Here is a 288358-nt window from a genome sequence, read left to right on the forward strand (position 1 = left end):
AGTCCACCATGAGTGCTGCACAGGTAGCCTGTTTAGTGGTTCAATCACCAACGACCAGTGATGTTGGCTCATCGCAAGAAAGTAGCAGCACACAATCAACACAGGTTGTAACTCATCTCACAAGTACTATTCAACAACCAAAGCCGCAACAACAACTCCATGGGCTACTAGTAAAAGCACAAGTACATGCGCAAGGAGCTGTCCAAGGAGCTGTCCGAGAAGGAGCTGTCCGAGAAGGAGCTGTCCGAGAAGGAGCTGTCCGAGAAGGAGCTGGCCGAGAAGGAGCTGTCCGAGAAGGAGCTGTCAGAGAAGGAGCTGGCCGAGAAGGAGCTGGCCGAGAAGGAGCTGGCCGAGAAGGAGCTGTCCGAGAAGGAGCTGTCCGAGAAGGAGCTGTCCGAGAAGGAGAAGGCCGAGAAGGAGAAGGCCGAGAAGGAGAAGGCCGAGAAGGAGAAGGCCAAGAAGGAGAAGGCCGAGAAGGAGAAGGCCGAGAAGGAGAGGTCCATGGAGAGTTGCAAGTAGAGGTCAGTGAAGAGGCCCATGTAGCGGCGCATGGAGCGGTGCAAGTGCCCACAATGGTTGTTCTTCCAGAAGTAGGGGCACAGGAGGAAATTGACTTTGGAGCCGGGGTATCATCTCAGGAAGACAAAGCCACTCCTCCTGATGATTCATTTTATCCCAGCTCCCCAGCAAGGAAAAGATCAAGGAGGATGTGTAGAAGTTCCTCTTCAAGCCCCGCTCCATCAGATGATCTGGATCTAGATTGGCAACCATCTCCAACGTCTGAGAGGGAGGCACACCATGAGCTGAGAAAGGTATCAAATGTTAAAAGGAAGGGCCCCGGAAAGCTCATACTTATGGATCCGAACGTCGGACTTGATGAAGTGGTGCATTCTGATGTTGATGAACAGGATGACAGCAATGACCTAGTCATCACACACGTCATTCCAGCCACCCCGGCCATGCAGCAGACAGACATTTATACCCTATCCCGACGTCATGCTGAGCGTGACCCTGGCGACGTGGCACTGGTAGCACCACCAACGCAGTCAAGTAGTACAACAAGTTCAACAAAACCTACAGCTCCCATATTTTCTCCCCAGAGGGGACCTCCATCCAGCTCAACTCCCTCAAGTAGGGTTGCTGGAATAATTGCACAACCCAGTAGATGTCTGCAAGGCTCATCCACCACTGCTTCATCTGGCATTGGCAGTATCACCTCGTGCGGCAAAACCAGAAGTTTCCAGTCCCCAGTTTGGAACTTTTTTAGTGTCCATGCAAAGCATGATTACATAGCCATTTGTTCCATTTGTAAGACTAGAGTTAGCCGTGGTAAGCCTGGTACCAACTATGGTACCGGAGGCCAGATAGGTCATCTTAAAAGAAGGCACGGTGTCGAATGGTATGCGCACCTAGCAAACATCGAGGGAAAGCAATCCCAAAGGGCAAGTGGCCAAAATATACCCGTACTAGATGTTTCATCTGAAGAAGACGGGGAGGTAGAAGCATCAGACATTTGTCCGGTTGCACCCAGTACCCCTGGCAGCACCACACCCTCCACAACACATAGGAGGCACACTGAGAGTCTGGGAGACACACCAATGCGGAAAATGTCAACACTGAGCACAACTGGGTCGAAGAAGTCATCAGCATCATCCAGTAAATTTGTCCAGCGCACCATTACAGCCATGTTCTCCTCAGATGCGCCATTTCAACGCAACCACCCAATTGTGCGCCTGTATAACACTAAGCTGGCTAAAATCCTAGCGGTGGACCTTCTCCCTTTTTTGTTTGTCAAAGGTGTGGGTTTTCTTGAACTCGTGGCAACACTGGCCCCTAAATGGAAGGTTCCTAGCCGGTTCTATTTTGCCAGGGTTGCTGTTCCAGCACTACATAAAGAGGTGCTTGAGTTGATTGGGGAAGCTTTGCAGAAGAGTGCTGTTCACACTATACACCTGACAACAGACATGTGGACCAGTTGCCAAGCCCTTGATTACATGTGCATCACTGCACACTGGGTCTCTTTTTCAGGGGTTGCAAAATAGATAAATGCAGGTGGTGACTTGGTCGAGATTTTTAAGGGTGCTCGTAAACATGCAACATTAGCCATGTTTGGCATGGAGAAAAGTCATACTGCAGACAACATTTTGGATGACTTTAACAAAAAGGTCTCGCAATGGCTGCCCCCAAGAAAATGCAAGGTTGTTTATGTTGCCACTGATAATGGCAGCAATGTAGTTAAGGCCATGGAGGACGGTGACTATTTCAGAGTGGCGTGTTTGGCGCACTGTATAAACCTGGTCGTGCAAAAGTTCTTGAAAAAAGAACTTGCAGTCGACAAAATACTGACCATCTGCAGAAGAATATGCACACATTTCAACCATTCTTTTAAGGCCCGGAAGGAGCTGAGGCGCAAGCAAAATGAACGTAGAATGCCAGTGAAAGCACTTATCCAGGAGGTGGCAACACGTTGGAACTCAACCTTCTACATGCTTGAGCGTCTGCATGAGCTGTTTCCAGTAGTCAATGAGTATGTCTACAACCTGGGTGGTGCTACGACAGAAATGATGCTAGCGGTGGAGCAATGGCAGCTAGTTAAAAGCCTGAAAGACATGCTTCGTCCTTTTGAGGTCTTCACGCGTGAAGTCAGCAGGGAGGACTGTAATTTGGGAAAAGCTATCCCATTGTTGCTGAAGCTCGAGCACCAAGTCAAGGCGGTGTCTTCAAAATTAAAGCATGCTGGAAAGAATGAAGCATATGAGTTGGCGCAGAGATTATTACAACGCCTAGTTAGCAATGAACGGCTTGTAAATATCAAGAAACAACAGCACTACATTTGTGCTACTATTCTGGATCCACGTTACAAAAAGGCATTGTTTGGCAAAGTATTAATTCCTTTTCAAACATGAGATGTTACAGAGTACAAAGGTTGACTAGCTCAGTCAGCCATTCGTTTTGAAAGAGAGCGGAAGGAAACTGTAGGAGAAGACAGTACTACTAGTGAATCAGCAGGCCATCAGGTGTCCCAAAAAAGCACTTCTGCATCTGTGCCTGTGGCAGAAGTGAGTGACTTTTCCTCTGAGCCGTTAACCACACCAGCAACCGTATCATCTGCACCAGGCCCAGGCGATATGTCTGAAGAGGATTGGCTAAGTCAGCTAGGGTTTGCTTGTCCCAGAAAGGACACAGAAGTGCAAAGTACAGGAATCCGGGAGAACATTGTTTCAATGGTGCAGGCCTATCTGGATGACTCAACAGCGGTCAATATTACTGAGGACCCATTGGCGTATTGGCATGGGAAAAGAAACATATGGCGAGAGCTCACCAACCTGGCTATCAATTACTTGTCTTGCCCACTCGCAAGCGTGTCTTCAGAACGTGTTTTTAGTTCTGCTGGTGGCATTGTGACTTCCAAAAGGTCCCGCCTCTTGCCCGCAAATGTGGAGCGGCTCACCATGATAAAGATGAACCAGCACTTCATACCACCAGATTACAAAGTACGAGAATGCACGCAGGAAGAAGAGGACACCGACCTACCTGAGGGAAGTTTTCCTCAGTTACCAGAAGTACTACCGACTCAATTTGCAGAGTTTGAAGACGAGTTCTGCTTCCCTGAGAGCGAGTTCTGAAAATGAGTCAATGAATCACTAACTTTATTTTTCGTCCTTATTCACTTTTATTCCTGTGTGTCTGTCTTTCTTTGTTTAGCAAGTGCTTGATCACATTCACAACAAAACTGTAATCACCCAATCACAACAACAAGCCCATCAGCAGAACTTTCTTGATTTTGATGCCGCAGCATTCCTCAGGTTCACAAGTTGACAAGAACTCAGTCCTGGTCGTCTATCCTCCTCCTCCAGACTCACCCTATCCATTTCCCGTAATGCTGATGCCTGGATTCCGCACAATGAAGAAACTTACGTTGACGAGTCACCTAAAGAGGGACTGGAAGTAGTGAGTCCTCATTTAAATACATTTTGGTAAGTGTGGCTTTTTTCCCAGATTTGCTTTTTGGCTGTTTGGGGGTGTCAAACTTGTTTGCGCCTGGGTTTACGGGTCTTGGCTGGGCCATTGCTGGCAAGGTCTATTAAGGGATGAAATTGGTTAGGAGGAAATGGGAGGTGAAAACATTTAGGCGTTATTGCTCGCTTGCCTGTCATAGGGTTGCTGTCTGTGGGGCTTCTAGGTTTTTGGGTGTGGTTTTTGGGGTCTGTGAGCACCGCTGCCTCATTTCTAATGTTGATTGCTTTTGTTTTGCAGAAAATCCACGCCGGGAAACTCCAGTTGGGGCCCTGCTGCAAAACGCTTTAGGACACTGTGAATTCCAGGTGGAGCCAGCCCTCAAACACAAATTACAGGTAAGATAAGCGTTTGGATGGGAGGTAGTATAATGGAGTATTAGGAGATGCGAGAGAGTGACAGTGGTACTAGTAAAGTCCTAGGACTCTTGAATTAACTTACTCTGTGACAGGCATTTACTTTGGAAAACATTTGGCCAATTACACGCGAACGTTTAGGCGTTATTGCTCGCTTGCCTGTCTTAGGGGTGCTGTCTGTGGGGCTTCTAGGTCTTTGGGGGTGGGTTTTGGGGTCTGTGAGCACCGCTGCCACATTTCAAATGTTGATTGCTTTTGTTTTGCAGAAAATCCACGCCGGGAAACTCCAGTTGGGGCCCTGCTGCAGAACGCTTTAGGACACTGTGAATTCCAGGTGGAGCCAGCCCTCAAACACAAATTACAGGTAAGATAAGCGTTTGGATGGGAGGTAGTATAATGGAGTATTAGGAGAGGCGAGAGAGTGACAGTGGTACTAGTAAAGTCCTAGGACTCTTGAATTAACTTACTCTGTGACAGGCATTTACTTTGGAATACATTTGGCCAATTACACATGAACCAACACGATGACAGTGTTCAGTAAAACGAACTTACTGCAAAACCACCACCCACCAGGCTCAAAAGTAGTAAAAAACAGGTATGCTCAGATAAAGTTTGAAAAAGTATATTTTTATATCCCTAACAAAATAATCTCCCGCAAGACCCTCCCTAACCCCAACAAATAAATAGTCCTTCAAAAGTCCCCAAAAACCCCAACTCCCAATTCCCACCCCCCAAAAGTCTCTAAAAAAAGGGCAAGGGACACTCTAGGGATGCATGCTGTGGACTTTGGCCTCCAGGGCATCATGCCTTAGGGCCAGGGCATCGTACTGCTCCCGGAGGATGGCGTGGTCTAAGCGGAGGCCCTACAACAAATTTTGATTTTCCTTCAACTTGCGGACCTCCGCCTCCAGGTCGGATACTCTGTGGGTTGCACGGCGCAAGCGAGCCTTGAGAGTACTGTGAGGGGCAGCCTTTGCTGCTCGGCGGTGGCGTCTGCCAGCCCGGCTCCGTACCGCCGGAGCACTGCGCTGACCGGCAGAACGTGGGGGCGCGGAGGAGGATGCAGGTGTCCCAGTAGATGTACTGGACTGCGTGTCCTCCCCCTCCAGTTTCACCAGCCGCCGATATTCGGCAACAGTGGCATCCAGCCTCCGTTGCCGGGCCAGTAGAGCCTGCATACTCCTGGATGGTGAGGTAATATAGATTTTTTGGTCAAGTTATGTTCCCTAGCGCGTACCCCACCGACTCCATGTACGAGTTAAAGTGCATGTAACTTCCCTCCTGTACCAGCTATGAAGACGCAAATACATTTGCGTCCACCGTTAACATGTCCTCTTTCAGACCCACCATGAATGGGTTGAATGGTCCGTTCCTAAGTATGCTATGCCAACGTCTTTTTGTAGTGTACTCCTATGTTTTCCAGCCCTGGCTGAAGTAGGCCCTGAATCTCTGCTACCGAGCCTCCTTTCTGGCTTCTGACTGCGAGGGCCTCTGCCCAGGCTGCCCCCGTACCCGTGAACTCCGACTTACTTCTAGCGCGGCCCTCCGTACTCAGCTCAGCCTGCTGCCTGCCAAGATTGACTATAACCTTCGAGTTATCTGTTTCCCTCCCCGAAAATACATTCCTGCCTGCTAGTTTCAGTAAAACATCCTTCCTCAGCTGCAGGGCAAGGGCCGACCTGTCTCTGTGCAAGTAATTCATAGCCTCTGTTACCAGGCGTCCATGGGAGGCCCCATGCCCCCACGCATCTCGTACAGACACTCAGGCGCTTATACACGCACTCACAGCAAGTATAGAATAACTTCTGCCCTAGAGACCTTTCTGCCCAGATAGCTTAGTTCCTAAACATCAGATATCAGATATGATAGAAGCACAAGTTGATCTGACATGCCAGACTTCTGTCTCTTTCCGTCAGTGTAAATGTCAAGTCCCCTGCACCCCTCCAATCACACGTCATGCAGCTGCGCGCGCATCCAAGTTTCCGATTTCTGCTGACATTGCCACATTTTCTGTTAGTGCCACCCATTCGTGACACCTATCTGTGACGTTTCTAGCACACACCTCTAGTTCACGCCTCTTGATTACGCACTTGTACCACGTGTATATTGTTATCTTGTCTTCTCTCAGCTGTTACGCCTTCTATACTGTTTTCTATGATGTACAATAAGTATATAAGCTATGCACTGTTAATAAAATGTTAGCGCGCTCTATCCCTTCTGACACCCTGTGTGGTGGTCAGAACATGATATTCTGGCCAAGACCATTCCTTTTTAAGGAATAAAACCCCTTAGAACTCTAACACCACGGACTCTGTTTTTTTCCATCCGATCTGAGTTATTATTGATTAAGTACTTACCTGCATAGAAATTAAGAGAGTAAATTATTTATTTACATCAATGGTTTGGATGTTTTAGTACGACCAACTATATGAAGAAAGAAAGACATAATCTGTAACCAATGCTCTTTAAGAATATGATTAACACAAAATCATTCAGCAGAAAGTTGTGTCACAGTACAACTAGCAACTAGCCAGCGCAGTACAAAACTATTGAGGCCAGTATTATGGGCGTCCGCAGGGAGGGGCAAGGGGGGGCGCTTGCCCCCCCCTGGATCGCAGGTCCATCCAGTGCTGGCCCAGTGACACTATGGTAATTACAGCAGGCTGGGACCGACAGACAGATAGAGGCAGAGACAGGGACAGAGAGATAGAGAGGGAGATGGAGATGGAGACAGAGGGAGAGAGAGAGAGGGATTGAGACTGAGGGTGACAGAGGGAGGGAGACAGAGAGGGAGACAGAGAGACGGAGACAGAGGGAGACAGAGAGACGGAGACGTAGGGAGACAGAGAGAGAGAGGGAGATGGACAGAGTGAGTGAGACAGAGGGAGAGAGAGAGAGGGGGAGAGAGAGCAAGAGAGGGAGACAGGCAGAGAGGGAGGGAGACAGAGAGGGAGGGAGGGAGACAGAGACAGACAGAGAGACACAGACAGAGACAGATGGAGGCAGAGACAGGGAAAGGGGCAGGCAGGCAGAGACAGACAGAGAGACAGAGAGGGAGACAGAGGGAGGGAAACAGGGACAGATAGCGACAGGGACAGACTGACAGATAGGGGCAGAGACAGGGACAGACAGAGAGGAAGACGGAGAGGGAGACAGAAGGAGAGAGAGAGAGGGAGGGAGCCAGAGGGTGACAGAGGGAGGGAGAGGGAGGGAGACAGAGAGAGAGAGACAGCGAGGTAGAGGGAGACAGAGAGAGAGAGAGAGGGAAACAGAGAGAGGGAGGGAGACAGAGAGAGAGAGGGAGGGAGACAGAGAGAGAGGGAGGGAGAGAGACAGAGAGAGACAGAGAGAGAGAGAAAGAAAGATGTGTGTATGCCAGGTCTGGTGGCTCAGTGGACGAAGGCGTCCGCTGCAGGGGCATGAGTTCAACCTTATGGTCATAGTTTTTTTTGTTGCTCTAGATCCACCCCCCTCCCCCACTGACCCTGCCCCCATCGGTACGGCCCTTGGCCACAAACCACACTGTCAATTTGGCCCCGAGAGAAAGTTTGTGAGGACCCATGCTCTATAACCACATCCTCCTGATTTAGAATTGTTTTTTTCTGGCATTTTTAGTTTTTCCCTCTGTTTTAATGTAGTTGCCAGGTCGTCTGCTGTGGTGCCGCACAAGATTTTTCTCTTCCCCCTATGGGGTTCTTTGTTTATTTAAGCTATATGTCGTGTTAGATTTAAAAAAAAATTATTTAATACTTTTGCTCAATCATGTCAGGAGATGGTGATGATATTGCCCCCCCCCCCTGGAAACATTTCTGTGGACGCCCATGGCCAGTATCTATGTAACCTCCCACTTCTTCATCCTTGCTCTAACATTAGTGGGAGTTTAAGGAACAAATTGTACGAGCACTATGGACTTCCATTAGAGTAGACTATGACCGTACACACCAGTCTTATTCTTCTTCTTCTCTCTTGTTTAGGAAAATTGTTTGGTACGTTATCTGCAAGCCGGCATAATGCCAGCGCAGTGAACTTGCACCAGAGAAAAATAACAGACGCACGCCATGATGAGTGACATACACTTGCGTTACTGTACCGGTCCAGTACATGCAGGTGGTGAAGCTCTTACTTTTCTATTACGGGTGGCACTGAGAATACTCTGTTACAAGGGCTACTGCTTAATTAATTTAACTTTCACCCTACAGTGCAAATGAGTACTAGGAAAGGAAAATCAAGGAGATAAATAATGGGAGAATCTATCACTTCACATGGGATGTATTTGCTTACATATGGGATGACTTCAGGTGCTTTGCTTTTTATTGAGTGACCAGTGATACATCCACACATGAATGACGTACTACTACTAAAATTATTAAGAGGTGGGGAGTGGCCACCGTACTATTAACCGGATATATGCTGTGCTTGCAATAAAAACTACTGCTACTATTCATGGTAGTTTTTTGACAAAATTACAACTTCTTTTCCTTGCCTTTCCTACACTGGAACGGACGTGTGGAAGCAGTGTTACATGCTCTTCAAAGTAACACGTAGTTCATCCAGTGACCGTCTACTCTCTGTAGATACACATCATATGCTATCTAAGAGTCAGATAGTACCATGATCCAGCTTACCTCTACCCGCCACCACCACTGTCTGCTTCCTCACAGTATCTTCTTGGGCCACTTGCGCCGCCTCCTCCCCAGAGTTGTCCTCGGAGTCGACCACCACCACCACATCCGAGCTGGCCCCGCCACCAGATGTTCCCCCTACAAAGTAGATTTAAGAATGTTAGATTACCCCACTCAATAGTATTTGGTCTAGGGATGAAGAAATGTGAAAACAACAGAAAAAGTCATTGACTGTCTACTCTAAAAATGTCCCTCCTTCCAGGGAAGGCTGTTGTCTTGCTGCACTTTTTTGTCACAATTGATGAATGCTTGCTTAATTTTAACACACACCATTTTTCTCTGAACAAACAGAAGCTGGACTTCTAAGGACAAGAGCAACATCAACTTCAAACCAGGTGAAAGCTCGGCTCGACCTAAAGAAATGTGTTCCATTACTCATCAACTCAGCACCAAGCACTTTTCCATTTCCAGCTAACTTAATTTTAATATATGTGTTTACTTTTAATAAAGCTTTTAAACTTGAATAGACTCTGTGGTTTTTGGTCCTCCAGACTAGAGTGACTGAGCGAAAGGTTTTGCAATTTTTGCAAGGAGGAGTCCGTGCCTCTGACACTACCAGGTTTATACAGTGCGCCAAACACGCCACTCTGAAATATTATTACTCTGGTGTTTAGTGTCCATAGTTCGGTTTGTGGAGAATTGTCCCTGCAACAGTAGTATTATGGATTGTGCTCCTATCTAAACACTATTTCGAAAAAATTAAATCAGGAACGCTTAGACAACAATAGGTCCTCTATATTTAAATGAAAACTTACTGGGGCCAGCAAAGGAGCACTCGCCGCCCTGGCCTGCATCCTCCTCCTCTGGAGCCACAGCATCCTCCTGTTCCGTCCGCTTGCCCCTGGGGGGACCTGACGTACAACATGAAAGAAAGAACAGAAAACATTGATGACTGCTGCTTGTTGATGTCCTTGTCAACCAAATCAAACATTTAGAAAGAACAAGAACCAACTATTTCAGCCAAAAAGAGGGCTACAAAGGAAGGACTGCACCTGAGCCTCTACTCTAGGGGCAGATTTACAAGCCCCTTGCAGCTCTTTTGCTCTGTTCTTGCGTCACTTTTGTGACGCAGCGCCACAACAAGAGAGGCGCCATGGTGTGGCGTATATTAACAACGCGACGCATATGGGAGATGCATCCCATTCTAAAGCCCTGCGCCATAAGGGAGCGTTCCAGCGCAAGGGAGGGCGTTCCTGCGCAGGAACGCATGCTAAAAGTGGCTATGGGGAATATATAAAATTTCAATCAGTCATTTAGGAAAATGATGCGTCACTCAAACCCTGCGCCTGCATGAAGCAGATGTACGGCTTGACGCATCATTGCTGGAGCTGCGCCATCATTGCGACGCAACTCCATCAATGAGCCGCCTTTACGGCACAGATGCGTAACGCTTCGGTGACGTTTTGGGACCATGGTGTGCCGCATTGTAAATACGGCGCACCATGGGTGGTGCTGGCGTGCCGCACACTTTGCAGGGATGCGCAGGTAATTGCAAATCTGACACTTAGGGGCATACTTACGAGTTCTGGGCTGCACACCTCCAGAGGTGCGCCAGAACAAATGCGTAACGCAAAAACTAACCTTGCGTCACGGCAGATACGCCGCAATTACAATGCGGCACACCCTGGCGCAAGGGTAGGCAGATGCGTGACGCATCTCGTGACGAAAGAGGGGCGCATCTCTAGAGTCTCGCCGCAGGCGCGATGCAACTCTAGCAATGCTCAGGGCTGCCCAATACTCAACATACCGCATCAGTCCTTACGCCTGCTTCAAGCAAGCAGGCATAAAGAATTGACGTAGCAGCGTCGCGGAAGTGCCTGCGTTAAATCTTGTAGATTTCACTCAGTCACTTTTGCGAGGCGCACAGCTGCCTGACCGCCCCCCCCCCCCACCTGCGTGGGAACGCACCCATTGTGGCGCAGGCCCAGGCCTTAACGTGGCGCATCTCCCTAGATGCATCACGTTGTACATGACTCGCAGGGATGCGCCACGTTTACGTCACTGTTGCGGCAGGTAAGGCAGCGTAAACGTGGCGCAAGGGGCTTGTAAATCTCCCCCTTTGTGTCTAGCATTACGCAGTTCTGTAAAGTACACTCATACATTACTCAGCCCAATTAAATGAACACAAAATAGAAAACAAATAAGCAGTGGCACCGCCACAGAGAAGGAGAGCAGTGCACCTGAAATGCACAGAAGATTTTGAAATATTAATTTACCTCTACTATCAATGTAATCGGCAGCATTATTGCTCTTGGTAAAAAAGTTAAAACAAACATTTGCAATATAACACACAGAGCAGGAGAAAAAACAGAGTAGTGAGTAATGAAAAAATTGCTACTACTACTCACCAAGCCCAGGGACCTCCACTCCCAGCAGGCCGAGCAGGTCGCGCTCCCGGTCCAGGAGATCCGTCCAGCGGTGGGTCACCTGGTTGTAGGTGCGCTGGACCCCCGAGATGTCAAACAGGGCCCGGCACACCTCCTCCCACCGCTTCCGTCGCTCCTGGCGGTTGTTGTAGCCACCAGCGATCCTGCTGCCTGCCGCGATGGTCCTGGGGAGGGGGCGCTGTACATAGTAAACCAGTGCGACCACCTCCTCAGGGCTGAAGATGTCCCTGGGCACCACCATTTCCGCCCTCAAACGGCCACACGGGAGCCGGGCAAGGGCTGCGGGGCCCGTTTTGGGCAGCTTGACTGCCGGCTTCACCATGGTCTGGGCAGGTGGTAGCAACAAGGAGAAAAAATGAAAAAGAATAAGACTAGGGATGAAGAAAATAAAAGTTTAAAAAAGTAGTTGAAAAGTAAACAAAAGTAGCCTAAAACACAAAAATATAGAGCTAGAAAACTAGAGGGATAGATAATAAGTTAAATAGATTAAAAAAATATTAAAACAAGCAAAGGATGGCAGAGATATAGAGAGGATAGAAACACCATGCCCAGACACATAGGAATGAATGAAAAACAAGATGGCGGCCCGATCACGTGCGCGTAAGTAAGTTCGCACGCGATTTCTCTTGCGAACTCGTGCGAACTTGTATTCGCAAGGCGCTCATTCCGCGAGATTACACATAGCGGGCGGAAACGGAAATACGTCACGCAAACAAAATGGCGGCGCCAATACTCGCCCTTGGGGTAATTTGCACGAGTTTGCGGCTTCCACGGTCGATTTCGCACGACGCCGCGCCTCGTGAATAGCGCGAAATTACCGAAAAACGATTTTTGCAAAAGCAAAACCAATGTGAGCAGGTGCAAAAGTTCAAGCTCATCATTTGTAACCATTCCCTGTAGTGCTTCCTGAAGGGGCCCTCCAGAATTCGGTAGCCTACTTGCAACTATTGTGTGACCCTGCTCTGACAGTCACAGAATAGTTACAAGTATGCCATTGCCAACAAAGATCCTGGTAAAAAAAATTTACATTGCAACACAAAGTAAAGGGAGCAGACAAGCAGGTGCCAGCCTTCATTAATGTCAGTTGGGGCAGGGCAGGTGTTGTTGTAATTTAATTTTGCAAAACTTAAAGCACTTAGCAGGTGTGCTTTGCTTTGGCACAATAATGTACACTCACTGGTCAACCAGAGGGTGCTGTGATGACACCGAGGGTGGCATGGGTGTGCCAGCCAGAGGGTGTCATGGGTGAACCAGAGTGCCAGTGTTGACAGAGGATGGCAGTGCTTTGCTTTCCCCCAATAATGTACACTGGTGAACCAGAGGGTGCTGTGATGACACAGAGGGTGACATGGGTGAGCCAGAGGGTGGCATGGGTGAACAAAGAGAGTGCCAGTGGTGACAGAGGATGGCAGTGATGAAGAAAGGCTTGCAAACAGGCTGGGCACGTAGAAACAACAAGTTCGCAAAACTGGCAACCCGACAAGTAAGTTCGCAATTTGCGTAATTGTACGAAACCCTTGCGAACTTGCAGAAACCCGTGCGAACACAAAAAAAATTTGCAAAATCAACGAGAATTTTCGCAATCCGCAAATTCGCGGATTGCGAATCCGCAAAATCCACCCATGCTTAGTCACTTCTGCCTACCCCCAACCGGGGGAAGAAGACCCTGAAGTCTGGCAATTGCTCCTACGGGGATCCCGTTGCGAGGAGGGAGCCCTGCGTGCCGCACCAGAAGACTGCTCCCAGGCGGGGCTCTCCTAGGAGGAGGGAGAGCCCCACGTGCCGCTGCACTTGAAGGGAGAGAGAGCAGACCAGCGAGGAAAGTATACCGGCAGTGCAAGAGAGCCTGGTGAGTGTGGCTCAATGGCGAAGAGGTCGTTGGGGGGTGATGTTGGGGCATATTGTCGGCCCGACCCCTGTGCCCATTCCGGTGTGGTTGGTCTCCTGAGTGGTCCGCTAGCATGAGGGCCGCTCTAACGATGGCACCATTATTTTATGGCTAAACCAGAGGGGCCTAGGATTATTCTCCCTCAATTGCTCCAGCCTCGGGGCATATTTCACTTTAAGAAGCGCTAGTGCGCTCCACGTTCTTGGGGCATTATCCTTCAGAGCCAGATGGCTCCACAGTTTGGCCCCACTATTTCTAGAGCCTAGATGGCTCCAACATTTGACGCATTTCTGTTTAGGGCTACTGAGAGCCCATGCCGCATTTTCTAACATTCCCAGCTGCCCAGCAAGTAGTGGGCAGCTACACCGTTTAGGTCACTCCTTTTCTTAGGGGACAAGTTTTGAATATAGGAGTGAGACGCACTCTTTCGCCCCATCTCGCCTGCACCGCTGCGCAGCACTTAGTGCCAGCTGCTTCGTTTAGGTCTTCATTGAGCTTCACAGCTGCCACGCAAGTAGTGGGCAGCTGCAACGTTTAGGTTTGCGCCAAGTGCGTACCCTTGACTGTTGCTGCATTAGGCAGCGCACCCTAACTTTGGACAGAGGGCATTTCAGCCCCTTAGAGATGGACAGGTTGCCCTGGGGACTATTAGATTTATAGGGCGCCAGGCCCTAGTGTGCTTTTTTATAGTTGCTAGGAAATGTACTGTTTGTAGGATGTTTTATGCACCTTGATTTATGCTTTTAGATGTGATTTTATGCTTATTAGGTTTTACCTACTGACTTATGTTTTATTTGTTTTTCTACTATTGTCTAGGTTTGATTTATTCCCTACTGCAGGTTATGTTGTTCAGTTAATTTCCTAATGCAAGTTATGGTTAGGAGATTATGGTCTACTATATTTTAGCTTATGGGGTTGGCGCAGAATAGAGTTCTCCCCTTATATGATACTGTACCTGTTATGATTTATGTTTCAGGTTGACGCTGAGTATAGTGTCTGCCAGTGATTACTGGCTGTGTTCTAAGTTCATATATTTTCTTACTTACTATCTTTACCATGTGACAATTCTGACAGTGGGCCACGTGGCCCTGTCATGTGTAAATAATCCCCTGTAAATATTGCCCGTGCTTGTTGGCACAATGTATATTGTGTGATTACTATCTGATGTGTTTTAATATAATACAAAGGCTATTATTATATATAACCTTGTGTGGAGTTCCTTTTGTGGTGTGCCTAGTGTGTCGTTACTGTGTGTGTTGTGCAAATGCTTCACACATCACCAACGGGATAAGCCTAACTGCTCGTGCCAAGCTACCAAGGGGGTGAGTAGGGGCTATCTTTGGCATGTAACGTCCCTGACAAGAGTGCTGGTCTCTGCCTGGCTTTGACGCAAGCCTTAGCCAACCAGAGATCCCCATTTTAACACCTCCTTTAACTCTAATCACCCCTTAACCCTAACAAACATTTTAGCGCCTTTATTTCTACCCACTCCTTTACCCTAAATGCAACCTTTTCCTCTTTACCTCTACCCACCCCTAAACACTAAAATCACCCTTGCTTCCCTTTAACCCTACCCACCTCTGAACCCTAAAACCACCCATTCCTCCTTTTATCTCTTTTCACCCTACAAACCTTAAAATCACCCTTTCATACTATACCACTGCCCACCTCTTTACACTAAATCCACCCATAACCCTTACCCTGGTGTTGCTTTATCACTACTCACTCTTTAATAGTAACACAACCCCGTCCCCCGTACCACTACCCATCCCTTTATTTACATATAGTCCATTCCCCTGTTGCAGCGGATGCGCAGTAACATTTTATTATTATACTCTTATTGTCCTTAAAACTCCAACCGAACTGGTCCCTTTGCAGTCAGAGAAACAACATCATTTCCTTTTACCACAGAGGCAATGAACCTCTGACAAATCTCTCTCCGCCAAAAGGAGGGGTGGAAATTAGGGTGGCCAAACACCTCGTTAGCAGTTCAATGAGGACCATTAATTGAGAGCAAGCTCACAAATTTGAGACCAGATTTAGATAGACCACTCTTAAAACCATACTGTAGAAATAAAGAATGGCAATAGGAAGACCCAACCTCCGAAGAAATTAAGTCAAGTTAGCATTACGCAGACCAAAAGCTCTGCAACAGCAACGCAAAACAAAAGAAGTATCACCTGATGTTCTGACAAAGCTTGCTGTTTCTCTCTACAACACATTTAAGTCATTAGTAAACAGCTCAGTTTAAATGGAAAAACCAACAGGACCTGATAATAGACTCAGACAGCTATTAGATTCATCTGGTTATTGTAATAAAGATTAAACATTCATTGCAACAAGCAGTCATTTGAGGATTTCAGTTAATAATATCACAGCATGTTAAAAAGCGGCAAACATTTAAGCAGGCTTTATCAGATGGTTATTTCGAAATCATTGTATAGAGTTACAAAGTCCAGCTGCCATTAAGGTAGAAGGATAGTGTGTTGTCTAACAGCTCATATCCTATGAAGAAAAGGGAAAGGGTAAGAATTTAAAGTCCATTTAAGGGCAAGTCCGTTAGCATACAACAAGGGTAAAATAAAAGAAAAGACAATTTGGAATGGTTTGGCAAAGAAGATTTCAGCACCTCACCTACTGGCTATAGCCTCAGCAAAGCTGTCCAAGTATAAAGATAGTTAATAGAAATCGGTCAGCATTTCATCTTCTCCTAAGGGGAAAAGAAAAAATATAGTGTGGCCCTTTCTTTGGGGTTTTTTCTTTTATAAAGCTTATAACAACTTCCCGGTGAAGTTGCATCACACCATCATTGAAAGACCATTGAATGTTCAGATTCACATAATGTCACCTAGGACACTTGCAACAGTTAAATGCTTTCCCATGCTTGTCATGAGAAACAAGAGATTTGAAAGTCCACATAGGCCTAAACATCGGTGGAAAGAGATACAAAGTAACCATCTAAAGAAACAGCTGAAATCCTGTTCCTACAGAAATATTTCACTGTGACCGTTGAAGAAACATTCAGGAATGGCAAAAGTTTTACATGTACAGGACAAATAAAGGAACATTTCACTAGTTGTAAATGGGCATTGCATTAAGTCAGGGGACAAAGGTCAGCATTAGATAAAAGCATTTTCGAAAGAACCTTTAAGTTGGCGTTACATATTTACTCTGAAATAAACTTTAATCCAATATCATTTACAAGGAAATTAAATCATTTCAAATAGAGAAAACATAGAACATTCATCAAACATTACTACATGAAAATAGCTGTTGGAAATACCCTACTGCCACAATTTTCACAACCTTAATATAAGTGTATAATTTTCTAAATTCACATCACAAAATTAATTGTCTACTTATCAGAAAATATTTAAGCTCTAGTATTATTACATAAAATTTCAAGATCGTGTCTAATTTTTGTCTGTTTTTGCACCAACTTTTCTAAAAGATGCTTTCTGACAGAAAGCATTAAAAACACTAGGCCACTTCATTTAACATCACAATTTCATCAGTAATCGTTAATAAGCAACATGAACATAAGAAATTCATTAGTGCAACTCATTTATATGTATTAGTGTTACTTTGTGTGTGTGTTTTCTTCATCTCACAGTTTAAAGCATGCTTTTACAGTGCTTCTATTACACTTGTGTCAGTTTCATGTGTCACTGTGCCTAATGTGTGCAAAGTGCACTTTTATCTTTTCATGTCTTCAATCAGTAAATGTGTTGTGTATCGTAATTTTTAAAATCTCGCATCATCAGGCTCCCCTGTGATAGTGAATCAAGCCATCACCTTATCTACCACATCAGATCTTTTAGCAGATTTTGGATGTGTTGTCTATAACCTTTCCCTTCTACTCCTCTCTAACGCTTTTAACTCATTATACTATTTCCATTATTCATTTTGATAATTGGAGAGCACCCTTCAAAAGTTATACACTGTTGCAGAACAATTACTAGAAACATATAAATGAACAACATTAATGGTTTTCCCAGCTTATCCAGGTAAGACACACAAAATTAGTGACTAGGATTTTCTTTCTTTTATTCAATTTTTTATTCTTTATTTTCTTTTTTTGATAGTTGCAGATAGCCGACGCATTTCGTCCGTTGCCGGACTTCTTCAGGGCTTGAAACAAAACTGTATGATATCTAGTTTCACATCCGTCCTTGTCGGGCTTTCATGGAGTTTCTTTTAATGCAGATTTAAATGTTTACGCATGGTGAGTTCAGAAAAGATCTGAGTTTGTTTAGAGTAATAATACCATAGTTGATCAGGACTGTAAAACAAGCTAGCTAGCACACTGCAAGAAATTGCATATGTTACAGGCAAGCTGTGGTAAGTTACGCCTTCAGCAACTGGTGAAGGTATTTGCATACAAACGTAGTAATCACCAACATCCATAGTATTTTCATATTCGCTAAGAGAAATAGTATAAACATTTGAGCTAAAATCTATTCCCAAAGCATTGCAGTGTACCAAGTTGTCATTCAAGTCAGTAGAATTTGAATAATTTCTCTTGAGGTTTCCTGAAGAAACAATACGTTTAGGATCTTTCACATGAACATAATGTGGCAGGTGTAAGATAATGAGCATTGTGATTAATATCAAAACAATATTAGAAAGAATGACAGTAAATATATGTTTGCATTTGGAAGAGATTCTAGTGTTGGATTGCATGGCTACTCAAGATTCAGACAATTTAACCAAAGGAATGTCAAAAATAGCAGCAGTGTCTTGACCAAATTGAACAGACTCTTGGCACTAAAAAGTTATGGCAAAGCTTGAAATCTTCTCAGATATAGAAAGTCTCTCTTATCAGCTTAGTTGATGAGTATATTGATGGAAAACGGTGTCAGCCCATTGATTTGTACATCCAGATTAAAGTTCGAATCAACAAAGAAGTTCATTTCAAGGAGGTTCAGTTGGATGCCTATTGTTAGCGCAATACTTGTAGAACTCTCTCTCCCACTCATTGGCGGCCAGATATATCCATTAAGGAGATGCTTACTTTTGACTTGGTAAATTTGCTCTTTTTGATCTCCTTACAACTGTTTGCTCATCATCTGTATCACTATCAGCTGATTGTTCAGAACTTACACGAATAACTGGTGGTACTCCTCCTGCGATTAGCACTCCTTTCAAGATTTCCCCTCTTCTGGGACACTAGTGTCCTGGTACAACTCACTTTCTTGCTGCACTAGGCCCTTCATTAGGATTTGTACCTCTCGTAGTCAACTCTGTTGGTTGTGACCCTTCGGTACCTACAGTTGACTCTCTCGGACCCCCCTCAGGCCAAACAAGTGCTGTCCTAGTAGCTTGCCGGTCCCCACCAGCTTGGCACAGCTTGACTAACCTGGTCTCTCTGTCTCACTGTTACCACCAGCAAATTAGGAACACGTGCTGTTGTATCATCAAGGAGACTTTGTACTCTGCAACTGTGGCTGGCATGAACCTATTTCGGGAGACTTCAGCAGGTCACAGCAGTATTGGTGACTAGGATCACCTGGAATGGTCCCCTCAAGTGAGGTTCCAAACACTTTTTGTGTACGTGTTTCTTCACCATCACCCAGTTCCCCAGACTGAGGTCATGGCACTGCTCCTGTTGGACTGCAAGACCAGCTTCTCTAACCTGGTGAGAAACAGAACGTATCACATCACTGAGGCCCTTGCAATAGTCCAAGATCATATCATCTATTATGTTGACTAGAACATTTGCTGGTACAACTTGCAGCCTCATCACATGTCCCACACTAACATCATGAGGCAACAATCCTGTCCTCCTACCTGGAGTACTTCTCAAACTCATTAGCACAAGTGATAATGCATCTGGCCACTTCAGAGACGTTGAAGTGCACACGTTCGCCAATCTGGATTTCAATGTGCCATTGACCTGCTCAACCAACACAGAAGCCTCTGGTTGATAACTGCAATGGAGTTTCTGCTCAACCTGTACTGATGCACATAACATTTTTAGGAACTCATTATTAGTTTCTTGGTCTGACTCAAGAGAAGCCGGAAATCCAGTGCTTGTAATCAATTCCCTCAAAAACAATGTTGCCACAGTTAAACTGTCATTCCAATGAGTAGGATATGTTTAAACCCATTTTGAGAAAATGCATACAATGACCAAAGCATATCTTAGTCCATTGCAAATGGGCATCTCTATGAAGTGCATTTGCAACCAGTTGAAAGGACCTGCAGATGTACCAATGTGAATCATGACAACTTGTGTATTCCTTCCTGGGTTTGGTTGCTGACATACTACACAACAATGGCATAGTGTCTCGGCAGTTACTCTAAATCTGGGATTGTACTACACCTGTTGGAAAATACGCATCATTGCATCTCTCCAAACATGCGCAGGACCATGGTAGTGCCTTGCCATTGGTGACAATAAGCTGCCAGGCAGCACTGGTCATCAATATAAACCCATGTCATCCTCTCCCTTGGTGCAACCTGCTAGCACCCAGCCCTGCTGTTCTGTTTCTATCACCTGATCCTGCAGTTTCCTCACCTCCTTCCAGGTATCTAAAGTTGACAACATCAAATTACAATATGTGAGGGTAGATGTGTCTTTCAATATTTCCTCATTAAATGTATGTGCATTCATGGCACAGTACCTTGCCATTTCATCAGCATATGGTTGTCAACTGTCACATAGTCAGTAGCTTGTTGATGAGCAACACATTTCACAACAGCAATTCGGGTAGGCAATAGTAGGGACTGCAAAAGGCTCCTCACATACTCTCCATTCCAAATGGCAGAACCAGAGGATGCCATGAACCCATGCTGTGACCACAATTGCCCAAAGCCATGTATGACTGCAAAGCCATACTGACAATCGGTATAAATATTTACTCGGAGCTAGTCTAAAATGGTACATGCTCCTGTCAGAGCTATAAGCAACATGAGCAGAAAACACTCCTTACAACCATGAAGCTTCCACAACACCTCCACCAAACAGTACATAGGACATTAGCAGCATTCAGATTGCCTTCACTGTCTCTTAAACATGAACCATCAACAAACATCACATGATCAGATTCAGGAAACTGCTTGTCACAAATATCTGGACACGGCTTCGTACAAAATTCAGTCACATCCAAGCCATAATGTTCAACTCATCAACCACATTTTCATTTCCAAGCAATGGCATCACAGTAGCTGGATTCAGCACTATATACCAGTTAAGAGTCACGTTCTCTGCACCCAACAACATTTTCTTATACTGTGTTTATGTACGAGTCAACAATATCTCCACTGAATGGGGTACAAATACTGTTAGTAGATGACCCATGGCAATACTTTCACACTGCTCAAGACTCACACATGTAGATGCAACTGATTTCAAACATCCAGGCAATGCAATTGCAAAAGGGTCAAGTGTTGCCGGAAATTAGGCTATAGGCCTGTGATTGCTTCCATGTATTTGTGTCAACACTTGAAAAGCGCAGCCTTCTCATTAACTGCAAAAGAACACAACGCACTTGCTGTAATCAGGCATTCTCGCAGCTCTGTGAAGGCAGCCATGCAACTGTCACCCCAGGGTATCAGATCGGAAACGTCTTTGTGTGTCATCCTCTGGAGAGAATTTGCTGTTAAGGAAAAATTTGGAATCCACTATCTGCTAAAGCCCACCATTCCTAGGAACATGCGGTCTTCTTTTTTGGGTAGCTGGAGGATTTATGTTAAGAATCACTGAGATTCTTTTCTGTAACACTTTTCTTGCTCGTTTCTCAATGTGATATCCTAAGTATAGGACTTCAGTTTTGCAAAACTGTAACTTGGTCAGGGATACTTTATGTCCATTCTCTGCCAGATTGTTCAACAAGGCAATAGTGTAAATTGTGAAAGCTTCCTTTGCAGATGATGCCACCAGCAGGTTGTCAATGTACTGCACTAACATTGAATGATCTGGCATTTTCAGGGACTCAAAATTCTTTCTGAGTATCTAATTAAAAATTGAGGGGCTTTACATATACCCATGTGGGACCCGGCACCATTCCAAAACACGACTGCCAAAATGGAAAGAGAATAAAAACTGACTATACTCTTGCAATGGAATTTTGAAGGCCTGGCACAAGTCAATGACTGGAAATCATTTGGCCTTGCAAGGAATGTGGAATAAAATCAAGGCCTAATTTAGTAGCACAGGACAACACGGAACAACAATGCCATTCACCTTGCGCAAATCCTGCACAATGCAATACTTGCCATTCGGCTTCTGCATGCTCATAATAGGAAAGTTACACAGACTTTCCCTTATCTTATTCAGAATCACTTGCTCAATCATTGATTCAATCACAGGAGTAACTCCGGGAATAGTATCAAGAGACAAATTGTCTTGTAGAATTTTTGGTAACTCTGCATTTGGTTTAATTGTAATTCGGACTGGGTCAATACCTTGGATTAGTCTGATATCTTTACCGGTAAAGTCCCAGACTTCAGGTAGCACATTGTCTCTCAATTCTTCCGGAAAATACTCACACGTCTGGAGAGGATGCATCCCCACCTCTGATTTCTGTTGGGTACGTTTTAAAACAACATCCTTATCATTTGCATAGAATTCAATTCCTCTGGGTGTGCAATAAATTGAACAATTTAGTTTGTATAGTAAATCACGTCCAAGCAGATTCACCGGACTTTTGCAACACACCACAAATCAATGTGGTATCTCGAAAGATCCTATTTTAACAGTAAATGGTTCTGAAAATGGGGTAGAGAACTTTTTATTAGTAACTCCTACAGCTAGGATACTTTCTCCCAAGAGATGTAGGTTAGGAATCTCCACTGTTTTTACAAAAGAGTGGGTAGCACCAGTATTAACAAGGAATCAGACATAATTCCCATCCACTTCTCCATCCACATATGGGCCACTCTGGTCTACCTCTAAGACTGCGCCAAGCATGTAGTCTTCCTCTCATCTCAGGCACCATCATGCTAACGGGTCCTGGTCAGTGTCATCGAATTTGATCAGTCCCCATGGATAGTAGGGAATGTGTTGGATAGTACATTAAACCTATTCCCTATCCTAGAGCGCCCCCCAGCGCAATGCGTTGTAATGGTTTGCGTTGTAAAAGTTGCGTCGTAAAGGCACTGCGTGGTAAAAGTTGCGTTGTAAAGGATGTTCCCCTCCAGAAACGTCAGGTGGCTACTGCACTAACTTGCTTTCTTTCCTTCTTTTTTCAACCAACTACCTTCCCATTTTTCTCTTTCTTCCCATATTCTGATTATTATCATTAGCTCTTTTATATGCAGTTTCGTTACTGGTGCCCTTATATTTTCAAGGTATTTATCAGTAAAGTCCAACCTTTAAGATTTTGGCAAAATCTTTGTATTTCAAATATGTATACCATACTTAGTCAATTCTACCAATCTTTTTGCTCGTCTTGTAACATTTCTACAGAGAAACAGTAGTTCCTCCTCCTGGTAAGCATCTAATCTAGAAGTGTTCCTTGAACCATCTCTTCTCATTCAACTTTTAATCGGCTCATGTTCATGAGTGAATCTGAAATAGGTGCTGAACTAGAAACTGAAGTTTGCAGTGGTATTGAATTCATAGCTGAAACTAGAGCTGAAGCTGCAACTACTGCTTAGCTCTGATTATTTGGGGTACTATCAGCCTAATTCATGAACGGGCCGTTTTGCGAGGCTCAAATAGCGAATCATAAGGAATCGCTATTTGAGCGTCGCAAAACGGTAATCATGTAGGAATCGCAATATTAATTGCGATTCCCACTGATTCCTTATTTGCGATTAGCTAATTGCTAATCGCAAATAAGGAATAACTCCCCATGCATTCCTATGGGCCAAAAGGCCCATAGGAATGCATGGGGAGTCATTCCTCATTTGCGATTAGCAATTAGCTAATCGCAAATGAGATTGCGAGTACAAGGGTGCCAGGGGTGTCCAAAGGACACCCTGTAGCACCCCTGCAATGAAAATTAACACAGGTGTTGCACACACACATGTCCAAAGGACATGTGTGTGTGTAACGTGCAACTCAGAAAAATGCATTTAAATGCATTTTTCTGAGTTTTCGCAATTTACCACGAGGTTTGACCACGCGGTAAATTGCGGGCCGAAATTGCGATTTCGCAATTGTAAAATGGATGATGAATTACATTTAAGGAATCTCAAATAGAGATTCCTTAAATGTAAATCCTCGCAAATATGCGAATTAGCAAATAGCGATTTTTGCATTTGGGATGTTGAATCCCAAATGCAAAAATCGCACTCGCAAAGGGCCAGATTCTCAGAATCTGGCCCTTTGCGAGCCGATTTGGCCTTGATGAATAAGGCTACTTATCCATTAAGCCATTCCTAAAATTCTTAAGAGGTCAACCCTGATAGCTCTCTTGTATTATTAAAAAGTACACTTCCATCATTACAATCTACACTCATTCAAGGTTGCACATTTTGTACGGATGTATCCGAAACTGAAATGCCCATTGGCACAGTCATGTCAGAAGCATAGTAATTCATTTCCTAGAGGTTTACTCGGTTTGGGGCAATTAAAAGATGGAAACCTCTGCACCAATAATTGTTTTGGATCATATTGTGCCTGATTTGGAACAATATTTATAGCTGCAGCATTATTAGTTCAAATTGGAACCATAGGTGTATGAAACAGTGACCTTGTTGTCAACTCAGAAGAACTTCCATGTACTCTATTTACTCCAGAATGGTACAGACAAATTGTGAACCATATTTACTTGTAGCCCAGAATTGTAAAGGGACACAAAAGATCCAATAGTAACGGGTACAGTCAAAGTATCTGATGTACTTGAATCAATCAGGTTTTTATGGGGCTGACATTTCTTTGCTCCCACTTACAGGAGAAAAAAAGCATAGTTTCAGTTTCAATATACTTTATTCGGTTTTTCGAATATGAAAACCATAAAAGCAACAGTACCACAATTAATATAATACACAGTTAAAACATAGTCTACCATCATGAACACAGTCCATTATAAAAAAAATTCCATTTAAAAAGATATAAAATATAAACAGACAGCCATTGGGGGACAACTATGATAATCTCAATATTTTACTGGTCAGTTAGTTCTCCCTGCAGTTTCTAGATTTTAGGGCTAATTTTAAAAAGCCAATCGAGAATAAGGTGCTTTCGGGCTTCAACATTTGCAAATAGCAAAGGGCTGGGCGAACCTGGATAAAATTCATTTTTTTTAAAAGGGGCTTTAAAAAGAACCTCTGGGGTACATCATAGAGGGAGCAAACAAATAAGAAGTGCATCAAATCCTGCGGAGACACATTGTCACAGCCGCAGGATGGTAAGGCTTGGCCTCTGTGAGAGCCCCTTGGAACAGCTAATAAAAGGTGAAAATAATCCAGCCGGAACCTTGTTAGCAAGTACCGCTCGTGTCCTGATATGGACCATGATAGATAGGGCTCCAGCGATGGTGTGGTTTTAAGCATCACATGATTGTGGACGCTGGATTTTACCATTTCCACCCCGTCTCGATTAATTTTTTTCATTAGTGTAAAGGATTTTTTCATAAACTCCACATCTGCGATAACAATCGAGTCTGGATTTAAAAAAAAATCTGGGCGCCCCAGTGCAAAAAAACAGCCTTTTAAGTATTTTAGCCATGGAATATTGAGCATGTGGTCCAGGGACAATACTTCCTTTAATAGCAGGTGGTTTAAGACCAGATCTTTGTTTAGCCAGCACTTTAGCCAAAATACTAAAGGCTGTAGTGCTATAATATTTTATACCAGTATCCTCGTGAACTATTAGATTAGATGTTCCTTTTGGTACCCCCAAGAGCTGTTTTAAAAGATTGTTCTCAACCACCTCAATACCCTCGGCAGCCACATACCCCCAGAGTTCGCTACCATAACTTCCTAGTGCAACACTTTTTGCCTGATAAATCTTTAGAAATGCAGCGATTGGGCGCTTACCCATTTTCTTCGCAAAGTTAAATATAGCAGTGTTTGCCCGAATTATCTCCCCTCTTTTCCTTTGCAGCAATGGCCCCCATTTTAAATGGTCGTTGAATAGAACTCCCAGATAAGAGAATGTTGTAGTCATGGGAACCTTCTCTCTGTTTACCACATGTGGGTACAATTTCTTAGTGCGCAGCTCCACCTGCATAATATAAGATTTGGTGTTGTTGATGGCTAAGTCGCGAGCAGCCATGAAACTACAGAAGGCATTCAATAGAGACTGCAGACCCCTGGCAGTTCTGGCATGGAGGACAGCAATGTTTGCATATAGCAGAATGGGCAGACCCCTGCACCCAACATAAGGGAAGTAAACTCCAGCATTGACCAGGCACTTGTCCAGCTCATTTATATATAGATTAAAAAGAAAGGGGGCCAAAATACAGCCCTGCCTTGCACCCCTGTGAACGTTAAAATCCCTGGATACCCTAAGGTCCTGCGAGAATCTAACATTAGCCTTTGTGTCCCTGTGCAGGTCCCTCAGAAAGTTAACCAAGGTGGCCTCAACCCCCATGACGTCCATGGACTCCCACAATTTCCCGCCGGTTGACACAGTCAAACGCGGAGGAAAAGTCCATGAACGCCATGTAGATGGTGCCCCGTCGGGCTATGGTGTACTTCCCGAGGACCATGTACAAGTTAAGGCATTGTGCCAGAGTAGAGTGACCTGGCCGAAATCCTTATTGGATTTTGGAGATAACCCTGTTTTTATCGGCCCAAGATGTTAATCTGTTCAGTATTACTCCCCCCATGACCTTGACCACAGAGTCAATGAGGGAAATCAGCCTATAACACGTGGTACTGTTACGTTTCCCTTCTTAAACACTGGCACAATTGTAGAGGGTCCCCATGACCTTTGGCAGCCAGACTCTGCCGCTGCATTGAGCACAGCTGTGAGAACCGGCACCCATAAAGACATTTTTGATTTAAAAAGATCCGGGGGCACGCCGTCTGGTCCCGGCGCTTTGTTACTTGTCAGCCCTAAAATACCTCTCTCAACCTCTTTCATAGTAAAATGAGGTAAGGTTGCACCTTGCCCACCACCATATAATTCTAACTGAGGTGTGTTGCTCTTGAAGATGAAGCTGAAGCGTGACACCCAGTTGTCTTCAGTGATATTAGTACCAACTTCATGCTCCTCTTCCCTATCAAACAGTGGTCTGTTAATAATACCCCAAAATCTCTCGCTGTTACATAGTGTGTTGGGATCTAAAAGTTCTTGCCAGATCTTATCCTTTAGTTCAGCTTTACATTTTACCAAAGTCTTTTTACCAAAGTCTTTTTATAAGTCAGACGTAGGGACTGAATCAGTAGAGGGTCTCTGGGATTAATTTTCAATGCAGCCTTTAACTCTCTCGCTGCTTTTGTGCAAGTATGGGCGAACCATTTGGGTTCCCTGGATGATGGACCAGATATAGGGACGGTTAACATAGACCCTACTTTTGTGACAATCCCCTCAAAGACTTGGAGGATATCCAGGGGGAGGGATGCCGGGGAACACACACGATGTTAGTTCGGGGGCACATGATTTATGGATGCTATCATAAAGTAAATCCGAGTTCACCTTTGACGACTTAAGTCAACGCCTTCCGTCCGTGGGTTTCAAAATGCCCCGTGTGTTTTCGACTTTTCCCGTAGGTTCAGTAGATTACCACCCAGGTAAACACAGACTGGATTATGGTCGCTGTAAATACTTTCCTGAATTTTAAAGCCCGATATGATGGATTGAAGACCATTAGAAAACAAGATATGATCTATGAAGGCCCCCCCTTTATGGCCTTTAAATGTGGGGACAGGCTGGTTACTAGAAATGTCCACCACAGACATGGCAGAAACCAGGTCAAATTCATTAAGTAGGTGGTTCAGCATATCTCCCCGACCTGAGTGTTCAAAGTAAAGGCCTTCCATCCTATCACAACCCAATTCTCCCATGGCAGTGTACATTGGGTTCCCGCATGGATGCACATTGAAGTCCCCAGTTAGCATGAGACGATGGGGATTACTTCCACAGTGCTGTCTGACAAAATCACCCAATTGGGCAATCTTACATTCCCCTCTAGCATTTACTGCATTGTAGAAGTTAATCATGGACAGCATTACATTCCCTCATTTTAGGGTGACTGCTTGGATATCAGTATTGTTGGAGATTATTGGTTTAACTACTCAATTCAAAGCTAGGGCAATATATAAAGCCAGACCTCCTTTAGCTCTGCACTGCGTGACGGTGTGGCCGGTACAAAAATGACTTTGTAGCCTTCTAAAAATATATTGCATTCCACCATCCAAGTCTCTTGCAAACAGAACACCGGAAATATCCTTATGAACTCTACCCACTTTGGGTCTTGAACCTTCCCCGCCAGCCCGGCGATGTTCCAGGAGATGACATTATGAGCCACTTGTCTAGGTGAAGCCATGGAAGAGGCCGCTTTTAAACCCTCTGGGCAAACAACTGGGCACCCCTCGTTCAAAATCTGTCCGGGAGGTCTCCCCCATGTATACTGATATTGGAGGGGAGACTTTTCTTCTTCCTAATTGCCCTTACCTGTTGGTGTTGGGGGCATTGCTGCATTACCGCGAGCCCGGCCACATTGCCCTGAAAAGTACCGCCACTCTCGCTGCGTGAGATGGCCGCTTGAAGACTGCATCGAGGATGTCACAGCAAAGCCCTCAGAGGCGCTTAAATCAACGCTGGAGGCACTAAATCGATGATGCGTCTCCCGCGGCGCGGGACACTTTTCTTCTTCCTGCTTGCCCTTACCTGTTGCTGTTGGGGGCATTGCTGCATTACCGCGGGCCCTGCCACATTGCCTTGAAAACTACCGTCACTCTTGCTGCGTGAGACGGCCGCCTGAGGACTGCATCTCCCAATGCACCCGGGGCCACGCACATTGAGGACATCACTGCAAAGCGTCCGGAGGCGCTTAAATCAACGCTGCGCCTCCCGCAGCGCGGGATGCACGCGGGTGCTGCCCAGGCGAAGCCCGGGCCAAGGGCGGGCCCGTCTCGTGTCCGTCAGCGGCTGGAAGAGGCCGGGCTGGGCCACGTTATTTATCCTTTGGACAAGAACTTCTGTATGGTTGGTCAATTTCTTGTGCATCTAATGTTACATGCTGATTGCCATTGAATTGTGCAGACTGATTGGTTGCTACAGCTAGGTTGTTAGTTGATACGAAGTGAGGTCACCCCATTTTCTCAAAGCTTAGCAATCATGGTCAGAAGGAAGTTGCAGACAGCACCAATAGGGGTAATAGCTGCCGCAAAATCAACAGTTATAACCATGGATGCTTTCCTATCAAGGGCAGCCTCAGTCATCGATAAGGAGATTGAACTGGTGAATAGGCATCTCTCCAGATCACCGGTGCCCTAATAATACCCTTAATGTCATGATAGAAGGATTAGAGGGCTCCCGACGGACATATTCAACGAAATATTGGTCACAGACTTGCTCAATGACATACCTACAGATACGGGCGAGGTACCACCGAAGCCCTTGTCCCCTGTAACAACAATTGTAAATAGAAAAGACCCTGTAAATGCTGCCACCATGGGGAAGTGTGGGCCTGGTGTGAAGATCTTTGCTGTGTTACCCATGACCTCCATGGCTCCAGCCCACCCCCACCCCCACCTTCAAGGGTGGTTGGTCACCCTGCTGGCAGCCTTAAGAGGAAGTGTAAGGCCCTTTTGGGACAAGCAAAAAAAATTAAACCTAATGAACCGCAGGTATCGACCCCAGTATTAGGGGGTGCATCCGGGGGTGAGAAGTACTTGCTGGAAACTCTTAAATTAGTGTTGAGTGCCGTGTTGGAGGAAAGGTTGGCACCAATTATGTCTGAGCTGTCTGACATAGAGCACAGGCTAGCTGCTATGAACCAGATTTCTTCTCGTCCTCTTGCCACTTCAAATAGCATGCCAACTAAGCCGACTCCATCAGTAGGCACTGTACAAGTATCAGGTGATTTTAATCGTGATGCTCCATCTAGCAACAGGGACCATCCTGGTATTTGCCTGGGTATTAGATCTCCAGAGAGTGTGGCGAGGGGTATTACTGAGGATACGACAACTAATAGGCCACCCTTAATGGCACAGCAAAAACATACATTGCAGGTCCTAGGGTATAACAGGGGTGGGAATCAGGGCGAGACAACCATTAGCAGCTCGAACTCCTTAGCAATAGATTTGCCTCCCCAATCTACACCATTGGTGGTCATTTTAGGCAATGTTCCACCCCTTCACCATGGCTCCACAGAAGTTTTTTATCAGCTTAAGAACAAGGTGATTCCCTGGCTCTCTAGCAATACCTCAGTAGGCCCTGAAATAGGACATAACATCATCATGGCGTGACGAGTGGGATGGGTGGGGAATTCAAGAAAGGTAGGTGGGGGTGATTGTATAATTGTGAAGTTCAATGATCGCTTCATTGTTGAGAGAATATTCAGAGAGACCCAAGCAAGAACGTTTAACACGGGCTTTGGAATACAGATCCTCCCCCTGGGTTTCTTTTACCAACCCGCATCATCAAATAGTAACAACTCTATCGCACATACTTGTTGGCAGCGGCGAAGATCTGAATTTGACAATAGATCCAATGGATTTAACCACCTGACCCCCCCGTATGGTAGCCGATAGCACTTGAGGGAAACGTCATCCCCTATCCTTCCCGCTAGCGCCAAACAGATTTGCAGCATAGATTCCTTTGGCCTGTGAGGCATTATAGGAGCATTCTATTTTTCAACCGAACTAGTATTTATCAAGTCTCCAGTCTGTGTCTCATTATAAGGTGGTGGATGATTCATCAATACATCATTCAAGAGTTCTTCATCTATGTCACTCTCTGATACCTCTTTCCCTAAATCAGTTTTGAGTGTCTTTTAATGTTTCTTTTCCTCTCCTCTCTGCCCTAAGGGTCTTTTTAAACCCCCAACATTGGATACAATTGAGTTCCATGTATTACACTTGCTCTCAGCATTTTATTTTGAGCATCCCTTCTAGCTTCTGCATAATGATCCATAGTTCTCCTATACCTCCCTTGATATGTCTCCTTGACTTTCTGATGAGCAATATGTTCCCAGGTATTTAAAGCTTCAATAACAGTGGTTCTAACAGGATCTTTCATTTTGTACATTCTTTCCCTTACATTTTCCAAATCCCTCAAATTAAATGTCCCATAATGAGGGAACTATAGAGCCTCATCTTGCTCAATAATTCTATGCCAAAACTCTAGCCATAGACATGGATGTAACCCTATGTCCATCATGACAGTGTTACCTGATGTGCCCTCAGGTGGTGCTTCTACCTTTGCTTTGACAGATATGGTCTCATCTTTCTTTATTACGTTCTGCAATGACTTGAAGTATTTCATTTCAATCAGTTCTGTATTCACAAATTATTTCCATAAATCCAGGAAATGCTATTCTCCCACAATTCACCTGTCCGGCCACCTCAACCAATGACAGCGCGACTCATAACAAAGTCAACAAATCCCAGTCATCAAGCGTCTAATCACAGCGTGACACAGTGTGACGTGAATCTCTCTCCTCGCAGCAGCTCGTCCTCCTTCACAATCTCCTGCACATTTTTCACTAAGCAAAATGACATTCCAATGTAAGCAACAAATAAAATTGACTGCTCCACTAAAGGATATTCACTCTCACAAGGTAACTAAACTTTTCTATACTCATTTGCTTCAAATGAAACCTTGACCAGATGGATTTTACCCTTAAGTGATATAGTTACTCTCTGTGCACCTGAGATCAACCATAACAATTGCTTACCACTAACACGCAAAGTCCAACACTGCAAAAAGGCAGACAATTTACTCAGTGTCTTCTACACAGAGACAACCCATAGGTAATTATCTCAAGAGTTTAGGCCATGATGGACCCATTTACAACCTTAGCTTTGCACAAACCCCCACAGTCAGACATGGGTTTTCACCATGTGGACTCTAATCACTTCACTCCGCCCAACTACACACACAACTAAGCCCAATGTTAAGTAAAAGCAGTAGTGTGAGAGGCTGGCTTGGTATATGATGTACATTTATGTAGGTGGGCACCCTGCACCAATCCGGACAACCCTTATGGTGATTTTAGTGGTCTTAGACAACCTTAGAAAGCTCTCTAAGGGGTAGCTGTGGAGTACAGCCTTCAGGCTTAGTCCAGAAGGTAAGTAAATCAGCTTGTTTTACCAGAACACAATCTTATAGGTATGGATTAAGTGAAAAAGAACCACACATTGTATTTATAAAAATATGTATTTATTATAAGACTCTCACTAACACATACAGATATCTCTTAGCTGGAGATATACACAATGCACACAATACTTTTCAATAGAAACCGGTAAGTAGAACAAAATACACAGTGGTCACCAGGGGGAGACCAAATCATATACTAAAATAGTGGTATGCAAACCACAACTCAAGTCAAGACTATACCCAGAAGAAGTAGAAGTGCCGGGGACTGAAGGAAGGACCTGAGGCAAGTAATCATGAGCCGCACGGAGGCGGTGTGCAGAGTGGGAACATGACCACAGGGTCAATGAATGTCAATGGGTAAGTCATGGTTGCAATTATAAAGAAGAAGTACCCTTCCCAGTAGACCCTGAATAAACCCAGTAGGAAGACAGAAGGTTGGAGAGCCACCCCGCCTGTGGATCCCCTAGGAACCAGGATACTTACACCAGGGAAACCAGGTGCATTGGTATGAAGTGGCATCAGAAACTGCAGTCAAACTCAATGGAGGTCTTCAGGAAGATGCTGCTGCTGGGAAGGTGAAAGTGTCCGGAGGATCCAAAGGTGGTTTCAAGTAAGTATGGGTGGAAAATTCGTTCCGCTCACGGATCTTGTGAATTTTTGGCACTTTTGCGATCCATGAATCTCGCGAAATTGCCCAAAAATACGCAATTCGCGAGTTAGCGGATTTTTTTTTCTTGTTCCCACTTCAAAAATACAATCTTGCGCGTGCGTCATTGACTTACCATGATTCTGCGTTCGCTGATGAGTTTTCCTCCCAGTTCACGTGCGCTGCGAGATTTTAGTAGCTGGCCGAGCGACGCCGCAATCACGAACACGTCATTGCGACCCGAAACAGGAAATTGCGAACGCGAACACGTCATTGCAACCCAAAACAGGAAATTCAAACGCGAACACGTCATTGCCACCCAAAACAGGAAAAAGGCTGGTAAAGTGGAAACAACATGTTCGTGACCATTGCGACCACATGCGCAAGTTCTCGTTCCCGAACTGGTAAAAAAATCTCGCAAACTCGCGAAATTTGTTTTACGCAAGCTCGCGGAATTTGGCGTATTTTTTGTAAATATTGATTACGGATTTGCATGAATTCGCGTATCGCGAATTTGAAAATTCCACCCATGCTTAGTTTCAAGTTGAGAAGTACCTGCAAGCAGCGGTGACAGAGTCTATGCCACTCAGGAGTGACCAGGAGGCATGAAGGACGAATGCCCACCGGCATCGGGTGTTGCAGGAGAGATGACGCTGACCATGGAACTTCAACTGTGAGGGCCAGGCTTTGCTGTGAAAGACCAGAAACTGTTCAAGAGCTGTCCAAATTCGTATGTCACGGGTTGAGGGGTCAGTGTCTGTCGATAACACCAACAAACCTTGGCAACTGCAAACAAAATGGAAAGTGAAGAAGGTGTAGTGTCGAGACCATTGTGGTCCTGATGACTCACCACACGCAGGGGAGTTAGGGTAGGCCCGAGCATTCAGGAGAGCTGGCAGAATTCAATGATGACCCTCAAAAGGACCCACAGACCAGAGGCACTGGAGTCGCAAGAGAACCTCGAGCTGCTCACCAAAGAAGCAAGCCCACGATGCAAGTACTGTGGTGACGGCAAAAATCTTGGTCACTGGAGGTGCTTGAGGTGGGGCTACTAGGAGCCCAAATATCTTCATTTTCAGGAAGCCAACAAGCCTTTGTAATAGCAAGTCATTGTGGTGCACTGGGGTTCGGATCCTGCAAGTTCGGCGAGGGCTACTGGCCTCAAACTTGGTGGGATGACAGGACAGGCCTTGAGTGATGTGGAGAACTGCTGCCTGTGGTGCTGTGCCTTTCAGCGTCCATGGTAGCCCAGGATCAGCAGACCAGTCAGCTTAGTTGCAGTGCCTGCAGATGCAGGGAAGTGACTCCTTCACTTCAAGGGAGATTCCTTCACGTGTCTTGGATGTCCACAGGCCTTGAAAGGTTCCTGTATGCAGCACAGGCATGGACATTGAAGCAAACGAGCAGGGCGATGAGATCAGGGGCAGCAGGAGTCTTTCAGTTGCAGCCTTGATGACCAGAGCCAAGTGCAGCGATGTTCCGAGTGCCCAGATGGTCGAAGAAGAAGTGGTGACTTGAAATGAACTATGTCCCGTGACAAATCTACCCTCGGGTAAGCCCTTAAAAACCCTAAGGAAAGAGTTGGGACACTTCATGGTTCCCTCACACGGGAGGGGTCGGACAGTGGGGAGGATACTCCAATGTCTTTTGTCCAGTTTCATGCCAGAGCAGGAGCCAACGGCTCCCTGAGCTGGTTTGAAATGGACTATGCAAAGATGGCACCAAATGTGCCCTTCGAGCAGACTGAGTGGCACTGGCAAGCGCTCCCACCAGGACACAATACACTAAACCTTGTCTGGGAGGTGGTCACACCTCCCTGTGACAGGATACCTATTGTTCAGCCTTGCCCTGCTCGAGCAGCAGGAGGGCAGAATTGAATCTCTGGTCGGCAGCATCAATATTGTGCTGTCCGGGTCTAGAAGACTGGTACTGGAAGCACTGAGGGCCTCCCAGAGGAGCTTTACAGTACGTGGAATCATATCTCCCACACCATTTATGGGTGTGGATCCCATTCAGACTAGTCACAAACAGCATAGTACCAGGCAAAAAGTAGGGGTAGCCATAAAAGCAGATCCTACTTCCCAACAAATAGCAACGTGCATCTCTATTAATACCCACACTCCTTTGCTGCTTCTCTTTGGTTTTATTCAGAGTGATACTCCATCAGCATTCCATCAATCCTTCTTTTTGCCAAACCAAAAATTGTGGACTCTTTGGACTTGGGCAATGGACTTATTTTTGGCACCCTAAAATCTCACTTCACTAGGCAGAACCATAGAGCTGCTACAAAGATTTGTTGCACTGGAAGCGTGGTAAAATGTTATTATTTTACCCTGACTGCTCTTACTACTCCAAACGTATTGGGCCCTTTACAATCAGAGAAACGACATCATTTCCATTTACCACAGAGGCAATGATCCTTTGACTAATCTTTCTCAGACGATGGGAGGGGTGGAAATTAGTGTGGACAAACACCTCGTTAGCTGTTTAGTGAGGACCAATAATTGACAGCCAACTAACAAATGTGAGACCAGATTTAGATAAACCACTCTTACAACCATATTATAGAAATAAAAAATGGCAACAGGAAGACCTACCGCCTGAAGAAGTTAAGTTGAGTTAGGATTAGGCAGACCAAAATCTCTGCAACAGCAATGCGAAACAAAATAAGTAACACCTGATGTTCTGATAGTACTAGATTTTTTACTTTGTAAACTTTATTTCAACTTATAAGCCATAAAAGCACATGGAATAAAAGATACATAAAATATTTGACATTTACAATATACGTGTACAAAATTCAATACAATAATATTACCAGTGAACAGCGTAAGAATTTAATACATTTTGTTTGGGGGTGCTTAATAACCACTAGGCTTAATTTTTTTGTTAACATAATTGCAAATCCAGCTATCCTAAAGCTAAGCAAATGTGGCTTTCTCTGCAATAAAATAAGTTGTTCACCTGCTAAAAGGTTAAAAGAATATAAAAACTCCAATCTTAAGCCTATTATACAACAAGTATTACCCTTCCTATTCTCCAATGAGTGTACAGCTGCCAATGTTATTGTTAGCCACTTATACAAGTTTCTTATAAGGGATGGTTAAGTTGTACCTTATTCTCCACATACTCATCAGAAAATAGGAGAGAGCAAATATTGACAACATGCATGTGCCGTATCTCAGAATCCTGAGTGCTTCCATATGTTCCTTAACTCTTAATTTATGAGTGAGCCGAATAATCTAACACCTCTTTTGCGACACTTAGATTGGGCAATAAAAGATATTATGCTCAATGGTTTCTTTTTGATCCCCACAGGCGGGGCAATTTAACTCCTTTGCCCATAGTACATGCTCCCACTTTGCAGTAAAAGCCCAGACAGGTAAAGAGCCATACTCGAACTGCAAGTAGAGATGTCTGGCTGGAGGAGGTTTAATTTAATTGACAATGTGCTCAAGCTTGAAGAAATCCTTAACTATGAGATAGTCATTTGTTAGGGTTACATGGCTTGACTGGCTATACATATGACTATCTTTATATCACCAGTATGCAGTTTTATTATATGATTTGGAAGGTAGAAGGATAGTTTGTTGTCAAATCCTACAAAGAAAACGGAAAAGCGTTCAAATTTAAAGTCCATTTAAGGGTGAGTCTATTAGCACAGAACAAAGGAAAATAAAAGTACATTTGGAATGGTTCAGGAAAGGAGGTTTCAGTCCATCAGCTACTGACTGAAGACTCAGCAAAGCAGTCCAAGTAAAAAGATAGTTCTCAAATATCGCTCTGCATATCATCCTCTCGCAAGGGGAAAAGAAGAATTATGATGATGATCCTCCTTTGGAGTTTCTTCTTTTATAAAGTTTCTAACAATGTCCCGGTGCTGTAGCATCACACCACCATTGAAAAAACATTGTATGTTTAGATCCACATAATTTCACCTAGGACACTTGGAACAATGCTTTCCCATGCTGGTCATGAGAAATGTGAGATTTTGAAGTCCACATAGTCCTAAACCTCTGTGGTAAGAGATACAAAGTAACCATATACAGCAACATCTGAAATCCTGTTCCCACAGGAATATTCCTCTGTGAGCGTTGAAGAAACATTCAGGAATGTCGAGATTTTTACAGATACAGGACAAATAAAGCAGCATTTCACTAGTTGGAAATGGGGCATTGCAATACGTCAGGGGAAGGGTCAGCGTTTGGGAAAAGCATTTTAAGTTGGCATTACACATTTAAAATTAAATACATTTTAAACCAACATCATATATGAGGAAATTAAATCAATTCAAATGGAGAAAGCATAGAACTTTCATCTAATGTTACTACATGAAAATAGCTAATGTTAGAAATATCCACTACTAATTTTTTTCTATATTCAATTAAGTGTATAATTTTCTAAATTCACATCATAATATTCATTTTCTACTTTTCATAAACTATAGAATCTCTAGTATTAGTATATGAAATTTCAAGATCGTGGCTAATTTTTGCACTGACTTTTATAAATGGTGCATTCTGACAGAAAGCATTAGAAGCACTAGGTCATTTCCTTTAACATCAGAATTTCATTAGTAACCGTTAATAAGCAACATGTACATAGGAAATTCATTAGTGCAACTAATGTATATGTGTTAGTATTACTTTATATGTATGATTCCTTCATCTCACTGTTTAAAGCAGGTTTTTATGGTGCTTCTTTTACACTTGTGTTGGTTTTATATGTCATTGTCTAACATGTGCAAAGTTCACTTTTAGCTTTTCATGTCTTCAATCAGTAAATGTGTTGTGTATTGTGATTTTTAAAATATTGCGTCATCACCTAGCCTATGATTGCACCATAACACATTTAGCACCTGCATGATCCATATTACAGAAAGAGCTATGGAACAAGTAACTGCAGTCCTTTTCTGTGAAACCATAGTGATCTAGGGTATACGAAGTTGGCACGCTTCCCATTACACCCCAGGCACACTATGTATATGAAAGCTCTTATTATATGCCTGTAATTGTGGTTTTGGTTCATTGCACATAGTCAGTTGGATTAACATTTCACTGAATCAGTTGGACTAATACACCTGAAAACAATGGTTTCTAAAACAAAAGGCCAAGACTCGAAAAATGGTGTCCCTGGTGGCTTGGATCCGTCTAGTAAAGTTACACAAAGCTGCCAACTGGACATATTTCATATGAGATGCTTTCTGCCAGTCCTAGCTATTTAGACAACAGTGCTTTGAATATGAGCACATAGAAGCAAGTACATGGAATACTAAAAACTAAATTCAAAGTTTCAAGCTTCTCAGTTCCTTTAATTTGTAGCTCCTCGGGATCAGATTTGTTTTTCTTGCATTGTTGGATTTGTAGTTTTTTGATCCTATTATAAAACCAGAACTATGTGTCCCAGAAAGCCAAGAAAACACCTGAGCTATAGGAGTTACTCATGCATGGACAAGGGAAACGTAGCTTTGAAAAGTACAAGTTCCAGAAGCCAGAGTGATGATTGGTTAAAAGGTAGATCTTGCGGAAAGAATCACAGAAGTTATTGGATAACTAGGCAAGTTGCCTATACTGTGATCAAAGTTACTGTATGCGATGTAAAGTTATTGTTCCTGGAATGTAATGGATCTTGAGCAAAATAGGAAATTGACGTCCTACATGACTAGAAGCTTCCTTACACTGTTACAGCATGGTCAGCAACATTAAACATGGGAAAGGACACTTTAATGCATTTTATCCTGGGGTGAAAATTAGTAATGCTTTTATTTTATATGAGATAATACAGTACTGAAGCACAACACTAGCTTCAAATGGCAGAACAGCAATGTATTTAGTTCTGACAAGATTTGCAAAATCATGAGTGTACCAGAGCTCTCCAGTTTCCAAGTTTGTTTGTAAAGAGCTCACCCAGTCCAGGTTCTTGCTTTGTATTCTGGAACATGTAATTCCGATTTTATAATGGACTAGATGAGCTAATCACACATGGACATGGGAAACCTGAGAGTTCTGGTGTGGATTACATTTTTCCTGCTCATATCCTCATCTAAAGGATGTGCACTAATATTTTTCATGTTCATTGCTGAAGTAGAACCCTTGGCCTGGTTTGATTTATCTGCCTTGTTGGAATGGGTAAAACAATATCAATGACAATACTAATAAATGCAATGCAAATGTATGCCATAATCTGAACACATATGACAATGGCAATGCTCATAAATATAAAGTCAATATATATTATAATTTGTGCCTGCACAACAGCGATGATACTGGCAGTAACAATGTCAATGTTGTTACCAGTTAAAGCAATGTGAATGTATGTCATTGTCTAGGAATACACAACTATGTAAATATAGGTAAAAACAATACCAATGTACTTTATGACAACTGTACACAAGCTATTGAGAATGTCGATAAAAATGACACCAGTGACCGCCATATTATTTTTAGGAGTTCCAGTGAACTCATACCATTGCTGTTGTATTTACCCAGGGTGACCTCTTCATCAATCCTGATTCAGAGATATATGGTCAGACAGTCTCTGAGACCCGCACCCATGCCTATCGAATAGCAGGTCATGGGTGGGTTCTCCCTTAACCCAAAGATAAATGCATGCCCAGGGAATACCTTGACTCATCCCACAGATAGATCATTGCAGCACAAACAGGTCCACTACAGTTGGCCCCAATAAACATGTTTGGCCAATGGCTTGTGTTCCCCAAAAATACCACAAAGCTAGATGCCACAGGTATTTAGATAGCCAATCAGGACATGAGAAGCTCTCCCTGAGGTCGAGAGCCATCTGGGTCCCTATAAGATGCCCAAGCCTGTTAATTTACAACTGTAACGTCTTTTAAGAATTGTGTTATGGCATTTCTCAAGATGTGTATAAAACCAGGCAAAACTTTATACACAGAGAGAATTTCCTCACACACATTCAATCAAGACTATCCCGACCACAGCGTTTAATTAGACCAACTTTTTCCTGTTTTGCCAAATGCCTCTTGAGTTTTTAATTCTTTATGGTAAATCCATATACGAGCAACAGCCTGATCCATCCAATTGAACATTTGGGGGCCCATTAGGATGTTGGGTGGATCGCCACGGCCATGCGGGCGGTGGCAATCCGCCCGACATCCAGGTCCGACTGCCACCCATTTCCCCCGCCATATTAGCATGGCGGGGGGGACAGCGGCGGACGGAAAGACCGTCCATCGCTTTTCCATCCCGGTCGCCTTGCCACCGGTGCGGAAAAGGTTTAATATGGTGGCGGTGTCTATCAGACACCGCCAGCCATATTACAATGGGCTTAAACAGATGCCTTATAGCCGCCATGGAAAGGCATGCGGTCTTCACTTCGGGGGGCCCCTGCGGGCCCCCATCGTGAAGGGGGGGGGTGTGGGGTGCACATGGGGGGTATTTGCATATACAATGCCACAGGTTTCGCGCAGTGCCTGCCGCTTTGTGTATGCAAATGCATATATGCATTTTTAGCATTGTGACTCACCGCCCGCCTACAATGTTAAAAATGCATGATGCGCCCGCCACTGTTCAGCTCGTGGGCGGTCCCGTTTTCCGCGAGGGTGGCGGCTGGAAAAGTCCGCCCGCCATCGTAATGAGCCCCCAAGTTTTTGTGACAGTCTTGAATATCTCCAAAACAAAACATATTGTATAATTTTGAAAATAATAAGAAATTAAAAAAGTGTAGACTAACATTTTTTTTAAATAATTTGTATTGTAGAGACAAAAAGGCAATCACAGTATAAAGTCACAACAATACAAGTAAATATATATGGCCATGGATTGCAATATCACATAATATATAAGTGAATAGAAATAAAGAGTTTTGATTTTATTTAAAAAGAGGGGGATAAGAGGAGGAAAAAGATGGACAGACAGGAAGAAAGATAAAGGTAAAATGTTTAAGAAGGAGCTGTGTGCAAGGACAAAACGTTAGTGAAAAATAACCAGTATAAGTCAGAGCTAATCTTCAGATGATGAGCGGAAAACATAGAATACAGTATGTATTCTATGTTCGTCACAAACAAAACTTCAAAATGTAAGCATAGATAATTAAGAAACAAGAAAGTATTACTCTGAATGGGTATCCAATAAAAAGATCTAACCATTTTGATCTGGGAGACAGAGAACCATAATGAGGCGATAATGAACCTAGGAAAACATTTTGTAATGTAAACAGGATGTTATATTGAATAACGTTTAAACATTAAAACCAAACTGCGCCCCAAAATGCCCTAACATAGCAGCAATTATATAACATGTATAAAAAGGAAATATTTTCTTTAGAACAAGAAGAGCTTAAAGGGGAGGCAGAAGCATCACATTTAGCTTTTTGTTCTGGTGTGATAACAACTCGTTGGTAAACTAAACAAAAATGTGACTGAGAAATATGAGCAGCCTTAGAAGTTCTAAATATTTTCAGCCATATTTTATCCCAAGATTGAGAGGCAGTAATATCTCTAAAATTCATTTGGGAACACGTAGAGCTGCTTAGTGGCACTTGCCATATTTGACACATTCAGACAGTCCTGGGGTTTTGGCAGTGATATGTTGAATTGAGGAACTTATAGATATGTTCAATAACCTAGCGTTAATGAACTTCAAAATTCCTGTATAAAATTATTTTCACCTAAAAGTCACCTTTGACAGAAGATAACACCAGTTATTTCATTCAGGCATTTTCCAAAATACTGTGCAAAGCACTACAAAAATAAACAATTATTTTACGTTGTCACACAACTAGGTGACCATATGTCAGCAATGAGAAGGGAATAGCATTTCTTAATTGTAATTTTATATCAAACAGAGATTGATAGTGCCATGTGAGGCCTGAATAGCTCAGAAAGACCTGGTGTTATGTTTGCATTCGAGATTTTTAGTCTTTAATGTTTCAAGGAAAATATATCTACAGGTAGCAGAAAGCAAACAATAAAAACACATCAGAATGTGCTATTAAACCCTAAGTGAATGAGAGAGCTCTGCTTTGTCTTTAGATTGTTAACTGCCTGGGCTTGAGAAATGAGTTCTCTGTCTTATGCACAATTTTCTGTGGCTGCATTTCAATCACTTCTAAGTAGATGAAATGCACAGCAGCTGAGTTATATTTTGAATGTTAAACGAGTCTGCAGGTTTACATCAGACCACTAAGATATCTGAGGAAAAAACAGAATAATCAGACCACGTTATACTGCCCTCTCGCATTCATTCATTTTCACTATTCCTAAATATTTAGAAAGAAAGCTAATTGAAATATGTTAAGACTCAGCCACTGTGACTCATGTCTCTTCTCAGACCTCCTTTGTGCACATTACATCAAGATTTCTGTCCCAATCATACACATCTCTTGCTTGGTGATAGCTATCTCCATGCACAACGTGCATGATTTTAGTTTTGGCTTGACAGCGTTCATGTTTTTAAGAGATATTGGGCCAGATGTACGACCCCATTTTGCATGCACCAACCGGTCTGTGACCCGTTTCCGCATGAAAAAGGGGAAAGGGCTATGTACAATTCCTAAATTGCAAGTCACAATTTATTTGCGACTCGCTGTTTAGGAATTGCGAATCGCTATTAGGAAGGGGCGTTCCCTTCCTAATATCGACCGTAACCCCATGTATAAATATTTGTGACCGCATTTGCGGTCGCAAAATACACACAAATTACCACTCTCTTCAAGAGGGTGATAATGCAGTTGCAAATTGGAAGGGGTCCCCAGGAGACACCTTCCACTTTGTGACTGTCTCCAAAATTATTTATTAAATGAAGCAAAAACGTTTCATTTGTATTTTTTAAATGCATCCTGTTTTCCTTTAAGGAAAACGGGATGCATTTAAAAAAAAGATATACTTTATTGAAAGGCAATCGCAGACATGGAGGTCTGCTGAGCCCAGCATGCCTCCATCCCTAATGGGGTCGCAAATTGCTACAGGAAAATGAATATTCATGAGCCTCGCAATTTGCAATCCCATTGGGAATCGCAAACAGTGTTAAACAGACTGTTGTTCCAGCTCTGTGTCTAAAATAACTCCGTCACTCAGGTCATATTTTAAGGTGGTCCCACAAGTGGTTCTTTTACCAGATAATAGTGCTCCCTCTGATAACTTAGAAAAGTCACAAGCAGAGGTTATAGGTCTTAAGGGGGCAATGAGTATTGTGATCTTGCCTAATAATACCCTAATGGATATGACTATGGCTACAGGTAGTGAAGAAAGCTCCGAGCATTTGGGAGCTAGTGTGGACGCTGGAATGGACCGAGATGGGGATACAGAGAGCGAGGGTGGCAATACTATTATCTGTACGGGAGTTCATGAGAGTTCCGATTCTGGGGCATCAGGTGCATCGGGTCACCCCCCGCCTCTTGCTTTGGTCCTGGCTCCCCCATTGGCTCCACCTTTCTTGCTGGCCCCTCATCTTTAATACCTGGATCGAGCTTACAAGATACTGTGCAGGGAGCTACATCAGCTACATCAGCTACATCAGTTCCCCTGCCTAGTGTTTTGTCGTCCAACTGCACTAATGCAGACCTGGTTGCTACTTTGCAGGCTTCTTTTCAGGGGATGTTCACATCTTTGTCGGCTGATAATAAAAAAGGGTTTGAGACTTCGGCGGCAAATCAGGCGGACATCAGGTGTTTTTGTGAATCTCTGGATAAAACATTAAGTGATCTTACTCTGAGAACAGAGGTACTTGAGGACACGGTAACAGGTCTGTCCTTACATCTTGATGAAGTAAAAGTGAACATCACCACGCTCAGGAAAGATGATCAAATCTTAGCAGAAAGGAAGGAGACGCTGGAGAATAATGCCCGAAGGAATAACCTTCGTATCTTGAATATCCCTGAGGATAAAGAAGTTTCGGACATTAAGCAGTTCGTCATCTCACTGTTGAAAGAAGCGTTGCGATTAGACCAGTCAGAGGAAGAGTTAGCCTTGGACATCCAATGCATTCATAAAGAGCCTTTTAGAAGGAATCCCCAAAGATCTAAGCCCAGAAAAGTCTTGGTTAATTTTCAGATTTACTCTCTTAAGGAAACCATTTTAAACCTGGCCTTAAAACAGAAATCTGTGAGTGCGAAGGGATTCAGTTTTTAAATTTGATCTCATCTGCCCAGGGCTACTCTTGATAAGCAATGGGAGTTCGGGAGGAGGCTTGAGGCTTTTAGAAGCTACGGTGCAGTGGCTCAATTAGTTTTTCCTGCAGCATTGAGAGTTATGTATAATAATAGTATGCATAATATCAGATCAGTGCAGGCAGCGGACGAGTTACTGCAGACCATGGGCAAAGAAAAAGGAGCGTCCAGCTAGGCTAAGCCTCCTTAGTGGTACCCTCGTATTATAGAGATATTTTGGATCTCAATAGTTTAATTGATGAAGGGCTATCTATCAATGTTTGGAAAATAAAAAAATATAAGGAAAGAGATAAAGGGAAATATATATGTATAAGAGGGGAGGGAGAGTGTGGAGAGAAAAAAAGGGGTGTAATTATTTTGAAACAATATTGGTGAAATATATAACACATAACATATATAACACATAATACATAATATATAACATGGTCTTCGTAGAGATATTACAGGGTGTATAGGATAGGTTTATTTCTCTTCTCTCTCTCTTTTGATATCTCTCTTTTCTTTTTTTTTTTTCTTGTTTCTTCCCCGGTCGTAGCAAAGGCGGGAGTCCATGATGGAGTGCTATCTTCTGGTTTTTCCAGATAGATAGAGCAAGGGTTTCCCAGGGGTGTGGGGGTTAGGCAGGGGCATAGGGGAGGTTGCAGGGGATTTTTTTTTAAAAAGTCCTCATTTCCGCTCTAATTTTGCTTTATGTTTGTTGGTGTTGTCAAAGGGACATGTGGCTGTCCGATGTTTTCTTCTGGTTAGGGGTCTATTGCAGATCAGCTTTCATAAATTTGGTGGTTCTGATAAAGTAGGGATGTGGGAATATCAGTATAATGAGTAAATTGGCAATTCTCTCCTGGAACACTAATGGTTTGCGAACTAATCCAAGGAAAAATAACATTATGCAATATCTCCGTGACTCAACTGCACAGATTATAGTACTCCAGGAGACTCACTTGGCCGAGTCTGAAATGCTTTCCCGGGTTAAAAAGAACAGGTTGATCGATATTTGTATAACGACATCGCAATCGATACACACTAGAGGAGAGGCTATCATTTTTAAAAAATCTATAAAGGCGAGATTGGTCTCTATGCTGGTAGACTCTGGTGGTCGGTGGGTAATAGCATCACTTATAATATCGGGGTCTCCAACTACTATAGTGGGATACTATGGTCCTAATCACAACGACCCGTCGGTTTTGAAGACTCTCTTTTCACACCTGTATCTATTCCCCGAGCCGGTTATCCTAGCAGGCGATTTCAATATAGTTCTGGATCCCCTAGTAGATAAATCACCCTCTAACAGAGCTAAAATCTTATCTAAAACTAGGTCTTACCTGCTAGATAGCATGAAGCAGCTAGGGTATAACGACATCTGGAGATCACTGCATGGGCTGCAAAGAGGAGTCACATTTTGAAACTACAGGTATCACCACCAGTCTCGAATTGATTTTATTTTGATTAGCCGATCATTAGTTAACCTGGTTAAATCGGCTTCCCATTTACCATTTCATTTATCAGACCATGCGGCGATTCTTTTAGATTTAGAAGGGGTTCCCAAGAGTCGATCAAGAAATTGGTCCTTTGATCGTTCATTGCTCTCCTCGCCAAATATCATTGATGCTCTCAATGTGGAGGTGCAGTTCTTTATGGTAGCAAATTTGGGTTCTGCCGCTTCAGGTGATATATGGGACGCACTTAAAGCATTCTTAAGGGGCTACATAACTAATAAAGCTTCACATAAAAACAAGCTCTCCAGGGAAGCAGTGGCCTCCTTAGAATTGGAGATGACTAGAATTCAAACAGAAATTGCTAGGCATCCGGACGCCCTTTCGACCACAGTACACGAGCGGCAGAATAAAGTGACCACCTTAACAGGAGAGCTAAGCTCAGTTCTAAATGCTAGGGTCTTAGTGAGATGGGAAGCCAGTAAGTTATTACCAAAAAAAGGGGAGAGTGATCAATGGATCAACGGACACTAATTACCACTTAAGAGGGTGGAAGGTCCAGTCACAGCATGTGCCCGTATATAGTACAAGTAATTCAACAAGAGGGGTGCTGAACTGTTCCTGAAAGGAGGGGAAAGCTAGGTAAAGCTGGCGCGACCAAAGGTGTGAGTATTACACCATTGGGCATCCATTTTGTTGGATGTATTTGCCTCACACACCCAAAAGGGTGTCATGCTTCATCATTGGCGGTTGCTCCTCGTCGGGGGGGCGGTGCAATCCCCGGCGGGCTCACCTCAAATAGGCGCTCTTTGGCGGAGATCTTTTGTATCCAACTGCCCTGTGGTGAAGTGCGGGTGTGTGGGCGGGATAGCAGGTAAGCCTGGTGTAGTGATTAAAATGCAGCAGGGGGTGCCGGAAACCACTTTATTCTGGAGGTCCCCCTACTACAATTAAAACCGTGAAAATAGCTCGCTAGGTGTCACCACGTTAGGTAGAGTGACCCTAGAAGAGCCTTGAAGAACAAATGGTCAACATGTTTCTCGCAATTGGGTAAATCACCTGCGATTCATCAGGACCTTATAGGAGTGAAAAATTAATAGTAAAAAGAATTCAATAACATGCCAGTGTCATGTATGTGGTGTAGGTATATTTTACCTCTGTGGAAAGTCCTATGCCTAATGGTCAGGGTCTAAGAGCCACATGAGTGGTCGGCGGGTCAGTACATCGGGGTTAAGCCTTCGGGTGTAGCTTAATCAGCCCGTGACCGCGTGGAATCACCTACTCATCTCCGCCGAGCTCGGATAGTAAGTTGGCACATTTTGAGTATGGCGAGGGGGCCTGTAAGCTGTTGGCCTGGAAGACGAAGACCGAGCAGGTTCGAAATAACATTAACTCAATTACGTCCCGTGGTGTAACATTCTCCACCGACGTTGACATTAGGGGAGCGCTTTGAGATTTCTTTAGTGAAATATACTGCGAAGATAAGAACATTGAAACCAAGCAGGTTGAAGATTGGCTGGCAGGGGTCTCTCTTCCTGCACTGTCACCAGAACAAAGCACTGCACTAGAAGATCCTATCTCTCAGGAGGAAGTTAGGCTGGCAGTTGCTTGTAGTAAAAAAGGTAGGGCATCAGGTCCAGATGATCTGCCGTCTGAAATTTATAAAGCCTTGATTCCAACAATCCTCCCTTTCTTAACTGAGTTGTTTAATAAGATCCTCCAGGAAGGGATGCCCCCTCCTACTTCATGGGATAGTGCCTCGATAACACTGATATTAAAACCAGGAAAATCAGCAACTAATTGTGGGTCTTATAGACCAATTTCTATCTTAAATACAGACTATAAAATCTTTACATATGTGTTGGCAATTAGGTTGGGGGCAGTTGCAACAAACATCTTGCATACAGATCAAAAAGGTTTTGTAAGGGGGCGTCAGCTATCCGAGTTGACCTATGATCTCATAGGTGCCATCGACATGGCGACAGCGGCGTCACTTCCCCTGGCAGTTCTTACTTTCGATGCCACCAACGCCTTCGATAGGGTTAATTGGGTTTACCTATCGGAGGTCCTGGGTAAATTTAACATCGGTGAAAAATTCAGGCGCGCAGTCAGACTCTTGTATAGGAATCTGTCAGCCTCTATACTTGTCAACAGGGAATTATCAGACCCATTTAACATCACTCGGGGTACCCGTCAAGGCTGCCCCCTCCCCCCCCTTCTGTTCGATCTGTATTTAGAGGCCTTTTGCTCAACGGATTCGGGACAATTGTAATATCAAGCCCTTTATTTTTGAAGGATGGGAGAGGAAGGTAGCCTTGTATGCGGACGATGTTCTAATTTTTTCGTCGGAACTTCGCTCTGCATTTCCGGCTGTAATTGCATTGGCTGAGGAGTTTGGATCCGTGTCTGGCTATAAAGTCAATGCTGCCAAGACGGATATAATGGTCTGGAATGACCCTGTGCCTGTGGCAGGGGTAGAGCTAAGTCCAGTCATGCGCTACTTGGGCCTAAATATATATAAGGATATAAACGAGATAGTTCCATCAAATTTCTCGCTTATCGCCAAAGAGTGTCGTAGGCTAATGAAATCATGGCCTTCACTTCCGTTATCTTTACTGGGCAGATCCAACTTAGTTAAAATGACTATACTTCCGAAGGTTACGTTTTTATTTAACACATCCCCCTTTTTTTTGAACCTACAATGATAGCTAAACTCCAAAGCAATATATGCTCTTTTATTTGGAATAATCGCATTCCTAGAATAGCTTGGAAGAAGATCAGGCACCGAAGAGAGAAGGGTCGTTTGGCGGCGCCTGACCTACATCTCTATGGGTGAGCCTTCCAGTTTTCCCATGCCAGGATGCTGTTAAAATCTCTGATAAACTCGGTATGTGGGCATATGTTTGCGGCACTGCTTAGAGGGGAAAAGGTTGCTGATCATGAATTTTTGTTTAAGTTTGGGGACCCCAAGTTTAAAAAATAAATAAAACTGAAGGTGTTGAGAGATATATCTAAAACATGGGCCAAACTCAGGCGTTCCACTAAAATTGATTATTATTCTTGTAGGGCTCCCTTATGGAATTCTCCTGGATCCCCGAGCTGGCTCCTGGATAGCCTTGCAGTACCGCTGCGAGAGGCAGGATTGGTGGTATGGGGGGATCTTTTTGTCAATGGCAGCTTACTCCCGTGGGAGGTGTTGAGTTCAAAAATAGGGGCTGGTTTTCTAGGTTTAAATACCTGCAAAAACAAAGCTGGGCACACTCACAGATTTCTGTTAAGGGTAGGTTTCAGTTGGGGGGACAGTAATATAGTGTCCCTCTTAACAGACAAGCCTCCAACTAAGAAAGAGGTCTCACTCTGGTACAACCTTTTATTGGGTGTAGTCGAGGGTGAGATCCAGTTGCCTGATTTGCTGTGGGCCGCACATATTACTAACAATAGTGTGGAGAACTTGTGGTTCGAGTCTTTCAAGATCATGTGGAATATTGTGAAACCATCTTGGCTACGGCAAAACCCCCTGTTCACTTTGCATAGGGCCTACTATTCGCCACAACACCTGTCAAAGATTTCAGATAATTCACCTGTGTCATGCCCTAAATGCGGTTTGATAGCTGCCTCCGACCTGCACATGTTCTTAGATTGTCCACTTTCATCACCTTTTTGGCTTGCGGTTTGCCTATCACTCTCCTCTTCCTTGGGATCCCAAGTTATATTATGTCCTGCTCTTGTTATCTTTGGGGTTTCTCCAGAGTTTCAGGGGCTGGCAAAAAATGAACTTTTTTATGGTATTTTTTTGGCCAGAAGGGAGATATATAGGAGATGGAAGGACCCACTACTTCCTTCCTTGCTGGATTGGCGCACTTCTGTGCTACAAATATCGAAGCTGGACCTGTTAACATCAGGCAACTTACGCAAGAGAAATTTCTGGCTTTTATTAAATTGGTAATGGGTTATTAATTGACAGTGTTTTGTTTTTTTTCCCCCCACAAGGTCCAATGATTACGCTGCTTGGCACCTCTTCCACATTTGTATATACCCTATAAGGTTGACATCGGTATAGAAATGTGTATTTTAATGCAGCATATGACCCTGACGGTTGTTCCAATGTGGTGTCGTTGGAGTTTGACATTATTTACTGAGGGGCAACTCGTGTTGCACCACTTAGAGCCCCTACCAGTTTACCTGTGACAGTAAGTTCATCTCCACGTGCTACTATTTGGTTACCAAGAGCGAAATATGAGGACAAAAAAAAAATAATAAGGAAGGGGCGTACCCTTCCTAATATCGACCATAACCCCATGTATAAATATTTGCGACAGCATTTGCGGTCGCAAAATACACACAAATTGCCACTCACTTCAAGAGGGTGGTAATCCAGTTACAAATTGGAAGGGGTCCACAGGACACACCTTCCACTTTAAAATTATTTATTAAATGAAGCAAAAACGTTTCATTTGTATTTTTTAAATGCATCCCGTTTTCCTTTAAGGAAAACGGGATGCATTTAAAAAAAAGATATACTTTATTGACAGGCAATGGCCGACATGGAGGTCTGCTGAGCCCAGCATGCCACCATCCCCAATGGGGTCGCAAATTGCTACAGGCAAATTAATATTCATGAGCCTCGCATTTTGCAACCCCATTGGGAATCGCAAACAGTGTTAAACAGACTGTTGTACATGGCAAATAGCACCTCGCAAATGCAATGCAATTTGCAAGGCGCTATTTGTCAGGTTGTACATCTGGCTCATTGTTACCAATTATTTCTCACCTCATGCTGTTGTCTATGTTGTGCACCATGCTGTCTTCCAGGAAATACTTCGCTTGAAATATATGAGGAACTATTTACATCCGAAAGGTACACTGAATGGCCATGTTGTTTGTCACATTCAGTTATTTGTATCTTATATGCTATCTGTACTGAAAGTGATCATAAAATTATCCAACTTTCGCAGAACCAATAGGGCTGGCTTTAATGTGATAAAGGCATGCAAACAGTATCTGCCTGTGTTTACATACATTGGCACATTAAAGTCAGAACTATTGGCTTTACTAATGCCTGTTGGGCTCTTGTGCCCTGTAGAAAACAGATGTGGTTGACACACTCAGTCATAGAGGATAGAAGGCGAAGCTTCACGGAGTGACTTACTGATTTCTGGAGGATGGCTTCCCTTCAAAGACATACTCATGAGGTGCTCACTGCTCAGCCTAGCGGACAACTCAGTTGACCTTTCTCAGTCGGTGCTTTCAGTGTTCCTCCTTTATTTTATGTTCAAAGCTCAGGAATATGGGAGTTTTAATTATGCAACTACCAAGGAACTGAATTCTGTTACTATGGTGAGAATTTAATGGACAGAACTTCATTGTAGCTCCATGGAAGTCTGATCCATACCAGTTTTTTAGGATGTCTATTAATGGTAAGATCTGCTGCAAAGACAAGAAACAACCAAGATCACCTAGAATTCAGGAATTAGTGAATGAGGGATTAGCTATTCCCAATCTGATGATGTTAAAGGTTTACATGCCAATAGAAAACACAAATTGCCATCACTAGGATGGAATAATTGGCTCAGAAATCAAGATTGGAAATAGGAACAAATCAACTCAAGTTTAGTAGGCACAACCGCATGTGCAGCTGTCTATCCCTCTGTTGTGCTTCGCTCTACAAATAAGCACAGCTGCATGTTTACAGTGATAACATATGAATAGTTTCTATCATACATGCATACAACTATTAGCCTGATTAAGAGTTGCACAGATGAGCATACTAGAGGATCCACACCAAGCCACTACAAGTGGCCTGGTGTTTCCAAATTTGTGATTGCTGATCTTGCAAGTAACAGGTCTGGTAATCCCAAATCAAGAAGCACAAGCAGGTTTTGTCAGGTATGGATCTACAGCCAGGGAACTTGCGGGTAAGGGCTACGGACAGAGTCACATTCCACTGAGCACCTGCAGAACGATAGGCTGAGAAAATAAATTTCCTTTTATCTATACCTTATCCTGCAGAGCTCTGTCCGCACCCAAGCCATTGAATCACTGCATTACCCCTGCTACCATTTACCCTTTGCGTAAATCTGGTACTAGGTGTTTAGGATTTAATTTTCGGAGTCTATTAAAAGTATGCTAATCTTAATATTAATGTAGACCAATCAATCTAATAGCCTTATTTGTGTTATTTTATAGTATATTTTGGATGAACAAAAGATCCGAATGAAACCAAACCACTAGGTTTTATGAATTTTAAACGCAAATTAATGTGTAAAAGGAAGATATATGTTCATGTTGTGCGCTTCTTTTCACTTTTGTCTTGGTTATGGATCTTGTGAGGTAAAGGGAATTGGGTTTTTTTGCAAGCAGACATGCCTCAATCAATCTGTGTTTTTTTATCTTCAGTGCCTATGGCCACTAACCAGCTGTGGTAGGACTTGTGTATAGTATGTATGTTGAACAGTAAAGGAGACCGTGCTGACCATTATATAATCTGATAGATGACTGGTTTAACCTGCTAAAAGACAAATACGTGAACCCATTTCAAGCTTGATTAAGTTTACTCAAGCCAAGTTTTCTAGTTGGGCGAAAAGGAACTATTAGTTCAATTTGTGTTATGCTGTAAAAAATCCAGTTTATAACTGGAACCTCAGTTTGTTTGAGTGAAGTAGCACACAGAAATGTACTTCTTATAAGGAAAGATAATGCTATTTCACAAGATGGTCTAAACCTCGTCCAAACTGGAATGGCATGGTGAGCAAAAAACGATAGATTTAGGCCCAGATCTCTGTACTGGGGTGAATGTATGACATCGTTCTGCATTCTGTCCATTGCCTGTTATTTTTGCATTTATCACCCCGAGTGGGATGGGTATGCTCAGACGTGAGTCCCGTTCTCTCCATGCCACTGGAAACAAGCTATCCAGGCTGATGAGGGCTGAAAGCCCGAAACCGGTCCTTGGATGCTTGTTTCCAGTCCAGGGAGGACCTGGCTTGTCAATTCGGGCTGGACTGTTCCCATGGGGCACAGGGTCAAGACTGATTTGCATATGGCTGGGTTCAAACTGGAATGGCATGGTGAGCAAAACGACTATGGATTTAGGCCCAGATCTCTGTCCTGGGGTGAATGTATGACATTATTCTGCATTCTGTCCATCAATTGTTCTTTATGCCAACCTCGTCTGACCCCACAGTGTCTTTCAAAGAAGATGTTGTCTATCATCACAAATGGTAGAAACATTTGCATTAATGCTCCTTATTTCTAGATTTTGCCTGACAACGACAGGTTCAAAATCCCTCTAACTTTTTCTAGATTATGTAGAATACTGCATATATAGGATAAAGCACTCATTCAGTACAATATACGAATATCGTAATATTGCGAGCAACTGGGTAGTTCCATGACCACATAGAGTGACGAGGCAGAAGCTGAAGGCCAAGCTCCTTAATAAGGCCATGGAAATCCAAGGTGACTTGCACCAGTCTTTTAACATATATCAGAGGATATTCTACTTCTAATAATACATAGACACACCATGAATCTTTCAGTAAACCTATTACATTGTTGGTGTTTTCCTCTTACATATGAAAGAGATAGTGTAGGTTCAGACATGATAACAACAATTTGTTGCAAAAAAATATTATCTGCTCAATGTAAACCAAAATAAAATATGCTGTTGCTTGGGATGTATATTAACATGTGTAGAGACATATAATGTAAAAAATATAAAATGCTGCTATAAATGTCTCCTGCTGCTGATCCCTGCTCATTTTAGCAAAACAGAGCAGAACAGGGAGAAGCACGTTCTTGTTCTCATTGTTTAAAGTGCAGTTTTAATGGCGCTCTGTGACCTGCATTTCATCTTTATTGCTGGCTCTGGCAGCAGGCATTGTGACATCACAATTCAACTATAATAACGTATTCCAGATGAACAACTATGTCATTTTCTTCCTACAGGTGACTAGAGGTGCCACAATTCGTCGATGATAAGGAAATTAGAGAGGGTATTGCAGGCTTTAATGTATTATAGCCATGTATTATAATTAAGTATGCCAATTTACTTCGTATGACTTTTCGTAGATCAGTTACATAAAAAAGGACATTTTTGACCAAAGGAAGGAGTCTACATTGAACACACACTACATGAGCATATAATAACCACTGCACCAGCGTGGAGAGATGAGGAAAGACCTGGGTCTCTGGAGCAGGGCATATTTTCATTGTGACAGGCAAAAAAGAAGTTGTTCAATTATAGGAGAACAGAAATGAGAAGAATCTCTGATTCATTTGGACTAAGGTTAAAATCATGTTCTTTATAGAGACACAACATTAAACATTGATCTATTGAATCGTGAAATAACCAACTCCATATGACTGTTTTTGACAATTTACACATGTTACCCAGCACTGAAATCAATACTGATTCAATTAACCTTTCCAACCAGAAACCTACCTGGAAAGTGATTAAGATATCATTAGACTTCTTGAAATAATGAAGCTGGATGGCCTAAGAGTGTGCTAAACAATTTGTAGTAATGTTAAACTGTGAATTGATGTGAACCTGGCAGAGTCTTTGCTGTCAATAAAAGGCTTTCTTGGCAATGGGACAAGGTCCTTCATGGCAAAATCTGTTTTAAAGTGTATTATTTTATGCAGATCATAGAGGATAACTGCTTGGATGAATTTTGGAGGAAAGATGGGAACATGTGGCGTTGCAAGATCTTAGCATGAGATTTAGAGGCATATTGTGATGGCATAACGATCACCACCACCGAGCTGGCGGTGGCGACAGTTATGCTATTGTAACGTGAAATACCCAAGCCATATTATGATGGCGGCGGGAATTGCAGCGTATGCGAAGTCCGACCGCCGCTTTTCCGCCGGTCGGCAATCATTCAGATTGCCATCCGGGCGGTGCTGGCGAAGTAGTATGGTGGCGGTACCCAGCAGACAACACCAGCAATATTATGATGTGGGTTTCAATCAGACCCTTCAGGGCTGGCGGGGATTAGTTTTGGGGGGCCGCTCCCTGCACCAAGTGGCAGGCACCGCGTGATGCATGCCACCTGGTGCAGGGAAATGCCAGGCATGCCCTTTTACCATTGCGGATGGTGCTGCAGCCAGCAGCACTGTCCTCAATGGTAAAAGGCCAGGATGCGCCTGCCAGTATGGCAGGCGCATCCTAATTGGGCTGGTGGGACCACCCGTTGTCTGGCAGTTGGTCCCATCACCATTATGGTGGCAGGCAGACTGATGTCATAATGATTCCCTAAGTTGCAATTCTGGTAGAGAACATGACCTGTTGAAGACTAGTTTGTAGGTTTGGGAAGGTGTATAGATAGGCAAGGAGAGACATTATCCACATCCTGTGCTTATGAGATGTAACATCTAATCTAATCTTTTAAATAGAACATTCAAACATCCCTCACATGGTTATAAAGGCGGAATAAACAATGGTATACAGATCACTGAAAGTTATGATAGAAAGTTGTAATAGAGAGTTGGGCCAAACCTCAGAATACTCTTGCAACTGAAAATATTACTCAAAAGTGTTCAAGTCTTGAGCAGGTTTTTAAATGAATCTCAACTTTTAAAGGGAAAACACAAGTGAACTGAATCTCACTGGTGGACTCACCACCCCCATTTATCATCTTGTTGAATATTTGTCCTGCCGTGATTCCAGTCAGGAAAGGCAAACAATGAATCCCACATGCAAGGAGAGATCAAGCTAAAGAACCAAAACATTTTGTTTTTCTCACAAATGAACTTCCACTTTGGCAGTTTGTAGGCGAAAAAGAATGCCCAAGAGGCCAAAGAACCACAACACTGCTTGGTATTGAATTCCAAAGAAAGTGTTCTCACTGTGCCAATGGGAGCATTTTCATTGGAAACACAGTGTTAATGAATCATTAGTAAGATTGCATTGTGGTAGAGATTGGGTAAACACCAACAGCTATATTTTCTAAACAGGGCTTATTAGAGATGTTAAGATAACTGGATTTTATTGTAGGTACAAAAACAGTCCCCTGGGAGGGCTGAGGTAGTTTCATTCACTGAAGAGTTGCAGCTGGCTCAAGAGATCCTGTTTCACTACTCAAAAGAACACTGGTAAGGCATCCATTAACAGTGGGGGTATTTATACTTTGGTTAATCCTCTTTTCAATTTACTGAACACAGGATAAAAAATGCGGGTTATTTGACTATAAATCCACTCATAGGCCCCCATTAGGATGGCGGGGGCGATCCGCCCGCCATCCATGCCAGATTGACCCCCCGCTATATTAGTACGGCTGGGGGGTCTGTGGCTTTACCGTCCCGGTCGCCTTGCGAGTGGGCAGAAAAGGGTTCTCTATGGTGGCGGTGTCTATCAGACACAATTCAGAAAAGAGGGTGGTGATGAACAGAGTGTCTGAATTAAGCAGACCACTCTTACCCAGTCCAAAGATCAGGGCTTGATCCATCACCATTTTTTAGCTCACTGCACCATCCCAGCTCAGAACCTGGCTACATGCAAATTAGTCTGTCCCTGGCCCAGTGCATCATGGGAACAGGGCAGACCAGACTACCAAGCCAATTCTTCACTGGAAAGGAGACAAGCTTCCGGGGACCGGCTTCTGGCATTTCAGCCGTCGTCTGCCCGGCTTGCTTGAATCCTGATGGTGCAGTGAGCTAGGGACTCATGTCTAAGTATACCCTGCCACACCTATAGTGGCCAAAAACGATTCAGAAAAGGGGGTGGTGATGAACAGAGTGTCTGAATTAAGCAGAATACTCTTACCAAGTCTAAAGATCATGGCTTGATCCATCACCGTTTTTTAGCTCACTGCACCATCCCAGCTCAGAACCTGGCTACATGCAAATTAGTTTGTCCCTGGCCCAGTGCATCATGGGAACAGGGCAGCCCAGACTACCAAGCCAATTCTTCACTGGAAAGGAGACAAGCTTCCGGGGACCGGTTTCTGACATTTCAGCTGTCTTCGGCCCGGCTTGCTTGAATCCTGATGGTGCAGTGAGCAAGGGACTCACATCTGAGTTTACCCTTCCACGCTTATGGTGGACAAAACGATTCAGAAAAGGGGGTGGAGATGGACAGAGCATCTGAATTAAGCAGAACACTCCTACCCAGTCCAAAGATCAGGGCTTGATCCACCCTCGATCAGGGTGAAACCTCGGCGCTTATTCTTTTAGACTTAAGCGCCGCATTCGACACGGTTTCGCACCCTGTCCTTCTGAAGGCATTGGAGGCAGCCGGAGACACCGGACCTGCACTGGCCTGGCTCTCCTCCTACCTCAATGATCGTTCTTTCCAAGTTTTTTCTTCCAATTCTGCTTCTTCTGTGCGTTCGTCTGCGCATGGGGTGCCCCAGGGGTCCTCACTTAGCCCGATGCTATTTAACATCTACGTGAGACCCCTGGCCACCATCGTGGAAGACTCTGGCCTTTCCCTTTACTCATACGCAGACGATACCCAAATCATTTTTTCTCTTTCCTCTGCCAAAACCTGTGCCCCATCTGCTCTCAAACTAGGTCTCAGCAGAGTTGCTGAATGGATGAGGTCTAATCTCCTGAAATTGAATGGGGACAAGACGGAGGTAGTCATCCTAGGCAAACAGAAACACCTCTGGGGCCCCCAACATTGGCCACCAGAAATGGGGCCTCTACCCCTGCCTGTTACACAGGTACGGAACCTTGGCTTTGTCCTAGATGACTCACTATCCATGCGACACCAGGTTGTCAAGGTGGCAGCCACCTGTTTTTCCATTCTTGGGTGGCTCCGCAAAATCCTTTGGATGCTCCTAGACTCGACAAGGCGTACGCTAGTCCAGGCTTTAGTCATCGCGCGCCTGGACTACGGCAACGTACTTTACCTCGGAGTCACCGCGGAGACACAGAGGAAACTCCAGCTGGTTCAAAACTCTGCTGCCCGCCTACTCTGCAAAGCTCCCTGGAGATCATCCATCTCCCCCTATCTCAAAGACCTACATTGGCTCCGCATTGAAAGCAGAATTAAATTCAAGGCCCTCTGATTTATGCATAAGATCAAGCAGGGGCTTGCCCGTGCTTATCTCCAGGCTATTGTCCAACCTTACACTCCCTCCCGCCCTCTTAGATCCTCTTCTCAAGGGAATTTCCTAACCCCGCGTTTCAAATTGGCAAGAATTGGCGGACGATCCTTCGCCTGCCTTGCCCCTAAGCTATGGAATGCTCTTCCGGCTCCACTGAAACTTGAGCCTTCCCTAGCCAAATTTCGAAAAAAGCTGAAAACCCTGCTTTTCCCTCAGTGATAACCCTCTAACCTCATGACCACTGCCTTCAGTCTTGCGCCGGGAGACCCCATGTGGGTAGCTGTGCGCACTATAAATTTAAAATACAATACAATACAAGAGCTCGAGCATTGTAGTTTCCTCATGGAGGCCAGCTGGAAATAAATTGAAGAGAATGAGGTCAAAGGGAGTGGAAATCATAGTTTCCTCTGATGGAGCCAAAGCCTTTGGCAATTGTCAATGTCCTTTCATAGATCAATTATTGAAAGAAAGACTGTTTTTCCTGCTATTCCACTAGTGCTTCGGCTTGTTAAAATAGGAAGTCAAATAGTTTAATGGAATTTGGAGGTCTAATGGTAATGTAGAACCTGCTGCTTCATTTAGGAACTACAACAATATTGAAGTATCACAAACTCTGGGAAGGTTCAAGGAAGCCCATAGGTGACATTTTCTATCTTTTATTTAGGGTGTGCAAACAGAATATTGAGTTTGAAATATTGAGTTACACAAATATAGAGTCAGAAATATTGTGGTTCAGAAAATCAACAGCAAGAATATTGTGGTCAAGAATATCTACATAATATAAATAATATCAATTTTAAAAATATTGAAGTGTTTAATCTCGTTTTCAAAAATATTGTTGTTAAAACTATCGATTTTTTAATTAATGTTATGTATTTTAGTATATGGTTTCAATGTATGTGATGTATTTTTTATATAAGAATTGTTTCTACTTGTAATATTTGTGTTAAATTTTTAGAAGTCATTAATATTTTTTTATTTGAATTTTGCCTTTTTAGTCCAATAGCAGGTTGTGGGTTTGTAGGGGAATAGGGTGGGAAGCAATTTATTATATTAAATTAATTGATTATTTCGTATTTACTAATATTTGTTTAATTGAGATGTTATAGTGTTAAATGTGTAAAGAAATGTTTTTTTAATTAATTAATATTTTGTTGTTAATTATTAATAATGATTTATTTTGTAATAAATTATGGTAATTGTGTAAATCATTTTAGGTGTGTGTTTTGGTGTTTATAGGTGTAAAGGGTTGGAAGTAATTTAATTGTTAAGGATGAATTAATAGTTAGTTGTTAATTAATTATAAATAATTAATTGATAATTAATTATGGTAATAGTGTAATTAATTTTAGGTGTGTGTTTTGGGGTTTATGGGGTAAAGGGTGTTAAGTAGCTCATTTATTTTTTATTAATAATTATTTGTAAATTGATATAAATTAAAATAATTAAAAATGTATTATGGCAATTGTGTAATTAATATTAGGTGTGTGCTTTGGTGTTTATAGGGGTTATGGATGGGAAATAATGTGTGTTTAATTAATTATTATATAGTTGGTAATTATTGTTAAATATTTGATATTTATTTTGGATAATTGTTTATTTTTTCAGTCTGTTGTTTTTACTTTCAAATGGGTAAAGGGTGGATATTAAATAAATTATAATTAATTGTTAATAGTAATAGTTTTTAATTTAAAAATAAGTTTTAATTATGTTTTATTATTGTATAGTTTAATGTAGGTGTGTATTCTGGATATTATAGTTTTAAAGTGTGTGTAGTTAATTAATGTTTATTAGTTTTTTATTCATATATTTTAATTGACTATTAATTATTTTAATTATGGAAGTAAATGTAATTTAACATGTTGAAGAGTGTTGTTATTGGTGCGTTGTTATAGGGTAGGAAACAAAATAAATACATTTATGTATTAATTAATGTTTTTGTTTGTAAATAGTGTATAGTTTTAAAGAATTATTTAAAATTGCATTCATTATTTTATTCTACATCATACTTTTAGGTATTTGTTATATCTAATAATATTATAATATGTTTTTTATATATTTAATATATTTCTTTTTTTAGTTTTTATATATGATTTATTTATATTTATATATATTTTTAAATTTTTACTTTTTTTAACTGTTGCAGTATGAATAGTAATTTTTGCCTCTCCTCTATCGAACACTTTCCCTACTATTGCACTCACTGGAGTGGGAATAATATATTTTACCCCTCGCTAATCAACACTTTTCCCACTGTTGTACTCACAGGAGTTTGAATAGTAATTTTTACTCCATCGCTAGCCAACACTTTCCCTACTGTTGCACTCACTGGAGTGGCAATAGTAATTTTTACCCCTCCTCTATCCAGCATTTTCCCTACTGATGCACTTACTGGAGTTGGAATAGTAAATTTAATTACTCCGCTATCCAACACTTACCCTACTGTTGCAAACACTGGAGTGGGAATAGTTATTTTTACCCCTCCACTATCCAACACTTTCCCTACTGTTGCACTGACTATACTGTAAAATGTAAGTTTACATTTTTTAATAGTTTAATGTTTTAATTTATTATAGATGTTTGTTTTTTATATTTTGAATCATTGATATATATATTTGTATTTTTGATATAATTTTAAACTTTTAACATAAATTAAAAATAATAGTTTATTATCTGTTTTAAAGTAAAAATATATGTATGAATAATTATATTTGTGTGTTTATCTTTTTTTAAGTTTATTTGTTGTGTTTAATTTATTAATATGTATATTCAATGTATTTTACTTTGTTAAATAAACTAAATATTTAATATATAATTGTTTATTTTATATGTATATAAAAGTCGATATTTTACACATCTATTTTATTACATTGATATTTTTTAGTTGATATTTTTGTACTTACCTGTTTAAGTATAATAGTCAATATTTTTGTTGTCTATATTTTTTACTCGATTTTTTAACATCAATATTTATTACATCGCTGTTATGTCAGTAAGCCTTTATTTACCTTCTGTTCGGCAGCCCTCTAGCTTCTTAAAGGTTTTTTGTATTATTATCCACTCTGTTCAGAAAGTATGAGATGTTGCATCAAGTCAGTTAAACCATATTTAATAGAGTGAAAAGAGAGAATATTTAAATATAATTTATAGCTCCTTCTTTTGCTCAGGAGTTAGAGACAATTCAGTTGCAGACAGGGCTGACACATGCTTGCCTTTTCAAGGACATCTAGTTTCTCGGTGAACTGGTACAAAGTCAAAGTAAGCGTAATTTCTTGGTGAGGCTTATTGGTATTTACAAGTTCATAAGATAAGTTAAAAAATGTTTCCTCGGTTAGACAAGGCACCTTGGAATAATACTTTTTTAGTTGGCATACTAAAATATGGGGACCCTGCCATTTGACTAACAGTTTGACTGATGATGGTACATTAACATGATTTTATCACCAGCATGGAAAACCCATGTCTATGTTCAATATAGTAATGAGTTATTTCTTGTTGCTGAGTCTTCACCATGCTTTGTTCCATAACATCTCTATTTGTAAGGAGCACGTTCACCTGTGGGCATCTTGGTGCTAAATAGCATATGTTTTAATGTAACCCAACTCAATGGTACTTATTTTATCGACCTCAGCAGGATGAAAGGCTGAATGTACCCACCAGGATCTGAACCTGTGACCATGAGGTCAAACAGTGGACACATTAGTCCACTAAGGCACCAGACCCAGACATTAAAGGCTGTACAGTGGTCATACAGACCTGCTGTAGACAGTAGTGGCTCCTGGAGGGAGTGCTGTGGGGCGGTAGGGTGGGGGAGCGACAGGGTGGGGGTAGTAAACTCTGAAATACTGTAGAACGAAGTTGAGTAAAGAAATATATAAATACAACAAATTACATTGCACATGCTGCAACACCAAATCGGCGATGCAGCGCTCATTGTAATTTTTTTTTTTTTTTTTTACTCAACTCCGTTCGGCGACATTCCGGAGTTTACTATCCCCCAGCATACCCCTCCCCCGCCCAGACTCACCTCCCCGCAGCACTCCCTCTAAGAGCCGCCACTTGCTGTAGATTTATGCATTGTAAAAGGGTTCTTCCTTTTGCCTCCATTGTTCTCTGTCCATGACTAATAAGGACTGGGTGACAACTGAATATAAGCACTAAAGGAGAGAGCACAGTTAAGCTTTATGGATGGCATCAGAGAACCTAAAAGAAAAGAAACAGAGGGTGATCCATTTTTCCCATTTTCATGACTATATTTCTTTATGAGGGACTTAATGATATAATTTTAACATTTGACTAATCCATCTGCTAGCAGTAGGCCAAACCTTTTAGTTTTTTAATTTCCAATCAATAGCAGTTTGATCCATAAATGTGGTTGTAAAAGGGGCACCGTGAATAGTTAAGATCTCTTTTGGAAGCCAAACTTGTGTGAACAGCTCAAACAGAGCTGATCACACAGTATTTTTAGGTGGGGAGAGGAAAAGTTCTCAAGGTACCTATTTGCATAATCAAAGATGACAATGATGTATTTATGCCCTTTGCTGGAAAGAATTAGGGGCTCCAATAAATCCTTCCCTGTGTATTGGGTAGGGATTCCTATGATGGTAAAGGTTCAATGGGAGTTTGGGGAACATGGAAGAATCATACGCTTGGGATGTGTGACAAGCTTAACAATATTTTGCTTACATCTGCAGCCAATCAGAGTCTATCAAATATTTTCTGTCTTTCTTTCTGAATGTGCTCCTTGATTTGGGCAGGTGCTGGCTCTTAAACATTGATTTTAAAAGCACCTAATTCTAAAAGGACCTGGTTCTTAAAGCATTTGGCTTATTGTTAGACTTAGGAACAGCTCTATAAAGTAATCTTTTCTTCTGAAGAAGATACAGACATAGCTGTGTTGTATTTGAGGAAGAAAAATCAGCTTTGTGTGCATGTCCGAGACTTGGATCTTCTCCCTGGAAGACACAGAAGATTCTATCATGTTCCTAGGTGATTTCACTGAAGGCCCCAGGGACTGGTGAAACTAGACCTGGAGGGTTAATAAGACATATTTTGAGACTGTTTGTTCTTTCTCTTCTCTGGCCCCACAATCAAGGTTTTAGGGGGCAACAGTGCTTGGCTGTCCCTGCCATCTGAGTCATTTTGCAGAATCTTTGGTGTACACTATAAAAATGAAGTTATTTAGTGGGGTGAGATGGGGCTGTGTTCATCCACTTGCTTCTTCCTCCCTCTATATTTCTATTGAGGTTCTTGTCCCCTTCCGGGTGTGGTACCAACAACTTTAATTCACTATGGCGCCTCCTGTGACAGTGGAGTTTGTCAATTGCACAATTTCTCATCTTAATCCAGTCAGGTCACCATTGCTAATGAGTGTAATAATCTCATAGGTGTGTGATTAACCTATCTATTTAAAAACAAGTAAACAGTCAAATATCTACATTATTGTTTAAATAATCATAATTTTCATAGGTGAGAGAGGGTTGCTATAGGTGTAACTTAAAATTTTCCATTACAACTATTTAACACAGACTGAGAAGTTTGCTTTGGGTGTTTTCCTTAAACATGAGTAATCCTTTTTCAACGTCATACAGAAATATTTACAACATAGGAATTTGTTGATCCTTCTGCTGACATAGGCCCTAGATAGGTATGCCTTAGCCAGGTAGGACATTTTTAGCATTGACGCTGGAAACAGGGCTCTGATTCCCTTTGTGTATTTCATCACAATATACTTTGAGAGTTTCAAATAAATTTGAATAATTTCTAAAGGCATTAGCATTAACTTTAGAAAAAAGTACAATTGAATTCAGATGTGCACATTGAATTAATGAATCAATCAATCAAGTTTACCAAGCACCAAACCCCAAGACTGAACTAAGCACTATAACAAATGAGATGATAATCAGAGTCAAACAAATACATTTTTCATGATTTCCAAGACTATGGGGCCGATTTCGATGGCGTACAGACTGGAGTCCATCCGCCTTCGTGGTGGTAACCGGGACTGTCCGCGATACATGCGGCGGTCCCACACACCCAATTAGGATGCGACCAGGACCTCCATGGCATGGATGGCAGTCCTTCCACCACATTAATAGGCCCCTATGTTAGTTGATTTAGCTCCTTTAGCTTGTCATGAAAGCATCAGGAACAATCTACCCCCAAAAATGATCTCAATGTCTTGTGTGTCCAAAAGGGACTAAAATTATTCCATAAGTTCTCTGGAGCCATGCAATAGAAGTACTTGTGAGTAAGGGTCAACATCTTAAATTGAATTCTAGCTGCTACGGGTAACCTGTGCATTTTCCAAAAGCAAGATGAGCTAAGAACTGGTAAAGGTAAATCAAAGACTCCTCCTACAGAAGAATTTGGCATTGTTTTCAAGTTATCATTATCGACTTCAGAAATCTAACATTGTATAATGGCAGAGCTATCCTCTGAGGAGAGTAGGTACTGGTGTGTTTTTAGCATCCTCTGATGATAATTTGAAGACATATTTATGTTATTTACTTGGCTACCTAAAGAGAGTCCTTTGTCAAAGAGGGCACCCAAGAGTTTCATATATACCATGACCTGAAGTCAGAAATAGCAACCCATAATCCTTGGTAGGCTGGGTTCTAAGTCTCCAACCAGTAATCAGTCTCTACAATCTAATATCTGTTTTTCAGACGTGCACTTAAACAGTAATATTTGTCACCTGTGTGTCATCAGTATGGTTTTAAAAGGGTGCTCTTGTGTGCCCTAATAATTAAATGGGATGTTGAGATGTTCTAAAGAAGCAGGGAATTACAGGGATACAGTACATCCCCAAATTCCACAGTGGTATGTTTGACAGAGTTCTGACCACTATACCTCTGGTTTTATGATTGGGTAAGAAGGACTACATCCAACCAACATCATAAAACTAGCCAGGAGAGTTGGGAGGTGGGTGTCAAATGTTGAATATAGCTCCAACATCATGTGAAGGTCAGTGCCCCAGAGTTCTCCATTTTCAATATAATAGACTGCACATCGATGAATGCATCTTCGGCATTACTACAGAGGCCAACGCCTATCTGCTTGTCACTCAGTATCTAGTTCAACTCTACACCACCCTACAGATGCATTGTGACATCTTTTTCAATTATTTTTAGCAGTAAAGTAGTATTAGTCCTAGGGATGGCACATTAGGAGTTCCAAAGAAGCTAACCTGTTTTTTTTTTCAGAAGAGTTGAAACTACCCAGGATATTTTCAAATTGATAGGAATCCTTCAATTTCTGAAAGAGCTCCACAGAATCTACTATGTAAAGGGTACAGAGCCATGATGTACTCATTGTCTGATCCAGTTTGACAAGGATCTGATGAACAGAAAGGGAAATTTAGGGATCCAATGATTGCGCTTTTATATAGTAAATACTTGACCTGAAGGGTTAGTTGTGTGTTTTACAGATATATGTATGCTGGTAACATATTGAGTGTGATAGTCATACATATGCAGCTAGATAACAAAACATCCGTTTTGTTTAGCAGTCAATTGGCTAGCAGTATATCATACAATTGAGACAGTATAGAAATATACCAAGGAAGTGTGAGTAACAAGTATATGTGCTGAGTCATTAAGGACCTGACAAAAGTGAAAGATTACAAACTTTACATCTTTATGTCAATGAGGCATCCAAGAAGGTAAATTCTTCAGTTTGGTAGTGGCATAGAACAAAAGCAAATGGTTCTAATTGCAGAGGGAAGGTGGAAATTGAGTTTGATATATAGGGAGAGGGGATGGTTCTAATTGCAGAGGGGAGGTTGGAAATGAGTTCCATATTTAGAGTGCACATCCTGAGAATACCTAGTTCAGTGATCATCTTTCCTTTTTATTTTGGAATGTAAAGGAGGAGGAGGTTTCGTGAGGTCGGTGGTGATCAAGTTCTCCTTGTGATGGTAAGTGTGTATACTAGGAATTGAGGTGAGACGGTGTGAAATATTTTGTGCACTAGGCACACTTAAATATAGTAAGGCTTCAATCAGCATAGGAGTGATGTGGTCAAATGTCTAGGTTCATGATATTAACCTTGCAGTGGCATGAAGGCTAGAGGGGATTCGAATTGCCACCCAGTACAGTTTTTCCATATCAACCGTAGAGAAAATTAAGCAGTGGCCACTAGTTTGAAGTCATCATCTGCTCTGAAAGGTTTACTCCCATTCAGGAGGCTGATTTGATCATGGGAATTCTTTGCCAGGAAACGGAAGTGTGGTAAAAGATTCTAGTTTTTGTTGAACAATAATCCCAGCTATTTGGCACAGTTCATATTAGTGGATTTGCTGGCTAGGTTGTTAAGTGCATCAACCCATACTTGTTTGGGGGTGTGCAATGAGTGGAGGAGATCATTAGGCAATCTGGGCCTTATTTAGAGATTGATGGACAGGATACTGCATCACAAACAGGCCAATATTCAGTGCATCATAGTTTGCTGCATTTGTAAAAGGGTGCATTGGAAATCCATCATATTTTGATGAAGTATTTAACTTAACAGACTGCAAAGAAGGCTCTCTGCTTTGACAGGGGGGGAGTGTCAGGTATTCTGTTAACATACATGCTTGAAATTAGAGAAAGTTTGTGCGATGATGGTGATCTAATCTGGTCAACCCAAATGTCATATACACCTATATGTCTTATGCATTGAGATGGTAGGGGACCTTGAAAAGTTTTAACAGGGCTCCCAGTCCCTTCAAGATATGGATTATAGATAGTTGTGGGTAGAATGCTGACTTGTGGTGCCCTGTAGGGGAGCAAAGATGAGAGAGAAAAAGTGTCTATTATTCTTACTGATTGAAAACAATATTTATAGTAGAAGGAGAACCATCTGTGAATTGTTGTTGTTTTCCCAATACTCACTCCAAGTGTTTTTATGCTGATAAAAGAGAGAGGAGACATAGGTAGAAGGAACTGCACTTGTCCAGGATACATACAGAGTGAATCAACTAGTTGTAATATTGCAGTCTCAGTACTTCTGTCTGGTCTGAAGTCAGGCAGGAAACCATAAAAAAACTAGTTTGCTGAGATGTATTGTTTCAGTTGTGTTTCGATAGCACTTTTCAATATTTTGAAAAGTAACTGAAGGTTACATACAGAGCAAAAGTTGTTTTGACCTTCAAGATCAATGACTGTGTTTTTTCAGTAGAAGTGAGATGTGGCATAATTGTTTTTTAAAGAAAAAAGAGCTAGATTGTTCTCATGAGATAGGCAATCATTTGTTTATTGGGTTATTTAGGTAGGATGAGGGTCTGTGGATTTAATGCTCTTTATAGGTTAATCTGGGATAATTACTACTGGCCTTATTACAACTTTGGTGGTCCTCCTGTGACTCCACCACTGCTCCATCCGCAGGAGTACTTTCATGGTTGTGGTGCGCCTACCCACCAGAATCAGGGTTGAATCCTTGGTGAGAGAGCCAGTGCCTGCAGCACGTTCCTGAACAGTGTGGCATGCATACCACACAGTGCAGGAATGGGGGTGCAATTAGAAGGGGCACAAATTGTGGTCCCTGCATGAACCCTTAGACACAGGAGCAGCAGTGCCTCTCTGCCAGCCTTTTCATTGTGGGCTCACCGCCATGAAATGGGCTGGGGACAGGCAACTCATAATATGCTCGTTGATGAGCAGCGGCACCACCAGCATAATATTACCCATTTCTAGACTACTGGCACAGCAGGATCCTTGATCTTGGTGGAGCTGGCGATGTTGTGGCGGTCCAGCCACCACAATCATGTGGATTGCCATACTCGTAATACATTTGTACATTCTACATTATCTATGTTCAGTTTCAAGCTTTTCATGAGAGGACTTTTATCACAAGTCACATTCAGAAGGACCTGCAGCTCTTCTTCCTTCATTCAGGTCATTCAAAGGAGATTTTAGATCACTAGTTTGTTATTATTCTTTTCAGTTTCAGGGCATCTATTAATCGGAGGCAATTTCCAGCACAACTTCCATTGAATCGGCCTGTCAGTAGGTTTATTTAAATCGTTTGAAATATTCGTCAGATTATGGGAGACCTTAGTAGAGTGGAGCGACATGATGAATGGTGGCATAGAATGGAGTGCCGTAGAGCAGAGTGGCATTAAGAGTAGCGGAGTGCTATAGAGCAGTATCGTGTGTAGTGGAGTGGCATGGAGTGGCATAGATTGGCACACAGTGCAGAAGGATGGTATACAGTGTGGAAGACTAGAGTGGTGTGGCATAGAGTAGAGTGGCAGAGAATAGAGTGGCATAGAGTAGACTGACGTGGAGTGGCATGGAGTGGCACGAGTGATGTTTGGACAAAATATCAGAAAAAAGTAATGTGATCCAAAAATATTGTGTCAAGATTATTCGGACATCAATATTATGATGGTCAGGAATATCAAAGATATAAATATTTTTTTAGTGTTACTTTAATTATCGATGTAGAAAATATCTTGTATGTTATAATATTGTTTGTAAGTGTTAATTAGTATGTATTGTGATTGGATATGTTCTTTTATTTTTTTTATTGTGTTTTTGGTAAGATCATTTTTTTCTTATTAGAATAGTAGCACGATTTGGGTTTTTAGGGGATGTGGGACGGGAGGTTTTTAGAAAATGTATGTTTTAAATGCAAATTGTAAGGTGATGATTTCAAAGATATTTGAGTTAATAATTTTGCATTTTAAAATGTATTTTATTTTATTATATTCATAATAATTTTATATATTTTAATTTAATAATTGAGATATATGTTAATTGCATTAAACATGTTTTTAAATGAAGAACAATTTAATATTATGAAACATTAAACTATTATAAAATATTTTACCAATGTAGAATTTTAATTTAAAGTTTATCTTTTAAATATAAAATGCATTTAAATATTTTTTACATTCATGATTGTTAATTTTGTGTTATGATTTTATTTTTGTTTTATTGTTTAAAGTTTATAAATAGTAGTAAATATTTTCAACATTATATTACTATTTAAAAGTAATTACAATATTGATTTTAACATTTGAAATTTAAACATGAATAAAAAAGTGTGAAGATTAGATTAGTGTGTTTGTATAGAACATTTTAGTAAATGTTATATAAAATAAAATATGTGTGGAAATGAAGTATTGATTGTATATGTAAGATTTTTATTTTGCAATACGTAATGTAACATTTTTCATTTTGTAGTGGATATTGTAAATTTTACTACTTTAGCACTTAATATCTTCTTTAAATAGGTGTAGATTGGAGTTGGAATAGTAAATCTCACCCCTTTAGTCTCCAACACCTTAGTCAAATTAATTTACATTGCAGGGGAAATCATAAATGTCCCCCCTTTGGTGACCAAGGTCTTCCCCAAATTGGTTCAGATTGGAGTGGTAATTGTAAATTTCACCCCTTTAGTGTCCAACACCTTCCCCAACTTGGTTTATAGTGGAGACGGAATAGTAAATGTCACGTCTTTGGTGTCCAAAACCTTCCACCAATATGGTAAAATTGGAGTGGGAATAGTAAATATCACCCTGTTAGTATCCAACAGCTCATTGTTTGGTTATATCTCCTACTCGGTAATCCTTTTTTGATATTGTACTTTTATTGACTGCTGCATTTTATGTTGACCCGTCATTGAAAATCTGAAAATTAGCATGCTAAAAAATAAATCAGCTTCCCCAAAATGGTTAAGATTGGGGCTGTAATAGTAAATGTCACCAATTTGTTTAAATTATTTATGTGAGATTGTGAAAATTTCATTTTATTCAAAACTCATTTATTTTACGGCACACTCGGTAAACACACTGACTGTTCAGGCTCCACCAACTGTTTTTGAAAATCCACTCTTAGGCCTGTCCATCTCGGCCCACGAACGCACTCCACTCCGTCTTTTACATTTTACATTACTGTCCCATTCTTGTAGCAACTTAGGAGCCCATTAGGATGGCGGGCGATTGCCCCTGCCATGCCGGCAGTAGCCACCGCTGGCCCAGCGGGGGGCGATCTACCCACCATCTACCCACCATATTATGATGGCTAGGGGGTCGGTGGTGGACAGGAAGACCGTCCGCCGCTTTACCGCCGGTCGACTCGTCAACCGGCAGAAAAAGTGCCTGCATATGGTGGCGGTGTCTGCGAGACACCGCCATCCATATTAGGATGCTAGCGGTCACTGGCCTTTCTATGGAGGTGTTGCCACTGTGGAAAGGCATACAGTCCTTGCATTGGGGGCCTGTTGTGGGCCCCCAGGGTAAAGGGGGGCTGGGGGTGCAAATGGGGGTACCTATGGTACCCCCCTCATTGCCATGCACTATGTGGCAGGCACCACGTGGTGCCTGCCATGTAGTGTATGGCAGTGCCGTGCACAGTCCTTTTCCATTGCGGGCTGGTCTGCAGCCACAATCGGAAAGGCACAGGATGCGCCCGCCAGTGTGGCGGGTGCATTCTAATGTGCATGGTGAGACCCCCGCAGCATCGGCGGGCGGTCCTGCGCTCCGTTATGGTGGCCATCGTAATAGGCCCCTAAGTCAGGATCCCCACTGGATCCTTGTCCTCCGAGAATAGGGCATGTGTTAGTTGAGACAATCGACTGCCCTCTTATGGAGGCTCCAACCACAGCCGTTGAGACTGCAACTTTCCCCTTGTTGTGGAAAAAGACATCTATTTTACCTTTTCTAAAAAAGCCCAACTTGGATAAAACTTATGTAGGAAATTATCGTCTCATCTCCTGCCTACCTCTACCAGCTAAGATTCTTGAAAAACACATGAATCAGGAACTAGGCAACTTTATAGAAAAAAATCAGGTCCTGGATCCCACCCAGTATGGTTTTAGAGCCCAACATAGTACCAAACCGGCCTTAATTACCGCTACTGAGGAAATTAGACTGGCAGTTGACAAGGGTGGATCGGCGGTTTTGATACTGTTAGATCACAGCACCCTAATAGATCAGCGTCAAGAGGTAGGAGTAGGTGGCTCAGCCCTTGCACTCCTTATGTCATTTCTACATGATAGGTAACAATTTGTTGAAGAAGGAGGTTTTAAATCAACATGTTTTAGGCTCCCTTGTGGGGTGCCTCAGGGCTCATCCCTGAGCCCCACCTTTTTTAACATTTATGTCACTCCCCTGGCTCGTATGATCAAAACTCATGGTTTTGAACTGGTATAATACGCAGACGACACACAGATTATCATATCAATCGGAAGTAAAAAACATGATACAGCTTTGAATTTCAAGGAGCGCACGAGAAGCGTCAGCGAATGGATGGCTGAAAACTGCCTTAAGTTAAACTCAAATAAAACAGAGGTTTTACTTTTCGGCAAGGACACAACATTCTGGCCCTTAGACTGGTGGCCATCAGAATTGGGAACTGCCCGTGTCCTAGTCACCAAGGCCAAAAACCTTGGAGTCATTATGGTTTCCACCCTATCCTTCTCCCAGCATGTAAAAATGCTCACTACTTATTTTTATTACACTTTGAAAATCCTGAGGAAAGTGCTCCTTTTTTTACCAACAAACCTACAGAAAGCTGTGGTGTCAGCCTTAGTGTTATCGAAACTTGATTCCTGCAAAAGGCTTCTCGTAGAAGTAGACAAATTGGTTATAGCAAAGCTTCAGGTACTTAAGAACTCCGCCACAAGACTACTCTTTGGATTAGCCAAATACTCATCAGCTAAACATGCCCTCAACACTCTGCACTGGCTACCTATGGAGAAGCGCTTCAGGTTTAATGCATTATGTATTGCCTTTAAAGCATTACAAAATTCAGGCCCTAGTTACTTGATAAAGCGCTTCAAATGGCATATTCCTGCATGCACGCTCCGGTCGACCTCACTGAAGCTAGTAATAGAGCCTTCTTTCCATCTTCAGAGATGGGGTGGTAAAAGTTTCTTCAGTATTAATACAAGATGGTGGAATAAGCTACCATTCTATTTAAAGAATGCTTCTGAGCTACTGTCCTTTAGGAAGGGACGTAAGACATGGCTCTTTACTCTATAACTCTGTGAAAGGATTGGAAAGATAACATCTAGGGGCCGATTCCGATCTGGTAAAAAGCGCTCCCAATAGCCTTTCGGAGCGTTTTTCCTGTACGAATCGTACCCTGCAACGTCCCCCGTACGTACGTCGAAGTACGATTCGTACCAGGAGATGGACTCCGTACGAATTGTACAGAGACCGTACGAATCAAATCCCCGTAGGAGTCTCACTCGGAACCCGCTGTACGCGACATCTGTCCGGTTCGCGGCTGGTTTACATGACCCAGCAAGTACGATACGTGTCGGGTACGCACCGTACGACCCTTTTCCTACGGGAGCTGTAAACTGTCGTTAAAGCAGAGTTTGCCCCGAAACAGGTACGGTACGCCCCCCCCTTGTACGGCGCATACCCCCCATGATCGCAGGGGTACGGCGCATACCCATGCGATCATGGGGGTACGCGTCGTATACCCAGCGTACATGGGGTACTCAACATACCCTATGCACGCAGGGTGTATGGCGCGTACCCCATGTACGCCGGCTGTACGGCGTGTACCCCCCATAATCGCAGGGGTACGCGCCGTACCCCTGCGATCATGGGGGATACGCGCCATATGGTGTGTATGTGATTGTGCGCTTTTCCGTAGGAATCGCCCTTACCTGACGTGGACCGTATGACTCGTGTCCTGATACCCCGGTCTGTATCGTACTCATCGGGTCGTACGGTGTGTGTACGAGACTTACGGAGACGGCTCCCGATGCAATTCGTACGGATGGTAATTTTACCGGATCGGAATAGGGCCCCTAGTGTATTTTGTGTGCCTATTCTGCAAGTGCCTAGATGCCCTTGTGTAGCAGTGCGCTATATAAATACTTAAATAATAATCATAATAATAATAATAATAATAATAATAATAATAATAATATTAATAATAATAATAATAATAATAATTTGTCTGTAGTAAAAATGGTTAGTGTTATTTGTTGTTATTACTGGTGATACAAAATATTAAAAACATTGTTGCATGTTTTAACCAATGTTATCATTAAATATATTTTTTGTGTAATGAAAACATGTCAAAAAAAATCTATTTTTATTTCTTTCCAATTTGTATTTATAGTATAGTTTAACATTCATAATCGTATATACTTCTTGTAAAAACAAACACATGTGTACAGTTAAGTCATTAAAAATATATATATATATTTTTATTTCTTAGCATATTTCTTTAAATGTGTCTGTTGTACATTTTCAACCCTTATTTTTCAATGTTTTACAATATTTTTACATTTTGTAATTTTTTTTCGATACATATTTTCGACATTATTACAAGACATGTTTTATTAGTATATAATAAATATTTGTATATATTTTATACTATTATTTAATTTATTCTTAACATCGGTTGATATGTTTTACATGTTTCATATTTTTTTACATCTTATTATATATTAATTCAACATTTATGCAATATTTTCCATTAATTTCTATAGGGATGCAGTCTTTTTTTTGTTTTATTTAGCAGACATATGTTCTTACTGGCATCTTCTATTTTATAATCTATTTGTGTTATTTTTTACTTTATTTATCCGGATTGCTGTAAGGTGCTGCTGTTCTTCGGAATAGGTACATTCTTTTTAGAGGATTTTTTAAGGGTTTTGAGGATGAGGGATTTGAGAAGGAGGTCTAAAGGTTTGGAGCCGATTACGACGTCACGCAGAAAGCCTCCTCCCGCCAGTTGAATTCTCCTTGATCGTGTCGAAACCCTTCTGACCGATTATGATGTTCGCGGTCGGATTGTTAACCACACGATCATTTCAAACTGGTTCCCACTGGCTCTCTGAGAATTTGTGTCAGTCATAACCACATCGTGCAGCTCTATGGACAGCATTTCTGACTGAGCAATTACGAGCCTTTCTGAGTCGACCTGTCTGACAGCAAAAAGGCTGTCAGAAACTGACTTTGGCGGGCCCTAACAGGCTTCCCTTAATTTCTGCGGGTTCTGGTTGGGGATCGAGGGGGTACCTAAGGGACCCCTCCTGTAAAACTAGGCACTATGTGGCAGGCACAATGAGGTGCCCGCGAGAGGTTGCAAGGTTTTACACACACCCATCATTTCCCCCATAGAAGCCTGTGTTACTGACGGTTGTTGGGCAAAACTAGGAATCAATGGGTCTCTGGCTGAACAATGTTCGGTTGCATCGTAATCGGGCAGGCAGAATCGCCGAACACGATTCGGGCGGTTCCGAATCTGAGACAATGATAATTTCCGCACAACATCGTAATTGGCCCCTTTGTTACAGTTTTTTTTGTGGGGTTTTTGTAAATTTATATGTATTGCTGTTAGTGTTTTTCACTAGTTTGTAGTTTTACATTTTTATACACTGTTTTACTAAAGTATCACTCTGCTATGTTAAATTGTGTGATGTTACCTATATTTTGATGACTAACTATTATGTATATGTATTTGGCAAATTTTATTTTTTATATATTTTACAGTTTTTTTCTCCGAACGTGTTCTATGGGCATTTGAAATTTAATTTTTTTAATTGGAAATCAGTTTGTTTTATAATAAACCAATGGTTTTTACTTTGATTTCCTTTTTTCCCAGTTTCCTGGAGTGTTGTTCTTTAAAAAAATGTATTTTATGGAACCTAGATACTTCGGATTGCTTCAAGGGATTTCTATTGGATTTGTTATCATTTTGCATATTTTGGGAGGGTTTTGGATATTGTTTAGCTAATTTGAGGTGGTTTACCATTTTTTTATTACGTGGCGATGGAGAAAGATCTGCATCTACAGAACAGTGCACTTTTTATTTCTTTTGGTTCTATTGGGTGGGAAATGTGATATTATGTTGTTTTTGTCAAATGTATGTGATAGATATGTGGAAATGTGTGGATTAAATGTTGTAATTATTTTATGTGATGGATTGGATTTGCTTTTAACTATCTTGTTTAGTGATGGTTACATAAAAAAGATTTTAAATGATTGTTTGGCTGATGTATTAAATTATTATATTTATTTTAAAAAAACTGGGTAGGCTGATATTTATTTTATAATATGCTTTTGGCTATAATTTCCAAGTAATTTACTCCTTTGTTATTTATTAACAGTTTGACATCAAATTGTAGCATATCTTACATTCTTTTGGTTTGTTTGCTAAGTTTATGGACAGTTTGGCCAGCACATTTCTCCATTCGTAGTTCTTCGTAGCTTTGTTCTTTTCTAATGCTTCTATACATTTGTATTTTGTAGGTTGAGTTCTGCCTGGTGTGTATTGGAAAGCGTTTTGCCATCCTTCCACAGCATTGTTTGCTTTGGTTTTCTACACCAAGGTGCTGTCATAGACATTCCACCATGGTATTTGGATTTCGTGTTGGTTTCTGTTTCCGGAGAGATGCAGTCTGCCACCACAAGTATCTTTGAAATGGTCCACTAGGGGAATAAGTTTGTCAACATTTTGTTGGTGGAATGGGCTTTCGATTAGTAAATTGTAATGTTTGGCTACCTCTGTGACAGGGACATAGGTTAGTGCAACCATTTTTGTTTTATTTCAAAGATAAATTGGTTGTTTGTGAAATTTTCCACATTATGAACCTGATTACGATGTCAGACAGACTTCAGTCTGCCCGACACCATCTTTATCCTGGAACGGGCCACCCTCAGGCAATAACACAAGCTCCCATTTAGAAAAAGAAGGTGCAGGTCATCCTTGCAGGGCACAGGAATGAACAGGGCCCACCAACCGGAGGCCACAAGCATAAGGGGGCTCTGCTGTGTGCACCCAAGCATGATTTCTGACATGGAAACCATGGCAGAAATCATGAATCATAACCTCAAGGGCCGAAAGGCCCGCCCTTAAGATTACTGGGTGGCTTTGACCTGTCCGACAGGCTCCTAGAGCCCGTCGGAAGCAGCCAGAATGACCAGCCAGTTTACTTTCTGACCACCTAGATCATAATTAGGCAGTCAGAAATTAAACCGCCGACAGTTGGAGCCATAATGGGCTGCATTATAATCGGCCTCTTAGTACAGATTTGTGGAGGTGCCTTATATATTTTGAATAAAATGATAGTAACAACCTGGTATGGCTGTATGAGGGTTCATTTTTAGAATGGTTTCAATCATGGATTGCTCAAATTCTATAATTATTTTGTGAGGGCAGTAGTAATTTGCCTTTTATTTTATAAGGGTTTGAGAGGTCATAGTAAGTACTGCTTTGCTTATTAGGTAGTTGACATTTATAAAAGGGATATGTATGCTTTGATATTCATCATGTCTATAGCTAAGTGACTGGCTCAGGGCACATTTTGAAGGTTTCATCCATCATCCACTTTTGACATTGACTGTGTTTTACTAAGTTATCTGCTGTTGAGAATATTAGGATTTGGTTCCTATTATTTAGGTTGTCATGAAAATCTAAAGGTTCCTCATTATGTGTAATTGTTAAAGGTTCACATATGTGTATGTCTTGGCATCTTCTAGGGGCAGGTGGGGAATTGCTAATGGCTTTTTTGGTTCATAAAATTAAATGCTTTAAAGTGGATATAGGTGGCAATCGGCCTGTTATGTGTTTTAGGACTCTAGGTAGTATATGTTTAAGTATTTTGCCTGCGGGTTTCTGGTAGAGGCTAGTGGTTGCCACTTGTATATCCTGCAATTTCTCTCTTACCTCTGTTTATGTCTCATTTGGTGGGTGGTTGTGGTCTCTTACATAAATTAGAACTTCTTTTGTAGTTGCCCTCCAATAGCATGCATTAGAATAATATTTTGTACGTTTCCAGTTTATATTTTCTGATGATGTACTTTCTGGTCGTAGGTGTAGCCCATGTGATTTTGTAACTTCTTCTGTGAAGTGATACATTTTGCTGCCTCAGTCATTGCATCTGAAAGTATTTTAGTAGTATACATATATATTATAATTTCATTTTCGCATGTTTGTTATTAACATGTTAAGACATGAAACTAGTTTTATTTTGTAAACTTACATGTATGTTCTGTTGAGATGTTTTTCATGTTTATGCAGCCTTTCTGTTGGGAGTGTTCTACTGTGGAGCAGTTGCTTTGTTTTCAGTTGGATGAAAAAAAATATGTTCCATTTCAAATATTACTTTTTTGGTAGTTTGCAGAGTTTGAGGTTATCTTTATTTTTGCCTGCTTTTTGGGTCAGTTTATAATGTGTTATTTATTCATATATACTTAATTTCTTATATATTTTTGCTTATTTGTGATAGTTTTTATTTCCTGGCAGTTTATTGGTTTTCAAGTCGTAGATGTTTTCTTTTAGGAAGCCATTGTAAAAAGAGAAAAGTTGGCGCATGTTATTATTTATTTACTATTTTACATTTTTAAGTTTAATAACAGTTACATTTTAGTTTAAATGTAAGTATTACTTACCTGGTTAGGTAGTAGTTGAGATTTATTTACTTCTTCTTTAATAGTTCGTTGAGAGACCCCAGCGGAGTTTCCTCATCTTGCAGGGTTTGCTGTTTTTGAAGTATTAAGGTCCTGATTATGATATCGGTTGGAGTTGCCTCTGACCAACACCATTTTGGTGAGGGACCCGCCCAACCATAGGTCAGTGGTTCCCCACACCTGATTATAATGTTACCGCACATGGGGCCACATCATGATGTCGGTCCGAAAGCATTCCGACCGACTCTGTGAAGGAACGGTTTCTGACTGACTCAAGTTCAGGGAGTCCGACTGACCGATTATGATGTTTACGAAAACCGTTTGATCAGACTCCCATTGACTTCAATAGGAGCCTGAGTCCTGACTGACAACACAGGCTCCAATTGAATAAAGAAGTTGCTGTTGAAAATCGTGCACCCTGTGGCAGGCACTTCATGGTGCCTGGCAAACTGTGTATGGTTGAAAAGAAGGGACCCATGGGTACCTCCACAGGCCCCATTCAGAGGGCCCATGGTGAGTGGCGCCTGCTATGGGCCTCCAAACTCATATTCCGACAGCTGATCTGTGTTGGAGCAACCAATTCGGAAAGGCTGTCTGAATCCGTCATTGTAATCCATCAGTCAGAAATGCAGTTCGTAGACCTGTACATGTCAGCTCCGACTGACCTAGTTTCTCCAAATGCCAATCGGAACTCAGTCGGACATTCTGAACGGTTTCCAATAATCGTAATCCGTCGGTCGGAAGGGTTTACGAGTCGGTCGGAAAGGCAGGATCCTAATTGGATTCGGCCAAACCGAATGCCGTTCTGAGCCTTTCCAACTGACATCGTAATGAGGCCCATGGTGCGGTCGCAAACTCCCATTTCTATATGGGAGCTTGTGTAGTGGGCAGAATCACAATGCCTGCCACTCTGTTCAGGGAGTTTCAGGTGGGCACTATAGGTGTCCTCCAGGCCCAGATGCGGAGGGCCATGGGGGAAGGCCCAGTGTCACTTTCCAAAAGCCTTTCCAGGCCAAAATGAAAAGGCTTTCAGAAACCGACATTATAATCCCGAAAGCAGAAAAGCTGTAACTATTTATGAGGAGCTTCCGACCAACCGAGGGGCTCCATGAGCCCACCGGAAGACGTTGGTCAGTCACTCCGACTGCTGCCTCTGACCGCACGCATCCTAATGCGGTTGTGGTTGAACCACATTGTGATGAGGCCCTTAGTTGTTTAAATTAATGTGCCTTTTATATTGTTGATTTAATTATTTGTTTGATTTCATTGGTTAAAGTTGTTTATATCTTTATTTTATTAGTTGGGTTAGTATACTTTGAATTTTTAGTTGATTCCTTTTATGTTTTAATTTTTTATGCTATTTAGTTTGATGGTTTTTTAACATAAATCTATTTGTATACAGATATTTATTACATTTTGGGTTAGTGTTTACATGTTTGGTAGTTAATGCAAATATTTTGGAGGGTTATTGTTTATATTTTAGAGATATAATATTTTGGGGTGAATGGTATATATTTTCTAAATGTAATATATCTGTATTTAATTTAAATATGTGTATAACAAGTCTTGGGTTTATTTGAAGTAATTGTTTTATGTGAAATGTGTTATCTCTTTATTATTGAATATTTAAATATTTTGTTGATAATGTTATAGTGGACATTGTGTGAATTGATATTTTCTGACATAGAATATGTTTATGTAAATATTTAACAATATTTTCGTTTGTGACAATTTTGTTTTCAATGTAAAAATATTTTTTTGCCAACAATATTTGTGTTTTCGATACTTGTGCATTTTTAAGTTAAGTATAGCGAGTTGATATTTTCGGCCTCGATATTTAATTACCAAAGAACTTATGCTTCGATATTTTATGCATCAATATTATGTCAATGAGCCAGAGAGAGTGGCGTGAAGTGGTGTGGAGTGGCATGGAGTTGAGTAAAGTGGCATAGAGTGGAGAGAATGGTGTAGAGTGGACCAACGTAGAGTGAAGTAGTGTAAAGTAGTACAGTTGTGGGTGTATGTAACTTTAACAAGGAACCAGACTCAAAATCAACGCAAAAATAAGTAAAACCAGAATATTGGCTAAATGCTGCTTTCTTAATTTTTGCACTGGAAATATTATTGTAGCGTTGAATAGGGACATCTAGCTGTTCATTCCACCAGCTGTTCATTCCACTGGCTGTCTCGAAATGACGCATCTTTCACAGTATTTGTGCTGTGCAATGAAATGTTCCATCTTTATCAGCAGTTTAAAAAAATTAATTTGTAGTTGGTGTCACTTTCACATAATGTTCAATCACTTGCTTACACTGAAAAAGGGAGGTCATGCAAACATCCATGTCAGGGTTGTGCCCCTCAAGTTGGATATGTTTCCCTCCTGGGCAAGGAAATGTTTGAATATTCTTTGCACTGGTAGGAGGAGAGATCAGTTTCTGTCAATCCTCCATTTCCAATGTTCAGTCCTGTGATGTCCATAGTTTGGGTATCTATGGCCTGTCAACAGGGCAGATGGTAGCCTCTTCAGAACCAAACCTAGTGAATAAACCAATTTCATACTTGAAACCCAAAGTGATACTCATTGACAGTGAAATACTTCTGTTAATTAGTGTTTCCTATGCACAGGGGCACAGGCAATATGCAGTAGTGAAGGATTGCTTTGAAGGTCCTAGATTTTCTTTCTCCGTGAACACTTTTTTATATAATATAAAGTGATATTTTTTATACACCATACAATACATGGGATTCTGAAATCCCTGTAAAAAGCTCTGTATAATTCTTTTATTATAGGCCTAATATAACAAACCCAGCCACCTGTTGTTTAGAAAGTGGTGTAATATATGGCCTTGTTATGCAACCACACTGTGCAATAAGGACACAATTTTGTATCAAGTCCAGTAAGGTTTGTTTTAAAAACCTTAGTGCAGTTCTGGGTACCTATGCCTCAGAGCAGATAGGCTTTATCAACGGAACAGATGTAAATCATTAAGTACCAAAACAGTTGAATATGAAGAAAATACAATTCAATAAACATAGATTGTATTTTTATCCTTATATAGTTCGCCCAATCACAAAAATTGCACCTGAGATTTCAGGAGATATGAATTTTTAAATAAACAATAAATCACATCTTTTCACTTAGTGCAATAAACCATTGTAATCCACTGCAAGTCGCAGTTTAGGATTAGCCGCAGCTAGTGATTTGAAAATGGCTATAATGGCACTTGTGTGAGGTACAAGTCCTAAAAGGATCCAGTCACAGGAATCCATAAAGTCCAGTTCAACAGTTACCTTGCAGTTGAAGCAGTCTGCAGCCTAGTTCTAGGGCCTATGGGTAAACCGCCATAGAAATCAATAAAGTGGTCCTGATGCAAGAGATTCAGGATTCTCAAGATGTTAAAGACTACTGACCCAGTGTCAGCATCTTCCTGTGGCCACTCCTTAATACACAAACTTAGAGATTCGAATTTGGCCTCAGGGGTCGATGTCCCTTGAAGTCCAGGTAAAGTCCTGTCAAAAACAGTTGCCACTGGTCTACTGCTCTCCAGTTACAGTAAAACCAGCGATTCCCCTTTAACTGGCAGTAAATTTCTTACTTGGTGACCAAACTGCATTCTGCTGATTCCCCCGGGTCGAGCAGATTTGGGTGCAACTTTTGAGGGTTGGTAATTGGTTTCTCAAGCTTCACCTTGGCTTCACGCAACAGCAGAATTCTTGGGGCTTGGATCTCAGTGGAGCAAGCTTCAAAGGTTTTATGGCTTTGTGGCTGTACCAGGCAGACAGCCAACTGACTCTTGGAGACACCTTCTCTGCCTAGGATTCGAGGATGACGTTTCCTCGAGCAGGACACTAAAGGCACAGTCCTTCCTTTGCTTGCCCAAGTTGCAGCAGGTGCAGTCCAGTCATCAATGCAACTTCTCATTGCTGGGCAGAGGGAACTGTACCCTAGTTCTTCTTCAGTAATCTCTCTCCCGTACAGATGTGATCTGGGGTCTGAGTGCCAGGGTGCCACTTTTATGCTAGTTTCTTGTCCTTAGGAATATGGCAATGGATATGACAATGACTAGCCAATGGGCTACCAGGTCTCCTCCTACCTAGTGATGAGTTCTGGCCAAGTGTGGCTTCTTGCTAGTCCAGAAGGCCCCATTCTGCCACATTTGACATGTCAAAAAACTTCTCTTGGTGTGTGGAGCTCTCTAGCTCATCCCTCAGATGTCACTACCTGGGGGCTACAGGCCCACAGAGAAACCAGTTTGGCTAGGGCTTTTCCCTCTCTGTTCGAAATGCCAGTCTATCTTATAAAACAAAAAACAGCCTCTCTCAGGTGTGACTACAATTTGCTTTTGAAAGGTGACTTGCCCTCTGAAGCTCACATTTTGAGGTCACACCTAGTTGGGGCATCCTGCCAGGAGGAGGTCACACCTCTTCTCTTGGCAAATCCTTTCCTGAGAGCCATTAACATCTTTCTCAAGAAGGGCGGGAGGTTGTCTCGAGGACAGCAACTTGTGTGCAATCATGAACAGTCACTGGAAACATTGGCAACAAAGGGGTACCTTTCTAAAGTTGCAAATTGTGCAAAAGTTACATAAAATTTGAGTTAAGCAACAAGTTGAGTTAAATGCGACAATTCCTATGACACCTTGAAGTACCATATTTAGTAATTCGATTCAGAAGTGAGCACTGCTGAGATGTCAGTGTGTAACTCTGTATTCGCTAATGAGGCTACTAGCCTTTCTACAGTACAAAGAAAACTTGAGGGTTTTTACTGCTAGCACATGTACGTTTTTAGACCATATGTCAATCTTTTTAATATAATGCACCCTTTCTTTAGGGAAAAGTAGGCCTGCCTCAGGAATGACCTATAAATATTGCAAAGGAAGGGTCCGGCTTTGCCATTACTTTAAATGGCAAAGTCGCGTTATCATTTTAGAAACTGATCTGCTTACCAGCAATGGCGGGCTGGGAGCCATGCTTTGCTTTGTCACACTAGTAGTGGCACAACACGTGCTGCAGGCTATAAGGGACATTTTAGCTTACCCCCTTACCCACCTTACCCCTAGTACCATACATTAGTGACTTATAAGTAGGTTAACTTATGCCAATTGTGGATGAGCCAATTAGATATATACCTTTGTAAGGGCTAGAGCACTGGCATGAGGCCTGTTTGGCAGGACTGAGTGCACTTACAGGGTGAAAAACGAGCAACATCAGTCCAAAACTTTGGGGTGGTCATGCAAAAAGAGGCATTTCCTTACATCCATTATAAAGAAATGACAGCAGAACTCAACTATGATAGCTTATTACAGTTGATTTCCGATGCCACAATGCCTGGTGCCAGAACTAGCAACCGAGGGGAGAGGTCACGAAGCATGATTAAAGCAGTTCTTTAAAGAAGTTGCTTTTTTCCTTCTGCTCTCTTTTTCTAGCTGTACAGAGGTAAACAGAAGGATATATTTATGACAACATGTTTATTTTTTGTTTTCTCAGGTAATTATAAAAAAATAGCATCTCTTTTCATACTTCTACACATTTCAGTGCATTTAAAAAAAATTGTGACTTAAGTTTCCTTTTTGCAACAAATATCCATCAACTTTTTTTATGTATTTAATTTTGCAAATGTGCTCTATCTTTCTCAGGAAAGAGCTATAGACTACGGATTTAAGTGGTTTGTGGGAAAGGTGATGGTGTGGCCATGTATTATATGGAATACCATATCCCCTGCTGTGCATGATAAGAATACTGCAAGTCACTTTGGAAGCAGGCTTTCGGGCTCTATATGGTCATGGAACTCTTCAGGGACTAGCAATACCCTGATAATGTACATCAGGCGGTACTTTATCTCTTATATCCCAGGTACATTTTAGAACAGGCCTTCAGTTTTGTTTTTACGCTCTGGTCACACTGTAGTTCTCTACCATTAGAAAAACAGCCTAATAAAACAGTAATGTAGGTTGTTGAAGTCTGTCAAACTTTAAAAAGAGAAATAAAATATTTGGGCCATTTCTCTACCATCAAATAATTGTGTTGGAAAAATATTGCCTGTGGTGTTATGAAGAAAACATGTTATGACAAAAAGGAACACTTATTGCTACTATTTCAATATCAAGAATTATGTCTGGATTTTTTTCATCCTGCAGATGAATGCCCTCCATGCCCTCCACATTTTAGTAACTCGGGACATTAATACTGTGTATAAAAATGTTTCAGTTCATTAGTACCAAACCACCAGTGCTGTGAGTGCGCAGATGTCATCAGATTGGGGGGGATGGGTTGGGGTGGCCGCAGAGGCACTTCTGCTGCCGTACTCAGTTGGGCCATGTGGGTGGGTGTCCCACTGGGGGGGCACCACGCTTTCCCCATGGGCCAGTACCAGGACGTAGTGGTCAAGTCATCGGCACAGCAGCACCACTACTGAGGACATAACTATTACGTCCTTGGCACCGAAGTAAGATGGAAAGTTTGACATCATTTATTTTCAAACCTGGCAACAACCAGTAAGAGTAGGCAGCCTTGCAGTATCAAATCTCTACAAATATTAGACTGCTGCCCAATTGTTGCATATAATGTACTGGAGAGAGCGGGGTTCAAGGGGGATGCACGATAATAGAAATCAAATGGGCAGAGAGAAACATTTTCAAAATTGGCTGAAGCACATCAGCAACATCTAGCATGATTGTAATGCTCTAAAAACCAAAAACATCTTTGATCTTTTCTGTCCTAAACATTCAATCAGAGGGACCATACACATGCGCAGAAGCAAACGTAGTAGGAATGCAGGAAGAAATGCACTGATTTCTACTCCTCAGAAAATGAGTAATTAACTTATTAAAGCCCCTCCTATGGCTATAAACTCCCCCCCCTAAAAAAAAAACGAAAGTTGCTTCAACACCTCATCTGGGGTAGCAAGCACTATATAAATGTAAACCTTTTCCTCCAATCCAAATAACAGACATACACATTCACCACTCAAATTCCTTTCATATTTCACTATACTAATTCACCACTAATCCTTTATGGGTTCCTCAGTAGTGTGCTACTCACCGAAAAAGTGCTTTGATGCCTCATCAGAGGTAGTAAGCACTATATAAATTAAAATACAATCCAATACAATATGAACCACAATGAGTATAAATGGCTAAAATAAAATAGTTGTGTGGCAACAAGCATCATGAACGTGTAACTGTTTTGTAAGTATGGCATTTATACATCAGAATAACTTAATCCAACCCACGTAAATTTAAATTTGTCTTAGTTGTAAGTCAAAAGAAAAAGGTATAGATAGACAATGTCAAAAAATGTGTTTAAAAACGAAGCAATTGAAAAATGCAGCATGAGAACTGGAATCAGATTAAGTTTCCTGAAACACCTTCCTTAATCACTGCGAGATCAGCGGGTGTAAGCTAATAAAGTTTCATCAATCTGTGATTGGTCCATGCTCCACAGAAAGAAAAGGAAGTCCGTCTAAAATGTGCTTGCCAATTAGGTAACAAAAAACAGTGACATTGAAGCCAAATAATGGTAAGCAATGGGTTGGCTCCAAGCCCCTTCATTGTAAACAATTCCCCCCGCAAGTGAGAGCGCATATGCTATCGCAGGCGAGACCTTAAAACATTGACAAAGTCAATAGGTCTCGCTTAGGTGAGATCTATGGCTTTGCCAATGTTTGTATGTGCAGTTCGAAACATTTTTAGAAACTCCTAAGGTCTGCTCTCTTGTGGGTGTTCACATAACTTGTTTTGCATTTCCATAATTACTCCTCTGACACTGGGTGTGATTCAAAAAGAAGTTGCAGTGACTTGCTCTTGTAGTATTCCTCAATTCGAGGAGTAAGTCTGAAGTACTTCTGACTTATTCCTGAAATTCACGAGTAAGTCACACACATTCATACACCAGCCATTGTGAACCGGGGCCTCTGTGCTTTTCATGGTTTGGAGCTTTGCACTCTTTTACCGTCTAACTAACTCATATTCTCAAGGGTAAGCATGTGCATAATTTGGGCATCAGCAATTTTGGAGAATATTGAACTCACTCATGAATATCTTCAGCATTTCAAATTTTGTAAATTGCCATCATGTGAAATTCTAAGCCGTTTTACAAAGAAAGTATTAACCACAGATGAATTTATGTGTGGCAGACATTTTTGTCCGAAAAAAGAAGTAATGGTGACATAAATATAATAAAATGTGATAATGGTTATTTTGTGAAATAATTAATAATGTTTTCTTACATTTTGAATTGGAGAGTATTATCCAAAACGTGTGAATTAAACGTAAATTGCGTGTGCACAACCTACAATTGTGTCTAGATATTAATGCTTACTCGTGAAAAACTTTGGAATGTGTCATTTTTATTCCTCAAGTTTTCATATACTTGACATCTGCTTTAAAACAGATTGAAAAAAATAATTTTAGAAGAGACCGTATGGAAATATGTTCAGTGCTGAATATTCATGAATATTTTAATTTACCTCCGAAAGCATGACGTGGCATATCAAATGAATGATTTTCTATTAAATTTCTGTAGTATTTATTAAAAAGGGCAGTAAAATAGACTTTACATTTATATTGACAACCCCAATAAAAAATGGTTTATCTTTTTCGGTTGTGTTATTCTTCAAAGAAGGCAGTTTTCTCAAGAGGAATTGCCCATGACAAATTGAACTAGCTTTCTTTTGCAAAACACAAATCTATATTTTAAAATGCTAAAAGATGAAAAGTCGTGCAAGCATTAACAGAAAGCCGCCTGCCACAAATTCACCCAGATGTGCAAATGTGTTTACTTTGGGGTGGAGGAGGGGGCTGAAGGAGTGGGGAGTCTGAGAATAAGACATCAGTCCTGCTGTGACATGGTTGTTCAAACATGCTTGCAAATTGCCCTTCAAAGGTTAATTTCAAAACAGATGTACGCTACACTTTCGAGGCGGCTTTAATGTAATATGACAAAAAAACAACATTGACTACTCTCTATACCTTCTAAAAGAATAAAACAAGGAAACCCCAAATTAACCTGAACATAACTCTTCCCGATACATATTTAGACAATAAAGATTAAATCCCTTGCTATGCAGGCAACAGGCATTTATCATACGATCTAACATGTAACTTCCAACAATTACCTTTTTCTTTAATCAAAATACAAAATTGTTCTAAATATGAGGAGGCAAGCCACATGCCATGAGCATGTTAGAAGGTAAAAGATAAAAGGCGTATTTATTTAAGAACCATCATGATTATCTTTTGTTGCACAGGACATTTGCATGGCTAAGAGGAAATGGCCTTTTTAATTTCTTTTCCCCTTCCTAATCACGTGAACCTTGGGAGCCAGTACTCTATATCCTGTAATCAGACAATTTGCAAAACATGTTCCTTTAGGCAAAAGCCATGGGAAGAAATGCAAGGCATACCCCTTGTATTCAAGATTAGAAAAACTGCTGTTCGAAATACAAATATAGTCATAACAATGAAAGAAAGGAGTACTGTGCTCCGCTTGCATCTTTTTATTGTGAGTTCGAGTCACTATACGAGCAACACTGTTTAAGAATAGTTTTCAGCATCTATCTATGTGTTTACCGTGAGTGATTACACTATTAATGTTTCATTGAGTTGTTTTGACATATGGTTTGGCTGTTTTAACCTGGATGCTGGTCAGCGATTTATCTTAAGGTTTTTCAGATCCCCTTTTTTATTAGCCAGATTGCTTAGGGAATCCACATATCAATGTATATCACCAGGATCCACTATCAGACAAAGACCGTCTCTTTATTCCACCAGTGAATATAGTCAGGAAGAACACACACCCTCCTTTTTTCTGCTTTGCCACCAGAAAAACTGCCCTTTTTCTCAGGAGGTTGACCATCCACCTGTATTAAACTTAGGTAAAGGACTGAACAAAGCAGTGAACAAAGGGGCCAAATGAGGCTACTTGCCACTTATTTGGGTTAAAACATTCCAACCATATCATAACTGGTATAACAGCATCCACTGGTTTCTGTCCAAAAGGTTTTTGCGCACTTGGTTTTGGTAAAAATGCAAACGTGGATCTCAGATCATGATATTATAAGCCCTTTCAAAGCTGTATTTACTCCTAGTAACCTGCAAACACTTATCAATAAATTTGGTGCCTTCTGCCAGGAGCATGGCTTAGACATTTTTGAAGCTAAAAATAATTTGTGGTCTTTAGTAATTGTAAAAAAGTAAAGGGAAGCTGATGATAGGGGAAAAGTCCCTGGAAAGGGTCGAGGATTTTGATTACTTAGGTATTACATTGTCGACCAATATGTCTTGGAGTTCACATATAAATAGGGTGGGACTTAAGCACAGACAGATTACTAGCAGCATTTTGAAAGAACACCAGGCATCCTTTACTAAGTCTAGAGCACCAGCCCTACTGGTACAAGGCCCTTGGCACTGCATGGTGCTAAGCTCTGAGGCTGTAGTGATGTCTCTGTTAGACACCACTGTGTTAGAGTGATCAGAAAACAGCCTTTTAAGAATATTGGCCTCTCTTCCGGCTAGCACTACATTACATCATCTAGCTTTGGTAATGGAAGTTAAAAAGTTGGAACTTAGAAGCATCACTGTGGCCTCTGCTATTCTGGCGAAGAGTACTCACCACCCCAGAGTGGCTCACTACCCTTCAACCTTGCAAGGCATTTTTAAGATATATAGGGGCAGATTTACGTTAATGTGCTCCACAGTGCGCCACAGCTCCGCCACCCATGGTGCAAGGCAGGGAAGATGCGTGACGCATCTTTCGGCGTACAGGCGGTGCATTGCTGAAGTCATGTTGCATGTGCGACATGACTCCTGCAATGCACAGGGACCACCCCTACATTGCATGGTGCATCACCCTTACGCCTGCTTCAAGCAGGCGTAAGGAATTGACGTAGAAAGTGACTCAGTGAAATCTTGCAGATTTCACTGAGTCACTTTCCAGGGGCGTTCCTGCGACGGAACGCCCCCCCTGCACCGGAACGCCTACATGAAACCTGACGCAGGTTTCATGTGGCGCAGGGCCTTACACTGTGACGCATCTTCATAGATGCGCAACGTTGTAAATGCCTCGTAGGGATGCGCCACGTTTACGCCGCCTTGCGTGACCCAACAGCGGCGTAAACGTGGAGCAAGGGCCTCATAAATGTGCCCCATAGATTCTATAGGATCTCGTGGTTATCCTTGACCAACAACATGCTGGTTTCTTAATGCTACAAGGATGTTTTTTCACTCCCTTCTAAGGGGGATTGAAGAAACAGTACAGGAAACTCTGTAGGCTAGTAGGTCACTAACGGGGGCTTTTGTGATGTTTAATTCAGTGTACGGTCTAGAGAAATACTGGGACTTGATCCGAGAGTCGCCAAACCGGAAGCTGTACCACCAATTCAGAGTAGGGATGCTCACATTAAAATAATTTGCCGCAAAATAGGAAAGCTCTGTCCTCGTCAAATCCCCGTCTGTATGGACCACATTGAGTATGTGCCATATGTGCACATGTGCTGTTTGCATGTCCGGCTTATGCCCAGCCCCAATCCTACTGGCTGAAACCTGTGTGCAGACAACTGGGCAACTCTAGCCACTCTGAGGCTATTGTCATCGGGTCCTTCCATATTTGTGCAGCAGCGAAATATTGGGAGCTAATGTGGGTGAAGAGTAGATCTGCTCTGAAATGATCATGACTTATACTTGATTACACATGTCTGAAGTATTAGCTTTGGTTTTTATTAGTTTTACTAAGTTTGGATTTTATGGTGTTTTAACATAGCTTTTGTGTACCTGGCATCTAAATGTACAGTGTATTGCATTTTTTCTACTGTGTTTATTCTTCTACTGTATATTATTGACATTTATGTCTTCGCCAAAACAAAGTAACTTTTGACTTGCTCTAATAATTCCCAGTGACCACTCACTAGGCGCCATAAATACATCAACTTGCTTGGCGTAAATTTCACGCTATTAAGTGACATCTCTATTAGTACCAGTCCTGCCTTTAGAGAACAAGGAATGAAGACGTTTTACAGTTGTGTGGCATAAATACCAGCCATGAATAGAGCGATGCAAGCAAGCCTGACTTTTTTAACAAGGTTTATGGTCTATCCCCGGAGAAATTAGAAATTATTCTAAATGGTAAATTTAGAGCACACTCTTCGCATAAATGGACTAAAAATATATTGACTCTGAAGGGCACTTGTGAATTAGTAAATACAAATGTGGTGTGCAAAGCACTCCTTACCCTTCCGGGAGTATTCAGGATTAGCTTGTCCAAGTGGTCTTCGAAACAAGCATTGGCAAATCCAATAAGTTTCGCCTATGCAAGATCTAGTGGCTTTGTCAATGTTTTCTTTACACATATTGCACAGCAGCTTGGGTTGTTTGCAACATGGATTAAAGTAAAAAATAAAAGTGCTGTGAATTTTTTTAACTTTCAGCCAACAGTGCAACATGTCGAACAAACATTGTCAAACATTGTCAAAGTCAATAGATCTTTCATAGACGAGAACTATTGGCATTGCAAAGATTGTTTCTTGTACAACTTTGTTCTTATCAGTCACTTTGTAGCCAAAAAGACACAAAGATCAACAGAAATATATATATATATATATATATATATATATATATATATATATATATATATATATATATATATATATATATATATATATATATATATATATATATATTTATATTTATATAAATATATATATAAATCTAGAATTTAGAATCTAGATTTTGATATTGTTCAATTGTAGCAAAATATACATCTCTGTCTAATAGCACCAGACTAACCCCTCCTCCTCAAAAGCAGGGATGGCACCCCCGCCCAATAAGGGGCTTGGAGGGTCTTTGAGAAAGTGTTTCTGACCTGGTCTGGCATGATTCAAATGTAAAGCGCTTTCCTAGTTGTAGGGAGGAAATTTCAAGCACTTAGGTTGAAACCTGCAAAATTGCCTTGGCCACAGAAAAAAAAATAAAGTGGGTATCTGAACAGAAAAACTGCTTGAGAGTAAAGGGTGTTGGAGGGCAGATAGAGAGACAATAGCTTGCAAACTGCATTGGCATGCATTGTGGGAGGGAACACTTGTGAATTGTTTGTTTGTGTGATGGATCAGGAGGCTTACTGTGCAACATTATCCAGCTGCAGGTTGGACCGTCTTACGACAAGCACATGGGGAACTATTTGGGGGGAACAGCAATTGAGAGAGGACAAGTGACATGTACTACAGGTACCCGGCTTGGCTAGGGAAGAAAGTCGAAAAAGATAAAAGAACAACCAATCAAATAAAGGGCAGTTTACTAGTATGGACTCCAACTCATTTTAGTACTGCATTTCCACCTCATGTACAAGTAGTTCTTCTGGGAAATGTATTGCTCTCTTTCACTGTTACTGCTGCAGTGTGCAGTGGGAAATTTACATTTCTCGCGATGACTTGGGTACCACACAGGCCCTTGTTTAAAGCCTTCGGTCTTATGCTGCTCATCAGTGTGAGGTGGGTCCAGTACCCAAGAGTTCTGAGGTTGTGGCCAAGTATATGCATGCATGCGCAAATCAAGTAAACCCCTAGTACCGTAGTGGCAGCAAGCTGACGGTGTGCATGCATGCACACATTAAAATGGTTGTATGAACAGCAATAGAGTCCTGTGTACATGCATGAGTGCCAAGAGGACCAATTGTGGATATACAAATTGTTATTCTTCATGTGCCTGCACAGAGTGAGATAACAATGACTAATCACATACATAAAGTAGGAATTCCTTGTGTGCACACACATCCAGAGCAAAGTCACCCAGTGTACACACACCAGAGTTACCTGGTGTACTCACCCATAAATCAAATCAAATTCAAATCAGGTGTTGTTAAGCGTGACTACTCACCCGTAAGGGTCTCAAGGCGCTGGGAGGTGTGTGTGTGTGGGGAGGGGGGGGGGGGGGTTCGCGAGTTCCAGTCGATCAAGAAGGGGGTCTGTCGAAGAGCCAAGTTTTGAGGTTTCTTGCGAAGATGGGGAGTGATGTTATCTGTCTGACGTAGAGCAGAAGGCTGTTCCAGTCTCTGGCCGCACGGTAGGAGAAGGAGCGGCCTTCCGATCTGGTCTTTCTGGTGCGGGGGACCACTCCGTAGGAGAGCTGGGCTGATCGTAGGGTCCTTTGTGGTGCGTGGCATTTGAGTTGGTTGTTCAGGTATGCTGGTCCAGTGTTGTGGAGGGCCTTGTGAGCATGGGTTAGCATCTTGAAGGTGACTCTAGCTTTGTTGGGGAGCCAGTGGAGTGTGCGCAGGTGCTGGGAGATGTGGCAGTGTCTTGGAAGGTTGAGAATCAGTCTTGCAGCAGCATTTTGGATGTTCTGTAGCTTGCAGGTGAGGTTTTTGTTTGTACTGGCATGGAGTGCGCTGCCGTAGTCGAGCCTGCTGGTGACCAGGGCATGAGTGACGATGTTTCCGTGTTCAAGGGGGATCCATTTGAAGGTCTTATGTAGGAGGCGAAGGGTGTGGAAGCAGGAGGATGAGACGGAGTTGATCGGGCGTTCCATTTTGATCTCTGAGTCCTGGATGATTGCCAGGTTGCGTGCGTGGTCCGTGGGGGTGGGTGGGCTTCCGAGGAGGGGGGGCCACCAGGTATCATTCCAGGCATCTGGGTTTGGGCCCATGATGAGTACTTCCGTTTTGTTGGTGTTTAGTTGTAGGGAGTTGTTTTTCATCCATTTGGCAATGGCTTCTATGCCTTCTCGAAAGTTGTGTCTGGCGGTGTTGTGTTTGTTGGATGAGGAGAGGATGAGTTGGGTGTCATCTGCATATGACACAATGTTGAGTCCGTATGTTCTGACGATGGGGGCAAGCGGACCCAGGTAGATGTTGAAGAGCGTAGGGCTGAGGGATGATCCCTGGAGGACTTGGCAGGTAGTAGGTGTAGGGTCCGAGAGGAAAGGGGGGAGTCTGATTCGCTGCGTTCTGCTGGAGAGGAAGGAGCGGATCCAGTCGAGGGCCTTGTCTTGGTTCCCTTCGTCATGCAGTCTGCATACTAGGGTGCAGTGAGAAACTGTGTTGAACGCTGCTGAGAGGTCGAAGAGGATGAGGTCTGCAGTTTCTTCTTTGTCCAGTATGGTACGGATGTCGTGTGTTGTGTCGAGGAGGGCAGTTTCCGTACTGTGTTTTTTCTGATGCCGGATTGGGAGCAGTCGAGGATGGTGTGCTCTTCGATGAATGTGGCAAGTCGGCTGTTGATGGCTTGCTCGATGACTTTCACTGGGAATGGGAGCAGGGAGATCAGTCTGTAGTTTTTGAGGTCGGTGGGGTCCGCCGAGGGTTTCTCCAGGAGGGGGTTGATTTCAATGTGTTTCCAGTCATCAGGGAATGAGGTGGTTGCCAGGGAGCGGTTGATGGTGTGGCAGAGCATGGGTGAGATGGTGTTGCAGCTCTGTTGAAAATGTGGTAGGGGCAGGGGTCCGTGGATTGACTTCATCATCTTCAGTATGTCTTCAGTGGTGAGGGCTGTCCAGTTGTCAATCGCTGGCTTCAGCATGTTGGGTGATTGGTGAGGATTCAATGTGTTGGTTGTCTTAGTTGAAGTTGTCCTAGATGCTCTTGATTTTGTGGTGGAAAAAGGTGCTGTGTTTGTCACAGAGATCTTGTGAGGGAGGGATGTCGGTGGACTCATGGGGGGGCTGGGCGAACTCCTTGATGATATTGAAGAGTTCTTTGCTGTTGTGTGCTTGAGTGGAGATTCTGTCTTCAATCGCTTTTTTCCTCGTTTTTCTGATGAGTTGTAGGTGGGCGTTGGTGGAGGCTCTGAAGTTGTTATGGACATCTGTGGATTTAGTGTTCCTCCAGGCCTTTTCAAGGTGGCGGCAAGTGCGTCTGGACTCTCAAAATTCGGTGGTGAACCATCTAACTTTCTTGGCATGGGTGTTGTTTTTCTTGAGGGGGGCTATGGTGTTGCCGCTGTCGGAGATCTATCTGTGCAGGGTTTGGGCTGCAGTGTTGGCGTCGTTGTTTTCTGCGATGGTTGGGGTGGAGTTGCTGAGTGATGAGGTTAGCTCAGCTGCTCATCAGTGATTTTGGTCCAGTTTCTCCGCGGGAGCAGGTGCTGGTGTCTATGGATGGTGGGTGTTCTGAAGGTGAAGTGGATGCATCGTTGGCCAGTCCATGGGAGTTCGGTGGTGTGGCTAAATGTGATGGAGTTTCCTGTTGTGAAGAGGGGGTTGAGGGTGCGTCCTGCTGAGTGTGTAGGTTTGGTCATGATCTGGTGGAGTCCAATGATGTGGAGGTTGTCCAGGAGGGATGTGGTGCTGGGGTCCAGTTGGAAATTGAGGTGGAAGTTGAGGTCTCCCAGTAGGGTGTAGTTGGTGGACGCGATGGCATGCGGGGAGATGATGTCCGTGATGGAGTTGGTGAAAAGTCTGTGGGGTCCAGGGGGTCAGTAGATGAGGGTTCCTTGGAGGGTGGAGGTAGGGCTGGCCTTTATCTTGAAGTGAAGGTGTTCCATCAGGTCTGTGGGCTCTTTGGGGAGTGTGCTCGCGCAGAGGGTGGATTTGTGGACAATGGCGATTCCTCCTCCCGTAAGGGTGGGGGGTTCCTTCCTGGAGATCTTGTATTCTCAGGGAATGGTGATGGCGATCTCCGGTCCTGAGGTGGTGTTGGTCCAGGTTTCAGTAAAGAATGCTACGTCTGGGGTAGTGCTGTTGAGGAGGTCTCAGATTTCGGTGGCATGTTTGTAGAGGGATCGGACGTTGAGGAGGATGCATTGCAGGGTCTTCGGTTCATTTGTGTGCTTGCAGGCGGATTGCGCTGGGTCAGGGGTCTTGGCGGAGCTCCAGGTGTGCCGGCAGCGGTGACAGCTGAAGGGTCCGTGGGTGTTGGCTGGTGATGCTTGCTTGCAGTTGTTATTGTGGCCTGGGATGAGAGTGTGGAGTGCTGCTGGGTTTTAGCATTGGCGGTGCAGAGATCCAGGGTTCCTGATGCTGGTTAGGGGTGGGCGGAATTTGCGTAATCGTGCTATGCAAATCTCGGTGAAACGTTAAAAAATCTCTGCGAACAAGCAGAAATTCCGCGAACATGCAAATTGCTTGTTCGCAATGCTTTTTTACTGTTCACAACCGCTGTTTGTGTGCTCGGGGAGAAATATCTTGCGAACAAGCAAAAATGTTGCGAAATTGCAGAACACAACATTTTGGGCAATTTCGCGTTCTCCGCGGAATGCGAAAATACCCAAATTACACAAATTCCGAGAACGGAACGGAATTTACCGCCCAGGCCTAGTGCTGGTTGCAGTCGATTCTCGGATGGGCGCAGACGGAATTGTGTTTGGCATCCCCGCGGCACGGCTGCTGTGCGACCTGCAGCAGACACCATAGGGGTCGAAGAGGGCTGGACAGCTGGGAGGTGGGAGCCAGGATGGGAGCTGGATTGGGACGGTCACACTGGTCATGCTGAGGGGGGGGAGGGGCCGCATGGGCAGCAGCAGCAGGGAAAAGCAGGCTGAAAAAGCCAAAGGTAAAAATGAAAAAAGAGAGAGAAAAGTGCAAATAAGCCAGCAAAAGTGCAAGAAAGAGTGGAGGAATGACACAGAGAAGACTGGAGAGTGAAAGGGGGAGATTGAGATGAGAGTAAAAAACGAGTGTAAAATGGAGGAAAGACACAGAAGGAGAGTGAAGGAGGGAGCTTGAAAGAGGGGAAAATGACAGAAAATGGAGGAAAGACCCAGAAGGAGAGTGAAGGGAGAGATAAAAGTGAGGGGAAAAAACGAGTGAAAAAGGTGAAAAAAAGGAGAGAAAAACCAGAGCAAGGGAATGGAGACAGAAGTCCACTGGACCTCCAGGGATGAGGCTCAGGTGAAACCTGCGGGTGGAGGAGGGCCTCAAACACCAACACTCAAGAGTATAGGGGCTCGGGGGAAGGCCTCACTTAGTGGTGGAGCTGCGAGTGAGGGAGAGCAATTTCACTAACAATGAGTCTGTGTCTTGCTTGCCTGTCTACGCAGCGGCCGCCATTAAGTAGGGATCGGTGAGGGCTGGACAGCTGGGAGGCGGGAGCTGGGTAGGGGGCTGGATTGGGCCGGTCGCAATGGTCGTGCTGGGGAGGGGCCGTGGGGCAGCAGCAACCTGGGGAAAACGGGCTGAAAAAGGCAAAAGGAAAAAGGCAAAAAGAGGGAGAAAAGTGCAAATAAGGCAGCAAAAGTGCAAGAAAGAGTGGAGGAAAGGCACAGAGGACACAGGAGAGTGACCATAGATACACAAAGTGTGGTAAGATTACTGAGTGCACATACAGTATGTTGACCTTATGCATATACTTATACAGAAGATAACATTGTGCCTGTGCATACCTGTACACATGCGTGTACACACAGACACATAGCTGACCCTGCACACGGACATATACCTGCTAATATACATGACACAAATTAACCTCATGTACACTTACGCATACACACACAGAGTGGCACTGTGTGCCTCTGTACAAATGTACAGTAAAGTAACCCTGTTCATGAACTTGCCCAGTGCAGTGAAACTAGTGAAGTATTTATTTGACATGCAAGTAGAATTTTTGATTAGAAAAGTCAGACCTACGGACATGTCAGCAGACAGACATGCAGGCAGTAGGGGAGTGTGCACACATTCCTTAAAATAACTGTGTTTGTACATAGCAAGGTGAGCCTCTGTACACACACTCACGCAGTAAGGCGATCCGGGCACATTGCAAAAAATAAAAAAAGGCGGTGTGGCTATGTGAGCACGCGGAAACAAAGCCCTGTGTTTGAAGAATTGATCAGACAGCGTGACTTTGATTCAGAGCTCTCAGGCTAGCATCAATGCTCTTATGCTCCCCGTCTGTGAGTTTCATTGCCCCATCTGATCTGTCCATCAGTCCCTATACCCTGCTAACAAACTACCAGTGACCTCACACAAGCATCTCTTAAATGGGAGGAGAATCACAGTAAGAGAGACACAAGGAAAGCAAACCGCAAAATAGATGGAAGGGAAGGAGAGAATACCATAACATCCCTTAAAGGGAAGCACATCAATACCAGCCCCCTAAAAGAGGAGAAGAAGCAGCCCTCCTTAAAGAGAAAGAGAGCTCCAACACAAGACTTATTTATGTTTTATTGTTTTAAATTATCCATTTTAAATGGAAGTATTACAGCACTATACATATAGGAGGTGATGCAAAGTTCCCTTAATTGAAAGAGGAGTAGATGTGGCACAATGACCAAAGCTGGTGACTGTAGAGCTAGGGAACCAGGTTTGAGTCTCGACATTGGCTCAACATCCTGTGATTCTGGGCAAATCACTTAGTTTCTCTGTGCCTAAAAATTATTTTTTTTAAATCTGCCCTTGTGTAACTGGGGATCATGTAAAACACTCCAATACCATATGGCTGAGTAGAGCAGAAGGCGGGGTTTGGGTGAAGCCACAGTGAATGAGAAGAGCGGACAGTGGTAAAGGAAAGAGACTGCAGAAGCATGCATTCTCTAAGAGAACATGTGGAAAATTAAAAAATAGTACCTGGGGTCAATGGAAGAGCACAGGTCACAGACAGCAGTACTTAGTTCATGCTCCACAGCATGAACGAGGGCTCCGAAGTTCAGGGGGAAGCCACAGGCCAGGAGGAGTCACTGACCAATAGGAGGACAAGAAACAAAAGTGATATGGGAGGCAACCAATGGTCAGTAGAGGTAAGTAATAGATGGTCTCCAAGCCCCTATTAAGTGCTGTGCAGGCGATACCTAAAAATGGTAAAACAGTGGAAATAGCAGCACACTTTCCCATTAAACTAGCTAAAAAGCAAAGGGGCAGATTTATGATGCCCTTGCGCCTCTTTGCGCCGCAATTGCGTCACTTTATTTGACGCAACGGTGGCGCAAACAATGCGCCCTATTTACAACGTGACGCATCTAGGAGATGCGTCACGTTGTAAAGCCCTGCGCCATAAGGAGGCGTTCCTGCGCAGGAACGCCTCCTGAAAGTGGCTGAGTGAAATCTATGAGATTTCACTCAGTCACTGTCAGGCCAATGCTGCGTCAAAACCCTGCGCCTGCTTGAAGCAGGCATAGGTCTTGACGCAGCATTGTGAAGATGGGGCACCCCCGAGCCTTGCTGGAGCTACGGCGCGCTTGCGACGCAACTCCAGCAATGCGCCACATTTCCGGCACAGATGCGTCACGCATCTGTGCCGTTTTTTCACCATCGTGCACCGCATTGGAAATGCGGCGCACCATTGGTGGCGTAGCTGTGGCGCCCTGTGGCGCACATTAACTGGTGCATCCCTGGGGATGCGCCAGTTAACATAAATCTGCCCCTAAATATCTATTTGAGCTACAATTATGAAAATTACACTTTTACAAAGTTGGCATTTGGCTGCCCCAAACAATTTTATGACTGAAGCCTCTCCCAGGTCACATAACTTGGTGTAATTAGCAGTTGGATTTTGTTTATACCTCCCTGTCAGCCACACAGTAAGGGATTAGGTCTGCTTGGGTGGGCAATCAGCTGGCGGGATAAGGTGTAAGTTGGCACAGCTCCGCTTCCAACTGAATAGGCTGTGCTCTGCCTTCCGCAGTCCTCTTCAGTGGTCCATTACTGAAGGGATATGCAACATCGAGGAACCCTCATCAGCTGCAGCCTCCTGCCTCATCCTACTGGAGATTTTCAACTTCCTAAAAAGTGAGTAAGGGTCTGGGAGCCGGCCTCCATGCCAGCACCATATCCAAAACTGCCAAAGCCAACTGCCCGCCATAATACGAGTTGTTTTGTAGCCTGGCAGGCAATTGGTGCAGCAGTCTCATGACAGTGCCTTTTTAAAAGGCACCAAAATGGGAGCACCACGGCCTTTGCCTGCATGGCATGGACTTTGCAGTCCATGCCATGTAGGCCCTGAGGGTTGCCCTTCTTCTTGGATCTCCAAGCACATGGGCAACCGGGCCCCTGTAGGACCCCCTTTCTTTCCCCACCACCACACTTTTCATGCTAGACTCACCACCATGAAAAGGCTGGTGGTTTATGTAAGTCATAATATGCTTGGCAGTGCCACACCGGGGAACTCATGATTCAGCCATTGGACCACAGGTGTGCTGGTTCCCAGCTGCCACCTCACCTCCACCGTGAGCACAGCAGTCCTATGGACCGCCGTACTCATAATCAGGCCCATCTTCACAGTAACTTTGAGTAGCTGCTCCCCAATGATAACGCTCGCACTTTGGTGAAAATTCTTCCAAGTCAAAACTTAAACGTGACTGGATCCAATCCACTTTTTGCATCCTACCTGCACTCTATCACTGTCGTCCATATCCTTTGACTTTGACAGGGTCTGTCATGACTAGATGTCTAGGGTTGGCGCTTAGACCATTTAGGTGCTAGATTTTTTTTAAAAAATTAAAAATTCATAGTTCTAGTTCTATTGATTTATTTTTTTGTCATTTTGGTGTCAAATAATGTAATAAAATGTATTCTGTTTTTCAAAATTTGTGTGGGATGGTTCTTGGGTTGTGCTTTCACTTTATTATTGTTTGTGTGCTGCATACATACTTTACACACTGCTTCTAAGTGAAGCCTGACTGCTTTTGTGCCAAGCTACCAGAGGGCTAAGCTCAGATTAACGTAATTCTTTTTGTGGTTCACCCAGATGGGGATTGTTGCTGTCGCTTTAATGGGGGGTCACCATCCCTTCAACCAAGAACCTAATATCTCACATGTATAGTTTCAAAACATAGGGAAGTGCTTTTACAAGAAAATGCTTTTCACTGTTTCATCTAAATAAGTATTTTAATTGTGAACATAACATTAAAAAATCACGAAGAGAATCTTCCTGTTGTTCTGTGTCAGGTGTGAGTAGCTCGTACATATATATTATTTTCCATTTCATTTGGTGCTTGTATTTTTTATATTTTCATTATGCAAGCAAAATTCCTTTTACTAAACATCCACAAATACTAGGACTCCCGATCTGCACCACCTGTCTTCTTGCAATAGAGTAACATGTCGAACAAACATTGTCAAACATTGTCAAAGTCAATAGATCTTTCATAGACGAGAACTATTGGCATTGCAAAGATTGTTTCTTGTACAACTTTGTTCTTATCAGTCACTTTGTAGCCAAAAAGACACAAAGATCAACAGAAATATATATATATATATATATATATATATATATATATATATATATATATATATATATATATATATATATATATATATATATATATATATATATATATTTATATTTATATAAATATATATATAAATCTAGAATTTAGAATCTAGATTTTGATATTGTTCAATTGTAGCAAAATATACATCTCTGTCTAATAGCACCAGACTAACCCCTCCTCCTCAAAAGCAGGGATGGCACCCCCGCCCAATAAGGGGCTTGGAGGGTCTTTGAGAAAGTGTTTCTGACCTGGTCTGGCATGATTCAAATGTAAAGCGCTTTCCTAGTTGTAGGGAGGAAATTTCAAGCACTTAGGTTGAAACCTGCAAAATTGCCTTGGCCACAGAAAAAAAAATAAAGTGGGTATCTGAACAGAAAAACTGCTTGAGAGTAAAGGGTGTTGGAGGGCAGATAGAGAGACAATAGCTTGCAAACTGCATTGGCATGCATTGTGGGAGGGAACACTTGTGAATTGTTTGTTTGTGTGATGGATCAGGAGGCTTACTGTGCAACATTATCCAGCTGCAGGTTGGACCGTCTTACGACAAGCACATGGGGAACTATTTGGGGGGAACAGCAATTGAGAGAGGACAAGTGACATGTACTACAGGTACCCGGCTTGGCTAGGGAAGAAAGTCGAAAAAGATAAAAGAACAACCAATCAAATAAAGGGCAGTTTACTAGTATGGACTCCAACTCATTTTAGTACTGCATTTCCACCTCATGTACAAGTAGTTCTTCTGGGAAATGTATTGCTCTCTTTCACTGTTACTGCTGCAGTGTGCAGTGGGAAATTTACATTTCTCGCGATGACTTGGGTACCACACAGGCCCTTGTTTAAAGCCTTCGGTCTTATGCTGCTCATCAGTGTGAGGTGGGTCCAGTACCCAAGAGTTCTGAGGTTGTGGCCAAGTATATGCATGCATGCGCAAATCAAGTAAACCCCTAGTACCGTAGTGGCAGCAAGCTGACGGTGTGCATGCATGCACACATTAAAATGGTTGTATGAACAGCAATAGAGTCCTGTGTACATGCATGAGTGCCAAGAGGACCAATTGTGGATATACAAATTGTTATTCTTCATGTGCCTGCACAGAGTGAGATAACAATGACTAATCACATACATAAAGTAGGAATTCCTTGTGTGCACACACATCCAGAGCAAAGTCACCCAGTGTACACACACCAGAGTTACCTGGTGTACTCACCCATAAATCAAATCAAATTCAAATCAGGTGTTGTTAAGCGTGACTACTCACCCGTAAGGGTCTCAAGGCGCTGGGAGGTGTGTGTGTGTGGGGAGGGGGGGGGGGGGTTCGCGAGTTCCAGTCGATCAAGAAGGGGGTCTGTCGAAGAGCCAAGTTTTGAGGTTTCTTGCGAAGATGGGGAGTGATGTTATCTGTCTGACGTAGAGCAGAAGGCTGTTCCAGTCTCTGGCCGCACGGTAGGAGAAGGAGCGGCCTTCCGATCTGGTCTTTCTGGTGCGGGGGACCACTCCGTAGGAGAGCTGGGCTGATCGTAGGGTCCTTTGTGGTGCGTGGCATTTGAGTTGGTTGTTCAGGTATGCTGGTCCAGTGTTGTGGAGGGCCTTGTGAGCATGGGTTAGCATCTTGAAGGTGACTCTAGCTTTGTTGGGGAGCCAGTGGAGTGTGCGCAGGTGCTGGGAGATGTGGCAGTGTCTTGGAAGGTTGAGAATCAGTCTTGCAGCAGCATTTTGGATGTTCTGTAGCTTGCAGGTGAGGTTTTTGTTTGTACTGGCATGGAGTGCGCTGCCGTAGTCGAGCCTGCTGGTGACCAGGGCATGAGTGACGATGTTTCCGTGTTCAAGGGGGATCCATTTGAAGGTCTTATGTAGGAGGCGAAGGGTGTGGAAGCAGGAGGATGAGACGGAGTTGATCGGGCGTTCCATTTTGATCTCTGAGTCCTGGATGATTGCCAGGTTGCGTGCGTGGTCCGTGGGGGTGGGTGGGCTTCCGAGGAGGGGGGGCCACCAGGTATCATTCCAGGCATCTGGGTTTGGGCCCATGATGAGTACTTCCGTTTTGTTGGTGTTTAGTTGTAGGGAGTTGTTTTTCATCCATTTGGCAATGGCTTCTATGCCTTCTCGAAAGTTGTGTCTGGCGGTGTTGTGTTTGTTGGATGAGGAGAGGATGAGTTGGGTGTCATCTGCATATGACACAATGTTGAGTCCGTATGTTCTGACGATGGGGGCAAGCGGACCCAGGTAGATGTTGAAGAGCGTAGGGCTGAGGGATGATCCCTGGAGGACTTGGCAGGTAGTAGGTGTAGGGTCCGAGAGGAAAGGGGGGAGTCTGATTCGCTGCGTTCTGCTGGAGAGGAAGGAGCGGATCCAGTCGAGGGCCTTGTCTTGGTTCCCTTCGTCATGCAGTCTGCATACTAGGGTGCAGTGAGAAACTGTGTTGAACGCTGCTGAGAGGTCGAAGAGGATGAGGTCTGCAGTTTCTTCTTTGTCCAGTATGGTACGGATGTCGTGTGTTGTGTCGAGGAGGGCAGTTTCCGTACTGTGTTTTTTCTGATGCCGGATTGGGAGCAGTCGAGGATGGTGTGCTCTTCGATGAATGTGGCAAGTCGGCTGTTGATGGCTTGCTCGATGACTTTCACTGGGAATGGGAGCAGGGAGATCAGTCTGTAGTTTTTGAGGTCGGTGGGGTCCGCCGAGGGTTTCTCCAGGAGGGGGTTGATTTCAATGTGTTTCCAGTCATCAGGGAATGAGGTGGTTGCCAGGGAGCGGTTGATGGTGTGGCAGAGCATGGGTGAGATGGTGTTGCAGCTCTGTTGAAAATGTGGTAGGGGCAGGGGTCCGTGGATTGACTTCATCATCTTCAGTATGTCTTCAGTGGTGAGGGCTGTCCAGTTGTCAATCGCTGGCTTCAGCATGTTGGGTGATTGGTGAGGATTCAATGTGTTGGTTGTCTTAGTTGAAGTTGTCCTAGATGCTCTTGATTTTGTGGTGGAAAAAGGTGCTGTGTTTGTCACAGAGATCTTGTGAGGGAGGGATGTCGGTGGACTCATGGGGGGGCTGGGCGAACTCCTTGATGATATTGAAGAGTTCTTTGCTGTTGTGTGCTTGAGGGTGCGTCCTGCTGAGTGTGTAGGTTTGGTCATGATCTGGTGGAGTCCAATGATGTGGAGGTTGTCCAGGAGGGATGTGGTGCTGGGGTCCAGTTGGAAATTGAGGTGGAAGTTGAGGTCTCCCAGTAGGGTGTAGTTGGTGGACGCGATGGCATGCGGGGAGATGATGTCCGTGATGGAGTTGGTGAAAAGTCTGTGGGGTCCAGGGGGTCAGTAGATGAGGGTTCCTTGGAGGGTGGAGGTAGGGCTGGCCTTTATCTTGAAGTGAAGGTGTTCCATCAGGTCTGTGGGCTCTTTGGGGAGTGTGCTCGCGCAGAGGGTGGATTTGTGGACAATGGCGATTCCTCCTCCCGTAAGGGTGGGGGGTTCCTTCCTGGAGATCTTGTATTCTCAGGGAATGGTGATGGCGATCTCCGGTCCTGAGGTGGTGTTGGTCCAGGTTTCAGTAAAGAATGCTACGTCTGGGGTAGTGCTGTTGAGGAGGTCTCAGATTTCGGTGGCATGTTTGTAGAGGGATCGGACGTTGAGGAGGATGCATTGCAGGGTCTTCGGTTCATTTGTGTGCTTGCAGGCGGATTGCGCTGGGTCAGGGGTCTTGGCGGAGCTCCAGGTGTGCCGGCAGCGGTGACAGCTGAAGGGTCCGTGGGTGTTGGCTGGTGATGCTTGCTTGCAGTTGTTATTGTGGCCTGGGATGAGAGTGTGGAGTGCTGCTGGGTTTTAGCATTGGCGGTGCAGAGATCCAGGGTTCCTGATGCTGGTTAGGGGTGGGCGGAATTTGCGTAATCGTGCTATGCAAATCTCGGTGAAACGTTAAAAAATCTCTGCGAACAAGCAGAAATTCCGCGAACATGCAAATTGCTTGTTCGCAATGCTTTTTTACTGTTCACAACCGCTGTTTGTGTGCTCGGGGAGAAATATCTTGCGAACAAGCAAAAATGTTGCGAAATTGCAGAACACAACATTTTGGGCAATTTCGCGTTCTCCGCGGAATGCGAAAATACCCAAATTACACAAATTCCGAGAACGGAACGGAATTTACCGCCCAGGCCTAGTGCTGGTTGCAGTCGATTCTCGGATGGGCGCAGACGGAATTGTGTTTGGCATCCCCGCGGCACGGCTGCTGTGCGACCTGCAGCAGACACCATAGGGGTCGAAGAGGGCTGGACAGCTGGGAGGTGGGAGCCAGGATGGGAGCTGGATTGGGACGGTCACACTGGTCATGCTGAGGGGGGGGAGGGGCCGCATGGGCAGCAGCAGCAGGGAAAAGCAGGCTGAAAAAGCCAAAGGTAAAAATGAAAAAAGAGAGAGAAAAGTGCAAATAAGCCAGCAAAAGTGCAAGAAAGAGTGGAGGAATGACACAGAGAAGACTGGAGAGTGAAAGGGGGAGATTGAGATGAGAGTAAAAAACGAGTGTAAAATGGAGGAAAGACACAGAAGGAGAGTGAAGGAGGGAGCTTGAAAGAGGGGAAAATGACAGAAAATGGAGGAAAGACCCAGAAGGAGAGTGAAGGGAGAGATAAAAGTGAGGGGAAAAAACGAGTGAAAAAGGTGAAAAAAAGGAGAGAAAAACCAGAGCAAGGGAATGGAGACAGAAGTCCACTGGACCTCCAGGGATGAGGCTCAGGTGAAACCTGCGGGTGGAGGAGGGCCTCAAACACCAACACTCAAGAGTATAGGGGCTCGGGGGAAGGCCTCACTTAGTGGTGGAGCTGCGAGTGAGGGAGAGCAATTTCACTAACAATGAGTCTGTGTCTTGCTTGCCTGTCTACGCAGCGGCCGCCATTAAGTAGGGATCGGTGAGGGCTGGACAGCTGGGAGGCGGGAGCTGGGTAGGGGGCTGGATTGGGCCGGTCGCAATGGTCGTGCTGGGGAGGGGCCGCGGGGCAGCAGCAACCTGGGGAAAACGGGCTGAAAAAGGCAAAAGGAAAAAGGCAAAAAGAGGGAGAAAAGTGCAAATAAGGCAGCAAAAGTGCAAGAAAGAGTGGAGGAAAGGCACAGAGGACACAGGAGAGTGACCATAGATACACAAAGTGTGGTAAGATTACTGAGTGCACATACAGTATGTTGACCTTATGCATATACTTATACAGAAGATAACATTGTGCCTGTGCATACCTGTACACATGCGTGTACACACAGACACATAGCTGACCCTGCACACGGACATATACCTGCTAATATACATGACACAAATTAACCTCATGTACACTTACGCATACACACACAGAGTGGCACTGTGTGCCTCTGTACAAATGTACAGTAAAGTAACCCTGTTCATGAACTTGCCCAGTGCAGTGAAACTAGTGAAGTATTTATTTGACATGCAAGTAGAATTTTTGATTAGAAAAGTCAGACCTACGGACATGTCAGCAGACAGACATGCAGGCAGTAGGGGAGTGTGCACACATTCCTTAAAATAACTGTGTTTGTACATAGCAAGGTGAGCCTCTGTACACACACTCACGCAGTAAGGCGATCCGGGCACATTGCAAAAAATAAAAAAAGGCGGTGTGGCTATGTGAGCACGCGGAAACAAAGCCCTGTGTTTGAAGAATTGATCAGACAGCGTGACTTTGATTCAGAGCTCTCAGGCTAGCATCAATGCTCTTATGCTCCCCGTCTGTGAGTTTCATTGCCCCATCTGATCTGTCCATCAGTCCCTATACCCTGCTAACAAACTACCAGTGACCTCACACAAGCATCTCTTAAATGGGAGGAGAATCACAGTAAGAGAGACACAAGGAAAGCAAACCGCAAAATAGATGGAAGGGAAGGAGAGAATACCATAACATCCCTTAAAGGGAAGCACATCAATACCAGCCCCCTAAAAGAGGAGAAGAAGCAGCCCTCCTTAAAGAGAAAGAGAGCTCCAACACAAGACTTATTTATGTTTTATTGTTTTAAATTATCCATTTTAAATGGAAGTATTACAGCACTATACATATAGGAGGTGATGCAAAGTTCCCTTAATTGAAAGAGGAGTAGATGTGGCACAATGACCAAAGCTGGTGACTGTAGAGCTAGGGAACCAGGTTTGAGTCTCGACATTGGCTCAACATCCTGTGATTCTGGGCAAATCACTTAGTTTCTCTGTGCCTAAAAATTATTTTTTTTAAATCTGCCCTTGTGTAACTGGGGATCATGTAAAACACTCCAATACCATATGGCTGAGTAGAGCAGAAGGCGGGGTTTGGGTGAAGCCACAGTGAATGAGAAGAGCGGACAGTGGTAAAGGAAAGAGACTGCAGAAGCATGCATTCTCTAAGAGAACATGTGGAAAATTAAAAAATAGTACCTGGGGTCAATGGAAGAGCACAGGTCACAGACAGCAGTACTTAGTTCATGCTCCACAGCATGAACGAGGGCTCCGAAGTTCAGGGGGAAGCCACAGGCCAGGAGGAGTCACTGACCAATAGGAGGACAAGAAACAAAAGTGATATGGGAGGCAACCAATGGTCAGTAGAGGTAAGTAATAGATGGTCTCCAAGCCCCTATTAAGTGCTGTGCAGGCGATACCTAAAAATGGTAAAACAGTGGAAATAGCAGCACACTTTCCCATTAAACTAGCTAAAAAGCAAAGGGGCAGATTTATGATGCCCTTGCGCCTCTTTGCGCCGCAATTGCGTCACTTTATTTGACGCAACGGTGGCGCAAACAATGCGCCCTATTTACAACGTGACGCATCTAGGAGATGCGTCACGTTGTAAAGCCCTGCGCCATAAGGAGGCGTTCCTGCGCAGGAACGCCTCCTGAAAGTGGCTGAGTGAAATCTATGAGATTTCACTCAGTCACTGTCAGGCCAATGCTGCGTCAAAACCCTGCGCCTGCTTGAAGCAGGCATAGGTCTTGACGCAGCATTGTGAAGATGGGGCACCCCCGAGCCTTGCTGGAGCTACGGCGCGCTTGCGACGCAACTCCAGCAATGCGCCACATTTCCGGCACAGATGCGTCACGCATCTGTGCCGTTTTTTCACCATCGTGCACCGCATTGGAAATGCGGCGCACCATTGGTGGCGTAGCTGTGGCGCCCTGTGGCGCACATTAACTGGTGCATCCCTGGGGATGCGCCAGTTAACATAAATCTGCCCCTAAATATCTATTTGAGCTACAATTATGAAAATTACACTTTTACAAAGTTGGCATTTGGCTGCCCCAAACAATTTTATGACTGAAGCCTCTCCCAGGTCACATAACTTGGTGTAATTAGCAGTTGGATTTTGTTTATACCTCCCTGTCAGCCACACAGTAAGGGATTAGGTCTGCTTGGGTGGGCAATCAGCTGGCGGGATAAGGTGTAAGTTGGCACAGCTCCGCTTCCAACTGAATAGGCTGTGCTCTGCCTTCCGCAGTCCTCTTCAGTGGTCCATTACTGAAGGGATATGCAACATCGAGGAACCCTCATCAGCTGCAGCCTCCTGCCTCATCCTACTGGAGATTTTCAACTTCCTAAAAAGTGAGTAAGGGTCTGGGAGCCGGCCTCCATGCCAGCACCATATCCAAAACTGCCAAAGCCAACTGCCCGCCATAATACGAGTTGTTTTGTAGCCTGGCAGGCAATTGGTGCAGCAGTCTCATGACAGTGCCTTTTTAAAAGGCACCAAAATGGGAGCACCACGGCCTTTGCCTGCATGGCATGGACTTTGCAGTCCATGCCATGTAGGCCCTGAGGGTTGCCCTTCTTCTTGGATCTCCAAGCACATGGGCAACCGGGCCCCTGTAGGACCCCCTTTCTTTCCCCACCACCACACTTTTCATGCTAGACTCACCACCATGAAAAGGCTGGTGGTTTATGTAAGTCATAATATGCTTGGCAGTGCCACACCGGGGAACTCATGATTCAGCCATTGGACCACAGGTGTGCTGGTTCCCAGCTGCCACCTCACCTCCACCGTGAGCACAGCAGTCCTATGGACCGCCGTACTCATAATCAGGCCCATCTTCACAGTAACTTTGAGTAGCTGCTCCCCAATGATAACGCTCGCACTTTGGTGAAAATTCTTCCAAGTCAAAACTTAAACGTGACTGGATCCAATCCACTTTTTGCATCCTACCTGCACTCTATCACTGTCGTCCATATCCTTTGACTTTGACAGGGTCTGTCATGACTAGATGTCTAGGGTTGGCGCTTAGACCATTTAGGTGCTAGATTTTTTTTAAAAAATTAAAAATTCATAGTTCTAGTTCTATTGATTTATTTTTTTGTCATTTTGGTGTCAAATAATGTAATAAAATGTATTCTGTTTTTCAAAATTTGTGTGGGATGGTTCTTGGGTTGTGCTTTCACTTTATTATTGTTTGTGTGCTGCATACATACTTTACACACTGCTTCTAAGTGAAGCCTGACTGCTTTTGTGCCAAGCTACCAGAGGGCTAAGCTCAGATTAACGTAATTCTTTTTGTGGTTCACCCAGATGGGGATTGTTGCTGTCGCTTTAATGGGGGGTCACCATCCCTTCAACCAAGAACCTAATATCTCACATGTATAGTTTCAAAACATAGGGAAGTGCTTTTACAAGAAAATGCTTTTCACTGTTTCATCTAAATAAGTATTTTAATTGTGAACATAACATTAAAAAATCACGAAGAGAATCTTCCTGTTGTTCTGTGTCAGGTGTGAGTAGCTCGTACATATATATTATTTTCCATTTCATTTGGTGCTTGTATTTTTTATATTTTCATTATGCAAGCAAAATTCCTTTTACTAAACATCCACAAATACTAGGACTCCCGATCTGCACCACCTGTCTTCTTGCAATAGAGTAATCATGGAAGTGTCACATATGAGATATGCAAAACGTCATCCAAAGGCTCATTGAAAACAGAAAAATATACATATGTATACAGAACTCTTCGCAGCATTAAAGAAGCAGTTACATTAACATCATCTGAGAATGATGTGGCTAGAGCCTGTTGCCAATGGAATCCAGTGTGCCTTAGTTGAGCTCCATCAGGTTGCCTTATGTGTCCTGTTAAGCTATGGTAATACTGAGACTTGATGTCCACAGGAGCCAAAGTCTATTGCCAAGAAGCTGGCTCTATTGACATGGACCGGAGCACATGAAGACCTGGATCCAGAGACAAGAGCATTGTTGGAGAGGAAGGTCGGACACTCATGATGGTGGGTGCAATCCTGGTATCGTGAACATTCAAAGCAATATGTTACGGTGTAATGGACTATTGTCCAAATTCCACCATTTACCTTCCTTTCTGTTGTATTGAGAGCAACAGAGAGCACTGGAGGTAACACAAGACAGTATATGAGACTGCCCAGTGGCCTGCCCATGAAGATTGAAGCCTGCCACTTACATATCGAAGACACTGATAGCGCAGTGCATGAAAATGTAAAACCGTGCATGAAATGCAAATTTTAAAGCGGAAAAAGCAATTAGGCCTTCACCAGGGGCAGGAAGAAGAGAGAAGAGGAGAGTGGAGAACTATTGTGGGTAAACTAGGCAACATACTGTTTAGCCATAAAACCATACATCCAGTCATTCCAGTCCCTCCTATACATTCATGCTGAATGGGGTGGGGCTGGGCAGCTGTTGAAATGTGCACCCTGGTTCCCAGAGGGTAGACCAATGAAAACATTGCAGAGAGCGAAAGGTGCACTCTAGATTAATCTGTGGCTCTAGCCTATTGTGAAAGAGAGTGTTGCACATCAGCACTGTATCAGAGGAGGTAACTGCCTTTGAGGTGGCCGCATATGAGCTGAAGGTTAGAAGTATATTTTACAAAACAAGGGAACCCAAGGTGCAATCGCTAGGGACCTTTGGGTAGTACTTTTTAACAGAGACAGTGGTCCCTAAACAAACAAAATTAATTCAATGAATATAGACTAGATAGTTCTATATTAACGTTCAGCCGGACCGTTTTATTTAATTAGATAATTGATTGTATCAAAATCTTAAAAATGTAAGTGGGACACTAGCCGGTGCCCGACTAAACACACTCCACAAGAAGAAACATACAACATAAATTGTAGGCAAAACAAGAGGTAGTCTGATTGGCATAAATTATACACAGACTAATCATAAACTACACATATGCACATATAAAGTCTCAATGCATTAGTGACTTACATTTTTAAGATTTTGATACAATCAATTATCTAATTAAATAAAACGGTCCGGCTGGACATTAATATAGAACTATCTAGTCTATATTCATTGAATCAATTTTGTTTGTTTAGGGACCACTGTCTCTGTTAAGAAGGTTAGAAGTGGCACTTTTGGTAGTTTTAAATAAATAAATAAAGAGCATGATCAACATTCAGATTAAGGGGTGCCAGTAGTTCGTACATCCACTTCTCATGCCCTTGGTCAGTGTAGTAGTCACAGAGCACATGGTCAACTATACCAGTCCATTACCCATACTCAGAGTGGTGGGGAAATTGACATTACAGCCAGAAACAATCCCAGTCACGATGGGACATGCCAAAGCAACCAAGGAACAAACACAATATAATGCGATATCGCAGTCCCTCAGTGGTGAAGACCAAAATGCATCTAATGTGCTAAAAAGCAATATTCCTGAATCGGCCCTTAATAATCTCATGGATAAATTCAATTGAATACTAATTACTATACAAGACACCATTTATGTGTTGGAACACAAAAAGATTCCATAGCAATGACATTGGGCCTCTAGAGAGCTGGCCAATCGAATCTCATGTGACGAGTGCTAGAAATGGGATTCGTGCAGGCAGCGGCAGGGCTATAGAGCAAGATCTGCAAAAGGAAACAGTAGAACTCCTTGAATCAGTCAGGTACTTAGAATTTAGAGTAGAAGACTCCAAGGGGTTCTTGAGGAGAAACAAAGTGCACATTGTTTGTCTGTCGTAGAAAGATGAGGACACAAATAGGGGCCACATGGCCTGTCTATGTTCTTCACAGTAGCGAAAGCTCACAGAATCCCAGCCACACATTTTCCACCCCTAGTGAGGTCTCAATCAGTGATCACCCAATTATTAAGTTAAATAGACCTTGCCACCTTTTGTGGTATTCAAGACAATAAGGGCCATAGCAAGCAGAGAACAACAAGGTATTCATCTCCCTTGACTAAAAAGCAGCTGTGCAGTCCAGATGAAGCTCCTTTCTTGAGATGAAGATTAGATTAGATTAGATTAGAAAAATAGCTTGTAAAGTGCCTGGTTACTCCAATGGAGTGTCCCTGTGCTAGGAATTCTTCCTCTCAGTAGAGGGAAGGGGAAACTAAGGAAGATGTGATCTAGGTACATGCTCAGTTTCCCATCCAAATTGAGGATACTAGCTGGATGCACAACACACTTCTTCTCATAACCCAATGTGGTTTGTGAGTCGCTAAAACAGCAGATATCAGCAGGATATTCAGAAGAATAGCAAATTCAGTGACAACTGTCTATGAGTAAAAGTAGGCAAGACTGCAAAGGAATTCATGGACAGGCAATAACTGAAAAGAATGACAGTGGTGATGACAAAGAAAGAGACTCCAGAGAGGAAAAAAGCTGCTGTATGTAACACTGAAAAACATAGACAATATAATTGCCTATTTAAACTGATGAGGCACTTAAAATAACTCACTGGGCATCTGCCAACTGAGGATGCCTTGACTGGATTCTGCATAAGTGAAAGAAAATGTTAACCTGAAATGCCTCTTCTCCTGCAGGTTGTGCTACAACCTTTGGAATCTCTCCCCCCAAATTTCGATGCCTCCAGCAGAGGCTTATCATGCTGAAACAGAAGTCATTCAATGTAGACACATTCGAGGGTGCAATTAAAAGAGTAGCTGGATTCTGAGATCCAAGTATGTGCATCTCCCTCCTTAAGTACTGTTTATCCATAGGATGGAAAGTACTAATTTCATTCTTCTACTTTTATTCTTATTGTTTGTTGGTGTTTGCTGTAAGTAACTTTGTTTGGCTGTCACCTATGGTGGTTGTTTATGAGGAAGTTTTGAGGGGAAGCATTTACTGGTCCTATTGTTAAATTAGACCAGTTGATGTGCCTGCGATGCCATGTTTTAGTTAGCATTCGCTACACCATTTCCTTTGCAGGCACCATTTTAGGCTGTTCAAATCTAATCCTGTCCTTTTCTGAGAAATGCCCTTTCCTAAGTTTTGTTTCTGTAGTTCTAAGTTTTGTTTTAGTAATGAGTAACTGTTCATGCCAGCGCATAGCTTTCCCACTAGGTAAAGGCCCTCTCCCACTTGTCTGGTAGTGGAGTTTGGTCGCGGCCCAGGGTGAAACGACTTTGGACCGTGCTAGGTTGTGCAAGATACAAGTACAGAAACCTTTTTTTGTATTTCACTTTCCAGCTATATCTACTTGTAAAATTCCACTGTGGATGTGTCTTTGCCCAAATATGAAATGTACATAATGTATCCCTATGCTGGCTGTTTTTTAGTTCCCTCTGTAGCACTACAGAGACTGTGCAGAAGGGGCTCCGCTCTGAGTGTATATGAATAAACAGTTATTGGTCTATATTCTCCACTGTCTGACTGGCTCTTCATTTGGTACGGAAGGCTGAGTGGTGGTCATCAGTGACCCAGGTGGCCCCAAGCAGGTCACTCCCTTCACTATACGATGAGACAGTGTTGGATTTTTTAGACTAATTAGCCATGGGTGAAGTCCAGGTATCAGTGAGAAGATCTGGCAATTGGACAGGGAGACCACAACTGGACAACATTTTGCATGCCTGACACATACCTCAACCATCTCATGATACTCGCTTCTCACATGGATTCTCACATGAAATCTAAGAGGGCCAGGTAACTCTTCAAAGCCTCATACAATATACACATACCTTCACAGACATAAGATAGATTTTGCCTTACTCCAAAAGCAAAACAGAGACTCAATATATTCTACCTAATGCAACATTTACATCCTTTGAATGCATGAAAGTAGCTATTTCCACCATCCCATCTCTGTTCTGCGGTGAAATCATATGAATGACCTCTGCTGCCTCATGAGTGTCTTTAAAAGGCAGAGGTAGTGTGATGCCTGTCATAAAATGGGACCACTCCTGGTTAGTGCCTGCAAACTGGTCTTGGAGCATATGTGCAGACAATGTGGCTTCCTGCCATAGCTACTTTGAATACTCTTTTGCCGTTGGACTACATGAATTCTTCCCTACTGCCCTTTAGGTTGTGCCTTAGATTTCCCCAGTTTGCAAGTTAGCGTGCATGTGGTACTCGGAAATCTGCAGGTAAAACAATGCTCCGGACTCAAAGATTCGCTAGCCATTGGGTCCTCCAAGTGATAGCCCAAATCCAGAAGGTCTAGCGCATAATGGGCTTTGTAGTCCTGCATTCCACAAAGTTTCAATCAGCTACCATGTTCCCTGGAACCATCAGATGTCAAATAAATCATCTTCTACTTTTACCACTGCAGAGTCTTGTTGATTGCTAGTCTGGCAACCGATCCCTTAAGTTGATGCTGCACCAAGAGGACATTCCAGAACCCCTGCAACAGACAATAGCAATGACCCCACTCTTGTGTTTTTGCATCTTCTTTCCCACAGCACAGTGTAGGTGGCAAAAGCAGCTTTCCGGTGGCTGGCATTCAGCACCAAGGATAGCCAGGACAACTCTGTACCCGGGCTCCATGGGCCAGGTAAAATGGAACTGACTGTCGTGGCCTGGTCCAGGGATCCGCAACACCTTTACTCTGCAAGGGTACAACTCAACTCGTCCTCTAAGTGACAGATTGCCAATAGTAGTAGAAATATTTTATTGCATTGATTTTCTATTTTTTCAAAAATGTATAACTCTAGTTATATGTAAGCTATTCCATTTATTTTGGTGTCTACATTAAGATAAAAATATACTTTATGTTTATGAATTGGTGTCAGATTTCTCTTGAGTCATGTCATTTACTTATTGTCCATGTTGGTACTCTGAAATGCTTAACACAATTTCCTCCAGCAAAACTTGTGTGCTCTTTGTCACTCTACCAGAACAGAGCTAAGCATCTATTACTGTGAATCCAAGGACCATCTTGAGGGTATTGTGATAATATTACATGGTGAGCCTAACCAGCTTCACCACATAATATTGCTTTCCTACAAGAGTTCTGCCTAATTCTCAGGAATTGGCTGTATGGCAGTGAGTTCCTCAGGGAGCATAGGTGTTAATTGTATTCTGGTATGCCAGGAGGGGGTTTCTTTCTGTCAATTTATGAAATAGAGTGGTATTTAAATGGGCGTTCTCTATTGTTATGCTTAACTCAAGAGATTTCACTGCTATGACTCTACATGCTAAATTTAAGACCATTACAATTTTGGTTAAGTCAACTCTCAAACTGGGTATGGAGGGAGTTTGACCTTTGCCAAATATGGACTATTTAGTCTATATTTATTTTCCAAAATAAAATATTGTTTCTAATAGGATACTACAGTGCCAAAATGATGGTGGATTCAGGATTATCCATGTGCAGAAAAACAAAGTTGGGAGTGAGTACTATTCCCATTGAAGTACCTTTGATCTGGAGAAAAAAGTCTTTGTCAAACTGAAAATCATTCTGTGTAAGTGCAAAGTTAAGTAAGGAAATAATAAAAAGGGTTGTACTTGATGTTGTCTTGCCCTTGTGTTAGAGAGGTTTAAATGTACACTGACACCATTAGCTTGCAATATGTTGGTTTACGGCAATTCAATATCTAGTGTAAACAGCGGAGTGTCACAGGGATTGAAAGGGATGTTTTTTTAATCAAATTCATGAAGTGATTACAGTCTCTTGTACGTTAATTACTAAGCATGTGATTTTCACAGTAAGCCCTAAGACTGAGAAAAATCAAACTCTTTAATAATATATTACTATTAAGGAATAGATTCATGTATTTGTTTAAGGTAACAATGGATAAGAAATATATTCTTTATTAATACACTGTTTTTAACTTAAAAATCCTGAGAAATGTCTTGTCAGTGATTTATTGATGAAAAACACATTTAACCCCTTGTTGGCATAATTCATTCATTGACTACCGCACATTTCTTCACATCAGTTTGCGTACTTCATGAGTCAAATATTGAATACAATGCACTTAGTTATCCCTTCCCACAATTTTACTCAATATTTCACAAGTCCATGAGTCTCAATATTTCAAGTTTGACTACCACTTTTAAAACGAAACAAAAGTTAACATTTCTGAAACTTCTGTAACTGTTTTTTAGTGACTGACCCTGTTTGTTGGTCAGCTTTGCTCACACTCTACTCTAGTTCAAAATACCTAGTTTCTAACTTTTACATGGACCAAGAAACCTATCCGTTGGTTTATTTTGGCATCTTTGCATTATTTAAAAGGCCTCCTCCTGACTGTCTCAAGTCCTTGTTGTTTAGTATTAAGCACATACATAGCCACATCTGTAACTCACCAATCCGGAGTGTCTCAAGAATCTATAATAAAAAAATTAAAAACTAAAAATCGGTCTATATATCTTATATTCTATCCATGTTTGTCACTTTGATCCTATGTTCATACTTGTACATTCGTCTGTTTATCTGGTACCTAGTATTCCATGTCATCTTTAATGGAATACAGGAAGCAGGGGTGATTACATTTCTTTTTTCTTCTTTCTTTATTTGATTTTAAACCAGGATGATATACAAAAATAGCCCCCAACCCCACCGAACAGACATTTTCCATTGAGACAGCAAAAGTAAACAATTCTTAATTAAAGAGAAACAAAAAAAGACAAAAAGAGAAATAACAGGTATCTTTTACCGCAGACAACCCCACCTATATCAGCAAGTCTGAGTATACTCCCAAAACCCAATGATGTTTTGTAATTCCCAGTTGCTAAAAGGAAGCCAGGTTCTAGACATTTTTTTCCGAACCTTCTTGTTTCCTCCGGGAATAAATAGCCCTTTCAAAGTGATAAATCGAAATTAGGCATGCAAACCATTGATGGAATGCAGGGGGGAAGGGTTGAGCCAGGCAGTAGTCAGACAGATCCGATAGACAGCCATAGCTAAAAACATGAACGGTTCAATATTGGATAGTGCTAGTTCATCATGGAGCCCTAAAAGGATCCACCTAGGAAACAGAGTAATGTCTATCCCTAGCTTATTAACAAGAAAATAATTACTCCAGGATTTGAGACCATCTAATGCTGTACATGTTGCCAACTGATGCGCAAGATCCACACCATACTCCCTGCATCTGGGGAAGCTCGTCCCGGAGGTGCTCCCCCATCTGACTATGTTCCCAGGAGTAAAATAAAGATTAAAGCAAGTCTTAAAATGTTGGGCCTGTAGACTAGCAGAAATTAGAAACATCTGGGCACCCGCCATTGACCTTGCCAGGTCACTGGGTTGGGCGTTGATCTTATCCACCCAGTTCTGCGAATGTTTGGCCATATCATCCTGCATTGTGTGTTGTGCTCCTATCTGAGTTTCATCATCCAAAATCAATTTGACAATCTCTCCCTTATTAAAGCTCACCAACCCACCACCTTTCTTCCACAAAAAATCCCTGATTTGCAGATAATTGAAAAAGTCACTATGGAGAAGCTTAAATTCTTGACACAGCATCTCAAAAGTCTTAAAGGAATTGAAAGAAAAACATCTCCAAGAGTACAAAGTCCATGTAAGACCCATCTACTCATATAGGCTTCATGAAAGATATCAGGCAACGGCAAATTATCCAGTATTGGGGTATAATAATTAAATCTTCCCAGACCACATTTTTTGCTAATTTCACCCCAAATACGAAAGACCACAATGAGAACTTTGAAGCAGACTTTTTTTATAAGAAAACTTGGTTTGCTGGAAAAGACAGTCTATAAGAAGCTTATATGTGGAGGGAGTCGTATCATCTTGTCCAGGAGGAACACCCACTTTTCCTAGGAGGGCAGCCAGTTGCTGCAGTCCAACAGCCCAATAGTACAATTTGAGGTTATGAACTGCTAATCCTCCATGATCTTTAGGTAATATCATAAATCTGAGCGCACACTGGGGATTCGCATATGCCCAAAGGAACCTAGTCAGCAACCCATCAAGGATTTGGAACCAGTTATTACCAATCTCCAGTGGGATGGCCCAAAGGAGATATAGGATTTTGGGAAGACAGATCATTTTGTAGGTTACTCCTTCCAATCAGGGACAGCCTCAGATTGTTCCATCTTCAGAAGTCCAGTTTGGCCTTCTGAAATAAAGGGGTATGGTTGGCCTTCACAATCTTTCCGACATCAGAGCTAATAATTACTCTGAGATAGGTTGCCTCTTTAATAACCCGTTCATCCAGAAGAAGTTCCTCTTTATTGAAAACTAGCAGCCCGTCCCGACCTTGTCCGGGAGCGACAGGCTTCCCCGACCCCCGCCCGCCCGAGATTGTCCAGCAGCCCGGGCCCCCGCCCGACCCGTCCCCCACCTGCCCCGACGCCCGCCTGCCCCGACCCCCGCCTGCCCCGACATGGGTCTCCTTACCTCAGCCGCCGCTCCTCCCGCCTGTCCGCTGCTGATATACTGCTTTAAATATGTCTGTTCTTCTTTGCAGAGGTGTACAGCTGACCAATCCGTTCTACAGAGTGTACATTGGCTGGGAAAGCTTACATCATAGCTAATCTTTTTGGCCTAGAGGTGTGTTAATGATTACTGTTTCACCATAAAAACACAGGATCATTCTCTTTTCTCCTGCAGCCTGGGCCCCCGCCCAGCCCGTCCCCCGCCTGCCCCGACATGGGTCCCCTTACCTCAGCCACCGCTCCTCCCGCCTGTCCGCTGGTTGCACCGCCGCTGGCCTGTCCGCTGCTTCTCACATCACGGCTCCTCCCCCGCGCCATGTCCGCTGCTCCCTTACCTCAGCCGCTACTCCTCCAGCCTGTCCGCTGCTCACACCGCCGCTGGCCTGTCCACTGCTCCTCACGTCATCGCTCCTCCCCCGCGCCATGTCCGCCGCTCCTCGTCGCGCTCCTGGACGCCGCACCTCCCCGCGCTTTTGACGTGAGCACGCACGTCGCGGCCGGCGCTACTTCGGAGGGACTACTTTTTTTTTTTACTGTACATTTTTTAAATAACGTTTTTTAAAAAATTTATATAGCCTATAACCATCTACACACCCTGACGATTCCAACGATGTATCGGGTGTGTGGATTAGCGCTGTGGTTCCCGAGTTTACCCGCCTCAAAGGCTGAAAGTTCTTCCTTTATTATTGTAGTATAGATGACTCCTCCCTGATTAATAGATACCCAGAAAATTAGGCGAATCTCTTAGCCTCCTTTTCAATCTCTATAAGAGCACCACTCGGTGCAGAAGTAGCGATAGCCAGGTCTTCGGCATATGCCAAAATCTTCATCTCCCCTCCTGATAACTTTATCGGCTGAATTACACAATTATGATGGATTTGCCTGATCAAGGGGTCAATATAGAGTGCAAGTAGCAGGGCGGAGCAGGAGCAGCATTGTCTGGTACCCCGATCGATGACCACCTCTTCGGAGTTATCCCCCATAAGAGAGATCCTGGCTCTAGGCAGATGATAGAGGGCTTTTACTGCACTAATAGGCCCCTGGCTGATTCCCTTGTAGGACATTACTGTCCAAAGAAACAGCCTGGACAACCTATTAAATGCCTTTTTGGTGTCCAACAGGATAAGAGCTGTGGGATCTTGAGTAGTTATAACCCACTGGATGGGGTCGGTGGTACCCCTGCTCGGGATATAAGCATGCTGCATTGGAGATGTAAGCGGTTAATGACTGACGATAAACGGGTGGCGAAGATTTTAGCATAGATCACTGTTAATAGGTGTGATGGGATGATGTCAACCCAGCTCCGTGGGGGGTTTGTTTTTCTTTAAAACACCACTAGTTTAGCCATTGACCAGCTATCAGGCAGGGATAGCCCTTCCTGGTCGCCTGGAATAGTTCGGTCAAAAACCCTTTCAATGCCCCTGCAAATACCTTATAAAATTCTGTGGGAATAAAACCCATGCCTGTAGCCTTCCCATATTTTAAGCTATCAATAGCAGCACCTGTCTCTTAGGTTGAAATGTGCATATCTAGGGCCTCCCTGTCTCTTACCATGAGGGTCTCTTCCCCAAGTTCAGAGATATATTCCCCATGACTGCAGAATTCTCATTAACCTCCTTAGTGTAAAGATGTTGTTAGAACTGTTGAAAGGCCACTCGGATCCCAGCCTGATCAGATCGAATACCAGAGAGGGGATCCCTGAGATCCAATATCTGGCTCTTAACAATGGACTGTCTAGTTCTAAAGACTAGCTGTTGCCTTATCTTTTTGTTAAAGTTAGACACCTTTTCTAACCATACCAAATACTTGTCCGCCGCCTTCCTTGATGAGATCTCAACGATCCTTGCCCTGTCCATCGCTACTTCCAGAAGAGCAACATTAGAGCTATTCCCTAAGGAAATCGTCTTGACTAATTTGAATTCTGCTTTGGTAAGGCCTGCTTATAATTGCTCAGTTAATACTTTTTTATTTATTTGGCATTCTAGACTATATCTTGTTGTTTCCCCCCATAGCCAGGCCTTAAAAGTATCCCAAACGATATTGACTGGGGCACTGCCAAGGTTATCAAGCATCAACTGAGGAATCCATACCTGAATCTGGTTAACATACTGTGGATCTAAATGCAGAGCCCTTTCAAATGATCATGAGTAATCCGTTTTTGGGGGTTGGGACATTTCTATTTCCATCACAAGTGGATTGTGGTCAGACGTAACCCTTGGAAATCTAGAGATACTAGAGTATGTTATCAAACCCTTGAAGACTAGAATTTAATCAAATCGCACATGGACCTTATAAGGGGCATAAAAGTAAAGCCAGGGTCTGACTTCATAGATTATCTCCAGACGTCAACCAATCCATGATTACACTGTAGCTTACCAAGCGCTCTAAACACTTTGGGTTTTCTACCAGAGTATTTCCTACACCCTTTTGTTGAGGCAGTACATAGCATATTGATATTAAACTCACTGCATATTATCAAGGGTAGGGGCAAGGAGAACAGTTCGCTATTTAGCCAATGAAACAGAGCAGGGTCATCCAGCACTGGGCCATATACAGAGCAGATCGTAAAACAGCTGGAACCAGACCTACACTCAGCAATGGCCCAGCGTTCGAGATTATCTGAGCAGGACCGAGGAAAATTGCAGAGTCCCCTTCTGGCCAGAATGGCTACCTCCTTGGTGCGGGTTCCCTGTGTAGTAGAGCAAGCCAACTGATAAGCAAGGCCCTCAAGTACATGTTTACGGGAGCTCTCTATATGGGTCTTTTGTATACATAAAATATCAGATTTCAAAATCTTTAAATCAATAGCAATCCTTTGCTGCTACCAGTAGTCATTAAGCCCACAAATGTTCACAGAGGCAATACGAATTTTAGTAATTTAAGAAAAATGGGAAAAGGCAAAAAAGCAAACTCTAATTATAGATCCGGTCAGAATCTACTACTAGAACATGGGATTTAGATCCTGCATTAAAAATTACATTGTTTGCTAATTTCACAATTACAACAAAGTCTGTTTGGTTCTCCATTCACCCCCTTCCCACCGGACCACCCTCCTTCAGCCATGGACCTAGCCCCCCACACCAACCCTGAACCCTCAACTGGAGCAGTGGGTTGCCAAGGACCCTGATGATGGCTCCTGCAAAAATGCCCAACTCACCCCCATCAGGCACTGGGGAAAAGAAAACAAACCTGGAGAGAGAGAGAAAAAAGAGAAGCGAGTAGAAGAAAAAAAACACTCCCCTGGAGCGAGAGAAAGAGAAGAAAAAAAAAAGAGGGAGACCAAAAGGCATCTTGACCAATTTATCCCCTATACAAGAACCAAAACAAAAGGCAGTGTCAGTGAAAAACAGAGAGAAGTTTTTAGCCAGTGTGTCCCCCCCTTAGGGTTCCTTTTGGGGGCTTCTGGAAGATCACAGCCCACACGGATTTCATCCAAAACTTCTTATGCCTTCATTTCGGAGCTAATGGAGCATGTCCTACCCATGAATAAAGCCTTCAGTCTGGCTGGGTTAAGGAGAAACACCTGGCAGCCAATATTCTGCAATGGGGCAAACATCTGCCAAAGAAACAACACCTCCTTTCTACAGGTGCATGGCAAAGGTCAGGCCTCACAAAAAAGGCATGATCATCAAATGAGCGTCTTGAGTCGGGTCAAGGTTTTACAAAAATAGCTTGTTGCAACAAAAAATTCTCCCAAAAATTAAAATTGCTCATGGCTTATCTGATTGGCCTCTCTGTCTGTTGTTCAGTAAGGTGAGGAAGAATCTGTGCGCCCTTTGAATCTCGGTCTCCCCATTCCAGTGAGCCATATCGGGGAACGGACCTTTAAGTAACCTGATTATAAAGACTCTGGCATCGTTGCCCTCAACGTTTTCCGCTATGCCCAGGAAACGAAAGTTATTCTGCCATTGGCGGTTTTCGCATTGGGGAACATCGCAGCAATGTTCGCTGTAAAAAAGTAACTACTAAACTCAGCGAACATTTTTTGCAGGCACATCATACCCCCAATGACATGACCTGGACAGTTATCGAACAGGTCAATAATCCCAGGAACAGAGAGAACATCCTGTTTGAGAAAGAGCAGCGCTGGGTCTATAGACTCAGCACACACATCCTGGGATTAAATGATCAAATACCTTGGGCCAGTGTTCTTAAACATTAACAATGTATCAAAACAAGGTGTTTATGATTAGGCACCTAGATGACAGGAGCACCTGTGAGCACCCATTCTGCAGTTTAATTGGTTTATAATGATATACCCCATCTCTACTATTATAGAGAATGTTAACTATTGTATCAAAAGAATCTTTTTGTGTTGTTAACTTAGCAATACTAGCATTTCCATACTTGTTCAAGTCGGTTATTATCCAGGGGCAGTGACAATGATTGCCTGTTACATCCGTCTTTTAACACCGAGACGGACTCTCGTTTTCCAAGCCTCTTGTCCACCTCAGACTCTGAGGCTTGCTTGCCAAGCCTCGTTTTCAGCCTACATCATGAAACCCCACCTCGAGCCTACCGCTCGCGGGATTACGGAGCTTGCATCCCAAGCCTCGTTTTCATTCCACCGCCTCGAGCCTACCGCTCGCGGGGTTACGAAGCTTGCATCCCAAGCCTCGTTTTCAATCCAGCGCCTCCCATTGGCAGACGCCCTACGCCTCTCCTTCTTAGCGCCGGGCTCACCCCTCGCTCAGGATCCACGAGATCCAGCGGGGGACAGCTAGGTGCCGAGTGGGTGCTGAGCGTTGCGGGCGTAAGATCACCTCTTTGGACATCTTCCTAAGATAAGTTTCTGTGTGTGAGATACTGCCAGGTCTCTAAATCCTCTACTTTGTGTTTGTTTTTCTTCCCTTAATAGGGTGTGCCATTGTCGCTCCCACCCCCCTCCTGAATATATGGGGCGTGGTTCACTTTATGTACAAGTGAGGATTGTTTCACTTTTATGTTCCGATATTTTGCGTGCTTAATCAGTACTCAAATTCACCGCCAGCAGGGCTACTAGTATCCACAATGTAGCTCTGTTTTTCGCGATACACCTCGGGGATTATTTCTCCGCCGCCATACTATAGGTATTGTTGTAATCACGGGCAGCCGCCTGGCTTCCCACACGGATGGACTTAGCACTGCAAGTTTCCATTTACACGTTTGTTGCCTTACTAATGTGCAACGCCCTGCGCTAGACTACACGTTTTGGTGCTAGTTGAGGCCCATCACCCTGGCTTTGGGCACAACTACTATTCTGCATTATCATCCATCTCGGCCACGGCCATTGATAGGTTTGTCAGCACGTATCACGCCACAATAATGGATTAATGGCCATGAAATATGATCAATAATGATTGATTGTCTTGTTTATATGTTTTGTGTGTTTTTGTCTGTCTGTCAATTATCTGTTCACAGACTTCTAGGCTCCTCGCAACAGAGGTAATTCCCCAAGCCTTTTGGTTTGTACTTTTTATGCACCATTTTTACACATAGTGCTATTTTTAACTTTCACAGCCTTTGGCAGGGTGGGCCTTAGCGCGCCCAGACCTGCTGAGGCAACACTCGCATATTGGTCCTGATGAAAGCCCTGTAAATTCACACACATAAAGGGCAGAAACATGTTGACCTTTCCCTAACAGGGAAACACCAGTATATTTTATTTGGTTAGTTTTCCCTGCACATAGTTAATTTAATTTTAATATGTCGGGTTGACCAGTTAATAAATGATTTTTTGGGACAACCTCAGACATTTTTAATCACACTTAACTTTTTTTCACTCTTCACTCTCACAAAACCTGCTCCGCAGTCTCCTGGCGTCGCAGCACACTGGGGAGGTATTCGATCTCTCCCAGTGGACCCGATGATGAAGCATGTCACCACTAGGGTGAGTGAGGGTTTCCTGAAAAAATCAAGCATTTTTTCTTGAAAGTTGGTCCAGTCCTCTGACCACTTACATCTGGCCTCATAATTTACGTGCTATATTCACTTCTTAAACGCCACACTGACGGACACTCTTCCTTTGTTTATTTACTTTTTGGTTCTCGAAGACCTCCAACTTCCAAAGCTCATCAACCAGCTGTGAGTCCTGGCTTTCCACTTGATGTTTGAAGCATGCATGTAGTCTCCTCGATGGCCACTGTCCCATTTTCCAAAGTCACCAGTATCTCTGTCATGTCTGAGCAGCATTTATTAACCTTACAGATAGCCCCCTTAATTTGTTTAGCAGCCAGGTGAGCCTTACGAGTCTCCGCCCTAGCTTCACCCTGTAGCTGTTTTAACATAGAATAAATCACACCCATAGTGGGTGCTTCTGGGGATGCAGGTCTTCATAAAACTGTTGAGTTGTGGAGTAATCCCATGCCAGTTGAGCGGGAGCGGCCATGCAACTTGATTGGTGTCAGTAAGTAAGGGGCTTTTGCTGGGAAGGCTACTCTTAGTCTTCTACTTTTTGTAAGGCATTTTTGAGTACTTGGAGGGAAAATGCCACCAGGTGTACTACTGTATAAACCTCCAGAGCCAGCCCCATCTTCGGAGAGATCCTCCTTAATGGCCAAACCATTTGAATCATCAGTAAGTGAGAAACATGTATTCCCCTTGTCTGGGGAGGCCAGATCACTCAATACAAGGCTGTCTTGTGGATAAGTGATACACAGGTATATTTGTTTATAAAGAGTGCCAAAAGGCCAGGTAGGGTCAGGAGGGTGGAGGTATCAGCATTATCTATAGTCAAATGAGCCTTAGCCAACAACCTCCTTTCAGCTCCTAGGGCCAGTTTTATCATTTGCCCCCGCATGTTCACGATTCTTTTTCACTGCAGTAGACCTGGAAATGACCCCCTCCTCGAGCCCAATAACAATAGTGATATCCTTGCCCCAGTTCTCACAGGCAGGCAGTCAGCTGTGATCTGGTAACCTTCTCCCTCTCCTGCTCCTACACCAGCATTTTCCTCAGCGTGAACTGAGGAACGAGTAGAGGATCTGATAATTGAGGGAATAACTGTTTGTTTCTGCTCGACCTGCATGAGTCTGCCCTCAGTGACCCGGAAAAATTTTGCTGCTCTATAGGGCTCTGCCGGGTTAGCAGTGAGGGAGCCGGCTTTCCCTTTCCCTCTGCTGTCTACTTCAATCTCACCCCTTTCTTCTTAATTTCCATGGTGCACGCGAGCTGTGGATGGAGAAGGTGGGGGCACCTCCTTTTGTTCCTTCTTCTTAGCCGGCTTGGTACATGGAGGTATAGTGGATTCCTGGGTTGCAGCGCTGTTCTGAGTCGGGAGCCAAGCAAGCCAAGTGAGTAGAAATACACTCGCTCGCCAAGGAGCCCCAATAACAACTGCAATCTGCCCCAGGAACTCCGTGGCACATCCGATCACTCCTCTCCTGCCATCAATAGAAAAAACCATATCATCAGAGCAAGACATGGTTGAGTGCAGTGGGGTTCTAGGCAGCTGCATTCTTGATCCACTCGTCGTACCCATGGAGAAAGTCCAAGTGCTTTTTCAATGTTATAGACCATGGGGTGATAACATTTGTGTATTAACATTCATTGTTCTGGTCGTTCTGCCTGAGTCCAAACATTGTTAACATGCTGTATGTTTCTAAGATTAGGTCTACCTCATGCCAAGTGCTATGCATCATAGATCTTTGTGAGAGCATGTTACTAACTTATACATTTGTTTATAAAGTGTGGGCATGCAATACTTAATATGGATAGATCAACTCATTTTTCAGCATTATATACTTCTTTCAATCCCCTCATGCATCCATGTATCTAAAAGCCTACCTTATTATTAAGCTTTTAATACGTGTTCAGGTATGTAGTTCTGGCAAAATTAAAATGGAACAATCATAATGTATCCTCCAAATATACCAGCTTAAATATATAGTCACCGGGATCCTAGTGCTTCTCCACACCTCCATTTCAGGGTCAAGACAGTGTTAGTGGAGACCACAACATTACATCCTTCCCTTGTAGTCTTAGCTATTGTCTCATATGCATATAGGCAACTCACTGACAGTTGTGGTGCATTTGCAAAATTAATCTTGTTTGAACTCTATTCTTAAATTGGGTCACCATCTTAAAGTGGTATAAACAAAGGGACTAGTTTCTTGAAAGGATGCTGTTTTTGTGGTTGCATCCGGCCTGGTGATGTGATTCTCACACTAATGGTTGCCATCTTTAATTGGTGGGGAGAGAAGTGTAACATGGATTCCACCACATATTACCATTACTGTTTTCCCACCGTCAACATGTTAGCAGTGACAACAATCCCTGAGAAATATAAACGCTTGAAGAAAAAACTGTTTCTATATTTTATAGATCTAAAAGCTGTTTTTGATCGAATTGACAGACCCCTCTTGTGCAGAAAACTAAGACGGTGGGGCCTCCAAGAAAAAACACTATGAGCTATCGAATTATTATACACTGATACATGGATCCAAATCAAGGAGGCAAATGGAACAAGACTGTCCAGGAAAATACCTACAGCCATAGGACTTAAACAAGTTTGTGTTCTTGCCCCACACCTATTTAATCTTTTCATTGCAGATTTATTGCCCTGGCTTGGCCAGGTAAATTCACATCCTCCTTTTCTAGGTCCGTTAACTCTGATGCACCTCTTGTACACAGAAGACATTGTGCTTTTGAGTCATACTAGAGTGGGTCTCCAAAGATCATTTGAAGAACTTGCCAATTTTGACAAGGCCAACAAATTAAAAATAAATGCAACTAAGACAAAAGCAATGTCAATATCAAATAGACCAAGCTCCCCCCCAAAAAGAGGTTAACAATTGCATATATTTGGGGTTGTACTTCGACAGGAAATTGAATTTCCAGACACAGAAGAAGTATATGGTGAGAAAAAACAACCATTGACTTACGCTTATTGTGCTCTTGCCAAGACATTGGATGGCCCTTCCTTACAGCAACTGCTAGCTGTCATCACTGCAAAATTGCTCCCAATGCTGACTTACGCAATCATGTTAATGCATGGTAAGGACACTCTGATCTTGGATAAACTCCTAACAAACACTTACAAGTCAGATTTTGGGCTTCCCAAGAACACCTTGCCTGCACAAGTCCGCCTGGAATTCGAGCTAACACACCAAACTATAGCAAGAAGATACCACACTATTAAAACTTGGTACAAAATATGGATTAATCAGACCAGCTCCATGGTCAGTGCTCTATGGTAGTCTTTGAGGAATGATGCAGATTCTAACTATAGCAAATACTTGTGTCCGTCCCTGGAAAAAACAAATAAAACTTAAATCTACTGCATCTGATCTTTAGTCATGTCAATAATAAAGCAGCCAAAATCCACTCTCTCATAGATGACAAATACACATTTTCTGGTTAGTCTCATGCCTGGATGGTCATACAAATGTATAATACCCTACAGCCAGCAGCATATCTCAGTACAACATATCCAGTGTATTTAAAGAAGAAGCAACTGGCTGTCCATCTTGGTGTGTTGCCATCATTGGCTGGCAAAACTTGTATGGAGACATAAAGTATCAAAATTATGCAGACAATGTGGTGCCCTAAAGAAAGATATTATACACCTGGTCTGCTTATGTCCTGCTTTAAAGGGAGCCTGTATTTTACTGTTTAAGCGCATCTTCAATGATCAGGGGATTCGAAGCTGTCGAACAGCCATAATGAAATATTAAAACCCAACTGACCCCCAGATCAATTGTAAATTCTTGACATTTGTGTCATTGCATGACAATTTACTTAATAACTGATTACTTTTTTCATAGCATAAAAAGTGGACTACCCTGGGTAAAATTAGTGGCCCAAATGCACTGGCGATCAATGAACTCGTGGACCATGAGATTTCGTTTTTAAGATCTTTTAAGAAGCTTTAGATATGTTAATGGATACTTGAGATTGTAGCATTTAGTATAACTATAATTAACACATTATTTACACATGTATATATATAATAATATTTCAACACCTTTTAGAAGATTGAGAGTCAATAAATATTACAAAGCACCTTTTATAAAAATTAAGGACATTTCAGCATTTTAAGATTGTTTTTTTTTTTAGAGTTGATTGTTGTTGCATGTCACATAGTCTTTTTGCACAATCAGAAAGTAATGTATGAATGAATTAATTGCACATGCACTCTGACATTTTAATTATACTCTAGTAGTTAAAGTGATAATTTATTATTATGTCAGTCCTTTGATTCCCAAATATTATTAAAATGAATCTATGAATAGTTGTGGAAATGGAACTTTCTAGGATAGTTGGCAAAAAAATGAAAAAAACATACAAGTTATTTGAATTTTAACAGTTTTACAATGAGTAGCATTTGGAAATAATGTGTTCGTTTTAACTATCTTGAACCAATAAAGTATTCAACACAAATTCCCAAAACTAAACATCTTCTTATACGACTTGCCCAAACGTGCCTCTGCCACCGATGCTCGGAAGCAGCTCCACTGGCTTCCCTCGGGGATCGCATCCTCTTTAAATCCATGTGTATGGTGTACAAAGCCTTAGCTAAAACTAGCCCTACGGGCATTGGATCTATCTGTCTCAGTACAACCCCGGCAGGAATCTTCGTTCCTCACATAAAGTTCTACTTTCTGTACCTCGTGTTAGGAAGACAAGATGGGGAGGCAAGGCCTTTTCCAATCTGGCCCCTAAATGGTGGAATGCTCTCCCTCTGGAAGTAAGGTCCCCCCCCACTCTACAAGCCTTTAGATCTGCTTTAAAGACCCACCCCTTCACACGCGCATACCTGTAGTGGTGCTCTGCAAACTTTTGATCTGTTTTGATAGGCGCCTTGACACCTTCGGGTTTAGTTTGCGCGATACAAATTGCATAATAAATAAATAAATAATGATCATGGGATGTTAAACTCTATTAGTTCGCTAACCCCGCCATTGTTACTTGTTGTTTGTTCATTAAGGACTATGTTTGCTGACATATATGTCACCAAATGAAAAGCCATCGATAGACACTATCTAGTGACCAGATTTAATCTAATTAATTAATTTCAAAATAATCAAACAGCATGAGTGATATCTTGTATTCCCACAGAGGATTAGTATATACATATTTTACATTATATATACAAACACTTTCCAAGGTTCCCACAAAGCACATTGATCTTTATTCTGAATATATTTCTCTAGGTACAGTATCCATAAAATCCAACTTGTTGCATGAAAGATGAAATATTGTTTATCAGTCGTTATGCTGTTGATTAACCTACTCTAGAGAGACTGTACATTAAAAAATGAATTAAAAAGAACATTTCATCTTCTGTGTTAAGTCCATTATTTAATGTGTCAAAAATCTTTAGATATATTGGGCCTCCAGCCTCCTAAGTGCTTTTCTATGTCCACTTCTCTTTTGTTAGGTTTCATCTTTGTTATCACTGCCCAATGTATTTGTGTTTATGTGTGGTTCGTTGTGTTATAGTGATTAACCAGTGGAGCTGTGGCCAAATTACAGTTTATTCACGGTCTGTCCTGGCATGTACGTTTCTTAACTTGTTAAGTAATCATGCTTATATATATATATATATATATATATATATATATATATATATATATATATATATATATATATATATATATATATATATATATATATATATATATGTTTGGGGTAACCTCTTTGAAGTAGCTTATTGGTAGATTTTTTGGCCTCCTTGAAAAAGTCAGTTTTAAGTTTACATTTTCACCTAATTCTCAGGAATTTACTGTATAGCAGTGAGTCCCTTAAGGAGCGTGGGTAATTGCTGAGAATGCCAGGAGGATGTTTCTTTCAGTCATTTTACAAATTTAAGTGGTGTATAAATGGTTGTTTTCTACTCTTATGCTCAAGTTAAGGAAGGAGAGTTCACTACTGTGGCTCTGCATGGTCAATCTATGGCTATTACAGTTTTCGTTAAGTCAACTTTGTAATTAGGTAACCCTCAACCCTATCATCTACCATAGATCCTTGTTCAGAAAGACTATTCAGCAGCACCTTTACAAGCAAGCTACCTTTTTAAATTTCTAATAGAGCCCTATCTCCATTCACCTCACTTCAACGTCAAGTTCTTCTCTGTCCAGCTTCATGTGCATCAGCAATATATTTCCATTGTCTGGGAAAATGACAGCACCTTCATCTTGTGCAAAGGCCAGTCCTTGGTATCCAAAAAGGATGGGATCCCACAAGCCTCCGTTACTCTGGTTTACTCACATACGCTACATGAATGTACCATGCAGCTACAAGCATATGTACATGACATACACACAGGAAATCAGTGCCAGTAAAGCTCATAGAAGTGAAACAGTGACACATAAAAATATCTAGTCTCAACTATGGAATATTTAGTCATAATTGTGGATTTACAAAATATAATACACTGGAGCCACCACTATATGTGCTAAATATACGACAGGGTTAGAACAGAAGTATACTGTCTGACAATGAGAGCATGCTTAGTTAACTCCTTCAGGTCAAAGGACAAATCCAAGACCTAAGTCCTGTGAGGGAACACACCTAGGCCTCTGCCAACAAGATAAATAAGTGTTACACTAGGGGCAAAATTAAAAACCAGGATACCAGCTACACATATTGGGGCACACAGGACATGGGACTACAACTTTACACTATGCAGAGGACTGTCCCAGCGTAACACTATATCATGTTGGTTGTTCTCATGCATATTACGCTTTTGCGGTCTCTGCCCTAGACATCTGATAATTTCCCAAAACACAAAAATCTTCTTGTCATACTTCATGTTCAAGAGCCCATTCCTTTCTGACCAGTCAGCTACAATCTGGTTTAATGTCATATCAAAAGGGGTATTATTCTTTCAAAAGCTTGAAACATTTTAGGATTCTACAAAATAAAAACATTTGCCAGCAGGCTGGTTTCTATGAAAGGCTAAAAGGATTTAGAATCCACACATGTGGCCCTAGCTGGCTGTCCCAGCTCAGCTGTAGTTTCGACCCTGCTAGGAATTATGCCAAATACCTGCAGCCATTCCACTACTGACACCAGCCTACACATGGCAGTCATCAAGGCTGAATGAAACTAGACTGCACCATGCAGAATCTAATTATAGACTATTAGGACACCTAACATGTGATATAGACATATCACTGGAGGTGTCGTCCAGCTTTCTTGCTAAACAATAAAACAATCACAGAAATAAAGTTTTTGCCACCCGGCTTAATTGAACATTTCTGACAATCCTAGTATGTTTCCCTGTGTTTGGGCATTTTATCACTAGTCACCTTGCAGGAGATCTCCATTGTTTTAAAAATTTGAATGCATCAGAACACCCTAATCTTCTGAAGATAGGAATTCACCCAAAGGTGAACATCTTTGTAATGATTTTAATTAATCAACAAATAAAATGTACTTACTTACTTACCTTTTATCTTCTGTGACCACTCTTCTCATGTCCAGGCCATGACACAAATGTTTGTTGGTGGGAGTTGATTGATAATCATGGATACAGGCCTGTTAAGCTGCACTTGGGGACGCTACCTGTTAAATCTATGGAGACCCTCGTGACTTGGGCATCTGAATCACATGAGGGTGAGAGATATAGGTGTGGTTTGTCTAAATGTGAAGGAGGGGGTTTGTTAGCCTTCATTATGGGCTCTTGTTTATGTGTGTAGCCCTATCCCTTTTTTGGGCCTGCCCACCAGGATTGGATTGTTTACTGGCAGAGTTACACGTCCCCCTTCATGACTCAATGCTGTCTGTGGAACTTCTGATGATGCTGGCTGCAGAGCTTCTGAGGTGATAATGTATTTTTGCTGCCAACAGCACCGGGTTCACAGGACAGAGCCACTTGCAGCGGGTTCACAGGACTCCAACTGCCAGGCTCCCATGCACCACCTGTTCACACCAGCAGCGCCCTGAGGTGCACTTAAGCGCCGGCGGGCTCACGCAGTGCGGGACGCTACCGCAGACGCAAGCAGCACCGGGGTGAGGGCCACGTGCAGGCGGTCCACAGGACTCCAACTCCCAGGCTCCCCTGCACCACCTCGTCATGCCCACAGCGCCCAGAGGAGCACTTAAGCACCGGCAGCCTCCCGCAGTGCGGGCCATGCCCGGGTGAAGCCTGGGCCAAGGGCAGGCCAGTCTGCGCCCATCAGCGACTGACAGAGGCTGGGCTAGGCAACCCCTTTGCCAAGCTGTGGAAGCCAGCATGGGTAAGCACAAATTAACTTGCTCAAATGACTTGCCAAAGACTAAAGCTAAAATTCCCCGTAATTGTGCTTCTATGATGTCTTACTTAACCAGCGCTGTTGGGCAATCACAACAGAGATCCCCAATGTAGAAGCCCAGTTGGGGATGGGTGATGGGAACGAGGTCCCCCATTGGTAGCTCCTTGCACGTCAGGAACTGACTTTGTCTTGGATATCTAAGCGGGCCCATAATTCCATCTAATGGAAAAAAACTGTGCCGCACTCAAGCCAGGAATCCTACTTGGGGATTGCTAACAACACGTCTGTGACTTCTAGAACTGAACTGACTTCTCCAACTGAACTGTTTTCAGCACCTATGAAGAAAAAAAGAAAGAAAGGAGCTAAGGGAGGAGCCAACAAAAAAGTGTGTGCCCCCCAGGTGGTGCCTGGTAGTCACCTAAATGTCAAAGAAAGGCAACCCTCTCAATCTGGAGCTATACCGACGGATATTTCTATGAATATTATTCTGACCCATATTGACAGTTTATTTGAGACTTTGAGAGTGGAACTAATAAACTGTGTCAAATATGGGGTGGATGGAATCATGAAGAAATTGTTATATCTTGAGAATAAATGGGAGGGGGCGGCCCGTTTGAACACCATTCCGAAAAAGAATGATAAGGGGGTAATTGGACAATGTGAATCACCCTGTAGGAATAGTAATTTAAATACAGCCAGAGGGATTGTTGCAGATTAGGAATGTGCTAGTACCTTGGTTCTTGGCCCCAGAAACCTACTGAGCTCCCCCAGGAAATCAGAAGAGATTCCAATCAGTTGGTAAATAATGAATCTCAGGAGTGCCGATATTCAATCTATGGTTAACTTGCCCAAGCTGAGTGGCTTGGTGAGCCATGTAAGGCTCCATCTGTCTCCAGAAGCTACTACTTTAGTTGCTGTTCTTACTGGGGTACTCAACCTTAAGGTAAATAAGAAGATTTATTATGCAAAGTTAAATTTTGGTGCTCCAGACACTCTGAGGGAGGTTCAAAGGCATCCCCTCATGTCATAATGGCCAGACGCATTGACTGGGTTGGCCATTTTCCTAAAAATATTGAGGGAGATTGTGTTGTGGTCAATTTTGACAGACAGGATGTAGCAGGTTGGCTCTTCGGGCCACTGAGCATGGTGAAAATGGGGGAATTAGAGGATTTCCACTGGGGGTGTTTTATCCACCTAAAACATCTGAAAGGGCTAACAGCTTATTGACCTTTTTAGGGCCATACCCAAAAGGGAATAGACAAAGACTGGATAACAGAATCCTGTTGATAGAGGATCGCCACTTAGGTGGCGGGACTCCTGCAAACCCTTTAACCCCGTGGGGTACAAATGGAGCTTGCCCGGTTAGCAGTGTTGTGAAAACATCAAACAGATTTGAATCTCTATCCAGGTCAGATGGTAATGGTTGTCTAACCACTAGCCCTCTTACACAGGTGCAGGAGGAGGATACAGAGAGGGAGCCCATAATCGATTTGCCCCAACTACATATGTCATATGAAGTTGGTCTAGTAAAAATACTTAGCTGGAATATTGCTGGGTTAAGAAAAAAAATGGAAGATATTAATTGTATTACTTTTCTAAAAGATTATGACATTTTTGGGCTTCCGGAATCATGGGAAGTGGATAGTGCATCTTGGTAAGATGGTTTTACTACTTACTTTGAACCTGCTAGACCATCAGATATGGGAAGACCGAAAGGGGGTTTGATCACCTTGATCTCTTTAAAGGTTAGAGGGAGTCATCGTAAACTAGAAACAGGATTAACAATCTGTCTAATTGTTGAAATTATATCTGTAAACTCAATCAAAGTTTTAAATGTCAATTTTTATAATTCATTCAATAGAAATACAGTCCTGGAACATTTGTAAAACCTATTTAGAGGGTTATAAGGAGAACCAATCTGCGCCTTATTTGGTTGTCATTTTAGGTGATTTTAACATACATTTATGCTATAAGAGCTGCTGTGTCTCTGATAGTTTAGGGCCAGTTAGGTTCCCAGAGATACATTTTGAGCGTACATCACAGGGTGAATTTCTGGAGCAAATCATAGCAGATCTGGATCTCTCATAGCCAACTAATCTACGTGAAATGGACGACATTCCACCCTTTAAAGGAAGGGGAAACCATACGACCATTGACTATCTCTTTATAAATCCTGCCTTGACTATATGCTAATGACTATGTGGCTATGTGGTCACAATTTAGTGACCACAATCCCATACATCTGATTTTGGGGGGTGGTATTGGCCTCAACTCGGAAGCCAATAAATGGGTACCCATAGCAGTAATTAAGAACACAGATCAGGGCCATAGATTGAAATGGTGTATGGTTATCCCAGAGGATTTCTGTAATGATTTAGTTACAAAAGTAGGCCCCGAAATGGAGCTATGTTGCGACAGTGGGGCTAGAGAAAATTAAATGTTAACTGCCTATGGTAACATTTGTATACAGGTAGAAAAAGACCTTTCGTATACCCGTAAGGAATACCCAAACAGAGGAGAGAGGTGGTTTGACCAGAGGTGTTCAGTGGTGCATCAAAAATTAATGGCTGCTTTAAAAACCAGACCTCAAGATAAAAGTATGATAGCTGCCTGAAGGAAAGATTATAAGTTGCAATAAATATCCATAAGACGGACATAAAAAATTATGCTTTTAATGAATTAATGTCAACTGATGTAATAAAGAATAGCACCAAATTCTGGAATGTTGTAAATAGACCATTCTTCTCTGATAATAAGGGCAGTTTACTGGAGCGTAATATCACTGAAGAGGATTGGTTCAATCATTTTAATGTCATATATGGGGATCAGGGTGAAACCGAACCCAGGAGTTGTATTTCTGGGGGCAAGAAATATTGCTAGGGGCTTTAAGGATTACAGGAAGGTCTATAAGATTCTCAAATATGACACTTCCCCCCTGATAGTTTTTGCCACAGCAAGATTTCTCCAATCTATGTGGTACATGAGATGTGCAATACTAAAGCTGGAAGCTCATATTTCGTAATAAGGGCTACTTTTCAGGAGGTGTCACACTTTTTATACAATTTTATATATTTTATATACTGAGATTGCGGTGTAATATCCGATGTTTTTTAATATGTACAGGAACCGTTTGTATGTGATTTTTAACACAAGGTTTTATTTGTTTTATCCTTTGCTACTGTGTTATGCTTACTGTGTATGTATGACCTTTTTATGGTATGTTACAGAAATAAAGTACTTTGACTGACTGACTGACAATATTCCTTAATTTTTACAGAAAAGGAAATAGCAGTGGCTATAGCTAAAATGTCGAGAAATGTAGCCCCTGGATCGGACGGGGTTCCTACAGACCTTTATATAACTAATATACCCCTCTGGTCTATATTGCTAGCCAATTTGTTTAATAAAGCATGTGAAATTGGTTTACCACAATCCTGGTCACAATCCGTAATAGTACTGCTTTTTAAGAAGGGGAACAGAAGCGACCCGAATTGCTATAGGCCAATTTCTTTGATAGACTCAACCATGAAGGTTTTAGGCAGAGTGGTTTTGGTCACACTCACAGAGTGGCTCAATGACGCTAACATCCTCTCAAATATACAGTATGGCTTTAGGAAAGGGAGAGGCACTACGGATCAGTGCCTAAACTTGCTTCTATTATTTGGGAAAGACGTGATCGCGAACAAGGGCTCATTCCATCTGGCATTTATGGATCTTTCATCAGCCTTCGACCGTGTTAATGGATCCAAGTTGTTGCATCTGTTACTGGAGTCAAGATTGGATGATAATATTGTAAACTTTTTTGCAGATCTGCATCAAGATGTCAGAGCCACAGTGGGATTTGACCAAAAAGGAAACCTAACACGTAGCATCCACATTATCAAAGGAGTGAGACAGGGCTGCATATTAGCTAGCCCCTCTTTTATTCACCCTATATATTAACAACTTGAAACAGTTTTAGTGTGCTAGTTTGGACATTCCCCATGTAGGAGAGCAATTAATTCCGTCTCTACTGTACGCGGATGACGCTGCCTTAATAGCCAGAACGGCAAACGGCCTACAGCATCTTTTAACAACATTTGCCACTTTTATGAAGTCCTTGGACTTAGATGTTAATTTCTCTAAGTCTCACATTATAATCATGGGGGTAAAGTCTAAGAAATGTAAGACCCATTGCTGTGAAGGGAATGAACTAACACAGGTGGCATCATTTTTATATTTAGGAGTGTTATTTGATGAAAAGGGCACATGGATCCCACAAATGAAAGTCAAAAGAAATGTAATGGCCAGATCAACCATGGCAGTTCTAGATTTCGCCCGCAGATTGGGATCGAAACCTATGCATGCTATGTTAAATACCTACAGCGCTAAATTCCTTGGTATAGCTAGCTATGGTTCTGATCTCTGGGGACACAGAGATGCAGATGATGTCCAAATGGTGGAAAATATATTTTTAAGAAACTTGCTATCTGTGCCACAATCAACAGCTACCTATATCATACACCAAGAAATTGGTATAGGTTTCATATCAGATGTCATATGAATAGCTCCTCTACCTAAATGGATAGGTATTTTGACTAACCTGGAGCTTGAGAAAAAACGCAAAATTATTTGCGATTGTTTGACTCTTGATTTAGCTAGAAGTATACCGTGGTTAAAATATGTAAAAAGAATTGCATCTTATTTGGGGAGACCTGAGCTACTTAGCTGCCCGGAGAAACTCCTAAAGGTGGACATGCTCTGGGTTAAAAGCATGTACGTGCATTTATCACGAATCGATAGAGAGTCCAGGGGATTTAGGAAACCTGTTGTGCGGGCACACCAGTTGTTATGTACATCACAAACGATTGAGCCATACTTAACTATAGTTACAAATCAGCATCATTATTTTCTTCTGGTAAGATTAAAATGTAATCAATTACATTTTCTCCTTTCTGAACCAATGGGATGGAAAAAGCTGGAGGATTTGAATGTGTGTACTTGCAATAATTTTACCACCCAGGACTCAATGCACTTAGTATTATTTTGTGACCATTTTTTGCACATCCAAAATCGCTTTATTTTACCAATTTTAAAAGGCAAATGATTTACCCAGGCTACACTGGCTTTTATATATTTTCAAATGTTGAATAAAGTTTGAGACATTTTTAATATAGCTGGCTTTTTGACCGCTGCTGTGATTAAGGAGAAAAGGAAGAATTGTTAATAAGTAGCATTCCTTTTAGAAAACTCACACATTCTTTATGTGTATATTGATGATTTAGATCTTGCTACTGGTATTCTGTGATGAATGTGATTTTGGAATAGTTTTTAAAATAATTTTTATTGTGTTTTTTGTAGTATGGTTTTATGGTTTTAATGAACCGAATAAAGTGAATTTGACTGCCTTGCTGTGTGTAGCCTCCCAAACTTGCAACTTCCCATAGAGACAGCCATAGATTTTACTGGTAGCTCTTTGCGGACCATTTTACCCTGGGGTTTTCCGTGTCTGAGTCATAACAACAGATTCAAAGGACCACAGCTGTGATATTTACGTTTACCCCATTTGAAAGGAAATAACTTTGTAAGGTCCATTGCTGACCTGCAAGATGCAACAGTTGTACAAAACAAATGGGCAAAGGTATGACCTCTTCAATCGCCATAGTAATTGGATGTTCTACTAACTGTCCACCCATCATTCTGGCCAGCATTTTCAAGAGAGACAAAGCCTAGCTAAGACTGCCTGGAAGAGGTTCAGATTTCCTGGTTGCATTATGAGATGTCTGGTATTAGCTTGGAATCTGATATATTAGGGCATTATGGAACGTTGGTTACTCTAGGGGTTTGAATTGTGTCAGGGAAGTAGCCCTTGAATGTGGTTTTAGTCCTTCTAATTCTCACTTGTTACACCATCCCGAGAGAGCTGAGCTGAGCAGTCTGGCTCGAGCTCTCACTGATGACACACATAGGCTGGCATGCTTACATTTTGCCTCTATTATTTTAATATTTAAATCTGTTTTTGACATAATTGAGCTGTGGATCTATTTACCCAATCCCAACATATCGACTAAACACCTCAATGGCAAATAGTAATCAAAAACCTCTCTACTCAGATTAACTCTTAAGCTAAAGGCACATAGAAGGGAAACAGAGAGAAGGAGAGAGGCAAATGAATGAATAAATATCAAATTAATGTGGTAGGGAATATTGAAGACAGAATATCAAAGGTTCACTGTATCATGACCAGAATATTGAGGAAAAAAATATCATAGAGGTAAGTGCACAGTGAAGAAGTGTGGCTCACTGGTTAGAGGAGGCAGACCTGGAAGCAGAGGTCAGCCCGGGACCAGGGTTCAATTCCCGGCTCGGCGGGGTCTTGAGTCCTAAAATGTCCATGAACTCGACAATTCTCGCTCCGGTGCCTACTCGATTCACGGGTTCACACTCTGCGACTCTGGGCAATAGCTTGCTTAATCTCCACAACAGCCCCTCGCGGCGGGATGCCTGGCTTTCACCTTGCGGATACCCTGCCGGGGTATCTCACAGGGGAATACCAGGACGGGTTCCCTAAGCAAGCGCCTTGATGCCTTCGGGTGATATGTGCGCTATATAAATCGCAATACATTTACATTTACAGAGGGAGGTATGGAGTTTACTGCTCGTAACTCCACATGTACATACCTTGAAGATATATATTGGGAAATATGACTGTCCTCTTGTAGGAGTAATGACCAGGCTCCAGTACTGAGGAAGAATGACCTACTCTTTCTTACACCTAGTGCAGAGGAGGCAGGAAGCCTTATGATCTGAGAGCTTTCTCAAGCTCAAGAGAACTGATATGGTCCAATAGCTGTGTTTGCTGTTTTAAGGATAAGCTGACTAAGGTCAAAGAACCATCCCAGAATTATAGTGATGCTTCAAGCTGCTCATCAGGCCCAAGAAGCATCAAATCAAAACCAAGATTATCATTGTTTCCTCTGTTGGCAAAACCCTATGAGAGACACTCCTATCGTTCAAGGCTTCATCATTTTTTAGTGACGTAAGAGCTCTGAGAGATGAAGTGCTAATTTTGTGTAGGGTGCAAGAAGCGTTCTTCCCCCTCACAGACTGCCATTCCTTCCCAATGTCTATATGATCACCGGGCCTTGAATCTTTTCATACTTTTCCGCTACCAAGCCACTTGCTGATGATGGCCTGACTGCAAAGTGCATAACACTTGACATCCATCGCCTTCCAAATGCTGCCTACCAGCATGCCCGGCTCCAGATTTTGCTTTGTGTGTTCTCAGACCATGATCAGTCCTCCATCAGAGTATCCTTCGAAGTGCCCTGCCGATCTCCAGATGTCTCCCCCGAAACTGGTTATGAGCCCCAATCTGCCAGAACCCAATTTTGCATCTGCAGATATTTCCAATCTCCTTTCATCACTGCCAAAGGGACACAGAACACAGGGAAGCATGAAATATCCACTAATAAATAGCAATGGTCCGAGTACTCAGAAATCTGGGATGAGATGGTAGAACTATGAAGTCATTATAGTAACCATAAACAACTGAGCCCAATGTGAATAATAGTCTCAGCTCTTTTATTAAAAAGATAATCAGTGATTGGACAATACAATTAGTGAGCAATATTTTTGGGAGAGCTATATTTAATTTTCGAAATCTATCTGGCCATCTCAGAATAACTTTTTCTTTTCTCACCTCAGTAGCACTTGAAAGTCAAATATTATAAAGGAGGAGCTTGACTTGAGTGAGCTTGGATTGGCAAAACATATTACCAGATTTGACTACATGTTATTAGTATTTCACACGTATTACAAGGATTTTCCTGCGCATATAACATCATTTAATATGTGCTCATTGTGGTCTTTCAGACTGAATACATTGAGTTGAGATTGACAGTGCACTGGATAAGACTAGAAATACGTATTTGTTAACACAGACAAATGTAGGTTAGGTGTTTTTTCCTCACTATTAAAAATATACAGGGCTAAAATACCAGCGGTTCTGTCGTATGCCACAGAACACATTCCAATTCAACAATGGGGTTACATGGACCGTCAGGAAGGAAAAATCCTGAAAAAAATAATGAAGGTCCCGAAAGCTACTCCAGTACAGGTCCTAAGGCTGGAATTTGGAATTACTAGCGCCTTTGCCACTGCTGTGGCAAACATAATTAGATGGGCCTACCAGCTACTCCATGCCACGGAGGGAACTCTACGTCTTTTGATACAAAAAGAGACTTTTGGCACAGACATGGTTAAACAAACTTTTTCAGCGAACATGTCAGTGGCATTTCAAATGGCTGAAATCTCTACAGAAATCCTGCAGACTTGGTCCGCGTCACAACTAAAACTCTTTCTTAAATGTTTTACACCTAGGGTAAGTTATGATCTGGACTCCGCTCATATCTGCAGGCTAAAAACATTCAAGCCATTTACTACCATCATAGAGTATAAACGTATACAGCCATATATCTACTTTTGTCTCTCACATAATGCAAGGAGGGTAATTTTTATGTATCGGGCTGGGATCTTACCTGTACAGGTTTATAAATCAACATGGTTACCCGGAGATCAATCCACCTTATGTTTGCTATGTCTAGGGGGTGAGCAGACTGTGGAGCACTTACTGTTTGTTTGCCCTAACTCTAAAGTGGTAGCAGCTCGCGCTCAGCATTTATCATCGATTTACAGATCCTGCAGGTTAACAAAGGAAAAAGAAATTTTAGCAACGGTTATAAATCCCCCAAATGAATTTGTATGTTATAATTTGTATAAATTTTTTAAATCCATGTTAACCTTATATTAATTTCCTATGTACGTATTATATGTATAGTTTACTTTTATCTTATGTTATATTTGTGGTCCTCGGTAGAGTACCAACACAAATAAAATCTTTTTGACTTTGACTTGACTTTGACTTGAGGTTAGGTGTTTTATTGCAAATGTGGTTTGCGTATTTTTTCAGAGAGAAAAGTGTAATTTATACTTCCCTGCCCCCTACAATCCCTCTGAAAAGATAACACAGATGTGTTCCTTTGCAATTGTTGCAGTCTTAGGGGCATGTCTCTTTAACTAGCGCCAAAAGTCAGCCATAATTGGGGTAAGTTGCTGCAATGACTGATCCAGTGGATGCTTTGGGCTCGCATTACACTGACCCTTCTGAACGAATACAGCTAAGCTGTGCTTCCCTCCCCTCTTTGCCATGACCAGAATTTACTCCTGTACTTGTCAGGAGCACGTTTCTGGCCAATTCCAGGGTGGGAACATATCTACAAAAAGTCCGAGAATGGCCACAAAGTTGCTAGTTTGAGGTTCTATGATTAATGTGTTTCCTGTCTGAGACTGCAACCGATGAATCATCAGAATTCATTGATTCTAAAGATTCCATCACTTTCACCCTAAAACCGTGGACCTTATTTAGGCTTTGGAAGACGGGATAATCTGTCACAACCATGGTGGATATTCCTTCTGCCGTATGGCACGTGCATTGTAACCTTTGGCACTTGTGATATAATGGGCAGATATCCATCACGTTTTGACATATCCTGTCCGTCAAACTCTAAACAAGGCCATGTGTTTTTACACAGCGATTACATTCAAATATATATATATATATATATATATATATATATATATATATATATATATATATATATATATATATATATATATATATATATATATATTATTTGTTGTCCTTTGTCTTCTTTCGTTCATTTGAATCCTACTGTAGATATTGAACAGCATATCTCTCTTAAATGTATTAGTAATGCTTAGAAAGCTTTGTAAAGAGATTATTTGAAGTGACCTCCACAACTGACTCACGTTCTTAAATACTATCAAATTAAAATGTATTCATGAAAGAGTTGCATAAAATATATTTATGAAACGATGTAGAAGATCCATCTGTCAATTCAATCAACTGTCAACTGTCACAGCAGTAAAAACTGTCAGTTATTTTGAATCCATGATGGATTGAAAATCTGTTGTGATAGCTGTCAGCTGACGAAGAGTTCTGTTGTTAGTGTGGTTCCTCCTGTCGGGATAAAGGTTTTCCCTGCTTGTGTAGTGTTCCATCAACTTTAAAATATTTTCAAAAACGTTTCCTTATTGCAGTTTAGGAATCCTGCCAACTTTCTGGCATTTGAATGGTCTTTCCAAAAGCATTAGTGTTCCTCCACCCACTTTTATGAAGTTGAACAAGATGTACAACATCGAACGGAAGGGCATATTATCAAGGACCGGTGTTAAAACTATCGCAGTTTTATCAGCACGAAACTGACGATAAAACAGCAATAATGGGCTTGATAATACGCCCTTGTTAATTCCCATAGAAGCCCATGTTCTGATGTTAACATGGGCTTCTATGGGAATTACTAAAGGCGTATTATCAAACCCATTATCGCAGTTTTATTGGCATTCTCCTGCCGATAAAACTGCGAAAATTTTAACACTGGTCCTTGATAATATGCCCCATAATACTTTACAAAGTAGTAGCCACCGCATAAACAAAAAATAAACACATTTTGCAATGTATTTTTAATACACAGAATGTGGTCATATTTAGAAGCGTTCTAAAACTGGATTATAAAATGAAGCAAGTTATGAATTTCCTTTGGGTTTGGTTCAACCAAACTTGAGCTAAACCTGTCTACCATGGAGGAAGAAAGGATGGAATTTAAAAGTACTTTATAAAAAATGTTAGTTCCCTTTAATTGTGACAACACTGTCACGTGGAATCAGTCACCCTCCTGTAGAAAAGTCTGGTTGAGAAATCCCACCCGTGGGAGCTGCTGCCCATCCTTGCCACGGAAGGCTTGTCTAGACACATCTGAAGTATTTCCCCCTACAAATGTGCTGCAGTCCCCTTCCTCAGGGAGACAAAATCCTAGATATAGACCACCTGTGTGCAGTGCAATGCACATTCTTTTCCATTGGACTACAAGGAAGAAATGCCTGAGCGTGCACTTTCCCATCTCCCCAGGTGTAGACATACTGATTTATGTAAAGTTTATTCATATAATTTTTAAATACTGCTCAGTTATTTTGCAACCACTTCACAATGCATTTTAGGCTTCAATCTTTTTATTGATATTTATCAAAAAACAAATCTTAGAAAGAAATGCCAGGTCATGGGCTACCCAGAGCCCTTGCAATTGACTTAGTGGAGAGTTGAACAAGAAATGGGAAAGAACAAGAAAAGATAAACTGTCGACACCCCTCTCTCCACCCCTACCCCGGCCCCGTTCACTGCAATTCGGTAGTCGTATTTTGGGCTCTTGGTGTTTCACTGTTGATTTGTGTGAGCAATGGTGTTGGTTGCAGGAAGACGCAGGAGACAAAGCTATTTGTCAACTGCATCTAATATCTGAGACCAATATTGTTGTATGTGTTCACATTCCCACAGGAGGTGGACCAGTGTTCCAGTTTTTCCACACATCTCCAGCAATCTGGGCTTTGTTTAGGGTCAGCCCTGTGAGTGCGTTCTGGAGTGTAGTACCAGTAGGTGACTATTTTTGTTAGCGTTTCGGTCAGCCCCATATTGCTTGCCATGCGCCGTGCCACAATGCATTTTAAACGATTGCACAAACACAAGCATCCTCAAGTGACTTCTTAGGCACACAGCAGAAGGGATATCTATGGAAATTAGGAAGCAAGAAGGGCAGAATGTTAGAGCAGGAAGAGCATATGGGTTCCCAAGGATAGGCTGTTTGCCTCCTTGACTGAAGTAGATAGCCTCAGCGAAAGATGCAGTAGGTGTTGGTGGGAGAGGAGGGACAAGCCATGATGGTTTCATTAATAGACCACAAATCCCAAACTTCTTGAGTTGAACACTGCTTAAGCATTCACAAAGCGTATAGGCCAGGTCTTAATGCGCTGACACATACAACCCCAAGAATAAACCAAATGCTGTTTCAATGTCACAGGCCACTGACACAGGCAAGGATAGATGGGGACCACACTCTCACACACACTCAGGGATATTTCCATTGCACTTGTTCTATTATCATCTCCTGGTGGCTGGCTCCATTTCTGCTCTAGGCCTCCCCAAATTTTAATGGCACTACTGCACCACAGCGATTTTGAAACCCTTGTCCCTAAAAACTCATGCCCTGCTCAAAGCCCTGCTTGAAACACATTGAATGGTGCAGCATACCTATTTGCATGGCTTGAGCTTCACACAAAAAGACGTCGGAGAAGCAGTCACAACACTGACACTGCTTCCCCTTAGAATTGCTCCCTCTGCTTCTTTGACAAAGGATGACTTTGCCTCAGGTGGAGACCCTTGCATGAGCTCCCTGTTGAGAAATGAAAGAAGATCAGGCTGTCTGGATTCCTTTGTCTAAAGTCATTAGGGGAATGTTCTTATGTTTGCCATCGGGTTTTCAGTGCATCTGAAAGACATGAATCAAACTGCTGATGCTAAAAGAGGTTACATCTTACCACATATTCCTGGGGTTTCCTTGTGGCTTTATTTTCCAGTATTTTACTCAGGTAGAAATAATGAATCCCTCTAAACTTCAGTATTAATACGGGTGATATTTAGTAAATATTGAGGCTCTGGGAGCGATATCGATTGAGGGCACATCAATATGAGTTCGTTCATATTTTATCTTACATTAATGTATACATTAATTGCTAAACACACTTTTGCTGAATCCGGGTAAAGTGATTGCTGGTACAACTAGCCTGCACCTCCTATCCTGACATTCAGGGGGACAAACATAAGATATAATTCCCAATAACACCATTACTACATGCTTTCCTCAAGAAATATTTTGCAGGTGGTGTGAAGCATTTTCTTTCTTAAAGTGGGGATTTACTAGGTCCCTGATGTGTTAAGTTGCATCACTTACAATGGTTTTGCCGCTGTACTTCTAATATGAGCGCACAGCAAAATAGAGAATAAAAACATTGGGGAGGGGGTAGACAGCTGCAGGAATAAAGGCTGCTTGAAATTGTGGCTCAGATTGCCTTAGAATAATCCGAAATATTGTGGATGAGTCATTCGGGAAACTTTGGGAAATTCGAATTGATAAAACCTGTGCTTGTTCTAAAGTTTTTTTTATCACAGTCACTAACCAACCTATGTAGGCTTTAGTGGGTATTGTGTTCCCCTCAATAGCTTATTAATTATTTTTATTTATTTGATGCTACATTTCTATAAAGTTCAACTCTACCTAGCGATATCAGTGTGCTGCCCAGATATACATTTGAGAGTTGGATTATCTCCCAGAGAAACAATGGTACCAGCATATGAACGACCCATAACACTAAAGAAGGATACATGACCTGTGTTTTAGCAAAATAAAGTCTCAGAAGAGATTGATGTACAAGAGATAGAAAGTCAAGGATTGAGATGGGTTGGTGTATAAGAACGGGTACAGCTTGGGGTAGGGGGATAGAAAAGAAGGGATACAGTCGAGCTACTGAGAGGGGGAAGTGAAAATAGATGTATGGGAAATCAGCATGGCTAAATGTATATAGGTGAACAACGAGAGAAGGAAAGAGGAACGGGGATAGGTAAGTGGATCATGAAAGAAGTGGGAGGTTCTTTCTTGTCTGAATTTAGTATAAAAAGATGGGGTTTTAGATTTTTTCACACCCAAAGTAGATTTTGGAGACATCTCAGCAGTTCAGAAAGTTAGTTCCACAAGGGAGTGGCGACAAAGACTGAGATGTAGCTGCATGATGAGTTTTTTCTGCAATTTGATAATATATTTGCTTCTGAGTAGTCTTCATCACCAGGATTTTTCAGATAGGATCAGAGGTATTCAGGCTGTTATAGACAAGGGGGCCAAATTCACAAACAGCCTCGCAGTCGCTGTGGGGTTCTCACACTTGTGGGGGGACCTCTGTACAGCAGTTTCACATTGCAGAGTTTCCACCACAAGTGCAAAGAAACCCACCACGACTGGGGAGGCCCTTTGTGAATTAGGCCCAGCACACCAGCTTGAATTTGCTTTTTGCCTGTATGGGGAGAGGAGAGTGATGTGGTCAGTTTTTTTCTTAAAAGGTATGCTGGTAGTGTTATGTTCACCATACTAATATTGGGATCACACCCAGTAAATCACCTTAGCCCCAAAAGGAAATGAACCCTTTTCAGAGAAAAGGAGAGCTAACAGGTGTCTGTCATCCCTCTTCTGGTGAGTTACTGTCTATTATATAAGGAGTAAATTAGCACTTAGTGCAAACCTGTCAGAGAATCTCCTATCCGTGGGTGTCCTTGTACCTCAAATCAGTGTGCTCACATACTGGCTGATATTTTACCATCATATGATTATTCTAGAATATTTATCTACAAATCATATGTATCAGAATGGTTATGATTACCAACAGTTCAGCAGATACTATGTAGTGTTAGGCGTCACTTGTGTAATTTGCTGTAGGGCAATTACATGAAAATACAGCGAAATTACACAAGATTCCACAAGCCGTGTAATTCAGCATTTAGCGCTATTTATTTAGAGCAAAATGCACCCTTGCATCCTTATTAGACCTGATGCATTTTACACTGAAAAAAGAAAACTACACAAACTGCAGCAGCCAGCAACCACTGAGACTCGCTAACGTTGTTGCTCCTATGCCCCTGCATAGGACTTTTGTGCCAAATTACTCATTATTACAGGAACTGGCATAATTGGGTAATTTCCAGGAATTTTGAGTCAAAAGCAAAACTTAAAATTACTGAAAATACTCTGATACCCCAGCATAATTACCATTTCCATCCAGCTTAATATTAAGCAGATTAAAGTGAATGGTAGATAGGCCCAATCATTTCATCATACATCCCTAACCTGTTCATCTGTTTCCTATGCTAAGTGGCCCATTAATGTCAGCCTTTCAGTCAACATGGATGCTGCAAAATCAACCAGGCGCACAAGCTCACAACAAACACAAACTTCTCTCAACCATCAAACATGGTGAATCCACTCTCCACTTGCTCATCGAACACTATCCGGAGGTATTACACTCTTGAATATGCCCTTACATCCCTACACCCAGACAATCCAACACAAACCACAACTCTGTACTACAAGACAACCAAATAATGATTATGTTTATACACATATAACCCACAAAACATACACCCTCAATCTCACAAACTCCCATCCTTTCCAAGAAAAACCCTTCCACAATTTTCTGCCTACTCCTAGCATTGTCTTTAACATCCCTCTGAGCCTTTTCTTCAGCCACTATCATACCACTTTACCACATAACCATCCTCTTCTCCTCACACAAGACCACTGACAACTCTCTTTTAACACTTCCCTCCATCAATTAGGCAAAATTATCCTCCAACTCCGTTTACAACCATCTCTCAAATCCCAGGTTTTCCCACCCTCACACTACATAGAGATTCTACCCTCATACTCTATATCACACCTTTTATCCTCCAATATATGCAACTAACCAGTCCTCCACACTCAAATCCAACACCTCAAGTCACTACCAAAATAACAGATAACACTACCCTACGAAACCATACACACATACAATATGTATCTGAATCAAATCTTGCACATTTAAAAATGCCCAACCATCCTAATATACCTACAGTCATCCACTCTTCTTTGAAATCCAACATAATTAACACACATGTAAACCCATTCCTACCTCATTCTCTCCATGCAATGAATACACCAATCGCTCAAACCCACAATTACAAGACAACTCTTACTCATACATCAATCATCCATTGCAGAATTCAGAGCAATAAACATGACCTTCATGCTCCACCACCTCTTTACCGGTACATCTTCCACCTTCAATAAACACAAAAGTAAGCAACTCTACAGTAATCTTCATAACCTCACATCTCCTTGTCTATTGCACAATAATCCATCCTTTCAGACTCAACTCCACAGCCCCACTCATCAATTGCAGCCAGACTCACCACCACCTACACATCAGACCCAACATTTTTTTAGAAGACTTATGGAGAAACATATTGATACCTTGAAAACAAGGAGAGGGGCTCAAAAAGTCCAAAGAGACAGAGCACCAAAGTTGACAAACAAATTAGAGAATTCCCTTGGGACTAAGCAGCTTCAAATCACTCCATTCAATATCAATGCTGTCACTCTCTATTGCATTTCATACTTGGAACATCTCCATAGGGAATACAGAAAAGGTATTTATTAAGAAAATATGCATTTAATAAAACTTCAAGGTAAAAAGTCACAGTGTCAAATCATCAAATTGAGTACATAATAAAAACATGTCAGAATCACATAATGCCGTCTGTCTATAAAAAACATAATCAAAATACATAAATCCTACATAAAGAATTCATAATTACAGCAAGAATTAAACACTATATGGATGGATCATAGATGAGGCAAACCAACTGTCCCTTTGCAAGTTTAATTCGAAAGTATTGTAAACAAGGCAAGGAGCAATAAAATCTGGCCCTGTACTTCTTGTCCCAATTAGAATTTAACAAAGCTTTATGTGTTGACACGTTTCTGTGGGACCAAATCGATAATGCCACCTTCTTCAGGACTTGGATAAATAATATTCCTTCCTTTTATTTCACAGTTTCAATAGGTATATCTAACAAAACATAAACATTTTACAATTTTAAAAACAATCTTGTCACAAAATTCATGCAACAATACTATATTGTACATATAACTATTTTGTCTAGCTAAGTATTTTGCCACGGTATTCTAGAGCCATCTTTTACAAATTACATATACTGTAGGGTGATGTTATATCACATAGATTCATACCAGCAATTACATTTTTGGTAGAAACAACAAGTACATTTTGTTTCCATATATTTCCTATAAAGGTGTTCCTTAATCCACATGCTACTCACACCACTTCACCAGACTATATACAGCACATGGATCACAACGATATGTTATTGATTATTTTATTCAAATCAATCTAGATTTTGTAGATTAAACCTGGGCACCCAGCTCCTTAAAAATTCCACTCCATATATATAAGTAGTGCCTTCTGTCATTCGCTTGTACAGCCCACACGGTATTGACATACTAGTTTGTGTGAAACCAGTACCTTAATTTAGCTCCTGCTGTCCCAATATGTTAAGTAGATCTGATTGGTCAGGGTTGGAGACCAGCTTAAAGGGCACATGCCTGTTGGATTGATAAACACAATCCTCAATACCAAACTCCATCCATAGGATGGGTACAATATCGTAATAAAATATCATGAAATAAACCCTGTTCATGGTCCTCACCTTAACAAATGTGATGAGAAAGGCCTTGTTTCAATTGCCTGCGTTTTAGATAAAACGTCTGTGTCTTAGATTAAAATGAGAGACTGTGATGTTCAGGAATCCTGGGATATTATTTAAAAGTCTATAAAGATAGATCAAGCAGGGACAAATCTCGGTAACCAACATTCTATTTCATAATTGGGTGCACTAATATATCTCCCTGATATATCCTCAGCTCACCTTATACTTGTAGCGCTGTCACCAGTGTTGATAAAACTGAGATCGGTCATGTATAAACCATTGTTTGCACTTCATGCTGCAAAGCTTGTGGAATAGAAAAAGCAGGAAAAGACAGGACTAAGACATGGCCGCCACATCATATATGCAGAGGAGTTTTACACTTTATGCAAACTCTAAACGTATTGAATCAGCTAAATTACTACATGAGGGAGTGTGGCCTCAATGTTATATAGACTCGCACCACTCCCCCCACATGGTAGCCACTTTTCTAAATTGCTACATACCCTGTTGCTTGTACGTTCCCAATCCGGCAGTTACCGATGCTGTGTGCCCCACTTACATCATTCAGCTATCTTCTCCCTTACAGGTTACATTCAATAAAGCGGTAACGGCTTGTTGTTTTTACCGTTGCCGCTCTCGGGTTTAAACTAACCCCACCCGACTATCTAGTACTCAGTGCTTTAAATGTGGGAAAAAAGTGCAGGTACCCATCAGATCGAGCTGGGGGCATGGCAAGGAGGCGGGCTAGAGGCGGGACTAAGGGTGGGTCTAATGAAAATCATTTGAAGGGCGCAAGAATTTTTTTCAACAGGCCCCTTCCACCGACCTGTGTCATTCTCGAAAGCCTTGGCTCTTTCAGAAAGAGCAAAGGTGTTCGAGATTGACTCGGACACCTAGTCACTCCCGACTCTCATCAAATGATCCTCATCTCATCCATCATGTGCTTTATTTTAAACCCATTGCAGAGTAACCTCTACTATAATTTGCTTGCCCCTTTCTTCTTCTTCAGATAACCCCCCCCATTTTTTCAGCTGGCGTGTGACGTCACTCCTGAAAGCTCTCCTCAGTTGTACCCTTTTTTACCCACCAGCTGCTGTGCTATCCTTTCCATTCCGTCTTTTTTGCATAGAAGAAAGTGAAAGCCAGAGCAAATTGGGCTTTTTAATGAACTTCCCTTTCTTCCTGCGCACAGTTTCCTGGCGGGGAGTGAGATCACACCAGAAGAGCAACGAAAGTCAAATATCGGAGGAGGGAGTTGGGGGGCGCCTTGGAAAACATGTTGGGGGGAGAGAGTATCTTCAAGCAAAAGTCAGAGTGGCACTGCAGGAGCTCTCTAAGAAGGGGTGAAGTAAATCAACGCCTCATTAACAAGCAAATAGGTCTTTCATAGACCGGTGAAGTACTCAGGTGCGGCTTTGTGCGTGCCCGGAAGCTGTCTCAGCCGGGCTCACACACGAGGGGGAGGAGGGGGAGGAGGGGAAGGAGGGGGAGGAGGGGGAGGGGGGGCTGTAGTCCAATGGGCATTGCTCGCCTGGGTCACACGTCGCCCTGCCTTGGAGCCAAGCCATTACTGCCCTCCGTGTGAAATCACCAATATGTGAGCATGCGCCGCAGTGTAGAAATGCGATGAATGCTCACATTACTATGCGTGACAGTGAGTACCGGTACTCTATTTTGTTACGAAGAAGTGCCGGTACTCCTGGGGGGGGGGGGAAGAAGGGCTGGTACACAGTACCGGTGAGTACCGGCCCATTCAAAGCACTGCTTGTACTGTTAGCATTCGCTAAAACGGACCGCAGCTCATTATATCTGCTACTGCCAGGGTCATAAGGCTCGCCCCTACTTTCTTACAGATATAGCTCCAGCATTCTGCCACTACTCACCACCGTGCACCACGTCTCTTTGCCTGTGTGGAAAACGCTCGCACTGCACTCCTGGCACCATGAATACTTCACAACGTGCGTATCAGGGCAATAAAAGCAACAAAGTCTCAATGCATACCCTGAAGGGCCGCTTAGCGCTTATAATGTCAGCGCTGTCTTGTGTGACATGTTTTTCGGCCGTATTCGAAGTACAATATTAAATTTGGACTAAAATCGGCAGCCACAACTATGGGTCTGATGGTAATCCCAATGGCTCCCCTAAGGTTGTGATAAAACTCCCAAAATATGTATTAAATAAACATAAAAATATTATTATTGAGAGTATATTTTTTGCGCCGTCATACTTTTTGGTCCTATATTTGACCTCTTGTTTATTTCTCCTTTGAGGTGACATCTGAATATCTAATATACTCATCTGGCGCCTCATATTACTGCCAATACGGGAGTGCTTCTCACAAATAAGGTGCATCCTGCTCATTATAATTAATCATCCCTAACAGGCCCCAGCGTATTACAACAATGGAGATATTTACATCCATATCTACAGAGCATTCTGATCTACCCCTCGCAATTATTATTACCCTTATTGTTTTCCATGCCTAAAATGGTCTATGAACTGGGCGAATTGCTCATGACTCTTAATGCCACATAAAGCTGGACAGAAACCAAAAGATTTTTACTTTTCACATTTTATCCTATAAGTTTCATCCAATCTTCTTTTGAGTTTAATCCTCTTTCAATGGTGTTAAGACAAGAGATGTACCATTGTTCCCGGTTCTTTCTTTTGATTTCTATATTGCCACCCCTGATGTTACCTGTGATTTTCTCAATTACATACCACTCAAAGTCAGTGTGTTTATGCTTGACTGAGTTATAGTGTTCCTCCAAGGGGGTATTATGTTTATTAGTTTACAAAGCTGACCTATGATCTAGCATGCGTAGTCTCAGTTCCCTACCTGTCTCTCCTACATAAGCTAGCCCGCGGTAGTCAAGTGGTTGGACAACTACCGTGTTGCCATTCAACACAAGACACCACAACTCACACCAGCTTAAATAATTTTACCCACAACTATATATCGACCTTGGAACAAAATGAATTTGGAGAAACTAAAATAAACTGCTTACCTTCAACACAGATCTGATTACAATAAATTCTGTACAAACGCTCAATGGATGGCTCCTGGAAGCTTTTGATCTTAGATAACTGAAGCAACCATATTGGATTGTTACTTAACCAACACAAAAAAAACAGCCCAAACCTATTTGCCACAAAACATTCCCAGACAAGACACACATAAGTCCTACCCTTCTTTAAAGAGCTATAATCAATTGAATTTCTAGATCTTGTCAAAGTGAGTAAGCCAGCCGGCTGCCCCTTTGGCCCTTGTCCACCTTAAATATTCAAAAACATTCTTGTAACAACTTCAGCGGTCATTCCAGTTGGAATACTCAATCAACAACTCCATAACAACAGGATTTTTCCCAGAAGACTTAAAAAAAGCCATACATATGCCCATTATTATTAAAATCCAACCTGGGCAATACAAACCTAAAGCAAATGGACCTTTCCTGGGCAAACTTATAGAAAGAGAAGTCAATGCCCAGATGCCCAGATGTCACGAGTCATTAAAGACAATTTCATTCTTTATAACTTCCAAACTGGATTCCGTCCAGGAAGAGGCACTGAATCAGCTCTAATCTGGATCTGGGATGACCTTAAGAACACGCTAAACCAGAATGGGATTGCTGTCCTTCTCTTGGATCTTTCAGCTGTCATTGACACAGTGGATTATAAACCATTAATCCAAAGACTTCAGGTAGCTACAATAGAGGGCATAGCGCTTGCTTGGTTCACATTGTACTTGCATAATAGAACAAATATTATCTCTACTACACCATTGTCTTCTAAACCATACAGTATTAAAGCAGGAGTCCCTCAAGGCTCAACCATCTCCTCCATGCTTTTCAACACCTCAGAATTTTCATGGAATCCAAGCTGTCAATGAATGTACAAGTGGATAACGTATCCAAATTAAGATTACTCACGATTAAAGCACTGCAACATATCTTCCCGCCCCTAGGATTCCCTACAAGGTTCACTCTACCATCTCGCTTGTCCTATCAAAACTGGATTACAATAATGGCGTATATCATGACTCATCCTTATAAACTATGAGAAAATTACAAAGAACTCAGAATGCTGCTGCTACACTACTCAAACAGCAACGCCACAATCATGCATGTTTGCTGTCTTGAGGGCCCTACACTGGTTATCAGTTACCAGAAGTTTCACCTTAAAGCTGCTTTGTATCACCCACAGACAAATACATGGAAGAGGGTCACACTTCATCAGGGAAAACATCCATACAACAAAGACAACAACAATCGAGAAAGGCTCCCCTCCTCAATATTCCTGCATACAAGAAAACTAAATCATGGGTGCAACATCTTTCTCTTTTCACGCAGTCAAACTATGGAAATTGCCACCCATAAACATAAGTTTCACTGATAATCATATCATCTTTAGAGAATTAGTCAAGAGTAGGCTCTTCCCCACATGATGACTATACTCACAACACAGCAGTGTACCACAAGAGTTTGTGCAAAACATTGAAAGTTCTAATGCACATATTGTCAGTGAGTCTATACATGAATATATATATATATGTGTATATGTGCGTGTTTACATATGTGTTCAATATGCATATGTGTCTACATCCTTGCACACATAGATATTTGTCTAGAGAGACATACTTATGTGTATATGATATATACAAATATCTAAATATACAGATCTATTGTTCTTACAGGAACGGCACTATATGTATATGTGAGCACATGCATGTGTATGTAGGCATGTTATGTATTTATGTATCTATCGGCCACATGCATCATTGTTGCCGTTTGCGATTTCATAATTGCGAAAATTAAGGAATCGCAATTAAGAAATCACAAACGGTTATGCACCAAGAAATCGCAATTTTTTCAACGATTTCTTTAAATTCCTTAATTGCGATTCACAATTTGCAAATCGCAATTAAGGAATCCCTTCCCATTGATTCCTATGAGCCTAGAGGCCCACAGGAATGAATGGGAAGTCATTCTCAATTTGCGATTAGCAATTTGCGGATCGCAAATTGAGAATGTAATTTGAAGGGTTCAGGGGGTGTCCAAAGGACCCCTCCCTGCACCCCTGAAATATAACTTTAAGTGCATTTTTCACACACACATGCCCCAAGGGCATGTGTGTGTATAAAAAGAAACTTTCAAAAATGCACTTTTGTGTATTTTTGAAAGTTTTTGCAAATTACCATGAAGGTCAACTTCATGGTAATTTACCTCTCCCTATTTGCGAATTCGCAAATTTAAAATGTTCTTGCATTGCATTTAAGAAATCGCAAATTGCGATTTCTTAAATGCAATCGCAATTTTAGAAATCGCAACATGATTGCTATTTTTAAAATTGCGAAAAACATGATGCATCCCAATTTTGTCAATTGCATTCGCAAACGGCCAAAATTTGCGAATTGCACCGTTTGCGAATACAAATGACAATGATGCATGTGCCCGTATGTGTCTTTTCCTATGTCTACATATATTTCCCATGAAAAAAATATTAAATCTCATCTAAACCATATGAAACAAGACGTTTACATGTATATATACATACATCCTTCTCTATCTCATTGTATATAGAAAATATAGCCATATAGATGAATTTCTGCATATTGGTTTTTGCTGCAGCGTTGTCATAAATGATGTTGGTTCAGATGTCATTAGGGATGTTATCAATGTAGTCATTTAACCTGTCATGAGTCATGTAATATGTAAGGGTATAAGCAGTGCATGGTGAGGGCGCGAGTTATAGTTATTTTAGAGCACTTGTTACAGTTACTTCAGATAGCTGTAACTGGTGAATTTCAGTGCTTTTTAAGTTTAAAATGCATTTTAGTAACTCACCCCTAAAGTGCGCCTTGGATAAACGAGAGTGCAGGGTGAAATGTACATAAAACGCAGGACATGTACTTTTAAAGTTTTACTTGTCTTGGTAGTGGAAAACTATTACATTCGTTTTTCACTACTGCAAATACTTTCTGTCCCACAGGATAACATTGATATTACCTTATTACATTTTATAAGTGTGATTTCCAATTGGAAAGAGATAACACCCCCCACCCACCAAGTCTGCTGTCTTTGGAATCACAATGTAAAATCACAACTTATGGTTAAGTCAGATTTTAAATTGCAATTTTAAAAATACACTTTTAGAAGGTGGCATTTTCTTACTTTAGCCATTTGGTGCCTGCTGCCTGTCTCTGTTCAGTATAGGTTAGGTGACAGCTGAGCTTTATGTATTCCCTCTAAACAGCCATACACAAGGGGAGTGTAGGTGTGACTGGATGGGCTATCCTGGGACATGGAAGGGAGGAGCTGAGCACAGCCTCATATTTACACCTGAATAGGCTGTGTCCTGTCCACACATAAAGAGCTGCATACCCCCCGTAGTGAGTCTGAAGCAAGGACAGGAAGGGAGGACCCCTGTGTACTACAAATACCCTTCTTTGAATTCTCCCCACTTCAAAGGGACAGCTGACTTCAGACACCATGGCTTCAGTACACTTCTGGACCTGTGGATACTCTGCCAAGAAGAAAGACTATAGTGCTCTGAAGGGCTATCACTCGGCTGGACTGCTGCTCTGGAAGAACTGCTGCCTTGCAGTGCTGACCTGCTGCCCTCTTGCCTGGAGAGGAAGAACTGGACCTTGAACCCAGGCCCCGAATGACTCCAAGGGATAGTCTGCTTGCCTCCTGATCTGGGCCTCAGGGACATAACATGCTAAAGACAGCTCCTGAACCCATCTTCAATATGCTCCTGACCCCCACAAGGCACCTCTCAGGTCGTGAGCCCTTGGAAGTGTTCTTGGGGTCCTGAAATCAAGCTTTTGGGCTCTTTGTTAAGGCAACCCAGCCTGTTCACTCCGTAACCATGCCGCTCGCACAAAGGATCAGCAAGAGCCACGGTAGGTTTGTCTCTTAGCACAGCAAGCATCACCACTCATGACCCTGAGGCTCCAGCTCATCCGCCCGTGTCACCCAACTGCTCTTCATGCCCGGCAGTCCATCACCAGCGACACTCTACTTCCTGCACGAAAACCTGCTTTCCTGAGAATGGGACTTTTGGCACATTTCTTGAGAAGGTAAAACTTCAATGGGACTTACCTGGAACTGTATCTGACCCGAGCTTCTTTACAGTCGGCTTTAACTATTGGATTTGTCCCAGTCCATCTCTAGTAAACCTCTCTAACAAGATCCAACTGCAGAAGGGGGTAGGGGGAGATGCCGCAAATTAGTGCAATGCAGTAATAAAAAATGCTTAGAAAATAAAAAAAAATAATAACACTATCTTTGCTTAGTCTGAAAAATATATTGAATAAATCTTCAACTGGAACAGGGCTGACACAACTAATATCACCCGCTCAAGTTTTAAACCATTATTAACGTGTCATCGGTGCATTCTTTTGGCCAGCAGTAGCCCACAATCTGAACTAATATTTCCTTAGAGCAGCAATGGCTGGTCTAAAGTGAATTTTCAGTTTCTAGTAAATGGTTCTGAAGCTTTTTTCTCCTGTCTGTCGTCAGCACCTAGTATGTTTTCTTAAACAATTCGGAGAATTAGTAGTGCTGTTTATAACACATAAATGTAATCTTAAAAGTATGCCACAGATCTTCCTTCTGCTGTTCGCACTAGACCACCACTGGAGACAGATCCGGTTGATTGCTAGATGTAAGTAATACCAGCAATGACAATGCACGCCTGGTGCTAAAGCTTTGAACAAAATTACTTCCTTTTACACACCACTGACTTAATTATGAGCCGGCGAACATAAAACAGGTCAGACCATTTGTGCTCGCGAATTATATTCTCATCAGTAAAAACGCTGGCATTAGTAATGATTTATGAATGCAATGTCATAATTCTTTTTTAGTGAACATATCCTCTTTCAGTAATGTGTGTGTGGCGTTTGAAGTTCTCATTTGCAATTGCTGTCTGTGGTGCACTGTCACCAGGCGAGATATGGGAGACTTGTGACAAAAAAAACAAGTTCCCACAGTTTACTCGGGGTCTGTAATTTCAGCACACGTTCTCCTGTGTAGGCAGCGGGGATTAAAGCCGCCCTGTAAATAATTCCATTTTGCTAAACGCTGTCTGTCTTCGCGTTGCCTTTCATAATTTGACGACAGAAGGGAAAAGATTTGCGCGGTAAGCACCGGCGGTTTGGCAGCTTCAGGGAGAATGTTCCCAGACGCGGGCCAGCCAGGTGGCTACCCCGCTGCACTGAGCTAACAGCCCAATCTTAATCCAAAGTGAAATGAAGGAAGGGAATTAAACAAAACGAGTGGAGTGCCTGCTTCTGTTGGTGTCAGATATTTGTCCTAAAACCAGGGCCGGCTCTAGGCTCATGGTGGCCCTGTGCAGGGAGCGTAGGTGGGGGCCCCGGAAGAGGGGGTCCGGACCCTCATGGACATCGATTCGCCAAAATGTTATGGGTGACAAAAGCGACATGTCACTCCCTTTCACACCCAGTGACATCACAGGCGTGTCTAACCTTGGACTTTCGACGGCCTCTTATTTACTGCTTGAGGTGTTATGGAAAGAGCAAGAAAAGGAGACAACAGAAAAGTAAACAAAGCTCAGTCTCTCTCTCTCAGTCAGTGAGTCTATCTCTCTCTGTCATTCAGTCTCTCTCTGTCAGTCTGTCCGTCAGTCGGTCTCTCTCTCTCTGTCAGTCTCTCTATCTCTCTCTTTCTGTCAGTCTCTCAGTCAGTCAGTCTCTCTCTCTCTCAGTCAGTCAGTCTATCTCTCTCTGTCATTTAGTCTCTCAGTCAGTCAGTCTCTGTCAGTCAGTCAGTCTGTCAGTCAGTCGGTCTCTCTCTCACTCTCTGTCAGTCTATCTCAGTCAGTCCCGCTCTTTGTCAGTCTCTCTCTCAGTCTCTCTCCCTGTTAGTCTCTCTGTCTGTCAGTCTCTCTGTCAGTCTCCCTCTCTCTCTCTCTGTCAGTCTTTCTATCTCTCTCTTTCTGTCAGTCTCTCTCAGTGAGTCAGTCTCTCTCTCAGTCAGTCTCTCTGTCTGTCAGTCTCTCTCTTAGTATCTCTCTCTCAGTCAGTCAGTCTTCCAGACAGTCTCTCTCTCCCTCTGTCAGTCTCTCTCAGTTAGGTATTCTCTCTATCGCAGTCAGCCAGTCTCTCTCAGTCAGTCTATATCTCCCTTGGTCAGTGACTCTCTCTGTCAGTCTCTCTCTGTGTCAGTCAGTGTGTCAGTCAGTCTCTCTGTCAATCAGTCTCTCTCAGTCAGTCTCTCTCTGTCAGTCAGTCTCTCTCTCTGTCAGTCTCTGTCAGTCAATCTCTCTCTCAGTCAGTCTCTCTCTCTGTCAGTCTCTCTCTCTGTCAGTCTATCTCTCTCTGACAGTCTCTCTCTCAGCCAGTAAGTCTCCCAGTCTCTCTCTCTCTCTTAGTCTCTCTCTCTGTCAGCCAGTCTCGCTCTCTCCCAGTCAGTCTCTCTCTCTCCCAGTCAGTCAGTCTCTCTCAGTCAGTCATTCTCTCTCTACCTCAGTCAGTCTCTCTCTCTCCCTGTCAGTCCCCCTCTCAGTCAGTCTCTCTCTCTCTGTCAGTCTCTCTCTCTCAGTCAGTCAGTCTCTCTCAGTCAGTCAGTCTCTCTCGCAGTCAATCAGTCTATCTCTCTCAGTCAGTCAGTCTCTGCCTCTCTCTCTGTCAGTCAGTCTCTGCCTCTCTCTCTGTCAGTCAGTATCTCTCTACCTCAGTCAGTCAGTATCTCTCTACCTCAGTCAGTCTCTCTCTCTGCCAGTCAGTCTCACTCTCAATCAGTCTCTCTCGCTCTGTTAGTCAGTCAGTCACTCTCTTAGTCAGCCAATCTCGCTCTCTCTCTCTGTCAGTTTCCTAGCCAGTCAGTCTCTCAGTCAGTCAGTATTCAGTCTCTGAGTCAGTCAGTCAGTCTCCCTCTCTCTCAATTCTCTCTCTCTCTCTCTCTCTCTCCATTCTCTCTCTCAACTCTGTCCACTCCATCTCCACTGTCTCTCCACTCTCTCTCCACTGTCTCTCTCTCCACTTTCTCTCTCTCTACTCTCTCTCCACTCTCTCTCCACTGTCTCCCTCCACTGTCTCCCTCCACTCTCTCTCCACTCTCCCCCCACTCTCACCCCACTCTCTCTCTCTCCACTCTCTCCACCCTCTCTCCCTTCACACTCTCTCTCTACTTTCTCTCCACTCTCTCTTTCTCTCCACTCTCTCTCTCCACTCTCTCACTCTCTCTCTCCACTCTCTCACTCCACTCTACCACTCTCTCTCTCACTCTCTGTCTCACTCTCTTTCCACCCTCTATCTACTCTCTCCACCCTCTTTCTACTCTCTCTCCACTCCCTCTCCACTCTCTCTCCACTCTCTCCACACTCTCTCTCTCTGCACTGTCTCCTCCACTGTCTCCCTCCACTTTCTCCCCCCACTCTCCCTCCACTCTCTCTCCACTCTCTATGCACTCTCTCTCCTCTCTCTCTTCTCTCTCTCTCTCCACTCTCCACTCTCTCTCTCTTCTATCTCTCTCTCCACTGTCTCCTCCACTGTCTCTCTCCACTCTCTCTCCACTGTCTCTCCACTCTCTCTCTCCTCTCTCTCTCTCCACTCTCTCTCTCCCTCTCTCCACTCTCTCTCTCTCTCCACTCTCTCTCTCTCCACTCTCTCTCTCCACTCTCTCTCTCCACTCTCTCTCTCCACTCTCTCTTTCCACTCTCTCTCTCCACTCTCCACTCTCTCTCTCCACTGTCTCTCTCTCCACTTTCTCTCTCTCTCTCCACTGTCTAGCTCCACTCTCTCCACTCTCTCTCTCTCTCTCCCTCTCTCTCTCTCTCCACTCTCTCTCTCTTCACTGTCTCTCTCACCACTTTCTCTCTCTCTCTCCACTCTCTATCCACTGTCTAGCTCCACTTTCTCTCCACTCTCTCTCTCTACTCTTTCTCCACTCTCTCTCTCTACTCTCTCTCCACTCTCTTTCTCCACTCTCTCTCTACTCTCTCTCCACTGTCTTTCTCTCCACTCTCTCTCCACTGTCTCCCTCCACTCTCTCTCTCTCCACTCTCTTGCTCACTCTCTCCACTGTCTCCATGCTCTCTCCACTCTCTCTCTCTCTCCACTGTCTAGCTCCAGTCTCTCTCCACTCTCTCTCTCTCTACTCTCTCTCTCTCTACTCTCTCTCCACGCTCTCTCTCCACTCTCTCTCTCCCTCCACTCTCTCTCTCTACTCTCTCTCCACTCTCTCTCTACTCTCTCTCCACTGTCTTTCTCTCCACTCTCTCTACTCTCTCTCCACTCTCTCTCCACTGACTCTCTCTCTCTACTTGCTCGCTACTCTCTCTCTCCACTCTCTCTATACTCTCTCTCCACTGCCTCTCTCCACTCTTTCTCCACTCTCTCTCCACTCTCTCTCTCCACCCTCACTCTCTCTCCACTCTCTCTCTCTACTCTCACTCTCTACTCTCGCTCTCCACTCTCTCTCTCCACTCTCTCTCTCCACTCTCTCTCTCCACTCTCTCTCTCTCCACCCTCTCTCTCTCCTCTCTCTCTCCACTCTCTCCCACTCTCTCTCACAAAGTAGTGTGCGTTCCATGGGCATCCGCAGAAATGTTTCTGGGGGGGGCACATTTTTAACTTCATCTCCATCCCCCTTGCACCCTTCTCCCCTCTGCCTTGCAGCACCCTTCTCGCCCTCCCCCTTGCACCCTTCTCCCCCTCCCCCTTGCACCCTTCTCCCCCTTGCACCCTTCTCCACCTCCGCCTTGCACCCTTTTGTACCTTGCACCATTCTCCCCTCTGCCTTGCACCCTTCTCCCCTCTGTCTTGCACCCTTCTCCTCTCTGCCTTGCACCCTTCTCCCCTCTGCCTTGCACCCTTCTCCCCTCTGCCTTGCACCCTTCTCCCCTCTGCCTTGCACCCTTCTCCCCTCTGCCGTGCACCCTTCTCCTCTCTGCCGTGCACCCTTCTCCTCTCTGCCTTGCACCCTACTCCTCTCTGCCTTGCACCCTTCTCCTCTCTGCCTTGCACCCTTCTCCTCTCTGCCTTGCAACCTTCTACCCTCTGCCTTGCAACCTTCTCCCTCTCTGCCTTGCAGCCTTCTCTACCGTGCACCCTTCTCCTCTCTGCCTTGCACCCTTCTCCTCTCTGCCTTGCACCCTTCTCCCCTCCCCGTGGCACCCTTCTCCTCTCCACCTTGCACCCTTCTCCCCTCCGCCTTGCACCCTTCTCCCCCTCCCCGTTGCACCATTCTCCCTTCTTCCTTGCACCCTTCTCCTCTCCACCTTGTACCCTTCTCCTCTCTGCCTTGCACCCTTCTCCCCTCTGCCTTGCACCCTTCTCCCCTCCGCCTTGCACCCTTCTCCTCTCTGCCTTGCATCCTACTCCCCTCTGCCTTGCACCCTTCTCCTCTCTGCCTTCCATCCTACTCCCCTCTGCCTTGCACCCTTCTCCCCTCTGCCTTGCACCCTTCTCCCCTCTGCCTTGCACCCTTCTCCTCTCTGCCTTGCACCCTTCTCCTCTCTGCCTTGCAACCTTCTACCCTCTGCCTTGCAACCTTCTCCCTCTCTGCTTTGCACCCTTCTCTACCGTGCACCCTTCTCCTCTCTGCCTTGCACCCTTCTCCCCTCTGCCTTGCACCCTTCTCCCCTCCGCCTTGCACCCTTCTCCTCTCTGCCTTGCATCCTTCTCCTCTCTGCCTTGCAACCTTCTACCCTCTGCCTTGCAACCTTCTCCCTCTCTGCTTTGCACCCTTCTCTACCGTGCACCCTTCTCCTCTCTGCCTTGCACCCTTCTCCCCTCTGCCTTGCACCCTTCTCCCCTCTGCCTTGCACCCTTCTCCCCTCCGCCTTGCACCCTTCTCTACCTTGCACCCTTCTCCTCTCTGCCGTGCACCCTTTTCCTCTCTGCCTTGCGCCCTTCTCCTCTCTGCCTTCCACCCTTCTCCCCTCCGCCTTGCACCCTTCTCCTCTCTGCCTTGCATCCTTCTCCTCTCTGCCTTGCAACCTTCTACCCTCTGCCTTGCAACCTTCTCCCTCTCTGCTTTGCACCCTTCTCTACCGTGCACCCTTCTCCTCTCTGCCTTGCACCCTTCTCCCCTCTGCCTTGCACCCTTCTCCCCTCTGCCTTGCACCCTTCTCCCCTCTGCCGTGCACCCTTCTCCTCTCTGCCTTCCACCTTTCTCTCCTCTGCCTTGCACCCTTCTCCCCGCTGCCTTGCACCCTTCTCCTCTCTGCCTTGCACCCTTCTCCCCCTCCGCCTGGACTCCAAAACGTAAGCTGATAACTTTCTTCAAACAAAATAATTTTGACCTAATAGACAAGCTTTTTATTTTTAGTAAATGCATGGCAGGTGCTCTACTATCAGTTTGCAGTTTTCATCCAGTATCCATATGTACTCTGGCTATACAAGGAAAGTGCCACCATCCCAAGCCAAGGATACACACTAAATACTAAGAACTACCAACAATATATCGCCCAAACAAGGGTGGGCAGAGAGCACATCACCCTCACATGCATTCATGTTTTAATGAGGATGCTTTTCTCTCACAATAAAATTAATGTTTGTACAAATGCCATTTTGACACCTCTATGTGCTGTACATAACGATTGTCACTGTAACTCAGCTTACCGAACTCAGAGAGAAGGTTGACTTGGTACACCGAGAGAATAACAAATGACTCGGAGGACTTAAACAGATGTCAGGGTGAGCGTGAAACGGACTACGATAAAACAAGCAATTAAAATTGTATTTTGTTTAAAAGAACCATGACTTGTCGGAAAACACAATTTCTATTATGTATAAAAGTTCCTAAAAATGTCACAGTGATTACAAACTATATACACAGGCACGTATGTTGGAGAAAGGACCTACAGGCTGTCTGAACAGAGATAATCTTCCCTTACTTGCAGGCCCGTTATCCCATTCCACCGAGACCTCTGTTTCACCTTTCAACAATAAAAATAAACTTACTCACTGTCTCGTTCCTTGTCCCAAACTTGGTGGCTGAGGAAGTGCTTCTGCATCTGGAGCGTTCTTTCTAATAATTATAATTCACCATGGGCCAACCTGTGCACAAGCACATAGCAGAACACTGCGTCTTCGCCACATGCCAGCTCTCCACATTTGCCGAGGCCCACTCAAGAGGGGTGTGCAAATCGCTTTCACTTTCGCAAGTTAGACATGCGTGTAAGCATGCTTTTAAAATGCTGATGTGGAAACACAGAGCCAGCTTCAACGTTGTCATTGTGTCTTTAGATAACTTGTAGGGGGAGGCAGGGAAGCAGTTTTTTAAGGGTGCCACAATCACATTAAGAGGTCCCCAGCCCATGTAGGACCCCAAACCCTGACAACCCCCCCTCCCCCACCCCTCACCCCTCACAGCCCTGGCCTCCTCCCTTCTCAAAGGAATAGTGCCCTGAGGAGAATGCACCATCCTAGGGCCCCCACCCCCTCCTCCTTCCGGGCCTGGCTCGTGGCTTTGACTGAAGAGAAACAATGGAAGTTGATACTTTGTTTCTCTTCAGTCAAAGGTCGGCAGCGAGGAGCGAGGAGCAGGCTGCAGACAGCAGCAGCTGCTTTAGAGTGAGAGAGCGAGAGACACAGCTCTCTACCGGAGAGCTCAGCTGAGGGGCCCCCTTCAACTACTAGAGACTGGGTCCCCCCCCCTCTTCCCCGAAAACAACAACACGTGCTGAGAGATGGAGAGAGAGACAGGGGAAGCGCAAGATATCCAAAAAAATAATAGAAGCCGGGAGGCTGCCAAATCCTGCCAGGGGGCCGCCAGTGCCACGACCGGATCCTCGTCGTGGTGGCCCCTGGGGTTTGGCGGCCCTGTGCAGGTGCACAGTTTGCACATGCCTAGGGCCGGCCCTGCTAAAACTTAGGTATGTTTTTAGCACTTTCTATAGTGGTGGGAGCCAAAATATGAACAAAGGTGCCTGGAATTAAAAAAGAAGGGTATTTGGGGAACGATTGCACATGAGCGGCCTGGTCACAAACATCTTTTGGATGGCTTTATTTCATATATTTTGTTTCATTTTTGCACGATTTTATAAAAACTGATTTGCTTGGGTGGTGAGGTGAGACAATAATTAATTTATGTCGCAGTTTGTTGTGGTGTTGATGACTTGTATTTTGTGCTGTTGTGTTTTTTGTTTTTTCTTTGCTCCATTTGTGCCCTGTGTTATTACTGTATTGCACTATGGTAGTTGTTTTGCATTACGTTTTGACCGTTTCATTGCTTTGTGACCTGTCATGTCATGTTATGTTTGTGCTGTTTTGTGTTGTGCTATGGAGTTACTTCGGAGACACCAACACATACCATTCCAGCCATACCAGCACATTCCTTTACCTAATGCAGTAAAATCCTGCTGCTCTAGGTCTTCAAGTGTTGCTTCAATCCAACAGTACATTAAAACTAGAGTACATTCGCTTCCATTTCTCACAAAAGAAAACACAATAGACTTGCTGTACTAATCCACTCGTTGAACGTCCACATGATGTACATCAGCAACTGAAGGACACCTTGAAAAAATAATGCTAATACACATTTGTTCTGAAAAGCAAGGACATTGGCACAACATTCTCGTTGATATAGGCCATGCCTTTGTGGATACATTCTAATGAGCCTCTGCCTTTAGAATTCAGCATTGATCCTATTGGCTCTCGTAATCAATTACTGAACTGGAAAGTCTTGGCCATCGGCTAAATATGTCTTGAAACAAGGTAATATTGGTCCCAACTCCCAGGAGCTCTCTTGGATATTCTAATTTCCGTTTTGTTAGGAAGTTCTTCCACTTCTACAAACATACCACCATGTATAGCTAATACGATATGAAATCCTTTCGTGTTTAGACTACTATACTAATATCTTATCACACCATCACAAAAATCAAAATATAAAAGTCTAGAGGATACAAAGCAGAGAAGCAAATTTTGTTTTATCCGGGATAAATTTGGCAATAAAACAACTGCTCTGGAAACCATTTAATAAATTCATAGATCACGCTAAAGGCACTCTATGGAAATAAACACAAATACCTCTGGCAGATTGTTGTAGGCCAGAGGCCCTTCCCTGATAATCCAACAAACAGTGAGATGGAGAATTTAACAGAAGGTCACAGAAGGCAGGCAATATTAGCCCATATCTGGGGAAAATTTGACCACCCGCTTAGAATCCAATCAAATTATTTAAGATAAAGGACATCCTCAAAAACTACACTCTCCACAAAAGTGTTCTACAAAGATTCTTCAGATGTTGATCTCTGCCGCCCCAACAGAATTAATCACTATGATACTGTTGAACAGGCATTTGGAAGTGCTGTTATGAGCCCCAATGTACCCCCATATAGTCCTAGGTAGCTGCACGACCTTTCACCTATATTCGTCCTATCCTTGCTCTACATAACAGTTCTGGCGCTGACCTTTTACCTAGTTATGTGCCAAATAAATGTTGAGTGTTTTCTTTCAAATACTAGCCTCAAATATTACGCTTGAGGATTCTTAGTATCATATCTTAAACCCTTGCCTAGGGCATACAACGCAGGATTACCATCTTCTGTATATTAACCCAGTACAAAAGTCACCGCTATCGTCATCCTTGAATGACAGACCCACAGAACCATTGCACATCTATGTAGAACCCTTGAGGGTACCTTTCGGGTATAATAGAATCATATTTTCACTGGTCAACCAGAGGAGAAGCTTCCATGCTGACACAAGACACAGAGGTCCCTGCACGCAGAAACTCCAGCACGCAGTGGTCTGACATCCCTTGTGGGGTGTCTGACATGAGACCAAGGCGGGGTCCTTCATTCTCTCTCCCTAGTTAATGGGGTTGGATCTTTCTTAGGGGATTCTAGACTTTACACCTATGTACATGCTAGGTACATTTAGATAAGGTTTGCATTGTAGGAGTAAGCTTAATTACTGCCATGTATCAAGATGCCAGCATACATTTACTGTTTTAGCACAATGGTAAAATTCTACCTTTTATTTACTTTGTTGGTGCTTGTAATCTTATATATCTGTTTCTGTCTAATGATTGTGACTGCAAACATGTTTTATACTAAAATTGATTGATTGATTGATTGATAAAAATTTATAATGCGCATAAACAATAACCCGCAGGTATCAAGGCGCCTAACAATACGATCAAATTGAAACAGATGTCCTTACACATAGGCTTCTCGAAAGAGGTGAGTTTTTAAAACATTGCGGAAATTCTGTAGAGATGGAAGGGATCTCAAATCAAGCGGAAGGTCATTCCACCATTTGGGGGCTAGCGTCGAAAAAGCCCTGCCACCCCATTTGGCTCTTCGTACACGCGGGGCTTTAAGGAGCAATTTCCCGGAGGAACGCAGGCTCCTACCAGGGGTATAGTGGGAAATGATAGAGCCAAGACCTGTGTCGCTATTTTTTGCGATGGCTCTGTAGGTCATACATAGCACTTTGAACCGGATTCGAGATTCCACCGGTAACCAATGCAGCGATTTCCTGGCCGCAGTGGCTGAGGAGCGCCTGGGAATGTCCAGAACAAATCTGGCTATAGCGTTTTGGACCACCTGCAAGCGCTGTAAGTGGCTCCGATTTAGCCCAGCATACAGCGCATTGCAGTAATCCAAACGAGAGCCAATCAATGCAACAGCAATTTGCTTTCTTGCCTGCAGGGAAAGATATTTCCTGATCCTTCGCAGGGTGTGGATCAGGCCCCAGCAGGTAGAGACAGTTCTGCTCACCTGAGCGCCCATGTCAAGGGCTGGATCTAACATCACCCCAAGGTTCTTAGCAGACGTGGTGGGGGAGGGACATATTCCTAGTGAGTCAGGCCACCAAAGGGCTGACCAGATGTATTCTTTTCCCCCAAACACCAATATCTCAGTCTTCTCCCCATTCAGTTTAAGAGAGTTCTGAATCATCCAGTGGCCAACCGCCTCCATACAGGATCTAAACTTGGAGGCGGTAAGCACATCAGAATGGGGGAGAGAGACGAGTATTTGGGTGTCGTCTGCATAAGAGACTACCTCCATCCCGAAAGATCTTATTAATCTGGCTAGTGGGGTCACATAGATGTTAAAAAGGGTCGGACTAAGCGCCGACCCTTGAGGGACCCCACACTGCACTGGTCGGGATGGAGATAGGAACTCTCCCAGCTTGACTCTTTGTTCTCTCCCAGTAAGGAAGGAGGTCAAGAGATCCAAGGCTGCCCCTCTCACCCCCACCTCCTTCAGGCGAGATGTAAGCACTGAGGGGGAGAGGGTGTCGAAGGCCGCTGTTAGATCTAGCAGGACCAGGAGGGAGGTCTGGCCCCCATCTACTGTCGTGCGGATCTTATCAAGCACGATGGTGAGGGCTGACTCGGTGCTGTGTTCCCTCCTGAATCCATGCTGGGAGGAGTCCAAGCATCCCGAGCTTTCCACAAAGATAGCGAGATGCTTGTTAAGATGTGCCTCAAGCATCTTCGCTGGAGCAGGAAGCAACGAGATGGGACGGAAGTTTTTTAGGACCTCCGGATCAAGGGATGCCTTCTTTAGCAGAGGTTTGACTACCGCCTTCTTCCATTCCATAGGGAAGATACCATCTCTGATAGCTAGATTCATTATGTCTAGCAGCGGTGGTAAGAGAGTCTCCCTACACTGCTTGATGATTTTCAGTGGGCAGGTATCCAGAGGGGATCCTGATTTGATCTTATTGATCAGGATCTCCAGATCTTGTAGGGCCAGCGAAGGAAAGGAGTCCAGGGTGCACAATGGGGAGATGTCTGTAGTATTCATATTCATCTCAACCCAAGTGACAGATGCACTAACACAGACTCTTTGTTCCTCGAGGGCCAGATGGATATCCTGTATTTTGGTGTGGAAAAAGGAGGCAATCCTGTCACACAGATCCTGCGAAGGAATGACAGGGTCAGGGGCTTGCAGGTTGACTAGAGAGTCAACAGTTTTAAAGAGCTCCTTCGGCGAGGAGAGCGAGGTGGTCAGGGTTACAAAGTAATCTTGTTTGGCCCGGATAATCTCAGCTTTATATTTCCTAACAAGGAGTTTATGAGCTTCCTTGTTCTTAAAGTCCCAGCTGGCGTGCCAGAGCCTCTCCTTTCGTCTCACTTCTTGCCTAAGAAGTCTGAGGGAATCGGAGAACCAGGGGGCGGATGGTCTCTTTCTGGCTCGGCGACGGAGCTGTACTGGGGCCAGTTTGTTCAAGGCTTCAGTAGTGACCTGCTCAAAATGGCCAACTGCAGTCTCTACACTGTCCAGGCTAGTGACAGAGAGACTTGCGGCCCAGGGCACAAAAGAATCACTGCTAAGGTTCCTAAAATTTCTAGCAGTTTCCAAAACATGATTCCCTCTTTTACAAGAGTCCAACCTATGGTATTCCAAAATAAAAGGAACCGCTAGATGGTCAGACCAGGATAGGTGCATCGAATCCTTAATAGTAAGCCGAGGGTCATTAGAGAAGAGGCCATCCAAAGTGTGGCCAGCACGATGGGTCGCTCCTCTGACTCGTTGCTTGAGTCCACAGGACTCCAGGGCCTCGATAAGGCATGATGTATCCGGTAAGTCATGTCGTTCTAAGTGATAATTAAAATCACCTAGGATTGAGAAGTTATGTTGGCCAAAATAGGGTTCCAGAGCCTGGAGAAGGTTGTAAGTGAAATGAGTTCTCGAGCCAGGTGGTCGATATACTAAGATACCATTAAAAAAAGGACATTGCCCTTCCTTTATTGTAAAATGAAGTGCTTGAGAACTATCAGGGAAGTCGAGTAGAGGTACAAAGTGGCATTGCAAGTGGTCTTTGTAAAGGATCGCTAAGCCCCCTCCTACTCGACCCTGTCTATCGGATCTGACCAGACAGTACCCATCTGGGACCGCCTCAATTAGATCAGGGTCAGAGGAGTCCTTAGCCCATGTTTCTGTGATAAATACTATGGTAGGTGTTTTCTCTAGTACCAGCTCTTTGAACATTATTTTATTCTTAACAAGAGAGCGAGCATTAAGCAAAATGCACTCTACTCTTGCTATCTTATGGCTGGAGGTGGCGGGACAGTCGGAGGGTGGATTTCTAGGGGCTAAGAGAGGAAGCCTACACATAGAAGAACAACCGCAGAGGAGGGGGAGGAGAAGATCATCCGGCTCATATGAGTGCGAACATCGCAGTCGAAGCGGTTTAAGACCCAGCAATTGCTGGTAAGAATACCTATAGAGGGCGGGAGAGGAATCGTCGGAGTCCAGAGGCCAGTCGTCCAGCGCGTCCTCAGCGCGGACGGGCGCAGACGGGCTGGACTCTGGCGTGACTCCGGCGGGCATCCGGCGCACACGCTGCGCGTATACGCTGCGCGTCATACCCTGCTGTCTATATAGGGCTCTAGTTAGACCACGTGTCTATTGACCCTGGTTCAATAAATGCTTATTGAAAATGTCTCCATCATTTATTCTGTGTATCTCTCTGAGACTAAGTGAACACGTTTGACTGAAAAAAAAGTGCTGTACTGTTTCCACGATCCCCTGAAGTATCAAGGGTTATCATGTTTGATAGTTGCCAGAAACTATTTGCTCCATTGTAAGGTTAGGGGGCTTAAGGTGACACTGTGTGCTAGCTGGTCTAAAGGCTAACATCCCCTTTGGGGAGTCTGGAATCAGTCTGGACACCAATCCCTTAGTTTATGCTATCTAAACATGCAGATCATATGTATTATTTGGAAGTACACAACAGTGCTATTTCTCACTATTTCTTGCACAGAGAATGGTATCCACGCATGTTTGTCATTAATTCACCTTACAACATGGATCTAATAAAAACGTTTGCTCAAAAAACACCCACAAGATAACTCCCAGTAAAGGCCATGGTAGTTCAAATGCTGATGTGCTCAAAAGTTGCTAAAAAACAACATGATATGCACATTAGATTAACATAAATACTTACACAAACAGATAAATGAATACAAAAATATGTGTGAATACGAGTAGTGTTCCATAATTATTTTTGTGAACTCATTCGAACAAATAGGATACCTATACTAGTGGACTGTATAACAAATAACAATTCCTATGTTGATAACAGCAAACCCTGTGACAGGCTTTAAGTTAGATAAATCGTGTTGCACTTAGACTGTAACATCTTGAGTAAAATAGTTGCTAACAGCATAGCACATGCCTCTCAAGCAGTAGCTCGACCAGACCAATACGGGGTTGTGCATGGTAGGTTAAAGGCAATGAATTCACACTATATAAAGTGTGCTTTGGATTATGCAGACATCATTTAGCAAACCTGTTTTTGCCCTTGAAAAAAAGGTTTTGAACTAGTGATTCACAGTTTTTGTCACATTTTACCAAGTTGGACCTAGCCCTATATACCAGAGCAATCTCTAGTTTAATACAGTGGACCAAAGATATGTGGCAGGATAGAGGATGAAAGGGCACCTGTCATAGAAGTCCATGTCAGTGTTATTCTTTGCTTTTCATACAGAGCATTTGTCAAGGTTAGGAGGGGGAACCCAAATTCTAGAAAGCCAAAGTATGAGCTATAAGGCTTCGGAGGATAATTCAGAGCAACTGACTACTGTCTATACTTCAGACTGATGAGACTGGCTGTCTTTGCAGAGATAATGGAAAACTTAAGCTCGTGGATATCAAAAGTGCCCCAATTAGTACATATTTCAAAACCAATCAAAAGATAACATCGTTTAATGAAAAGTGTGCCATAAACCCCAACGAATAATCAAAAAATCAAGGAATGCACAAAATAGATTGAAGCAAATAAAGCTGAATTGTTCTATATGAATGGAAATAATTCAGAAGGGTGGAACTAAATGAGATTCAAACAATTTCTGGCAGATAGTTTCCTAGGGCACAACTGAAATTATTACTCTCCTTCTCATTGATTCTTAATTTTCCAAACTATTTGCCTACACCAACACCAAAACATTTTCATAGATTAATCTAGGAAGAAGTTCAAAGTGGATATGATCTCTGAAGCTTCTGAGGGAATGCCATTTGATGTGCTACAGGAGAGCATGTATGAAATAAAAACTGGTTCTCACCAATAATAGGGAGTATTTCTTGGCCAGAAAATTGAAGATTATTTATTATTTGAAAAGTTTTAAAAAGCGCTAACAAGAACCAGACTGGTATCAGAGCGCTGTACAAAGAGGAAAACTGATGTTGATGTGCAGAGACAATCTAAGTACAATACAATAAAGCAACATGAGAGGAACCTGAAGCATAAATTAAATGAGGGTGCTAGGGCATGAAGAGGTAGTAAGTAAACAAACAGGTAAAAGCCCACCTAGACGGGGCAGAGCAGTTTCAGCATTGAATTGCTTCCAATGAACAATGAAATACATTTTAAACTCCAAATAAAAATGATTGTCAAGCACATATTTCAAACACAAAGTGAAAATAATTGTCAAACATACCTTTCAACACACAAGGTAAAAATGATTGTCAAGCCCGAAAGGTAAGTGTCTAGCAAATGACATAGAGGCTATTGCTGATGAAGTTCTTCCAACAGTAGCCATTTGATCAGTTTTTTTTAAATGAAGTAGTCGAGGGGTTGGCTCTGATCTCCGTTGGAAGGGCATTCCAGATTATTGGAGCCAGCCCAGAGAAGGTGCGATTGTAAGTTCTTTTTTTTGTTGAATTTCAGTGGTTTCAGTAGTAGGGTATAGGAGCTTCTTAAGGTTTGCCTGGATCTGGAGAGCTCAAGTTTTTTTCACAGGTAAACAGGGCTTTTGAAATGTATAGCTTTATGTGTCAGACAAGCTATCTTGAAGTGGATCCTTGCTTCAATGGGAAGCAAGTTGAGCTGGATTAAGTCGGTGTAATATGATCTTGCTTTCTGGAGCCTGTGATTGTCTGGCAGAGGTGTTGAGAGTAGCTCTTGGCGGAGCTAACCTAGAGTTAGGAAGCCCAGCTAGGGTTACCAATCTGTATTCTACTCTTGAGTTAACTAAGGATTGGACTGCTGACTGGATGGCCTCAGGAGGTAGGAATCACTTGGGTTCAATATTACGGCTATTCATCCAGATATTCAAATGCTTACTTGCTTCTTTTGTGAAGATAATATAGAAACCATTTTATAAATACATCACAATCTTTTATCCACGATTCTTGGCTTAACAGTATCAGCTACAAGAAAGGTGACATGTCAGACCAAAAATCAAACAGACCTAACATCTTAAGATGAATATGCCAAGATTTCTTCTATATAATAAAAAATAAATCAGGACTGTGAAGATGACAAGATGACAAAGGCACCCTGATTACTTATTAAGGTGAATTTAGACACTGATGATCAGATCTTCATCTGTTGTCAAACTTCTCAAAACAGAAAAAAACACCTGTAGGCCGAACATTTAGACTTCTCCACACTGTATGACCACATAGACACTGCAAAACATTGGTCAACACTAAGAACTACAATGATTAATCTTACTTAAACCTGTTAAACAAGAAGCTCTCTACCAATACAACTGGGCAAGTGAGGTTCAGACCAACATTTAACAGAAGTAAAACAAAGAGTGTCTTTTTTTACATATCTGTATAAATTACTTCCTTGAAGAAATCATGAAAAAAGGCTTTCAATGAATCAAAAATCTAAAAGATGACAGTTTACCTCTTATTTCTTCTGATGATTCCCTGTTATTTACTCACACCACTAATGTCTTGCAATGTGCTACACCAAACATCAAATTATTGCACAGAGAATATGCAATAAATTGGTTTATTAGTTGAGAGGGGTAAAAGTCCAGCTCAAATAATAAGCACAATCCTTGTCAGGGTGAACCACAAAAACCCCAAAATTAACCTGTGCTTAACCCTCTAGTAGCCTGGCACAAAGCAGTCAGACTTAACTTAGAGGCAATGTGTAAAGTATTTATGCAGCACTTAAACTGTAATAGAGTGGAAACTCAAGAAAAATCCCCCAAAAAACTCAGACAAATAGAGTAATTTGTAACTAATACAGTGAAACCAGAAAGACAAAAATCCAATCAATATAACCAGTGATATGACTTTTTAAAGTTTTAGATTAAAATAGCACCAAAAGGCACATTGCATCACTTGCAGTTATCTGGTTGTGCTGGACCAGTGGAAAGTCAAAGTTCAGGCTGACCCCAATGGAACACAGTTTGCATACACTAACCAGGTGCATCCCACTGTAGGGTTGCCTTCTCTATTTCATACAGGCAGTGTCATTTACATTGGTGGGGGCTGGGAGGAGGAGGCTGCTGGCGTGAGGAGCAGGCCTGGAATTGCAGATGGGCGCTACGGTAGTGTGAAAAGGCAATCAATACTCGAGATTCAGGTTGGTGTCGAAGTGATCTGTCACTGTCACTGTGAAGAGTAGGTTTCACTGGAGCTTTACATTGGAAGTCCTCGTTGATGGTCAATGTTCAGTGTGACGAGATCACTTTGTGGTCATGCTCAGCGAACACTTCTGTAGCTTCACGTTTTATTCAGGAGGAGTACAATTTGATGCTAACCGAGGATCCAGGATCTGGGAACACCTATTTGGGATCGTGACTCACTCCAGAAAATTACCAGCAGTAGGGCTCAGGCAAGTCTAGGCTGGTCCAGTTGGTGATGGCCAACTAGACAGTGTAGAATGGCCTCTCTCAGGATGTTTGTTGTGGCCCTGTAGCTCAAACAGGATGTTAGCCAACTTACCCTGAAAGCCACTTAAGGGGAGCCTGGGATCAAGGCAAGCAGGTCCAATCTACCTTTTTTAGACAGCAGGGCAGTCCTTCTTCTGAAGCTTCCACAGGTCCAGGAGTTTTCTGATGAGAGTTTCTGAAGGTGCCACTTTTATACATGTTGCCAGCCTTTGTGTGAGGAAAATCCCTGCCAACACCCAAAGCTGGATCTGTTCAGACACTCACCTTCCTTAATTTGACTCCAAACTCTCTATGATGACAAAGGCAAGGGAGTCAGGTTCCTTTGTGTGTGCTGCAGGTAGGGTCCTTTAACATGTAATCAGAGCAGGTAATAATTCTTCCACAGTCATACTGTCACTAAGGCCCTCTCCCTCCACATCTATACCGCTTTTATCTCAAAGTCTGTAAAGCATTGAAGTCCTAGTTGTCAGAGCACTAAAAGATAATCTATCCCCACCCTCTGGTGTTTGACATAGAGCATCAGGCTAATCTAAAGAGGCAATGTGTAAAGTATTTTTGCAACACACACACACAGTAGCACAATCAAAACACCACAAAAATACTCCACACATGGTTGGAAGAATAGATGATCTTTTTATAAGTAAAACAATACCAAAACAACAACAAGCCATTGTTATGATTTTTTTTTTAAATAAATCAAAACGTAGTGCTTAGAAACAAGCAGCACTTAGGGGTTACTTAAGGTCGCGCTGGACCAGGATAAATTTAAAGTTTAGGCTGACCGCGATGGAGGGCAGGCCAGCTACAGAACTCACACAGGTCCTCTTGACAAAGTACTTTGGATGGAGCAAGCATCAGCGTCGAAGATCTCGATGAGAGGAACAGAGGAGTCAATGCATTGTTGTTGATACCATGGACGCAGGCGATGTGTCGGTTCTGATCTGCACAGTTGATGAAGGCTTCCTCGATTAACCTCTTTACAATGCAGGTACTGCATCATCATTGAGTCGCGCTATCTGTCATCGTCAAGCCGTGCAGTCTGTCAAAGTAATGTAGTCGATCGATTCCTGTGTCAAATGGTAATATGTCAGCTCTGATCATGGCAAAGTCGTCACCGCGTAGATATTAATGGTTCTGGACTGCAGCAGTCACCTTCCAAGAGCTCCAGAATGGATTGGCACCACTTGGCAGGGCAGGATTCACAGAGGGCATAGCCCAGGTGCTGTTGCCGGGTTGAACGAAGTCTTTGGGGGCCCTGAGACTTGAGGACAAGGGGTAAGCCCTTGCAGTTACTCTGGGTTCAAGTGAGATAGATCTAGTCCTTGTCCTAGGCAGGGCAGAGATCAGGAGGCAGCAGGACAGCAGGACAACTCAGCAAAGCAGAAAAACAGTTCTTCCAGACAAGCTTTAAACGCGGACAGGTTCCAATATGGCCACCGTAGCGGTGTGGAAAGTCAGTTGATCTGTACTTTAGCATTTGGTCACATGGTTCTCACTCTATCGGCATGCAGTACAGCGATGGGTAGATATTACCCCGTCTGTAGGTGTGTTGTGAAGCAGGGACGAGATGCTGCTTTATACGATTGCGGGTGCGCTAAGAGTGTGCATGGGGACACAGGGGCTGTACTACTGGCGATATTGAGGGGCAGGCACTTGTCTCCATGATGAGAAAGGATTTTAAGAACGTGAGAGAAGTCCCGTGTAAGTGTGAGTATACGCGGTAACTTAAGGAGATGGCCCAATTAAATCAGTACTATTGGGTCATACCATAGTGGTCTGAGTCTTTCTCGATGTGCATATATCGGGAACTGATACGCACCCATTGGTATGACAAGGGTCTTATCGATTGTTAGCTTGCATGAAAACGACATTTGGAAAAACAATGGTGTTGTGACAGGGTCAGTACATATTTAACAAAGAGAAAAGGCACACACTAATTGAAGTGTTGATGTAAGGCTTTGATATTATTTCCACAGGTGCAACTGAAAAGCAACGGTAGTGCTTTCCAAACAAGGGGTAAGAGTGATGCACACACCCCTTTTGGTCTGGTGCAGGCTGGTATGAAAGTCCTCTGACGACAACGGGTAACTATATATGATTGAAACCCAAAAGTAAAGAATATACATTACGTTGAAGTATGATTTTATTTGGTTGACCAGGTTTTACTGAGATAGAATTGTTGTCCCTTTTGTCATGTTAGGCAATCCGCATTACACAAAACATTGTTCAGAGAGGCGAGTGATTGAACCCCACGCCCTGACGAATTTGCCACAACGTATGTAACTGGCAATGAAACATGTTGGCCTTCTTGGAAAAGGTTAGCAACATGCAGTGCTTTTAATCCGAGTAAGCTCACATCTTAAAATAAAGAGGGCAACTTAACAGTGAGTATTAGCTCAATTTTAAGTTGCATTGAACACACTGTTCTCTGCATATCACAGGGTTTATATCTTGGGACAGTAGATTTCTTTTTTCTGCCTTTCTTGTCTCTCTCTTGGACACTACTTTTTTTGTTTCATTGAGTGGGCAACCGATGATGATATACATGGGCATACTGGCGGGAACCTGCTCGTAGCTTCCCTGGTGTTGCATACGTGAGGTGCCCACTCACTCTTCCACTTATTTTCTAGTAAGTGTTCTTCACTCACATGTTGTGGGGGAGGGCATGCGTGGTTGGGCGTTTGACTGCCAGCGGTTCTTCTCCCTTTTTAAAAAAAATATTATTTTGAGAGTTGTGGTACTGCAGGAATTTGGACGGGTTGCCAAACAGTGGGTGAAAAAAGAGAGACCCACGTTGGAAGCAGTGCCTAAGAGTGACATTAAAGAAACTCTCTTGTAGCCAGGTTTTTATTGCATTGATACTTCCAGAGATGCAGACAAGCAAAGTATCAATCCTTGTAACACAGCAGTCTTTACCCCTGGCATAGTTCCTCAAAGATCCAGTAGTCTACCGTCCTGGCAGGGTAGAGGCCTGGTACTAATACCTAATTGTGCCTTTTAAGGGGTGGGTGACTTAAAAGCAGCCCCTTGAAGTCCACAGTTCCCCCACTCTTCCCAACCCTGACACCTGACTATCAGTAGGGGGTAATCAGTCCTTTTTGTGGGAAACAGGATATTACCTTTTCAGGTGTGTCAACTCCCCCTCCCTCTTCCTTCCCAGGAAGAGCAATCAGAATGTGGAGGAATGCAGATGTATTCTCTGTCACACCCACCCTGCCTGTGTTTGTGATGGCTAGAAGCAATGCACAACATGTAGCTGTCACCCACCTAAGACGTGTATTGGAGGCAGGCTGCAAGACACACAGAGCAGTAAGAGCAGAGAAATACCCACTTCCTAAAAGTGACATTCCTAAAATAGTAATGTTAAATCCAGTTTTACCATCGGAGAGGATTTCTCATTACTATTCCTAATATATAAAACATGGTGCAAGTACTCCTTTCTGATCAGGAATTGCATTTTAAAACTATATTAAGGAATTCCCAATGCTAGCCTTTCGGAGGAGTAGGCCTCACAGTAATGAAAAATGAATTTAGCTGTTCGCTATTACCAGGGCATGTAAAACCTAATGCACATGTCCTACTTTTTACTTACATAGTACCCTACCCTTTTTGTTACCCAGGGCCTTCCTTTGGAGTGACTTATGTATAATAAAAGGGGAGATGGATGCTTGGCAATGAATATTAAATGACAAGTTAGAGTGTTAGTAAACCACACACACAGGCCCTGCAATGGCAGGCTTGAGACAGGTTTGAAAGGCTTCATGTGTGGGTGGCAAAATGAGTGCTGCAAACTCACTAGTAGCATTTAGGTTACAGGCCCTGGGTATATGGTACACCACGGTCATCATGTTTAGGGTAGAAGCACATGCAGTTTAGCACTGTTTAGCAGTAGTAAAATGCTCAGAGTCCTAAGGCCAACATAAAGATGCAGGAAAAAGAAGAGGTTATGTTATGTTATGTTAATTTCGATTTATATAGCGCCAAAGGTAAGAGGTTAGCAGACAAACAGTTTGAGGGAAGATCAACCATGGATAACAGTTCTAACACGTGTGTCACCAGCTGAAAGTGGGGAGATCTACCCAACCTGTAGGGAGTTCTCATCACTAAGGCACAGGAGCCTGGATAGATCATCAACATTTTCTTGGTCTACCCCATGTCAGTAATCCAATATGAAGTTCATACGCTGTAGGAAAATGGACCACATCAACAGTTTTGGATGGATTCTCACCCATCATTTGCATGAGCTACCTGAGGGGTCTGTGGTCAGTCTGAATCAGGAAGTTAGTGCCAAAGAGGTGTGGCCTCAACATCTTCAATGCCCAAACCACAGCAAAAGCTTCTGTTTATATAGCCCTCCACCTCTGTTTCCTAGTGAGTAATCTCCTGGAGATGAAGGCTACAGATTGTTCTAGGACCTCCTTATTTAGCCGTGATAAACCTGCCCATACATCATGTTCTGAGGAATCTGTTTAAAGAGCAAATTCCTGGGAAAAGTTAGACCCCCTGCACACAGATGCTGTGCACATGGCCTGCTTCAGGGAGACACTTGCTTTCTGGCATGCCTTTGCCCAAATCACAATCTATGAGCTGCTTCTTAAAAGTCAGCTCTGTCATTGGGGTAACAATTTTGGCATATCCTTTGACAAAACTCCTTTAGTACTCAGTGAGGCCCAATAATGTATTGAGCTCAATCTGGGTTTAGGAGGGTCCCCTGGCTATAATATTCTCTATTTTGCCCTGGAGGGGATGCACCTTTCCTCTGCCCACCAAGTGTTCCAGGTTCACCACAGATCCCTGCCCTACCTGCCACTTACTGGCTTTGATAGTCAGACCTGCCAGTTTCAGTACCTAAAGCACTTCCTGGAGGTGAACGATGTGGTCCTTGCAGCTTCTACTACTGACAGCTATGTCATCCAGAAAGGCAGCTGAGAAGGCCTCCATACCAACAAGAACCTGGTTCACTAATCTCTGGAAGGTGGCAGAGGCATTCTTGAGCCCATAAGGCATCACTTTAAACTGATATTGGCCCTCTAGAGTGGCAAAAACTTACCTCTCCATGGCTTTTGTGAGGGAGAACAGTCAGTACCCTGATGTAAGATCAGAGGTACTTAAGTAATGGCTAGCCTCTAACCTGTCAATAACCTCATCACACTGGTGGATGGGATGAGCATTTGTATAACTGAGTTTAGCCCTCTATAATCCACATAGAACTTCAGTTCAGGTGTGGAGCCCGGCGGGGCAGCTTTTGGGACCAGAGCCACAGGGCTGGACCAGTGGCTACTGGAGGGCTCTATCACCCCCAATTGCAGCATTGTAGAAACTTCACTTAATGCTGACCCACACCTTACCTGACAACCAGTAAGATTTGTTTTTAACAAGGAGTTTGTCACCTGTGTCCACACCATTGGGTAGTCTCATGGATAAGGAGAAAAGAGATGGGTACTCTCTCAACACTTAGTGGCAGTCTCTCTGCTGTTCCTGCGGTAGACTGAGAGGAATGCTTACTCCCTCCAAAGACCCATCGATCTCCTTGGAGTCTAAGAGGTCAGCGAGAGTTTCACTCTCCTCCTCCTCTTCTCCATCTGTCACCAACAGCATGGTGACCTCAGACCTCAAAAAGTGGGGTTTGAGGTGATTGACATGCAGCACAATTTGGGGTTGCCTAGGAGTCCTGAGATCCACCAGGTAGGTAGCCTCACCCTTTCTCTCAATCACCTCATAGGTACCAGTCCAATGGTCCTGGAGGGCCAGGGTTTCACAGATTCCATAACCTACACTTTCTGCCCATGCTGCAACTTCATAGGGGTAGAAGATTGGTCATACCACTCTTTCATCACAGCCTCACTGGCCTCTAAGTTGATGAAAGTCATTTTGATCAGGAAGGCCAGTATGTAGCTCACCATATCCAGGGGAATCTTCCTGGGAACTTGCTCCCATCCTTCCTTGACCACACTTAGAGGTCCTCTGAAAGTGTGCCCATTCTGTAGCTCAAAGGGGAGAACACACATTTTTCAAAAGAAGTCAGAGGAAGGATGAAAAAGTCTCCTCATATGTGGCGGTTTTAAGGGGCATGTCAGTCACTTGTGAGTTTGATGCACTTACGGATTCTCTTATCAGGGATCAAGTAGTTAGATGCACAAATGATATGAAGGTACAGAAAGAATTGCTAACCAGGAATCCCGACCTTGAAGAAGCTATCAACATAGCCAAGGTGTAGTGTAGTTCCTATATTCCCAATAGGTTCTGAGCATTGGAATAATATATCCTATAGATGTGACATAGGACTTAGGTCGACTAGATCTCTATCGAATATATTAGACTTAATTAACTTGTCAATAGAATCCTGGTTAATGCACTTATCCTCATTATAAATGCCTTGAAAAAATAACCAGAAGATTGTTCTGATGTCTTCATCAGAAGAGTAAGCCACGTTATCGTGGGTGATTGAACTAATGCTGTTCCGAACCTGGTCGGTCTTAGATTTCCAGGATAGAAGCCTCCCTTCGCCCTCACCATATTGGAAGTGGGCGATTTTACTAGCTTCCCACCTTTGTAGGACACGTGTATTCAGCACTGAATCCTGGTCCCCCTTTACTCGGACCAATTTGTTTTGCAGTTCTTGTAAAAGGATAGGCTAGGCGGCTGATTGCATGTTGATTTCCCTTTGAAGCCTGCCTATTTCAGCCTCACTTGAGGATACCTCCTCTCTGTACTTCTTCCTCCTGTAGGAAACACTGCTAGTAATTTGGCCCCTAAGAAAGGCCTTGAAAGAGTCCCAGACCTTTCCTGGAGTGGCCGAGCCAATATTAAGATTCATAAAGCACTCGCTTTCCTTTGCCAAGAAAGAAATCTCGTCTTGTGTTGAAAGCAGTGAACGATCAAACAACCAGCTTCTAGGAGCTGCTTTAGAAAAACCTGACATTACCATTGATACAGATGAGTGGTCTGACAAATGTGATGGGAGATAAGTAATGACTTTTACTACACTTTTCAGTGTCTGGCTAATCAAGACAAAATCAATCCTTGATTGATGGTGATATTTGTAATTACGGAATGAGACACCCATTTGTTGCCCAGACATAATCCTCCAGATATCTAAGTAGCCATACTGCTTCATGTTGGCCAATAGGAGAGTCCTGGTTTTAGAAGGAGTGAAAGCCCGACTATTTGGTGACTTATCTAGCAGGGTATCAAGAACTATATTGAAATCGCCTGCAAAAATGGTGGTTTCTGGAAAAGAGAGTAGGTGGAAAAAAACAGATTCCAAAACAGAAGGATCATCCAGGTTTGGACCATAGTATCCTACTTTAGTAATTTGTGCCCCTGCAATATTAACTGTAGAGATGACCCATCTGCCACCTGGGTCTGTTAGTTTAGATATCAGACGGGCTTTTAGAGATTTTTTAAACAATATCACAAATCCCCTATTTTTCATAGATTGTGTTGTAGTTATAAGAAAATTAATTCATGGATTTTCTTTTAGCCAAGGCAAGCAACTCTGGTTCTGTCAAATGCGTCTCCTGGAGAACAATGACCTGTGCATCACAGTCGCTGAGATATTGCAAAATCTTATCCCTTCCGGGACTGGTGCGGAGGTCATTGATGTTCCAGGAGAGAATCCGCAAGCTATTCATGAAAGAGTTGCCTCTTTCCTACAACTATCCAAATGCCAGTCGCAACTGGGGGAAACCCAAGCAAAGAGAGTATAATCATGCCAAAGACCACTTTAATACAAATAAGACAAAGAACAAACACTACCAAGAGAGAAATGAGGAACTTTTTAGGTTTTTCCCTTGCAACACCCACCCACGTTCCCCGTGCCCTATTCTACCCCCCCTATGAACATGTCCAGAAGATAGTGACCAATCCGGGCGTTCGCAGTGTGTATAAATTTTACAAAGGAGCCCGAGATGCCTAAGAGGTTTGAGGTTTACCCGCTACATTGTGTTTAAAACTTAGAGTATGGAGCCTCCCTTTTTTTCTTTCTTTTTCTATAATTTTTACTCCTCTGTTTTTTTATTATCGTTGTCTTTCTTTTTTTTTAATGAATATAGAGAGACAGCATTTTATTCATTAAAAAGATATAAATAAGAACATAATCCCGGAACTAATATCCCCAATACAAATTTAGTGAAAGGAGTGAGAGGCCATCCTAACGAAAGTCAGATCAAAAACAGGGCAGAAATGGAACCCCCGCTAACCTGATTGACCTTCCTTATTACCCAAAGCCAACAACAATTCGTCTGCTGCTTGAACAGATCTAATGTTGTAGATTTTATTGTTGTGCATGATCTTTAATGCCGCTGGGAACTTGAGCTGGGCAGTGGCCCCTAGCTGCCTGAAGGCGTCTAGTCTCCTCCCCAACTCCCCAACTCCCACTGTTTATCCAGGGTTACCCTAGATAGATCTGACCTTATCTGGAAAGTGAAACCCTTACCACTCAAAGATTTCTGTTTAAGGGCTTGACTGAGGATCAACTCTTTAAGGGAGTAAGTGTGGAAATTAACTAGGATTTTCCTAGGTTTAGATCTTTGTGGATTTTTCCTAAAGGGATCGCTATGAATTCTTTGTATATCAGTTCTCATGTTTTCCACTGACTGCTCAAGCTCTAAAGAATCTCTTAAAAGCATGATGACATACTGCTTCATGTCAGTGCCCCCACTCCCCTCAGGAACGTTAAGGATACGAAGGTTACTGCGCCGGGCATTGTTCTCCAAGGTCTCCATTCTCTCAGAAAGGGCGAGATCTTCTTTTCTAAGGTTCACAATGCATGATCAAGATATAGTGAGAGTCCCACCACCTTTTCTTCTAAAACTGTGGATCTGGTGGTAAGACCATCAATTTTATTATCAAGAGACTCTCAGAAGTTCCTTATTTCTGGCTGGTTGGCCGCAGAGACCTCGAAACCCCTTTTGCATGTCTAACGACAGGGATGTAAACATAGACTTCAATGAGATTTCTGTCGGGTCACTGTTGGTCTCTATTGGAGTTTTTACGGGAAAAAGAGGTCTCTGTGAAAAGCACGACTGGGTTACTCTAGTCTCTAGCGTTAAATTAGTGCCTTACCAATTGTTGGGCACCATGTAGTGTAGTTCCCATATTCCCAATAGGCTCTGCGCATAGGAATAATATATCCTATAGATGTGACGTAGGACTTAGGTCGACTAGGTCTCTATCGAATATATTAGACTTAATTGTGAGCGCCAGCTAGCTCAGAGGTCACTAGAAACGTTCTCGAATAAACCAGAAGGGATTAGTTTTTGACAACCGTATAAACATGACAACTTTGTTTCCCCAAGATAAAATGTCTCTTCAGAGTCGTGAAAACAAGAGATAGATATTTCACTCAGTAAATCATGCATGCTTCGTTTCATCAGAGGTGCAGAGAAATAGAGAGAGGGATGTTTTTAATAAAAGTATTTATTTAACAGTCTTATTTCTCATGCAGAAGAAATGAACTGCTACAATCGTAATACTAGCTGCAAAGTATAATGCGTACAGCAAGAAGAGTATTATAAAATATTACTGTAAAAGCATGGTATGATTTCTAAGCCATAAAATACATACATAAATAACAAAGACTAAAAGTACTCAACTGGTGCTTCTAAAATATGCCTACCCCGAAGTACCTAACCTAAGTCTAGTACGAGGGGAGAAGTAAGTGTGGTGTAGCATAGGTTTAGTTTCTTTGCCAAGAATCTATCGAAGATTTCTCATAGGGTCTAATCTAATCAGCTCCGTACCTTGGTTTAGAATGAAGGAGGTCTGTTATCGCTGTCTCAGGACACGACTTCCCAACACCCCACAAGGGGAGCTTGGAAACACCGGAGCTGGATTCTTAGCGAGAGAAAGGCAGCCTCTCTGTCAGTGCCTTAGCTGGAGGGTCGACTTCCTTTGGAACTGAGTTTTCCAAGAAATCGTTGTGGCTTTTTGGAACTGGTGGAAGTAGCCATGCCTTTATTTGGACTGCATGGGTTATGTCTAAATATGGGTATGATTTCTATTCCTATATAAGGGGAATGTGAATTATACCTATATAAGGACATGAATCGGGAAAATTACACTAGGGTCCTAAAACGCTATACAACAAAGGGCTTAGAACACACAGCACTGTGTATGAAGGAGATGAAGATTTCAGAAGGGTTGATTAAAGAGAAAAGTGAAGCCAAGCTCTCTCCCAGTGAGGAGGCTGTGTGTAAAGTAGGCGAAAAGAACAAAGAGGTTCCTCGTAATAAATCAGAGGGTTTTCTGTATTTTAGATGTGGTCGTCCCAACCATTTGGCGAACAATTGGAAATGCCCTGCTAGGAACATAGCATGCAGGAAATGTAATAGGATGGGGCATTTTTCAAAGGTATGCAAAGTATTCAGTCCCAGAGTACATGTCATTCAAAATCAGGAGCTAGGGAAGGATGAAGAGAATTTCTTTATATTTCAGATAGAAGAAGGGAACAAGGAAGAAAGGATTCAATATCCCTCTTGTGACATTTATCTTGATGGGGAAAAAGTTCAGGTATATGCAGACTCATGCTCCCCGTTTACCCTTATTCAGAAGAACATTTTTGATGAAAAGTTTGCCAAACATAAAGTCAATCTCGAAAGTGCAGATATATGTCCTTCTGGGTATAATAGAGAACCTATTCCATTGGAAGGAATGGCAAGATTGAGGATTTCATTTAAAGACAGACACACAGTAGGGAAGGTGTATGTAACCAAACAACGGTCAAGCTTGTTGGGGTGGAAACATCAGAAAGAATTGGGTATCACCCTGGTCCCTAACAATGTGGACCAAGTCTTGCTGGTAGAACCCCCGGTGGTTGGGGGTAACCTTACTAAAGAATTTCCAGAAGTCTTTACTGAAAATTGGGATTGTTAAAGAGTTACATGCATAAGATTGTTTTAAAAGATGGAGCTGTCCCAGTATTGCACACTACTTGTTCCATTCCCCTTCTCATGAGAGAGCCTTTAAGGTTAGAACTTCAAAAGCTGGTCAACTAAAGGGTCATTCAGGAAATTTAGAGTTCAGAGTGGTTGGCACCCATTGTCATTACAACCAAGGGCAATGGGAACAACATTCGGTTATGTGTGGGCTTGAGGGACTTAAATGCAAATATCTTAGTGGACAGACATCCCTTACCAAGGATACATGAGATGGCGAGCACAATTCAAGGGGCAAGATATTTTAGCGTGCTGGATCTATCCTCGGCCTATCATGAGGTCAAGCTCCACCCTGGGTCACAACTTTTGACGGCTTTCACCACTCCATTTGGCAACTATAAATTCCTAAGGATGCCTTTTGGATTGGCGTCAGCCGCCTCAGCTTTCCAGAGAATAATGCAACACATCCTAAAAGATTGCTTAAAAACAATGTGTTTTCAAGACGATGTTCTTATTTATGGTTCTAGCGAGGTAGAACACAATTCTAATGTCTGTATGGTGCTCAAAATTTTTTAAGAAGATTGGTTTTACTACAAAAAAAATCAAATGTAAATTAGGTATTACTGCTGTTGACTATTTAGGGCACACAATCTCAGAGGAGGGCATTAAACCTAAGATTGGTTTATTTGAAGCGGTCAGAAGAGCTCCTACTCCCACAAACAAAGAGGAAATTCTGTCATTTTTAGGGTTGGCAGAATACATGGCCAAATATTTTAGGAATTTTGCCATATTATCTCAACCTTCTAAGGAATCTACTAAGAAAGAATTCCACTTTTGTGTGGGGCAAAGAACAAGGTGAGGCGTTTGAGATCATAAAAGAAGCAATAATTTCAGCCCCATTCATAGGCATTTTCAAAGTGGAAAATGACACAATATTATCTACGGATGCCAGTAGTAGAGGTATAGGGGCCACCCTTTCCCAAAGGTTTGACAACAAGGTGAAGGTGGTGGCCTTTGCCTCCAGAACTCTAATAGTGGCCGAATCCAATTACTATACAGTGGAAAAGAAGGCATCAGCTGTTTACTGGGCAATCAAATACTTCAGATTCTATGTTTGGGGTTTGTCATTCGAAGTGTGAACCGATCACAAGCCTTTGTTGTCTTTGTTCACAAAAAAAGATATGGGGAACATGACCCCTCGCATTGCTAAATGGGTTTTGGGCCTTCAAGGTTTCAATTTCAAAATGGTTTATTTACCAGGGCCAAAAAACAAGGTTGCTGACTATCTATCAAGGGCTTCGGTCGAGTGGGATGAGAAGTCATCCATGTCCAAAGAAAATGTCCTGGAGATTAAGCTACCTGCCATAGCGCAAGATCAATGGGACTCTCACATGGAGCAGGATGATATCATCAAGAAAGTCAAAATGTATGTAATCAAAGGGTGGCCTAGCAAATGCAATGTACTACCTGGGGAGGTTCAGCTCTATTGGAACGTAAGAGATGAGTTGTAAGTTGTGGGGAAGTTTCTTCTCAAATCAGGCAAGATAGTTGCACCGGAAGGTTTAAGGAACTACATAATTGAGCTTACACATTAACAGCACTTGGGGAGAAGTCTCAGCAAGGCAAGGTTAAGATCAGAATATTGGTTTCCCTACATGGATCAGTTAATGGAAGAGAAGGTGCATGAATGCAGCATGAGGGATAAATCCAAAAGTACTTGGCACATACTACTCATACCTTTTGAGGTCCCTATGGTTCCATGGGACAAACTGGGACTCGACAGTGCGGGTTCCATACATGCGAAGGGGCCTCAGGAGTGGTACATTCGGGTTCTCATTGACTAATATTCAAATTGGATCACACACAATTTTGTGAATAGGATCAACCCAAAATCTCTCATGGGATTTTTGAGTGAAGTGTTTTCAAAGGAGGGTATTCCCTCCACCATAGTCACAGATAACGGGGTACAGTTTGTGTCTGAGGAGATGAAGGAGTTTCTTAAAGACTTGTCTATTTCACACATACGCACACCCTTGTATTGTCCCAAGGCCAATGGGAAGGTTGAAAGAGCTCATCGATTGTTAAAAGAGTGCATTTAATTGGCAGTCAGTTCGGGTAAACCTATGGAGGCAGCCATCAGAGACATGCTATGGGCATACCACATCACACCCAACCTTACCACAGCTCACACCCCTTTTGAATTATTGAGGGGAAGGAAGGCGGGCTCTAAGTTGTCTCCCATCTGGTTGTCCCCTAAAGAAGCGGTGGTAGTCAACCCGGATGAGTTCAATAGGAGGGTAGAATCCAAACAAAAGAACTACAAAGAGATGCATGACAAGAAAAGGGGCACCAAGAACAAGTCACTTAAGCAAGGGCAAAGAGTTTACATCAGTGAACCCTTTGGGGTTAGTAGCAAGGCCGACACATTCTATGCTCCAGAGAAAATCAAAGAGGCAAAGAAAATTTTTATTATTCTTGAAAATGAAAAAATGTGGAGCATGGATCGGGTAGCCATATGTATGGACAGGGCAGGTCACAGTGAGGGTAAAGATCCACACGCACATAGTACCCTGTCGGAAGAGGTTCAGGTGAGAAGAAGGGAAAGACCCAAGAACGCTCCTTACTGGCACAAAGATTATAGAATGTTGTAATTATTTGTGATCAAATGTTGGTATCTCGTTATGGGGTCCTCTGCGCAAGACCACTGTTTATTGGTATCTCATGTTGTGTCTCCTTCATTTCTTTTGGTCTCTCTCTCTCTCTCCCCTTGCTTCACAGTCCTTTCCATCTTCCCCCTTTCGCTTCTGCTCTTCCTATCATCCTCCTCTCCCCTTATCTCTCGCCCTTGCTTCTCTAATTAAGGGAGATGTGTTATAACGTACCTGTGCTACTTTCCTACTCCCCCCTCCTCCACTGTACCTATTGGTTCCTTCTCAGAACTCTCAGGAGGAGGCTGCCTTGGATTGTTGACAGGCAGTGCTTCTGTCAGAGTGAGCCCAGCACTGGCAAGCTGAAGGTACAGAGATTCTTGACTTACAAATAAAGGACGTTCATCTCACCTGCTCAGTTGTTAATTACTTCACCCAGTCAAACAACAGACATGGCAAGAAGATGTCCCACTTATTCCTCAAGGCTGCAGGTAGGCGTCTAATCATGCCCTTCTTGTTGAATCTCTCAACAAGTCAGTTTGTTTGTGGATGGTAAGGGGTGGAGAACTTGTAAGTTACCCGACACTCCTTCCACTTTGAATGTATGTATGCCGACATGAGGTTTGCGCCCGTCAGACATAAATTCCTTGGAGATACCCACTTGAGCAAAACTCCACATCAGGGCCTTTGCCACTGTAAGCACAGTCATGGCCCTTAGAGAGATTGCCTCTGGATACATAGTGGCATGATTCACCAGAAGCAGGATGAACCTGTTGCCTGATGCAGTCTGGAGATCTATGGGCCCTGCAATGTTGATGACCACCCTCTCAAATGGAATACCAATTACGGGCAAGGGATTAAGGGGGGCCTTCAGCTTCTGCCCTTCTTTCCACAAGCCTGACAGGTCACATAAGTCCTACAGAATGCATATGAGGAATTCTTGATCCTAGGCCAATAAAAGTGGGGGATAAGCATTTCAAAGGTCTTGTCTTAGCATAGGTGTCCTGCAAGGGGATGTTCATGATCCCGCTCCAGTAGGAAGGCCCTGTAGAATTGGGGGACCATCAGAGCCCTTACTGTCCCAAGCACGGGAGCCTTAGGTTCACTGTAAAGGTTATCCTCTCAGTATATATGATGACTTCCAGAGGCATCACCTGCTGCTTGGGTTTCTGCCTGTTGCCTTAGTCCCACAAGGGTTGTGCACTCCCTTTGTGCCCTATAGAACTCCTCCTTGATGGGTCATCCTTCCACATGCCATCCATCAAGCTCGGGCAGGTGTCCAGGGAGAGTAGTGCCCTACCAACTGGACTCTGGGGCAGCCACTACAGGTGCCCCATCTGCCTCACTAGAAAGACACACAGGGATTGGTTTCCTACACCCTCTGCCTTTGCCCTTCTTAGAAGCTAGCAAAGCCATTATTTCAGACTCCAGCCACTTTTTACTTCCTTTCTAGGCAGCCATGTACCTTGTGGTAGCAAAGATCCAGTCAGGTAATCCCAACATCTCCACATGATCCTTGAGCTCCACTTCCTAATTGGTAGTGTGCTCAAGATCATTACCAAGCAAACAGTCCACTGGCTTGACAGGGTTAACAGCAACCTTCTGAATATCTAAAACCCCTCTCCACTCAAATGAAAAAAGGGTCACTGGGTAATGACCTAGTCTGTTGTCAGCCACCACAACCTGGTGAATGTTTTGGGAATCACCTGCTCTTGAGACACCAGCTGACTCCTTACCATATACACGCTTCACCTCTATCATTCAGAGCCTCAACACCATGCCCATTGATGGTGACCCATTACCTATACTTGGTAGTATTTGTGGGTGCATGGATCTTAGTAACCATCTCATGGTCAGCCACAGACACTAGGGAGCCCCCCTAAGCTCCCCTCCCATTAACTGGAACAAACTCCTTGGCCAACACTGCACTAGCCATCCCTGGAATCTTTCCTCCAGTGGGAGGTGGTGCTCTTTTTAGAAACTTGGGATCCCATTTGTAGTGTGCATACTGAAAGCACTTATAGCACTTGGTAGTCTTCAGCTGCTGACATTTGTCAGGGTAGGTTTCCTTCTGGTGGCCAGATTGGGAATGAGAACCGTACCCTCTCCCCTGTGAGTTTTCTTGGGGGCCTTTAGAGAACTCTGTTTTTTTTATCTTCCGCTCTTTCTTCTGGTGGGTACCTTGACCACCTTTTTGGCAGTACCCCCCAGATACCTTCTTGGATACTCTGGTGCTGACCCTGAAGTCTGCCTCCTTAGCAAGATTCTTGAGGCCAGTAAGCTTGCTATCAACCAGGTGTTGGTGCAGCTCTTGAAAACAAATATCAAGTGTGTGAGCCTTTAAAATTAAGTTGTACAGCCCTGAATAATCATCAGCAATTCTGCCCCTCACCCAGCCCTTCAGCGCTTTGCTAACATAATCTAAGACATCCACCCATGTTTATGATGAGATCTTGTGGCTGCCACTCAATTTGAGCCTATGCCTCTCAGGGGTTTGTCCAAACCTACTGACTAGGATGGCTTTCACAGCAGTGTAGCATGTCTGGCCCTCTACCTCTAGTGTAAGGAGTGTGTCCCTACTCACTGTGGGCATGTACCTCCCTAAACAACCAATCAGAACTCCTATGGGACCTTGTGCACTCTTAAAGCCACATCATAGACGGTAGACCATTTGCCTGTGTCATCCCCCACCACAATTCTGGGTACCAAATGCTTGGGAATCCGGACTCTGGACTCAGCAGTGAGCTCTGCAGTTTTGCTGCCACCATTGCTGTTGTTGGACCCCACTTGTAGGGCTCTTACACCCAGCTCTATCTTGCTGAGCTCACGGATCATTATTTTCTCTTCCTTGGCCAGCGTTTACTCCCCTAGAGCTTGCTCTTTCTTCATTGTAGCAAGGGCCCACTCCTTCACTACTGTGTCAATGGCCTGCTCCTCCTCCAATTTACATTTTGCAAGCTCTAGCTTCACTTTTCTCTCCTCCACGTCCTCCGCTCCACTGGGGGCAGGTTCTTTGAAGACACACTGCTGCCTGGTCTGCCGCAGACTACCAGTCCAGCGAGGATATAACCCCCCACATCAGTGGGCTATATGACAAGACCACCAGACAGGTCCTGCTCCAATCCTTCCTCAGACTTTGAATCCACTTCCTCATACTCTGTGTTGGTCTTGTGTGCTGCTGCACATGGTATTTAGGTTTTTTGAAGATCTGCCTTCATGGCACTTCCCTTAGTGAACATCCTCCATTCTTGAGAGAATCCATTGAGCTGGGCCACTATGTGGGTGTCCAGAGTAAGCAGGCCAAATTTCTATATTGCTAGTAAGGCCACACATATTGCAGTGAACAATGAGTTTTGGAAAAAAAAGTATTTTTGAAAAATCAAACGTGCCAATTTAGGGAGAATTTGAAAAGGTTTGCATTGGTCTTAGTAGGGAGTTGTAGTGAACAATGAGTTGCTATATGGATTTGAACAAAAATGTCCTATCCTCACTGCTGATTACCAATGTTAGAAATAGGGTTTCTGGTTGTCATGGAATGCATCCTGTACAAGCAGGAACCACCACTTTCAGCAAGGGTAAGCTAAATACACACTAAAAGATAACCTGTGCTCACCCTCTGGTATCTTGGCATGGATCAGTCAGGCCTATCTAAAGAGGCAATGTGTAAAGTATTTGTGCAGCACACACATACACACACTAACACAATGTAAACACCACAAAAATACTCCATACAGGTTTAGAACAATAGATTATATCTATATGAGTAAAACAAAACAAAAGTCAAATAAGTAGAACCAGAGTTATGATTTTTTTTAAATAAATCAAAAGTAGTGTGTAGAAGCAAATAGCACTTAGGGGTACCTTGAGGTTGTGCTGGACTGGGGTAAATTCAGAGTTCAGGTTGACTCCCATTGAGGACTAGTCGGCTACAGGACTCATGTGGGTACCACTGAAAAAGTATCGTGGATGGAGCAAGTGTTGACGTTGAAGACTTGATGCGAGGAGCAGAGGAGGCGATATGTCATTGTTGATTCTGTGGATTCAGGGGATGCATTGTTTCAGGTCTGCACAGTCGATGAAGGCCTCGTCGATTAAACATTTTATGATGCAGGTACTGCATAGTCCTGGTTTAGATGTGCTGTCCGTTGTCGTCGAGCTGTGCCATCTGTCAAAGCAATGTCGTAGATCAGCTTCTGTGTCGGGGTTGAAGGGCAATGCATCAGTTCCGATTGGTGCTGTCATCAATGCGTAGACTTTAATGGTTCATCACAGCAGAAGCCACCTTTCAAGGGCCCCTGACTGGATAGGCACTACTTGGAAAGGCAGGACTCACAGATAGCATAGTCCAGGTGCTGTTGCAGGGTTGAAGAAAGACTTTGAGTCCCCTATGACTACAGAACAGGGGGCAAGCCAGCAAGCCCTTGGAGTTAAGCTGGGATCAAGTGAGATGGGTCCAGTTTTTGTCCTCAGCAGGGTAGAGATCAGCAGGCAGAAGGGCAGCATAGCAAAGCAGAAAAGCATTTCTTCCAGAGCAGGAGTCAAGCAGAGTAGCAATCCTTGTAGCACAGCAGTCTTTACTTCTGGCAGAGTTCTTACAGGTCCAGTAGTATACTGTCTTGGTAGGGTCAGAGGCTCAGTACTTATACCCAGTTGTTCCTTTGAAGGGGGAGTGACTTTAAAGCATGCCCTTAAAGTGCACAGGTTCCCCTTTCTTCCCAGCCCTGGCTCCAGACTCTTAGTAGGGGGTAATCAGTCCTTTGTGTGGGAAAATTACACTGCCTATTTAGATGCAAGTTTCAACTCCCCCTCCCTCTTCCTGCCCAGGAAGGGCTATCAGAATGCAGATGAATGCAAATGAGGTCTCTGTCACACCCATCCTTCCTGTGTTTGTGAATGTCTAGAAGCAATGCATAAAGTATAGCTGTCACTCACACTAGACATGTATTAGAAACAGGCAGCAGGCACACAGAGCAGTAAGAGCAGAGAAATACCTACTTTCTAAAAGTAGCATTTTAAATATAGTAATGTTAAATCCAGTTTTGCAGATAAAGATGATTTATCATTACTATTTCAAAGCTATAGAACATGATGCAAGTGCTCCTTTCTGATAAGGAATTATAGCCTAAAAGTGTATTAAGTAATTCCCATGCTCGCCTATGAGAGGAGTAAGCCTCACAGTAGTGCAAAACTAATTTAAATGTTTGTTACTGCAAGGAAATGCAAAACTTAATAGTACATGCCCTACCTTTTACTTACGCAGCACTCTGCCTCTAGGACTACCTAGGGCCTTGATTAGGGGTGACATGTGTTTGAGATAAGGGGATTTTAAGGCCTGGCAAGGAGTTTTAAATGCCAAGTCGAAGTGGCAGTTAACCGCTCACACAGGCCCTAAAAATGGCACGTCTGAGACATCTTTGAAAGGCTACTTGTGTGGGTGGCATAATGATGCTGCAACCTACTAGTAGCATTTAGGTGAGAGGCCCTGGGTATATGGAATACCACTATAAAAGGGACATAGAAGTAAACATGCCTTTAATACAAGCACCACCAGAACAGTTTAGATCGAAATCACCACACTCTGTATAGTTCCCTCAAAATAAGGTGCTCAGTCCCAGGACCAACCGTATAGAATGTCCCAATAATTGAGATAATCACAACAAGAGGTAGAAGCACACTAGCACTAATATAAGACTATAAAAAGCCTTTGCATAGGACCTAATATCCAAGACAGAGTCAAAGCATAGAGTTACATGGAATTTTCAGTCATCGAGTTCAAACATCACTAGACACATATATTGGTAATGTTCATTTGTTATTTCTTTACTTCCACTTTAAAATGGTAACAAAGACAAAGCCAACGTGTTTTGTCCTGAAACATTGGGACTTGTTAAGGCACAAGATTCTAAATCTTATCTTAAGTCCATAGGGTCATTTTTCTTGCAGAGTTCTTCGAAGAAGAAAGCTTGTGGGATCCATTGATACCGAATGTGTTTTTCCTGTGGTCAATGATTTATTAATTCCTGCAATTCTTCATTGGGTGACAATGAAATATGACACCTAGGGAAACAAAAGTAATCTTCTAAGTCTTCAATAATGTACAGACTCTATTATTGAAAGGACATTACTGAATACCTGTAAGTGTTGGCAATAAACTCAAAATGAGCCAAACAGTGGGTTAGTTGATCTTCTGCAATAAGCCCATAATCTCTGAGGAAACCACAGTCTAAGGTTTGGACATGTAGCAAGAAAAGTGAATCACTTACTAAAGCAGCTTCATGAGTTGGTGAAGATATAGTTTGATTTCCTACAGAACTGTGGCATTTCAATAATTGTAAGAATTGTTAATTGAGGAGCTGTTATGGAATGAAGCAAGGTGATGAGAAAAATGAAAAGGTGAATTATTATTATGTTTTAGATCTCCCTTACTACTAATATAATGAAAATTAATCATTTGTTTATGTGCATCCGCTTTTTTAACTGAAAAGTACCATGCAATGGCTTCGACTAACTCTCTAATTTGTAAAAAGGTATTGATTTGGTTTTTAGCAAATGCTCCCCCACTACTTTTCCCATGCATTAAAGGAGGGTTTCTTGACAACGCAAAAACATCGTGATCAAGGGAGCTTGACTCCCGAAACGCGTTGATGACATTGCTGTAACTTAATAAAAGAAGCCTAAGAAAACGATATTCGTGAGTGCCTGGATGATTTCCATGGGCGCGTAACTGGAATCGGAATCTTATTTTCAACATATATATATATATATATATATATATATAACGTAATATTAATAAAAAAATTACAATATTTTTACTGTAGGATAGCGGAAAGGGTAAAATTTACTATTACCACTCCAGTGAGTGCAACAGTAGGGAAAGCGTTGGATAGCGTAGGGGTCACATTTACTATTCCCACTCCAGAGAGTGCAACAGTAGGGAAAGCGTTGGATAGCCTAGGGATAAAAATTACTATTCCCACTCTAGAGAGTGCAACAGTAGGGAAAGCGTTGGATAGCGTAGGGGTAAAAATTACTATTCCAACTCCAGAGAGTGCAACAGTAGGGAAAACGTTGGATAACGGCAGGGTAAAATTTACTATTCCCACTCCAAAGAGTGCAAAAGTATAGAAAGCATTGGATAGCGTAGGGGTAAAAATTACTATTCCCACTCCAGAGAGTGCAACAGTAGGGAAAGCGTTGGATAGCGTAGGGGTAAAAATTACTATTCCAACACCATAGAGTACAACAGTAGGGAAAGCGTTGGATAGCGTAGATTTAAAAATTACTATTCCAACTCCAGAGAGTGCAACAGTAGGGAAAGCGTTGGATAGTGGAAGTGTTAAAATTACTATTCCAACTCCAGAGAGTGCAACAGTAGGGAAAGCGTTGGATAGCATAGGGGTAAAAATTACTATTCCCACTCCACAGAGTGCAACAGTAGGGAAAATGTTGGATAGCGTATGGGTAAAAATTACTAATCCAACTCCAGAGAATGCAACAGTAGAGAAAACATTGGATAGCAGCAGGGTAAAATTTACTATTCCCTCTCCAAAGAGTGCAAAAGTAGGGAAAGCGTTGGATAGCGTAGGGGTAAAAATTACTATTCCCACTCCAGAGAGTGCAACAGTAGGGAAAGCGTTGGATAGCGTAGGGGTAAAATTACTATTCCAACTCCAGAGAGTGCAACAGTAGGGAAAACGTTGGATAGCGGCAGGGTAAAAATCACTATTCCAACTCCAGAGAGTGCAACAATAGGAAAAACGTTGGATAGCGGCAGGGTAAAAATTATAGAGTAAAATTTACTATTCCCACTCCAGAGAGTGCAACAGTAGGGAAAGCGTTGGATAGCGTAGGGGTAAAAATTACTATTCCCACTCCAGAGAGTGCAACAGTAGGGAAAGCGTTGGATAGCGTAGGGGTAAAAATTACTATTCCAGCTCGCAGCTGAGTAACTGTTTGTGCCGCTTCCGTGGATTTCCTGCCTGTGTAAACGACGCTTTGGAAAGGTGAGAGGAGAAGGCGTTACAGACCCTCAACCAAACACCGGGTTGCCTGCTGCTACAGGGGACGGGACTGCGAGACCCAGGGTTCCGCGCAGGAGCATCAGAGCGCACCTGGAGTCTCTTCCCGCCCCCTGCTCCTCCCTGTTCGCCTGCTTGCCTTAAAAGAGCTCGCGGCCCCCGCTTCGCGGGAGCCGCTCGCAGCTGAGTAACTGTTTGTGCCGCTTCCGTGGATTTCCTGCCTGTGTAAACGACGCTTTGGAAAGGTGAGAGGAGAAGGCGTTACAGACCCTCAACCAAACACCGGGTTGCCTGCTGCTACAGGGGACGGGACTGCGAGACCCAGGGTTCCGCGCAGGAGCATCAGAGCACACCTGGAGTCTCTTCCCGCCCCCTGCTCCTCCCTGTTCGCCTGCTTGCCTTAAAACAGCTCGCGGCCCCCGCTTCGCGGGAGCCGCTCGCAGCTGAGTAACTGTTTGTGCCGCTTCCGTGGATTTCCTGCCTGTGTAAACGACGCTTTGGAAAGGTGAGAGGAGAAGGTGTTACAGACCCTCAACCAAACACCGGGTTGCCTGCTGCTACAGGGGACGGGACTGCAAGACCCAGGGTTCCGCGCAGGAGCATCAGAGCGCACCTGGAGTCTCTTCCCGCCCCCTGCTCCTCCCTGTTCGCCTGCTTGCCTTAAAACAGCTCGCGGCCCCCGCTTCGCGGGAGCCGCTCGCAGCTGAGTAACTGTTTGTGCCGCTTCCGTGGATTTCCTGCCTGTGTAAACGACGCTTTGGAAAGGTGAGAGGAGAAGGCGTTACAGACCCTCAACCAAACACCGGGTTGCCTGCTGCTACAGGGGACGGGACTGCGAGACCCAGGGTTCCGCGCAGGAGCATCAGAGCACACCTGGAGTCTCTTCCCGCCCCCTACTCCTCCTACAAAAACGTGCAACAGACGTACAGCGGGACGCGTGTGCGGGACGCCGGACGAAGCCCGGACAAAGGGCGGACAGTCTTAGACAGTCCGAGACAGGCTGAGACTGGACTGGGCACGCCACCCTGCCCTTGTTGAACCTGACCTTTTCTTTACAGTAAGACTAATAATCCCTGAAATATTCGTTCAATCTTCGTTATTCTGTACCGTATTATTGTGAGTCCGCTTGTCTTGGCAGTTCGCTAAAGTTCAGGATTTAATACCAACCTCATTCAGAATGCCAAAGAAGAATGTTATGGTGGGGGGTAACTCTATTGAAAACTATATGGTACAAGTAGTGTCAAAGATTAATAACGACAGGAGGCAATCTCTAGGTCTTAGTCACTCCCCTAATTTATCTCCCTTAAGTCCATCACCAGACTCACCATGGATAGATATCCCATCTCAGGCTGAGGGAAGTGTAACTTTAGATCCTGAGACACTTGAAAATGGTCCCTCAAATATGAGTATCAGTATAGCTCAGGATCAAGATATAGCTACGACTAATGTTTCGGACTCGCAGATAGTTGATCTTGAAGAAGATCACACTGCACAAGACAGTGAGCAGACAAACACAGAAGCTGATCCTCCTGCTCAAGCCCCAGCTCCTCGAGCGATTAGAAAGTGTAGAAAAACTCAATTACTCCGCGGTGGAGTTTGCTCAGGGAGGAAGAGGGCCGCGTCACCATTGAGAAGTAGGGAAAAAGGTAGGAGGAAAGTAGAAGATGATGAAAAGTTAAATATGGATGAAGATCTTATATCTAGGATAGCAGATTTAATTGACATCAAACTTAAAGCTTTAATTAAACCAGTAGTGGCTAAACTGGACAAGTTATCCGCAGATGTGAAAAAGTTGGGTGTAGATCAGAAGGAGATAATGGAAGAAGTGTCTAACATATCTGGTACAGTTAAAAACCTGGTCCTACCTGTAAAAGAGGTATCTGGTCCTCGACCAGATGAAGGCACAACTCCTAACATCACAAGTTTAAATCATTTAGAACAGACCCCAATTAATGCATCCAATCAGTCACCGTCAAGGGAGATCCACCCTCCACATCCTCCTGAAATAACCCTACCAAGTGTAGAAGAAGATACATTACACTTCATTGAAGACGCGGCCCCATTAGTGCTGGTTTTAGCAAATGCTCCCCCATTAGCACCGGATCAATCTGAAACACCCACGGCGCTAACAAGTAAAGCCCTGCATTGGCTATCGGGTAACATGCGGTTGGCCCCATGGGGGAAGCAACAGCTAGCTAGAGATATTAAATCAGCTAGAAGGGCCACATGGATAGGACAAAATCCCAAAAAATTTAAAGGCGACTGCATAATTATAAATTTTGTAAACTCTGCAGTCTTACCAAATATCCTTCCTAACATTCTACCACCACAACGAAGGAGAGGTACCATCATCCCTCTTACTCTGGAATTCTTTGGCAAAAAACAACGGAGTATGACATATCCTAAGCCTAATCACACCTACACCAGGCCAATATGGCCAGAAAAAACAAACGGTTGGGGCTATGATGCACCAGCAAACAACTGGGGTTATAGTAGGGACAGATATGACCAACCATCACGACCATACCATACAGATCACCAATACTTTAATATCCCCACATCCAATAGGTATGATATTTTCTCTGCGGAGGGTGGGCTGGATGGGGTAGAATGACTACCAGAAGATGCAGGCACAGTGAATGCTAACCAAGTTTTAAAATCAGAGGCTGGTAATATTACGGTATTGGGTGCAGACATCACTCACAAAGGTATTCCTGGGCCACATACTGTTTCAAATGTAGCTCTGCTTCCAGTTCACACCATGGAGTATTCTGGGCCAGCTCAAGAATGTTACAGTATTGCTATCCCTACTAACCCACTTGTATGCGAGAATATGAATATAACACAATGTGGACGTCAAAAATGTAAGGAGGGATTTTCACTGTTATCATGGAATATAGCTGGACTCTCTGATAAACTGAAAGACAAAGATTGGTTGCACTATGTTAAAAAATATCCCATAATATGTCTTCAAGAAACCTGGGTAGTAGGGAAAAACTTGTATATTGAAGGATACCAGAGCTTTATAATCCCGGCAATTCCATCTGCTAGTGGAAGAGCTAAAGGGGGTTTGGCCATCTTTGTTAATTTGTCGCTCATATGTCACAAAACTGAACACAAATCTGGTAATAATAACATCCAGATCCTGGAATTCAAAAGGGGTAAAACTAACTTTGTACTGATTAATTTTTATAATTCTGTGAACCAGTTTGGAGATTGCAATATAGAATTCTTACGTGATTTGCTAGGGGCAATTGATAGTTCTCTGCCACGTTCTAAAATTCTAGTAGGTGATTTTAACACACATTTATGTGGGAACCCTAGCGTGAGACCTGCTGGACAACTGGGTTGTAATAGTATGGAAGGAATACATTTTGAACACTCGCGGAGGGGTACAGGTCTAAACGATTTAATGAATGAAAACAATCTATTCACGGCAATGTCGACAGTACCTGATCAAACTGTATTCCTAACCCCTACTTTTAAAGGCCATGCTACAGGTTCATATATAGACCACATTCTTATTTCAGCTGACTTTGTTAATATCATTGAGGAATTTATGATCCTCATGAGTATTTACAGCGACCACAACCCTTTATGCATTACTATGGGCATGAGTCTACTTGAAAAATGCAACCTTCGAGAGGACCGTGGCCTTTTAAAATGCATTAATGGTAAGCGTCGCCTAAAATGGTCAATGGTGGATTGCGATCAATTTTATACCTCTATTAATGCAGTATGTAATCAAGAACTGATGATATGCACATCCCCTGCATCAGCTCCGTTGCAAATCTTGACATCCTTCAAGGAGATAGCCAAGAAGGTGGAGTCATTTTTAACGATACCCATTAAGGGGAGAATAAATTCAAATAGCAACCCGAAATGGTTTGACAGTGATTGTTCAAAGGCTAGTCGCGAGCTTAAGAAAGCCCTAAAAACAAAACCAAGAGATCCATTGATCATCAGGGGATTGCGGACTGAATATAAGAAATCACTGGCCGCCCGCAAGCGAGCAGTTAAAAAAAGTGTATGGGAGTCACTTTTAGAACCCGAGACACTACAAAACAGCTCGAAGTTCTGGGAGATAATCAATAAACCAATATTTGATTGTCCTAGTATTTCAAATGTGGGCACAAACATTTCAGAGGATGAATGGATAAACCACTTTAGCTCTATTTTTATAAACAATGAATCACAGGCAGAACACAATTCAACCAAAGGTAGAGAAATCTCACTATGTTTCTCAAATGACGAAATAACTAAAGGAATTAAAGGTCTATCAAATAATAAGGCCCCAGGTCCTGATGGACTTCCGCCTGACCTCTTTAAATCATGTGAAGCACTATGGGCGCCGGTACTTACAGCAGTACTTAATGCTGCTGTGTTATGTGGATGCCCAAAATCATGGGGGGTATCTACAATAGTCCCTATATTCAAGAAAGGAGACCGTAGCAGCCCGGCCTGCTACAGACCAATATCGCTAATAAACTCCGTGGCAAAAGTGATAGGAGGAGTCATTTTAAATAGATTGATCAGTTGGTCAGAGGAAAATAATATAATATCTCCAATCCAGTATGGTTTTAGGCCTGGACACTCTACCATCTCGCAATGTCTGAATTTGTATCTTATCATTGGGAAGTACACCAAGGCTCGAAGAGGAACGATTCACATGGCGTTCATGGACCTTTCCTCGGCTTTCGATTGTGTGAACCGAGGGAAGCTCTGGGGCGCCATGGAAAAAATGGGCGTGGACAAAAACCTAGTAAACTTTCTAGAAGATATGCATTCAGATACTAAAGCGAATGTCAGATACACCCAGGACCTAAAAGTGACCAAAGACTTTGGAGTGTATCGGGGCGTCCGGCAAGGATGCATTTTGGCCCCGTTCCTCTTTAATCTATACATTAATGACCTGGAAGAGTTCCTTTTAAGCACCAACACAGATTATCCATACATTGGTCGAAAGGGTCTGCCGGTACTATTATATGCGGACGACGCAGTTCTTTTATCTAGAACGGCCAATGGACTCCAAATTTTACTAGATTCCTTTTACACATTTATGAAGACAAGAGATTTAAGTATTAACAACACTAAATCCTACATAATGAAGGTTGGTCAAGGTTTTAAAAAACCAAATCGCCTAAATGTAGCTGGAGTGGAAATCCCTGTAACTCACACATTCTCCTATCTCGGGGTCCTCTTTGATAGTCAACTTAATTGGGGACCCGTGATACAGAAAAAGAAGGGAGACGTTACTAGGGTAAACGCGGCTATATTGGATTTCTCAAAAAAGATGGGAAATAGCCCAGTTGCCGCTCTACTCCAACTTTATAAGGCCAAAAGTGTAACCACAGCTTGTTATGGCAGTGAAATATGGGGATATGTTCCCCTGGACGCACTCCAGATAGTCAAAAATAATTTTTTAAAACAGATTTTAAGGGTTCCCAGGGGTACAGCAAACTTTTCTGTGCATGAAGAACTGGGGGTTCCGTACGTATGCGATAAAATTGCAGTGAATCCCATGTTATGCTGGATGAATTGTTGGCTAAATGACAATATCCCACTGACCAAGCTTATTTTAAGAGAAGCACTTACATGGGACAACAGGATGGAGGTTCCTTGGCTTAAATACTTATCTAAGTGTTTTACTGATTTAGGCCGCTCTGAACTCTTTCTATATCCGGAATCCATCACCAAAACGGATCTTATTACGGTCAAAAATGCTTTTATTGACTCTAGACAACAGGAAAGGGAATCATGTGAACTAAAAAAAGAAAGTGTACGTAACCATATATTAATTAAAAGCACTTTGTTTACGGAACCCTACCTGACATGGCAAATGTCGAGTTACGACCGTTTCCTGCTGACAAGGTTCAGGTTCAACCTGTTTCATTTTTTGTTGGCAGTACCTAGGGGTTCTCACCGAGGTCAAGTGTTGCCGGCTTGCGGCTGCGACGATAAGTCTCCGCAAGACCTGGCACACTTCTTGTTTTTTTGTCCTTTTTATGCTATACCAAGGAAGCTATACTTGAAACCCTGTTTGAAAAAATGTAACTTTCTACAATTTCGCCCTGCACAACATTTTCTACAGCTGCTAAATTGTGATTACACTTTGTTCATATGTAGTTTTTTAAAACTGGCAATCAAATTCAGAAACAAAATGGAAGGATAGTAATACTGATACATGAATTGTTATTTATATTTGCTGTTAAAGGAATACTATTTTTAAACGGTCTTCAATGGTTTGATATAGTGCAGTATTCTTAATTCTGTGATTTTTAACTGTAATTGAATACTCTTTTTTAGATCATGTGTTTTTCGTGTTATTAACTGTAATGTAAATACTTTTATGGTTGTCAAATCGAACAACCGAATAAAGTTTATTTGACTTGACTTGACTTGACAGTAGGGAAAGCGTTGGATAGCGTATGGCTAAAAATTACTATTCCCACTCCAGAGAGTGCAACAGTAGGGAAAGTGTTGGATAGCGTATGGGTGAAAATTACTTTTCCCACTCCAGAGAGTGCAACAGTAGGGAAAGCGTTGGATAGCTTATGGGTGAAAATTACTATTCCCACTCCAGAGAGTGCAACAGTAGTGAAAGCGTTGGATAGCGTAGGGGTAAAAACTTACTATTCCAACTCCAGAGAGTGCAACAGTAGGGAAAGCGATGGATAGCGTAGTGGTAAAAATTACTATTCCAACTCCAGAGAGTGCAACAGTAGGGAAAGTAAATACTTCAAATATAAATAAAAATAAATTAAATATTAATACCAATTACAAATTAATTAAAAGTAATTAACAATTTTATATATTATAATAATTAATCAATTAAAAATACAAATAAACATTAATTATTAAAAAGTAGTACCTATTATTACAAATTATTTACCAATTAACAATTAATTAATTAACAATTAAAAAATAATTAAAAATTTGAACAACAAAAAAACAATAAATAAATTAAAATATTTAATTAATTACAATTAAATTACTTCCCACCCTATTCCCCTACAAACCCACAACCCGCAACATAAAATAAATTAATAAAAGTAACATAATTATCAATTAATCAATTAATTAAAATAAATTACCATTTATATTTTATTTAATTACCTAATATTTTAATATCAATTAATTCAAAATAAATAGCAATAAATAAATAAAAACATTTAATTAATTATATTTAAATTACTTCCCACCCTATTCCCCTAAAAACCCACAACCCGCAACAGAAAATAAATTTATAAAATTAACATAATTATCAATTAATTAAAATAAATTACCAATTATATTTTATGTAATTACCAATTACATATTTTAATATCAATTAATTCAAAATAAATACCAATAAATAAATAAAAAATTGTAACTAATTATAATTAAATTATTTCCCACCCTATTCCCTAAACTACAACCTACTACAGAAAATCAATTAATAACATTTACATATTTATCAATTAATCAATTAATTAAAATTAATTAAAATTAATTACCAAATATATTTTAATTAATTACCAATTAATAATTAATTAACACATAATTCAAAATAAATACCAATAAATAAATTAACATATTTAATTAATAATAATTAAATTACTTCCCACCCTATTTCCCTATAATCCCACAACCAGCTACAGAATTATATTACGCAAAAATAAAATACCATAAAGTGAATTAAGTAAAATAAATTAGAAAATAAATATACACTTTTCACACATATACTAATATAAAAAATACTTTAAAAAATTAGATATTATTAAAAAATTAATATTAACTTACTTACCTCAAATTCGATATTTTTGTTGTCTATATTCTGTCCATTCTATATTTTTGTTGTCTATATTCTGTCCATTCTATATTTTTGTTTTTTATATTCTGTCCATTCTATATTTTTGTAGTCTATATTCTGTCCATTTGATATTTTGTCCATTCTATATTTTGAATTCGATATTAATGCTATTCTATTTGATATTTTTGTATTCTATATTCTTTCCATTCGATATTGTGTCCAATAAAACGATAAAACGGAAGTGGCAAGCCCAGTAATATTCTGAGACCTGGAAAGCATGAGTATTTTTTGGGAGAACCGAGGGCGCGACTTCCCCCAGATGAACCTGGTAAGATCACATTGCAAACCTGGATATCCGCGTGCGGGGTAGGAGTAGGAAGCTACTGAAACAAATAGAGAATTTTAGGAAGAAGGAACATTTTAATGGTGTGGAGGCGGCCCAACCATGCCAGGGGGAGACCTTCCCACTGTCGCATTTCTAAACGGACAGAGTTTCTGAATCTAGGCCAATCAGATGAGGACCACAAAGCGAGCGTAGGAGCCAGGTCAAAGGCCAAGTAGCGAATCGACTCGTCAGTCCACTGTACCGGAAGAAGGGCCCACAGCCCCAGGACCTCCGAGGCTGAGAGCAGGAGATTGAGAGCATGGGACTTTGCCAGATTAATCTGATAGCCCGAAGCGATCTCAAAGGACAACAAGAGTTCAGCCAATGCAGGAAGAGAAGTCGACGGGGAGGATAAGGACAAGAGCAGATCATCAACAAAGAGGGAGGCCTTGTGTTCAGCACCCCCATACCCACACCCTGTATATCATGATTGAGTCGTATAGCACTAGCTAGCTAGCTCGACAACAAGTGCAAATAGTAAAGGAGAAAGCCGGCACCCCTGACAAGTGCCTTGGTGGATAGAGATAGGAGCAGTAGTAGAGGCGTTGAAACGGATAGGAGTGGTATGTTTCGCTTAAGGGGCCATCAATTTATAGATAATACCAGGTCCCAGGCCAATCCTTCGAAGGACTGCCCAGAGGAAGCCCCAGTCCACGCGGTCAAACCCGGAAGATGGTTCACCAAGATTTTAGTAAATATCTTTGCCTCAGTATTTTACAGGGCAATGGGACGGAAAGAAACCGCCAAAGTTTGATCTTTGCCAGGCTTGGGGACAAGTACTATTTCCGCTTCATTCATTGTCAGAGAGAGGCCCGTATGATCTGTGAAGTTATTAAATAGATGGAGTAGATGGTCCCGCAGTTGCGGGTACAAGACCCCATAAAAAGCAACAGGCAGGCTGTCGAGAATCAGTCTTTTGCCCGTCGGAAGCTGCTTCAATGCCTTGGCGATTTCTTTTGGAGAGATAGGCTTGTCAAGCAATTCCTTAAAGTAGGGATCAATAGGGGCCCAAGGGCATGAATCGAGGAAAGCCTCAATTGCTTCCGATGGGCATGAGTCATGAGCGTAAAGATCCGTATAAATGGCCATTAAAGTTCGACTCTTGTCTGTTTCTGAGACAGCACAGGAGCCGTCAGGACATTTAAGCTTCACTATATGGGAACGGGCAGTCTGGACCCTCAGGCGGCATGCCATGCAGGCTCCGACCTTATCCCCACCCACGTAAAATTTTTGTTTAAGGTTTACCAGGAGCCGTCCGGCCTCATTTGTGCGTTGTAGACGGAGCTGACCCCATAGGACAGCCAGGCGGCGCTTGTTAGCAAGGGAAGGACAGGCATGGTCCACAAGTTCCAGGTCCTTAAGATCCAGAGAGAGGGTGGATTCTACCTACCAGGCTTTCTGGGTCCAGGCAATAGAGATAGAGGTAATCACCCCCTGAACAGTGGGTTGAAGGCGTCCCAACGGACATCTTCAGGTGTATCCGTAAGGGAGTTAGCTGTAAAGAAGGACTCTATCTCCCTACGAATGTCTGCCACATCAACTGGGTCACGAAGGGCTTGCGGGGGTGGCCGCCACTGAGGGATGGGGCCGCCACTGGCTGTGGAGATTGAAGCGTGAGCCAAACATGCGCATGGTCAGAGATGGAAATGTCCGCTGCGCACAGGACATGAGCCAGGGAAAGCGACAGGAAAAAATAATCTATTCGTGAATAGGAATGGTGGACTTGAGAGAAAAAGGAAGAGTCCGGGTGTAAATCTCTCCAGGCATTAACCAAACCAAGGTCAGTAATGGCATTCTTCAACTGCGCCTACATTACCCCAGCCACATGGTGCACCGGCGTGGAGCGATCCCACTCAGTGTCTCAAACCAAGTTAAAGTCGCCTCTGAGGATGACAGGCATAGAAAGAGAATGTAACAAAGTCCCCAGATGCTGATGCAAAACGCATCTTGATTCTGGTTGGGGGCATATATATTAACAAAGATACAGGAGCCCCGACCCCAAACCATGTCAATCTGGAGATACCTCCCACCCTCGTCAGCCGTATATTGGGGGACGCAGCATGCCAGCCGGGTTTGAAAAGAAATGCCACACCACCAGTCTTGGATGAGGAGCAGGCCCAGTATTGGGTGGGGTATTTGCAGTGGGACATAAGTTGAGTGTCAGAGGAAAGGAGGTGAGTCTCCTGCAGGAAGACCACATTAGGGTCCTGTTGAAGTAGATAACGCCAAACCTACTGACGCTTGTTAGGAGAGTGGAGCCCTTTCACATTAGGGGAGAGGAGAGTGACAGTGTGTGTCATTGTGTGGAAGAAAAGGGACAGCGCGGCACAGCAGCATCAACAAGGCACCAAACCCAGCAAATCTTGGGCCCCACTAGGTGCACCTCAGGAAAGCTAAGAAAGGTGGTTCCCAGGACTGGGAAAAAAACAGCCTTCAAGGATTGCGCAGGAGAGGGGGAGCAAGCTATTGATGAGAGAAGTGACAAAGAGCATGGATAGAACCCAAGAGCAAGGAGCCAATCAACCTTGCAGAGTGTCCAATATCCCCCCACCATGGACTCCAAGGAACAGCACATCTCGGCTTTTGGGGAAGAAGCATCCGGGAAGAATTGGAAAGAGAGGGAACAAAAGAAAACAAAAAGGGAGAAGAAAAAGAATAAAGAAAAAACAGGCCAACAGGGCCAAGTCAATGTGGAGTCTATTCGAAATAGCCCAGGCTCCAGAAGGTGGGCCATTTCGGAGAAGTCTCTCCCCTAGGAGACTCCATGGAGTGGGGGCGGCAGGCACATACGAGGTGGAGAGCCTCTGCCAGCAGCCTCCTGTGTATCAGTGAAGAGGTAAGCATATAAGAAACCCTGCCACTGGGCCCAGGCTGGAAGAACTCCAAGGCTAGGAACAAGGGAAGAGCACCACCAGGATCACCATAAAGCAAGAGGCAGTTAGTTTGTAAGTGACGGGGAGGCACTCAAAGAACTAACTTGATTGATAGCGTCCTGCTTGGCTTGAGATGAGTCAAGTCTCCTTGAAAAACATCTGGCACAAGGAGGAAGAGCAGTAGACCTTTCCGTCCTAAAAGGGCCCGTAGGACATGCACGAGGGGACAGGAGATCGTCACTATCAGAGTAAATAGGAAGGTGGAGAAGTCGCCATGCCTCCTGCAGGGAGTGAACCATCTGTTGTTTACCCTCCCAGGTAAACATCAAAGCAAAAGGGTGGCCCCATTGGTATTTAATTCCGAGGTCTCACAGCTTGCCCGTCACAGGTTTGAATACTTTCCTCCAGCGAAGCGTAGAAGGTGCACGGTCTTGGTAGATTTGGATAGAAAGCCCATTATAAGAAACCACTGGAACTTTCAGAGAATGGCTTCTTTATCTGCAAAAAATTCGACGCGCGTGATGTCCGGTACAAAGCTGTGGCGGTCGCTGGGCCAGTTACCCGATGTGCCCTATTGAGCATGGGCGGTGACGTGCCCTCACCCTCCCAGATGGCATGAAGGAGGTCCTCCGTGTATGACAGGATGTCCGTCCCGTCGGTTCCCAACGGCAAACCTTGGATCCGGAGGTTGGTCCGCCGACTGCGGTTTTCTAGATCCTCCTGTTTCATCTGCAGGGTGATGTTTTGGTCCTCCAGCTCAGCCACCTTTTTCCAAAGATCATTGAAGTCCTCCGTCCTGGCGTCCAATGTCCGCTCAAGGCCATCCACCCTGTTGCCGATCTCTGTGACCTCCCTGCGGATATCTTGCAGCCCGGTCTTCAGGGCTTGGCGGAGGGAGCCAATTTCAGACTTGATCTCTTGTAAGAAGGATGACATGTAGGCCTGGGTGATAGGTACCCCAGAGGGGGCCAACCCAGAAGATGCCAGCGAGGCAGTGGGATCCTCCTGCATGTGAGCGAGTGATTTGGACCACATGGAGATCACCGGGTTGTCACGGGAGGCCGCAGTATCAGTCTCTGTGGTATTGCGATGCTTGGAGGCATTAATAAGAAGATCAAGGACTGCAGGGAAGACTAGAGCACTCCAGCCAATGCTAGATCCCTGGGGGAGGGCAGCGGTGAGACAGCAGCGGAGCAGAGAGTCACCCAGCACTGGAATGGTGCACCCCCCAACTCACAAATGAAGGGTGTGCACACAGTGCTCTCAAGAGCGTGGGGTAGGCAGGCACATCAGTGCAGGTGACTGAGGAACAAGCAGACAGAAACAATCCAGGACTAGCGCACCCACCAGCATGAAGAGGTCTCACAAGACCTCATAGAGGTAAAGAGAACCCTAATCCAGGGGCGATCTAAGAAGGCAAAGAGGAGGGGTACACAAGATGAAGGGACAGAGAAAGGCCCCGGAAGCCTTCGATAGGGCCTGTAGGCAGCGTGGCCTCCACCAGCAAAGGGCAGTTATCCCCGGTATTCAGAGGCCCCACAGAGCTCGAAAGGCAACAGTCCAGGGTCAGAAGGGCCAAGTCAGGCAATGTAAGCTCCCCCCAAAGAGCTCTTTGGAGCCAGGACAGCAGGGAATAAGCCAGAGAGGCAGAGCAGGGGCCAGAGAGTCATTGGGGCGCCCAGTCTGAAATTTCCCCCCGTCCTGGTACCTCTAGTTTCAGGGCAGTCCAAATACAAGCACCGCTCTCACGGGACACAGGGGACGGGAGAGCTGGATGTCTTCGCAGCTAGGCGTCCTGGGCAGCAGTGGGGTTGATGGTCGCCTCCGCCAGCACAAGCACCGAGAACTCGAGAGGCCCCCTGTCCCAATTCAGGGCCCGAGTGGGAACACCAGGGTGCTCAGGCTCCTCCCGGTGTCATGTCCACTACTCTGCAGCAGCCAGGGAAGCAGCGAGGTGTCTCTCAGAGCGTTGCTGCGGCCGGTGCCCAAAATGGCGGCCAGAGAGGGACGGGTCATTCCAGGCCAGGGATCATGGCTGATATAAAGCCCCCTAATGGTCCCAGCAGGATTAAACAACTCCAGGGAGCCCCCCTGCAGAAGTACAAGCTTCACCGCCTGCAAGGCGGGCCCAGTGACAAGGGGAAAAGCAGACAAAGGAGGCGTTGAAGCGGAGACTCAGTGAACCGCATCTCACTCCATGTGCACCCAGGCCACACCCCCATTATACTATATTTGAATACAAATAATGATAGATAGTTTAACGTATTCTACATTCATTGATGTTCAGTTTGAAATGCTTCAAAAGTGCATTCATGGCAAGTCTGGTCAGAAATAGTGAAAAGGTTTATAATTACAACCCATGGCTACTGTGTGCTAGAATGGCCCCATTATTAACTCTGTTTGGGAACTTAAGGTACGCTATGCAACATTAAACATGCAGTTCAACATTTGAAGCATCGGTTGTTTGCCTTAAGTGTGGAAATAGTTGTGAAGCAATTCTAAACATTGAACCCTTTGCATTCACAACAAGGCCTAGCACTAGTCAGATGTCCTAACATGTTTTTGCAAAGCTGATCGGTCTATTGGCTTCTTTAATGTTTTTGTAAACTTTGTTATTTATTTATTTTTGTCATTTGTAAAGCGCCTGACTTGCCCCACATGGGGTATCTCCGCGCTGAGAACTCATTCAGGTGAAGCAGTGGGAGTTAAAAGAGTGAGGTTTTAAGTTTTTTCCTAAACTTGGATAGTTGGTGCAGAGGTGTACTTCCAGTGGAAGCTGGTTCCAGAGTTGAGGGGCAAGATAGGAGAATGATTTGCCTCCCAATCTGGTTTGTTTGATGCGTGGGATGACAAGAAGACCTTTCCCATTGAAGCGAAGGGTGCGCGATGATGTTAGTCAGATTTATAGGACCCAGCTGGTTAAGACCTTTGAACATTAAATTGAAGATTTTAAATTGTATCCTTTTGCAGATGGGTAACCAGTGAAGCTTGCTTAGTAAGGACAATGATGGGGTTCGATATGATGCACTGGTTACCAGGCGGGTTGCTGTGTTCTGCATCACCTGTAGGCTGTTTAGGGCAGATTTTTTGGCAGAGATCAGCAAGGTATTACTGAATTCCAGGCGGCTGAGTAGTAAGGCATAAACCAGAGTTTTACGGGTGGAGGTGGGAAGGAAGTGAAAGACTTTGCGAAGCAGGCAAGCTCGTTTGGTTGTAGCTATGTGCTAATCAAGGTTGAGTTTTCTGTCTATTAGGACTCCCAGGTTTTTGACCACTGGCTTAGGGGATGGTGCCGATCCCAGTTCTTCCAGCCACCAGCTAGGAGACCAGCTGGTGACTGCATCTTTGAAAAGCATTATTTCAGTTTTCCCTGCATTTAACTGCAGGAAATTACTGCTCATCCATGATGTTATAGTTCTCATGCCTTCAGCAAATATGCTTTTGATATTGGGGGTGTCTTTATCAAAGGTGAGAAGGAGCTGCGTTTCATCTGCAAAGGAAATGTGGGTTAACCCGATTTCCCTGAGGAGTCCTGCAAGCGGGGCTACATATATATTAAATAGCGAAGGTCTAAGACAGAAGCCCGGTGGTACTCTTTTGGTCACTGGGGTGGTTTTTGAGCTGAAGGGTCCAAGGTTCACTGTTTGGGTTCTTCCTTTGAGAAAGTCCTTCAGCCAGTCTAGTGCAGTATTCTGGATGCCTATGGATCCTAGTCTTTCCATCGGGATCTGGTGCAAGATGGTATCGAATGCGGCGGACAGGTCGAGCAGTATGAGAAATACTGCTCGGCCGGAGTACGCCTGCATACGAATGTCGTAAATAACATTGACCAGGGCCGATTCGGTACTATATCTGGGGTGGAATCCTGACTGTGAGTGATCAAGATAGTTGGAGGATTCAATGAAAGTGGATAGATGAGTATTGATATGTTTTTCCAACAATTTGCTGTACAAAGGGAGGAGTTAAATTGGATGATAGTTTGCTATTACATCGGGAGACAATTTATTGTTTTTCCTGATGGGCATTATCTGGGTGACTTTCCATTCTTCGGGAAGCCTACCTTCTTTGATTGAGCTATTCAGAATAGCACACAGAGGTGCTGCCAGTTCAGCTGCAAGTTTTATGGCAGTTTTGGCTGGTATTAGGTCTTTAGGAGAGCCTGATTTGGCTGAATTTAGCAGGGATTCAGTATCGTGGATGGTGAGAAGAGGGAATTCTTTAAGGGTGATAGGGCTTGATATGACTTTGGCGGGTTCATTTTTTTTTTTTTTTTTTGAATAGTTTTTATTTGCATCCAAGGAACACACAAAGCAAAAAACCTTTTCAATTTACAAAAAAAATATAGAACAGTTTTCAATAGCTACATTAGGTAATTATACAACATTGCTTAGGCCGTAACAGATATATAAAGAAGGTCATACAAACATAAGTTTTAAAAAAGAGAGTTATTGAGACATAAATAAACCCCAAATTCTATCAATTTTTCGTTTGGCCTGTAGCCCCCTTGAATCCGCAATAGCAGTCTCCATACTATAGGTTTCCTTAACTAGACTCCACCATTCCAAAACTATTGGTGGGTTTTTTTGGATCCATGCTCTAGCAATAATTAATCTTGCACATGTAATTAGAATATTCAAAAGATCTCTAAACCTTTCAACCCCATTGATGCCCACAAAAACATCAGTGTGTGAAAATGAGAAGGGTTGCTCAAGTCTATCAGAAATCACCTTAGTTATTCCTTCCCAATATTCACTAAGACGTGGGCAAGAAAAAAACATGTGGATAATATCCGCACCACTCAGATCACATTTTGGGCATTTCGTTCGATCAGAATAACTATTATTCGTTGCCCATTTGAGCATCCTCTCAGGGGTATGATATAATTGACAAACAGTTTTAAACATTTGCAGTTTTAAACTAGAAGATTGAACAGATACATTAAGACTTTTAAGAGATGTAGTAATTAAATCAGTTGGTACACTCACTGCCAATTTTCTATTCCATTTCTCTATTGAAGTAGTAATATCGCCGATCCTAAGATCAGAAAAAAGCTTATATCCTAAGCTTATGATGGATTGTCTACATCTCTATAAATACAATCCCATAACTCAGAGTCTAATACCATAATGAGTTCTAGTTTCTTCACCAAAAAGTCTTTAATCTGATAATATTTAAACCTTGCCAGTTCAGGTAAATTATAACAGTATTTCATTTTGTCAAATGCCATAAAACCCTGATGGTCATATAAATCTCCCAAAAATCTAATACCAGAATTTAAAAACATTCGACAGGTTGGATCATGAAAAATTATAGGAAAACCAGGATTACCCCATAAAGGTGTTTTACAATGTAAAAGAGAGATATTGCATTTAACCATAATAGATCTCCAGACACTCACGGTATCCCGTATAGTCTTAAATTTAACCCTTTTGAAATAATTGGGGTCATTCAGCCTATAGATAAACATATTAACATCCAGTCCAAGTAGGAACCTATGAAAATACAAGCATTTATCCATGACTGTCAAACTACGTATCCGAGTCAGAAATGCTGACCAGTAATAAAATTTGAAGTCCGGGAACGACAGTCCCCCTTGACTAAAGGGGAGTTTAAGCGATGATACGGCGCGCCGGGCTTTTTTATATCCCCATACAAAACTGCCAATGATACCTTCTAATCTAAGAAAGAAGGAATTATTGACCCGTAGGGGAATCGCTCGGAACAAATATAAAAACTTAGGCAATATTTTCATTTTTATTAAATTTATTCGGCCAATCATGCTGATTGGCAATTTATGCCATTTCTTAAGTTGCATAGCGGTCTCTTTTAATAAAGGTTCGTAGTTTAATCCTATGATAGAATCAATATCAGAGGAGATTTTAACACCTAGGTAGGTAGCAGCGCAACTTGTTCCAAAAATAGGGGCAATTGGCTGATAGTTCATAACCACTTGAGTTTTTGTAGTATTAAGTCTGTACCCAGAAACGGAGCCGTATATACCTGCTTCTATTAAAATGCCTTTCATGGTTTTAGAAACATCTGGGGAAAAAACGGCAATGTCGTCAGCATATACAGTAATATCTAATATATTTGAGTCATTAATAAAAGGACAAATTAAAGCTTGGCATTGAAGTGCAATTAAAAAAGGTTATATCGCTAAAGCGAAAAGCAGGGGTGATAAAGGACACCCCTGTCTTGTCCCCCTTTTAATAGAAAACAAGGTGGAGCATTTCCCCATATACGAGATCTTACCCATAGGGTTATCATATATTGATTGAATCCATCGTAAAAGTTGACCCTTGATACCAAATGCCTGTAAAACTGCCCACAGAAAACCCCACCCCACCCGGTCAAATGCTTTTTCTGCATCTAATAAAATCATACCGAGTGGGGTGAGTTTAATCCGTGCAGCATCAAAGGCAGATATAGCCATATTGATATGCGCTGTAGTGTCACGCTTTGGAATAAAACCATGTTGTTGGGGAGAAACAAGTTGGGACATGAATGGTGCTAACCTAGTAGCCAATATTTTGGCAAAGATTTTTGCATCACTATTAATAAGTGAGATTGGCCTCTAAGATCCCCTCTCTTGGGGTGCCTTGCCTTTTTAAAAAAAAAAAATAATTTGGGTTAAATTCCAGGATCTGGGTGCTTGTTGCCCTTTACCAATAGCACCAATCACGTCAGTAAATAATGATATTAGTTCCTCCATACAGTATTTGTAAAGTTCCAAAGGGATAAGATCTTCCCCTACAGCTTTGCCCATCGCTAAGGATTTAATAGCCTCCCTAATTTCTATTGCTGTAATGTCAACCGCTAATTGAGCAGATTGTTCCGGCTCTAAGCTATTGACTTTGTTTACGTTAATATAATTGTTAATGTTATCATCTGGAGTGGCAGCTTCTGGTGTATATAAAACTTGATAGAAGGAAGCAAATTGTTGTAAAATCGATTTTGGGTCACAAAATAATTGATTTTTATCCCCTTAAATTTCTTTAACCATATTAACCGATCGATCTTCCGCAACTTTGTAAGCCAGTAATTTACCACTCTTATCACCATTTTCATACTGATCTAGTTGATATTTTTTTAATTTGTTAATACTTTTACCCCTTAGAAGATCTTTTAATGCAGCTTTAAGCTCAATTAGTTTGAAATGTAATTCATCTAGGTTTGAAACCCCATTACAAATAGCGTCAGTTATCTGGAGTTCAATATCACGGATTTCAGTGAGCCTTCCCTCATTTAAAGTTCGAAGTTCTTTGTTTTGTCGCCAGATGTATTGTTGGGTAAATCCACGTATGCTTGCTTTACAAGAATCCCATACTATCCAGGGTGAGCTGGAATGTATGTTTATATCAATAAACTCTTTTATATGCTCTTTAAGTTGAGTTACAAACACCATATCAGAAAACAAATATCGAGGGAATGAGAAGGAGCGAGGGGTAGCCTCCTCAATCGCTAATGCAAATGTTATAGAAATCGGGTTATGATCAGAGGTCACCCTTGGGTGTATAGCCATTGAACAGTTACCAAGAATCAAGTCTGAAGCCCATATCATGTCTATGCGTGAGCATACCTTATGTGCAGCAGAATAAAATGTATAGCCGGCTATTTCAGGATTTAGACATCTCCATACATCTTTTAGAAGATGTATAGCTGCCAAATCCAGAATTGCCGCTAACTTGGGCGGGTTCAATGACAGTATTGTGGCAAGTATTTGCATTGGAGACATAGTTTATTGTAAATATCATCAATTTTTTTAGAAAAGTGTTTGGCTATGTCATAGCACAAAGATGGGGTTGGTTCTTCTTCAGGGCTGCAGGCTTTGGGGTTAATGAGGCTGTTAAGGACCTGGAAGAGGGTTTTAGATGTGTTGTCCATCTGCTCCAGTTGGTTAGCTATGTGATTTTTCCCAGCAGTTTTTATGTTCTTGTGATAGTTGTCTAAGGCTACCTTATATTTTTCTTTGTCAGAATGGTCCTTGGTGCGGCGCCATTGATGCTCGAGCTTTTTGCATTTGCTTTTTTCTACCCGGAGCTCTGATGAATACCAGGGGGCCTGGATGCATTTGGGGGCCAAAGAGGATTTTTTCAGGGGGATTAGAGTGTCAATAGTGGATTTAATTGTGTCCTGGAGGGCCATCAGACTTTAGTCCACTGTGTCCGAGGTTAACTGATATGGGAGGATAAATGCATCATGGAACAGGGCGGCTGTTAGTTTGTGCCACTTTCTGTAGGTCCGTCTAGCAGGATTCTTCTTAACAGTGCATTCGTGGGGACCTCTTAGGTCAAATTCGATTATCGAGTGGTCTGACCATATCAGAGGGTTGGTTGATTTATAGACTGTCTCTGGTGAGTTTGAAAGAACCAGATCCAGTGTGTGGCCTGCAATGTGCGTAGGTGCGTCATTCATCTTGATCAGCTCTAATGCTGCCATCTCGGTCAGAAGGGTAGCTGCGTATGGCTCTTTTAGGTTCTTACTATGGACGTTAAAGTCACCCAGAAGGAAAAATTTGTTGGAGGATAGCACATGGGGGGCGATCATATTTAGAAGATGAAATATGGAATTAAGGAGGGGTCCAGGAGGATGATAAACAAGGGCTCCCTTCCAACTCAGTTGTGGGTGGAGATCTATTCTAAATATGAGAATTTCGATTATGTTGCTGCAATATTGATCTAGCATTAATGCTTTGATTGGGTCTTTGTATATGAAAGCAATGCCACCGCCCTTCTTGCGTGGTCTGTCTACTCTTAAAATGCGGTAGCCATCTGGAAGTGCAGTGGCAATGGATGGTGTAGAGGACGGTTTGATCCATGTTTCTGTTAAAAATCCAATGTCTGGGAGGGAGGAAGAGAGTAGGTGCCAGATATTGATGGCATGTTTGGAGAGAGAGCAAACGTTAGCCAAGAAGCAATTCCAGCTCGCTCTAGTAGCATCTGGATTTGCAGGCTGGGGTATGGTTCCAGGGTTGCTCGAAGGCGGGAGAGGTATGCTCTGAAATCTGCAATATATGCATGCTAGGGGACCTTCAACAGAAGAGGGGAATTTGTAAATATATCAATGGATTCCTTTGTGTGCGGTGGACGGGGGAGTATGGTCTCTTAAGGATAGTAACTCCTGTCTGGAGTATTTAACGTTCCCCTTGGGTTGGTTAACCCAGTTTGTGGTAAAATTGATGGGTGGGTGTCTTTGAATGTTTTTGTAATATATTTGTAAATAAACATTCCTGTGCATATGTGCATTTGCATGATGGACTTCTTTAACAATTTTTGTAAGAAAGATTTACATAACATCCAAATATTGTCACCCTTGTATGTGCACAAAAGGGGGTTATCTTGGAAAGGGTTAGAAACACATAAAGAGACGAACACAAGTGCGTACACCTATATGCGGAATCAAACACAAATACATCCACCCTGAAATGGTAAAAGCTATTCAGAAACAGAGAAGTCAAAAGCAGGGTGTGTGTTGAATGGAGTACACAGCAAGTGGTGACAAGTGCCCAATAGAAGTGCCCGATGGCCTGTGGGACCCTTGCAAAGTTTTTAAAACAATAAAGAAAAATTAATTCACCAAATGTCCACAAGTCTATGGCATTTAAAGCACTACTTTCTGTGTGATGGCAGCATTACACTTTAGCAGAGTGCTGTCACTCATGCAGAAAGGAATCAGTGGTATAAAAGAAAGGGTTGTCCCACTGACTCATGCTCTGTGCAGAAGTGGGTAGAAGTAAAATGTCAATTTCCCTGGTAGCGATAGCGCCAGTGTAAGTATGGCTAGATCTGAGTTTTTTACTCAATACATTTGGATCCAGCAAATGAATCAGCACAAAACAGTTTCAAAGAAAGGTTTATCCATTTTGGGTTTGTCATGGCAAGTTTTGTGCAGATCCATGAAGCCGGGCCAGAAAAAATGGGAGAAGGGCTGATAAGTGGCATTTCCCATTTTATTTCCCATAGGAATGTAGAATAACCCGCTGAGCTGAATTGCACCAAAAGTGGCATGAAGGTAGAACTGGATTAGCAATACTTAAAGTGAAATATTGCAATATTTTACATGAGTAAAAGGTTTCTCACTTTTGATCTTTCAGTGGTTTTCAGTGTAACCACAAAAATAAATCAAGACGACAAGTGAACTTTTGTCCTTCTCTAAAAACAACCACTTGCAGACAGAAAGAATTAAGTTTCAATAGTCATACTTATGCTATTTCTTTAGTATGGCACAACAGAGTTAAGGTTTCTGAATGAAGAAAGTTACTCTGCATTTAATGCAGCCAAATAACTCAGGGCCTATTCACAAAGGTAGATGTACACATGAGTACATCTAGAAGGGTATGTTTTTACTCTTCCACTTCTCAATAAATTCTCTAGTTTTTATCTATTCACTATTTCCAAGTGTAACTTTACACAAAGTGTAGTCTTACATGTCTCCACCCTCTGACACAGGGTGTGGAGCCAGCCAAAGTAATTACTATAATTATTTAAAAAGTTTAGTAAACTTAAAAAAAATAGCAAAAATGTTTTATGATAAATAACAATGTAAATGAATTTTATATCAATCAAAAAATGCTACAGCACTAGTAACCTAATTTTCAATTACATAAAATTACAATTACATTCACTATATTAAATTAGTTTACTTAAAAAATAGCAAATATTAAAAATATTACCACCTTAAGTAAAATATGTATATTGCTATATGCAATGTCATAAAAATGACTAAAGGTTCTGTGTGGATTAAATTAAAAATAATACATTTATTTTAAAACATAATTAAAGTTACTTTTATGTTAATAAATAATCGTGTAGCAAAATTTTATTTCATAATATAATATTCATTTTATTTCAGTACATTTAAAAAAATAAATTTAAATGTACATATACATTTTTAAAAAGTCTAAATAAATGTATTTATTTTAACATTATTTGCTAATAGGTTCTAATTTAAGTCCCTACCTCATTTGCTTTCTATGGAAGGGTGTTGCAGTACCTGTTAGTGACCGTCTATATTGGTGCTAGACTTATTCCACACTGGACAGCACATTCATGACAGTTTTGTGGCCTTTTGGCCTACAGGAAGTTTTGTGGGTGGTGTATTGTATTTGCATGTCCCTCCATAAAGCCCTCCTTACCCCGTCCCCAAATCCCATCTTACTCCTACCTAACCCCCTCCCATTTTGCAGTAGATATGCCCCATTTTGCCACCACTCCCTCCTGTTCCCTCCCACATTCACTGAGTAATAAACGTACATGGGTGGAGATCTCCACATATACAAATGTAAGAGAGGTGGAGGTGAAAATGTACACTTGTAGGGTCTAGAGTAGCATATTATAGTATGAGAGTAGTACTCTTGTATTACTATTGTACTACAAAGTGCAATTTGTGAATAAAACCCTAGAGTTTAGAAAGGTACACTGCTGATGCTTTGATCTTTCTTGTTTGAGTGTGATGAAAGTACCAATCAGGTTAATCCATTTTAGATTTCATGCACACTACTGATGCAATACGTCCATTAAAAATATTTGTTTTTTATAGCTAAGCAACATTCTGTATGCCTCCAGTTAAGCTGGAACAATATGATGATTCTTTGTAATGTTTAATTAATGGTTCTGAAAAAAACTGTGCTGGGGCCATTTATTTGAATCTAGAAATGGTTAGCAAACAAAACCCAAGAATTAAACAGTTGCAAAGTAAAATAAAGTCAATGAGGAAGTGTACTCTGGAAAGAAAGACGCTGACTATCAAAGTAATGACAGCATGCAGTAAAATGCTTCCTGGCGAACTTACACTTGATAATTCCCCATATGCCTTCTGAGTTTAATACTGCTGAGAAACGATTTTGTTAAATGTGCATAGGAATTTCTGGATTCTTTGACGCATTCCTGAAGCAAATGTATTTTCTTTTTTTTTAAAGGAGAGTCAAATATGTGAAATTAGGTAATATAGCGTTAGATGAAGCATAGTTACTGTAAATTGCAAATGGAGAATCAAAAGTTCAGACACAGTTTCAAATTCAACATGTAACTGCTGGCTGAAAGGGACTGCATCATGCAAATGAATACATTTTGAAAGATGTGGTCTTTAAGTCTTGTAAGAGCCATCACAAAGATAGCTAAGAAGAGAGGGTATTGGCTGGTCTTATATGTTTGACCTTCCTGCAGCAGATAGAACCATAGTAGGTGGTGAAGGAAAAGGCTAATCACAAACATGGTTGAAGAGTTGGGTTTTTATGGATGGCCAATATTATTGCGAAATTTGTAGTAGTAGTGAGTTCCAAAGGGGTGACCTTTCTACATGGAATTCTCTTCCACTGAACATTTTGTCCCATTGGGAGACTCCCCAGATGGGGCTGAGATCACTTATGATGAGTATATGAAAGCACTCCCTATACTTTACCATAGAGAAATCTCCATAGTAGGGATAGAGATTGCCAAATGGTAAACTACAGGGATTGATTCCCTTTACTCTGTGGCAGAGATCTCCAAATGGTAAAATATAGGGGTGTGTGAAACTTGCATAATTTGCTCTAGCATAGTTCAGCAAAATTACTGCAAAATTATGTGAAATTACATGTTGTTATATGAAAAGCAGCTCACACTCAAAAATTACCTTTACAGTCCATGCGGGTAAAAATTAAACTTGAAAATATAACTTCAAGTTGATTTCTAGGTGTTTGTGTTCCAAACACTGATGCTTGCATTCAGATATGTTGTTTTGAGCTGAGAAATTGCCCACTCAGGTATAAAATCATCATGAAATGCCCCTCACATTCAAACATTACCTGAGTTGTACAACTGAAATAAAAATTTGTCCCCGAAATTATGTGCTGTGGTGCAGTAGTGTAGTCTCTGACATTTTGCTTACATTTCATTACGTCAGTCGGCATGATTAAAATTTTGCTCAGGCCTAATATAAATATATGAAAACTGTTAAAAAATATATTCAACTTCAAAAATGCTAGTAAATATATTTCTATGTTAAATATTATTGTATATTTATTTTGTATGAAGAATATTAAATTACAATTACATTAATGTAAATATATTAAATAACATTTAAATTAATTTAGTGAAGTTTCAATTTCAAAAATACTTTCCAACCAAAAATAAATATGTGTTATTATTCATTATTAATTATTAAAAGTGATGTATAGAACTAATTAAAAGTAATTTACTTTACTTTATTAAAATTCAATATCACATTATGTTATACATTTTAAAAAGGTTGTTAAAATATTTGATATTTAAGTAATACACATATATTATTCTGAGATATTCTATTAACATGAAATTTACCTTTGTAACTTTTTTAAATTGCTTAATTTAATTCAACATTATTTTCTATGGGGTTTAAGTCCCTATCGCCATTGATTTCTATTGGAGGCATTTGAGTACAAGGGGCTGGCAATGGATCACCAACTGCGCAGATGGCCTTGCCCCCCTGCCTATGCAACCCCGACAGATAGTGACCCAGGAAGGCTACCTGGTTCACTGTCGACCTCCAAGAATCCATACGCACCTGCAGACGCCTCAAAATTAACTGGAGAAACAGCAAAACCGCAGAATATTGCACCACCTACAAGAACGCAATGACGGAACACCACCAACGCATCAGATCAACCAAAAGGACCTTCATCCAGAACAAGATCCCCACCAACTCCAACAACTCAGAGAACTATTCAGCATCATCCAGGAATTCACCAAACCCCTTTTTTCGAATTGAAACGTAATATTCTCATATTACTCGTATTTTACCGGATATTATGTTAGCATTTATATAGCTAATAGATTATCTTTGCATATTGTGTGTAGATGCAACTAGTAGATGCAGATGTTGCGTTAGTTCGGTTGACATCTGTGCCACCATTTTCATTCTCGAAGACGCCATTTTGTATTACAATCGAAACTGCTACTTGCTCATTTAAGAGAAATGGTCTTGGTAAGATTTGTTTCCCCAATGTTAAAACTCGCTCAATAACGCATTCCTTTTCTGTTACATAGAGGACTTCTCCCACCTGTCTCGATGGGAGGATAGGCCAGAAGACCTTGGATAGTAGATAACCTGTGTAAGGCTGCGGAATCCAAACTTATGTTCTGTACCCCCATTGTATTACAACAGCTACCAGTATTTTTCCATAGTAGGCGAGTCTTTGTGGGCTCCTCAATATACATAATGTAACTTTATGCTTGTTAGAGTCAGTCCCTCATCAGCCATCATAGGTGGCTGGTCAGACTGGACTCCGCTGCAGTGTACTTTGTGAATAAACTAGTTTGCCTGTATTCTCTACTGCGTCATCAACTCTTCATTCTTGGAAGGCTAGAGGATATCGAGAGTGACCTGGGTGGCCCTAGTGGGGTCACTTCCTTCACCCCCCCAGCAAAACCACAGACATCACCCTCTCCCAGGACCTCTGCATCAAGCTCAGCTCCTACTTCTATCTAAAAATCAAAAGCACCTCTATGACAACTTCAACGACCAGACACCTGACCCCGAAACCACTCACTCCTCCAGCAATGCCAGCCACCCCACAATCTCCTCCTGGACCCCAGTCACCACCAAAGACGCTGCATCGACTATGGAAGACATCCACTCAGGGGACCCCATGAACCCTTGCCTCCACACATCTTCCACAGAACCTCACCACCATTGCTCCAGCACTTCAATGCACCATCAACGCCTCCTTCAAAACCTGCATCTTTCCCGATGACTGGAAACATGCAGAAGTCAGACCCCTACTCAAGAAGCCCTCATCAGATTCCACAGACCTTAAGAACTACCGACCCATTACCCTCCTTCCCTACACGGCCAAAGTCACAGAGAAGACCATTAACTTGCAGCTAACAAAACTCATAGAAGAGAACTTCATCGCCAACTCCCCATCCAGATTCCGCAGCAACCGCAGCACAGAGACAGCTCTACTCACCGCCATAGATGAAATCCGCACCCTCCTCAACCAGGGACACACTGTGGCACTGATCCTACTCGACCTCTCTGCAACGTTTGACACCGTCTCCCACCGCACACTCACCGCCATACTCCACAATGCCAGCATACAGGGAACCGCCCTCCACTTGCTCCGTTCCTTCCTCACCAGCAGAACCCAATGAATCAGACTACCACCCTTCCACTCTGAACCCACGGAAATCAACTGAGGAGTACCCCAAGGATTATCGCTCAACCCCACGATCCTCAACATCTACATGACCCTCCTTGCTGCCATCGCCAGACAGCACAGATTCAGCATAGTATCCTATGCCGATGGCACCCCACTCATCCTCCCCCTCACCAAGGACCCCATCACCACCAGACAACTTCCAAGAAAGAATGAAGGATGTTGCATCCTGGATGAGCAACAGCTGCCTGAAACTCAACTCGAAGAAGACAGAGGTCCTCATCCTCAGACCCTCCCCTCTGCATGGGACTACACCTGGTGGCCTACTGTGCTCTGCACCCCCCAACCCCATGGACCACGCATGAAACATCAGCATTGTACTCGACTCCTCCCTCTCCATGACCCGACAGGTCAACGCTGTCAATTTCACCTGCTTCAACACCCTACACATCCTTCAAAAGACCTTCAAGTGGATCCCCGGAATCAAGAAAGACCATCAACCACGCACTCATAACCAGCATATTTGACTACGGAAATGCCCTCTATGCTGGGATCAACAAGTCGCTGCTCTGTAAACTCCAGACCATACAGAACACCGCAGCCAGACTCGTCTTCGGCATCACCCAGCGTGAACACATCACCCAACACCTGCGCAACCTCCAATGGCTCTCTGTCGAGAAGAGAGTAACTTTCAAGATACTCACCCACACCTACAAATGCCTCCACAACAGCGCACCCCATTATCTCAATGACAGAATCTCCTTCCACGTACCCAAAAGAAACCTCTGATTCGCCAACCTCACACTCGAAGAACTCCCGCGCATCTGCAGATCAAGAACAGGTGGAAGAACCTTCTCCTACATCACAGCCAAGACCTGGAACAAGCTCCCAATCGACATCAGACACGCCCACACCCACCACATATTCAGAAAGACCCTCAATACCTGGCTCTTTGACTGACTGAAGCTACTTCCCCACCCCCAGCGCCTTGAGACCCTCATTGGTGAGTAGCGCGCCTAAAATTCCCTGATTGATTGACTGATTATAGTGATGGACTTACTGATGGTTTTTTTGGGAAGTAGTAAATAAAACTCAGACATTTGGCTCCATTTCCTTTTTCAGAGGTTGGACACATGTGAGTCTACATTTTTGAGACACTATACAGATGGATTTTGTGAATAACCCAACATAGTAAAGTTATTTACATGTGTAAGAGTAAATTAAACATGTACATTATTCAAAAGAGCAAGTTACTTTTTTAAATAACCCCCTTTGTTTCTACGTTAACACACTCTAATGAGAGCTTTGAAATTAAACATAAATTGATGGTTTAAAACACTGCTCTGTGTCAGGCCCCAAACAAGGCACAGGCACTTTTTAAAATTGGTAAGGACCTTGCTCACCCCACGTGTGTGGCTAGTGCAGTCCCCTCATCGCAAGCTCTTTGTGACTCTCTTGCGGATGCCTTTGAGGAAAAAATCCGTAAAATCCTAGCAGGTCTGCAGGACCCACGGAATTCCACCACTGAGGAGGGAGCTCCGGAGGAGATGGCCAGTTGACCCCTGCAGAGGGTTACTCATCTCTGTCAGGAAGCTCCGGCCACGCCCTCCAGTCGACCCCGACCAGATGAGCAGCCCCCCAGCTCGGGAGCTCCGGCGGCGGAAGCCAGTCGACCCCAGCTGAGTAGCCCTCCTGCTCTTCTTTTAGATCAGGCCCTCAGCTTGGGAGCTCCGGCGACTGTGGCCAGTCGACCCCAGCTGAACAGCTCTTCCCTTTCAGCCCTGGACTCGGCCCCCTGCTGGGGAGCTCCGGCGATTGTAGCCAGTCGACCTCAGCAGAGTAGCCCTCTTCCTCCTTCTGTGGAGCCAGCTCTTAGCTTGGGAGCTCCGGCGAGAGAGGCCAGTCGACCCCAGCTGAGTGGCCCCCCCTCTTCCATTCTGGATCAGGCTCTCTGCTTGGGAGCTCCGGCGAGTGCAGCCAGTCGACCCCAGCAGAGTAGTCCTTTTTCTTCTTCTCTGGAGCCGGCTCTCAGCTTGGGAGCTCCGGCGAGCGAGGCCAGTCGACCCCAGCTGAGTAGTTTCCCCCTTCCATCCCTGAAGGAGTTCTGCGACTTAGCCCTGACGATTTCATCTGGTTCGCCTTTGGATCCTCTCCCTCCAAAACTATGGAAGGTGTTTCAAGAGGACCTCTTCCAGCCCCTGCATGCCATCTGCTGCCAGTCATTTGAGACAGCCATTGTTCCAAGTTGCTGGAAGAAGGCAGTGGTATCCCCGCTTTTAAAAAAACCTACGCTCGACCCTGCTTGCCTTTCTAATTACCGGCCAATTTCCCTGCTCCCTTTTCCGGTTAAAATTATGGAAAAACTGGTTACCCGCGCTCTGTCCGGCTTCTTAGAAGGGAACACCTGGTTGGATGAGACGCAATTCGGCTTTCGCCCAGCGCATGGGACGGAATCCGCGCTGGTGACCATGCTAGACAATCTGCGGGCGCGAGTCGACAGTGGTCGGGCAGCATTCTTGGTGCTGCTCGACATGTCGGCCGCGTTCGACACGGTCAGCCATCCCACCCTGATCTCTAGGCTGGAAGAATGCGGGGTCAAAGACAAGGCCAGGGATTGGTTAATCTCCTACTTGGACTGCTGTCAGCAACGGGTTTCGCTACCCCCCTTCAGTTCAGAGGAGCGGAGAGTGGGACAAGGAGTACCCCAGGGCTCAGCCATCAGCCCTATACTCTTTAATATCTACCTCCGCCCCCTAGTCCAGCTCATTAAATCCTTTGGTATCTCCGCATTTAATTATGCGGATGATACCCAGCTGGTCTTCTCTCTGGAGGGACAGGATGCAGTCACACTGGAGACTTTTCACCGGTGCATGCAGGCGACAGCGGAATGGCTCCGTCTGAACTCGTTACAGTTCAACGGAACAAAGACAGAGGTCTTACACTGCTCCACCGATCGAGTTCCTCGAGATCTCCCAGTCGACTTCTGGCCTCCGTCCTTCTCAGAGACGGTGTCTGCGGCACAATCAGCGCGCAATTTAGGCGTTACCTTTGGGCCTAACCTGCAGTTGGATCTACATGTAAATAAGACCACCTCTACATGTATGATGCTGATTCGTATGCTGCGCAAGGTCCTTCCTCTCCTCCCTGAGCAAGCCAGACCAGAAGTAGTGCGTTGTACCATCCTAAGTCGACTTGACTATTGTAACGCACTACTTCTGGAGGCCCCGGTAACACTTCTGGGCAAGTTGCAAAGGGTGCAAAATATTGCTGCCAAACTCGCCCTTTCTCGCCCCTACCATAGTTCTTCTACGGCAGCACTGCGAGAACTTCATTGGCTGCCAGTCTATCTGCGGGTGCGCTACAAAGCAGCGTGTATTGTGTTCAGGGCTATTCATGACCTGGGCCCCATCCCTTTGCGGCGAATGTTTGCCTGGTATCGTCCATCTAGAGCTCTACGCTCCCCGTCATCCAGGCTACTGGTAGTCCCGCGATTCCAGAGAGTGAGGATGGGTGGCCGCTCGTTCAGAGTAGCGGCAGCCAAACTCTGGAACTCTCTGCCTATATCCTTGAGAAGCCTTGAAGATCTCCTAGCTTTTAGAAAAGCTCTGAAAACTCATCTTTTTCCCAGGATAGGCTGAGCTACTGTTTTCGCTGCATTATGAGTCAAAGCGCCAGGATGCCCTTGGTGGTGACAGGTCGCGCTATACAAGTATGCCACAATACAATTCACTATATGCTCCAGGCAGTCTGTCTTTCGAGTTTAATGTGGACTTCCAATGGGGACAAGGGTAGAGAGACTGCGATTCAGTAACTGTTTCCTCTGTTTATGGATCCCGGAGAACTACTGGGACACCTAGGGCATGCACTGAGTGAGGTCACTTCCTATGTGGTTCACATTTAGGGCAAAGTATCTGTACCCTGCTTTTTTATTTGCTCATAGGCATCCCTGACATCCTTCGCGCACATTACATGATTACTTGAACAACACCACTACCGGTACTATAACATTTGGGAGTTGCGGGACTACTGTAGGTAAGCCAACCAGGCAAATCCATCACTAATTAGGTGGGACATATGTCTATCAGAATTGCTTCTTTAAAATGCATTTATGGTGGTCTTGTAGCTAACTCTTGGGGGTGATTTCCTTTTCTTACTGTGTGTGACATAATGATTCATTTGCCTGTAATGTCTCAATAGAGACCCAAAATTGTATATGCATAAATATATCTGACAGTTTTTAAGTTATTGATAGACTGTCTGCCTGACTCTAAAGCATTTGGGGTTCATGTGGATAAGCAGAAGCCTGTAATAATATTGTTAAAAACCTATAAAGTGATAGTTTGAGGGTCTGGCTGTCTCTAAAACACTTTGGGTCAAAAAGACTGGCAAATATGTGGCTAGTGTGTGCGTGTGTTTTTGAAAATAAAAGGATCATAGAAACCAGACAGTACATGTTGTATGATGAATGGATGGTTTTCGATGAGTTTGGTTATGTTTTGCATCAATTTTGTCACTTCAAACAACACATTGTAAATATATTTAGTATCACTAAGTGCAGTAATTTACATTTGCTACGTAGATGTGGTTAAAGTAACCAACTACATATACCTTCTTTTACTTGATTTTCTCCTGTTTTTCAAAAACAGAATAACCTTGGAATTTTCTGGCAACTAATATTTGGTTTTGTCAGAGTATGACTAAATGCATGGTCCAACTGTGATTCTAAATACGGCCAGTCTCAGACTGATCAATGAGGGCCCTACACACACGGGGGGCCACACTATTGATCTCATCTTTTCTAATATCAAGAATGTGCTCTCTGAGACTCCTCTCCCTCTGACATGGTCCGACCACTTACTCGTTCCTTTCTCACTGAACATTGTGAATAACACCCCTGCTGCGAGCAAAAGCTACTACCTGAAGAGGCAATGGAAAAAACTGACCCCCGATGCTATGTGCACTGCCCTAGCGCAAACCTCCCCATCCTTGACAAATAATGCCAACACGGATGCCCAACTACTTAACGAATGGATCGGAAAGATGGTTTCCTCCATTGCTCCAGCCTCTCGTGCTCTATCTAAAAGAGACTCCCCCTCTGCTCCCTGGTTCTCACAAGAACTCAGGAATGAGAAAGCAGCCTGTAAAAAACTGGAGAGACTATGGAGAGCAAGCTACGGTCTGGAAGAAAAGGCTAGGTATAAAGAAGCTTCCAAAAAATTTCGGAAAGCTATCAGAAAAAGTAAAAAGCGTTTCTATGCGGACTTGATTCTTCAGGCAGAACAGTCTAGCAAACAGATCTTCAAAGTGGTACAATCGTTCTTCAAACCTAAATGCATTGAAAGAGAGGTCGCACCCACAATTACGCTATGCGAACAAATTTCAGAGTTTTTCGACCAAAAAATTAAGAAAGTATATGACTCCTTTGGTCCAATAATAAAAACTGTGAAGCAGGACCGGGCGAATAATGGTGGGCCAGACGAGACCCTCACCCAGTTCATGCATATCCCCCTGACTGAGGTAAGGCAGGAACTTATACGCTGCAAATCCGGCTCCCCGGACGACCCCTGCCCAGCCAAACTATGGATTGCCATAGCGGACTCGGTCGCCCCCACACTTCAAGGTATCTGGACCTCCTCCCTCATGTCGGGCATATTCCCGGACATCTGGAAGCACGCTACTCTCCTACCCCTAAAGAAAAAACCTAATGGGGACCCAGATGACCTTACGAATCTCCGCCCAATATCCTTATTAGCGGCCCCGGGAAAAATGCTGGAAAAAGTTATTCAGCGCCAACTCAGCAAATTTGTAGAAACCAACAACATTTTGCATGAAACTCAGTCTGGCTTCCGCCCCGGCTTTAGCACCGAAACAGCGCTCATTGAAGTCGCCGAATCTGTGAGGTGGTCGATGGATGCAGGAAACTCAGCAATGCTGGTACTCCTGGATCTGTCGGCTGCCTTCGATACGGTGGACCACGCCAGACTACTCAGCCGGCTGGCTGAGATAGGTATTCAGGACAGAGCGCTGGGGTGGATAAACTCCTACCTATCTCAGAGAACGCAGAAGGTGGCACTTGGAACGACTTCGTCTACACCTAAAACCCTGTGCTGTGGAGTCCCGCAGGGGTCGGCCCTCAGCCCCCTTTTGTTCAACATCTACCTAGCTCCTCTCTTTACGCTTATTGCCAACTGGGGGGTCAAGGCAATTTCATATGCCGACGACACCCAGTTGGTATTTCCTTACGCTGAGATAACACAGGAGTCTTTCTCCAATTTCAAAGGCTGTCTCCAGGACATAGCACACTGGATGAACACTAATAAATTAAAACTTAATGCCAATAAAACCGAAGTCATCTTCTTCGGCAAGGGGCCCTCCCCCCCCCCAGAATTCTGGTGGCCAACGGAGATGGGCCCCCCCCCTCACCCAGTCACTCAGCAAAGAATCTTGGTGTGAGATGGGATGACAACATGTCCTTCTCATCCCATATCCAACAAGTCGCCGGATGCTGCCTGAGCAAGCTGAGAAACCTCCGAAAAATCTTAAATCTCCTACCTAAAAGCTGCAGAAAAACGGTTGTCCACGCGACTGTCACCTCCCGGCTGGATTATGCCAATGGTTTATACCTTGGCCTCCCAAGATACCTGACTCACAGGCTTCAGGTAGTTCAAAATGCGGCTGCGAGACTACTACTGCGAATCCCGTTCAAGCAGTCAGTCTCTCCGCATCTCCGTACCCTGCACTGGCTGCCAGTAGCCAACAGGATAAAATTCAAAGCTCTGACGCTGGCGTTCAGATCTCTGCATGGCTCCTGCCCACAATACCTGAAAAATCGCCTCCCGAGATATCTCCAAAGTCGCTCACTACGGTCCAACGACCGTATCCAGCTGGTCGTCCCTCGCGCAAAAAAGGCCCGACTAGGCGGTCGTACCTTTTCAGCAAACGTCCCCGCACTGTGGAACTCACTGCCTCAAGCAATCCAACAGGCCCCTTCTGAACCTTGCTTTAAAAAATTACTTAAGACCTGGCTATTCACCCAGCCATGCTAGTTTTCCTACTCTTTAGCCCAGGTTCATTTGTGTTCTACCAGCGCCGGGACACCTCCTTGTGAGGTAGCTGTTTGCGCTATATAAAATCCAGTATTATTATTATTATTATTATTAAAGATACTGTGAAGCCCCATTAGGAGGAGACTACTTAAGAAAGACAGCAGTGCAAGCGAGCAGTTTGTACTCCAATGGCTTGCAAAAGGCAACCCCGTATGCGCCTGTCTACGCACTGACCGTACACAGAACCAGTCATGCTGCTGGTGACTATATTGAGTCTAGAAGGATCACAAATGATAGCATTACTGCTAGAATTTGCTACACCAGAGACAAACTCCTAGAAATAGGTAAGCAGTTTAATTATTACCCCTATTGAGAAAGGGTCTGTTTCTCTATCTGTCCCTACTAATAGTACACCGTCTATAAGGAGGTGTGGTCTCATAAATGCATGACTTTTAGGAGTCAGGGTCAACCTGATGATAAAGCATGCTACTATTAGAGTGGGTGACAGCTGAATAAAAAGGGTTGTTTTCCCTTCCCCATTCCAGTAAGAGTGGTGCACAGGTATAGCACATTACATATTTCCCCCTTCTTATTTTGTGGAGACACTTGAACTTCAGAAGGGATACTCTTTGGCTAGTTATATTAGAAAATTGCCATTTGATATGCAGTGGGTCAGCTGTGAACCAGGGGACAGGGACGGTGATTACCCCTCCTTCCTCAGGATCTGTATACACTTGCTTGGGTCCAAACTTCATCAAACTAGATCTCTGGGGCTTTAATGTCCTTCCCACTGTCTGAGAGACTACACCATTCTGGTTAAGGTGTTTTTTCGCTCTCTCTTGGTCTTCACCCTGCAGTTCTCCTTTAACTTTATTAAGTGATAGGCTGTGAGCACAACTAACAATACCTTATTTCATAACAGTCAGTCCTACATGAGACCATACTGGAGATGACAATAAGAATGCAGTTGTATCATCTTTTCATCTTTTTTTATCATTAGTCATACTGTAACTTTAAGAAGGTACCACACTCACTGCTCTCACTCACAAATGGGGTAGAGTACCATGTCTACTAAACTGACAGTCCACCCATTTTATTTAGAGTTGGACCAACTGCCATGTTTGATCCAGCAATTGCCCCACAAATATCGGACTATCATTCTAGGTACCTGAGACTGACTGCCCTATGTGAAGAACAAAAGCCTGGCGTGCTGAACAGAAACAGATTAATACCACACACTGTGAGAAAGCTCCTATGATTTTGGGGCCATTTTGTTTTCAAAAACAAAATTCACACTTTGGGAGTTTAAGCAAAACAAAAAAGTAGCTGAGCAGGCCCTCAAACATGAGGATGCTGAGCAAACGTATGGAAACTTCAGAGGAGCCACAGTGATGGTGCTTCTTCTGAAGACAGACATCTCCCCCTGACAGGTACAGATCTGTAAATGTGGCAGGCAGTCATCCTCCAGGGGGCGGGGTTTATAACCTTCACTTCATAAGAACTTTATTTCGGCACATTTGGCCATAAAAGCACAGTTTAAAATAGCAATTTGAAATTGAACAATATACAAATAGTTAAAAAGGAGGATAAAAAGATCTACATTCCACGCCCTGGAGCAGCATTTCCAGGCATCAGCCATCTTGAAATCAGGACATAAAGTGCTTGTCCAATATACATTCAGAGGCTATTTCCAAGCAATATTTTGCTCCTTTTGGTGTTACAATTTAAAAATTGCGCTACACAAAAAGATGATGACTAGAAAAACAAAATAGCAATGCATTTACTCAGCCAGCATATTTGCCTTTAGTTATCAACATGGGGGCAGATTTATGTTAACTGGCGCATCCCCAGGGATGCGCCAGTTAACATGCGCCACAGTGCGCCACAGCTCCGCCAGCGATGGTGCGCCGCATTTATAATGCGGCGCACCATGGTGCAAAAACGGCACAGATGGGTGACGCATCTGTGCCGGAAATGTGGCGCATTGCTGGAGTTGCGTCGCAAGCGCGACGCAGCTCCAGCAAGGCTCGGGGGTGCCGCATCTACACAATGCTGCATCAAGACCTACGCCTGCTTCAAGCAGGCGCAGGGTTTTGACGCAGCATTGCCTTAAAAGTGACTGAGTGAAATCTCATAGATTTCACTCAGCCACTTTTGCGAGGCGCACCTGCCCCGGAACGCCCACCCTGCGCCGGAACGCCCACAAGCGGCGCAGGGCTTTACAATGTGACGCATCTGCCTAGATGCGTCACGTTGTAAATCGTTCGTAGGGATGCGCCACGTTTACGCCGCCTTGCGTGACGCAACAGCGGCGTAAACGTGGCGCAAGGGCCTCATAAATCTGCCCCTTGGTGTTTAGGTAAAATTACAAGCATTACGGGGCAATAATCTATATACATTTAGTGTCAGGGAATGTTGGTCATTAAGAATAGTTCAGTTATCTCCACAGCAACAAAATAAATACAGTATGTGCGAAAATCATCAATTAAAACATATCACAGACAGTTGTCATTCCTGTTTACAGACATATTTAAGATAACTCTGCTTGTGCACCACATAGTAAATAAAAAGCGGGAAATTAAAAAAACAATGGGCATGCACGTGTCAGATTTTAAAATCCTATACGCGTCGCGACAGTGTCTAGACCCCAAATTCCTACAAAGTTGGACTAGCCATCACAACCTTGCCTTCTTGTACCCCTGGCAGAGAAATTTCACAGGGAGATCAGTCTCATCTATGTTGAAACACGAAGGGCACTCTGCTTTTGTATAGCTCTCCCACTTTTTTTTGATAAATGAACGCAACGGAAGGACTCCATACCTAAATTGCAGATAAAGCTTCTTTGCCAAGAGTGGCTGTATGTCGTCTAACACTGGTTCTAAAATATATGTACTTTTTACTTCCAGGAACTCAGCAGTCAGTCGCCCCACTGAGCGTCTCCTCTCAAGCTGGGTGTGTTTATGTTCTCTATAACTCTCTATCAGTGCTTTTCTGGAAGTCATTTGGGAGAATTCTTCTGCATTATGCCACAGACTGCCCCTGCCCAGGTCCTCACAAGTTTTCTTGACATACAACAGCCAAGGCACCTTCCCTGCACCTCGCAGCCCCATGACATCAGTCAGTTCTTCTCTATAAGGGGCTTTTTCAGTGGTGGACCACAAGCGCTGCCAGTATAACATAGGTCTAAGAGCAGCTTCTTCCTCAATGGGTCTAATCCCTAGATCCATACGGAGAGGTGTTAGTGGTGTGCTAGGAGGCAATCCCATCAGTTGTCTGGCAAATACATTCTCAGTACGGGCTCTCTGGCCAGATGGGCAGTGCCCCCATAGTTCTGCTCCATAGAGTGCAGCTGTCCTAGCCTGTGCCTTGTAAATTTCCACCACAGGACTCACCAGTTTATCAGAGCAGGTCCTATATAGTTTTAAAATACCTCCGAGTTTATAAATTCAACCACCTTGGTGGGACACTTGGACACCAAACAATAAACTCCCACACTTGTTCAGCCATGTGAGATTGCAAGAAATTTAGTGCAGCTGACAAAAGGCTGATGGGACAAAAATGATATGTGTTAAAAGAGACCAGCTCAGTTATTTTCAAGGCAGGGAGCATGGTGCCCATTTAAAAATCTTTGGGAATCGTTCCATGAAAAAGGTTATGAGCAAGGGTGGATTGTTGCTCAGCTAAGTGTTAGACATCTTACAGCACTGAGGGTAGTTTTCAGATAACCCCTCCCTCATGATTTAGCCCTCTCACTATGATCCTAATTCATCTGGAGATTTCAGGAAGGGAGAATAACTTTTGTTTGTGGTTGGTGGAGAAATCTGCTTCGCTTCATTGATCTACAAAGTGAGCTCAGAAAAAAAGTGGTGAAAAAGGGAAAGGCGAAGCATACACCATGCATGGATTTATAAGGGAAACTTAATAGTATCAAACATCACATTCGAGTGAGATAACACACTGGGAAAAACTGTGTGCGAAAGATGAAAATCATGTGAGTGTAGCATTACATGGTTAGGTGCATTTCTGTGCACACAGCATATGGGGCACCAACATTCATGGGGGCAGATTTACAAGCCCCTTGTGCCAACGTTGTGTCCCTTTTTGTGATGCACCAGCAGCGCATTTTAGTGCCTCAAATTTACAAGGACAGGAAAAGGCACCCTGCTTGACTTCTCCTGTTCTTGTAAATATGGCCCCTTAACACGCAGTACTTTGCGTGAAAGGTGTGTTCCATGGGTGTTGCTGTTGGTGTTCCCATGCAACACCCATGGAACCAGACACATTTCCGAACTACTGAGAAATCGTAAATCTAGAAATGCATCTGAATGTTACACCTCCCTGGGGGGGGGGGGGGGCGGGGGGGGGGCATAGGGTGTCGCAACATATTAATTTTGTCTTGTTGTTTCCCTCTTTCTATGCGTGTTGCATTCTGCAGCACACATACATTGAGGAAATCACCTCTGGTGACTGTTTATGTAAAGGTAGGTGTCCCTTTCTGCACAAAAACAATCATTAAAAAAATTACATTTTGCAAGTTCTATGTGTGCTAATGCAGCACACATAGCAGATGTAAAACGCCATTTCAGATTGTTTATGTGCAGGAAGAGAACCCTTCCTGGACATAAACAATCATCCCTGTGACGCAGGCATACTTGCACCATCGGTAAGGGTGCCTGTATCAGCGCATGGCAGCCCATTGAGCTCCATCGCAGGGGAGTGCTTAGGAATGCAACATATTATTGTAAATATGTTGCATCCCTGTCCTCTGAAAGTGCCACCTCGTGGCGCAGCCAAAGGGCTTGCACTGCGGCGCTGCAGCACTTTGCTGGACATGAGGCTCAAAGTGTAGATACGTGTTTTATGTAAGCACAAGAATGGTTAGGTGCATCAATGAACGAGTAATGTGTGTGCAGATCCATTGAGCATTTACACAAGTCCAAGTTTGATTATGTAATGTTTGAGGTTGCAATAATGAAGGACTCAGAATGGTATGTGGGACCAGTGGCATAGTGCAAATTTCTTCACTGATTCAAAACTGTCCATTCACTGTGGTGCAGAAACCATAATGCCTTAAGTGAAATGTGAAACCACTAGTCAGCCATGCTCATGACCTCTGGGATATGACTTCTCCCAGGGATTGGTATAGTGATGTAACACAGTGTTAAAATCTGCTTTGTCACATAAGGATGTGGAAAATGCAAAAGGTTACTGTGACCTTGCACACTACTTCTGGAGAGGATTGAAGAGTCCCATTTGCTCAAGGCATTTCAAGATGCCAAAAGTGTGCTCAACAATGTCTTGTGTGTGTGTGTGTTTGTGGGGATGGGTGTGCGTGCTTGTGTGTAGGTCCTGTTGTACCACTATTGAGGCAGAATGGGTGGAACTTAGGTAGTGGGTGAGTAGACATAGAGAGTGCTCTACGCAGCATTTTTCTGCAGCACAGAAATGTCATATTGGGTTACATTTTGTACTATGACAATGCTCGAGACATCCCATGCATGCATGTGATCAATGTTGCTACCATGGGAACAGCATGCTCCGGAGCTGCTTCCGATGAGCTGCACCATAATCCGCCATAAAACACCGTCCTGAGACCCAGTCAAGGCACAGGTGGGTCCGCTGAGGCTCTGGCACCTAAGGAGACGGAGAAACCGAAAATCTACACTGTAAAAGTGAAGTAATCCGACCTGGAAGCGCGAACCGCGTGGAGCGCCTTTACCAAGATAGCGGCCGTCCAAGCAAAATTGGGCTGAATACGGAGGAGCACAGACCCCGGACCCCGACTGTGAATAAGCAGTGGGGCAGCGGGTGAAACACTGCAGCGGAGCGCTACTAAAATGGGTTATGATCCAAATGAAACAGGAGAACCGCTGGTGGAAAACACCACTAGTTTACCAAGCGCACTACGTAATATTAAAGTATAACAATCGTAACAATTGAAACCTTGTTGATTGAATTAATCAAAATTGGAGACAACAAGATTGTATCTTCAAAAAACCTTATATTTTTATGATCATTTACATATATCATTTGTTCCAAAAAAGCAGTCAGACATTTAAACAAATGCTGAACATTCTTTACAGAAAATCAAAATTGCTCAAAAAATAATAAGATTGACTCTGTAATTATTCTTCTGAACAATACTTTGAAACATTAAAAATCACAGTTGAGAAGTGAGCCCAATGCATTTCGGGATGGTTCCCTTCTTCAGGGGCACTGCGAAAATAAAACAATGTGTAAATGTTTTGTAATTACAGTCAATGAAGTTCAACTAAAATACATTCAACTATTATTTAGATGCGTGGGCAGTTCCTAAAGTCCAACTTATAATGCACATCTTGCCTACTTTACAACAAATACATTATGAACGTCCTATCCAGGTCAACTGATGGTAATTGGGTTTGCTCATTCAAATTAGGTAAGAGAAACATTGGTCCAAAAGATTTTGTAAAAGGGCATTGTCAATTGCATGATTGTGGGGAGACACTAGATTGAGTGTCTTACAAATAAAATGCCGCTGTACTTTGAATGATAACTTGTGTACTCACATTTCAACTGTTTAAAACCTCATGGTTATAGAACTGTGCTTCAGCTTCTTGAAAGCCTCTAATTCAATTCTGGGAACTGTAGGTATAAACAATAACGTATATGTACATCAACCACTTGTGATCTAACGACTACACTGACCAAGCCTCTATCATATTTAAGCTACCTCGACTTACTTCATGTAATTGCAAACGCTGGCCAATAACTGACTGTTCTCTGCGTGGGTGATGTGTGCTGAAAAGAATCAATCTTTTTACATGTAACTTCTTCTTTCCTTTGAACGTGGAGTTGCTGCTGCGATATGATTCTCAACGCTGTTATTGTCTACGATATAATAAATAAGACAATGTAACAAGTCCTTGCCCTGAGTGGGTTAACTCCATAACAAAACAGACGCTATGATTCAGACACAAAAAAATATGTGCGCAATTGCGTTCAAAATACATAGTAGACTCGGTGAAATGCCCTGCCTGTGATGACCCTCAATTGTCATCGTATTGTAGTAATCAGAACTTCATGCTTAACCCTGTGATCTCAACAACGCCTAATGGCTGCGTGCCTGTGAGCCCTTTTGCTTTTCTCTCTCCTTTTCAGAGTTATGCAACAAAGAATATCGCTGAGAGCCTAGTTCAAAATGTGAACAACCATGCGTTTCAACACTGCTAATTGCTGCTAGTTTGTGATTTTATGAGCTCCTAACGTCATAACACTCACCTAGGGAGAATGCTTCCTCTCAAAAAATAGGCACACCTTTCACCTCGAGTCTAGAAAAGACAAGCGCATCTATTTTAGAAAAACTCTTCAAGTCTCTACGAGCCGCTAACATAGCACCTGCAACTTGCTTTGACTCACCTCTCACAACAACGATTGTGGCCGTACGTGCGACTAATTCCACCACCGCAAAATGTCAAGAGTGTCTGAGCCTCATTTATATCCGTAGTCAACTGACGTCAACATAGGACTACATTGTATCCTCCTCTGTGTCGCGGCCGCGTAACCATTATTAACAGAGTAATAGGACTAAAAAAATGCGCGTCGGCCATCTTAGAAAGGTAAATAACGAGGAAAACTGTAGTGTTGCCACCGCTTGTGTAAATCACAATATACAACTCACTAGAAATTGTACATGGGTTCGCCGGGCGAAACATTCAAAATAATGTGTAAACGAAGTGCTTTGTGCTTGTTCTCCGATGATAGAAAAGTGTGTTCTGAACTATATTATGACTACACTCTGTTGAATGGAGGTAGTGAACAGAATGTGGTACACAAACTATTTTAGAAAATTGCAATGATGTTGCAATTGGACCTGGATAAGAATCCATAATTGATATACATAATAGAAAACTTATCTGTAAATGTTCTACTTAACCCAATAACGCGTGTAATGGCATCCAACGTTGTGAAATATTCATCATTCATGTATTAGTTGGAAAACAAAACATTGTTGTTCAAACAATATATTAATTGTTGCTGTGAGCAACTCAATTAAGCACTGTCAGAACCTCAGTGATCTCTAGACATTGTTCACAATAATGTATGTCAACCAGAACCGGTAGAATTGTAATTCCAACATTGAAACAGATGTTCATAGGTGTGCTATATTTTACTCAAATTGATTAGTTAAACAGATAGCATTTTGTGAAAGTAGCGTCACTATAAAAAACATTGCAATTCAATCCTGTCGTTAAGTCCGCTCGGGACCAAAGTCTGGAGAAACTTTGTCCACCATGCCTCTCTCTGAGCTAAGTGTCTTGAATGATTATGGTCTTGTTTTGCTGAAACAATTTCAAGAATAGTGAACCTAAGCTGTGCATTGGTGTGTTGGTGTTGTAGCCAATGTGTTGCAAAGTAGGACTTGGTAGACTTGGTTCTAAATGTGCTTTTGTGTTCGGAAATGCGTATTTTAATTTTGAAACAGAAACAGGTCCATGCACGTCGGAAGCAGCCTGTGACAAGGGGGGCGCACTAAAAAAGACCGTCTAAGTCCCGTCCGGGACAGCGAGAAAGAGGCGCGCCTGGCCTACGAGCGACCAAGGAGGGCCCACTGCTACCACCACCAGGCGGAACATCCGAGTGAGGGTAGTCAAATGCACGGAGGCTGCTGCCGCACTACACCCGCTCTCGCCGGGGTCTGCAACGCAGGAGATGACTGAAGCTGGGAGCCGGGACCCATAAGAGGGACGCAGGTGCGGCGAGGGCTCGAGGTAGGGGCCGTGGTCCTAAGGGGGGACCCAGGGAGAGCCAGGCGCGAGCCGGTCTCTTCCTGGGTAGGTTCGCGCGAGGATCATGAACCAGGTGGGGCTGATTAGCGGAAGGGATAAAAGGGGAGTCAGGCTGGCGGTTAGGAACTGCGTGGCGGGAGGCGAGAAGGGAGGTTTGTTTTGCGCTCGTGGTTACCGTTGCCTTGGTCATGGAGGAAGCGGCGGAGGTCCGGAAGGCTGTACAAATCCTTTGTGCGGCAGGGCGTGAGGACTTGCTAATGCCGGGTGTCCCGGCGGAAGCGTGGGTCGGCATGGCCCGCCCCCCTCGCAAAGCCTCGGAGGGCGTCTCCAGGGCGGTGGAGGCGTGTTTGTCGCCGTGCTCAGAGGAAGAAGAAGACGGCGAGGCGGCCATGCCGGCAGACGGGCCTGGGCTTGTTTTGCCCGCCGTGGATGCAGAACCCCCGCCGTGTGACCCGGGCGCCCTCCAGCAGGTATGTGAGTTACCGTTTTTCGATGCTGGTGCACGAGGGGCGCCCGGGGGGAGGCGGGGGCGTTCCATGGGCCGGCTGGCTCCGCGCACTGGCGGATTGGCAACTGGGAAGTCGGGGAAGCTGCAGGCGGGCCCCAAGCCCAAGCGTGGGCGAAGCTCAGAGCAGCATGGGCGCTTGCACGCCCCCCCCCCTGCCGCAGTGCCCCTCGCCTCTTCTCCCTCGGTGCCGCCTCTGTCAGATGGGGTCTCCCCATATTTGTGGCTCAATGGGCAGTGTTATCTGCTCTCCCCTGCAATGCCGGGGCCTGTTACTGCTCCCCCCCACGATGTTGGCCCCCCCCCCGGTTGACGCTGATGCCAGGCACCCCCGTGCCGCGCTGCCGACGCCCCCCCCCCTGAGGCCCTGCCCCCGGCCCCTGCAGTGGTTTCGGTGGGTGCTGCAAATACCATGCTTCCCCCCTCGGCCTACAAGGCTGCTGCAACTGGTGCTCCTGGCTCCCGGCCCCCCCCCACACGTCCTCGACCCCGGGTGGTAAGGGTTTGCTGCGCAAGGGGGCGCCCCCGGCCACTGGTCAGGCACTGTTCCCGGTCCCCAGGGGTCGTCCAGGTAGGCTTATGGGTGGTCCTGAGGTGGGGTCGGTGGGTGTCAATAGTTTGGCGTCGGGGGGTGATTGCGGTTCCGCTGTGGGGGGCAATGTTTTTGGGACCGTTTCCTTGTCTCGCTCGAGCGGCCGCAGTTTTCAATCTGCGCCTTCGGCTGGGCGGCTGTTGGCTGTTTCTACGGGCCCGGGAACTGTCCACACGGCTGTTTCCAGTGGTGGGCTTCAAGGGGGGCTGTCTGGAGCGGATGGCTCTTCTACAGCTTTCAGTGCACATAGCTTTCACAACATCGACTGGCAGTTTTATGATGGGGGTATTGGTGATGGGGCTATGCCCAGTGGTAGTGATCAAGTTGCATTTTCTGATGCAGCTTTCTGTGGGAGTTTTCATGATGATGAGTTGGAAGAAGGGGAATTGAGAGACAATGACGTTGGGCTTTTGGCAGCACGGGCCCAGGGGGGTGGGTTGGGGCAACCCACTGTTTCTCGTGTTTTGCAGGAGTCTCGAGCGGACCATGCAGGTGTACGAGGGGCAGTGAGGTCTGGACCTTCTCTGAGGGATCGTGGGGCTGTCTCACAGCAGTCGGAGCAGTTGCCGAGAGGTAAGGATGGGTGGTGGTCTGTGTGGCAACCCAGGGAGAGTCTCCCGGTTAAAAGTACAAGATCTATTGGTACGGGTGATGGGGTTGTGGTTGAGCGAGTCGCTCTGGCACCGAGGCTTGAGCGGCCTGTAATTTCGAATGTTTCTACTGGGCAAGTTGCAAAAGAGTTTTCTACAACAGGGGATGGTGGGGTTGTGGTTGAGCGAGTCGCTCTGGCACCGGGGCTTGAGCGGCCTGTATTTTCGAATGTTTCTACTGTGCAAGTTGCAAAAGAAGTTTCTACAGCGGGGGATGGCGGGGTGGTTGCCACACGGGTCACGGAGGATAGTATCCGACCGAAAAAGTTGCCTTATTCAGGGGTTGGGATGCCCCTGGGGTCCCATTTGTCTGAAAAAACAAAGAATCTGATATGGTCTGGGGCATTTGTGGATGTTTTTCGACTTCTCCATAGGGATGTCCAGGCAAAAGAAGGGTTGAAGGAGGAGGAATTAGAATTGGCTCGGAGGCCTCGTGTTCCGAAGTCCATAGAGAACTGGACTTCGGCCTTTCTTATTTATGCCAGCGTTTATTGTCAACGTCATCCTGAGAAAGCAATAGACATGTTTAAATATGCAGATGTCATCCGCAAGGCTCACAGTTATTTTGGCGGCTTTGCTTGGTTGTCCTACGATGACGAATTCCGGGCGCGCATGAGCGCTTTCCCTGAGCGTTCGTGGGGTGAGGTTGATTCCGAGTTATGGTTGCAATGGATGGCATCGGCAAACCCACCTGCTACGACCCACACAGCTAGCGGGCAGCCCGTGTATTATCGGCCCTTTTCAGCTCGCCCCGCTCAGTCTGGGGCGGGGGTTTGGGGCAGAGGTCAATCAGCCGCCGCTGGCACATGCTGGCATTTTAACAGGGGTTCCTGTAACAGACCTGCTTGCAGGTACAAACATGAGTGTTCGCAGTGTGGAGGGAAGCATGCCCTCACCCAGTGTTTTCCCGGCCAGCGATTGGGTGATCAGGGAAGAGGTTCAGGGGGTAGGGGACAGCAACAACAGTCTGTTTACAAGGGCTCCTACTCCTATTAGGCAGGAGGTTCTCGATCTCTGGCTAGTGGATTATCCAGATTTTGAGGCCGCTAAGATTTTGTCTTGGGGTTTCAAAATTGGGTTTCGGATTGGGTATCAGGGACCCAGGGTGGGCAGGTGGTCGGACAATTTGAAGTCTGCGAAGGAGAGTCCCCATGTTGTGCGGAAGAAACTGGATGCCGAGCTTGCGGCTGGTAGGATTGCGGGTCCTTTTGTGAATTGTCCTCTGCCTGACTTGATTGTATCACCCCTGGGCGTGGTGCCTAAGAAGGCGGAAGGGGAGTTTCGTCTTATCCATCACCTGTCCTGGCCCGAGGGTTCATCAATTAATGACTTTATTGATCCAGCTGACTCAACTGTCAATTATGCTTCGGTGGACGATGCCTTACGGCTCGTGCGCACGGCCGGTGTTGGGGCTTTGCTGGCGAAGAGCGACATTCAGTCGGCTTTCCGGCTATTGCCCATTCATCCTTGGGATTTCAGTCTGTTGGGAATGCATTTTGATGGTAGTTTCTATGTGGATCGGGTGTTGCCCATGGGCTGTTCAGTGTCATGCTCCCTTTTTGAAACTTTCAGTACCTTCCTGCAGTGGCGATTCACTTTTGTTAGTGGCCACGTATTGGTCTGTCATTACCTTGATGATTTTCTTTTCATTAGGGAAGGTCGCTCTGGGCAGTGTCAGTCGGCTTTGAACATCTTTCAGGCTCTAGCGGAGGAATTGGGTGTTCCCTTGGCGCTGGACAAGACAGAGGGTCCCTGTACGTCTCTGACTTTCTTGGGGATTGAAATTGATACTCTGTCTATGGTGGCGAGATTGCCTGTGGCTAAAGTGAAGGAAATGTCTGCTTTCATACATCTGGTGTTGGGGGAGCGGAAAGTTGTGTTGAAAACTGTTCAGAAGTTGTTGGGTTACCTCAATTTTTGCTTGCCGGGTTGTTCGGGCGGGCAGGACGTTCTGCAGACGTCTGGGTCTGTCCATGTCCGGAGCAAGCCTTCCCCATCATAGGGTGCGCATTACCACCGCTGTGCGTGCCGATTTGACTGTCTGGCTTCGTTTTCTACAGGAGTTTAATGGCGTGTCCTTGTTTTTTGCGGATGAGGACATGGTGTGGCAAGTACAGTTGTTCACTGATGCGTCAGGGGCTCACGGCTTCGGAATATTCTGGGAAGGTCGATGGTGCGCGGCCGGCTGGCCGGCGCACTGGAAGGATCAAGGTCGCAGCATAGCGTTTCTGGAGCTCTTCCCGCTGCTGGTTGCTTTGCACCTATGGGGGGATGAGTTTCAGAATCGCTCAGTCTTGTTTCACGTGGACAATTTGGCAGTAGTACACCTTGTCAATCACCAAAAGGCTCGCGATTTGCGGGTTTTGCGGCTCCTGCGCGCATTCATGCTGCGGTGTCTGCAATTAAATATTGTCTTTAAAGCACGGCATGTTCCTGGTACTTCTAATTGCATCGCTGACTCTTTGTCTCGCTTTCAGTGGTCCGAGTTCCGCAAGTTAGCTCCTGGGGCGGACCTGGAACCAACAGCGATCCCACAGTACGTATGGGACCTGGGGGATTGAGGGTTCACCACTTGGTAGAAAATTCAGTGGCTGAATCCACCCGGCGGGGTTATGTGAAAGCATGGAATGAGTTTCTGCAGTTTGGTAAGGATTCGATGGGCCCGATCAGGGCTGGTTGGTCTGATGAACAATGCATCTTGCAGTTTGTTTTACATTTGGCGGACAAAGGCCTATCGCCCACTACCATTTCTGGCAAATTGGCTGGGGTTTCTTTTTATGGGCAGCTTTGGTGGGGGAGGGATCCGGTTGGGGGGGTGTTGGTTCGTAAAGTGTTGAAAGGTTTGGCCAGGCTCCGGGCTGGTGGTCAGCAGCTCCGGCAGCCAGTGACTTTTGAGTTGCTCCAGTTGCTGTTGCCGGAATTGGAGGTGTGTTGTCATGATGCTTTTGAGTTTGCCAAATTTCGTTTGTGTTTTGTTTGGTTGTTCTTTGGGGCATTTCGGGCATCAGAGTTGCTGGGGTTGCGGGGCAGGGTAGGTATGACCAGCAGTGAGGTGGTGTTGGAAAGTGACAGAGTGCGGCTGTGGCTGCGGGCATCCAAAACCGACCAGATGGGGAGGGGTAAGTGGGTGTTCCTTGGTAGGAGTGGTGTCTCTGCATGTTGCCCGGTTGGGGAATGGGAAGTGTTTGTGTCCTCTCCGCATTTTCTCCAGGGGTCCATATTTTGTCATGCGGATGGTAGTCCCATAGTTGCATCTCAATTGTTGGCTGTATTACGCAAGGTTTTGTTGCGCTTGGGGAAGGATCCTGTTCAATTTGGTACCCATTCCTTCAGAATTGATGCGGCGACGGAGGCCGCTCGGTTGGGGTGGGACTGGTCCCAGATCCGACGCATTGGTCGTTGGCGTTCCAAGTGCTGTGAAAAGTATGTGAGGAAATAGTGCATTTTTGCTTGTCTAACATTTCTTTTTCTCCTAGGTCCTTGGCCATCAGTCGCCGGATGCAAACGGAGGGTGTGGATACTGGGGCACTCTTTTGTTAAACGAGCAGCTTTAGCCGCTGCCAGTCAGCTCTGTGGAAGATCACTTGGCCTGAACAGTATGACACACAAAGTTTCCTGGCATGGAACAGGGGGAATGCGCTGGGGTGGGCTTTTTCCTGCCTTGGCTGCTTTGGTTTCACAGTGTTTGGGGGGCCCTCCGGATCTCCTGGTGCTACATTTGGGAGAGAATGACTTGGTTTCTCTCTCTGGGTTGACTTTGTTAAAATTAATGAAACAGGACCTGGAAATCATCAGAACGACATGGGCGAGCACCATGATCATATGGACTGAGTTTGTGCCTCGTTTGCAATGGCGGGGGGCGAGGAACCATTCCGCCCTGGAAAAGGCTAGAAGGAAAGTGAACAGGACAATGCAGCTTTTTTGTCAACATTGGGGTATCTACAGTTTGGATCATTATCATTTAAAAGTCTCTGAACATCATTTATTTTGTGAGGACGGTGTGCATCTTTCAGCTTTGGGCATCTCTTTTTACCTTCTTGAACTCAGGGATTTGATTAGCAAGGTTCTTCAGGTACAGTTGTGGTGTGCTCCTTCATTTCCTTTAGGTGGGGCAGGAAAACGCTAAAGGTTTTTCTGGGTGGCGGGTTTTTGGTAGTGGGGGTGGGCAGCCTGGAGCGGGTTGGCCATCCTGAAGGGTAGCGTTGGGTAGGCTAGGGGTAGTAGGCAGGAGTTTGTTCGGGGTTTTGGGATTTAGGTTTCGTAGGCTCACTGTAGAGTTGAATTATGTAAATAAATAAATAATGAATGTGTTCATGAAATTTATGATGCACCTGTCCTAAAATAAAGTGGCCTTTCTTGCTCCTAAAAGAAGGTGTGGACAATGATTTCTTGCGCGAGGGGGGACCCAGGGAGAGCCAGGCGCGAGCCGGTCTCTTCCTGGGTAGGTTCGCGCGAGGATCATGAACCAGGTGGGGCTGATTAGCGGAAGGGATAAAAGGGGAGTCAGGCTGGCGGTTAGGAACTGCGTGGCGGGAGGCGAGAAGGGAGGTTTGTTTTGCCCCACCCACCCTCCCTCTTTTTTATTTTATTTATGGGTTTTTCTTTTGCGGGCTCTAGGCGCTGTTTCGTTTCTGTAGGCTTGCCACTGTTAGGATGGGTGCCTTTGTTCTTTTGGAGGCGGGTTTTTGGTAGTGGGGGTGGGCAGCCTGGAGCGGGTTGGCCATCCTGAAGGGTAGCGTTGGGTAGGCTAGGGGTAGTAGGCAGGAGTTTGTTCGGGGTTTTGGGATTTAGGTTTCGTAGGCTCACTGTAGAGTTGAATTATGTAAATAAATAAATAATGAATGTGTTCATGAAATTTATGATGCACCTGTCCTAAAATAAAGTGGCCTTTCTTGCTCCTAAAAGAAGGTGTGGACAATGATTTCTTGCGCGAGCACTGCTTCCAGCAAGGCCGAGGGCTGGGGTGAAGAGGCCTGCTGCCCCCAACGCGCTGCGCCGGCTTTGGGGAGAGAGCCCGGATTCAGAGGACACGGAGTAAAAGGCCGCCAGAGCGGGACCAGGCCCCCGCTGTGCCACTGATAGCCTAATGCACCAAATCCCCACCAAGAGAGGGATGAGAACTTGCTGAGGGAGGTGAAAACAACACCAAGAAGGGAGGCTGTCACAGAAGGGTGCCCATGTGGAGTGGTGAGCCCCGCAGTACGTGAGAGGCGTGGGTGAGGCAGAGGAGAATCATCCCATACATGCTGGACCCCGCAGGCCACAGACGGCCGCTAGTTCACTGAGGTACACGAAGGGAACCGACATACAGGGGACACAACTACAATACAGGGCGGAGGCCAAGGCAGCAGAGTTGAAAAGGGAAGGTGACATTGCCGGGCGCCAATCCCCGCACTTCATTGCTAGTACAGCAGTGGGCCGTGAGAGACACCATACGCACCCCCCCATCCCACTCCCAAGTGAGGCAACAAAACGGTAAAGAATATGTGGGGGACCCGTCTGAAAGGGGGAGAGTCCGAAGAATGGCGAAATGGGGAAGAGAGACCCAGTTATTAAACCCTCGCGGCAAGAGACACTGGATAATTATGCCACCACATGTCCGCAGAAAGAGACAACCCCGACGGCTTCGGCAATGCGTTTAGACACTGAGTTACTGATGGTGGCGATACAAGCGTCTTGGACGGATATTCAGGACTCAATGGCAGCCCTGGAGGTAAAGATTAGCGAAGACACAAAGGCTCAAAAAATCACGTACCAGAAGACGTACGCAGTTGACACCTTACCCTGGTCTCACCACATCGGGAAGAAGAAGACAGAACTCGGCATCATCTATGGGGGGAGCGGGCCCGGGGTCCAGATTCAGTTGCCTGGCCAACCAAGTTCGCTCTGAAGGAAGGACGACTCGGGAGCCCGAACATCAGAAGGGGAGAAAATAGACGGACGCTCCTTACATCCCCTAGTGACTGCGATCCACGAATTGGAGCAGGAGCCACCCGACATGGCAGGAGATCCGGGCACTGGAACTCAGGACTCACACTCCTGACATGGGTCAGGACTGGTATCTGAGAAGTAGCTCATCGTTGAAGGGGCACACAAGTTATAAACATACTCCTTTTCTTATTGCTTGTTAATTATTCATATGTTATGTTCTTCCACATTGCAGACTGATCGGGTGGGGTTAAGATACACACTCGCTACGTAAAGTGCAATTGTAGGATAAGTGGGGGGACCAATGGGAGGGCGACAGACCCTCTCCGCCAGCAGTCTTGGTTCTGTGGAAATTGAGACTGAAGGGGGGGAAGTGGGGAGGGGGGGAGAGGGGGGCAGTTGCAGGTGTTGCTAGTTCAAGGGCGTTGGGGGGCAGGAGGGGGAGGGAGGCAGGGGAAGGGGGGAGGAGGGAAGGCGGGGGAAGGTCCAGGTCATGTCAGGAAAACCATGTACGAAGTGACGGGAAGGGGGTTTGTTCCTTATCATGTCATATCAGGCATACACATGCACTACATAACGAATCCCACCACAGGACGTGAGATACCATCAGATTTCATTCCAAAATACGCCATGGTTTTCCTGACATGACCTGAACCTTCCCCAGACAGAGAGATTATCCCAAGAGAGGGCTTTAAGGTGCTGACCTGGAACGTAAACGGCCTGAGCTGTAGGATCAAGTGGGGACTGGTTAACAATTATGTGAAAAGATCCGGGGCGGACGTAGTACTCCTTCCAGAAACGCACTTGCAGGGCACTAAATGTGCCTTCCTGGCAAGGGGGCAATATAAAGTCCTGGCTCATGCAGGGTTTACCTCGGGCTCCAGAGGGGTGGCAATCCTTATTAAAAGGCATCCACCTATGAGAGTAGCACAGGTATGGACAGATCAGCAGGGCACATAAGTGGGAGTACGCGGAAAGTGGGGAAGGAAGGAATACACGTTTGTCTCAGCTTACGCCCCATGCAAACTTCAGGCAGGTACACTAAAGGGTGTCTCGATATTATCCTTAACACGTCAGATACGATTCAAATCCTTGGGGGTGACTTTAATGACGTAATGAACCCCATGGTGGATAGAACAGATGACCTTGACAGACCCCCAACTGTGACACTGCTGGCCAAATCTATGACTGCGCTCGGTCTGCTTGATGTATGGAGATGGCTCCAACAGGATACAAAGTCATATTCCTTCTTCTCCGGAGCACACAAAGTATACTCTCGCCTAGACTATATCTTCATGGCGTGCCAGACACTGCAGGTATCGGACTCAGCAGAGTACTGTGCCCGTGGGGTGTCCGACCACTCACCATTACTCCTAGCCGTAGGTAGGAAACGGAGGTAGGGGCCCAAGACACTTAGATTGTCGGCATGGGACCTACAAAACCCCAAAATCTTGAAGGGACTGAGAGCAGACGTGAAGGTGCACCTGGCAGAAAATATAGGCTCGGTGGATTCGCGGGTGGTACTTTGGGAGGCACTTAAAGTGGTACTCCGAGATAGGGCACAATGTAGATTGGCGGAAGACATGAAAAAAGTACAGGCTGAGCTCCAGGACCTGAAAACACAGATATTGGCGATGGAATTGGAACACCTGCTTAACAGGGAATTCGACGTCTCTCGGATCTGCAAGCCCATTACAAGTAATTAGTGACGGGGGAGGCCAAATCCCAGGTGTTGGCGACTCTGCACCTTATCTATGATGTGGGAGACAAATCTGGTAAACTCATGGCATGGCTAAGCAGGAAGGAGAGAGATGACAGATGGGTGGAAGAGGTAAAGGATGGTCATGTTGGGTGGGCCTGCACGGATGACAGGATAGCGGACGCCTTCGCTGAGTGCTATAAAACATTTTATGAAGCGCGGGACTTGGGGTCAAAAGAAGATGCGCTGCAATATATGGCGAATATCAACCTCCCGAAGCTTGAGGAGGATGATCAAAAAGATCTGGAGACAGATATAACTGAGGAGGAAGTTAGGGTGGCATTGACCAAACTTCATGCGCGAAAGGCTCCAGGCCCAAACGGCTTTCCCGCGGTATTCTTCGAAAAAACGACGGACCTCCTGACTCGCCACTTACTGGGCCTCTTCCTAGATGCTGAGGAGGAGCGACAGTTCCCGCTGGACCTTAGACAGGCCACAATTGTTCCCATCTATAAGCAGGGGAAGCCAGCAGAGGACTGCTCGTCCTATCACCCCATCTCCCTCCTAAATGTGGAGGCAAAGTTATACGCAACGATACTGGCTCTCCACCTGAAACGGGTCATACCGGGGCTGGTCCATCTTGACCAAACGGGGTTCATCCCGGAAAGGGCAACTAGATATAATCTACGGAGGACGGATAACTGGCTCCGGGAGGTGGAAAGTAGGACGGAGCCTCACTGGTTTTTATCCTTAGATGCAGAAAGGGCGTTTTATGCTGTCCACTGGCCTTTTCTGGAGGGAGTATTGGAATGGCTGGGATTTGGACCCAAGTACAGACCCAAAATTAGCCTACTATACACCAGCCCCAGTGCTAGAGTTAGGGTTAACGGGGCACTGTCGAAGGCCTTTCCTATACAACGGGGAACCAGGCAGGGTTGCCCCCTGTCTCCCCTGTTGTATGCCCTCTCAATTGAGGTAATGGCTTGCACGGTTAGACAGAACATAGAGATTACAGGATTCCGAATAGAGCAGGCAGAGAACAACGACGAAAAACTATCCCTATACGCGGACGATGTCCTGCTCTACGTTACGAAACCGGAAATGACTATACCGGCACTCTTTGATGAACTAGACCAATACGGAGCCAAGTCTGAATACCGCATCAATTGGCACAAGTCGACACTATATGACCCACAAGGAAGGGACGAGTGGCCCAAGTTGCCTGAGAGACTAGAGACAACCAGAGAGGGATTTATGTACCTGGGGATATTTATCAAGGCAGACGCTGAACTTTCCTACGAACAAAACATTCACCGGGTCATACGTAATTTCACATAGGACGCTAGCAGATGGCAATCGCTCCCCCTGACGATTCATGGACGGGCAGCTGTGTTTAAAATGATCTCTCTTCCGAGAATCTTATATGCATTCCAAAATGAATACTTCCCCATGAAATGTAAGGTCTTCAGAGACATGCATGCGGAACTGCGTTCCTTCTTATGGTTGGGCAAGCACCCCAGAATAGCACTATCGACCCTACAGAGACACCAATATGATGGGGTGATTTCACTTCCGGATCTAGAGGCCTACTACTGGGTGGAACACCTGGCCCCCATTAATGAATGGATACATGCACCTGCCACACACCCCACCTATGCACTGAAAAGGCACACTATGGGCACCCACAAATGTCTACACTACATTTATGGAGGAAAGGGGCAGGCCAGACTACTGCCAGCAATTAAGATCACATTGGGGGCATGGAAAAGGGCGACAAAGGCAATTAAATGGGAACACAAACCGATGGAGCAAGCGCCGCTATGGGATTGCACCTGGTTTAAGGAACTTAGCAAGCTGAAAGGGTTTCAGGGATGGGACGCCATAGGCATCTCTACTTTGGGAGACGTAACTAAACAGGGGACGCTGCTATCATTCCCAACACTACAAACAGAATTTGGGCTCCATCGCTCCCAATTCCTTAAATATATGCAATTAAGACATGCATGGCGGGCAGAGGGGGCATTGCTTGAGGCGCTTCCTGAGTACGCTCCTCTGGAAGGCCGCCTTCTGCAGGAAAGGATCCCCGAGAAGGCCGTATCCCTAACATATAAAACTATCATGAATAATAGATCAAACAGACTGAAAGGCCTCAGGACCACATGTGAGCAGGAAGTTGGGGCCATGGATGACGTGGACTGGGGTGTGGTACTGATGCACCCTAGGGAGGTAGCAATTAAATCACGTCCCCATCTGATCCAGTTCAAGATTCTACATAGGTCCTATTTTGATAGAGTGAGGCTATAAAAAATGGGGAGAATATCCGACCCCTGCTGCCTGCGCTGCTGCCACGATATCAGAGATTTCCTGCACACAATCTGGTCATGCCCACGCAGTCAAACTTACGGGGGAGAGGTCCTGACCGAACTAGGGGAGGTGCTGGAGGCAGACATTCCATTAGACCCGACGCTCGTACTCCTGGGGATGACCAATGACGTAGATCTGGCCCGTCCCCTGCTGATTTTTCTAGTACTAGCCCTGGTAGTGGCCAAAAGGGATGTAGCCAGGAAATGGGAGGTGCCAGACATACCCCAACTAGAGGAATGGAGGAGGGGAATGGACCTCTATGTGGCAGCCGAAAGGGTCACGTACAAAGCAAGAGGGTGCCCAAAAAGTTTCACAGAGTGTGGGGCAAATAGCGACAATATCATGGATTGGATGGAGGGCTCTAAGGGGGTGCAAACACTTGCATATATGATTGCCATGGAGAGGATGGGCCTATGTGACCGAGGGATCTTGTTGAACCGGACACGGAGGATTGAAATGGCTGAACACTTGGATGATTATATTGAGGTCCTGGATCATGAGGGGGTGGGGAGGATAAGGGATTGGGAATGTGGGAGTGTTGCTTGATACTGACATACTTGTTGTATGTTTTTCCTTACTGCAAAAACAATTAAAAAAAAATTTAAATGTTGCTACCATGGGTGTGAGTTAGGTGTATTTATTCAGTAGCCATGTGTCACCAAAGCCCCAGCAATCAGTTGGCATGTAATAGCTAGGCCTGGAAGTAATTCTAATAACTTCAAAGTAATCAGAGTAATTCCAGTAATTCTCCATTAAGAGTAACTAGGAGGAAACAATACTACTGCAAGAGCACATTTAGTGATGCTGCTGTTCGGGTTCTGTTGCATTTAGTGCAATTTTCTCAACCAAATATAAATGCATCCCTGCATCCATTTTGGATGAAAAGTGTGCTTTTTGCGCTACTAAAATAATGCTAAATGCTGGGAGTAAGTTGGGGGTTAAATCCTAAACCAATGCACATTTATAGAACGTGCTTATTGATGTTCTGTTGCATTTAGCACTATTTATTAGCATTAAATATATCCTCATGTCCGTTTTGGACAAAAGGGTGAATTTTTGTATTAAGAAAGAGCTCTAAATGCAGAAATACTTTTCTCACATAATTCTGTGGGATCACTGAAATAATATCGACTGACAAAATATCGACCTGCAAGAATGTCGTGGAAAAAATATCGACAGACAAAATATCGAGTTTCTATCTACAAACAGGTAAATACAAAAATATCGAGTTTAAAATATCGTTTACAAAAATATAGTTTAAAAAAATATCGACTTTACTAAAAACACTATTAAATTAAATTAATATTAAAAACTAAGTACTAAAATATACTTAAGAATACTTAAATTAACTTATGATAATTAAATATTTAATTAAAGTAAAAAAATAAAAAATATTTAATCATTTTTCTTAAAACATATATATATAGTAACAAAATATAATTAAATAATAGCCAATATTATTAACGTACAATAACAAAAGAGTAAAAATTACTATTCCCACTCCAGTGGGTGCAACAGTAGGGAAAGCGTTGGATAGCGTAGGGGTTAAAATTACTATTCCCACTCCAGTGGGTGCAACAGTAGGGAAAGCGTTGGATAGCGTAGGGGTTAAAATTACTATTCCCACTCCAGTGGGTGCAACAGTAGGGTAAGCGTTGGATAGCGTAGGGGTTTAAATTACTATTCCCACTCCAGTGGGTGCAACAGTAGGGAAAGCGTTGGATAGCGTAGGGGTTAAAATTACTATTCCCACTCCAGTGGGTGCAACAGTAGGGAAAGTGTGGGATAGCGTAGGGGTTAAAATTACTATTCCCACTCCAGTGGGTGCAACAGTAGGGAAAGTGTTGGATAGCGTAGGGGTAAAAATTACTATTCCCACTCCAGTGGGTGCAACAGTAGGGAAAGCGTTGGATAGCGTAGGGGTAAAAATTACTATTCCCACTCCAGTGGGTGCAACAGTAGGGAAAGCGTTGGATAGTGTAGGGGTTAAAATTACTATTCCCACTCCAGTGGGTGCAACAGTAGGGAAAGCGTTGGATAGCGTAGGGGTAAAAATTACTATTCCCACTCCAAAGAGTGCAAAAGTAGGGAAAGCGTTGGATAGCGTAGGGGTTAAAATTACTATTCCCACTCCAGTAGGTGCAACAGTAGGGAAAGCGTTGGATAACGTAGGTGTTAAAATTACTATTCCCACTCCAGAGAATACAAGATTAGGGAAAGTAAATAATTCATATATTATTCAATAATCTACAAAAAAATATCTATTAATAATTAATTAAAAAAAGTAATTAACATTAATTAATGAAATTAATCACCTATTAATACTAATTAATTAAGCATTAACAAATAAATATTTTATAATTTAAACATATATTACAATTGTTTCCAAATAAATAAATTGTAGTTTTATTATTTAATTAATTATTAATAATTTACTTTCCACCCTATGCCCCTATAAACCCACTACCCGCTACATACATTAAATTTGTTACATCTACATAATTACCAATTAATCAATTAATATTAAATAATTAACAATTTTAAATTAATTAATTAACATATAAAAATTAATTAACAATTAATTACTATTTACTATCAATAAATAAATGTACATATTTAATTAATTATAAATAAATTACTTCCCACCCTATTCCCCTATAAACCCACAACCCGCTACAGAGTTAAATTAGTTTAATTTACATAATTAACAATTAATCAATTACTCTAAATTAATTAACTATTTTATTTAAATTAATTAACACATATAAATAATTAGCAATTTATTACTAATTGCTATCAATAAATTAATTTACATATTTAATTAATTATAATTAAATTACTTCCCACCCTATTCCCCTATAAACCCACAACCCGCTACAGATTTAAATTACGCAAAAATTATTATAACAAAATTAGTTAAATATAATTATTTATAACATAAATACACAATTTTCACACATATTATAACATAAAAATACACTATAAATATTATATATTATTAAAAATTGGATATATTTTACTATCTATATTATATACTTCGATATTTTAACTATCTATATTTTTTGCAGTCGATATTACTTCACTTACCTTAAAAACGATATTTTTGTAGTCGATATTCTGTCCTGTCGATATTTTGTCCACTCGATATTAAATACTCGATATTATGTCCAAACAATATTTTGGACTCGATATTATGTCTGTGCACCAATTCTGTGTGATCTTGCTGAATTTTTAGGTAATTCCAAATGATTGTGCTACAACAGAATTAGCCAAGTTACACCCACCTATGGTAGTAGCTAACTATGGAAAATGAAGGTGTTGTGTGCATGCTCAGGCATAATAGCATTGCATGAGTGAAGGACCCTTCGCATCGTAGATGGCTTTAACATTGTTGGAGTGGCTGTGATATCTAATGCAAAAATGCTGTACCCTGTGGTAGGATTGCTAAAGTGTCAAATGGGTGAGATTGATGGAAACTAACACTAGTCAATGGCATAGGATTGCTGTGCCATCCATTGTTTTTCCAGCAGTTGCATATTAATATATTAGTGTACCTGCCTAGCATCACATTACCCAGTGCTAGCACTGGGATTCGATAGCACATGAGATGCCAGCCATTTCCCTGCTGGGGAATTGTGAAGATTAAGCTGCCAGGAAGTAAAGTGGAGCCTCTTTTTTGACATGGGCATGGAGTAAACTCCTGCTCTTCAACCATATTTAGGGTAGCATCTATTGTCAGCACTGTCTCCATGGACATACCAAGAAGAGTCTTCTTAGACTATAGGTCTGATCTCTGGTTTGAGGTCAGGGCACTCCAATGCAACAGCAATGGAGTACCCTGCCCACCAGACCCTTGGTTCCCCTTTCGCATCAAAAGATGGGTTAACCAACCTGAAGTTTTTCATTGATGGAGTCTCTGTCGGGGCCACCAATGGAAATCTTCCTCCATTGGCAAGATGGAGTAGGGGGTTGTCAGAGGAAGGACATTACATCTCTTGCACAATTTAGGGTGTGAAAATGCAAAATGTTTTTTCCCTGTCCATCACTGTCAGGAAAAACTGTGATCCTGGTCCTGAAGAAAGCAGTGGATCTTGCATGAGGCAGCCAAAATGGTGAAAAACAGTTCATCAGACAAAATGTAGGATTCATAAATATCCTCAATATCCCCACGCTTGCAAATTGTTAAACCACTGGCAATTACTTGGGGTCGCATTGCATCTATCATTTTTTGTCCATTGTGCCACTCAAAACAGAAGGCCTGTTTAAGGACTGGAAGATAGAATGTAGGCAGCCAGTGTGGTGGAGGACTTTACGTTCTCCACCCTCACTTACTCTGAACACCAAATTTAGAGATTTCTGCTGGCCCAATTGACATCTTTATACATTGCCAGGAACTTTCATCATGTTGGTTCGTGTAAATGTAGGAAAAGTTTGAAAGTTGGCTCTATTAAGTATGATGACTGCCGGTCAAACTTTTCTAAAGTATTCTATTTTTCAAAATAATCTCCCAAAATGGGCGATGGTTTTTGAAAAAAAGGCCCCATTCAAGGATATATCTGGAAGTAACAGACAGTAAAATATGCCCTCCAACTGTCTTTTCTAAAAAGTCCAGATGGTCGAATGGCTTACCTCCAACGGCACATACTCTCGTAGGCCGTCAGATACATTTTTACATTAATGCAATACCATTTTTCTCAAAATCTGGTGGGTTGACCTTGAGTTTGTCAGACAGCATACTCCATTATTGTTGCAATGAAGTCCTGTCCCCAAATTCTAAATCATCCCAAGAGGCCCGCCTAAGGAATATCAGTACTTATTGTGTACCTCATGGGAACAGTCCATCCGAACCTTACTCATCTAACCCAATCATCCTGTTGCCCACATCTTTTTTTTAATTAGAACTCTTGTTATGTGTTTATCTAGGCTCCTGATCGATACTGTGACCTTATGCCCCTATTCGGCTATAAATCCATTTATTCCCTATATTGGCATAACCGTTCAAGTGCGATTTTCAGAAAAGTCATCTCTGGCCTCACACGAACAGAGCCACATTCCAGCATAGCTCTCTGCCACTTCCTTTGCGACAAATTAGTGCAATGACAGGGCAGGAGTCACTATCTGATATTCCTAGATTAACACTCCGAGTTCTTCAACAAGATAAAAACTCAGCAAACCTGGAAATCCCCGGTTGCTGTGTTTTGATTAGTAATGGAACTCTAATGAGCAACTGATAACTATCACTTCCTAGTGACATCTTTAATTGACGTCTTATGTCCAGCAAACTTGCGTCAAACACGGCACCTGTCAGGTATAAATATTACCAACGTTGCCTTAAGCTAGGGATCGCAGTAGTGAACCATGCTACCGGCTACCGATCAGAAAGAGCGTAACGCTGCCTACACCCAATCCTGCGTCCTATTAACAGTTAAGGCTAAACACGCTTAAAAAATGAGGCCTCCAGCACTCGGCTGACGCCTAGAACTGTTATAAAAGATTTGCGAGTCTTTATCGGCACATACGCAATTACCACGTTCTATTCTGACCAGGGTCCTGCTTTCAGCTCTCGAGCCTATAAGGCGGCCATGGCTAGCATGGGAATTGGGTTGCGGTATTCTTATCCGTCGCACAAGTGTGGTAGAAAGAAAAAACCGTGACATAAAGCAATCTATAACAGCGAAGGTATTAGGTTCAGGCGCTGGGTGGGCCAAACATTTAATAAGTGTCCAGACTAGTCTTAACAACATGCCAAGAAATTCTCTAAAAGGTTTCAGCCCATACGAACTATTGTTCGGAATTAGAATGCGTATTCAGGACCTCGATAGTCAGATGTCAGTGGTACAAGAAAAAACAACAAACTTTGACATCAAAGATCGTTTGGCTGTTTTACAGGAACTGAACAAAACAAGAAAATCCTTAAGCAACATAAAGTTAAAGCAACAGCCAAATACCACTGACGAGGCACAACCAGCAACAGCCCCAGCAAGGCCTGTCTGGAATCCAAAGATTGGGGATCTAGTCAGAGAAAAGATCGCGGTTAAGAAGGAATTTGGGCCTTCTTACAGAAAAGCAGTACCTGTCTTGGCAATCACCGGAACAAGATCAGTTGTGCTACCGCCCCTTGCTGGTAAAAAGGAGAACAGAGTCGTGTCTATCGATCTGGTAAAACCACAAGCATGTGGCCTATAATCAACAGTAGGCCCAGTGGACTCCCAAGAAACAACAGAATACCCAAACTTGCAACAATCCAAGAGGTTCAAACTGAAAGACTCATCACATTCGATCAGCCTGCAGTGCACAATGAAGGACTATGCAATAATGCCATGGAACTCGTGCCTCTTGAAACACAGATTGAAACAGTTTGTCAAGAAACAACACCAGTCTACAATGATGTGGCATCAGAAAGTGCTACCGAGAGACAGATTGAAAGAACAATCCCATCAATTGACAGAACTGCCTCTGGTTATTTCATCAACTTCGACAACTTCTCTGAAGATCAAAACGACCCCGAAGTGATGCCAGAAACAAAAAAGTATTCTAAAGAAAATACAACAGGACTCCTTCAACAAATCAAAGAATTATATCTGGATTCAACGTTGATTGAGCATTGGATTATCTCAGGGGTATTCATACTCCTACTATGCCTAATTTTAGTTTTAATTTCAGGAAAGTTTATTACAATTGAAGGGACACAGCAAGTCAGAACATCAACCTAGTCCTGAAACCACACAGATCATCCCACGTGAAGAAGAGAGAACTGTCAACAGTAAATGTCACAGCAATTCCAATACCTGGTGGGGTAGTATGGGAAAAAACAGACTATGAGATCTATGGTCCGGTCGAAATCCTGAAGTATCCTCATCAACTGAAGGTTTCCTTAAGTGACTTTGTAACACCTAGTACATTCTCTGATGATTGGGACTTTAACAGTATTAATGACATGATGTCTGATTTAGTAATGTCAGCTAGATTCACAGATCATGATTATTTACAAGGTTCATCTAGTTATGAGCAGTTATTCTGTTACACACACTATGGTGATCACTACTTGCATAAATGTGCACAGCCTAGAAATGTTTTTATGTATAATCAATGGGAACATTGTGCTACACCACCTAAAAGCAGTTCTAAAGCATTTTTTGAGAAATTCAAATACTTCTCAGGGTTTAACACCAGTGATGCAGAAACGTTTTATTACAAACTGTTAGATAAAACAGGAATGAAAACAATGCTGACAAATTCTAAATTGATATATTCAGAAGCATTTTATGACAAAATGATGACATTTGGTTTTGATTATTGGAAAAATAATATTGAAACGAAAACAATTTGGGGTACAAAAGATTGGCAGGTGCAAGGCATTGAAGCACTATTTAGAACCTGCATGATACCAGAACAAATGTTGTTTTTAAATGACACAATACACCAAACATCTTGTCTTGGCCTAGCTAAGATCAAAGACCTTAAAACACCGTCTATACCAAAGCCAATACCTGAGAATACAACTGCAGATATTGAATTAGACGTAACACAAATTTTACATTTTAACAGAACACATCCTGATTGGAAAAAGTGGTTAATCTGGCCTACTGACACAAACAGCTGTCAAGATAAATTCCTGAATAAAACACAGGGGTTAAAAATGACCAGATTAGACTCGAGATATTCCCAGAGACAACATCCAGGGATTATAACAACATACAGTGTAGGGAAACTCTGCCTTGAATGGCTAACAACATCCACACTGGCTGAAATTAAGCAACACTTGTCTTTACTAAAAGATGGTGCTGATTTGCGCGATTTCATTCTTGGACCACGCAAACAGCGTCAGAAGTGTTTCATAGCGACCAGTATCTATGCTGCTTACAACGAGGCTTGGAAAGTCAAACAAATTGAAACTGCTGAAAAAATACAAGAAATTGATCGTATTAATTTGGAGAAATCACTTTCTGTAGTAGACAATGGGTTAATGACTCTGTCTTCCAGAATATATTCGTTGGACAATATTGTATCCTCTGCCTTTGATGTGATAGACAGAGACTTGCTAATGTTACAACATGGCCAGTCGCAATTACGTTCTATTATAGAATTAGGCTGGACGCTGCAAAATCTTCGTTCAGGCTATGTGCCTTGGCGTTTAATCAACACAACGTCATTATTTTCCAGTTTTAACTTTACTGATAAACAGATCAGTTTGGCACAGAAAGGAGCAGACTATACACTCCTGAGTATCGAAAAACTCGAGAGATTACCATTGACAATGTCAGAGAGTCCTGTCAGTGAATGGATAATACACGGAATTATCACAATTCCGATAACAACTTTCCGATTTAAAAAATGCCTTGAGTACATACCTGCTGGCCAGTATGAACAATTGGGTAAAGGATATGTAAAATCTGAATGGAAATTACCATACACTCATTCTTGCTATAGTGAAAGCGTCAAAAATGTATTTCTTAGTGGTGACAACTGTAAACATTCACTAAGCGGTATACTTTTGTGTCAGGGTATTAATTTACACGGAGCATGTGATGGAAATTCTAACAACCTTTCATGCCACCAGCTAGTCACACCTGCAACTCAGATAGAGCCCTTCTTTATGCAACTTTCGAACGGGAGTTACATTCTTAGAACGGATCACAGATGTTGTGGCCTTGTGCCAGGGAAGAGTTATCTAGTGAAAGTAACGTCCATGGTCAAATGCTGTATGCAAGCATTGTTTCCAAGTGGGCCTGCAGACACAGTGACTCCCATCTGGCCTCGTCTGAATCTCTATTCTATACGAATTGATACTTTAAGCAAAATGAAATCTGTACTTTTACAGACAACAGTGCCTATAACGTCATCAAAAGATACATATGATCTTCTAGTTGCAAGGACAGCTACTGAAGTTCATGACCTTTTTTCAACAAATTGCCCCGTGCATTTCGTAGAAATGTTGAGCCAACTCCTTAACATGTCTAGTGCCACAAGCATCCCAGGCATATTTAAGACAGTCTTTACGGGACTTCTAACACCCTTCCAGGCAATTTTGGGAATCGTTCCTAATTTTGTACACTCTGTTTTTGGCGGCATACCATTATTTTTGGGACTCGTCGCAGGGATTTTATTTTTGACCCTCCTGCTTCGTTATGGCAAGCCGAAACTCAGACATAGCTCCCATGGGAATGGAAGAGACAATCCTAGCAATGCGCTACCGGGACAGGATAACTAACGTCCTTGGATTGGCCAGGCTGAGAGATCTAAACATGACCTGGTTCCTTTCATTCAGACCTATATGGCAGAACTGTATCTTACCGGTACTAAGATGTATGCTATGCGGCGATGAATGCGTGTTGGACATCTGTCTTTCACTTCCATCAGCAGTACCAATGGACGTTGATACTTTGCTCAGTCCAATAACGGCTCACGCATTGTGTTGTCCCCAGCGGCTACCAATCCTGATGACAGCATTCGTTGAGACTCCTGTACTACGACTAGGTGGTAACAGTGGAGCGAGTGACAAAAGCAACATCACCCAGGTACGACCTTCTGTGAGCATTGCTGCTCCTGACTACGATGACAGCAATCATTCTCACACCTGCCAAGTTACAGCACTATCAAATTTGGTTGAACTGTCACCTGATTTTGTAGACCAATTCTTTGAGAGCCTGTCTGATACGATGTTCTCACCCGTACAGAAACAATAACTTTGGAGAAGCTTTCCGACTCACAGCGTTCCCATGAACTCTGAATTCGGCCTTCAGTTTTGATCAACAAAAACTGCTAACAGCGTTGGAACTCTATTTCCCCGTTCAAGCATTAATTCTTTTTGAATTGGATATTTTTAATATTGACCTTTTTTTTGGCACAAACAATTCTTTGCTTAACGTAAAAACTATTCTTAGAGAACAGAAGCTTCAAACTTCTATTTCTAAACACATCTAGAGACATAACAACATTACATCAGCCTCTAGCACATGTTATTGCAATGCATTTATATGTGATGATTTATCTCGCCCTTCTTCTGTCAGAGATACTTCATGTGTAATTCTTTTTGCATAATCGTTCATTGATTTTATATGCAATAATTTTTGAATGATTTCTATGCTTAAAAAATGTACAGTACCTAAATTTCACGTATGACAAATACGCCTATTTCGAATGCATATATGTATTTTGGGGTGGGCAATGTTACACATGCATCCTATTGCTCTAGTTTTAGTAATTTGATGGACATGAATACGTGGAGTGGGTGTTATGTGTTTATCTAGGCTCCTGATCGATACTGTGACCTTATGCCCCTATTCGGCTATAAATCCATTTATTCCCTATATTGGCATAACCGTTCAAGTGCGACTTTCAGAAAAGTCATCTCTGGCCTCACATGAACAGAGCCACATTCCAGCATAGCTCTCTGCCACTTCCTTTGCGACCAATTAGTGCAATGACAGGGCAGGAGTCACTATCTGATATTCCTAGATTAACACTCCGAGTTCTTCAACAAGATAAAAACTCAGCAAACCTGGAAATCCCCGCTTGCTGTGTTTTGATTAGTAATGGAACTCTAATGAGCAACTGATAACTATCACTTCCTAGTGACATCTTTAATTGACGTCTTATGTCCAGCAAACTTGCGTCAAACCCGGCACCTGTCAGGTATAAATATTACCAACTTTGCCTTAAGCAATAGCTCGTTGCTCGTTGCCTGTTGTTAGCTGTCTGCAAGACCCCGTGTTGGTGAAGCTAGCACCCAGTCGCTGCAGACTGCTGTCCCCTTGGTGGTGAAGCTACTGATACCATTATCGCTGCTAAAGCGCGAACGATGGTGCAGTACGCTTAGGAGCTGAACAGCCGTCCCTCTGCGAAGACATCCAGCAGATTCCAGCTGCCGCGGACGCTGTCCCCCCTCCTTCCTCGATGCGCTGAAGAGAGCCGCTGCCTCTCTCCTGCAGAGAAATCCAGCTCCAGCGTTTCCGGTCTGCCCTCGCGGGTGACTGGGATATCGAGTGCCCCCTGAAGGAAATACAAGACTTCCATCATTCTATTCAGAGGTATGGTGTTGACTAAACACTTAGATGAGAATTCTTGAAGCAAACCTTGGCAAAACCAACTTAACTTAAAGCTACTTACTTACTCCCCTTCCACGTGTTAGGCTTAGGTCAGGCACACTGGGGTAGGCATAGTTAGAAGCACCAGTTGAGTATGTTAGCCTAATGTATATATGACTGTATATATGTTTTATTACTTTTAAACCATTGTATGGCTAAGAAACCATATCAATGCTTTTACAGTTCTATTTCGCAATCCTTATCTTACTGTACGTACTTTTTATAATAACAAGTCTTGCAATTGTGGCAATACATTTCTCTTGTACGAGAAGAAAGACTGTTCAATAAATGTTAACCCTTTATTGACAAACGCCCGTCTCTCTATTCTCTACATCTCGTGAAAGTAAACTGCACTAAACTGACTGAGTGAAATACATGTCTATTGTTTCACACGACCCTAGAGATTGACTCTTGATCTTAGGAGCAAAGTTGTCATGTTGCACGGTTGTTGGAAAGCTGAATCCCTTCTTGTCTGTGCCAGGGAATCTGATCACTTCCCATGCAGAGAAGAAAGTTTCCAGTGACCTCTGAGCTAGTTGGTAACACACCCAATTAAGTTTAGCATAGTCAGTGGAGGCCTGGAATATCCGCAGTTCCACGTCGATACTACTGTTTATGTTATTCCAATGCGCAGGGCCGAGTGGGAAACTAGGAACTACACTACACTCTGTCATTCATACCTCAGAAAATCACTGACTAGCTATGACCCTAGTCATAGCTAGTAGTGCACTCATAAAAACACTACAGAGATGGACTTCCAAAACCTGAATACAGCTGAGTAGCTAGAAACTATTGCGCATATTTATCATAAAGTCACATAACGCAGTAAAACAACGTGGTGAGCTGCACTGCGTGAAAGGGAGAGAGCAGGAATGTGCCTTATCTACTATAGCCTTAGAGCCCTACGTAGCGGGCTCTACCAGCCATTAAAGGCCTGCTCCAGTGTTATTAGCAAGGGACAGAGCCTTTAATGGCCAGTAGAGACAGCTATGGATGGCTCTATTAGAACATCCCGCCCCTAGAGTGCAAAATGTTCTAATTTGTAAAAGCAAAGACCTCTCAGAGCCTGAGGGGGTTTAAACCCCCTTGAGCTCTGAGATGCCTTTGTTCACAGCAACTGCTGTGAAATGAAAACAACATAGAATATTGCTCTCCGGACTTTTACCGGCCAGTAGAAGCCTGGAGCACTCCATTGTCTACAAAGGAGAGCTCAACATTCCAATGTCTCCCTGAACTGATGTACTGAGTGCTGCCTATTACCAATACAAGCATCCCTGCACAATAGTGCTTGATTTTTCACCTTCCTGCACAAAAACAATCCTTTGACACATTTTTCTTTTTGTGAGTGTGCTGCAAAATGCTGCACATACAGAAAGAAGAAAAAACGATGAGAAATAAAGATATTTCTACTTGTAATGCCTCTGTTGGGAAGGCGTACCACGTTAATGCATTCCCAGATTTACAACTCCTTGTAAATATAGGAAAGTGCCAAAATCCATGGGTGAATGCATGAGTTCACCTTCCCAATGCAGAGTAACACAAGGCAGCAATTTGCACTACCTTGTGTTACTCTGGATTTACTAAGCCAAGTAGAGCCATGCCTGGTGGCTTTGCATGGCGATGTAAGTTTCACTTAAACCCTTGCCTTGCCTTGTGCCGCCTTGTGTGATACAAGAGCAATGCAAGGGCTTTGTAAATCTGTTCCCTAGATCTGGAAAAAATATGAGAGACAATGCGTGTGAAAGTATAGCCGATACAGTATAAGTGCCATTTTACCAAACATATCTGATTTATATTTAGGTGTGTGTGTAATAATGAGATGAAATGTATATTTACAACCATGCAAGCTAGGAGTTTTGGAAGGAAGTGGGACCTGTTTGATATCAACAAATTAGACTTAAAATAACCCATGTTGTTTTTGGGAGTAAGTGAAGCATTTAGCTACCAAATATGCAGAGTGTGCCCCTGGCACCTAAGGGTGTACACCACTGCCATGGAGGTGACAGTCTTCCTCTTGGCATACTTGATGTAGGTGATGGCATCCCATATCAAATTCCCCAGAAAAACCTTTAGCACATCGAGGATCTCCTCATAGAGGAGGCCAGTGATGGGCTTGACTCCTCAACAGCGTGCTAGGCAGCGAATGGCAGGCATGATGACGCCTTGGATGTTGTCTCAAAGCACCTTCCTGTGCTCTTAGAGCACCTTTTGCTGAGAACCTTTTCTCCTTTGTCACATCCAGATATGGTCTTTTCTCACTCAGAACTGAACTTTGCACATCCTAATATAGCACATGTGTTATTTTGTGAAGCATTTCCCTTCTGTCTAAGACGTATGTAGTTACCCATTCTAGGAAAATCGAAAAATCAATAGAATACATGAATCAAGACTATTTACAAGGAAATATGTTTTTATGCAAAAGTGTTTTAAATTAGGAAATTGGTAAAGTGGGTTAGAGAAAATGATGAAAAATGGTGACTGTCTGTGCGATGTATTTTTACTTGTAATTGTTTATGTGAACATACTGTGTTTGTATTGCCTATATTAATAGAAACTGAACTTAATACAATCATCCCTAACCATGAAATCTCGAAAATCAAAGTGTTATAGTGGAGTTATGGTGGGGGGAGGGTTAAATACTGTTTTGCCGATTGGGAACTTTTAGTAAAAGAGTTCTTTCAATTGTAAAGAAAGGCTAATCAAGACAATTCAATCATTCATCCCGTTTCTTGTTTCAAAACCAGACAATAAGTTTCAACCAGTCTTGGAGCTGAAGAATCTGAACAAAAATGGACAGTACATTCCGTTCAAACGTATCTCTCTTCAGAACATAATACCTTTAATTTTAAGAGAGGGTTATTTTCTTACCCACCATGTACACATGTTTTCAATGTACCAATAAATCAGCACAGTCAACGTTTTGGAGTAGAGAAGCTAAGCTTCCAGTTCAAAGTACTTCTGTTTGTAATATTAACCCTGAGAGCTTTGCAAAAAAGGCACTGGCACCGGTGGCGGCAGCTTTGTAATTAGAAAGAGCACAAATTGCCATTGTTTGGAATCCCTGTGGTGCCTACTACATGCGTAGAAGAGTCATCGTCATCCTGCTCAACAAAAGACTTTCATCTGTGCCCTATTTGACACTCTAGAGACAGGACATTGATGTTAGAGACATAACTGTAATGACCTTCAAATCTCCAACACGTGTCAGCTCCACCTGGTTAAGGATTCTGGGGTTGATGTCGTTGACAGCAACCACTGCATTAGTCCAGTAGGCTTTTCTTCATCTAAAGCCATTAGTGAATCCCTTGTTGCAGTACTTGTCCAATGCATCAAGGAACATTTGACAGTAGATCCCTGTCTCATCCAAGATGGTTCAGGATTTCCACTGGTGGTTGATGCCACAGAATCTACAGAAAGGGGCCAATTCAACATTCTCTCCACTTAGTTCCAAATCTAAAACAGATGTAATTCTATGGATAATGGTGGGTTAATATTTTTAAGTTGAAATAAGTAATGACATCATGTTTTAACATGAAGGTCCATTAATACTGAAATGCTTGTTTTTCACCTTAACCAACAGTTGTGCAAAGTAGTTTTTCTTCTTCTCTTTGCTGCAGACATTGCAATCTCGAATCCTACAGTTTATTAATTAATGATTAGTCATTCATTGTATTACACAACTGATAGGGAGGTTTACACCACAGGACATATCGACGATAAGGAGGATGATTCATGGAAAGACAATATTGCAAACAAGAAAGGATGTGCCCCAACATTCAAGGAAAAATGGTGATTGTACTCTGGTGAGAAGATATGGAGTAGACCTGTTTCCAGGAACATACTGAAATCTTACCGGTGACATGAAGAAGTAAGACCATCAATGTTGCTATTGTTAACGCTTCATAGAAAATATGTGTTATTATTATGAAGCAAAGATTTGGCAGATTCAACAGTGTCAATAAGAGCAGATGCTGCTACTCTTAGAAGACTGCAGGGCATTTTTACTAGCCCCTACCACCACTAGAGCATCACTTTTTCTGAGGCTCCAGTGGCGTTGCTCTCTATCCCATATTACAAGGTGGGGTTAAGCCACTTAATGCCACCCGGTGAAAATGCCCCTTACCTCAGCAGTCTGCTGCAGCAACGGGGTGGGCAATGAGTGTTGTTGTGGTAGTTCCACTGCAACACCCATTGCTTTTTGACACTGTCCCATATTTACAAGGATGGGGCAGCACCAAAAACTACGACCCGGTTAAAACCTTGCTTTTGGATAGTGATAAGAGGAGAAATGATTCATTCATCTTTCTATTTGTGCTGCATTTTGCAACACACATAGAAAAAGCAAATCCCCTTTAACCCTTTGAGTGCAGCTGGAATTCCCCCACGGTGCGGGCGAATTCCCCGCGTGTGCAAATCGGACGGACGGGCACACGCCCACCGTGACGTCGGGGGGCGTCCACTGCAAAAACAACAAGTGATGGACCGAATGTGGATCAATGTCACACATTCCCCCAGTCAAAAGATCTGGGCCCAAATCCATCGTTTTTTTGCACTCCACACCACCCTGGGTTAGACAATGGCGATATGCAAATCAGCTCTGACCCTGTTGCCCCATGGGAACAGTCCAGTCCGAACTACAAAAGCCATGTCCTTCCCAGAACGGAATCAAGCATCCGAGGACCGGACCGGTTTCGAGGTAACACCTCTCATCAGCCCGGCTAGCTTGACTCCAAGTGGTGTGGAGTGCCTGGGACCCACGTCTGGGCATCCCCAGCACACTTAGGGCGTCAACTGCAAAAAAAACAAGTGATGGACCGAATGTGGATCAATGTCACACATTCCCCCAGTCAAACGATCTGGGCCCAAATCCATCGTTTTTTTGCACTCCACACCACCCTGGGTTAGACAATGGCGATATGCAAATCAGCTCTGACCCTGTTGCCCCATGGGAACAGTCCAGTCCGAACTACAAAAGCCATGTCCTTCCCAGAACGGAATCAAGCATCCGAGGACCGGACCGGTTTCGAGGTAACACCTCTCATCAGCCCGGCTAGCTTGACTCCAAGTGGTGTGGAGTGCCTGGGACCCACGTCTGGGCATCCCCAGCGCACTTAGGGCGTCAACTGCAAAAACAACAAGTGATGGACCGAATGTGGATCAATGTCACACATTCCCCCAGTCAAAAGATCTGGGCCCAAATCCATCGTTTTTTTGCACTCCACACCACCCTGGGTTAGACAATGGCGATATGCAAATCAGCTCTGACCCTGTTGCCCCATGGGAACAGTCCAGTCCGAACTACAAAAGCCATGTCCTTCCCAGAACGGAATCAAGCATCCGAGGACCGGACCGGTTTCGAGGTAACACCTCTCATCAGCCCGGCTAGCTTGACTCCAAGTGGTGTGGAGTGCCTGGGACCCACGTCTGGGCATCCCCAGCGCACTTAGGGCGTCAACTGCAAAAACAACAAGTGATGGACCGAATGTGGATCAATGTCACACATTCCCCCAGTCAAAAGATCTGGGCCCAAATCCATCGTTTTTTTGCACTCCACACCACCCTGGGTTAGACAATGGCGATATGCAAATCAGCTCTGACCCTGTTGCCCCATGGGAACAGTCCAGTCCGAACTACAAAAGCCATGTCCTTCCCAGAACGGAATCAAGCATCCGAGGACCGGACCGGTTTCGAGGTAACACCTCTCATCAGCCCGGCTAGCTTGACTCCAAGTGGTGTGGAGTGCCTGGGACCCACGTCTGGGCATCCCCAGCGCACTTAGGGCATCAACTGCAAAAACAACAAGTGATGGACCGAATGTGGATCAATGTCACACATTCCCCCAGTCAAAAGATCTGGGCCCAAATCCATCGTTTTTTTGCACTCCACACCACCCTGGGTTAGACAATGGCGATATGCAAATCAGCTCTGACCCTGTTGCCCCATGGGAACAGTCCAGTCCGAACTACAAAAGCCATGTCCTTCCCAGAACGGAATCAAGCATCCGAGGACTGGACCGGTTTCGAGGTAACACCTCTCATCAGCCCGGCTAGCTTGACTCCAAGTGGTGTGGAGTGCCTGGGACCCACGTCTGGGCATCCCCAGCACACTTAGGGCGTCAACTGCAAAAACAACAAGTGATGGACCGAATGTGGATCAATGTCACACATTCCCCCAGTCAAAAGATCTGGGCCCAAATCCATCGTTTTTTTGCACTCCACACCACCCTGGGTTAGACAATGGCGATATGCAAATCAGCTCTGACCCTGTTGCCCCATGGGAACAGTCCAGTCCGAACTACAAAAGCCATGTCCTTCCCAGAACGGAATCAAGCATCCGAGGACCGGACCGGTTTCGAGGTAACACCTCTCATCAGCCCGGCTAGCTTGACTCCAAGTGGTGTGGAGTGCCTGGGACCCACGTCTGGGCATCCCCAGCGCACTTAGGGCGTCAACTGCAAAAACAACAAGTGATGGTGTTACCTCGAAACCGGTCCGGTCCTCGGATGCTTGATTCCGTTCTGGGAAGGACATGGCTTTTGTAGTTCGGACTGGACTGTTCCCATGGGGCACAGGGTCAGAGCTGATTTGCATATCGCCATTGTCTAACCCAGGGTGGTGTGGAGTGCAAAAAAACGATGGATTAGGACCCAGATCTTTTGACTGGGTTGAATGTGTGACATTGATCCTCATTCGGTCCATCACCTGTTGTTTTTGCAAACTCGCTATAAGTGTACTGGGGATGCCCAGACGTGGGTCCCAGGCACTCCACACCACTGGAGTCAAGCTAGCCGGGCTGATGAGAGGTGTTACCTCGAAACCGGTCCGGTCCTCGGATGCTTGATTCCGTTCTGGGAAGGACATGGCTTTTGTAGTTCGGACTGGACTGTTCCCATGGGGCACAGGGTCAGAGCTGATTTGCATATCGCCATTGTCTAACCCAGGGTGGTGTGGAGTGCAAAAAACCGATGGATTAGGACCCAGATCTTTTGACTGGGTTGAATGTGTGACATTGATCCTCATTCGGTCCATCACCTGTTGTTTTTGCAAAGTCGGGGGGCGTCCGGCGCATGAAAGGGGTTAAAGATTGTTTATATGCAGGAAGGGACATGTAAACAATCACCCCTGCAGCGCAGACACTCTTGCAACATGGTGCAAGGGGGCCTACGCTTGCGCTATGCTGGTTTTTTAGCTTCAGAGCTAAGAGAACTGCAGGAGTGCATCTATTTTTGTAAATACAGTTCATCCCTATGTTTAAAAAATGTCGGAGTGCAGCGGTGATAATTTTGGAGTAACACTGCGCTCCAACATTTTATTGTAAATATTCTCCTACATTCCTTAGATTAAAAACAGCATCTCCTTCTGATCCTTTTTCCTGACTCTGAGAGGAGACCCTGTAATGAGTTTCCTAGACATGTCTTTATGAGAAGTCTTAGTTATTTCCTGATTTGATATTAATGGCACTGAAAAGTTATATAGCTTATTCTGCTGATGCTTTATGCTTATGCTCGACTCTGTCTTCAGAGACTCTTCTTGGGTTTCTGAATTGACACCTATAAATTCTTTTGCCTTTTATTTCGATATTAGCTTAGAATAGGATGCTTCTTGTTACATTTTACTGCTTGCTCTGACTTATTAAATTGATTCATCTTAGTACTAAATAGATTGAATGATATTAATTTTACTAATGATTTTTGGAGAATAATACCTCAATAAAATGAATGAATAACAAAAAGATTGAATATAAATCCGTTTAACTCGACTACACACTCTTTCTTGACTGAACTAAAGAAATGATAATGATTTTTTGTTGTAGCTTACAGCAAAGATCCATCAACCTCATGTATGTGGGGTTCTTGGTGAGGGATGAGTGATGCCAGAACCACATGCTCCAGCATAATTGAGTCACAAAATTTTACATAACTCACCAAGAAGGCCAAAAATCTTATTTCTGCCCAGACTAGCACAATCCGTCTTTACTTGGGCAATGTAACCGGTTATCTCTGAGAGCTACGTACATTCAATGGGGAACAAAACTTTCATGACATACATGTAGGGCCAGATGTACAACCATTTTGCATGTGCACAATTGGTCAGAAATTGATTTGCGCATGCAAAAATGGCCATATGCTATGTACGATATGCATTCGCAACTCTAAAATCAGCGTTGCGAGTGAATAGCGAGTCGCAGAAAAAGCGAAAGATATTAGCGGGTACCAAATTACGAGTCGCAAATAGTGACTCGCAAAATCAAATGTACGAATTACATGCAAATTGGAACTAATAGCAAAATGAGCCATTTGGGCATGCAGTTTACCACTAAACTGAAGCAGGTGGTAACCAGTCCCAAACTGATTGCACCAGAACCTTCCCAAAATGGCTGCCCTGAAGGCAATAGCATGGGGAATGTGAATTCTTGCTGCTCTACAGAGGAGGCAGAGACAGGAGAGGATTTTCAGAGTCAAGCTGACATTGTTTGAGAAGACTGAGGAAGAGATATATGAACAGTACAGGCTGTGTAGCACGCCCATCCTAGACCTCATAGACACCCTGAAGTCACATTTGGAAAGTAGACCCCAGTGCAGCAATGCAGTACCAACACATGTGCAGGTGTTGTGCTCCTCCACCTATTGGTCCCTGGTAGCTACCAAGATGTAATTACAGTGGCTGGAGGTGTGTCATAGAGTGAGCTTTCGCATTTCTTCTGCAATTTCCTAGATGCCCTACTACACCATATACATCAACACATCTACCAGCCAAGGATTGATGAGGAACTTGAAAATACCAAATTGCAATTCTATAGAATAGCAAGATTCCCATAGGGTGAATAGATGGGACCCATGAGCCCATCTGTCCACCATCACCCATAGAAAATATATTCCGTAATAGGAAAAGCACACATTCACTCAACATCCAAGTAGTATGTGACACAAAGCACATCATCACAGACAGTGTAACGAAATTTCCAGAAAGTACTCATGACTCATACATCTTCAGACACACTGGCATATACCAGAAATTAGAAAGAGGCAATTTTGATGAAGGATACCTCCTAGGTGAGGAATCTCCACACCCACAGTGAGACGTATTTGCACATAAATGTCTGTTTGCATGTTCTCTCAACCTCTTACATTTACTCGCAGGTGATAGTGTGTATGCCCTGTCTACCTCGATCCTCACACCATATCTGTCTCCCTCCAATGCACATGAAAGGCGATGCAACAGGGCAAATAGACGCACCAGGTCACTCATCAACTGCATATTTGCCATACTAATATCAAGATTCAGGTGTCTACAAAAGAGTGGCGGTGCCTTGAAGTATATGCCGGAGACAGCCTGCAAAACTGTGGCAAGCTGCACAATACTCCACAACATTGCATGGCGCTGCCTGCCCATGGAGTTGTCAGATACAGACTCGGGGGATGAAGAGCCTGAACCCCCCAGCCCACCAAACAAGTGAGGGAAGCTCAGCAGCAGAGGGGAGAAGGTGCAGGGACCACATATCCTGACATTACTTTTCAAAGTACGTCATCATTCACAAATATGCACAAGAAACGACACAAGAGAGAGTCAAACTGTGTATTGCTATATGCCTTAAATTCAAGGTCATATTGACTGAGTCCATCTCACATAACGTTTACTACACAAATGATAAATGCAAAGTGGTTACTTCACCACAAACACAACAAAAAGTGAAAAGATCAAAACAAAAAAGAATATTATCTTTTTCCCCTCTGTCCTGCATATGTGCATCTGGCACTTTGAAGCATAGGAATGTCTGACATAAAATTGACGTCGAAAATATCTACGTAAAAAATATCGGAGGCAGAATATTGACATCAACAATATCGAAGTCCTATCTACATTAAGGTATGAAAAAAAATAAAGAGAAAAAAAATATTGTTGTGCAAAATATTGTTTTTTATGTTTAAAAATAATATAAAATAAATTAACAATACATATATTTGAAATAAACATTGTTAAAAATATGTTTCAAATAAGTAATACATATAATATAAAAGAAATGAATCATATACATATAACATATTATATATATATATACTTACTTAATAATATTTACAATTAATTACTCTAATAACTTATACATTATTACAAAACATTTAATAAATTATAAATACATACATAAACCTACAACATTAATAATAATAAAAAAATGTAAAAATCGGATAGTGTAGGGGTAAAAATTACTATTCCAACTACAGGGAGTGCAACAGTAAGGAAAGTGTTGTATAGCGTTGGGATTAAAATTACTATTCCAACTCCAGAGAGTGCAACAGTAGGGAAAGTGTTGGATAGCGCAGGGGTTAAAATTACTATTCCAACTCCAGCCAGAGGGTGCAACAGTATGGAAAGTGTTGGAAGCATAGGGGCTAAAATCACGATTCCAACTCCAGAGGGTGCAACAGTAGGGAGATGTGTTGGATAGCGTAGGGGTTAAAATTACTATTCCAACTCCAGAGGCTGTAACATTAGGGAAAGTGCTGGATAGCGAGGAGCCAAAATAACTTACTAATAATAAAAATAATGTTTTGTAAAAAATAATATTTTAATTATTAAATTACAACAAATTAATTAAAAACACCAATAAATAATTATTTAAAAATAATTACCAATTAATAATTAATTAACAATTAAATTAAATACAATTAAATTATAATTATTAAAACTGTATTGCCGAATAATAATAAATTAAAAGACAAATTAATTTTCAATACCAAATAACAATAATTATTAAAAAACATTTCGCAAAAAAAGAATTACCAATAAATTATTGATGAATATCAATAAATTATAAATAATCAAATTTAATTACCAATTAATAATTATTGAACAATACATTAAGTTAAACAAATATAGCAATTATTCAAAACGTATTACCAATCAATAATTAATTAACAATAATTTAAATATAAATATTCAAAACTAAAATAAATACGGACTTAATTGCAATTAAATTACTTCCCACCCTATTACCCCATAACCTCACAACACACTTCAATAATAAATTAATTCACTTAGGGGCCGATTCCGATTCGGGAAAGAAAACCGTCCGACGATTCGTATTCGTAGCCGTTTCCGTACGAATCATACAAATCCGTGCAAATCGCGTAGTACGATTAAAAATACGTCTGAATACTTGCAAACCGTACGAAAATCATGTGAATAACCGTACGACACGGACTTGGGAAATAAACCGTACAATTCGTAAACATGCTGTACGACCGGACAAGTACGAACCAGACCGGGGACCGAGAACGAGATTCGTACGGGAAAACGTCATCGCGTATGAACTGCGATTTGTACGGAAAACATCGTGTATGAGTGAGCCACACAATGAAATACCCTCAATGAAGCGCAAGCAAACCCCGAATAAACGTTGTGTATGAGCGAGCCACGCAAACAAATACGATTCAAACCCCCTGAACGAATTGCAAGCAAACCACGTATAAACGTCGCGTATGAGCGAGCCACTCAGCAAATACGTTTCTAACCCCCCTGAACGAAGCGCACGAGAACCCTGTATAAACGTCGCGTATGAGCGAGCCACAAAAGCAAATACGAAACAAACCCCTCTGAACGAAGCGCATGCGAACCCCTGTAAAAACATCGCATATGAGCGAGCCACACAATCAAATACGATTCGAACCCCCCCTGAACGATGCGCATGCGAACCCCGTATAAACATCGCGTATGAATGAGCCACAAAAGCAAATAAGATTCGAACCCCCCTGAACTAAGCGCACGCAAAGCCATAAACACAGCACAAGGAGGGTGCAAACGACTCACACTACACCACAAAACATGTCTCCTGTGTACAAACCATTGGAACTGAATGTCCTGGCCACATCCAAACAGGCAAACAGAGGGCCTAACTCAGACCCACCCCTTAAAACAACACACCAACAACAGCACACATCCACCTTCACACAGACCCCCAATCACATTCAGACCCACACCCCCATTCACATTCAGACCCAAACACCCACATCCATACACACACACCCCACACCATGTCCGCACAGAAGAATCCAAAGTTCACAAAGGAGGAGATGGAGATCCTTGTAGATGAAGTCTTCAGAGTTGAGCCACAGCTGTTTGGTGCATTGGTCAGACGGACCAGCATAGCTGAGAAAACACAGCTGTGGGAGAGATCGTCAATAAGGTGAATGCTGTTGCACCCATCAGACGCACCAGGAGGGATTGCCAGGCCAGGTGGTACGATCTGCGGAGGATGGTGAAGAGGAAGATGGACGAGGACTACCTCCTGAGCCAACGCACTGGAGGTGGTGGTCCCTGCAGACCAGTACAGTACCATCCCTGGGAGGAGAAGGTCATGGCCCTGCTACCACCGGTGGGAGTACATGGCATTGAAGGAGTCGTAGAGCCTGGTGAGTATACAAACAACTCATGTAACATGGGGGTAATGGCATCTACACTCCAAGTACAAAAAATGCCCGCAACAAGCGCCAAGCGCCAGCTGCCCATAACTACAGGCAAAAACAACACTAATGCCACTAACATGTGTATGCCCCCTTGAGAAAGCAAGGCCATGCTATGTCCCATGCTACAGGAAGTACAGACCCAAGAATAGACGTCCAGTATTCTGGGAGGGTGGGTGTCACGAAATGAATTGTGGGACCCCAAATCAGACACAATTGCATGGGCATCCGCATGGGGGGCAAAGGGGGCTCTTGCCCCCCCCCCCCCGGATCACCAGTGTTTCTGGTGTGGGTACAGTCAAGGCCGGCCCTAGTCCATCATGCTTTTTAAATGGTGCCATTGTCCCAGGTGGCAGCACCCTCCTTTGGGAGGGAAGGGTGCAAGGGGGTTGCAGAGAATTGTACAAGGCAGAGGGGAGGAGGGTGCAAGGGGGAGGGCCAGAAGGGTGCAAGGCAGAGGGGAGTAGGGTGCAAGTCAGAAGGCCAGAAGGGTGCAAGACAGACGGGAGGAGGGTGCAAGGGGGAGGGCCATAAGGGTGCAAGGCAGAGGGCCAGAAGGGTACAAGACAGAGGGGAGGAGGGGGCAAGGCAAAGGGCCAGAAGGGTGCATGGCAGAGGGCCAGGAGGGTGCAAGGCAGAGGGGAGGAGGGTGCAATGGGGAGGGTTAAAAGGGTGCAAGGCAGAGGGGAGAAGAGTGCAAGGCAGAGGGCCAGAAGGGTGCAAGGCAGAGGGGAGAAGGGTGCAAGGCAGTGGGGAGAAGGGTACAAGGCAGAGGGCCATAAGGGTGCAAGGCAGTGGGGAGAAGGGTGCAAGGCAGAGGGCCAGAAAGGTACAAGGCAGTGGGGAGAAGTATGCAAGGCAGAGGGCCAGAAGGGTCAGGTCAGAGGGGAGGAGGAGGCAAGGCAGAGGGCCAGAAGGGTGCAAGGCAGAGGGGAGGAGGGTGCAAGGGGGAGGTTGAAAAGGGTGCAAGGGGGAGGGTGAGACGAGTGCAAGGCAGAAGGCCAGAAGGGTGCAGGGCAGGGGGGAGGAGGGTCCAAGGGGGAGGACCAGAAGGGTGCAAGGCAGAGGGGATAAGGGTGCAAGGCAGAGGGCCAGAAGGGTGCAAGGCAGTGGGGAGAAGGGTGCAGGGCAGAGGGCAGAGGGCCAGAAGGGTGCAAGGCAGAGTGGAGGAGGGTGCAAGGGGAAAGGTGAGAAGGGTGCACGGGGGAGGGGGAGAAGGGTGCAAGGGGGATGGTGATGAAGCTAAAAATTTGCCCACCCCAAGAAACATCTCTGTGGATGCCCATGTCCAATTGCACTCATCCCATATGGCCTAGGTTCACACCCATGCACCATGCTCAATGCACATGGTGTGTGAATGTACTGACAAGAGAGCTGACACTTTCCCTGGTGTATGCAGTAAAAGGCCCTCCTGTGACCAATGGAAACACAAACACCTGGATAACAAGGTCAGATATTTTGTGTAGGAACTCACAACCACTGTCATGGCAGCATGCTCCATGGGTGGACAGCCACACCACAAGGGAGGGCCCAGTGCCAAATCAGAGTCCAACTACCAGCACGGCCTGTCACACATACCCCTTACACAAACATACCCTCCTGGGACAGGCAATGGAGTGCCCCACTGTCACAATGGCCATGAAACACAAGAAAACCAATTCAGATCTGATGAAGCATCACAACAACAAATGCATGCTGTCCATTCACAAGCTCCTTGCGCTTCTTTCACTCTGCAGTTGCGTCACCTTTGTGACACAGCAGCGGCACAAAAGAGGCGCCATGCTGCTTGGAATGTACAAGGTGACGCATCTGGAGATGTGTCAAGTTCTAAAGCCCTGCGCCACAAGTAGGTGTTCTGGCGCAGGGGTGGAGGGGGGTGGTGGGTGTTATGGCGCAGCCACGCCTCATAAAAGTGGCAATGTGAAATCTACAAGATTTCACTCTGTCATTTTTAAGCACATGGTGCGTCAAAAACTTGTGCATGGCTGATGCAGGTGTAAGGATTGAAGCAACATTTTGCAGATAGGGCCCCACAGACCATTGCTAGAGCTATCTTGCACTGGTGACACTACTCCAGCAAAGCGCATACCCATACGGCACAGATGTGTGACGCAGCTGTGCCCTTTTTCCAACACGGTGCTCCACAATGTGAATGCGTTGCATCCGTACTGGCATAGCTGTGATGCACAATGACTAGTGAATCCCTGCTGATAGGCAGGGCTGTGCCAGTTATTGAAACTATGCCCCCATGTCAATGACTCAGGAGCACATATCAATCGGACCCCACAACATACACATCCACATTGAGGACAATCCAAAGCATGGACAACTACCAGGTAGAACTGTGCCAACTATAATCTGTATGAAAAATGGATGTTGCATTAAATGGCATTAACATTGTCTGTCTCTCACACCCACAGGGCAACGTGCAGAATCGAACCCCAACGATGGGGAAGATGATTCACAGTCTCAGGCTCTGCAGGACCCTGATCCCACCGACAGCGACCCCTCTCACCACTCCATGGATGACCCCGACCAACCTGGCACCTCAGGTGCCCCAAACCCTGTAGCACCTGGATCAGGGACACCTGCCCCAACCACCACCACCATTCCTGCCACATCCCAGAAGACAGCTCGGAGCCCTGCCCACACTCAAGAATGGAGCCAGTCTGACAATTAGGGACAAGGTTCAGTGGGCACCCATGAGGGGGCAGACAACACCACCACTGCCATCACTCAGGGGTCCCGTCAAGCCGATGTGCCCACAATGGCATGCCCGGCTCGTGTGGGCAGGGGTGGCGAGAATGGCAGCAGGCGGAGGCAAGAACCTGACCATCCAGCTTCAGGGCACGGTATGTCTGAGCTCCGCAACATCATGGAGGCATACCGGCGGGACACCAGGGAGTTCAGACAGGTAGTGGGTGCCCCCACAGAGATAAAAAACCTGCAGGCCGAGCAACACACCAGTCAAGAACAACACCGGAGTGGATGGTGCACTTGAGCCGGGTGGTGTCTTTGCTGAAGACGGGTAGTCCAGGACCTAAGTGGGAGGTATGTCATTTGGAAAATAGCGCTATCTGCCTCTGTGTGGCGACGCTGTCTGTACGTCCACCAGCTTGCAGTGGTAGTAAGTTTCAACCGATCGCCTTGGCCTTGCAAGGGTGGGATGTCTTTTGGATGGGGAGCAGGGGTCAGAAAGCTCACTCACAATGCCGATGAGGTCATTCATGTTGTGTGTGTTGCTGCCTACGCCATACCTGAAGGTTGTCCCCTTGTCAGTGTTGATGATATGGTGATGTCTGGGTGAAGGGGAATTTCAGGGCTGAAAGGTAACTGATGGTTGTTTGTCTTACAAGGTTTGCACATGAGTCCGGCTAGACCTGTCTGAGTCCAATAGGGCTGCCTTGTCCCGGGTGGCTTAACTGTTCTTGTGCTTCACATGAAAGTCCGCCATGTGGCAAGAGTGTTGGATCAGTCGCTGATCCAGTGTGTGCGGTTGCAGGGTGTGGCGGTGTTGTTGGTTGGATTGTCCTGAGTGAGGGTGCCAAAGAGCTTGTTTGTGTTGACTTAGGTCCAGCTTTCTTGGTGGATCTGTAGTGGAGTGTGGTGCAGTGTGTTGTTTTATGTACAACTGGATGCAAATGTTGATGTACCAATGCAGGATGGTGCTGTGGTTGTCCTCCGGCCAGGAGTTGCTGTCTCACTGACACATGTAGTCTGTGTCGGTGAGGGCCTGCGTGCTGATGTAGTCATCCAATGTCTGCGGAGCAATCAGTAAAGCCGTTTCCCAGCTCTGTGGTCTCAGATTTTTACAAATTTTCATCGGAAGCCTCTCTGCTCGAATTGCAGATTTGTAAATCTGGTTCCCCTACTGACCCCTTGCCCGCTAAGCTATACTAGATCCTTGCTAAGAGTGCCAATCACCATTTAAACGCCTTCTGGAACCTCTCACCCAAATTGGGCTCTAATCCCGATGTGTGGAAACACGTGTTCCTCCTGCCCATCTTTAGGAAAGCCAACGCAGATCCTGAATCTCCTTGCAATCATAGACCTAACTCTCTTTTACCAGCTCCGGACAAAATTTACGTGACAATTTCCTGGCAACAACTGATAGCCTTTGTGGAAGATAAAAGCCTCCTTCACGACTCTCAATCCAGCTTCCATCCCGGATATAGTACGGAGTCGGCCCTCATTTAAATGGCAGACTCTATACACTGTGTGGTCGACGGAGGTTCCAAGGCGGTGTTGGTGCTGTTAGACTTGTCTACAGCATTTGACCCCGTTGCCCATCCCATTCTTCAGAAACGCCTTAAGACCATAGGCGTGGGGGACTCAGTGCTGAACTGGATATCGTCCTTACTATCTGACTGCACACAGCAGGTCCGGAACTATCCATTCATCTCCACAGTCAAACCACTGAAGTGGTGCGTGCCGCAGGGTTCTGCTCTGAGCCCTCAGATTTTTAATATTTACTTAACCCCACTGGCTGCAGTGATTGGCATGTCTGAAGTCAAAATCATATCATATGCTGATGATCTTCAGCTTCTATTCCCCTTAAATGCTGTGTGTGCCGCTATTTTTGAACCACTATAAAATAGTCTCCATATTATTGCGGCCTGGATGTACCACAATTTCTTAGAACTTAATACAGTTAACACCGAGATCCTAATTTTTAAACCAACCTTCTCCCCTCTCTTCCAATCTGTGGTGGCCAGCAGGGAGGGAGATCTGAAACAAAGGTAAACAAGCATAAGCATTCAATACATCTTGCCACTGAATCACAGCCTACCTCAGGACCTATACTGTAACCGTTACACCTATAAAGGAAAACAACAGCTACTGTAAACATAGTCGGCATCACAGTACTGAAAATTATACTAGATCTGAGGTTTGAACACAGACACATAAAAGGTAGCAGAGTTTTGCAGCAAAAATGAAAGGTGCATAACGCTCTGCAGGCTGCTTCAATGCAATTAGAGCCATGCAGTAATCAAGGTACTCACAGTGTATGAATAATGCTCCAAATTTCAAAAATACTAATGCGCTGCAGTGCTACTTACACAAAGGCAACAATCCGTAGTTACCCCTGGCAATCAATGAGGGTCAAGAAGGGAAATTATACATCACCCGCAAGAGCCTTAAGAAGCTCATCCAACGAGAGAGAAAATTATGTAAACACAAGGAAGCCCCACAAGAGACAGTCATTGTCTCGTCCAACTAGGCTTTGAAATGCCTAACATAACAAGCTGCTGGTCCGGAACTCAACAGAGAGTAATGAGGAGCAATGCCACAAAACCACCCCTACCGTGACCAGGATATGCAGCACGCCACAAGAGAATCCTGGGATTGACGTCACCTGACTGGTGCCATGGAAGCGTTTACATTTGCTACAGCACAACATTGTGACGTCATCAGCGCAACATTCCTGGCATCATGGGAATAGAAAGTTAGCATCAACTGACCGAGAAGGCTTGGAAAGCAGTATTCTCCACTGGCCCAGAGGAAGCAACATGACAGTGACATGACATACTGGCAAAAGGGGCAATGCATCCATACGAACAGACTCACAGGACACTTGACAGAACATGTGGGACATACGCTGGCCCACACCTTCACAACATGGTTGATTATAAATCAAACTGTACTGGCACACAAGATTAAATGGATGAGCCAAACACATCCTGCTCCACACAGTGAGGCTGCAATTCACCATGGAGCCTGTGGTTGTGATGTCCCACACATTGTCAACCTGTGGAATCTGCAATGTGTCAGGGTCAAGGTTGACACACATTGATGCCTTCACCAGAGTAAATACTCCACAACAGATGACTGTCAAGAAGGATGACTGTCCTGTCATGGGAGTGTTGCAACATGTAATTTGATCCATGTTGATGAGACATGTATGGATGGTTCTTCAACATGAACCAAAACTGTTCCCACACATTCCAAACCATGCCAACCCCAAAAAGCCTGTTTGAATCTCTTACCTGAACTGACATTTACACATGTCCGTGCATGGAACGCTGATTCAGCCCACGTTGCAATCATCATGAGGAATAGCAGGAGGACTGAGATGACACAAACAGACAACAGGCGCAGCAACCTGGGAATGACAGACACACAAGTGCTCACCGTTAAAAATATTTGATAAAGACATGGGCAGATACAAAACATGAACAATGTAGTACACATGTAAATTCAAAGCTAAGTCATTGCGCATTTCTGTGTGGCATGACATTAGCACTTGCGTGACACATCAGAACACTCATCAAAGTGACTTTGCATACAGTCAGCTGGACACACACATTACAACACATGCTACTCAATGCTACAAGCTTGCACACTCATTCGCAGTGACTCACCATTATGAGAAGAAGTTGGATATGAGCTGACTCCGGATATCATTCTCCTCCTCCTCATCACTTGCATCGTGACCAAGCCCTTCATCCTCAACGGGTGGATGTTCCTGCTCCTCCGGAACCAGGATGAGTGGCACTGCCTTCTCAACTGCCATGTTGTGCAGCATGCGTACACAATGAAGATATTTCAGACCTTGGCCGGGGCATATGGGAGGTATCCGCCGGTCTTATCGAGACATTGGAATCAGCTCTTCAGGAGGCCAAACGTCCGCTCAACCACTCCCCTAGTCTGCCCGCATGCATTATTGTACCGCTGATCTGCAGCCGTTCCTGGGTTGCGGAGAGGTGTGAACAGCCATGGCATGTTGGGATATCCAGAGTCACCTGCAAATATACATCATGTAAATAAGTTGTTCATGAGATGCTGACAGAGCAAAAGATACTGAAAAACACAGGGCAAACAGAGTTTACCCACCAACAAGACATGCCAAATTGTTATGCAGCTGCAGCATCATTCTTGGCACCCTGCTACGCCTCATGATGAATGCATCATGGCACGATTCTGGAAAACGTGCACAAACATGGGAAATCAGCATGTTGCAAGACACACCACCAGGGCATTTATTGAGTGATAATGTTTCCTTTTGTGGTAAGCCTGCTCCTGAGCCTGTGGTGGCACCAAAGCCACATGTGTCCCATCAATGTACCCAATGACATGTGGCCTCCCTCCCAGGGCATAGAGTTCACCCTTGACATCTCTCAACTCTTCAGGAGTAGGACATTTGATGAATTCATCAATGTGCTCCAACATGGCTGCTAACACATCACGCAAGACACGGCTGAACATCGTTTGGGACATTCCACCTACATCAGCTATGGTCAATTGAAACTTACCTGTTGCAAAAAAATGGAGGGATGCCATCACTTTCAGCTTGGGGGACAGCGCAGTAGGATACCTGTGTAGTGGTTGGAAATGTGGTTCCAGCCCGTTCGTCAAGTCCTGAATCAACTGTCGTGTGAATCTGTAACGTCGGATGCAGGCACGGTCCCTCATGGTAGCCAAGTCTCGAAATGGCCTTAGTAGAGGCGGTGCCCTGCAGGACAGATTTGGGAAGAATAGAGAATAACTGTCAGACAACATCAATGGCAAGGTACATAGCACATGTCTGGTGTGTGCAATACATCCAGGACACATATGCCAGCTTGCTGGCACGCCTACAAAAACCCAGATACACCTGTTGATTGCCTAAAAAATATGACATGCCCTAAAACAAGCTGCTGGTCTGGTCAGAGTGAACAGCCCAAGATATCATTGGAGTCACCCACGTCACCAAACCTGCAAGTGGAAGGTTGTCAACCCATCCAGACAGCTGACTGCAAGGCACACGCACAGGTCACATGGAATAGCAAATGTACATATCAAACACATTGCGATTAGGTGTGCATGTGACAAAAAAACAACTCAGCCCTTGTCAGGATGCGGACATGTGTGCCTTGGGAAAAATGAGGTCTGATGCCATCAGACCCAAAAGCCGTGGGAATGCACATGTGGCATGGTGTGCGTACATGTGAAACCATTCCCCATCTCAACACAGACCCATGTTAGATGTACCAACAGCAGATGCAGTTTACGTTACACAAACAACAAGCTCAAGGATTAACATGACACACACCGGACATAGTCACATATGGTCATGCTGAGCGTGAAATTCAAGTGACAAAGTGCCCTGATCCCTGGCATCATGAGACAGGTGCCCGTAGTGATGACTGTGCCATCCCAGTGTTGATGTGCATGCCAACACCTGCATAATGGTACACATGTGACAAGTGTCAAGGTGATGTGTGCCACATAGTGCCCCATCACACATGACATGTGTCAACAGGTCAGCACACATCAATTGTGCAACAAGATCAGATATCTTGTGCTATATCACTGCCTGCCACACCTAGGGCCTGCACATGTAAGTATGCAATGAAAAGAACTTTATAGGCATCCTTGTTTGAACCGTACCCCTACATCCCTGCCTTGTGTGCGCCTCATATCACTATTGTAATGGTGCCATGCATGAGTGTGTGAAACACACCATACCCCTGCATTCACAACTGCGTGTGAAACGCACTGCACCCCAACATCACGTGCTTGTGTGCACATTGCCTCACTATTGTAATTGTGCCATACGCGAGCGAACCGTACCCCAACATTACGTGCGTGTGTGCGCATCATCTCACTATTGTAATCGTGCCATAAGCGAGCGAAGCGTACCCCAACATTACGTACGGGAATGTGCATCGTCTCACTATTGTAATCGTGCCATACACAAGCGAAGCGTACCCCAGCATAACGCGCGTGTGTGCTGGCTGTGTGCGCATCGTCTCACTATTGCAATCGTGCCATACGCAAGATAACCGTACCCCAACATTACGTGCGTGTGTGCGCATCATCTCACTATTGTAATCATTCGATACGTGAGCGAACCGTACCCCAACATTACATGCGTGTATGCGCATCATCTCACTATTAAAATGGTGCCATACGTGACGTGAAACGCACCGTACACGTGTGTGGATCTCAAAAAATACTTAGGGGACACCTAGGGGACGAGTAGTAGGCCCTGAATGTAGCCTGGTTGTCATGGATACTGAGATTTGAGTGTGTGCTACAGGTGTCCTGCAAAAGTCAGTTGGGCAAAAATATACAATGTTGCAAAATGATTTTGGCGCTGAAGCTCAATTTCTAAACCATGCAAATGTGTGTCAGGGCCTTATTTTAAAAGGGATTGGATGAAACATAGGATGCAAAGTAATCTGGCCTATCACACTGTACTCCTGAGACTGAAAGCCCCTCAGCAGCACTGATTTAAGGCTGCATGTGGCTGTGAGAGAGCACTTGCCTGCACAACATTGGAGTGGACAACACTGCTGCTATCTCTGCATTCCCTGGACTTTATATCGCGTACTATGGAGAGGGCACCAGCATTCACTGAGGAGGAAAACCAGGCCCTGCTGGATGCCCTCCTACCACAGTATAGCAAGATGTATGGGAGACCAGGGGAGCAGGTGAGTGCTGACTGCACTAGCTTTGACTGTGCACCTGTTGTGTGAGTGTTACAACAGGCATTGTGTATTGGTGGGACAGACATGCAATGTGGTTTGGAGTGAGTCCCGGGTGTGTACATTGTGGTGTCTCCCATGCAGAGCATGATGTAGTTCATGTGTGTTCACTTCTCCCTTGCATTATGCTTACTGTGACATTCAATGCCTAGTGAATGACACATTCAGCCGTGCCACAGCTTGGTGGCTTTATTCCCAAATTTACTGAGGTGTAACAATGTTCCCCCCGGAGTGACAGCTGAATGTACTCACAGATGTTTATGACTTTTGGGGACCTGTGGTGATATTGTACAAATGATGTGTTTAACCTCATGGACATTGAAGTGTGTGAATGTTCCTTGTCATCTGGGTGAGTGTATATGTGATGTGTTGCACCACAGCTGCATGGGGTATGCAGGAGCTGTAGCCATCTGATGTGACAAGTAAGCAGTGCTGTGGGCCTGACTTGCAAAGTTAGCACAACACCTCTGACACCTTTTTGTCAAGTGGCACATGTGCAAAGTGAGGGTTGTGTCCACTGTTGTCAGTGACAGGCGAGTGATCTGTGCCAGGGTGTGTCTGTCTGGTCTTCTGAGGGTTCTTAAGTGGAGTAGGATATGTGACTGCTTGCCACGTGCTGCCCCACACCCTGCAGTTGCATGTGTTGTCCAGTGTGTTGCACCCATTACCCCATCTGTTGCCTTTCAATGCCATGTAGTGCATTGGGGTTTGCCCACAGGCCTAATTCACATGGACAATGATGCAAGTCCTGTCAGCATTCTATGCCCTGTTCACATTATCAATGTTGTGCGAGTGTGTGTCTCTGGGACATGAAGCAGGTGTAGTGATGTTGTTTCACGTTGTCTTCCTGACAGGTAACTGCCTATGAGAAGGGGGAGATATGGTTGGAGATTGTCAGGGCTGTCAGGCCTGTGGGGGTACATCGCCAGCGGCTGCGCAACATCCAGAAAAGGTGGCAGGACATCCGGTGCTGTAACCGGCGTATCGCCCGGGTCCAACTGAAGACGTAGCCTCCACGCCGGCATGGTGGAAGCCATCACCTAACCCCCCACATGCTCCGGGTCCTGGCAGTGGCCTTTTAGACCTTGATAGACAGTGGCAGGAAAGACAGCAGCAAGGAGGGGGTAGGTACATGGCTGTTTGTTGTGTTGTGTGTCACCTGCTTCTTGATGTGCTCTGAAGCCTGGAAACACTCCCACAGTTGGGGTGTCTAGTCAGAGGCTATATTTGCAGTGTATTTTCAATTCCCCATATTCAGTTGGTGCTCTTTTTCATCCCTTTACCTCATTCACATGTGTCACCTGGTCTGTGTGTATTCACATTTGCACATGTTCATCTAGGGTGCAAGATAATTAGTCTGCACATTGATTAGCGCATCATGTTGGAGGGTGGTCTGTAACATGTGTTGCGACCTTTCCTGTGCCATGACCTGTGCACTGTGTTTGGGCTTCATATTTGTTTGCACTGATGATGAGTTTCAACATAGGAGTGTGAGGTTTCAACTGCACACCCTTGCAGCATGCATGACCCATGTTGTGTACTCAGACATGATGTACATCAGTTGGGAGATATGCATAGTGCCATGACAGTCATCTCATTCCAGACCCACGGATCAGTGTGCCCACTACAGACCCCTGAGACACCTTGGCCTCCTAATCATGTGTGTCATCCAACACCGTGCCTATTCTATGTGTGTTCAGCATGGGTCTGCCTCTGTGGTATTGGTCCCTGGCATAGTTTGTATTTATCCTGTGTCTGCTTCGTGTGCCCACTGGACATGGATACAAGATTTGGCTTGTGCATACTCACACTCGGCAGTGCTTATGTGCGTATTCACAACAATCTGTTGTTGGTTCTTTGTGACTAATATGTATTGCCAGCCCCACGAGGTGAGCTTGGGTTACTTTTATAATTGTTGCTGCCCAGTTTTTGTTACCCAGATTCTGAGTTCTCACTTCTTGAGCTGTATCAATCACATTGACTGAGGGATGAGGGTGTTGTGCAGGAGAGGTCTAATGGGCCTGCCTGATTTGGCCTTGGCAGTTGTGACCTGTGGGTGAGAATTTGCTGGTCGATGTTTCACCATGCACTTCCCCTGTGATGGTGGCCAGTGCTTTCATTTTGGGCTTGACAGCCTATGTCATTTGTTTCCAGACATGATTGTGCCTCATTCATTATTGCCACATGTATGTAGTTCTGGTGCAACGCTGTTTTGTCTTAGTGTGCACACTACTGTGTTGACATTTTGCCTGGGGATAAGGGTATGTCCACAATGCAGCAAAGATTATGTTCATCACAATTGCAGGCCCATTAGCTTAAGCATTGTCCTGATTAGGGACATGTTGGCCACTTCACATGACAGCCAGTAGGTCTTATGTGCTAGCAACTGAATGATCAGGTAATGTATGCCCCTGTGAGGACTGACACATTTCAAGTTGTCTCACATTGATGATTGTACCTTGGCACTCCCAACACTTGTTAAAAGTTGTTCATGTTTTGAATGTTTTAATATGACGAATTGTGTAAGTAACACTTACGTTCCTGCATGACAGTTGTCTCACAAGGTAGCGCACACAAGACGACATTTGAAATGTTTTGGAAGTAGCAGACAGCTTTTGAAGGAGGCCAGTGTTAGTGATTAATGTTGTGCCTTGATCTCCAAATACATGTCCCCACAGTGGTCTTGAGGTCTTGAAGCTCCTTTGTTGTCAATGGTACAAACTAATGTGTGTCAAGCCATCAAGACCACCTTCGGACCATGTATATGGCACATCTGCAACGCCATTTGTTTCGAACAGTGTTTCATCTTAAAGGGTGAGAATCAAAAAAGGGCCTTGACTCATTACTCAGAAGGCTGAGTCCAACTAATACTATTAAACAACACAAGAGCCAACACTGAAGTTTCAATATTTCAACGAACTGGTTAAAGTAAAGGTTGCTTTGATTAAAGCAAAACACAACCGTTTGTCTTGTTAAACCGTGCAAATTTATTTAATTATTGCAAGCGTTCTTTTTTTCTTTTTTAGCACATTATTCGTCGTGCATGGAAAATACAGAATAAACAATGAAATACGTTTTATATACAATATATACAGACATGTAAATACACCATTTCATACACACTTGGCCATACATTCATACACAAACCATACAATACAAATGATAATACAAAAAACACTGTGTCCAAGCATCGGAAAATAAATCAGTGGAAAATATTTCTTTTCATATTTTTGCAAAGTCGTTGTAATTATCACGAGATCACTCGTGAACCCAAATTAATGCAATCACTGTTCCAACATGATACTAGTAACCAGATGCGGGACTGAAAAGCTGGTCGACGCGTTTCAAACCCCTAGGAATTGGTGGGGTTCTCCTCAGGACCGTGTTGGTTCTGAAATAATAAAGATAACTAGCTTGAGCAAGGTTGATCGGAGCACCTTACAAGTGGATTCAACTAACAAACGTTTTCACCCCCGTTTCACAGAAAAGGAGCGGTCGCCCAAGAAATCATCAGAGCAGCGAGTTTGAAGCTGCCCGCCCGCGGGTAAGTCTACCTGTTCCCCCTTGCACGCGGTATGAATGAGATGTGAAGGCATTACACTATACTGAATGTTGTCGCGTGTATTATGTTTCTTTGCACAGCTGCTGTGACTACACCTTTTGGGAAATACGATTCTTTTTGGAAACCCTCAAGTTGTCGGTTTGACCATTGGATTGAGGTAGGGAGCGTCAGTTGGACTCTGAGAGTTGATCCCTTGTTAAATCCACTTGTAAGGTGCTCCGATCAACCTTGCTCAAGCTAGTTATCTTTATTATTTCAGAACCAACACGGTCCTGAGGAGAACCCCACCAATTCCTAGGGGTTTGAAACGCGTCGACCAGCTTTTCAGTCCCGCATCTGGTTACTAGTATCATGTTGGAACAGTGATTGCATTAATTTGGGTTCACGAGTGATCTCGTGATAATTACAACGACTTTGCAAAAATATGAAAAGAAATATTTTCCACTGATTTATTTTCCGATGCTTGGACACAGTGTTTTTTGTATTATCATTTGTATTGTATGGTTTGTGTATGAATGTATGGCCAAGTGTGTATGAAATGGTGTATTTACATGTCTGTATATATTGTATATAAAACGTATTTCATTGTTTATTCTGTATTTTCCATGCACGACGAATAATGTGCTAAAAAAGAAAAAAAGAACGCTTGCAATAATTAAATAAATTTGCACGGTTTGCCAAGACAAACGGTTGTGTTTTGCTTTAATCAAAGCAACCTTTACTTTAACCAGTTCGTTGAAATATTGAAACTTCAGTGTTGGCTCTTGTGTTGTTTAATATTAATCATCTTAAAGGGTGCCAGCTGGTTCAATAAATGTGTAAATGTTTTTTGTGTGCATTTCATTGTGAGACATCTGTCATGCAGGCACATACGTGTTCTCTTCACAAGATGGAGAATTAACACATTCAATACATGTCAAATGTGTGCAGTATGGTGAGTCCCAAGATGCCAACAATTTGTTACATTATTTTTCACCCAAATGTACTTAAAGGCCTCGAGTGTGGTGTCACCTTGTTGAGTGAGGTGGGTTTGTTTTCCCTGAGGGGCACCACTACTGTTTATTTCTTTGTGAACTTGAGGTGACATCACTTCATTGTATAGATCTTCTGTCCTGTAAACAAACAGAAGCTTCTCGGTGTAATGCTCATTCAAGTTGTGGCCTGGTGTGTTCTTTGTATCCTTGTGTCCAAGTAGCATTGTGTCTATACCAACTGGGCAGTACAAGTATCAAATATGTGCACAGCTATCTGGCTGTTACTCATGATGCATGCCATGATTTGCAGTGTGACCTACTGATTTTGTGCTCATGTGTCAGATGTGTACAGGTGACTGATGCATTTTTGTTTCTTCTCCTTGTCCACAGCATCATCAACAGAGACAGGAGGAGACATGAGCACAGACCAAGAGGAGGGACCCAGCCACAGTGCCACCACAGCTGAGGAGTCGAGGGAGCCAGTGGCACAGAGGGTGAGGGGAGTCAGGTGGCGGAACTGTTGGAAGGCGACACTTCCTACCACGCTGATGGATCTGCTTCTGACTCCCAGGAAGAGGGGGAATACGCTTCAACAGCATCCAACATCATCCAACATCACTGTGCCTGTCCCCGCCTCCTCCAGACCCATCTCCACCCTCCCAGTTGCTAGGGTCCCTTCTGTCCGTGCAGCCCCCATGTCTCCTTCAGACACGGCACTGCAGCCCCTGCCCCCCTGCTGCCCTCAGTGAGGAGTCTGTGGACCTACTCCGCCAGATTCAGATTGGTCAGACATCAATGCTGACTGTCCTCCATGGCCAGACTCAAATACTGACCCATTTGTTGTCATTCATGGGGGGCATCTCAGCTGTGATGTCTGATCAATGTCGGATTCTCACGTCCATGGACCCCTCGCTGACGGCAGCAGTTTTCCTCCTGCAGTGGTCCGTCCCCCCTCCTTTGGACCCATCCACACCTCCCTCTCCCAAACCTGTCCAGAGCACCCGCAGAACAACACAATCACACACACCAACGGACAAACCACCAGAGTAGTGTAAGCGCACATCTCCTGGCACGCAATCTCAGAGGGATGCAGGCACACCCACAGGGACTGGGGTCAGACGGCTGACACCAGCCAAAGACAAAGTCCGCAAGACTCACAGCCCTCTACCTCCAGTCCCATACTGTCCCCGGGTGCAGGTGGTGGTCTGGCTGAACTGGCAGCAGTGTCCAGCGCTGATTTTCTTTCCACCTTTGGCGCTGCACAAGCCACTGAGGAGGATACCTCCCCCCTGCACCCACAACACCTACCCTTCCCACTACTGTCCCTGGTCCTGACCCAGATGATGCCCCCCACGGGTCAACAACCCTTTAGGTCATACATTTGCAGGCCAACATCCCCAACATCCTCCCTCTACGAGACTTTGATGTGTACTGGCCATTGGCCTTGTTTGAGCCGGGGCTAATTTTTGCACTCATTTTCATTTGGAGCTGAACAAAGCATTTTATTTTTCATTCTACACTATTGCATTTCAGGAGTTGGTGTCATGGTAATGTTTCTGAAAGATGTTTTTTTATAATGGTAATGAGGTGGACCATGGTATCAATGTGCCATCACAATGTCTCTGCAATGTATCATTGGTTTTGTGTGTTCAGTTTGGCTAGAGACATTGTCCCAAGGAGTGTTCCTTCCTCTGTGACACCTGAGATCTTCACTACTGACAGTTGCACAATTGTTGTGCTGACATGTGTGCACATTTCCTTTTTTGGTGACGGTTCCCTTCAGCAATGGCCATGCGTGCTCACTGATGTCTACTGCTCATTAGTCTGTGCCATCCATGCTACTCACTGTACTTGTTTGTTTTGAGTATGTACAAAAATGCCTTCATGGACACATTCACCCTTTTTCCCACTATGCAGGTTTGTCATCACAGCCTACCCCTATGTTGGAAAATGTTCTGCAGGGTATTTGGGCACATGACTCACAATTTTGTGCATTGTATGTAAGGGGTTTCAACCCTATTCCTTCCATGAGAGACTACAACTTGGTGGTCTGACCACCACCTGGACATTCATATCAGCCCAGGGATGTACATGACACTGTGTGTTCCCTTTTGCTCTCTTTGTTTGGTGGCCTGTTACATCACTATACACTTTTGTGTTATGATGGTAGGGTGTGTATGTTGCCAGCGACCTCCATGGGTGGGTATGCATGTGGGATTTGACATCACACCCACATGTGGTGTGTCACGCAGTGTGTGACAGAAATCCGTGGGACACTGCTGTAAGTGAAGTGTTGCTATGGCACTATCATGAAAGTCACAACTTAGGGATGTGCACATATCCCCATGTATTTGTGGTATGATTATGTCTGGGCACTGCTGGGAGTCATATGCACCGACCCCTCTTATGTCCTAGCACTGCTTGGAGTCATTTCCACCCACCCCTCTGATGTCTGGGCACTGCTGGGAGTCATATCCACCCATCCCTCTTATGTCTGGGCACTTCTGGGAGTCATATCCACCCACCCCTCATATGTCCGGGCACTGCTGGGAGTCCTGTGCACCCACCCCTCTTATGTCTGGGCACTGCTGGGAGTCATATCCACCCACCTCTCTTATGTCTGGGCACTGCTGGGAGTCCTGTGTACCCACCCTTCTTATGTCTGGGCATTGCTGAGAGTCATATCCACCTACCCCTCTTATGTCTGGGCACTGCTGGGAGTCATATCCACCCACCCCTCTTATGTCTGAGCACTGCTGGGAGTCATATCCACCCACCCCCATACTGTTGGGCACTGCTGGGAGCCCTGTGCACCCACACCCATACTGTTGGGCACTGCTGGGAGTCATATCCACCCACCCCTCATATGTGACGCACCGTACCCCAACATTCACGGCGTGTGTGCGGCTCGTATCACTATTGCAATGGTGCCATACGCGAGCACGTGTGAAGCACCGTACCCCAACATTCATGGCGTGTGTGCGGCTCGTATCACTATTGCAATGGTGGTATACACAAGCGTGTATGACACACCGTACATAAACACCTCCGTTGTTGCGGTACATTTTTCTCACCGTCTGCGCCGTCTTCGGTTTCTATGCACCAGGGCGTAGGCGTACAGGACTGGGATGACACGGATGATGGGGTTCATGGCGTGTATGTCGCGTACCGGGGTGCGGTTCGAGCCGGACTCTGCTTCTACAGCTGTTTTCGGGTCCCGTAGAAAAAGGGTCGTACGGAGTGTCGTAGAGACGAATCGTACTTGCTGGGCCGGAAACTGCTGCTTGTTTACGTACCGACATCGTAAGTATGGGGACGATGAAGGTGTACGATTCGTACGGGACATACGCTCCGTACAGCTGTACGGAGCGCATTTTCCCAAATCGGAATTGAACCCTTAATATAATAACCAATTAATCTATTAATAAAAATTAATGACCAATTCATCATTATTTAACAGAAAAATACTTATCAATACCCCAAAAAAATAATTTAAATAATTACCTAATTACAATTAAATTACTTCTTCCCTATTCCCCAATAAACATCCCGCAACAGAACTAAAATGCAAAATGTATTTAAAAATATTTAATAATTCCTAAGAAATATTTAATTAATTTACTAAAATTAAATTACTTCCCACCCTATTCCCCTATAAACCCACAACCTGCTACGGTACCAAAATGCATAATTTACCTAAAAAGTGTAATACATATATTTTAAAAATAGTACAATAATTAACAAAAAGTATAAAAACATACATATAAAATACATCATAAAATACATACCACTAATATTA

The sequence above is a fragment of the Lissotriton vulgaris genome, chromosome 12 (genome assembly GCF_964263255.1).
Source record: "Lissotriton vulgaris chromosome 12, aLisVul1.2, whole genome shotgun sequence".
Classification (NCBI taxonomy): Eukaryota; Metazoa; Chordata; class Amphibia; order Caudata; family Salamandridae; genus Lissotriton; species Lissotriton vulgaris.